Source organism: Pelophylax lessonae (assembly GCF_965119305.1).
Source record: "Pelophylax lessonae genome assembly, chromosome: 2".
Taxonomy (NCBI): domain Eukaryota; kingdom Metazoa; phylum Chordata; class Amphibia; order Anura; family Ranidae; genus Pelophylax; species Pelophylax lessonae.
Window position 1 is genome coordinate 178629903 of NC_138769.1, and position 288358 is coordinate 178918260.

A 288358-nucleotide genomic window follows, 5' to 3' on the forward strand; every position below is an offset into this window, starting at 1 on the left:
CATAGACACACTCCTAAATCTCGTGTACAGCCTTTCTATAAGAGTTGAAGCTGTTATAGCTGCAAAGGGTGGGCCAACTCAATATTGAACCCTAAGAACTAAGACTGGGATGCCATTGAAGTTCATGTGCGTGTAAAGGCAGGCATCCCAATGCTTTTGGTAATATAGTGTATATTCATGCTGCCTATTTGCCTAGTTCCCACCCATGTTTCAGAAATCTCTAAGGGTTTCTAAAAGGTGGGAGGAGCTCAGGCAAACTGAACAGCACTAGAGCATCAGGAGCAGCCCTCACTAATGAATTGCAGAATTCTAGTAGACATGCTAAGATAGATTTGCCTTTAGCACCACTGTTAGGCAGAGGATCAAACTACACTAATCTAACTATGCATCTAGCACCTATATTAGGAGACTGCTACATGTGTAAAAAGAAATGTTCTTTCTTCCTAAATTTTTGTATATATTAGCTAATTCCCCCCATTATATCCCAAAGAACACTTTTCAAGAAGTTGATTCACTTCTCTCAACATTTCTTTGGCATCCTAAAATGCCCAGACTCTCTTTGGAGACTTTACAGCTGCTGACTTCTAAAGGTGGTTGAGCGCTGCCCAATCTTCACTTTTATTCTTATGCAGTCCAGTTGGTATGTATACAGTAGTGGCTATTCTCACAGTTAAAAAATGCAGCTACCGCAGTGGAAGATTTCTCCCCATAGGAAGACACCTGACCCTGTGTCGACACGCATATGAGAGAGGCAAGGACGATGAAGGCAGTCGGGTTTATACAAGGCTTAGGAGTCTGATCATTATAACGGCTGTGTGGCTTTAGAGACCTCTGATTTTAACATTTGTTGGACACAGTTTGGTGAACTGGAAGCACCTAATATATGTGAGTACTCAATTTATAGTAAATAAAGGCAGTTTTAAAAATAGTATAAGCACTATTTGGAGCCCTTTCATTTCATGTGTCATCACATCTAACCGGTAGATCGGCATATATGTGAGCAGAGCAACTGTGAGATCTACATAGTACTAATTGAACCCAGGGTGGTTCACAGGCACATTCTGAACTAGCCTAATTGCGGGATTACATCTTATGAGGTGAGCCTTCAATCAGGAGGGGGAAGCATGAGTGAGGTGGCAGATCACTTTTTGCTGTTGGAGCACTTTTTGAAGCAACTAATTGGATTAAGGACATTGATCACGATTATATTGATAGAATCACTGCATATGGGAATTTATGAACTAAGGACTATACTATACCTATATTGCATGTTTGAAATATTTAATATAAGACACTGTACACAATATATTTAGTTTACTATTTTTGTTGTTTATGTCTACACATCAATGGGAATGAAGTGCGACACTTTTATATTTTGAATAAAAAATACTGTTGGTTTCCGTTTACTACCCAGGTATGACCGATTGGATTCACTGTTCATTTATATTGCATTGCATATTGTACATGCATATTTGCACCTTCTATGTTTTCTTTCTCCTAAGCTCACTTAGCTACCAATATATTTGTTTCAATGTGTAACTCTATAAGGCTCTTTGTCCTTACCATACATTCTGCTAGCAGTTCTGCCTGATGTGGGAGTCTCCTATGTAATATTGTACCATCTATTGTGTGCTAGTCATGAGAAGGTCATTGTTTTAAGTTTCCGTTTTCATGTAGAATGCTTACAAAGGTCTGTCTATCCTCGATCTGTATGTCAAGTCATGTTTTTGCATTTTGATGCATTCCATTAATTAAAGCATTAAAAAAAACACCACCGGTAGCTCTATGACTTTACAAACCTCCTTGTGGATTTTTAACCACTGTCTAAATTTTTTGGAGAAAGCAAATCATTTAAACTCTCCTAATCAGCCGTTATGGCTAAACCCTCATCTTCCTCATTTTCCTAATCTTGCTGATGGCCTGCAGTGGGCTAGGAGAAGCCTAAAGTACTTACAATAATTATATTGGGAGTGTTTTTAAATCTTTCTCACAATTTCAGCAAGAAATGGGAGTCCCCCCAAGGTGGCATTTTAGGTATCTTCAACTCCAACATGCGGCGCAAGCACAACTGGGACTTGATTGATGTGTGTTGTTATAATTCTAAGCTTGAACGCGCACTTCTTTCCCAAGAGCACACATGTCTTATTTCCACATACTATTTTTTGCTTATAGAGAGATCATCAGCCCAAACCTTTAAATGAAAGTCTCAATGGATGGCTGATATTCCTGATCGCTCCCCAGAAAATTGGAAGTAATTGGTTACTTCCTATTTTGGCACTGTTATTTCTGCTAGGGATAAACTCATCCAATTCAGGTACTTGCACAGAATGTATTATACCTCCAAACGCCTATTCCAAATGCATTGACAAGATATCCATACGTGCCATAAATGTGAAAAGGAACAGGGGGATTTTCTACACATGGTTTGGACCTGTAACAAAGTCAGGCCCTTTTGGTCTGACATTACTGAGTTTATTTCAACTAGATATCCCTAAGGTATGTAGTCCTAAATGGTGTCTATTGGGCATATTTGATGACATAGATTTCCCTACTAGGACTAAGTAATTCTTACGGTTACTACTATATTATGCTAAAAAATACCATAGCTTTACAATGGATACACAATGATCTACTACATATTGGTTTGTGGAAACAGCTGATTAACCAGAGCCTACCTTAATATACTTTGTAAATTAACATATGAGGCAAGGGAATGTCCAGGCAAGTTCTCTAAACTCTGGGGTCCCTGGTCCAAAAACCGGGACACTAATGACTCCCTTCTTTCTTTCATTGATGGCCCTTTACCATAATATACCCCTACATTAGGACAAAATTCTTCTGTACTCTACTCACATCTCTTTGTATTGGCAATAGTGGATTGCTACCATATTGCGCTAGACCGTCTAAAGTACTAACATCTCTGTAGATGCTACAACTATATTTGTGCTTCAGGTCAATGTCTCACTAGTACTTTTATGCTTAAGAATTTGGTGCCATGTGCACTATGAATTTTGAGTTGTTTTTGTTTTCTTTTCCTTAAGGCCCCGTTCACACTGGGGCGATCCGACTTCCCGGGGCGATCTCCGAGGTCGCGGTGCGAGCATCGCCCCGCGACCTCGGAGCGGCCAGCACGGACTTCATAACATTGAAGTCTATGAAGGTCGCTCCGGGTCGCCCCAAAGAAGCTCCGGACTCTTTTTCTAAGTCGGAGAGACTTGTGTCGCTCCTATTAGAACGGGTCCGCAGCTTCTCTATGGAAGGCGACCTACGGCGACCTGTGAGGCGACCAGGTCGCCTCACAGGTCGCCACAGTGTGAACTGGGACTCATGGTGATGTTTATATATGCATTCACTTGTATGATGTACACTATATTACCAAAAGTATTGGGACACCTGCCTTTACACGAAAGGAACTTTAATGGCATCCCAGTCTTAGTCTGAAGGGTTCATTATAAAGACATGGATGAGCAAGTTTGGGGTGGGGGAACTTGATTGGCCTGTGCAGAGTCCTGACCTCAACCCGATAGAACACCTTTAGGATAAATTAGAGTTGAGACTGCGAGTCGAACCTTCTCATCCCCATCAGTACCTGACCTCACAAATGCACTTCTGGAAGAATGGTCAAACATTCCCATAGACACACTCCTAAACCTCGTGGACAGCCTTCCCAAATGAGTTTAAGCTGTTATAGCTTCAAATGGTGGGCCAACTCAATATTTAACCCTACGGACTAAGACTGGGATGCCATTAAAGTTCATGTGCGTGTAAAGGCAGGCATCCCAGTACTTTCGGTAATATAGTGTATAGTTGATACTTTGTATCCTAATGTCTTCAGGATTTGGTGTTGGTTGATGCAGAATTGTATATCCTGTAACTTCCATATTTGGCATATACTATTGTAAATGTATGTTTCCTTATCCACGCATTATTAATAAAACAAGTTAAAAAAAAAAAAAAAGAGTGGATCCAACCTATTATGGATAGACTTGCTTTGTGCTTTCTGATATTCAAAGTTCTGGATCAGACAGATGCTAAAATATGACTGAAAGACATTGTCTGGAAAGAAAGCTATCCACAGGCCTTTGCTGGACTAGGTTGCATTAACAAATGTTCTCATAATCCAGCACTGAATCATTAGATATCCCCGGTGATGCAGCCACTGTGCAAACCCCCACCCTCCCCTTAGCGGTTTGGGCTGGAAGAGCTGCAAAAACTCATGCAGGAGGATATTATAGTACCTACTGACTGACCATGGGTTTCAAAACCTAGTCATAACTAATGAGAAATGGAGACACATTTGATGTGTTGACATTCACCAGGTAAACAAGCAATAATACTGGACTGTTACCCACTTCCTACCACAGAGGAGTTAATTTCCCAATGCCATGAGTCAAAAGTCATCACTGAACTAGACCTCCATAAAGGCTATTTACAACTTTACCACTTGCGCTGCATACCAGGAACCTTGGAGGTTTCATTAGGCATCTGGGACTTTTCTGCTTTAAATACATGCATGTTAGACTGTGCTTGACTCCGAGCTGTTTCCAAACAATAATGGCCACTGTTTTTGCAGAAATACCTTGTGTAGCAATTTAATTGGACGATACTGTTTTCCATGCACCCTCTCTAGAGGAACAAATTTAAATTATTTCACAATACAGAGACACAGCGAGAGAGAACTCTGCATCAACTTTGCTTGTGTTGATCTTTGTGTTCTGGCCTGAGTCAGAACACAATAGCTCAGTGGGGAGATCAGCGCACTAACATCAAATGTGTTAGTACGGTGATCTGTAAGTGTTTTTTCATTCAGTCCACTGGGTTGAAAGAAAAAAAACTTCCCATGTGTACCCATTATAAGTCCTGGCCTATGCTATAGAGAGGGGTAAAAAAATGTTTAAATTGAAGGTAGGGGTAAATTTTGGAATTTGGTAGGCCGTAGGTTTTTTGAAGAATCGGGAAGGTTTTAAAGGCTGTAGCAGGGATCAAGTAGCAAAGTCTAATCAACTTTGCATTTACCCAAGGCTGAAAAGCCAACAGAGATGAGTAGGCCGGGTAAAACAATGGGTTTTTGAGATAAGAGAACAGGGGTATGTGGAGCGATATAAGGTTTTTGAAAGATGTAAGCCTTACCCATAAGGTAAGTGAGTGTTGTTGTAGGATTATTAAGATGTTGTCTGTTTTTGCGTTGCAACCATAGTAGATTTGTCACAGGAAGTGGGTTGCACTTGACTGCCTCCATATGAACCCAAAGTGGAGTTTAATGTACTACATGGTACTTTGTAAATTGGGCAAAATTGGGGAGGCCCAATCCTCCTTGGGGCTTGGCGAGTTCCAGCACACAGCAAGAAATTTGAGATCTAAGAGTACCCATGGCATAACTATTTCAAGTAACGTTTAGAATCAGTCTTTAGGCACTGGCTCTGGACAACCACCCCAGCTGTGGGACATGATGCTGCAGTTAAAGGATAGGAACTGGGTTCATGCACTGACTGGCTCTGTTTACAGCACTAAACTGACTCCCAACTGTGGCTGTGCTATAGGACCAGTGCTGATGAGAGCCTGTTTCTGCTATTAGATAAGTATTTCACAACTTTAAATAAAAGACCAATGATTGGAAACCAGGGGGTTGTAAAACTGCTTAAGGTTCTTGAAAGCTTTGGTTAGCCTTTTAGTATTGCACCTTGATTGAGCTTGATTGCGTGCTTCATGTGAACAATGTTGGTTTGTTTCTTTAAATATTGAATGAATTGTTTTTACAATCCAAGTTGCTCATTGTAAGTTTCCACAGTTCAAAAGTGTTGATTTTCTCTATGCTGAACCTTTCTGTTATGTTACTACTGGGACAAAAATAGTTATTATTTTTCAAGTTCCAGTGGAATAGTTCTTTGCAACAAAGACATTTGCTTGTGTTCATTTTTTGTGAACAGATCAGCTATTACAGTTGGACCTTCTCTCCAGCAGTTTTTTTGGTCTACTTTAGAATAAAGAACTAATATTTAAGTCGCTTTCCAATAATTCTGTTTTTTTCTGTTATAGGTTCAAGTCTGTATTTATCATAAGGCCTTGTGCCAGTGGCTTGTGTAGTAAGGTCTGAGGGGGCAGCACCAAACCTACAAATGCATAATTTTTGATAACCTTTTTTTGTTTCACTCTTCTGTCCGTTACTGAACATTAATAAATACAGTACATTCAGCAAAAGTACTGTACAGGTTACAGGGTCCTTTGGATCTTGAGGTGAATAACCATCTGTTCCTTCTCTTGTTTTTCATATTAGAAGACCACTTTACAAAAAGTTACATGACATACATGGTGGATCATACATACAAGGATATTATCATTCAGGTGTGTCTAGGGAAAAAAACGTCTAAAAACAACCCTATGCAGGGCTTGTTTTCATGGCAAAAAATACCGCAGTAGGCCACTATTTCATTTTTTAGTTGAAAAAGTTTAGTCTGATCTCTTTACTATGATTTGTGTACACCTAAAGAATATAGCTTCCATGGGATATACAAATCCCCACAAAACATACAAGGTAATGATTCTAAAGGAGGCCTCTCGTTTGTCACAAATTAAGTTCTTCTCCTATGTGTATTTTTTTATTTTTTTATTTCTTTATTTTAAAGAATTTTTGTACAGACAGACATAGGAGAAACATTAGCGAGTGCATACCAAAAGATATAGCTCGCAACATAAGTCGCATCATAAGTGAACACACAAGGCACAAAGTCTCTACCATCCTGACCATACGTCACTTTTTCTTAAACAATAAAGTGACAAAACAGATACAAAGGAAAGGAAACACAAGAAGAAAAAAAAAAAAAGGAGAAAGCGGGTAGGGGTAGATAGAAATGGGCAGGGAAAAGGTAGGGTTTGGAGCCTCTACTTTTCCTCTACTAACATGGAGCCATATTCCCTAGAGCAAGTATAAAGGGACCAGTAGATCTACTTTTTGTTACATTTCTCCTCTTTACCTTGCAAGGTTGCAGTAATACTCATCATGGCGTAAATATCAGCTATTTTGGTGAGCCACAGCGAGATCATAGGGGAGGATTCCTTCCACAGGGCTGGAATACAGGCCTTTGCCTCATTTAGAAGGTGGACCAACATTGAATTTTTGTATTTACGTTTTGAGAGATCTGAGTAATGGAGAAGATATCTGGCCGGGGCAGAGCCCAATTTATAGTCAGTGAGCTGCTTGATAGTGCCTCGCACCTGGAAACAAAACCCCTCTAGTTTTCAGGAAGACCAGAAGATATGCATATGGTACCCTTGGCCTCTCCTGAACACCAACAAGTGTTCACCTCATCAAGGTAGATTTTCTTCAAGAAAGACAGGACCTTATAGCTAAGCTCTTGGTATTTACTGGTCATCGAGGAGTACTGAGCAAAATAGAGGACATGCTCCCACTGATCAGCGAAAGTGTGAGGCCCAGGTCCCTTCCCCATTTCAGGAAAAATCCAGAGACAAATCTCTCAGATGTATTTTTTTAAGTAAATCTGTAGTCCAAGGGGGTAAGGTTGCCAGAAGAACTGAGAACTTTGTTTATTGGATATATCTGAAGGCAATACCTTAATTAAAGTCTAAGTTCACTTTTCCTGATCTTGATTTAAAGGGAAGGTTTATCTTTATGTAAATTAAAACCAACCCACCCAACCGTCATTTCTTATAAACTAACCTGCGCTAATCGAATTCCCTCTATCTACCTCAACCCAACTACTTTCTTACCTCCCTATTATAGTGGGGGCCTTTTACAGTGTTTACCTTCTTTTTGCAAAAATATTCTTCAGTACAGTGACCTAAATAAGACTATATACTGTGATTAGAGATCCTCTCTATATGGCCCATTTAAGTGTAACTGTGCAGGAGCAGCCATTACCTAAGAGGATTTCTGCAGAGAGGAGGTAAGCATAGGAGAAGACTGTCATTGTGATACAAGGGTAAGCAAGCAGTTTGGGTATAGGAGGGAAGGTAGTGTATGTCATCTTAGGAATCGTGGGGAAGATTGATTAGTGTTAGTTTATATAAAGATAAACCTGTCCTTTAACCATATACTTTACATAATTCAAAATGTATAGATCAATAAAAGGCATTTATGTATATTAGGGATATAGGGTACAGTAAATACTCCCCTTGTCCTTAGTTAAATATATGATAAGGTTACCTAGTGTACTCCACCGTGCTTTAGTATAGGCATCTAAAAACAAAAGTAATCAGATTGCTAAATATAAACATGATACTCAGATATAATTGAATGAAATAGGAATATTATGTTAATGCTAATTGGAGTAAATAACAGTGATCATATTTACAGCGTATAATCTCTCAATTATTTCGACTTTCAAAATTTATTTCAAATTACCTCATTAAAATTATTTTGTCCCATTAGCCTCTTTAATATCCCAGAATAATCTTGGAAGATTGCCAATGTTTAAACAGGCCCCAAATTATCTGACCAGATTAGCACAGAAAATCTATGCTATTGACCTTTCTGTAGAGAAAATATATGTTTACGTCGCAAGAGATAGAAAGAGATTCTTACAGTTTGCCATTGCTTTAACCACATAACGACCGCTCACATTGCTGCTACTGCGGCAATGTGGCTCGTTATCGTCCAGCGACATAGACCTACGTCGCTGGACTCCTCCCCTTGTGGGCGGCGCACGCGCACTGCCGGAGGCACGCTCCCGCTGCATTCAGTCACAGCGGGAGTCGGGCCAGGGGAGGAGCGGCGGCGATCGCCGCTGCTCTTCCCCGATCGTCGGGGAATCGAGTCTGGAGATCCGCCCGCTTGTGTAAACAAAGCGGGCGGATCTCCTAAGTGACAGGCAGGGACAGATTGCAGGGTTCGGCATAGCTAAACATGCGATCTGTGCCTGTGTCACTCAGTCACCTCCCCCCACACACGTCAGTAAGCACTAGGCATACATTAACCCCTCCCTCTCCAAAAAAATTAACCCCTTCCCTGCCAGTGTCATTTTTACAGTAACAGTGCATATTTATAGCACTGATTACTGCAGTAATGTCACTGGTACCTCCAAAAGTGTCAAAAATGTCAGTCAAGGGTCCGATCTGTCCGCCGCAATGTCGCAGTCCCGCAAAAAACATTGCAGATCGCCGCCATTACTCGTTAAAAAAACACCAAAAATGACAGAAATCTTTCCCGTAGTTAGTAAACGCAATAACTTTTGCGCAAACCAATCAAAATACCACCAAAAGAAAGCTCTGTTTGTGGGAAAAAAAGGACATAAATTTTGTTTGGGTACGGTGTTGCATGACCGCGCAATTGTCAGTTAAATTCACACAGTGCCGAATCGCAAAAAGTGGCCTGGACGTAAGACAGCAAAATCCTCCGGTGGTAAAGTGGTTAATCCCTTGAGTCTTCTTGCCTTTTTCTGCCCAAATCCCCTTGAGTCCAAGAGAGTTTTTTTTTTGTTTCCATAATGTCTAAGTTCTGCACAATATGTTTTTTGTGTTACGCAGACTACCCTGGCATATTATACATATTTTTTGAGTAACAGATAGGGCTTTCATTTGGAAGCACATTTTGATATGCAAATGTTTTCCCTTGGTTTATTATTGGAAGTAAGGTACTAAAAAAAATTGGAAAAAATGCAGTTTCTTGTAATGCTTTTCAGCTTGAAATTTACCTAATTGCTACATCCTCATATTTTTATGACAACATATAATAAAGTCTGCAAATTAAAATAATATCACATTAGTGTGACTTCTATGTAATATTTAGAAATAGTAAACCTCAAAGTGAAAAGAGAAGAGAGGGTAGGGTAGTAAAATTATTATATATCCTTCTTACTGATACCACATCCTTCAATACTATTATTATTATACAGGATTTATATAGTTTAGACAGTTTACACAGCACTTTACAACATATGGGCAGACAGTACAATTACTATACAGTTTAATACAGCTTAACAAATTCCCTCCAGAAAAAAAAAAAAAAAACTATGTTAGCACTTTAGAGGTACCAAAAATACTAATAATTTTAATAATTTAAAATTATGACAATTAAAAAAAACATGTGTTGCTGAGATTACAAAAACATCCTTCTCTATATATAGATGTTATCTATCATAAACATAACTAATTCCAGTATGGTTATTATAACCAACAAGATAAAAAAGATGAGATATCCACATTCACGTTTAATGCATTACACTGGTCAATGCCTGCTTCTCCAGGAAAAACAATACATTTTCCTAATCTGTAACATAATTAGACAGGTTTTACTTCCCAATACCATTTCATAGCCACATTGGCCCCTTTTAGATGAAAAAAGTACAGCCTACCTATGAACATTTACATGTTCACTTATACAACCACCATTAAAGGAAAAACAGAAAATGCATCATCAGAAACAGGAGGATCCAGGTGTTGAGCCTTAATCCAAGAAGGGAGGAGAAACCTGGCACCAAAATGGTGACCAGGCAGACAGCTCTATTTGAAATACCTTCCCACAACAAAAAAAATAATTAAATCATATTCAATACAGTATATTAAAATACAACCCTATATATTTACACAAAGCTTTCATATATAAGAATCGCTTGCTGACCGTATAACATAGGTATATGGTGGCAAGGCGGCTTGGCTGCATCAGATCACATACTAGGAACAGGATCGGACACTTCCGGGTAGGGGGCACATGCGCGAGCCACAGGCAACCCTGTTGTGCTGTAATCAACACAGAAGATGTCGATCAGCCCATCCACTGGCCGGCACCTGGTGAGCGTCATGTACACAATGCAGAGCCCTGTTCTGTCAGCGGGGAAGTAATTGGTTTTCTTTCCCTGCAAAGCAGGCAATAAAATTGATTACTTTTACCCCTAGTAAAAGCACCTCCCTCAGTACACCAAAACACTGGCTAGGCACACTGGCTTCCCAGCCAGTGTCATTAGTACAATGATAGTGCATATTTTTAGCACGGATCACTGTATTAGTATCACTGGTTCCCAAAAAGTGTCAAAAGTGTCAGTTAGTGTCCAAATGTCCACTGCAATATTGCAGTCCCACTGTAAAATGATGATCGCCGCCATTACTAGTAAAAATAAATAAATAGAAATTCCAGTATATGTCCCATAGTTTGTGCAAACCAGTCAACATATGCCTAATGTGATTTTATTTAACCAAAAACATGAAGCAGAATACATATTTGCCTAAATTTATCAAGAAATTTGATTTTTTACATTTTTTATTGGATATGTTTTATAGCAGAAAGTAAAAAATATTTCATTTATTTTTTTCAAAATTGTCAGTCTTTTTTTGTTTATAGGGCAAAAAGTAAAAAACTCAGCGCTGTTCGAATACCACCAAAAAAAAAAAGCTCTATTTGTGGGAAAAAAGTTTTGGTACAGTGTCACATGACCGCGCAATTATCACTTAAAGTAATGTAGTGCTGTATCGAAAAAATGTGGTATCTGGTCAAGAAGGGGGGTATATCTTCAAGAGGTCAAGTCGTTAATAGCCTACTAGTTAGGGGAACCTTAGGTACTCAAAATGCAACATTTATAAGGCAAGCTAGTTAGCAAACAGGCTATGGGGCCAACATTTAATAAAACCTTCGCCAAAAACGTAGCGATAGTTGTATGCACTTCCAGGTTACATAAATATATGTTCCCTGCCATATTGGTACCATAGACCCCTCGATTTGCTAAGCAATCCTTTTTGTATACTCCCCAAGAATAAAGAAAAGCTAGCACATCATCCTCCGTTGATGGATGAAAAAAGTCATCAGAAGCCTCTGCTGCTTTCCGCCAGTATAGCACAAAAAGACTGAGAGCATGCCACCCTTATATACCCCCATCCATGACCATAATTTTCTATAATTTCAGGGTGTTTTGGCGCAAAAAATGGCACCAGTGTGATGACGTTACCGTGCACACACACGTAATGACATCATGATTAAACGGCACACTGCGTCATGACATCATGATGCCAGGCACTGCTCAGGCAACCTGGAAATATTCAGAGTTCACAATAGAGCCCTATTACTTTGGTAATGGTGTAGGTGATATCAAACACATGCTGCATGAGGTCAGATGGACATAAACACCACATGGATCCATCAGCACAACCCGAGGATGCCCCCCTGTGTACAAAGTATCAACAAAGTTACAATATATATTTATTTCCAATACATATTTAGTTCTATACAAATTTTAATTCATTGGTGAGAGTAACTATATACAGTACATATAATAATACAAGCGGAAAAAGACATTATACAGGCTGAATCTAACCCAATCTATCTAAATACATTTACATCAGAAACATATTGTAAGTGAATTCCCAAATAACCACTATTTACGAAAAAAGATTTAAAACATATGGCATCATTTAGTCCCGGTGCCACTGCTGCCCGGGGTTGATAGATCCAGCTAGTTGTCATAGAGATGCTAGAGCATAGAACTTTACCCATCTAAGGTCTTTATTGTGATGCCAGGCACTATGTCATCCTATAGGAGAGAAAATGTCACCAAATGTTATAGTAGAGACATGATCGTATATACTATATTACCAAAAGTATTGGAACACCTGCCTTTACATGCACATGAACTATAATGGCCCCTTCCTTTTCCAACATGACTGCACACTAGTGCACAAAGGTGCATAAAGACATGGATGAGTGAGTTTGGGGCGTTTTCATAAACGCTTTAACTCTTCTGGGAAGGCTGTCCACAAGGTTTAGGAGTATGTCTATGGCAATGTTTGACCATTCTTCCAGAAGCGCAATTGTGAGGTCAGGAACTGATGTTGGAGAGAAGGCCTCGCTCGCATTTTCCACTCTACTTCACCCTAAAGGTGTTCTGTCGGGTTAAGGTCAGGCCAGTCAAGTTCCTGCACCCCAAACTCGCTAATCCATGTCTTTCTGTACCTTGCTTTGTGCACTGGTCCAAAAAATTTGGTGGAGGGGGGATTATGATGTGGGGTTGTTTTTTAGGGGTTGGGCTTGACCCCTTAGTTCCAGTGAAGGGAACTCTTAAGACGTCAGCATACCAAGACATGTTGGACAATTTCATGCTCCCAAATTTGTGGGAACAGTTTGGGGATGGCCCCTTCCTTTTCCATCATGACTGCACACTAGTGCACAAAGCAAGGTCCATAAAGACATGGATGATTGAGTTTGGGGTGAAGGAACTTGACTGGCCCGCACAGTTCTGACCTCAACCCGATAGAACAGCTTTGGGATAAATTAGAGCGGAGACTGTGAGCCAGGCGTTCTTGTCCACATCAGTGCTTGACCTCACAAATGCACTCTTGGAAACATGGTCAAACTTTCCCATAGACACACTCCTAAACCTCATGGACAGCCTTCCCAGAAGATTTGAAGCTGTTATAACTGCAAAGGGTGGGCCAACTCAGTATTGAACCCCACAGACTAAAACTGAGATGCCATTAATGTTCATGTACATGTTAAAGCAGGCGTCCCAAAGCTTTTGCTAATATAGTGTATTCTCTGCCCAACCTTATGTTTCGTTTTTCCAACACATAAATTTCCACAGTTAAAAGCAAGCATATACAGTATATCATGCCCGTCGTCTGATAATTGATGTAATGTTTGGCCATATGTGTCTGTCCATTTGGTAGAATATGTTGTTTACCCTGTGAGATATACTTACAATATGTACAAGACCCACAGATAAAAGTGCCAACATTAAGACATTCCTAGAAACTGTCTATAGGAAGAATTGAACAATCCAGGACTCTTTGGTCCATAGTAATTGTAGTACAGAAGGAAGAGCTGATCCATGTTGCCATGTTGGCACTACCTGTGTGTCTTGTACATATTGTAAGTATATCTCACAGGGTAAACAACATATTCTACCAAATGGACAGACACATATGCCAAAACCCTACATCAATTGTCAGACAATGGGCATAATATACTGTGTATGCTTGCCTGTAACTGTGCATGTTTTTAGATCTAGAAATTCTTTAAGTGGTGCTGTATAAATGAACATGTTGCTGTTTATAGGTAGACTGTGCTTTTTTAATCTAAAAGGTGCCAATTTGGCTATGATTTGGTATAGTGTAGTGCAACCTGTCTACCTATGTTATAGATTAAGAAAATGTATTATCCTTCACAGGCTTTGACCTGTGAAATGCGTTGTATGGAAATGTGGGGACCTCATCTAGTTGATTATAACCATACTTGAAATAATGATAGATGACATCTATATATGGAGGATGTGATTGTAATCTCAGCAACACCTGTGATAGACATTGTTTTATTAGCTGTTTTTAATTGCTATATAAATCACCCATGTTTTTTGGTAGCTCTAAAGTCCTACCTCTAAAGTCCTAATAGTTTTTTTCTGGAGGGAATTTTATTAAGATGCATAAAGCTCAAAGTGAACTTATGTGTTTTACTTTAGGAGAGCTTTATTAGCATTTTGACACAATGTGGTGATGCAGGGGAAAACAGTTTGCGTAAATTGTTAGTGTAACATTAAGATAAGATTAAGTCTATTGACGAGGGAACAAATTAGCATGATGCTGACTTTTTCACAGGTTTGCAATTACTAAAAATTTGAATGACTTTTTGTTCACTTACGTGAGCATTTGTTGCTTGCTCAGTGAATCAAAATGTCATCCAGATTATCCCACATAATTGTTGCAACATGGGGAGTCGCACACACACATTTTTCTTTTTACAATCTTTTTTTTTCACTTGGGGTCTGCATCTGGTCAATGGAGATTTAGACCCCCCCCCCCCCCAGCTGTGCTACAGTAGCCATCAAATGATCACTATAGCAGTGATTTACTGCTGTAGGGAGAGGCTGGATAGAGCTGAAAACAGGAATGACGTTACATGTGACATCACTACACTCCCAATCTAAACACTGTAGGGAAGCATAATGTTCACATAGAAGCATTGGAAGCCCAGGAGCTAATTGTCTCAGCTCCTGGGCTTAGGGCTGACCACTGGCTACCACTGACATTTGGCGCTTTTAGTCCAAACTCACGCAGGGACCTGCAGAAGCCATTAATTACTGATTCTGTTTTAAAATGGGACTGGGTACTCAAGTGGTTAACACACACACAGGTTAAACTGGATGGATCAGTGTCTTTATTCATTACCAACTATGTAACTTAGTATTCCCTCTGGCCCCCTTAAGATGTATGTAGTGTTATACCGTACAGTAACACACGGCAGTTTTTCCTAAAGAAATAAATAAATATTCATGAGTTAAATAAGTAGTGATCCAAGCATGTGGTATTTGAGGAATGTAAAAATATATTAGCCAATTTGGAGTAGTCTCTACCTTTTTGGATCAGTTTCTTAACAGTAATGCATAGAAAATTAAAAATGTTATACTTACCTGACCGTCACCTCCCCCAAGGCGGCATTCTCAACTTGAATGCGAAGCTCCCAAGGGAGGGACCTGTATGCTGTCATGCTTATGCATCAGGAAAGGAAAAGTACCGTCAGGTGAATATAAAATTTTCAGTTTTCCTAACATAAGCATGACAGCATACACATATGGGATGTCGCACACCCAAAAAAACCCACAAGGGAGGGTATACTGGAGTATTTTATTCATTGTTAACTCCAGCCACTACAGAACGACCAAACTCTGCAGTAGTTAATGCTGCCGGATCTACTTTATAGTGAGTCAAAAATGTGCCATATGTAGACCATGTTGTGGCTCTACATATTATTTCTGGGGATACACCCTTGAAGACTGCCCAAGATGCTGCCAGGCTTCTCGTTGAGTGAGCTCTCACACTGGTTGGAGGTTCTAAATTTCTTGCCTCATAAGCCCTCTTGATGGTCTTGACCTGCCACAACGCCAGTGTTCTGGTAGGTGCTGCTAGCCCTTTTCTTGTCTCACCTGGGATGACAAACAGGTTTTCTGTTCTTCTGAAAAAGGCTGTTCTCTGTATGTATACTTCCAAGATAGACCCGACATCTAACTTGTGCGTCTGAAATTGGCGTCTTAAATTGGCGTTCTGACTGCTGGGTTGGCCAATTTACCCCTGACAAGGCCAAAAGGGCTGAGATTTGGATTCTGAGTGTGTTTGCCTGTAGGCAAATTTCAAGGTCCGTTTGAAGGAATTTTAGCACTTGTGATTCCCGTGGCACTAATGGGTCGAATCCACTGGACTCGGCGAAGGTGGCAAACTTTTCCCATATCCTTAATTAGGTACTGTTCGCCGTTGCCGCTCTTGCTTTCAGCAAGGTTTTGATACCTCAGGCCGAGCAACCTGCCTCCCCTAGCCTTTTCCTCCAAATCTTTATGCCGCAAGATGAAGCCTGGTAGGATTTGCGTGACACGACTGATTTGCTGGAGGAGATCTGGTATCCCTGGTAGTAGGATTGGGGGTTCCAACGCCAAAGTCTGTAGTAGTGGGAACCACCACCTATGGGGCCAACCGGGAATGATTGCTATCACCACCCAGGGTGTTTTTGCATTCTGTTGAGTAACCTGGGGATTATAGGTTTTGTCGGAAATATATATGCCATTTGGAGCTGAGTGCATACACTGCTTCTGCCTGTGGGAATTTCGCCCTTACTAAGAAACGTCTGCATTTCCTTTTGGTCAGGGATGCCATTAAGTTGGATTTGGATGACCCCACTGACCGCAAATACACTGGAAGACCAACTGGTTCAGTGCCCATTCGTTGTTGTCCAAGGTTTTTTGCTTAGTGCATCCGCCAAGTAATTCTGTGGAGCTGGGATGTAAGTGGCTAAAAGAATTGACACATTCTGTTGAGCCCATATCATAATGGGCGTGACCTCTGCTAGGAGTGCTTGACTCCTTGTTCCTCCTTGGTGGAGTACATAGGCGACTGCTGCCCTGTTGTCCATCTGGAGTATTACACTGGTCCCTCTGACTTGGTTTTGAAATGCTTTTACAGATTTGAAGGCTGCCTTCAGTTCTAATACATTGCAGACTTCCTTCCGTCTGCTTCTCCTCCAGCCCTGGGCTGGGTTCCCGTTGCAATGTGCTCCCCAGCTTACCACTGATGCATCCAACGTGATCACTACTGGTGTCGGTGGGGTGAGTTGGGGGCAATTTGACAAATTGGTTGGTTTCTGCCACCAATCGAAGGAACGCTTCATCGCAGGTGACAGCCTGATCCATTGACACGTGGAGCGGCTCTTTCATTGTCTCAGGAATTCCACCTGGAAGGTCCTCATCCGCCAGTGGGCCCACTTTACCGTGGGTATCATAGCCGCTAGTGATCCTAACAGCCTGAGACATTGGGAGGCTGTGAGGTATGAGAGTGTCAATATCTTTTCTAGTTGAGAGACAAGCGCTGATGCCTTCTCTGAAGGGAGTTCTACTGTGTTCCTGCAGGTATCTAGGATTGCCCCCAGAAACAGAATTCTCTGCGTAGGCACTGGTTGAATCTTTTGCCAGTTGATTATCCATCCTAGGATCAGTAGGGTTTGGACCAGAATCTCCCGATGTTCTGTTAGGATTTGCGGGTTTCAGTATTCCATTATCGTAAAACGTTTCTCTGCTATCTGCCTGGTATTTCACTGTCAAACAGCGCATCCACGACCCCAGCAGCCTGGAAGAAGGAGAGAGAAACCCATGTCACTGGAGGAGTTACTTAACTAACCCCAGAGACCAGTATCCTACCCCCAGTGCCTGGACCAGGGGGAGACTTTCCTCGTATAGGCGGTTTACACCCGAACAGAGGGAACTTAAACATAGGAGAGGCTAAACCTGTGCGGCAGGCCAGAGGAATCCGGCAAGGCGAGGGCAAAAATAAAAATCTTCTTTCCATAGTATTAACCAGTTGATCATTTGAGGAACAAAAAGAGAATGTTGCCTTGGGGGAGACGACTCATTTATACGTGTATGCCGTCATACTTGTGTCAGGAAACCTAAATATGGAAAGACACAGAATCATCGGGGCTGATTTGCCTAACGTCTAACTAAAGGCAAAACTTTTTTTTTTTAGTTTTGGATAAAGTGGAGATGGATTAGCACCCCTGTCAGTTTGTATTGCTGTCTGTGCCCAATTAGGAAGATTCACCCTCTCTATGTGTCCTATTTACTATTATCGTTGAAACTGATAGAAAATTCAAAATTTTTGATTGTCCCCAGAAAAGTAATAGAGGGGAAATCTTCCAATGGGGACACTAGTTCTGGTGACCTGGGGGGCCCCAATGGATTCTTCTGATTTGCAGGGATTTCGTCTCACTTCCAGTTTTGGCTATGGGACATAAGTGAAGGGAAATCTCCGCAGTGACAACCCTGTCTTTTATATTGGTGGAAGAAGGGTATTTATATATGTGTGTGATTTTTAAAACTATTTTCATTCAATATTTGACATTTATAAAGATATTTTGTATTTACCTAATTAACCACTTAACGTCTAGCGACGTAGACCTATGTCGGCAGACTTTGCGTGGTTGTACTGGGGTAATACCTCTAGCTAGAGGCATCTTCCCGGTACCATTTTTTAGAGCCGGCAGTCAGCTTTCCGGCGGTAATGACCGATGCGGCTCGGGAGCCACTCGATCGCTACACCCGGTGAGCGGGAGGGGACGTCCTCCCCTCCTTCCGTGACTTTGCCCGGGTCTCCCGTCCCACCGGGAGACCCAAGCACCCAGCCGGCACGTCTGCCGGCTGTATGGAGTCCCGATCAAAGCCGGAAGCGGCTTTGATCTGGTTTCCGATGACGTAACCCGGAGGCGGCGTCCATGAGGTCACGTCTGGGTTACTCTGCTGCTAAAGGCGGCAGATTCAAAAAGTGACAGTATTCAAAAATGCCGTTTGGGTATCTATTTACTCGGCGTGACATCATCTTTAACAATATACCAAAAAAATGGGCTAACTTTACTGTTTAGTTTTTTTAAAATGCAGTGAAATGTGATTTTTTTGTAATTTTTCCCAAAAAATGGCATTTGAAAGACCGCTGCGCAAATACAGCGTGACAAAAAATATTGCAATGACCGCCATTTTATTCTCCAGAGTCTTTGCTAAAAAAAATATATATATAAAGTTTGGGGGTTTAAGTAGTTTTCTAGCAAAAAATACCGATTTAAACTTGTAAACAAAAAGTGTCAAAAATAGGCTTAGTGGTAAAGTGGTTAAACTTGGTTGTTTTTGATACACCACGTGTGTCCTGTGAAAGCAGCTTCTGTTTTATTGTAATTCTAGTCACCTTTTTGCTTTTGTATGTAGCACCACCCCCGCAGGAGCTGCTGATTAGATTATTGGGTCTACGTCCTGCCTAACAACCCACAGAATTGGCTCGAACCCTCCCTAGGCACAACTGACCCAGAATAGGACTGGAATACCAAATGGCTACACAGATTGGAATATAACACTTCAATAAATAATAATGACCTGTTACCTCTCTCCAGCTGCAGTCCTTCTGGGTAATACAAGGTGACCACACACAAGCTTGCTTTTAAACAGGAAAGTTATTTACTGTGAATCAAATAAACAGTTTCGATACAGTAAAATATGACTTTGTAAAAGGATATACTAATTAATTAATCAAAGATAAGATAAATACTGTGATATCACTCCTCAAGGGCACATTAATTGTTTCAGGAAATGTCTCAGAGCCTATAGGACCGCCATCTTAATCACTATTATACTTTTGGAGATAAGGCTCAGCATTCAGTTAGACACAGTATCAGAATGTCAGACCTATCTGAGTCCGCTGTTTCTTCTCTATATCTTCGCTAGCAACGTTGGTGCACTCGCAATTTGTAATCCACATTGAGGATGGGTGATCAATAGAGAGAATGGCAGCAAACAGTTAGTAATCACCGCGGGGTGTCTGTGCAGGATTGCCGGTAAAACTTCTGTGAGAGATGTACTGGGCCACCTGGTATATTGCCTTCTACTACTCTAAGGCTAATCCTGACTAAAGTTACTTCTTTGATAGATAGAGTCAGTTTTTGGGCAGGTGCCCTCTCACCAACAGGACTGTCTCCCAGGAAGCCTCCGCTGCTGTCTCAGTCTCCGGCCTCTGTCACCAGCCGCGCTAGGTATTTGGGGTGGATGAGTCTGGTCTCTGTAGAACATCGATGGGACCTCCAGGAGGGATCCTCTACTGGAGATGAAACACTGCAACTTAGTCACTTAAGGCCCAGGAGTTTCGGCCTAGCATACAGCATCAGCCCACAGCACTGGCATCCTGCTTGTCTCACTGTGTCTTTCCCAAGAGAGTGAGCCTGGCTCCTCCCTTCCTTTATAAAGCTTCCCCCAGAAGGCTGTGCGGTGCAGCAGTGCACCCTGGTATTCTCAAAGCACTATGGGCGATGAAGACTGCTCAACTTCCTGAAAGGAAAATAACATCAAAAGACATTCCATAGCCGCTGCAATGTGTCCTTTTGGCCACTAGATGGAGCCGAGTTCCTCTCAAATGTCAAGCAGCAGTCTTTTAGAACTTGTATAATGGAAGACCCCGCTACACACTCCCCCCACTTGAGAAACTTTGGTCCCCAAAGAGGACAACAGCATGTACTCCAGTGCATATGTTGGCAGTACACAAAAAAAAACATTAACATATGCATAACAGGGAATCATCTTCCTTTTCATAAGCAGAGTTCAAACTTAACAACTGCATATTACAACACAGGTTCGACATAGGAACCTCCCACCAATTGTCAGGGGAGGGAAGGTAATTCTGTTCACAGACCCCTGACACTTGAGTGGCTTGTACAGATGTGCCTGGGGGTGAGCTAGGGTTGTCCTCCACCAAATCTGCGGTGGAAGAACTAGGCTGATCAAGAGTTCGTTTGGAAGTAAAGATAGCCTCTTCTGAGCATTCACCCAACTGGTCATAGGTCAGTCTTTTGGGCGGGTGAATGACTCTTCTTTCCCTCTGTTCTTTGGGATGCACGATCTCAGAGGTACTAGGACCAGCCACTTCTGGGGATTCTTCAATGTCCTCCTCCTCATGTTCCAACACACAGGAATCTGATGCTTCAAGAGCGGTCAGTTCTTCTTCAGAGGAAGGTGCAACCTCCTCCTCAGGATCTTCATCATCAACTACTTCTTCTGGAAGCATGTGGAAAGGTATGAATTCGGGGGCTTCCGCCCGAAGGGTTCCTCTGTCAGCCAATTCGGATGAAGACAGGGAGGCAGGTGTGGGTTCTGGTAACTGAGACGACCACATCCAGTCAGGTACCTCCTCTTCATCTTCCAGATCTTCAGATGGAGAATTTCCCTCCCTCACATCTGGGAGTGTCGACTGAGATCTGGTGACTGGTCTGGACAGGCGAGAGGTCGAAGGGGTCTCTGGCGAATCTACGACAGGAGGCATGCGAACTGCTTCAGAGAGAGGCAGTAAATGGTTCCTATGCCAAGTCTTCAATGGACCCACACTTCCTTCAGGCCGAATTTGATACACAGGGAGGTTTGGTAGTTGCTTGCAGATAACATAAGGTTGGGACTTCCAGCGGTCTGCCAACTTGTGTTTTCCCGGGACACCCAAGTTCCTCAACAATACCCTGTCCCCTGGTTGCAAGTCTTGGATCCGAACTTTTAAGTCGAAATTCCTTTTATTCCTCAGTCCACGTTGATCAGATGTGGCCTGAGCTTTATCATAGGCCGATTTCAGACTCTTCCGCAGTCGGTCCACATATCCCTTGTGCGATGCTGAAGAGGTGTGATCGGGCGAGATGCCAAAGGCCAAATCCACTGGCAATCGAGCCTCTCGTCCAAACATTAGACGATAAGGGGAATATCCAGTAGCATCACTGACAGTACTGTTGTAGGCATGCACAATGGCAGCTACATGTTTGCCCCAATGCTGTTTCTTCTCTGAGCTTAAAGTCCCCAACATGTCCAAAAGAGTCCTGTTAAATCTTTCCGGCTGGGCATCCCCTTGTGGATGGTAGGGAGTAGTTCTAGTCTTTTGGATGCCTAACAGATCTAACAGTCTCTTGATCAGTCTGCTTTCAAAGTCTCTTCCCTGATCTGAATGGAGGCGTTGTGGTAACCCATAGTGTACAAAGAACTTTTCTACAAGAACTTTGGCTACTGTAGAGGCCTTCTGATCCCTTGTTGGGAATGCTTGGGCGTATCTGGTAAAATGGTCTGTTACCACAAGGACATTCCCTTGGCCACTCAGATCAGGCTCTAGGCAAAGGAAATCAATGCACACCAGTTCCATGGGTCCCTGGCTTTGCAGATGGCCCATTGGGGCTGCTTGACGTGGCAGAGTCTTCCTTTGTATACATCGGACACAAGAATGACAGTATCCTTCAACTTCGGCCCTCATACAGGGCCAGTAGAACCTGTCTCTGACAAGCTGAAAAGTTCTTTCAGGTCCCAGATGGCCATGATTATCATGAAGAGCAGCCAGAACTCTCTCCCTGTATTTAGCTGGTAAGAACAGTTGCCACTTCTCCTCCAGATCTTCAGATGGGCCTCTTCGGTAGGCCACCCCTTCTCGGATCTGTAACCGGGTCCACTCTCTATGCAACAGACGGGCCCCCTGAGGAGAGTCGGTGAGAAGCAACTCAGGGCGCTGGATCTCCAAGGCTTCCAAAAGAAGTTTTCCCAGAGGGTCTTCCAGCTGCTCCTTCCTCAAGTCCCTTTTGGACAGCCGGGGTAAATCTTCCCCTTCAACCTGGGTCACCCTGCAATAGTATTTGGGTACCCCGACAGCCGAAACCCCAATCTCTTCGGCTCTTGATCCTCCTCTGGATCGAAGTTCAGTTCCCTGATATAGGGCACGCACCCCTTCTGGAGCCAAATGGGTCCATTCTTCATCAGGTTCGTGTGGTGCATGCAACCTTCTGGATAGGGCATCTGCATCCCTGTTCCCGATTCCTGGCCGATACTTCAGGCTGAAGTTGAAGCTAGAGAGGGCAGCCAACCATCTGTGTCCTGTTGCATCCAGCTTAGCTGTAGTCAACAGATAGGTAAGGGGATTATTATCCGTCTTGACAATGAATTCAGCTCCGTACAGGTAATCTTTCAGTTTGTCGACCACTGCCCACTTTAAGGCCAGGAATTCAAGTTTGTGGGTAGGATAATTCCTTTCAGCAGGTAGTAGACTCCTGCTCACGTAGGCTACGGGTCGCAGGTGGCCCCCATGTTCCTGGTAGAGTACCCCACCCAGCCCATCTCGGCTGGCATCGACATGTAGTTCATATGGTTTCGTGGGGTCTGCGTAGGCCAACACAGGGGCAGTGGTTAGATTCTTTTTCAACTGAATGAAAGCCCCTTCACATTCTGGGGTCCACTGATCCTGGATGGACTCCTTGGCCTTCCGGGGTCCCATGGTGGACTTCATTGGCTTGACCAGTTCAGGAACGTCATCTTCTTCGTTCTTTAGTAACTCATTGAGGGGTCGGGCAATCTTGGCGAACCCCTCTACAAACCTCCTGTAATAGGAGCAAAAACCCAGGAACGACCGAAGTTCGGTCACATTTGTAGGTCTCGGCCAGGAGGCGACAGCATCCAGCTTGTCCGGGTCGGTGGCCACCCCTTCTTCAGACACGATGTGGCCCAGGTAATGGACCGAGGACTGATAGAATTGGCACTTCTCAGGAGAAAGTTTCAGGCCTTCTTCATGTAGCCTCTTCAGGACCTTTTCCAACCTCTCCTCGTGTTCTTCCAAAGTTCTGCCAAACACGATAACATCATCCAAGTATACCAGTACCTCTATCAAATTCATATCTCCAACGGTCCTTTCCATCAGCCTTTGGAAGGTAGCAGGGGCCCCTGACAATCCCTGAGGCATGCGATTGAACTCAAAGAACCCCACAGGGGTGATGAAGGCTGTCTTCTCCCGATCTTCAGGGTGCATGGGGATCTGATAATACCCACTCTTTAAGTCCATCACACTGAACCACTTCGCCCCTGACAGGCTCTGTAGGGCGTCTTCGATTCGAGGAGTGGTATACTGGTCTGGGATGGTTCTTCTGTTCAGTGTTCGGTAGTCGATACAAAGCCTCAGAGATCCGTTTTTCTTCCGGACTACCACTATCGGAGAAGCATATGGGCTCCTGGATTCTCGAATAACCCCAGTCTTCTTGAGTTCCGCCAGCTGCTGACGTAGATCTTCTAAGTCACCTAAGGGAACTCGCCGGACTCTTTCTCGGAAAGGTTTGTCCTCACTCAGGCGGATCTTATGAGTGGCACTCCTGGCGCATCCCACGTCGAACTCAGCCCTAGAAAATATTCCTCGCCATCCAGCAAGTTGTGCCTTGGCTCTCTTCACCCATTCTGGTGGGAGGGCAGCGTTTCCAGAGCAGAGCTCTTCTATAACATCTTCACCCCTTCCCTCCTCTTTAAGATCAGATGGGACAACTGGGGTAGCCGGGTTAACTTGGCCCAACAGCACTCTGGCCGGTACCTTCACCGGTGTAGTAGAGGTGTTTCTGACACTCACTAAAACCCTTCCATGGTTTTTCTGTAACACCTTCAAAGGGATCACTTCAGGGATTACTTCTATCCCTCTCTCCTCTTCCTGTGGACCTGATTCAAAGATGATAAAAGGGCCCGGCTGTTTCCATGTGAGTTTAACGGAAGCTTTCAGACAAGCCACCTCTCCTGGCTGCAAGACCTTTTCCGTTCTGTCCAACTTCCAGAGTCTTCCAACTCCTTCTGCAGGAGTCTCTTGCTCCAATACTAATCGTTGATAGGCCTGCCGTAGCATGGGGTGAATCCTTGGCGCTGGAGCATCCTGTCCCTGGACCAGTTGTGTCAGGAGGCGCCTTACTAGGTCAGTGTTGGTCCCTACGATGAGAGAGCTTTTGTTGGCCCCTGGCGGACGAGGACAGACCACCGCTAGGGTGTCGAAGGTTTCAGCTTCACCAGCCACTGATGGGTCAAAGGTCAACTTGATTGGCAGATACCCGTCATAGGGAAAACTTTGAGTCCCGATACCCCATATCTCCAGATCTTCCAACTTCTGCAGAGGTAGATGGGTAAGGTGTTTATCATAGAAGTCTCTATACAGAAGAGTCACTTGGGCCCCAGTGTCAAGGAGGGCTCTTGTGTAAATTCCTTCTACCTGGACAGAGACTACAGGGGAAGGCCCGACCAAGTTAGTTGGGAATTCTCTTGAAGTGGCCTTGTTGTCTGATTCAGTTCTCTGCACCCAGGCTCTTTTCTTTTTTTTTCTTCTGGACTTCAGTCCCCTCTGGGCCCGGTGTGCATTGATTTTCCTTCTCTCAGTAGCCTGGAGTATAGAACTAGGGGCGTTGTACCTGGATCTGACTCCCTGACTCAGATTCCCTGAATCATTGAGTCTCTTGGATTCCCTTGAAACTGGCGGGCACCCGGTCGACTCCTTCACGGGTGCCCTCTGAAGTTTTTCCGCTGGCTTGCGAGGTTCTGAGGCGACATTTCCTGGGCTGGGACATACTCCTCTAACATGTCCTACTCCCCCACAGTTGAAACAAGTTAGCGATCTCCTAGGTCTCGGTTCCGGGTCTACTCTAAGGTTAGAAGGTTTATCCGGCTTCTCTGACACGTTCCCATCAGGTAGAGTAGATGCCTGACTAGTCAGGATGGACACCATTTCTATCAACTGGGACACCTGGGTCTTTAGGAGTTCAACTTGCGAGTCACTTTCTTTTGCACTTATCACTCTGACACGAGCAGTTGAGTCAAACTGCCGACTCTTCCTTTTGTTGTCTAACATGACCTCTTCTTCTCTGACCATTCGGATCAGGTCAGGGTATTCCAGAATGCCACCATCTTGGCGAGTTCGCAACAGTATGGCAATGGGATCTAAGGGTTGAGCCCCTCTCAGCACCTGCCGTGCACGAGTCTCATCTACCTTCCGGGGGTCTATCCCTTTCTTTATCAAGATCTGGTGGATGATCTTATCTAGGCGTCTAATAAATTCGGACAACTTCTCTTCCTCTTCTTGGTAACAGTGGTCTAACTGGTAAAGAAGTTCAGCCACGTTCTCCGTCCGACCAAATACATCTTGTAGAATGTCTAGATAATCCTGTGCAGTACAGTTCTTTTTGCTTAGCTTGAGATTACGTACGGCCTCTAGTGCAGGTCCCTTTAAACTTTCTGTGATTCTCTGTTTCTTGTGCTGTTCTGGTACCTCCCACTCTTCCAAAGCCTGAGTGGCGGTATCTAACCACTCTTCAAACCCATCTTCTGTCGAAGGCACAGGCTGTTTCCCAGAGAATGTCCTGAGCTTCCTATATTCAGTCATCAGATAGTTTGGGGAGTCCTTACTACATTTTGCTACGATTTCCCCGAGAACAGCACACAGTTCTGAGCTAAAGGTAGACAAAGGTGGTGACTCTGGACTCCCTTCTTGGACACCTTTTTCTTTGCTGGATCCCCCAGGAGTGGTGGATGAGGGACCTTCAGTAAGGACTTCTGGATGTATTAAGAAAAGTTCTGTTTGGTCAGTAGTCTTTACACTGGTTCCCTTAAAGTAATCAGGGACCCCCTTCCTCCACTCACACAATGCATACGTGTGTGGAACGGTGGTGTCTGTCTTTATGTCAGTCACCCAGAATTTCCTGTCTGTGGACAGTGCCCTTAAAACTGGGAGGAGTTTTTCCTCAGTCCAGACCTCTCCCTTGATTTCAACCACCAGGCCATTTTCCACTACGACATTCTCTTCCCTGCACCACTCGGCTGCAGCGGTAGGATCCATTTCTGCGTTGAGGGGGATTCTGTGGCTGAGAGGGTTGTGTTGCAGGACTGTAGATGATCCCGGACGAGCCCCCACGTGTAGCACCACCCCCGCAGGAGCTGCTGATTAGATTATTGGGTCTACGTCCTGCCTAACAACCCACAGAATTGGCTCGAACCCTCCCTAGGCACAACTGACCCAGAATAGGACTGGAATACCAAATGGCTACACAGATTGGAATATAACACTTCAATAAATAATAATGACCTGTTACCTCTCTCCAGCTGCAGTCCTTCTGGGTAATACAAGGTGACCACACACAAGCTTGCTTTTAAACAGGAAAGTTATTTACTGTGAATCAAATAAACAGTTTCGATACAGTAAAATATGACTTTGTAAAAGGATATACTAATTAATTAATCAAAGATAAGATAAATACTGTGATATCACTCCTCAAGGGCACATTAATTGTTTCAGGAAATGTCTCAGAGCCTATAGGACCGCCATCTTAATCACTATTATACTTTTGGAGATAAGGCTCAGCATTCAGTTAGACACAGTATCAGAATGTCAGACCTATCTGAGTCCGCTGTTTCTTCTCTATATCTTCGCTAGCAACGTTGGTGCACTCGCAATTTGTAATCCACATTGAGGATGGGTGATCAATAGAGAGAATGGCAGCAAACAGTTAGTAATCACCGCGGGGTGTCTGTGCAGGATTGCCGGTAAAACTTCTGTGAGAGATGTACTGGGCCACCTGGTATATTGCCTTCTACTACTCTAAGGCTAATCCTGACTAAAGTTACTTCTTTGATAGATAGAGTCAGTTTTTGGGCAGGTGCCCTCTCACCAACAGGACTGTCTCCCAGGAAGCCTCCGCTGCTGTCTCAGTCTCCGGCCTCTGTCACCAGCCGCGCTAGGTATTTGGGGTGGATGAGTCTGGTCTCTGTAGAACATCGATGGGACCTCCAGGAGGGATCCTCTACTGGAGATGAAACACTGCAACTTAGTCACTTAAGGCCCAGGAGTTTCGGCCTAGCATACAGCATCAGCCCACAGCACTGGCATCCTGCTTGTCTCACTGTGTCTTTCCCAAGAGAGTGAGCCTGGCTCCTCCCTTCCTTTATAAAGCTTCCCCCAGAAGGCTGTGCGGTGCAGCAGTGCACCCTGGTATTCTCAAAGCACTATGGGCGATGAAGACTGCTCAACTTCCTGAAAGGAAAATAACATCAAAAGACATTCCATAGCCGCTGCAATGTGTCCTTTTGGCCACTAGATGGAGCCGAGTTCCTCTCAAATGTCAAGCAGCAGTCTTTTAGAACTTGTATAATGGAAGACCCCGCTACATGTATTATTACATATGCTGCAGGTACCGCACTGGCATAGTGAGTTGGCATATTTCTACGGTTTAAACCATTTTTCCTCTTTATTACTACTAAAAAATGACTGAGGTTCTAATACTTCTCCCCTGTATCCATCACATCAAGTCATGAGATAAAATACCACATGGTTTTATGAGTAAAATACCTCACATTTTAATTAAATAACTCATGCTTTATTTTAGTAGCATTTTTTTTTTTGTGAATTGCAAAAAAAATATGTGAAAAATATCTATGAGTTATTTTTTCTCAGATTTTAGGAGTAAAATAACTCTTTGTGATGTGAGTGTGTGGGTCACTTATGCTCAAAACGCTACTTTAGGGATTCAAAATTGTAAAAAAAAGCTTCCTTTCTATATTTGTTTTTCTGCAATAAGGTATGCATGGTAAGAAGGGGACAAAAATATTTCCTTTGTCTGGATTCCATTGTCTGAAATAAATTAAAATGTAGCTCCTGTTTTACGTCTAATGGCATGTTCCTTTTTTTATGCTTCTTATGTGTCATTACTAGAGTTGAGCGGACACCTGGATGTCCGTGTTCGGCGGGTTCGGCCGAACTTGAAAAAAAAGTCCGGGTCCGTGTCCTGGACTTTTTCCGAACTTTACCAGGACACCGAACCCCATTGAAGTCAATGGGGACCCGAACTTTCAGGCACTAAAATGGCTCTAAAACACCAATGGAAAGGGCTAGAGTGCTGCAAATGGCAGCAAAACGTAGTTAAGAGCATGGCAAGTGCTCTGCAAACAAATGTGGATAGGGAAATTACTTAAAGCAACAAAAAAAAAAACAGAAAAATAAAACAATGTACTTAATCTGTGAAGGACGAGGCCCATATGGAGTAGGAGGGAGGTTGAGGTGGTGGTGGATGTGGCGGTGTCACAGGCGTGCACACAGGGTGTGCCGGGTGTGCCTGGGCACACCCTAATCACCTAGGGCACATTAGCATTATCGCTCTGTTTGCCAGTGAGGAGATGGGAAAGATCTCCCTCGGACCTGCTCTGCCATAAGAGAAGTGCCACACACTTCTATTTCACTTTGCCAGCAGGGAGAGTAATGTACCGGGGCCATATACATGTAGGCAAACACATGCATGTGTATTTAAACTTTGGGGTGCACACCCTAATGCAATAGGTGTAGGTGGAAGCGGCGGTGGAGGAGGACGAGGTAGCCAACACTGCTTTTTTTCAGTCATTTTAAATGAGGGTACACCCCAAAAGAGTGAGAAAGATCAAAAATAGAACAATGAATGGGTAAGGTCGGTATCCATCTCTATTCTGCACAAGGTACGGAAAAGTCCTGTGGGATCCATGCCTGGTTCATTTTAATGAACGTGAGCTTGTCCACATTGTCTCTGGACAGGCGGCTGCGCTTGTCTGTGATAACGCCCCCAGCCGTGCTAAATACACGTTCAGATAATACACTGGCTGCAGGGCACGCCAGCACCTCCATTTGTAGGCATGGCTGGGATCGCTTGTTGATTGGCTGTTGAAAGCCTGCCATTAAAAGCACGCCAATACATACAAACCCAGAAATAAAATGACCGAACACGGATTTTAAACCCGAACATACAGTAAAGTTTTTGGGTCCGTGTTCGGGTAACAAAAATCCAATTATTCGGTACGAACAGGAATAATACAGTCCTTGTTCGCTCAACACTAGTCATTACCCATTATATTTTCAGAAACAATTTGCAGCTAAAAAATCCCAAAAGGCATGCTGTTCCTGCATGTAGTTTAGGTCTTTTTTACTGCTCCAGATTGGACAACCTCTTCCATAAGTTTGAATACATCCAGTTTGATATGTTTACTGTACGTCTTGTTAGAATTAGCCCATAATAATTAAGACTCCTGATTGAGTAAGGCTTTTTCCTATACCTTGTTCACAAGGGGGGTGGGGGGGGATCCATAACCCATGTAAGGGCCATGTTTCCCCCACAGGGATGGACAGGTGTTCCCTGCATGTTTGTGCAGGAAGTCCCATTGCTGTCATGGGAAGCAGTAGCTGCATGGACACAGCCTCAGCTCAAATTGTGACATTCATGAGGGTGAATAGCCACAAATTCTCCCTGGGTGGATTCGGAACTGTGCACCTGCAGCCACACTGAGTCTGTACAGTCTCTGTGGCCCAACTGACAGCAATAGGACTGTGTGCATGGGAATGTACAAAACAACTGTGCATCCCTGTGCAGATGAACACAGCCCTCACACGAGGCACAGATTCATATGCCTCATGTGAACAATGGCTAATGATCGACCCTTAATCTGTAGCTAATTAGTAAAGCTGTGCTGTCTGCTAGAAGCTTTAAGAATGTCACTATTATTAGCTAAAGACTAGGGATGGGCTCAGACATGTTCGGATCATAGTCCCAACCCACCTGAGCAATCCCACCAGGAACCAGTTACTGCACACCACCGATCATGAGCAGCCTAGTCAGGGCGTGTTTATGTGCAGTTGCGGGCCGGGAAATGCCTCACTGCCTAGGATTGGCGGTGTGCAGTGATGGCTTCCTGGTGGGATTACTGGGATGGTTTGGGACTACGATCCGAACACGCCTGAGCCCATCCCTAAAAGAGACTATAGAGTTGATGCTGCGATGTGGATGATGTGAGAATGAGACCAAATTTCATAAATTTGAATATTTCAAGCTGAATCAGAATTTTAGTGTTATTTGACTCTGACATGTTGCATAACACAGTCCAAGCAAAACCTGGGTGATGTTCCCTCACTCTGCTGGGCACCACTGCATCTAAACTGGAAAGTTTATAAGTGGAAGAAGAAGGAAGGGCAGGATCTTTGTTGTTTTAGAGGGGGGGGGGGGGGGTTGATGTTGAAAATGGAATATTTGTATTGGAGAGGGATGATTTTTGGGGGATTTTTGCTTGGGGGGCAGAGAAGGAATTAGTAGGGAGTAACAAAAAGGGGCTGGAAGAGTTGCTTATACATTGTGATATTTTTTTTTTTTGTGTGCGTAATTACTGGAACAAAATGTGGAATAAAATTGCACTCTCATTGCAGCATATGTTGTAGAAATATTCAGAAAATTTAAAGCCAGAGGACCCTATGGCTCTTTTTTTCTTTTTACCTGGTAATCATAAGCAATTAAACACAGTGTTTGAAAATAAAAAAAAAACACTCCATGGTACGCTCTAGCAAATGGTAAAGTGTACGGAAACCCTAAAAATAAATGTAATGTATTGTCACCTATTAGTCTAGATGTGGTGCCTGTATTTGTTTTATATTTTCGGCCATTTTTCCCGTGTTTTCCCTTGGTGATTCTGCCAATACCACACTTCCTGTCCTAGGGTGACAACTCTTACTCACTGCACTGTATTTATAGAGCAGCAGAGTTGATATCCTGGACTTCTCTCCTGAACTGGACTACACCCCCCCCCCCCCCCCACACACACACACACACACCCTTCATTACATAGAGAGACAAAGCTCTGTACTTTACAAAAAAACAAGTTGAGAAGATTGTCTGATAATTAAATTCAGTCCACAGGATGTTACAAGGACACAAGCATTCTGACAGGATAAACAGCTGTTTTTCTGTGAGTTCACACATGCTGCGGACGCGGCTCACAGCAGGGGGTCTGGTGCATCCCTGTTTACCGATTAAGGTGCGAATCATGTCTGCAAATCTGCCTGAATTCCCTCCTGATTCAGAGCCAAAGGCACACAGGACCCTTTCCAAATGCGAACCGTGGCTGCCCCAAAGCTGTGTGAACTGGCTCCGGCCACACTCTCTTGTCATGCAAATTGGATGCAGGGAAACCCGCATCCAATTTGCATATGTGTGAACCCGGACTAAAAGAGAAGTATAGACTAAGCTTTTTTGGCCATACTTCTCTTGTGTGTCACAGGAGTATACTGTACTTACTTTCTCTCCTGCGACACAGAGTTGGGCTATTACATGCTCAGCTGATGACACAGAGCTGCTTCAGACTCTGGAAGGATCCCGACCATATTGTCGGTATCCACCAAGCTGTCTGATTGACAGATGGTTCCACCTCTCATCGTTTGAGTGCTAAAGCCATCTGCGTCCGCCCATCTCCAGCTTGGCACTCCAGTGAGCACTGGGGGAGCAGAAAGGAGAGCAGTGACTGACAGTCACTACTTTCTACTCCGAGCCAACTGAGAACTGAACAATCAGCGGTCATGGTTTTTTTTTTTTTTCTTTTTTACAGCCCAAACTTCTCCTTTAATTAGGAAATTACAAGATCACTTTGAAGCCTAACAAAAGAAAAACTGGTGGTGAATAGAGGGCCATGGTTATTTGAGTTTTGAGCAAGACAGCCGTTTTAAATTTATATTAACAATGTAACTGTGTTGACAATGTATTGCTCTTTATTTAGGATGTTTTCGTTGTAAGCTTGACAGTCATAGACATTCTGCTTTGCCTTTCAAATGATCCAGCTCTTCAGAATTCTTTTGTGAGTGAAATTAAATAGCCATATGTCTCATTTCATTATACAGCCGTAGTCACAGTATTCCCAATTCCAGATGCAAATTGTCCAGCATTTATCTCTAATGAAATACCCTGCGAAGGAAATTATTGAGACTTTCTGGTCCTGTAAGAGGTTATATCACTATTCTCATACTCTACTGATCCACTCCATCAGTTCTAACTTAATTCATGCAGACAAAGGACATTTAGAGAACAGTAAAGTCTACAGATTTTTTTCTGCTAGAAATGTTCTTCAGACATCAATGCAATTTGAAACCTGTGACACTGTGCTGATGTATAAAAATAGTTTCATAAAAGGATGTTCATATCACTGTAAAACAGAGCTAATTGACCTTTCTTCTGAAATGTTGCTCCACTGAACAAATTAATAATTATACTTTGCATTAGCTGATGTTTTGAGTGACATATGGAAGATTGTTTTTAATTCATTAATTTAAGGGCCATGCTGATTAAATGTTTTAATGAAGCATTGTGGGGCAGCTTTTGATCTATTTGTGGGCAATTAGGAAAAAATAGGGAACAAATCTTTTACTTCATTTTTAAGACAAAGCAAGTTAAAAAAAAAGAAAAGGTATATACCAGCAGATTTATTGGTAGAACCAAGTAAATTTGCCGGGTTGGATTCACCAGGCTTTACCATACATTTACCAACAATACTGACTATTTTTTGTGAGGCGTGTGTGCTGTCCTTGAAATTTTTCCCAGTAAAGTTAAAATTAAATTAAAACCAGAGGTAATCTTTTAGTGCAAGTGCCACTAAATACATGTACTAAAAGCGGTAGTAAACCGCCATGCTTTTTTCTTTTTTTAATCTACAAGGTAAAGTATTAATGTGCTAGTATGCACATTATGTGATACTTACCTTAACCACTTCAATACAGGGCACTTTTATTTATTTATTTCAGGTACTTATATAGGGCTGTCAATTTATGCAGCGCTTTACATATACATTGCACATTCACATCAGTCCCTGCCCTCGAGGAGCGTACAATCTAAGGTCCCTAACTCACATTCATACATACATAGTAGGGCCAATTTTTTTTTTTATACAGGATCCAATTAACCTACCAGCATGTCTTTGGAGTGTGGGAGGAAACCGGGGTACCTGGAGGAAACCCATGGAGGCACAGGGAGAACATGCAAACTCAAGGTAGTGTCGTGGTTGGGATTTGAACCAGCGACCCTCTTGCTGCTAGGTGAAAGTGCTAACCACTACACCACTGTACCGCCCAGTTGCTTCCTGCACAGACCAATTTTCAGCTTTCAGCACTCTTGCAATTTGAATGACAATTGCTCAGTCATGCTACACTGTACCCAAACAACATTATTATTATTTTTTTTTACACAAATAGAGCTTTCTTTTGGTGGTATTTGATCACCTCTGGGTTTTTATTTTTTGTGATATAAGTGAAAAAATAGCGAAAATTTTGAAAAATACAACAACTTTTTTTTAGTTTCTATTATAACATTTTTCAAAAAAGTAATCTCTCTTTATACATTTGGGCCAAAATGTATACTGCTACATATCTTTGGTAACAATAGCCCAAATTAGTGTATATTATTTAGTCTGTGTGAATGTTATAGAGTCTACAAGCTATGGTACCAATCATTGAAAATTGATCACACCCGATCTACTGTTTGAAAGTTATAGTGTCTACAAGCTATGGTACCAATCAATAAAAATTGATCACAACCAATGTACTGAGTGCCTATCCCCTTTTTTGAGGCCCTGAAATATCAGGACATTACAAAAAAAACCCCAAAATGACCCCTTTTTGGAATCTAGACAGTCCAAGGTATTTAGTAGGAGGCATGTTGAGTTTTTTGAAGTTGTAATTTTTTTTTTTTTACACAGAGTTGTCAATTTATAAGATATTTCTAACATATAGCATGTACATAGCAAAAATGACACCCAAAATACATTCTGCTACTCCTCCTGAGTATGGCGATACCACATGTGTGAGACCTTTACACAGCCTGGCCACATAAAGAGACTCAACATCCAAGTAGCACTTTCAGGCGTTCTAGGAGAATAAATTACACATATCATTTTCTGACTACCTATCACACTTTTGAAGGCCCTGGAGCACCAGAACAATGGAAACGCCCACAAATGACAAAATTTTGGAAAGGAAACACCCCAACGTACATTATATGAGGCATTATGAGTCTTTTGAACAAGCCATTTTTTTTTCTGCAAGTTTTTTGAAAATGCGGGAAAAAAATGAAAACTTATTTTTTGTACACAAAGTTGTCAATTTATAAGATATTTCTAACACATAGCATATACATAGCAAGAATGACCCCAAAATACATTATACTACTCCTCTTGAGTATGACGATACCACATGTGTAAGACTTTTACAGTCTAGCCACATAGAGGGGCCCAACATCCAAGGAGCACCATCAGGTGTTCTAGGGACATAACTTACACACATAGGTTCTTGACGACCTATCACATTGTTGATGGCCCAACAATTTTTTTTTTTTACACAGAGTTTTCAATTTATAAGATATTTCTAACACATAGCATAATACACACCAAAATACATTCTGCTGAACAAAGGGTAAACAAAAGATTACCTGTGGTTTTAGCAGAGCAGAAATCCACAGAGGAAAGCATTGGTCCAGGCAGCAGGCAGGAACATGGACAGCGACAGTGAAAGGATCATCCAGGCAGCGCAGCTAAAGCATTGGTCTTGGTAGCAGGCACGGATGTGGTCAGCAGCAGTGAAAGGATCATCCATGCAGCAGGCAGGATTACTGTCCATAGTTAGTACAGGCAGCAGGCACAGATATGGTCAGTACAGCCCAAGTATTGGTCCAGGCAACAGGCACATGTTCCATAAAAAGTCCTGGGTCAGTGCAGGCAGAGATATTGTCAGCACAGCCAAATTATTGGTCCTGGCAGCAGGCAGGACCATCAAGCTTAGGGCCCATCCAAATCACTTTGAAGCCTCTGGACTCCAGACCCTGTTCTAGGAATTACAAAACCCAGAGAAAACCAAAAACTGTTTTTCTCAACTCAGAACACTATTCTGAAGCCGCTCACATATGTGAGACCCCTGTGTTATTTTGAATCCCACTACTACAGTAGCAGGACGAAAGATCAGTCCAAGTGGCAAGCAAAAACATGATCATACCAGGCAGAGGTCAATGCAGGTAAAAAGCAGAAATCAACGGTAGACAGAGGCTTAGTCGATATACAGTCCAGGGTCAGTTCATGTGAAAGGCAGAAACGTGGCAGATAAACAATGCAGACGGCAGGCAGAGGCATAGTTGATAAACAGGCCAGGGTTGGTTCACATGGAAGGCAGTGATATGGTTGGTTGAGGCAGCAGGGTAAAAATCAGCGCAGAAATTGAAAACGGGGAAATGGCAGTCTGTTAGAAATATGGGCTAATAGTTTAGGGTAGTATGATAGCGTCTGAAGCATTCTCTGATGCATAAGCCAGGGTGGGAGGGACCTTGGGGACAATGAAATCTGATGTCTTTCCTAATACCTCTTTTGCTACACAACTGACTTTTTTTGATGTCTTCTTCCGGTTTCTGATGGTAGAATATTGTCAGGGAAATGGTGCTCATGCACTCTGCTGACACAATCGGAGTGAATGCTTTCGGGGGGGGGGGGGAAGCCTTTCTGGTAGCTCAGGGCAGTGACAGTATCTTAAAAAAAAATTGAGGAAGGTGTTTGGTTTCAGTGGATTTTTGATAGGTGACGTATGTGCTATAATTCGCCAAATGGGAAAAAATTAATTGTGACTTTTAATACCAGAAGAGGGACTTTCGTGTTGATAGATAGGGCTGCAGCATTTGGTCATTTAAATCCACCCCCCATCAACATATTGTACTTGTGGTTACTCCCAGGCTTTTGAATGGGCCCGTGTTTTCTGTGAAGTTCCACGGAGGTGTCATCGTGGATGGTGGACATGATGTACACATCTTTCCTATCCCTCCACTTCGTGGCCAACAATTCCTCATTCCTTAGGCTTGTGGATTCTCCCTTCGTAGTTTTGTGATGACTAGACGCTGTGGGAAGCCCTTCCTGTTTTTTCTTGTAGTACCACAGGCCAAAGTTTTCTTAAGGTACAGGTGGCGGAAAAGGGGCAAATTTGTATAATAATTGTCCATGTAAATGTTATACCCCTTTTGCAACAGTGGGAATGCTAGGTCTCAGACAATTTTTCCACCTATTATATATGTATGTTGGGCACTCAGGGGGCTGGAGCTGGTAGTTTCTGCCTATGTACATGAAGAAAGATGGTGTACACATATCCAGCGGTGCTTTCACAGAGCTTGTTAAGCTTCAATCCATACCTTGCCCTCTTACTGGGAATGTACTGCTTAAATCACAGCCGGCCTGTGAAATGGACCACGGATTCATCCACAGAGATGTTCTGGTCAAGGACATAAAGTTTGGGAAACCTCTCAAAAAAATAATCAATTAGGGGGCGAATTTGATATAGTTTGTCAAAGTCGGGATGATCTCGGGGAGGGCACTGTTATCGCTGAATTGCAGGAAGCGCATTATCATGTCATAGCAGGACCTGGACATGACAGCTTAAAAAAATTGGCATGGTGGATGGGGTTGGTAGAATAATAAACATGCAATTTTTTTTTTTTGTAAGCCCCATGTTGATTGTAGGGCCCAAAAACCATCTAAGCTCTTCCACTGTTTGGCATCTCGATTCGAAAGGAGGGGCATAGCATGAGTTGGGGTTGTTCTAAATGCAATGTCAGGCAAAAAGATTTGTTTGGTCCATGATGCTTTGAAGTAACTTGTCAGGGAAAAATACATTTAAAAATCAATCCAGAAAATTTTTCGGTATAGACCTGCACACCTGGCTGAGCTGTGAAAGGAGGAATTGTAGCTGACCCTTAGCTAGAAGGAAGCCACAATGGGTTTGCTAAGACATCTGGAAGATGGGTTTGGACACAAATTCTTTTGGTCTGGCATGAAATTCCAGTGCTTGTACTGAGCCTTTCCTCCTGGGATTTAGCACCGTTGGCGTTTGCCGATTGGCCATTGGGGTGTAGGATGCTGCTCGTGGCTGCCTGGTCTTCAGAGTGTCTTCTTTTAGGACAGACTGCTTCCTCCTCCTATTCGGTCTTCGATGTACTGCCTTCAAAGGGCTCGATTTCTAAACCAGATATGGAGCTGGAATTAGACAGTGAGAGCTCCCCGCTTCTCTCATCTGTCAGGCTTAGAAATTGATATGCCCCTTCTGTAGTAAAAACTTTTTTGGACATGGTGGCTGTATGATGGGTGACACTGATGGGCATTACAGGTAGTGATGAGTTCCACGACAAGTAGTGATGGGCTGCACATCAGGTACTAATGGGATGCACATCAGGTACTAATGGGATGCATGTCAAGTACTGCTGGGCTGCACGACAGGTACTCTGATGGACTGCTGACAGGTACTCGGGTCCTCTGAGCAGGGGACAGGTACTCGAGTAATCTGATGAGCTGGAGACAGGTACTCTGATGGACTGTCGACAGGTACTCAGGTTCTCTGATGAGCTATAGAAAGCTACTCTGATGGGCTGGTGACAGGTACTCAGATACTCTGATGGGCTGGTGACAGGTACTTGGGTATTCTGATGAGCTGGTGACAGGTACATAACCCCCCCCCCCCAATGCTACCTGCCATTCACACAAGGGATGTGGACTAGTATCCTCAAAGCAATGGGCAGCAAGTATGTGGCCCACTGCTGATGCCCAACCAGGGCCGGTCCTGGGCACCCCGAGATGAGGCAGAGGAGGGGCGCCAAAGCTGTCACTGCTGCCTGGCTCCTATCACAGGATCTGCACGCACAGATCCTCTCAGTCTCTGGGAGCTTCAGACAGCTGTCTGGGGGAGGAGCACTGATGTCATCCTATTCAAAAGGAGTCCAGGAGAAAGGAGATCTAGCATGCTGCTGAGATGAGGTCAGTAAACAGGGAGGATTGTGTAAAAACTGACCTTTGTGGTGCAATTTTTGTACTGGGGGGCAGACTGCTGCTCCCCAACCATGTCATGTGCAATGCAGTGCCCACCATGTGATGTACTGTGTCCACCATGGGATGTACTGTGCCCACCATGTCATATACTTTAACTGTGCCCACCATGTGATGTACTGTACCCGCCATGTGATGTACTGTGCCCACCACATCATATACTGTAACTATGCCCACCATGTGATGTACTGTGCCCACCATGTGATGCACTGTGCCCACATGTGGTGTGGTGTGCCCACTGTGTAATGTGTTGTAATGTACAGTATCCACCATGTAATGTGCTGTGCCCACCATGTAATGTGGAGTAGTGTGCCCTGCATGTAATATGCTGTGCCCACCATGTAATGTGGTGTGGTGTGCCCTCTGTGTAATGTTCTGTGTCCACCATGTAATGCGGAGCAGTATGCCCTCTGTGTAATGTGCTGTGCTCACCATGTCATCTGCTGTGCTGTACAGTGCCCATCATGTACTGCAGAGTGGTGTGCTCTATGTGTAATGTGCTGTGCCCACCATGTAATGTGGAGTGTTGGGCCCACCATGTCATGTGCTGTGCTATACAGCGCCCACCGTGTAATATTATGTGCCTACCATGTAATGTGCTGTGCAATGCCCACCATGTCATCTGCTGTGCCCACCATGTAATGTGCTGTGCCCACCATGTCATGTGCTGTGCTATGCCCACCATGTCATGTGCTGTGCCCATCATGCCATGTGCTGTGCCCACCATGTCATGTGCTGTGCTGTACAGTGCCCACCAGGCAATGTGCTGTGATCACTATGTAATGCAGAGTGCTGTGCCCACCATGTAATGTGCTTTGCCCACCATGTGAAATGCTCTACAGTGCCCACTGTGTGATGTGCTATGCCCACCATGTAATGCGGGGTGATGTGCCATCTGTGTAATGTGCTGTGCCCACCATGTAATGCGGAGTGGTGTGCCCACCATTTAATGTGCTGCGCCCACCATGTAACCAACATCTGTGACACGGTCTAGGTTGGGGACAGAAAAATAACACATGTACAGTATCTCACAAAAGTGAGTACACCCCTCACATTTTTGTAAATATTTTATTATATCGTTTCATGTGACAACACCGCTACAATGTAAAGAGTGTGCAAGCTTGTATAACAGTGTAAATTTGCTGTTCCCTCAAAATTACTCAACACACAGCCATTAATCTATAAACCGCTGGCAACAAAAGTGAGTACATTCCTAAGTGAAAATGTCCAAATTGGGCCCAGCTAGCCATTTTCCCTCTCCGATGACATGTGACTTGTTAGTGTTACAAGGTATCAGGTGTGAATGGGCAGCAGGTGTGTAAAATTTGGTGTTATCACTCTCACTCTCTCATACTGGTCACTGAAGGTTCAACATGGCACCTCATGGCAAAGAACTCTCTGAGGATCTGAAGAAAATAATTGTTGCTCTACATAAAGATGGCCTAGGCAATAAGAAGTTTGCCAAGACCCTGAAACTGAACTGCAGCACGGTGGTCAAGACCATACAGCGGTTTACAAGGACAGGTACCACTCAGAACAGGCCTCACCATGGTCGACCAAAGCAGTTGAGTGCACGTGCTCAGAGTCATATCCAGAGGTTGTCTTTGGAAAATAGACGCATGAGTGCTGCCAGCATTGCTGCAGAGGTTGAAGAGGTGGGGGGTCTGCCTGTCAGTGCTCAGACCATACGCTCATACGCTGCACACTGCATCAAATTGATCTGCATGGCTGTTGCCCCAGAAGGAAGCATCTTCTAAAGATGATGGACAAGAAAGCCCACAAACAGTTTGCTAGAAAGCCAAACAGACTAAGGACATGGATTACTGGAACCATGTCCTGTGGTCTGATGAGACCAAGATAAACTTATTTGGATCAAATGGTGTCAGGCGTGTGTGGTGGCAACCAGGTGAGGAGTACAAAGACAACTGTGTCTTGCCTACAGTCAAGCATGGTGGTGGGAGTGTCATGGTCTGGGGTTGCATGACTGCTGCAGGCACTTAGGAGCTACAGTTCATTGAGGGAACCATGAATGCCAACATGTACTGTGACATACTGAAGTAGAGCATAATCCCCTCCCTTTGGAGACTGGAATGCAGGGCAGCATTCCAACATGATAACGACCCCAAACACACCTCCAAGATGACCACTGCCTTGCTAAAGAAGCTGAGGGTAAAGGTGATGGACTGGCCAAGCGTGTCTCCAAACTTAAACCCTAATGAGCATCTGTTGGGCATCCTCAAACGGAAGGTGGAAGAACGGAGGGTCTCTAACATCCACCAGCTCCTTGATGTCCTCATGGAGGAGTGGAAGAGGACTCCAGTGGCAACTTTGAAGTTCTGGTGAACTCTATGCCCAAGAGGGTTAAGGCAGTGCTGGAAAATAATGGTGGCCACACAAAATATTGACACTGTGGGCCCAATTTGGACATTATAACTTAGGGATTTACTTATTTTTGTTTGTAAGATAGAGAGAATCAGTGTTCTAATCCTTAAAAGCGATGGACCACCCAATGATAAAAAGACTTGAATAGTTGAAGTTCAAAATATCAAAAATTATGAAAAATTAATCATGAAGTGGTGTAGTAAAATCAATATCCATAATGTGATATAAAAATATAAAATCGGTGTGGATATAAAAATGCTTATAAATCACAATGAATCTTCAACATGTGGTAAAAACACATTCAAATGATCCATCAAATAATCTCAAACAAATATGAAAATTCATAAAAAACAGTGCATAAATAAGTGAATAAAGTGATGAGTGCAGGAGTGGTGATATAATAAAAACACCAATAGCTAAAATGTGACAGTGATACAACTACTTAAAATAATTGCCGAAATCCAAAAGTAAAATGTATGGTGAAAATGATGATATAAAAATAAATAATATAAATCCAAGAAATATTCAATAAATATTATATGTGAATCAATAAAGTGCTAAAAAGTCCATAAATAGGTTGTAATGAGTGAATAAAGTGCTCAATTGTCCATTAAATAGATCAAGTGATTTAAAAAATGAAATGAAGATTCCAGTGACAGCCAGGTGCAGTGGTAGGTGAGCTAACAATCCAGCATTAAGTGTAATGGCCGCTCACCTCCATTCACACTCAAATGAGCGTTTAGGTACAATCTTTCACCTCTTGATCTTCTCCAATGGGTATGGTTCTTGTGTATATCGACAATCTCCCAATCATATGTAGTACTTCAGGATATGTATATATAGGTCTCAGCAATAATAAACTGTATGCTCCTTTCCTTATAGGGCGATATCCTCTTTTCACCACAGTATATCATTCATCCATCCATGCCTTTTTGGAAAAATGTTCAGCCTCAGTGTTTAATAGGAAAAGTTGCAGAGAATTGTATGTCTCTGAGCTGTAGGTCTCGTTCACACGTGTTAAAACATATCCAAAAAACAAACAAACAAAAAACAAAGCAAAATTTCTTCATAAATTTTGGCCAAAATGCATTCTGCTACATGTCTCTGGTAAAAAAAAAACAAACAAAAAAAACAAAAACAAACAATAAGTGTGTATTGATTGGTTTACCTGAAAGTTATTGCATCTACAAACTATGGGCTATATGGTGGAATTTTTTATTTTTTCATTTTTGTTTACTGATGGCAGTGACCAGAGACTTATAATGGGACTGCAATAGTGTGGTGGACAATCTGACACTAACTGACACCGGAGAACTGACTAACTGCCGCTGACATCACCAATGACACTAATACATTGATCAGTGCTAATACTATACACTGTTACTGTATAATGACACTGGCTGGGAAGGGGTTAACATCTAAGGCGATCAAGGGATTAAATGTGTGCCTAACAATGTGAAATGTGTGTCACGTGTGCAGCTTTTCATGCTATAACTCTTTGTTTCTTATCCCTGCTTTGCAGAGATAAGAAACAGAGAGATCATTCCCTTTGTTGATTGTCAACACAGCTGATCAGCAGGTCCCAGCCATGAATCATTGGCCAGGACTTGCTGACAAGATTCTCGCTGTGTACAATCACAGCTGTGTCCACCCAAAGTATTTGTGCTTGAAGTGGCAACCTCCATTGAACTTACAATTGTCTTTGTTAAATTTCCAGCGATAGCATTTTTTTCTTTTCAGGCTGATAGTCCTGAGATCACCCCTTTAAAAAAATGGGTTGCCCACATGCACAGAATCATTGGCTTTATCTATAATCTAAAGTCATAACTACCCCAATGAAGTGATGTTCTTTTAGATCACTAGCAAATTTTCTTTCTGTGTCAAAGCCACTCTATAGACATGATCTCCAAATAATAGAATAGAGCCAAGCAATGTTCCAAGCCTTTTTCCCAATAACCCTTGCTGATTACAAATGCCTGCAACCTATACGTCTTTGTGTTTTCCTTTTGGGTTTCTCCTGGTTTAATCCTGTCTTGATTCAACTTCTAAAGTGCAAGAGTGATGATTTTTACAAACTCACCTTTTCAAACCTTCTCCTTCACTTACGGGGCCCTTGGAAATATACATAATTATACATTAGGGTTGTCACTTCATCCCTTTAAACCAGGACACAAATATATTCAATAGTTTTTATTCAGTTTTGCATGAAAGGGGTACAGAAAGGAAGAGAGGGGGAGAGGGGTATAACAAAACAATCGTTTGAAGAGGAAGTAAACCCTCCTCTGACACTTTTACCTATAGGAAAGCCTATATTAAGGCTTACCTATAGGTACTGTAAATATCTCCTAAACATGTACCGTTTAGGAGATATTTACCTTACATGCAGCCAGTGACGTCACTGGCACATGCGCTCTGAAGGAACGGCCGCTGGTGCAGTTTCTTCAGAGCCCCGTGCCGTGACCATCGGCTCCCGCGCGCGTGTGCGGGAGTGACGTCACCGCGGCTCCGGCCAATCAGATGGCCGGATGCCGCGATCCCGGAAGATGGGTGACTGGACATGTCGCCCGTCATACAGGTGAGTGGGCGGCACGGCGGGGGCTCGTTCTTAGGTAAGTATTTTATAATGAGCTAGTATGCGATGCATACTAGCTCATTATGGGTTTCTCTTTCAGGTTGCAGCAAAAAAAAAAAAAAGTTTTGAGGGTTTACAACCTCTTTAATTTGCCACACAGGGCAACATGTGTAGGTATTGACATATAGTAACATACGATGTAACATAAGTAAGCATTGTAAATGTGACTGAATCTATAGCTGCGATCGCCAGGTTTAACAGTTTTGCATACAGTGTAGAGTAATACAGTTCAGCAGATTATAGTTTTTTGTACCAGTCAACCCAAGGTTGCCATAAGCTTTCAAATCTTGATAGTGAGTAACTTCTAAGTGCTAATGATTTTTCATAGGAGTAATGTAGTTGCACGAATGCTGTTACCTCGGAAAGGTTAGGAGCCAGCTCTTTTTTCCAGTTTCTTGTTATATTTAGTTTAGCGGCCAGTAGGATGGATGCTATAATTGGTCTTAAGGCAGTCGGATAGGTGTCTATCCCAAAATTTAGAATTGCAAGTGCTGCGTCAGGAACTATTGGTATTCCAGTTATTTGGGAAAGGAGTTTGAATATTGAATTCCAGAAGATACGGATGCTCTTACAAGACCACAGTATGTGGAGTAAGTTACCCGTTTGTCCGCAATTTCTCCAACAGAGGGAGGAGGAAGGCGTCGGATTGCCTGAGAAGTGAGCTATCCGGTGTGGAGTAAGGTACCATCTGGTGGTTATTTTTTGTGCCAATTCCCAATGGTTGACACAGTGGGAACCAGGACACAAATAAATACGCAGGTTCTGTGGCTGATTAAGGTGGCAATTAAATTCACTTGGTGCCTTATGTGCATTATATCAGCCTCAGAACCTGTGTAATTAATATGTTTCCTGGACTAAAGTGGGGTGGCAGCCATATTATACATACACTTCACGCTTAGTTAGCAGACCCTGCAAAGTGATCCTTGCCAGCTTTTTTTTTTTGCTTTCTCTGCTTCCTTTGTCTTTTCTTAATTGCCAGCACCTGCTGCCAGCTGGGTAGTCTGGTCTATTACCAGGACTGAGGTTAAAGGTACTTGGTTCAGTCAGGACTCTATAAAACTGAACCAACTGGCTGCTGAGAATCCAAAGGCAAACTTGGCTGCAGGGTCCTCCACACTAACCTGCAGCACCCAGGGTCCCAGTGAATCCAATGCCCTAGGTATTACCCTCTGCATAAATTTAAAAAGTCCTGTCAATAAGCCCCACACTTATGGTGTCCACCCCATGGAATGAGGTCTGTGTCATGGAAGCCACAAGGTCTATCACAGTGACCCCTGCCCTACAATCCCCGTGTACCCTTGACACCTCATCCTTGTGTGCAGCACCTCACAAGCCCCTCTAGGACAGTGTGAAAAGAAGAAAGAACAAAAGAAGGATGCTACTTACCTGGCTGACTAGGACTATCCATCCTAGCAGATGTCTCTTCAGAAGTCCGCCTTCATGGCTACCTCTGGCTCTGTTTTTTTTAAAAGTTATGACTAGTTGTCATTCCACATTTGGCCAGGAGCTGCAGATTTTGAGACAGGCACACCCGTCCTTGCAACCCTGGCTGTCAAAGATCTTGTACACCAACCCATCATGTCATTCCTGTCTCGTCGATTACTTAGGGGCCCAGGCCTGCACCTCTGCCCAGGATTCCTCCTAAGCCCCAACTGGCTCCCAGAGGCACTTACACATGTACCCAACACCATCCAGGCTGTATGAGCTTCTTTTGATTTCAGACTGAAGGCAGAGGGAGGACCACTGGGTGCACTGTGGAGAAGGGAAGTCCCCAGCAGAAACCGCTCCCCTGTGCCAGGCTGTTTTGCTGACCAGGAGAGGAGGAATTTTTGAGCAAATGGGTCAGATAGTTCCTTCTCCTGTAGGCACAGGCAGAGACCATGGTGTACCTAGGCCTTCAAGCATTTACAGTGACCTGTCCATGCAGAGGGGGGATCACGTTGAACCCGCCTGAAGCAAAGACAACACTTGATTCTGCAATTAGGTAATGCAACTGGCTTTAGCAGCCAGCTGAAGCTGTCCCAACTCACTCAATGCATTTTCTCTCTTTCTATGGAACAAGAAGGAAGATCTCTTTTCAAAAGCTTCTTCATTATTTATCCTTTTGGATACCTGATTATTCTTCTTACCTAGTCATATAGGCCTATTCCTATTTGGTTCTTCTATGTTTACTTCTTGATACATACCATGGTGTACTTTGGTGACCAACTTTTTTTTTTTTCAGCACCACAGACTATGGTAAATACTGTATATAAAACAGATTCTATGTTATTAGCAAACTTCTTTGTCAGCAATAATAAAATTGTGTTTATTTTCTATTTAACTGTTTTAATATACTGTAAATTTATTGTTTATGGTTCAAACCCTGATTGTTTTGCAAAGTCTGCTGCTTGTCTAAAAAATACTACCTATGCCTGTGGACATAGGAATTTTACATTATGAATATTATTACCTCATTTGTCTACATTTATATGGTAATAGCTACATTCACATGTTCTTAACTACTTCACACTGTGCTATAATTATAGCATGCCCCGAATATATTTTATATACCCTCATTAGTTATTCCACAGCTGTCTGAATTCACAAAGTCCTAGATTCTGACCTGAGCAATGTTTCACCTTTTTTTTTTAAAGGACATACCTTCTTATAGGCTGTCTTCTTCTTACATTCCTTATTAACCTCATTCCAGATGTTTATAATCACTTGATAAAAGAATGTAAATATTAATTTTGTTGCTTTTCTGTGAATTATATGCAGGATCAACATGCCTGAGGCTTTAAATAATTTTATAGTACGACAGCAGAATAGTGCTACTAACATATGGATAAAGTACATTTTGACACAGCATTAAACACATGCGTATATTTTTTAACATAAGAAGCACTGTTATGTTTAGAATTTGTTTCTGAGAATTGTCACCCTGCACACATAATTTCATCTAAGACAAAGAAAGAAAAAGTCAAAGAAAAAGTCAGAAAAATTCCCATGAAAAGGATTGACATTTAAGTAGAATTATGGTCAAATACAAAATCACATGTAATGTAGACTTGCCAAAGCAATTTTTAGCCTCTCTGTTTTTCTAAATAACCCCTGGAACATTTTAAAAACACCTATTGATCTTGCAACAGAACCATTCGACAGTGACTTTCTTTGATAACCTTGAAATCATTGAAGATTTGTCATCCTTGCTGCTGTTGTAGCTATTAAGACGTTGTCACCGTTAGTAGCCCTTATTAGTAAATAGCCATGATTAGCTATGCCAACACAACCTCATAGATTGTCAATTCATTGCCCCGTCTGTAGACTGTCAAGGGAATGATGTAGAAGCCCTGTGTAGTCCTTCCCAAACCCTCTAGCACTAACTGGGTGCATAAAAAGCTGTCTTCCCAACTGTGTTTCCCATTGAATAAGAGACAGAATATAAGGTGTGACCTTGTTTTTATCACAGCTACTTGATAATTAGCATTTATTTTTTTTCCGATGTGTACAAAGAGAGATCACACAAACAAGTGTGAATATACACTCACCAGCCACTTTATTAGGTACACCTGTATAATTGCTTGGAAACACAAATTACTAATCAGCCAATCACATGGCAGCAACTCAATGCATTTAGGCATCTAGACATGGTGAAGATGACTTGCTATATTCAAGCATCAGAATGGGGAAAAGAGGGGATTTAGGTGACTTTGAAAGTGGCTCGGTTGTTGGTGCCAGACGGGCTGGTCTGAGTATTTCAAAAGTTCCTTTTCTACTGGGATTTTCATGCACAACCATCTCTAGGGTTTATAGAGAATGATCTGAAAAAGAGAAAATATCCAGTAAGTGGCAGATACAGTGCCTTGCAAAAGTATTCGGCCCCTTTGAACTTTGCGACCTTTTGCCACATTTCAGGTTTCAAACATAAAGATATAAAACTTTAATTTTTTTGTGAAGAATCAACAACAAGTGGGACACAATCATGAAGTGGAACGAAATTTATTGGATATTTCAAACTTTTTTAACAAATAAAAAACTGAAAAATTGGGCGTGCAAAATTATTCAGCCCCCTTAAGTTAATGCTTTGTAGCGCCAACTTTTGCTGCGATTACAGCTGTAAGTCGCTTGGGGTATGTCTCTATCAGTCTTGCACATCGAGAGACTGAAATTTTTTCCCATTCCTCCTTGCAAAACAGCTCGAGCTCAGTGAGCTTGGATGGAAAGCGTTTGAACAGCAGTTTTCAGTTCTTTGCACAGATTCTCGATTGGATTCAGGTCTGGACTTTGACTTGGCCATTCTAACACCTGGATATGTTTATTTGTGAACCATTCCATTGTAGATTTTGCTTTATGTTTTGGATCATTGTCTTGTTGGAAGATAAATCTCCGTCCCAGTCTCAGGTCTTTTGCAGACTCCATCAGGTTTTCTTCCAGAATGGTCCTGTATTTGGCTCCATCCATCTTCCCATCAATTTTAACCATCTTCCCTGTCCCTGCTGAAGAAAAGCAGGCCCAAACCATGATGCTGCCACCACCATGTTTGACAGTGGGGATGGTGTGTTCAGGGTGATGAGCTGTGTTGCTTTTATGCCAAACATAATGTTTTGCATTGTTGCCAAAAGTTTGATTTTGGTTTCATCTGACCAGAGCACCTTCTTCCACATGTTTGGTGTGTCTCCCAGGTGGCTTGTGGCAAACTTTAAATGACACTTTTTATGGATATCTTTAAGAAATGGCTTTCTTCTTGCCACTCTTCCATAAATGCCAGATTTGTGCAGTATACGGCTGATTGTTGTCCTATGGACTGAGTCTCCCACCTCAGCTGTAGATCTCTGCAGTTCACCCAGAGTGATCATGGGCCTCTTGGCTGCATCTCTGATCAGTCATACTCCTTGTATGAGCTGAAAGTTTAGAGGGATGGCCAGGTCTTCGTAGATTTGCAGTGGTCTGATACTCCTTCCATTTCAATATTATCGCTTGCACAGTGCTCCTTGGGATGTTTAAAGCTTGGGAAATCTTTTTGTATCCAAATCCGGCTTTAAACTTCTCCGCAACAGTATCTCGGACCTGCCTGGTGTGTTCCTTGTTCTTCATGATGCTCTCTGTGCTTTAAACGGACCTCTGAGACTATCACAGTGCAGGTGCATTTATACGGAGACTTGATTACACACAGGTGGATTCTATTTATCATCATTAGTCATTTAGGTCAACATTGGATCATTCAGAGATCCTCACTGATCTTCACTGCACTGAAAGTAAAGGGGCTGAATAATTTTGCATGCCCAATTTTTCCGTTTTTTATTTGTTAACAAAGTTTGAAATATCCAATAAATGTCATTCCACTTCATGATTGTGTCCCACTTGTTGTTGATTCTTCACACAAAATTACAGTTTTATATCTTTATGTTTGAAGCCTGAAATGTGGCAAAAGGTCGCAAATTTCAAGGGGGCCGAATACTTTTGCAAGGCACTTTATGTGGATGAAAATGCCTTGTTGATATCAGAGGTCAGTGGAGAATGGGGTGACTGGTTTGAGATGATAGAAAGGCAACAGTAACTCAAAGATCACTGGTTACATCCAAGGTATGCAGAATACCATGTCTGAATGCACAACACACCGAACCTTGAAGAAGATGGGCTACAGCAGAAGAAGACCACACTGGGTACCACTCCTCTCAGGTAAGAACAGGAAACTAAGGCTACAATTGTCAAAAATTGGACAATAGAAGACTTGAAAAAGGTTGCCTGGTCTGATGAGCCCCAATTTCAGCTGGGACATTCATGTTAGGGCTAGAATTTGGCATAAAAAACATGAGATCATGGTTCCACCCTGCCTTATGTCAACAGTATAGGCTGGTGGTAGTGGTGTGGGGATATTTTCTTGGCACACTTTGGGCCCCTTAGTACCAATTGAGCATCCTTTAAACGCCACGGCCTACCTGAGTATTGTTGCTGACCATGTCCATCCTTTTATGACTACAGTGTACCCATCTTCCGATGGCGACTTCCAGCAGGATAATGCACCATGTCACAAAGCTCAAATCATCTCACCACTGGTTTCTTGAACATGACAATGAGTTCACTGTACTCCAATGGCCTCCACAGTCACCACATCTCAATCCAATAGAGCACCTTTGGGATGTGGTGGAACGGGAGATTCACTTTTTGGATGAGCAGCCAACAAATCTGCAGAAACTGCGTGATGCTATAATGTCAATATGGACCAAAATCTCTGAGGAATGTTTCCAATACCTTGTTGAATCTATGCCACAAAGAATTAAGGCAGTTCTAAAGGCAAAAGTGGGTCCAACCCGGTACTAGCAAGGCAATAATATCAAAAGAATATATAAAGAAACTTAGCTGCAGGTAGAATATAGATGCTCTTCCAATGTCCCCTCCCATTTTCCCATGGCTTGGCAGACGATCAGGGCAGGCACGGGCTTCTCACAGTTATGTTAGAGAACTAGTTTATTTCAGTTTTGGCTGGGGTATATATACAGGGCTAGTATGTGAGTAAATTATCAATCATAACGGTATAGTGAGTAATATCACCTTTTAAAGAAGAAAGTGGGCTCAGCCATCCTGACCAGTTAACAATGACATTCTTATATCATTAGGTCAGTTAAGGTAAAGTCATACTTACATCCTTATATGGCCCCTTTGCCAGGATTTAGAGGCATTCTTATACATTAATGAGCCACAATTAAAGGAGAAATAAATTTTCTCCATCAGACCTGAGTCCAAATCAGGTACCAACATCCCAATATATAATATACAGAATGCAAATGGAGAAACAGGACTTTGAGGGCTCCAATAGAAAAGCACAAACATGTGTAAAAACAAATGAACTTTTATTTATACAAAGAATAAAAAATGTATTAAAGACATTGGTTGAGTAAACAAAAATGTATTTATTCCTATAGGTACAATAATTAAAAAACCCAGTATTAGGATATGCATAAAAAACACAAATGCCTATACATTGCATATATACTTTGTTATATTTTCCAACACATTTCAAATACCTCTTCCTCAGGGGTAAAGCTGAAACTTCAAGATCTATTTATCAATACACAATAAGATCATAAATGCCCGGACATAATAAAGCGTAGAAGAAGCACACAGGGAACAAACACATCGCTCCACAAACGCTGAGGATACCTGGGTGTCAACCCGGTCTGCAGCCAAAATGGATAGAGACAAAAAGTGAGGATAAATAATTCAGTTAAAATTTAGAAAAATAAAAGACAATTACACACACAGTTTAAGGACAGCCAGTAAACACATTTCACACATCAGTGCTTACTATTTTAATGGAATTATTCAATAAAGTAGCTGTTTTTTATCTTCAAGTCCTGCCATCTTCACTTTTTGTTTCTATCCATCATAAAGCGTAATCATCTAAACCTGTGAACAGAAAAAAATCCTAGGACCTACAATGGGACAATGATAATGAGAGTTAAATACTTTTCAGCCATATTCAAGTTTTAATCGATCTAGAGCTTGGTTGGACTCAATTGGTACCCGATCCTGTTGGCACACGGTGATTGAAGGCACCTGCAATAACCCCATGGCAGATGACCAGCCTTATTTAGGAAAATAATAATAAATAGAAGGTAAGGAAAAAACATCTCAGAAAACAACGAAAACCATATAAATTCCAATAGTTTGTTCTAAATCCCACAATAATGGCACTACTACAGTCCGAAAGCTATAGCAAAACAAAAAAACCAGAGGCCCCTCTGTACTAAACTTCCTAAAAATGAAAAAATATGTATATGTCAATAAGTTTATCTTAATACAGCTTAGTAATGAGGAGCAGACAGTCCACTTAGATCCTGCAGGAGGAGAAAGCAGCAGTCCTCTATGCAACTCCCTTAATTAGTGAAAAAATAGCCCAGTTGCAAAAACAACTAGGCTCAAGGTGGACTTTATGGGCACAATAAGGATAGACTTCAGTATATCAAAACATTGTATAAAATTCACATTTATTGAGTTCCATTAAAAACATAATAGATAAAAAACGTAAGGAAAAAACTCCATCCGAAGAAAGGTTTACAATTAGTTCCACATTGTCAAGACATATTGAGCATAGTTGCACATGAGTCCAGATTACATATAAGACCTAGCATCAATGTAAGAGAATACGTCTGCTCAAAAGTCAACGCGTTTCGCAGAATGCTTCGTTAGGACCAATTGAAGACAAAAAGGTTCTCCTCAATATGGCGCAAAAGGGTAAATTTGGCTTTGGGCGGACACAGGGAGCAAAAAAGGCCTAAGGTTAGTAAAAGATTTTATACTGTCATAAGATAAGATGAGAATATATATATTTAGATGTAATCAAAATAACAGTGTAGTGACTCCATTGAGTCTAACACACTAAATTTGACAGCAGAAATGGTATAACTTACATAAATGAAAAATTACCTTGGATGTCACAAATAGATCATTCCAAATATGAGGCTGATACCTGAAGGGTCAGTATGTGCGGTCTGAGTTTTAATGTCTATCGGTATATTATTAGAGGTACTGTAGTAGGTTGTGAGTAGGACATCACAATAGTACATGTAGGGTGTGTCTCATGCAGGATTAATTGCCTAAGATCCTCCAATGGAGACTTTGGATGCCCCTTGACCTAACACAAGTCCAAAAAGGGCTTGAACAACAGCAACAGACAGAAGGAGAAAAAGAGGCCCTTTGCCAGACCATGTAGTTGCTCCCCGCCTGTGACGCCCAGTTATTTTGTTTACATCTAAATATATATATTCTCATCTTATCTTTTGACAGTGTAAAATCTTTTACAAACCTTTGGCCTTTTTTGCTCCCTGTGTCCGCCCAAAGCCAAAATTTCCCTTTTGCATCATAGTGAGGAGAATCTTTTTGTCTGCAATTGGTCCTGACGAAGCATTCTGCGAAATGCGTTGACTTTCGAGCAGACGTATTCTCTTACAGTGACGCTAGGTCTTATATGTAATCTGGACTCATGTGCAACTATGCTCAATATGCCTTGACAATGTGGAACTAATTGTAACCCTTTCTTAGGGTGGCGTTTTTTCCTTACATTTTTTTATCTATTATGTTTTTAATGGAACCCAATAAATGTGAATTTTATACAATTTTTTGATATTGAAGTCTATCCTTATTGTGCCTGTAAAGTTCACCTTGAGCCTAATTTTTTTTGCAACTGGGCTATTTTTTCTCTTTTGACTAGTTTCTGGATGATGGCACGCTGTTAGCTCATTTTTTTGGTTCTCCCTTAATTAGTGATCTATCTAGGGGACAAGAGGACACGCAAGGGCTATGTGTTATCTACAAGTACAAATGTGTACCTTAGGACATAGTTTACACCACATCAAAAAGAAAAAAAAAAAGAACAAATGCGTTGTGCCCCAATAGCTGTGGTACCTAATAAAGAGCCAGGGGCAACCCCCGACTCCGAGCCCTCACAGGAAACTGTTTTCCAGGACACCAGGCAGGCCTACACATCCCAGCAACCCATCGGTGACCACCTATCCACCATGGAGGCTTCCCATGCAAAATGGGGCCTCACAACCCATTCAATATCCACAGGGCGCACAGAGGGTCCAAAGCAGATCGAAACTGCATACAATACAAAAAAAACAACATAACCCTGTACATAATGAACATAAAGTAGTTAACTTTACCATAAATAAAAAAATAAAATTAACAATATATTAATAATATAAAAATAAGCATAGCCACAATGAATGCAAGTGCGGGTACATCTCTAAATCCTGCAGCAACTGTTATTCCCAGGCTGTCTGCTTTCCAAGTAGTAACTAAGCCTGACCCTGCTCAATCAGGTCCATGCATATGAATAAAAAGGTTATGGTGATGCTTTTGTTGGTTAGATTTTAGGAAAAGGCATATGTGTTTCAGTCAAAGAAGATGAACTGAAATAACTTTAGCCAGATAGCACAGTTATAATCTCCAAACCTGCATTTCCATGTAATCAATTTCAGGATGTCATCAGAAGCGTATCTGAAGCACATCTATGGTACATCTTGGATGAGTGATAGTTCCAGTTGTGTAAATTACATGTAATAAATCTGCTGTCAGCCTCTCACTGGACCAAAATGTCTGAAAACAAAAATACTGACACCCAATAAATGGCTTAGGGTTTGGTCCCTGTTAAGGTCTGATGACCACTGATGTGGAATGCTTCACCTATAGCAACTGTCATTTGAGGACTCCAGGGCTTAAAGGGTAACTCCACTTTCGCAGGGAACAAAATAGAAAATAAAGAAAAAAATAATATAACGTATACAATTGCGACACAAGTCCTATTGTAATTGAAAATGATTAAAAATGACCTTTCCTTTTTAATCTGCAGCTCTGTAATTTTGTGTAAAATGCAATGCAATATGGCTACCTGGAGATGTTCTGTACACAGAAAGTGTACAGAACACTCCCAAAAAACATAATATCCTGCTTGTGTTATTGGCTCACTGATTTTCCCAGAAGTCTGCCTAAGATGCAAGTTAGATTTCAGGCATTCCCTGCAACAAAAATGTCATTTTTGGTGAGATACTCCCAAACGAAACACGTTTAAAGGGAAGCAGGCCCAGCAGAATTCCTCATTAGAGTCCTGCAGGTGCACAGCTGATTGATAATTATGAAACCACTCCCATTAGACTCACTTTCCCACATGGAGACAGACAAATACAGGGATTTCTTCAGAATAACAAAAGGTAGGAATCTGCAACAAAGTTTGTTAAACTCCCTATAAATTACATAGATCACCCAGGGGGGAATGTTTTTTTCTCAACTAAAGTGGAGTTACGCTTTAAGGTTGTATTAAACCGAAAACCAAGAATGTAATATATTACAGCTTACCAATCATTAGATGTGGTGGCTACATCAGTTTTCTTTTCTTTGGTTTTTACCCTCAGTTTTCACCAAGTGATCTGGCCAGTAACATGCCTCCTGGATTAATTATACACAATTCTGGACAAATGAGCACACTTTTGGGATAAAGATTTTATATAATAAATAAAAGCTGGTTACTTTAAAAAGGAACTCCAGTCTGGAAAAGAAAAATTGAAAGTCAGCAGCTACAAATAATGTAGATGCTGACTTTTAAGATAAGGTTACTTACCTGTCCAGGTATCTCGCAATGTCGGCATCCTGAAGATTGACAAGTGTGATACTCCTCAATTTCTTTATTCATACCCCAATGTAGGTGGTTCAAAATATTTCCTTTTATTGTAGAATCACATTGGGTACAGTTCAGATAAGGGTATATCCATCGTTAGAGGGTACCCAAAAAGGTTCTAGAAATATTAGTACTATGTCTATATTGGTGACTTAACCAGTCTGCTATATGAAGTTCTTCCCTTCCGATATGATGGTATGGAGAAGTTTTCAAACTCACAAATTTGGGGTAGTTCTCCCTAAGGATGGACCAATGTTTTTTTCAAAATATTGCGTATTTGCATAAATGCGAATAAAATGTGTAACAAATGGTAGTTTCCTACCTATATCCCTTCTATTCTTTTTATCCATTGTATCGTTACTCACTTTTCAGATTACCTGTCTAGGAAAACCCCTTCCTACCAACTTGTCTTCCCTTTTATCTAACCGTCTTTCTCTCTGATATGGTTCACTAACAATCTTTTAACCCGAGTAAATTGACTCTTATGGATAGATTTGAATACCCAGGGAGTATGGAAACTCTTGTGATATAATCATTAATTACTATCGGTTGGTTTTACATAAAGATCGCTCTATATTCAGTCCTCAATAATTCGCAAACATGTGTCTAAAAACTGCCTTTTTTTAGAACTATAATTGATTTTAAACACTAAGCCAGGCACCAAATAGTTAAGATATGTATGAAATAATAAAAGGGTATCAATGTCGCCAACCAATATCACAAACACGTCATCAATGAAGCAAAACCAGCACTTGCAATTATCCCTTAAAGAGAACATTGTCATAAATAAAATAATTTTCTATCATGTTCATAATATGTGTTTGCATATGGTGGGGCGACACTGGAACCCAAAGACGCTCCTCTGAGCTGTCTATAATGAGTTTCCTTATACAAAAAAAAAAAAAAAATCCTCCAACATAAACTTCAAAATGCTCAACAAAGGCTTATATTGAAAGAGTTAAATGCCTAATTAGTTCCCTGAATAAGAAGACTATATAATGAAGTTTGATATTGTGAATCATTTGTATGCATTCCAATCTGAAGAAGGGCATGAACAAATTTAGCCCAAAATCGTTGTTATGGAACCTTTTTATTTTTGTATATTTGTATATATTACTTCTTTTTGTTTTTTGTTTTTTTTTAATTTGAGTGCAGTAATCCTGGACTTTTTTCTTATATGTGGCCAGTAGTAAAGCCTGATTGCATGCACCTGCAAGCTTAACTGAGAGCCGTTCACCTCACCTGTACACTGTTATATACCTTTTGTGAACGTGCACCAGTATTACTTTAAATGCTCAGAACGATGGCTGCAAGCGGTTCCTTCTCCTTTACAGGTGAAGATACTTCCCGAATCTATATTGGGACTGTGGGATCGAGAGATTCGTCATTGCAGCTCTCACGTAAGCTGGAAAAATTGCTCCAGAGAACCATTACTACAGAAGTGCATGAAGTTACACTGGCATATTTTAAATTTATACCAAGAGGCTTACGAGTGAGGCTGATCTGTACTTTATTTGCCCAGGATGGATTTTAAAACCAAGTTTGCACAAATCATCAACAAGTGTTCACTTGATATTATGACACTGACTGTTCAGATTATACAACAGGAATGGGTCTCCCTGGCTAAACAAAAAGCAGATGTAGAGACACAGTTGGATAATCTTATGGGTCAGGAAGAGCCTACAAAACCTGAAGAAAACCTACACAGACAAGTTGATTACATTTAGAAAAGATGCTGAAACCCGCAAAAGGAACAAATTGGAATGAGATCAGGATGACTATGCCCACAACAGAGTTTACAACTGGTCGGAGACAAATTATCAACAGTTCAGATCTCACAAGCAGGGATATTGGTATAGATTGTATCATACCTCTTCATCATCTGTGGCATCTACTGGCTCATTGAATATTGTGACCGATCCAACTTTTTTAGAGGCTGCCTCCCAGAACCCCCTGGGGTAACTGGCCCAAGAAATCAAGGACAATGAGGAGTGACGACTAGAAGGATGAGACAGAGGAGACCGTAATGGAAAATGTGGTACATAATATTTCTTCTGTTGAACTGTCAGAGACTGAATTACACGTACTTAATAAGGGATTAGGTTTTTGCCCAAAAGAATGTGTTAACTAATTCATTTTAAAACAGGACCTGTATAGATTCTATAGACAAATTTATTTAAAAGCTTTTTTTTCTGCACGACCATTTGTGTATGGCTCTAATATGCTACCATTATCTATAAGAAATCTAAATTTGCGTAACAAAAGTCAAATAACCATTCCAAATTCTTCACCTGCGGTAAAACTGTACATAAAAAAGGTTGATCAGGATATCAAGCTAATTTTAGAAGATTGTAGATTAATAGATTATACACCTAACAATTTGAATTGTGATGAAGTTGCAGCACTTGCCTCTTTGTCAGTTAGGCAGGATATTATTATGAAGCCTGCCGACAAAGAAGGCTCCTTTGTAGTGATGGACACAGTAAAATATGATAGGGAAATTATGCGACAGTTATCTGATAATAGCAATGCACGCTTGGAGTTTAATCCAGTAATTTGCATACAAAAAAGAATAACGGATCTTTTGAAATGTACAACAACTTAAGGATAAGGCTACAAAGTTTGTAGTCAACGCTACAATTACCCAAAATACCAAAAACTGTATACCTATTGAGGTAGTGTCTCTCTTGCCCATATACGCCAAACGAAAATACCTTACCTTCTCAAAGAAAAGAGGAGGAAAACGGATGGCCAAATGAGTGATACAAAATGGTGTGCTGGGGTAATTAACCACTTAAGCCCCAGAAGATTTTACCCCCTTCCTGACCAGGGCCTATTTTGCGATTCGGCACTGCGTGACTTTAACGGACTATTGCGAGGTCGTGCGACGCTGTACCTAAACGAATTTGACGTCCTTTTTTTCCCACAAACTGAGCTTTCTTTTGGTAGTATTTGATCACCTGTGCGATTTTTTGATCATGCGCTATAAACAAAAAAAGAGCGTAAATTTTGCAAAAATAACAATATTTTTCACATTTTTTATATGAAACTCCCCAAAAAATAAATTTAAAAATCAAAATATTTTAACATTTTAAGCCAATTTGTTTTATGCTACCTATTTTTGGTAAAAAAAAATCACGAAAAGCGTATTTTTATTGGTTTGCCCAAAAGTTATTGCGTTTACTAACTAAGGGAAAGATTTTTGTCATTTTTGTTGTTTTTTTTTTTTTAACGCGCCGATCTGGGCTTTTAAATGGCGGTGATCTGGGATTTGTTTTGCGGGACTGCGACATTGCGGTGGACAGATCGGACCCTTGACTGACATTTTTGACACTTTTGGGGTTACCAGTTACATTACTGCAGTAATCAGTGCTATACATATGCACTGTTACTGTAAAAATGACACTGGCAGTGAAAGAGTTAACTTTATTGGAGAGGGAGGGGTTAAGTGTGTCCCTAGGGGTGTGTTTCTAACTGTGATTGGCTGTGGCCACTAGTGTAAGAACAGAGATCAACGGTCCTACATAGTAGAACCGTGTGATCTCCATTCTTACACAGGGAAGAATGACAGGCGGCTTTGTTTACATTAGCCGCCTGTCTTTCTTCCGGTGTAACGGACGATCGCGAGTGATCAATTGTAGTTATGAAAAAATGCCTTTTTTAACACGTTTTCGAATTAGTGAGGACCGAATACAGAGCGATCTTTATGTAAAACCAACCGATCATAATCAATTATATTATCACAAGAGTCTCCATCCCTGGGATATTCAAATCTATCTCAAAGAGTCAATTTCCTCTGGTTAAAATGATTTTTAGTGATTCAACTCAGAGAGAAAGATGGTTAAATGAAATAGAAGACAAGTTGGTAGAAAGGGGTTATCCCAAACAGGCAATCAAAAAAGTGATAAACGATACAATGGATAAGAAAAGAAGGGATATACGCTGAACTAATTTATAAACACAACACTTTTATTTTTGCCCCCATTTTTCATGAGCTGAACTCAAAGATCCAAGACTTTTTCTGTGTACACAAAAGGCCTATTTCTCTCAAATATTATTCAAAAATCTGGCTAAATCTGTGTTAGTGAGCACTTCTCCTTTTTTCGAGATAATCCATCTACCTCACAGGTGTGGCATATCAAGATGCTGATTAGACAGCATGATTATTGCACAGGTGTGCCTTAGGCTGGCCACAATAAAGGCCACTCTAAAATTTGCAGTTTTACTGTATTGAGAGGGGGGGGGGTCCAGGGGGATCCCAGAACTAGTCAGTATCTGGTATGACCCTGTCAGGGTTACCTGATCCGAGGCCGAAGTGCTGAGAGGGCTCCCCTTGCGGCTCAGTGCGGCGCACCCCTGGAGATGGTACAGAGGGTGTGGCGCCCCAAGTGGCACGGGTTACCAGCTGCAGGCAGGTAGGTAGAATCAGGAGCAATCTGAGAGCGAACTGGAACAGGCTGGAATCACAGCAGAGTATGTCTTTCAAGGGCTCTGAAGCAGCCGGGCTACCTTGTGCCGAGGAATAGTCTCTAGTAGCGGGGACAGGTACTGGCCGTGGTCTGGGACTGGAGCAGGCAGCGGGAACCGTGGTACAAGCCGAGGTCATGCACAGGAGACAACCAGAATATTCGAGGTCTTGAAGCAAGCCGGGGTCATACACGGTAGGTAACGGAAGCAGGGTCAGTGGGAGAAGCCAAGGGTCAAACCAGGAGCAGGAGATCAAACGGAATCAGGAACAAGCCGAAGTCACAACAGGAAATCCAAACAGGAAACAGGAAGCACAGAACACAGGAAGCTGAGAGATAATCCAGCAATGAGTCTGATCCTATGGCATCCTTTTATAGGCCATTTCCCTGACAGGCCAGCAGAGGGCTATATCAGTTGAGTCAGGAATGTCCATTGCTATTACTGGCAATGTTGCCAGTTCTCCTACGGCCATTTTCCTGACAGACCCCCAAATTGCCTCACAGTGCAACACATCTCCTTGGCATAGAGTCGATCAGGTTGTTGATTGTGGCCTGTGGAATGTTGGTCCACTCCTCTTCAATGGCTGTCCGAAGTTGCTGGATATTGGCAGGACCTGGAACCATCTGTCATATACGCAGATCCAGAGCATTCCAAACATGCTCAGTGGGTGACATGTCCGGTGAGTATGCTGCCCATGCAAGAACTGGGATGTTTTCAGCTTCCAGGAATTGTGTACAGATCCTTGCAACATGGGGCCGTGCATTATCATGCTGCAACATTAGGTGATGGTCGTGGATGAATGGCACTGGGATTCATCCATGAAGAGAACACCTCTTCAAAGTGCCAGACACCATTGAATGTGAGCATTTGCCCACTCAAGTCGGTTACGACGACAAACTGAAGTCAGGTCAAGACCCCAATGAGGACAACGAGCATGCAGTTGAGCTTCCCTGAGATGGTTTCTGACAGTTTGTGCAGAAAGTCTTTGGTTATGCAAACTGATTGTTGCAGCAGCTGTCTAGGTGGCTGGTCTCAGACAATCTTGAAGGTGAAGATGCTGGATGTGGAGGTCCTGGGCTAGTGTGGTTACACGTGGTCTGCGGTTGTGAGGCCGGTTGGATGTACTTCCAAAATCTCTGAAACTCCTTTGGAGATGGCTTATGGTAGAGAAATGAGCATTCAATTCATGGGCAACAGCTTTGGTGGACATTCCTGCAGTCAGCATGCCAATTGCATGCTCCCTCAAAACTTTCGACATCTGTGGCATTGAGCTGTATTATAAAACTGCACATTTTAGAGTGGCCTTTTCCTGTGGCCTGCCTAAGGCACACCTATGCGATAATCATGCTGTCTAATCAGCATCTTGTTATGCCACACCTGTGAGGTGGATGAATTATCTCGGCAAAGGAGAAGTACTCACTAACACACATTTAGACAGATTTCTGAACAATATTTGAGAGAAATAGGCCTTTTGTGTACATAGAAAAAGTCTTAGATCTTTGAGTTCAGCTCATTAAAAATTGGGGCAAAAACAAAAGTGTTGCGTTTATAATTTTGTTCAAAGTATGTACACAAAAGGCCTATTTCTCTCAAATACTGTTCACAAATCTGTCTAAATCTGTGTTAGTGAGCACTTCTCTTTTTCCGAGATAATCTAGCAAATTTACACTAACTACTAAGCTGTATACTAACTACATTGTAGCAAAGTGTAATTTCTTCAGTGTTGCCACATAAAAATATATAATAAAATATTTACAAAAACGTGAGGGGTGTACTCACTTTTGTGAGATACTGTATGTATGTACAGTATATGTGTATATATACAGTATCTCACACAAGTGAGTACACCCCTCACATTTTTGTAAATATTTTATTATATCTTTTAATGTGACAACACTGAAGAAATAACACTTTACTACAATGTAAAGTAGTGAGTGTACAGCTTGTATAACAGTGTAAATTTGCTGCCCCCTCAAAATAACTCAAGACACAGCCATTAATGTCTAAACCGCTGGCAACAAAAGTGAGTATACCCCTCACTTTTGAGGGACTCAAATTGGGCCCAATTAGCCATTTTCCCTCCCCGGTGTCATGTGATTCATTAGTGTTACAAGGTCTCAGGTGTGAACAGGGAGCAGGGTGTGTTAAATGTGGTGTTATCGCTCTCACTCTCTCATACTGGTCACTGGAAGTCCAACATGGCACCTTATGGCAAAGAACTCTCTGTGGATCTGAAAAAAGAATTGTTTCTCTACATAATGATGGCCTAGGCTATAAAATGATTGCCAAGGCCCTGAAACTAAGCTGCAGTATGGTGGCCAAGAACATACAGCGGTTTAACAGATCAGGTTCCCCTCAGAACAGGCCTCGCCATGGTCGACCAAAGAAGTTGAGTGCATGTACTCAGCGTCATATCCAGAGGTTGTCTTTGGGAAAAAGACATATCAGTGCTGCCAGCATTGCTGCAGACGTTAAGGGGGTGGGGGGTCAGCCTGTCAGTGCTCAGACCATGCGCTGCACACTGCATCAAATTAGTCTGCAAGGCTGTCATCCCAGAAGGAAGCCTCTTTTAAAGACGATGCACAAGAAAGCCCGCAAACAGTTTGCTGAAGATAAACAGACTAACGACATGGATTATTGGGACCATGCCCTATGGTCTGAAGAGTCCAAGATAAACGTATTTGGTTCAGATGGTGTCAAGCATGTGTGGCTGCAACTAGGTGAGGAGTACAAAGACAAGTGTGTGTTGCCTGCAATCAAGCATGGTGGTGGGAGTGTCACGGTCTGGGGCTGCATGAGTGCTGCCAGCACTGGGGAGCTACAGTTCATTGAGGGAACCATGAATGCCAACATGTCCTGTGACATACTGAAGCAGAGCATGATCCCCTCTCTTCGGAGACTGGGCCACAGGACAGTATTCCAACATGATAACTACCCCAAACACACCTCCAAGATGACCACTGCCTTGCTAAAGAAGCTGAGGGAAGAAGCTGAAGGTGATGGACTGGCCAAGCATGTCTCCAGACCTAAACCCTATTGAGCATCTGTGGGGCATCCTCAAATGGAGGGGCGCAAGGTCTCTAACATTCACCAGTTTTGTGATGTCATCAAGGAGTGGAAAAGGACTTCAGTGACAACCTGTGAAGCTCTGGTGAACACCATGCCCAAGAGGGTTAAGGCAGTGCTGGAAAATAATGGTGGCCACACAAAATATTGACACTGTGGGCCCAATTTTGACATTTTTCTTAGGGGTGTACTCACTTTTGTTGCCAGCAATTTAGACATTAATGGCTGTGTGTTGAGTTATTTTGAGGGGACAGCAGATTTACACTGTTATAGAAGCTGTACACTTACTACTTTACATTGTTGCAAAATGTAATTTCTTTAGTGTTGTCACATGAAAAGATCTAATAAAATATTTACAAAAATGTGAGGGGTGTACTCACTTTTGTGAGATTATATATACATATATATATATATATATACATAGCTTTCTTGTATTGTTAAGACAGCAAGTGTAACGTGTTTAACAGTACCTTAAAATAAACATATGCTAAGAGAAACACAGAGGCTGCCAATCGTTATCTTAAAAAAATTCTAATTTATTCACAACAGTCATGCAGTTAGTGAATTCAGAGGAAAGTCAGGTCTTCATCTACACACCAGGGCAGCGATTCATCAGGTATTAAAGCATTTGAATCAGCATACCAGAGACAAGATTCAGCAGTGAGTGGCAGCCCACATGTTTCTTTATCCTTGTGCTTTAACCGAGCAAGGGTCAGGACTTATTCATTTTGGTGTGTTGAGAAAAAAATATTATGCATTCCCAAAAGTAGCCACCAGGCGGCCATCATCCTTACACCTGCAGCATTTACATCCTGTCATCATCAAATGATTCTAATGTTTCTTCATGCAGATTAATCTAGGAAATCATATGTGCTCATTTTCTCCATTCAGAAGACACTTGCACATAATGCAACACTGATCTTGCCATTTCAATCAATGCCACATTTTGAGTTAATGTCTTTCAAAGATACACAAGGAAGAACTTTCATTTCCTGTAGTAATTAGCATAGTTTTCCAACAGGCTGGAGCTCGGTAGGGGGCTTCATGGCTTTCACAAATACTGCAACTATTTCATAATATGTGACTGTGTTGCAATATGAATTCCAATAAATCATTTTAATTTATGTTGTTGATAAAGCAATAGGTTTAAAATGATTACTGTAACCAAAAGCAACATAGATACAACAAAGATAGTACATATATACTGAAACATTTTTTTTAGAGTCAGGAACAGTATACATTTCAATAAAAAGAAATGTTACATTTTTATGGCTGTAGATGTGTGATAACATGGGGGAGACACATTATTGTTGTATTGCACTGTAACACTGTATTGTACTTGTTAATATTATTGTGTTGTACTGTTGTATTGCAGAGACCTAGAGCTGAGCATTCTGGGATTAGCCCAATTTTGCCAATGTTTACAGAATCCACTGCCAAATAGGAACTATCCAGATAATAAACAACTCATAATTATTACATAATGATTGAACCAAAACTTTGCTTCAGTTTGTCCCAAGATCAAATTATTCTCCCATTGGGTTCTCATCTTGCCTCTTGCAAAGAATGGACAAGGTGAAACCAAGCTGTTAATCACAGCCCACACATCAAAGACTCCTTTTCCCTTCATGTGACAATCATGTGTCACTGCTCTAGGCAAGTACAGAGGCCAGGAGGGAGTGGTTAGAAACAGACAGTGGCGAGGGGGAGTGGTTAGAAATAGACAGAGGCCAGGGGGAGTTGTTAGAAATAGACTGAGGCCAGGAGGAGTGTCTAGAAATAGACGGAGGCCAAGGGGAGTGGTTAAAAATAGACGGAGGCCAGGGGCAATGGTTAGAAATATACGGAGGCCAGGGGGAGTGGTTAGAAATAGACAGAGGCCAGGGGGAGTGGTTATTAATAGATGGAGGCCAGGGGAGTGGTTAGAAATAGACTGAGGCCAGGGGAGTGGTTCGAAATAGATGGAAGCAAAGGGGAGTGGTTAAAAATAGACAGAGGCCAGGGGGAGTGGTTAGAAATAGACTGAGACCAGGAGGAGTGGTTAGAAATAGACTGAGGCCAGGAGAGTGGTTAGAAATGGACAGAGGCCAGGGGGAGTGTTTAGAAATAGACTGAGGCCAGGGGGAGTGGTTAGAAATAGATGGAGGCCAGGAGGAGTAGTTAGACATAGACAGAGGCAAGGGGAAGTGGTTAGAAATAGACTGAGGCCAGGGGGAGTGGTTAGAAATAGACTGAGGCCAGAGGGAGTGGTTAGAAATAGACTGAGGGCAGGGGACGTGGTTAGAAATAGATGGAGGCCAGGGGGAGTGGTTAGAAATAGACTGAGGCCAGGGGAGTGGTTAGAAATAGATAGAGGTCAGGGGTAGTGGTTAGAAATAGACTAAGGCCAGGGGAGTGGTTCGAAATAGATGGAGGCAAAGGGGAGTGGTTAAAAATAGACGGAGGCCAGGGGGAGTGGTTAGAAATAGACTGAGACCAGGAGGAGTGGTTAGAAATAGACTGAGGCCAGGAGAGTGGTTAGAAATGGACAGAGGCCAGGGGGAGTGTTTAGAAATAGACTGAGGCCAGGGGGAGTGGTTAGAAATAGATTGAGACCAGGAGGAGTGGTTAGAAATAGACTGAGGCCAGGAGAGTGGTTAGAAATGGACAGAGGCAAGGGGGAGTGTTTAGAAATAGACTAAGGCCAGGGGGAGTGGTTAGAAATAGATGGAGGCCAGGAGGAGTAGTTAGACATAGACAGAGGCAAGGAGGAGTGGTTAGAAATAGACTGAGGCCAGGGGGAGTGGTTAGAAATAGACTGAGGCCAGAGGGAGTGGTTAGAAATAGACTGAGGGCAGGGGACTTGGTTAGAAATAGATGGAGGCCAGGGGGAGTGGTTAGAAATAGACTGAGGCCAGGGGTAGTGGTTAGAAATAGATAGAGGTCAGGGGTAGTGGTTAGAAATAGACTGAGGCCAGGGGTAGTGGTTAGAAATAGACTGAGGCCAGGGGGAGTGGTTAGAAATAGACGGAGGCCAGGGGGAGTGGTTATAAATAGACTGAGGCCAGGGGAAGTGGTTAGAAATAGACTGAGGCCAGGGGGAGTAGTTAGAAATAGACAGAGGCCAGGGGTAGTGATTAGAAATAGACAGAGGCCAGGGGTAGTGATTAGAAATAGACAGAGGCCAGGGGTAGTGGTTAGAAATAGACAGAGGCCAGGGGTAGTGGTTAGAAATAGACTGAGGCCAAGGGTAGTGGTTAGAAATAGACTGAGGCCAGGGGGAGTTGTTAGAAATAGACTGAGGCCAGGGGTAGTGGTTAGACATAGACAGAGGCTAGGGGTAGTGGTTAGAAATAGACTGAGGCCAGGGGGAGTGGTTAGAAATAGACTGAGGCCAGGGGGAGTTGTTAGAAATAGACAGAGGCCAGGGGTAGTGGTTAGAAATAGACTGAGGCCAGGGGTAGTGGTTAGAAATAGACTGAGGCCAGGGGGAGTTGTTAGAAATAGATTGAGGCCAGGGGTAGTGGTTAGACATAGACAGAGGCTAGGGGTAGTGGTTAGAAATAGACTGAGGCCAGGGGTAGTGATTAGAAATAGACTGAGGCCAGGGGTAGTGGTTAGAAATAGACTGAGGCCAGGGGTAGTGGTTAGAAATAGACTGAGGCCAGGGGGAGTGGTTAGAAATAGACTGAGGCCAGGGGTAGTGGTTAGACATAGACAGAGGCTAGGGGTAGTGGTTAGAAATAGACTGAGGCCAGGGGGAGTGCTTAGAAATAGACTGAGGCCAGGGGTAGTGGTTAGACATAGACAGAGGCCAGGGGGAGTGGATAGCAGTTGACTTTTGACAAAAAGTCAAAATTTGCATGGCATCTTTTTGCGCTTTTCCACTGCATGGAACCAAGCGGTTCAGCTCGCTTTTGTGCTTTTCCACTGCGTGGTACCACATGGTACAGTGTTGGAAAGGTTCGGTACAGTACGGCGGCGCTTTTCCACTACATGGAACCGAACGGTACGGCTCGCTTAAACAGTCCCACCTCAGTTGTGGTTCCAAGAGGGCCGTACCGGTACCATATCCCACAATCCTTTGCATGCAGCCTTGACTGTTTGTCACTATTAGCCACTGATTGGTCAGAGAATCATTGTTATCCCACCCACTTTACTTTAGTGGAAAACCAAACCGTACCGAACCGTTCCAACACCGTACCATGCGGTACCATGCAGTGGAAAACCAAACAGAGCCAAGCAGGGCCGAGTGGAGCCGAGCCGGTACTTGCAGTGGAAAAGTGCCATTTGTCTGCTTTGGGGAAAGAAGGTATGTCTATCAAATATGGAGACAATCCATAAATAAAAATGGGGATTTGGTCCCACCATATGGCCATATCGTGCACACACCTGTACTCTATCAGTGTCCACTATCAAGTGGATATAGGAGGAGTCCCTTGTAGTGCATTAGCACATCTCTCCCAGCAAGGAGTGTTGTCTCCAAGGGTTAGAGAGGCTGGATTCACCCCTTTTTTATGGATAGTGTAGGACCCACTGACAATGGGGTAGTTTGACGTAGTGGTTGGCTTGAGCACGATATGGCCATATGGTGAGACCAAATCCCCATTTTTATTTATGGATTGTCTCCATATTTGATAGTCATTTCTTTTGCATGTGTGCGCTATTCTTTTTTAATATACATGTCGCTTGGTTCATAGCGGCACCGGCTTTAGATATACATGTTCAGGGTTTGCTCCCCCAATTTTTTGCTTGTTTATTATGTATTCGGTCTGACCAGACTTCCGGGTTGAGCACCCCACCCCCCACACACACCTGTACTCTATCAGTGTCCACTATCAAGTAGATATAGAAGGAGTCCCTTGTAGTGCATTAGCACATCTCTCCCAGCAAGGAGTGTTGTCTCCAAGGGTTAGAGAGGCTGGATTCACCCCTTTTTTATGGATAGTGTAGGACCCACTGACAATGGGGTACTTTGACGTAGTGGTGGGCTTGAGCACGATATGGCCATATGGTGGGACCAAATCCCCATTTTTATTTATGGATTGTCTCCATATTTGATAGTCATTTCTTTTGCATGTGTGTGCTATTCTTTTTTAATATACATGTCGCTTGGTTCATAGCTGCACCGGCTTTAGATATACATGTTCAGGGTTTGCTCCCCCAATTTTTTGCTTGTTTATAAAGAAGGTATGTGCTTGAATGAGCTGATGGAGCAGATTATGAAGGTACTACTAGGTTAAAGGGGAACTTCAGGTTCCCACCCAATTCCTAGTTCAGCTACTTACCTATCTAGTGAATCCATCAGTGACCTTCCTGCGATCTGCAGTTCCGGTGCTGCAGCCTGTGCCTCATGGGGCCATGTTTCCCTCTGATGTCATCCAGTACCCAGCTGACTCTTCCTTGTTCAGGCATCCAGCCTCATATGACTAGGACCATGCCAACCCACAGGCCGCAATGAGTCTCTGCTTATACATATCCCAAAAAGCAGGCACATGCCTATCTTGCTGAGACAAAAAGGGCAGCACAGCACAGGGCTACATAAGCAAAATGTAAAGCAAAACAAAAAAAAAACTATTTAAAATTGTGTAGAATGGGAAAGGGGATGCAAAATCTCTTTTTGGGACTGAAGATCAACTTAAAAATGCTTACAGAAAGAAAGAATAATTTTAAAAACCACCAGTCAGATTTAGGCTTACTGTAAGCAGAAATCTGGGTAGTCAGTTTTTATTGTTTTTATTATCACTATGAAGACTTACTTATGAAAGATTATTATTTGCTTTGCCCTATCTGATGCAGACATACTGCAGCTCTTCTTAGGGGGCCAGAGATCACATTTTCCTATGCCGATAAAAGAATTCATATGAGATTACCTTGCATGGAATTATCTTGAACATTTTGCAAAATTGTAGTATAATGTCAGGGGTATAAAGTATAAAATCAATGTTTTATATTAAACAGGTAAATCTAATGATGAGCTGAAACTTGAAGCGTTTGTTACCCCAACACTTCCTATTCCTGATATGTGCCTGCTGTACCATGTGCTTGTAGTTTACAGTTTTTTTTGTATTGTATTTTTTTTGTATTGCTTTCTTTATGTGAAATCCCTGGTGTTCCTGCCAGTCCCTCTGCTTTCTGATTAAAAATTGACCACACTAAGCAGGAGAGCACATCGTGGTCCGTTCTCTATCTATACTGGGAACTCAGCCTGCTCTCCTCCAATGATAAGACTTGTCCTGACATGCACCCCCTGCACAGCCATTCACTGGGAAGCTCAGTGTGCTGCTGCTTCTCCTCCCTCAAGCTCTTATGCAGCTGAGAATAGTGGGAATGTGATCACTTAGAAAATGGAAAAAAAGGTATTTATAAAGTTTTTTTTATATCTTTACACAAATGGTATGCCCTATAATGCTATTTTAAACTGAATGGGTTGTTTTACAAGGTGATTGTTTACAATCACGGGACAGCTCTGACATGAGTAAGTAAAGCCTATTTCTCTACCAAGATGGCATAGTGCAGGACAAGGCATTGTCATTCAGTAATAAGGAAAATGTTATTTGCAGGGAACCATCTTTTTCTGATCTGATTTGGTAACTTCCACAGTTCAGGTCTTCTTGAGCCCATTTGCACCTAAGGGTAAAACAAATCTTAATACCTAAGCCCAATTTTGCAACTTTGACACGTGTTAATAAAACCGTACATATCATCACAACTACTTTGTGCATCCAGGTGGATACCTTGTTTTTTTCTGGACAAATTGGGCTTTCATTTGGTGGTAAATGGTAATGGATCACTCCTTATTATTATTTTTTTTTTAATTTAACTGTATATTTCTTACCACTACCATAACTTATCACCAAAGAGCAACCCAAAATAAACTCTCCTGACGATCGTAGCAATACATAGTGTCATATTTAGTCAGGTTGGAAAAAGATACAAGTCCATCTGGCTCAACCAAAAAAAAAAAACAAAAAACAGTAAAGAAAACCCAACCATACAATCCCATATACACTATCCTATACCCGCAGTTGATCCAGAGGAAGGCGAAAAACCCCAGGAAAGCATCATCCAATTTGCTACAGCACAGGGCAAAAATTCCTTCCTTATCCCCCGAGAGGCAATCGGATATTCCCTGGATCAACTTTATCTATAAATATTAGTACCTATTTATATTAAGTACACATAGGAAAGAATCCAGGCTTTTTTTTAACCACTTCAGCTCCGGAAGGTTTGACCCCCTTAACCACTTGCCGACCGCAGCACGACTATTTACGTCGGCGGCCAGCCCCTCACAGGCAAAGCGTCGTAGTACTACGTCGCTAGCCTGTAAGGGTTTTGGGAACGAGTGCGCGCCGCCGGAGGCGTGCTCCCACTCCCACGCGGTCACAGACCCCCCCGCACGTGTGCCCGGCGGACCCGATGTCCGCCGGGCACTCGCGATCTTCCGTTACACCGGAAGAAAGGCAGGTGGCTAATGTAAACAAAGCCGCCTGTCATTCTTCCCTGTGTAAGAATGGTGATCAAACGGTTCTACTATGTAGGACCGTTGATCACTGTTATTACACATGTAGCCACAGTCAATCACAGTTAGAAACATGCCCCTAGGGACACACTTAACCCCTCCCTCTCCAATAAAGTTAACCCCTTCACTGCCAGTGTCATTTTTACAGTAACAGTGCATATGTATAGCACTGATTACTGTAGCAATGTCACTGGTAACCCCAAAAGTGTCAAAAAAGTCAGTCAAGGGTCCGATCTGTCCGCCGCAATGTCGCAGTCCCGCAAAAAAAAAATCGCAGATCGCCACCATTACGCGTTAAAAAAAAAACAACAAAAATGACAAAAATGTGCCTAATACTCAAAAGACTCTATAGAAAGTGCCTAGGTGCCCTTTTTAAATGTGCAAACGTGCTTAAAGGTGCAGAAAATATATACAGGAATTTACAAATCATATACAAAATACATGAAATTGTGCAATACAAAATATCAAATTGGTTCTGGCGAGTGGCTATTACTTACCAAGGTGGTGGAGCACGGAGCACATATTTATGAGCACCTTATTGTTCGGAGCACTTATCACCTTTGGAAATACTGAGATGAAATTTCTCTTTTTATCATAAGAGACAAATGAACTGTTCACTGCATTGTGAAGATTTTGAAACACAATATTTGAATACTATATCACACCACTTTTATTCATTAGATTTTATGTATTTCACAGTTTCATGTATTTTGTATATGTTTTATACATTCCTATATATATTTTCTGCTCCTTTAAGCACATTTGCACTTTTAAAAAGGGCACTTAGGTACTTTCTATAGAGTCTTTTGATTATTAGGGAAAATTCAAAAATATACACAAGTGGTAGTAGCGCCTCATCCAAACCAACATTTTTTACTTTTTGCTATAAAACATTCCCAAAAAAATTTTTAAAAATCTATTTTTTTTTATCAGTTTAAGCCAATTAGTATTCTGCTACATATTTTTGGTAAAAAAAATCCCAAAAAGCGTATGTTAACCAATTGCCGACTGCCTAACGACGATTTACGTCGGCAGTCAGCCCCTCACAGGCAAAGCGACGTAGGTCTACGTCGCTAGCCTGTGAGGCTCTGGGGAGCGGGCGCGCGCCGCTGGAGCTCGCTCCCGCGCGCTCACGGACCCCCCCGCGCGTGTGCCCGGCGGACCCGATGTCTGCCGGGCACTCACGATCGTCCGTTAGAGCGGGAGAAAGGCAGGCGGCTAATGTAAACACAGCCGCCTGTCATTCTCCCCTGTGTAAGAATGAAGATCACACGGTTCTACTATGTAGGACCGTTGATCTCTGTTCTTACACTAGTAGCCACATCCAATCACAGTAAGAATCACGCCCCTAGGGACACACTTAACCCCTCCCTCTCAAACAAAGTTAACTCTTTCCCTGCCAGTGTCATTTTTACAGTAACAGTGCATATGTATAGCACTGATTACTGTAGTAATGTCACTGGTAACCCCAAAAGTGTCAAAAATGTGAGTCAAGGGTCCAATCTGTCCGCCGCAATGTCGCAGTCCCGCAAAAAAAATTGCAGATCGCCACAATTACTCGTTAAAAAAAAAGAACAAAAATGACAAAAACCTTTCCCTTAGTTAGTAAACGCAATAACTTTTGCGCAAACCAATCAAAATACGCTTTTTGTGATTTTTTTTACCAAATATAGGTAGCATAAAACAAATTGCGCAATTGTCCGTTAAAGTCGCGCAGTGCTGAATCTCAAAATAGGCCCTGGTCAGGAAGGGGGTAAAATCTTCCGGGGCTTAAGTGGTTAATTAGTTTGCACAAAAGTTATAGCGTTTACAAACTCTGGGAAAGATTTTTGGACTTTTTATTTATTTATTTATTAGTAATGGCGATTTTTAGCGGGACTGCGACATTGCGGCGGACAAATCTGACACTAAGTGGCACTTTTTGGGGACCAGTGACACCAATACAGTGATCAGTGCTAAATGATATGCACTGTTACAGTATAAATGACACTGGCAGGGAAGGGGTTAATACTGGATTTGATCAAGGGGTTAAGTGTGAGCCTAATTGTGCTTACTAACTGTGGGGGGGAAGGCTCTATGAAAGGCACACAGAGATCAGTGTTTCAGCTTATCTGAGACACACAATCTCACTGTGCCTGTCTGACAGGAGAGCCGCCTGCTTTGTTTACATAGGCAGGTGGCTCTACTGTCAGTTTCCCTGAAGATCGCAGGAGCCCAGCAGCAATCGAGTTGGCTCCTCCCGCATTCTGGCGCCCAAATAAATGTATTCTTCATCTCTTCTACCTCTAGTGATCCAACAAAATCATACGTCATGTGATCGTGATGATATGCGTTGGTTTGAGCCGGATGACTGATACCCAAAACCAGAAGTGATGCGGGAGACGGGGCCCCGCTGTTTCTTTTATGCCATTTATGCCTTATTTAATGTAAGTGCATTTGATTTTAAATAAAATTGATTGTAAAAAGCTTGCTGCAATATGGGGGTACCTTGTGCTTTATAAGTCCACTGTAGGAAGGAATTACGATCTCTTAAAGGGCCACACACCTATTTAAACTGGATGTTGTGTTTAATATCTAAAGTAGGGATTAGAGGATAAAATTTAAGTTGTGTACATATTCAAGCATGATTTCCAACAAGCCCAGAGTGGGAAAGCTGTTATTTGACCTGTCATTGTGAAGGTTCACTACAAAAGGTAAGCACATAGGTGAATAGAGGTGGAATTCACAGCGTATATGCTTTCTTTAGATCACTAGAGGTGGAAGATATAAAGAATAAATTTATTTGGACACTGAGGACTTTTATTTATATTTCATATGTTTGATGATTATTTTAGTAGTATTGGATCATATATATATATATATATATATATACTGTGTGTGTGTGTGTGTGTGTGTCTACGGTATCTCACAAAAATGAGTACACCCCTCACATTTTTGTAAATATTTTATTCTACCTTTTCATGTGAAAACACTGAAGAAATGACACTTTGTACACTCACTACTTTACATTGTAGCAGCTTGTATAACAGTGTAAATTTGCTGTCCCCTCAAAATAACTCAACCCACAGCCATTAATGTCTAAACCGCTAGCAACAAAAGTGACTACACCCCTAAGTGAAAATGTCCAAATTAGGCCATAATAGCCATTTTCCCTCCCTGGTATCATGTGATTCGCTAGTGTTACAAAGTCTCAGGTATGAATACGGAGCAGATGTGTTAAATTTGGTGTTATCGCTCTCACTCTCTCATACTGGTCACTGGAAGTTCAACATGGCCCCTAATGGCAAAAAAACTCTCTGAGGATCTGAAAAAACTAATTGTTGCTCTACATATAGATGGCCTAGGCAATAAGAAGATTGCCAAGAACCTTAAACTGAGCTGCAGCACGGTGGCAAAGACCATACAGCGGTTTAACAGGACAGGTTCCACTCAGAACAGGGGTCACACACAGGCCTGCACACTGCATCAAATTGGTCTGCATGGCTGTCGTCTCAGAAGGAAGCCTCTTCTAAAGATGATGCACAAGAAAGCCTGCAAACAGTTTGCTGAAGACAAGCAGACTAAGGACATGGATTACTGGAACTATGTCCTGTGGTCTGATGAGACCAAGATAAACTTATTTGGTTTAGATGGTGTCAAGTGTGTGTGGCGGCATCCGGGTGAGGAGTACAAAGACAAGTGTGTCTTGCCTACAGTCAAACATGTGGTGGGAGTGTTATGGTCTGGGGCTGCATGAGTACTGCCGACACTGGTGAGCTACAGTTCATTGAGGGAACCATGAATGCCAACATGTACTGTGACATACTGAAGCAGAGCATGATCCTCTCCCTTTGGAGACTGGACCGCAGGGCAGTATTCCAACATGATAAGGACCTCAAACACACCTCCAAGATGACCACTGCCTTGCTAAAGAAGCTGAGTGTAAAGGTAAGGTAAAGGTAAGGGACTAGTCAAGCATGTCTCCATACCTAAACCCTATTAAGCATCTGTGTGGCATCCTCAACTGGAAGGTGGAGGAACGCAAGGTCTCTAACATCCACCAGCTTTGTGATGTCGTCATGGAGGAATGGAAGAGGACTCCAGTGGCAACCTGTGAAGCTCTAGTGAACTCCATGCCAAAGAGGGGTAAGGCGGTGCTGGAAAATAATCGTGGCCACACAAAATATTGACACTTTGGGCCCAATCTGGACATTTTAATGTAGGGGTGTACTAACTTTTGTTGCCAGCGGTTTAGACATTAACGACTGTGTGTTTAGTTATTTTGAGGGGACAGCAAATGTACACTGTTATGCAAGTTGTACACTAACTACCTTACATTGTTGCAAAGTGCCATTTCTTCAGTGTTGTCACATGAGAAGATTTAATAAAAAAATTACAAAAATGTGTGTGTGTGTGTGTGTGTGTGTGTGTACTCACTTTTGTGAGACACTGTGTGTGTGTGTGTGTGTATATATATATATATATATATATATACACAGGTCTGCTCATAAGTTTACATACCCTGGCCGAATTTATGATTTCTTGACCATTTTTCAGAGAATATGAATGATAACACAAAAACTTTTCTTTCACTCATAGTTAGTGTTTGATTAGAGTTTGAACACTGCTGAATTCGTTTCTGCTGGAATTTGCAAGTTTTTATTTAATAATTTTTTATTGTTCGCAACAAAACATAAAGGGTGGTGTGGGATTGACACAATACACATTTATTTGTCCCTAAAAAAAGTGATGCAAATGTGACCATGTTAGCATTCTCACTAGCAGACAATTCAACCACCCCTCTATAGGAGTTTAATGTTCGTTTACTATTGGATCTTAATGTATCACCCAGTGGCCATCTTCATCCAATAGGTGTAAATCCAGCCTTAGACCATGGTCACCAGAAGAATTGTCCCAATTAAAATATTTCCTAGTTCAGATGACAACTCAAAGTGTTGGATTTTCTGGCTCTTTCAGTGCTGGTGACCGTGGTAATTAGGACAAGTAGAGTGAATGAACCTAGTGACAGCACAGACAGCAATATAAAACCTCATGGAGGTTCAAACTCTTCTATCCATCTGAAACAAAACAAAAATTTGACTTTTTAAATTTCCTTTACCCTATCAGTCTATGATTAATTTTTAATATTTTAATCCTAAATATGCAATCACTCACACACCTGTGAGATTTCCGATGGCAACTAGGGTACCGAAGCATCAAGAAAGATAAACAAATTAGTCCTTTAGTCATTTGACAAACTCTTTCTAAATAAATCATCTCTGTTGTAGTAAATAATACAATTTCATGCTAACCCTTTGATTGCGGCACACAAATCGCATGCTGTGAGAATTACTTCCAAAGTAACTTTCAAACTTTTAAACACAGCACTGCTCTCATAAATTATATGTAATGACTGGAGACAAATTAAACTTCATTATTCAAATTACTGAAATGGAGAGCACTAATGATACTGATACATCTTGGAAGAATGATGTCTTAGTCATATTTAAGCTATGCTATATTGATGTACTGTATCTGCAATCTAATTATGTTCTGAATATATTGTACGTTAAATGACAGTACTTATTTATGGACATCTGGACCTGATGTGAAAATACAAATTTTCGAAGTTTACTTTGTTCTTAACGAAAATCACGTATGTTGAAGTTTTATAAAGCCAATTAACATAATTTAGGAAGTGCATAGTGAAAGGAATACTAATTACAAGCACAAAAAGTGTACAGGCAAATTAGTAGTACAGCATTCCAAGACATGTGCAATGTACTTACAAGTATGCATTTATCATTTCCCCAAGGAGTTAGATATGCTAATGACTTTCTACTAGAAAATCCAAAGAAATTATCATGTAAACATAAACTTTTGTAAAACATAATTTACATTTCCTTTACTACTTTCTACTTCAGCAAGTTTGAAATGCTGTTTAGAGCAAAATATGAAAAAAAAACAACTACTCCAAATAAATTATTTCAGAAAACAAGGAATGCAAATAGTACTTATCTCAGAAGCATCTATGGATGCGGGGGGGGGGGGGGGGAGGGGGGTGGATGTTTCCAACTTTTCCTATTTTCATTTTTGTTCACCTAATGACTAATACTACACTAATATGAAGATGGTACTTATATTTATACTTCAGGAGTGTCCATAGACAGTTCACTCTCATGGTTTACAATAAGTGCCTCAATAAAGTAGGAGGTACATTTTAAGATTTGACTAAGCGGGCCTCTAATAGGCAAATTAGCTGATCTTTAAAACCAGACATTCATAATTATTATCTTTATGCACACACCCTTTTTTGATGTATATCGAAAGCCATCTTTGTTTTTTGTTATTTTTTTTGGGGGGGGGGGGGTAAAGAGGGTGAAGTTAGACAATTTATCATGATTTTTTTTTTTACTCTGGAACCATTGTTTTTAGGACAGAGTGGGGACACCTGTTCCTATAACCTGTCTAAGAAGATATTTCCCTTACTTTGGAGAGATTTCCCTACACTTCCTGAGCTGTCTCTGGTATAGGGAATGAAGGGAAATCTTCCCAATGGGACAAAGACAGCCAAAGGTAAAACATTTGGACATAGCTTCTACACTTTTCTCAATATACTAGAAAATTGTCTTTAAATATTTAGATATACCCTAACTTAATTAGGTGTCATTAGGGGCTATACTTTGAATGTAAGGGTGGATTTAAAACAATCTTCCTGATTTTAAAAAGTCTGGCACTCTTTGTTTTTTTTTTTTTTTTGGTGCCCCATTGTCGATAGTAAAATGCAAAGCATTGTCAAATCATTGGTTTAGAGAGATTTAGAGAATATTTTCAATTTCTTTTTTTCAAATCAAAAATAATTAAAGTGTATTTAAACCCTCACATATACCCAGTGAAGTGAACAGCCTAAGATGATACATAGAGATGAAACAAATCTCCCTACGCAAGTTTTACATGCATACCTTCTGTCTTTATATATTCTTTAGAAAGTGCACATTGTGTTAGAGATTTTCTCTTCCTGTTTAGCACTAGAGTGGATTCTTGGCATACAGCCAAGACAGCTGATTGGAGTAAAGGTACACACCCCCTTTCACATAGGCAGAGACTTGAAGAGCAGTGCTGTGACAAGACAAGCTCTCTGCTAATCTATTTATAGCAACCTCCTGGCCTGAACTGGCCATGGGCAAATCGGGCAGCATGTCCTTTAGGGGCCATGGCAGCTGGGCTGCTCCTTGAGCCCGCGCCACTCACTCGGCCTCTCCGCTGGCTGCCAATTCAGTTTGCCCGTTGAGCCGGGGGATGGAAACTACAGGTCAGATGACCTGTGACCATGAAGAGGCAGGGGATCTCAAGGAGACGACAGGTAGGATATTAGGACTGGCTGCATATACAGTAGAAAAATCAATCCTATTCTCCTGCAGCCCCTGAAAGCCTTCTTTTTCTCTCCATCCTAAAGGCATTCAGAGGCTGCAGGAAAAAAATTGAGAGATTGATTCTTCTACTGTATATGGAGATGGTCCTCCTTTCCATCTACTGCCCCCCCATGCTCTCCAATCCCCCAGTGCACTCCCCCCCCACTATGCTCTCAAGCCCCCCTTGTGCTCTCATGCTCCCCTCCACTGCTCTCCAGCCCCCAACTGCTCTCCAGCCCTCCAGTGCTCTCCAGCCCTCCCAGTTCTCTCCCCCATGCTCTCAGGCCCCCCCAGTGCTCTCCAGCCTACAGTGCTCCCCCTGTGCTCTCAGGCTCCCCCCAGTGCTCTCTCCCCCCAACCACTGTGCTCTCAGGCTCCCCCCTATTTCTCTCTGGTCCCCAACTGCTCTCCAGCCCTCCAGTGATCTCCAGCCCTCCCATGCTCTTAGGCCCCCCCTGTGCTGTTAGGTCCCCCTGTGCTCTCCACCCCTCCTGTGCTCTTTGCCCCCCAATGTTCACTGCCCCCCTCAGTGCTCTCTGCCCCCTCAGGGCTCTTCAGCCCCCCCAGTGCTCTCTGACCCCCCATTGTTCTCCAGCCCCCCGGTGCTCCCCCTGTACTCTCAGGCCCCCCTTGTGCTCTCAGGCTCCCCCTACTGTTCTCTGGCCCCCAACTGCTCTCCAGCCCCCCAGTGCTCTACAGCCCCCCCAGAGCTCTCCAGCCCACAATTCTCTCCCCCTGTGCTCTCAGGCTACCCCCAGTGCTCCCTGCCCCCCCCACTGTGTTCTCAGCCCCCATTCTCTCAGGCTCCCCCCACTGCTTTCTGGCCCCCAACTGCTCTCCAGTCCTCCAGTGCTCTCTGGTCCCCCCGTGCCCTTAGGCCTGCTGTGCTCTCTGCCACCCCCCAGTACTCTCTCTCACCCCCCCCCCCAGTGCTCTTCAGCCCCCCTGTGCTATCTGCCCTGTGCTTTCCTGGCCCCTCTTATGCTTTCTGCCCCCCTGTGCTCTCAGCCCCCCAGTGCTCTCCAGCCCCCATGCTCTCTGGCCCCCTAGTGCTCTAAGCCCACCCTGTGCTCTTTGGCCCCCCCATGTTCTCTGCTCCCCTTGTGCTCTCTGCCCCCAAGTGCTCTCCAGGCCCCTCTGTGCTCCCCGCCCCCCCAGTGCTCTCCATCCGACCCCCCCTAGTGCTCGCCAGCTCCGCCTGTGCTCTCTGTCCCCCCTGCACTCTCTTCCCTGCATGCTGGCCCCCTTATGCTTTCCGCCCAACCCTTGTGCACTCCACCCCCCAGTTCTCTCCACCCTTCTAGTGCTCTCCGTCACCTGTCCTCTTGAGCCCCCCCCCCCCACTCCCCCCCTATGCTCTTCGTGCCTCTCGGTAAATACGTCATAGGCTGCTCAGTCCAAGTTTTTTTGCATTTTTGTTATATGTTGCACTGATTATTTATATTTATTATGGGAAAAATTCACATGCAGCTGATACTTTGATATCTGTTATACATCCACGTGGGCATATTGCACTATGATATACTGTATGTTTACTGGGATCAATTTATATATGTTAATAGGATTAGTAGGACACATTTAAGTGGATATATTGCACTGAGATTAGGATTGATTGTAAAAAGCACATTTTTTTATTAGCAGCAGTGCATAGTCAAATCATTAAGTGCAATAGCGTTAACTAATCACAACTGTAATCACACAGCAATATTGTATTATGCAGTATAACCAAGGACATAAAATATTAAATCCAACAATAACCAACATATTACAGACACCAACAACCAGAATAACATACTCAATGCTGAATTTACATACATGCTGTAGTATAAACAATACCATATTATAACCATTTTTTAAATGCAGAACTGGTGTACCTAACATATTTGTCACCGGAGGGATTTATTTTTACACCCCTTCCTCTATATATCAAAATTATTTTCAGTAAGATTCATGAAATTAAATCAATAGTAATAATGGCCATAAAAGAAATGGAGATAGCGACAATTATTTTGTCTGAACAGTGTATATATAACTATGCCATTAAAAAAAAATTAAACATTGATTAGGCATGCACATAATACAAAACATGGCTGGATGTTTTGATAGTGACAGGTCTGTAGATGAATAAATTATGGTAATATGGTCCTCTAAACAACAGTGACTTGAAAATACATATGCAATAATAAAATAATCAATAACTGCTAATGTAATTTTTGCCAAAAAAGGGGCAACCATCGTAATGCATTGGCAATTAATGGTCAATTATTAAACTATACTGTACATGCAGAAAATAGCTGAGACAATATATGACAACTTCCAAGAATCAGTTCAGCCGTCCTGTGCAAAAATCTAACTCTTCCTTCTTGCAGAACACTCACTAGACCTCAGAGGCAGAGCAATGCCTGGCAAAGAAGGGGAAGTTCTCCCAGGCTTCCCCGTGGCTGTGTGATGAAGCTAGGAGAGATTCCCTCAGCTCTTTGCTATTCTGCATCTGGGGTCTGACAGCCACATACTCTATGTGGGTGATCCTACAGAACTGTGAGCTACCCAATCTGTGGTACTACAGAGATGCCCACATAAGGGTAGTATGCATCTACAGGGTGACAGAATCCCCTTACATGGCAAAGGTTATGCAACCTGTGTGTCACTGAATGAACATGTTGCTTTTTGTTGTCAGATGACATATTACTGTATGTTAGATATTGGCACCAGACAATACAACATAGGGGTTGATTTACTAAAGACAAATAGACGGTGCCCACTACGAGTGCAGTTGCTCCAGAACTTAGTACATAAGGGAGATATCTGCTGACTTCCATCATTCAATCATGTTCCTATACTGTAATCATATTACTGCATTATGTACAGCAGCTACACTTAATGATTTTAAAATATGTCAGCAATGATTCCATGCGCAATTACCAATATTTTTTTTAGCCTGGATCCCAAAGCCAGTTGTTAGAGACTTCACCCTGTATTATATAGCCATTTCTAAATAGTGTTAACAAAGTGATCATATGACTTGTAAATGTGTGAATGGTTATATTACTAATACATAGATGAGAATAATTTAAAAATATTTATATAATTTAAATATATTTAATAATATTTAGCTAGCTTTTGCACTTTCTTGTATCAAACAATGAGAGAAAATATATACTTTAACTGTTATTTAGGGTCATAAACTTACAAGCATTTATTTCAATACTCATTTGTTTTAAATAGACAACCTTAGAGCACGTTATATGTTCCTATAAAAAGTCTATACATCTTTACAGAGGAAGTGTCAAGATGCCTCTGTCATATCTGTTGTGGGAATTTTGTAATTGGATGTCAAAAATAATACAGCACATACTCGGTTGTTGACTATAATGCTACCCCCCGGAGTTCCCTTTCACAGCTTGGGCAAAAGGATCACATATCACTTTCAACCATTATCTGTGACATTTATGACAAACGAAAAGGTTACACTGATAGATTATTTCTGCACAGGATTATCTAAAGGCATCAAAGCTATTTACTTGACTATCAGACTGAGCAATGGTACTTTTTCTTCCACTGTAAAAAGCATTTTCACGTAAATAGATATGCTGAAGTTATGTGTATTTGCAGAAGAATAAAATAAGGTTTAAATTGGATTGCCAATTGTAGTTTAACTGGTCGCAAACTTCATAAGTTCAAAAAAAAGGTAAAGAAAACCAGAATCAAAGAGTATATATAAAGTCACATAGGATAGTAAGAAGACAAGCTTAAGCAGGCCATAGACTATTCAAACCATGTATGGGCAGGCTGATAATTCAAACAGCCTGTTGGATTATCCATGCAAACATTTCAATTACAGTGTGTTCTCCGGGCCAGGGCGGTTCCCCTGCCCTGCTGCTGGGAGAACACAATGGCTCCATAGGTTGAATGGACCCAAGTTGATCTTTCAATCAAATATGGTACAACCAGCCTGTCAGATTTTACATACAATTATTGCTAGAGGCTTTTATAGCCAAAAGCAATAATCACTGTGTTTTCCCAGCAGGGACAACTTCCCCTGTCCCCCCGCTAGGAGAACACAATGGCTCCTGCAGGAGTGATTCCTCCATCAACACTGAATGTGTTGATGGGGGAATCAAGCCAATTTATTTCCTGCAACCCCTGGCTGCAAGAAGAAAATTGCTCCATCAATGACTGGTTTTAGTACTAAAAATAAACCTTAACAATATGTTTCTGCATAGATGGTTCAAATCGGCATGAAAACTTTCTGTATATTGCATTATTCAGTCGTAGGGTTTCCAAGCTATACAGAAGGCAATGTGCCTGTGTCTTTTTAAGAGTGATGGTGGCACTGGCGCTGTTTCAGGCAGTGTTGCCAACCTACCAGATTTAAATTTACTGACACGACACCCAAATTTTCTGGCACAGCCAATTTTTTTGCTGGCATTTCCAAAAGTTACAAAATTACAGTTTTAAGTTAAAATTTCAGTATTTAAGCAGTATCTAAGTACAATATGTAATTAGCAATGCAATTTAATGTAGATATTAGGGTAAAAACATTTCTTATGTTTTGTGACATAGTAAGGGCGGGTTATTATAACCTATTCGATTTTGTCACCTGGGCCCCCAGAAAGAGAGAGGCCACTTTATTCCCACAGAAAGACCCAAGAGAGCCCCCCAGCCAGTCTGCAGTGCCCAGAAAACAGACTGCTTCCCCTACCCCCCTTTCTTGGCTCAGGAAGGGCATGATATGGGACCTGGGGTCCCCTGGGCATAGTATGAAATTTACTGCTTGCCTGGACGTTGAACCCCTCAGCGTCAGTGACAGTCTCCACTCCAGGCAGGCCCCAAAACCTCCCCAACCCAGCTCAGGGACAGACAGGAGGGCAAGAAGTTAGAAAGGGCAGGCAGGCCAGGTAGACACATGAAATTGACTCTAACACTGACATGTGCAGCAGCACAGATGATGATGACACCCGAGTTTGGCTCACTGTGACCTCACCAGACTAACATGAGTGATAAACACATCCCCTCCTCCAGTGACACTGTGACAGTCTCTCTCCTCCAGATGGATGGCACAGAGTGGAGCAATTTGGAGTATACAGTATAGCATACAGCACAGTTATAGTATGGAGCTTTAAAGTATATAATGTCAGAATGTTTATACTGCTCTGAATATAACAGTGTCTATTTATGTCAATAAGCAAAGATCTGTGCGGAAGGAGAATCTCAACTTATTTCCACAAATCAATATGTAGCTAATTCTTTTTATTGATTAATTTATTTTTAAAAGCATATACCAATCTTAGTGAAAACAGTCTACAGTATGGAATATATAAAATATTTATTCACGAGACATGTAATCACGATAAATGATCAAACTTGAGATGACACAAAAAATAACTTTACAAAAATACAAACTTCAAACAATAAATGCAATGTGATCGGTAGCTCAATAATGAAAGTAAAAATAAAGCAAGATTACGTTTTCTCCAGTTATAGTATAAACCATAAATGAATTTTCTATATAATCAGACCACAATTGTCTGCACAATGTACAGCCTGATAGTCACTCCACTGCAGATGAAGTGAGAATAGGCTATGCAAAACGTGAGACTAATACGCCAATATGCTCTAAATCTGATATTAATAAAAATGTTATAAAAACAAAAATCAGCTTTTTAGAGAAAAATCTACATATGGTTTATATGGCTGGAATTGTACTCCCGTTACCCTTTAGCATGAAATGTAAAACATTCAAGGAAGTACATAAACAATATTGAATACTAATCAAATAATTAGCAAGGCATATTTACCATATTTAAAATGGCTGCTAGCTTAAAATGGTCGTTACCTGAGTCCTTAAGATGGCTGCCTTTCCAAGATGGCGGTCAATTAGGGAGGAGTTTCGTTTGGCGTCCCTCAAAGTTTCAGATACATGATGGAGCAAAATGGAATCTGTATAGATGAGTCTATGCATAGCTGTAGTAGCGTGTGTATTGTATGTGTGATGTATGTTGGGCAAATGTCATGTGTCATGTGTCCCTCTCTCATCTGGGATTGCCTTTTTATATGGTATAGAACAAAGGACTATTAAAATTACCATAAGTTAAACCCAGAAGGAGTGACATTATCCCCATTGGTTGGGATAACTTATCCATTAACTGGTGATGTCATTGGGTGACACCTCTTGGTCAACCAGTATATGGATATTAAAACTAAATGATGATATCTCCATATTTAAGAGTATCATAAAACAACATAATAATTTATCCATACTCTCATCTATTACATGTCCATTTAATATCCACCAGGTATCTGAATAAAGATTAAATCTGGCAACATCATTTTAATATTTAATATATCTTATTTAATATATATATATCTATATATATTGGAAATTACTTTTTAACCTAAGACTTCAATTAGTAGTAGTCAGTCACCAGAGATGGCAGTACTGTGTTGCTCTTAGGTTCAGTATGACAACATTATTTACCTACAAATAAACTTTGAACCTTATATTGACAAAGAGCTTACCATCTCAGACTTCCTAGAGCCTGGCAACGTTAAACAAAATTTTATGATGCTTTCTATAACTTACAATTTACAAATGTTTACTGAAGCCTCTCTTGACATACAGAGATGAGTCATCAATATCATTTATCAAGAATGAAACAATTATAATATATAACGGTTTTCTACATATCAATGTATGTTAGTTATATATATATTTCATTGTTAATATTCTGTTACATATAAGATTATACGTATCTGTAAATCTTATTTTTAAATGGATCTAAACACAGAAAATACTGACTCAGGTTTATGATTACCACACAGATAAAATTACCTTTGTATAGCATCTTAGACTTTATCTAAAGACAATCAACAGGCTATTTATTTATTACCGTAGGTCAACACAGCATGTCTGGGGTAAACCTGTTGAATAGGCATTTTTTTGTTAAAGGATATTTAACCTTTCAGTAACCTAACAAAAATGGATGTCATTGCTTCATATTTCTATATAAAACAAAATATAACATTTCATTTCTTTTTTTAAATGTAACCTCCCCAAATAAGCCTGACAATAAGGTAAAGCTCAGTGTAAAAGGGTAGTGGTTAGCATTAAAAGATGTACAGCACAATGAAGAGTATATAATGCACAATATACAGAATGGAGCAGTGTGAAGTGAAAAATATCCAGCTATGTATACTGAGTGGAGTGGCTGTGCATTATAAAATATACAGCACTGTAAACTGTGGTGGTATTTTGTATAAAAAGTACAGTATGAAGTAGTGGTGTGGCATATCGAATGTGTATTGTATAATTATAGTAATGGTGTAAAAAACAGACCATACAGCATAATCTGCAGAGTGGAACCACCCTGAGTATTAAGTAAAAAAGGTCTGGTGCGCTAATTAGTGAATTTGTGTAAACAGTTAATTGTGATAAAAACCACACATAAATATCATACAGAAATATTCATAATGTCTGAATCAAAACTATACATCGTAGTGATACATACAGTATAATGATGTGAAAGTGGTACAAATTCCCAAAATTTGGGAGTGAAGCAATGTTCCAAAAAGTTCAACTCAAAGTCCAACAGTGCTGGATGTGATAAACGTGAAAAACGATAAATGAACTGGTGCTGGAAAAAATAAAGAGTGATCCAATGTGGGATGTGACAGTTTCCCACCACCTCACAGGTTTGCTTCTTACCAGCAAATGCAGTATAAAGGGCATATGAAAAGGCAGAAACCAATTAAGGGAGAACCTCTTGTGACGGAGCAAATAGGAGTGATCAATTCCCACACCTTTAGGCAAATGGGTCCTCTTACCAGATACAAAATATATTAGGCTTCAAGGTATGCTCCTTCCCTCTCTCCTGACACCTTTTGAATGGATAGGATAGAGTTCTCCTGGCTCACACACTCGATTCGACATCCGGGTATTTTACATATATGAAGCAAGAACAGAGGGAGGCCGATAGTGCATTATCCCCAAGATTTTATTAAAAATAAGGTAGAGCACTTACAATTAGGAAGACACAATCTGCCTGGTTGTAGATACTGTGATCCGCGGTTGCCTGCAGTGCAAGCCGCGGCGATGTGAGTGACAGCGCGGCTCCTCCTTGCTCTGACGCGTCATCATTATATGTATCATTATGATGTATATTTTTTATTCAGACATCATGAATATTTCTGTATGATATTTATGTGTGGTTTTCATCACAATTAACTGTTTACACAAGTTCACTAAGTAGCGCACCAGACTTTTTTTACTTATTTGCATTTAGAACTATTGTATCTTTGGTTGCAGCTCAAAATTGTTTGCCACTTTAAAGCATCTGTTTGTCTTAAATGTATCATGAATTGTGGTTATTGCAAAAATTGCAGGCGTTCTGTATCTATATTGATTTTAGATAACCACATGTAAATTGTACTTTCATGTCTATTTGCCTCACCGTGTCTTTTAATGTGCAGACTGTTTAATTTTTTTCATATCATTCCATAAAATCTTTCTTTTTCACACAGGTATTATTTGTCAGTTGAGCCTGTGTCTGGGAGCGGGGCACCTGTGGGCGTGAGCCATTGGGCAGTTTTTTGTTTTCCCGTATGGGTTGCGAAGACTATTTTGTGGAATACCTTGACGCCGCCCTATCGGAGGCGTGGCAGAAGTGGTCGGGCCATGTATTGGCTCAGGCTTTCCACCAGTGTAATAATATTCCTCTCTCCTGTGTCGCCCTCTGCCCATTGCCGGGGGAGTGCTGTAGTTTTGGCGCACCTCGTTGGGGGGCAGGTGACGTATCAGGAAGGCGCATTGTGGGTCAAGCCGGGATGCTGCATTGGTTGCCCGGCAGCGCCGCAACTGCTTCCGGTCCTGACGTCAGCATCCTGCCTGTATGTTTCTACGTCGGCAGGATGGATGGGGGTATTTAGGGGAGCCTATACACAGGTAGGTTTGGATGCTGCAAACATGCTTGGACTTTGCATTCCAGTTTAAAAGGTAGATATACCACACTTCCCACTGATTTACTTGAATGGAAGCCTTATTTTGGGTTTCAAAGTTTGTGGTTTGTTCGAATTTGAAACTATCTGCCTATCTTTTTCAGGTCATACTCCTCATAACCTTTTTACCATCATGAGGCCCCCAATGTCATATTGAGGGTGATCATTTGCATTTTTAAGGATATAATTATGTGCCGTTTGTTTATGTATCTGCAATGGATTTCTGTCCACTGTTTCTCTATGTATAATGTCCAAAACTTATAGCATCTATAGGAAGTGTAAGACAAATTTTAAATAGTTTTTGACAGTATACTTATTGAAGGGTAGACCCCATCTAATCATTTAAAACATTAATGTGACCCTATTGTTAAACAGGTATCACCTGCTAATTTAGCTCTGCCAATCCCCCTCTGCGGGAGACCTTATGCGGCAAGGCTTGCGCGCCTGACACATGCTCCTGATTCCCAGTCATAGGCTCACACAGCTTTGATCTACAGGCTCTGGTGCCATACCTCAGGTATGGACAGTACATTATATCTGCACCTTGTTTAGACACAGGACAATTCTGTAACAAATGTATATCTAAATCTTGTTTTGTACATATTGATATAAACTATATATATATAATATACTGTATTGACTTTGTTTGTTTACTAGTTATATCGATATTTGCGCTGTCTCTGAAGAAGCCTCTTTTGACTAAACCGGTCAGCACATAAGCACAGACACACAGACAGACATAAGCACAGACAGGAATTGTATATGTGCAATATTAGTGTCAAATGTAAATTGATGTTTTTTAATCTTTGTCTTTTTAATAAATAAATTGGTATTTTAATATCAGTCTAAATCATTGATATGGATAAGAATTTATTTTTCTAAGCACCTTAAAAAGTCCCAGATTCCTACTATACTTCTACTACTCTACAATTTATAGTAGAGAATATATCACTACTTTTAGTGTGGCATTCATTAGGGTTATGGGACAATATTTCCAAGAACAAATCTCCACAACATGGGTCACCTGCCAATTATGTACATCACAGGCGCTAATACCTCCAGAAAAGCACTGAGTCACTGACTGACTGACACAGTCTTTCTTGGCCACCCAGGCTTATCTTGCTGAGCTCCCAAGTCCCGACTATCATCTGGTCCGGTTCCTTCCACACACATGAGGCCACACTCCGCTTGGCTCCTGAGTCCTGTGTTTTTTTAATGGTTAGCTGGTGGTGCTGGTGGGAAATGCACCATGATGATAAGATCACGCTCTGTCAGGCACCTGCCTCTACTCCGACAGACCCACCAGCACCTAACACACAGGCACTTGGATGGTCTTAGACTCTCTTGGCTGGCTCCAGAACTGTGCATGCCGAGCTGAGCTGTCACAGCCATTTTTTATTGCCACGTTTTTCCTGTTACAGGCATTTACAGGGCAGGAAAAATAGTTTGTGTTTTTTACTGGCTGCCCATAAAAAAACACGGGCAGTTGGCAACACTGGTTGCAGGTTATGACAAGATTTCTGATCTCACCCCAGGTAAATTACATTCTTTATTTTATTCAGTATCTCGTTTATGCTTTGGGGTTGTCTCCTACCAGCCACATTCCTCCATTTGTTTTGGAAATGTGACAATATTGTCCTAGTTTGGAAGAAATTAATGACTTTTGCATCCTCCATAACTGGTAATTACTCCTATTCAATGCTTTTATTTTCCCCTATCTTAGAGTTTCCCACCTTACAGATGAGACTACTTCACACTATTTATGTCTTTATACAATGGTTTTTCACTGGGAAAACCTCCTTAGTTCCGTTCTCACAGGTTAAATTGCGAGTGGAATCTATCTGTAGAGTAGAAAAGATATTTCATACTTCATACCATACTCTGCCTTTTTATGATAAAAAGTGGAACCCATGGTTTGATAGCTTTAATATATTTGATTGATCAATCCTAGTATTTAACACAAATTATGGTTTAGATCACTGTCTGATGTTATCTTTCTTCTGGTTTCACTTGGAGAATTTATGTATTATCATTAGCCCCACTAAAAGATTGTCTTTACCATTTCCTATTTTTGTTATTACATTCATTTGTATTCCTTGTTTTCATAATCATGTTATTTTCCGAGCTACTGTGCGTCTTACATAAATGCTGTCTATATTTGATACAATATGCAAAAAAGTCAAACAGCGCCAAACAAATCTAAAATAAACACTATAGCAGCTATACACTCAGGGTCAACATATCAAATCCCAAACATAGTACATGTGACGGTACTAACCGTCACTATGAGTGAAAGACGGATAAGTAATGGTTTGGATTGCTTCAATATTTGTCAGCAAAATCTTCATATAGAAATATGAAGATTTAATACCACCTTACACAGTGTATTCCATGCTTGGCTGTGGGAGAAACACAAAGACTGTAATTCGCAGACTTCCCTATCGTTTGTGTATTGGGAGGGAGTGTGTATTGTGTTAAAGTTTACCTGTCTGTTCCATTGTTAAATGTTAATGACCTCACATTGTTCTATCCAGATGGCTAGATAATTAGTTTAGTTCCTGTATACACTTTCATCTGCATATGCTACTGTAATCAGCCAGAGGGGAGGGATTGTGTACACTGTATGGGAGTGTAAAACCCTGTTCCTATTGGATTGTGAGTGTCACATCCAGTCTTCAACAAGGTCCACCTGGGCGGTAACCTTGTGGGTGAAAACTGTATATAAGTCTGTTTCTTGTTCAATAAAGTTGTTCAAGAGTTACTTCTCCCTCAATCTAGTCCTGTCTCTTATTGGGGGAATATGCTACAAAGGATTGATATGGTCTTCCATACTCCCTTGGATAATCACTAAGCTCTAGTAAGAGCTTGTGTAAGAGCTTGTTCCTGCTGCCCTCTCTGGGGAAAGAGAGGTTCGCCCACGGTAACCTGGAGCCTTGTCATAGATCCAGGGTGGGTAGGAGACAGTGAGACCCTAACCAAGCTGCAGCGGTTTGTGGGATCTGAAGGGGTTACGGTGTCTGGTGGAGTGCTTGGAGCCCTCAGGAAGCACTAGGAGCATCCGTCAACGGAGGTGCCCGGTTAGGGTGCTGGTTGATCCGTTACAGTACATAATAAAAAAAGTGCAGCGTAAAGGACAAACAATAAAAGAATAAATATAAAAACAAAGTATAGTGCAAGGAAGACACACAACAGTCCCAATAGGTGACAAATGGTGTCACTTGGATAAACAGCTTTTTCAGTGACGAAGTCCCACCCATGGGATGTAATGCGTGCGGAGGATGGGGAGGAGCTACATGGCGGCACCAGCAGTCATCCAAGTGTGATCTGTGTATACACGCGATTCATTGTTATTGTTTAAGCTGTGGATACTAAGCACTGGTTTACAGTGCCAGTTTTGTAAGTGTGATTCTTTATCATATTAAAGGAGAATTATTTTAGCAGAGAGCACTATGGATATGTTTTTTATTTTTTTTTAAATACATTGTATTGAAAATTTTCACAATACAGAGTAAGAATAAACCATGGCTTCCAAATGGCATAATGAAGCATGAAATGAGCGGAAAACATATAATCAAAAGGCAAACAATAGTGTAGCTTGACATTAGCATAAACAACGTCTGAGGGAGGGGGGTGACAGAGGAAAGAAAGAGAAAGAGGGGAGGGGGGGAATATTCTTCTCGACTTAATGTAACTATACCTGGGCAGGAGGATGAAAGGGAGGTAGGGCCCTTGAAGAAACAGAGGGTAGAGGTGTATCAGACCTCTGAAGCTGGGATAGATATCCAGTGTGGTAGACCGGGCGATCATGCAGAACCAATTGGTAGATTCAATTTCAGTAGAAGTGGTTTGTACATGGCCGAAATGGTATTCATTCCTACAGCAAGAAAGGTATCCAGTCCAGATGGAGTAAACCTCTTTAAGTTATCTCTGCAGGATTCCCGAATGAAATGCACACATTGTCCGTAGCTGACAAAGTGAGACGGTGGCAAAGAATAGGTGTTGGCAACAGACGAGAAGGTCATGGGGGGGGGCGGATCCAAGTTGCATAGGTCAGCAAATTTCGTAAGGCTGCGTTGCGACCATGTATTGAAGTGGCCTGAGTCTAGGCCCGGTTGAAAACTAGGGTTGCCCTATATAGGGAGATGACAAGAGATGGACGTAGGAAGATGTAACAGTTTTCTGATTTCCCTCCAGGCAATAGCTGTGTCCCGAAGCAGGATATTGTGCTGCAATGCCAGTGGCATAGATTTCCAGTGGTTGTGAAGCAGTGCCGGTAGCGAGTAAGGGGATACCATGGAGGCTTCCAATGGGAACGAGGAGTAGCGTTGGGATTGGGAGATCCAGTCAATACAGATACGCAACAGGCAGGTTAGATTGTACAATCTTATGTTCGGGAGACTTATGCCCCCCACTTTTTATTTTTTATATGCTACTCACTGAGGAATCTGGGATTGATACGTATTGAGAGACAATTAGGTCCCTTCTTGCTAGTTTTCCTGTATACCCCAGATCCTGGTGGATGTGTGTAAGAGACACCTATATCGCCATATTGGTTATTCCAGGGGGGGGGGGTGGAAGTGTATTTGACCTGCCTGTTAATTCAGGGGTCTGCCAATGAGGTGAGCGGCTTGTGAAATTAGTGGTGGAGGATTTTGGCACTGTGACACCGACAAGCTGTTTATCCAACTGACACCATTCATCACCTATTGGGACTTTTGTGTGTCTTCCTTGCACTATTCTTTGTTTTTATATTTATTATTTTATATTTGATACAAGATGTTTTGCTTTTGTGCCACATTTTGTTATCCTTAATAAAAATATTTGTAAATAAAAAAAAAAAAAAAGATTTCTGGTGCCGATGATCCTGAGCTGATCTGATGGTCCAACTGATATTGTTATTTTGTATATTCTGTAGAGGGATTTAAGTGGGTTAAATCTCTCATTTGTAATTGTGTGTAGGTGTGGGATGATGTAAACTCTTTTTGTTCATTAGCATACATTGTTATACTTTTAATTGCACAGTGCTCCTTTAATTTGTTTACTGAGTATTTCATTGGTAGGCTCTGTGTTAAACTCAATAAATGTTGCACAGGTCTGCATTTGGGGGCCTTTTGGTTGTTCAACAAGATACTATTGCTGTGAAGTGCTCCATTTGGCAGGCAAGTTAGAATTTTTTTTATATTTTAGTGAGTCAAAAGCCCTATTTTATGAGTAGAATACAAGCTACTATTCTCCCTTGAAAATTAGGATCAGCGTAGGTTGATTGGTAAAGGTAATTGTTTAGGGAATCTTCATGGTTACAGAAAACTGTAGCCAGTGAGACAACAGAAGCTTAGCTCAAATGTATGACTAAGGAAGCTAAAGTACAATAATAATTGTCTTAAAATCCAACTCCAATTTATTTTTTTTAATTGCTTATTTCTACACTTCTGTTAAGATAAAAAAGTGGTACAACATTACTCAATCCACATGTCAGTGCCGTTCTCTGTAGTAATGAGGATCACCAACTTCTGGAAAAAGAAGTAGAAGCTAGAAGAAGGCTAAAATTCTTTTGGATTTTAAGTGGAGTTCCAGCCTCAAAACGAAAAATTGACATCCGCTTGCTCTAAGTAACCTAAAAAAGAACTGAATAATCACAATTTTTTTTTTTTACTTACCTTGTTTTTGAAGAAAATGTACTTACCTTCCTTCCACTTCCTCCCTCTGCGCCCGCAGCCAGCACCGTCTTTTCCTGCTTCCATTGACTCCTGGGAGCTGAACGTCATCGCTTGCACCGGCCATGCTCGTCACTTCCAATGCAGGCACGTCATTCCCTGCTAAACAGCTTCTGGGCATGCCCAGAAGCTGTGCAGGGATAACGCGCCTGCACCTGAAGTGACGAGCAGGGCCTGTGCAGGGCATTCTTGGACTCCGACGTCACCGAAGAGGACACCGAAGAGGACGCTATGGCTTCAGCTGCCCACATCTGAGATGGCAGCACTGGACAAGAAATTTTCAAGGTAAGTATTTCTTCTAAAAGGTAAGTGAACCCGGGGACAGTTCAGAGGCTTACATTGCTGAAATGCACCAGCCCTGACTATCCCGGGGGTATTTTTATCGGGAAAAAAAATGTTGAGGCCGGAACTCCGCTTTAAGGAATGTTTAGTGTATAGAAGCAGGGAGTGCTTGCTTGGTAACATGAAATATTCAGATTTTGTAGTGTTTGTTTAATATGATTCTTAGAGAATTTTCTAAACTGTTATATGTATAATTCCAGCAACAAGATGTAACTAACTACAGGTGCATCTCAAAAACTTAGAATATCATTAAAAAAGTAACTTATTTCAGTAATTCAATTCATAAAGTGAAACTCATATTTTATATACAGGAATAGAATATATCCAGAGGTAAAGTTCATCTGCACCACATCCCTATGAAAAATGAAAACAAGAAAGGTGCTCCCAAAAGGTAGCTGGGATTTTTAAGGTGCCAATAATTAACTTCAAAAAAATTATTTCATAAAATTATCAATTTTAATTACAATTCATTAAAATACATAGAAAAAACATTAAAAGACAAACATTGTTTAAAAAAACAGTTATTCAAACTTTGTAGTCTGGAGACTAATTGATATAGTCCAAAATTCACGATAGTTCAGGGGTGATAATCCCAACATGTTTCACTAATATATTTAGCTTCTTCAGGGGATACCATAATATCACACCTGTATCAAGTAAATACATGAACAACAATATAATATTAAGAATCAGAAAAAATCATGTTTGTAAATGCATATGAACAACAACTTGACTGACCATGTTACAAATATACATGTACATAAATAACTTACGGTAATTTAAAAGTACAAACTTTTTAATATGTACATGGTAGTTGGAGATGATACAGGGTCTCTTACCACTATATATCGGAACAGTCATCCAAATTTCCACTACCCATAAGGAAAAATAAATGATTAAGAAACCTTTCAGATTGGTTAAAGTTAGATGCCTTCTACACAGAGTAATATATTTCAAGCATTTTCTTTTCTTTTAATATCACCATAGATTTGCAAATGTATCTGACTATTGGCTGTAGTTAAAAGACCTCTCAGAATGTATTGCATTGTAAATATACATGTTGGATTTTGGGGCATATACAGTATCTCACAAAAGTGAGTACACCCCTTACATTTTTGTAAATATTTTATTATATCTTTTCATGTGACAACATAATAATTCTCCCTGAAACTTGTGGCAAAATATAAAATATTCCATGGACTCACCATGCCTCTCAGCAAATAGCTTGGAGTGTCTACTTTGCAAAATGGGGTCATTTGTGTGTGTGTGTGTGTGTGTGGGGGGGGGGGGGGTTGTGAAATTTTGAAATTTCAGGGCCTCCGAAGCTGTGACAGGTAGTGAGGAAGTAAAATAAGCAATTTACACCATTAGAAAACCTGAAGGTGGTGATTGGTTTTCGGGGTCCTGTACACAGCTAGGCTCCCAAAAAGTCTCACACATGTGATATCCCTGTACTCAGGAGAAGCAGCAGAATGTATTTTGGGGTGTCATTTCACATATACCCATGGCATGCGTGAGCAATATATCATTTAGTGACAACTTTGTGTAAAAAAAACAAAAAACAAAAAACAAATTGTCATTTTCCTGAAACTTGTGGCAAAATATAAAATACTCCATGGACTCAATATGCCTCTCAGCAAATAGCTTTGAGTGTCTACTTTCCAAAAAGGGGTAATTTGGGGGGTGTGTGAACTGTCCTGGCATTTTATGCTCAATCTTAGCCACACATCACCCACTCTTCTAACCACTTGAAGACCAAGCCTTTTCTATGACCTTTTTGTTTACATTATTATTATTATTATTTCAGGTACTTATATAGTGCTGTCAATTTATGCTGCGCTTTTACATATACATTGTACATTCACATCAGTCAATATTATTTTTTTTACTAGAAAAGTACTTTGAACCCCCAAACATTATATATTTTTTTAAAGCAGAGGCCCTGCAGAACAAAATGGGGGATGTTGCAATTTGTTTTGTCACACGGTATTTGCGCACAGATTTTCCAAACACTTTTTTTTAATTTAATGCACAAATACACTAATACACTATATAATTCCTAATTGTTTGGTAAAATGTAAAAGATTATCTTATGCCAAATACATGGATACTAAAAATAACATGCTTTAAAATTGCACACGCCCGTGCAGCGGCAAAAAAATATGTACATTTTAAAAGCCTTTAAAAGTCTTTACGGGTTACCACTTTGGATTTACAGAGTTCTACTGCAAGAATTACTGCCCTTGACCTGGCGTTCACGGTGATACCTCACATGCATGCTGCAATTGCTGTTTACATATGACACTAGACCGACGCTTGCGTGCACCTTTGTACGCAAGCATAGGGGGCCAGGGGTGCTTGAATTTGTTTTTATTATTATTTATTTTGCTTTTTTATGTTATTTTGACACCTTCCCTTTCATTTTTTTTTTTAAATAATTTTTATTGTTATCAATACAAATATCCCCTATGATAGCAATCTGTAGTGACAGGTACTCTTTTTTTAAAAAAATTGGGGTCTTTTAGACTCTTATATCTTATATCTCTCCTATGACCTTAAATCATCTGACCACACCAAGATTGATGTTATAAGATGCTTTCCCAATTTCCCAATGGCGCTGTTTATTTCTGGCGAAACAGAAGTCATGAAATGCTCCTAGCTTCCGGTATCTTAGGCCATAGAGATGATTGGAGCCATTCTCATCTACAATCAGCTCTATGGTTAGATAATTGAACCACCAGCTGCACTCTCTGGTTACCCGGTGGGACAGGAGAGCCAGAGAAAAAACGTGGAAGGAGGTGGAAGGGGGGAGGGTCCCATCCCACTGCTTGTAAAAGCAGTCTAGCAGCCAATTATCCACTAGGATTGCTTTTACATGTAAGCTGACCGCTGGTTGTAAAAAACAATACCAAGATGATGCCTAAATCTGCAGGCATCATCCTGGTATAACCACTCAAAGTCCAGCAATGTACCAGTACATTGCTTGTCCTTGTTTGGCATATATTGTAGGTTTTTTTTTTTCATGCAGTCTAGTCTGTGGGCCGAAAAAAGGGAACCTAACAGATTCCTTCATCCACATCGATCAATGTGGATGAAGAAATCTCTGCCAGAAAATGTGTAGTATACCCATCATTAGCCACCCAAAACATCCAACCCACTTTTCTAATGATGGGTATACATGACAAACGCCATGTATATCTATTTTTTTTTTAACTGGGGTGGTGAAATCACCTCCTACAGCGCTGCCATCATAGATTTCCATATATGCTGAGCGCAAACGCTGTTTGTGTCAGAATATATATATATATATATATATATATATATATAAATCAGTGTGGCAGCTGATGGGTGTACCTGCAAGGCAAACTGGTTAACAATTGAATAGAAATAAAACATTGGTACCTGAAAAGTAAAAAAAGGGTTACCAATGAAAAACAGTAACAAAGTACAGTAAAAGTAGAAAGAGTAGAAGTAGAAGAGCAGAGTAAGAGCAGAAAAATAACCAAAACAACTATTTTTGGCTTTTTTAACCTTATGTTTTTTTGTAATTTTATTTGTAACTTTTATTGTAATTTTTTTTGTTACTTTTTTTTACACTTTTTTTTTCTTCAACTGTAACATTCCAGCTTAGGGTCTCTCAAAATGACGGTAGCCATGGAACATCTTTCGAGACCCTGTGTAAGTGTGCCCTAGACTGTGCCGTGCTGTACCCTATGCTAATACTCCACTAGTGTGTGGTAGCATTCAAAACATTCCCCGATGCAGAGACCAGGTTGGTAAGGACAGGTGGGACAACAATAATGGGTGTAACGCCTACATCCATGCTTACTACAGACACAACATCTTTTTTGGGGTCGTCTTTGGGTAGGGGTACTCGGGATGGCATACAGAAAATGCCTCTCATGAAGCTGGCTCACTGCATCTGGTAGGGGAAGTTGGGCTGGAGCACCTCCTGGATACAGGTAGGCACTGATGGTCTCAACCTGGAATTGTAGGAAGGATCCAGTTCATCCTGATGCTTTGTATAGCACAAAAGCGTTCAGCAAAGCCAATTGGAATAAATAAACAGACACTTTTTTGTACCTGCATCTGGCTTTATGGGCAACTAAGTACAGCGACAAAAGCTGGTTGTTGAGGTCGACCCCTCCCATATTAAGGTTGTAGTCATGGAAATAGAGGGGCTTCTCCAAAACACCAGTTGCCGTATGAATTTGGACCGTCGTGCCTGCGTGAATGGAGGACAGAACGAAAACATTCCGTGTATCCCTCCACTTCACTGCAAGCAATTTGTCAGTTTTCAAGCAGGCTCTCTCCCCCCAACTAAGACGGGAATCTACAAGCCATTGGGGGAAGCTCCGGCGATTAGGTCGCACGGTGCCACATGCGCCAATTTGAAATTGAAGAAGATGACTAAAAAGTGGCATGCTTGAATAAAAATTGTCCATGTACAAATGGTACACCTTTCCGAATAAGAGTGTAAGAGTGACACCAAGTCCCACACAATCTTGCCGCTGCTCCCTATGTAGTCTGGGAAGTTGGGGGGCTCCACAGTGCTATCTTTACCCTTGTAAACGCGAAAACTAACTGTATAGCCCAGGAGTTCCCAAACTGTGGGTCGGGACACACTGGTGGGTCGCGAGCTGCGTTTGAGTGGGTCGCAATGAGTTAGAAATCACTGAGAGCGGGCCCGCTTAAATAATGCTGTGTGAGCCCGCACAAATTACAGAGAGCCAAAGCAGTCAATTTGTGATGGATTCAGGACCCCGCCCATGCAGTTTACGGAGGCTGGTCTGCATTTCCCGCAAGGAGGATACTTGCATCAGTGAGTACGTATGTGGGCTGTTATGTAGGATATGTTCATAGGGTGCAGAGCCAGCTCCTCGATCCTACTGGCGGCAGCAGTGGTGGCTAGACTGGCGGTGGGATTCTCTCAGCTATAGTGGGCAGAAACGGCAGCCTTGGTGTCATAGGAGGACTAGGTGGCCCGGCGGTGTCAGGAGTTCATGGCAGCTTCTGTGACCCCGGTAGAGAATATGAAAGGGAAGAGCCAGGACACCAAGACCAGCATAGAGCTCCTCATCATGGAGACTGGGAGAGGTGTGCTGGGACCTGGAGAGGGCAAACAGGAGCTTCACCTTCACTGTGGACCACTGGGAGAGAAAGGAGCCTGAGTGCCATGTAGCCTTATATTTATTTAAATATTAATTAAGTGTATTCAATAATCAATTAAAAAGTAGTAAATTTATATTTTTAATTTAACATCCCCCTCCCTTTTAAAGTATGCATTATTATTATTATTATTTGCATTTACATAGCGCCAACAAATTCTGTAGCGCTTTACAATATTCAATTACAAGCAAGTGGGTCCCGAAAAGCTGTATTCAGAACTGGGTCTCGGCCCAAAAAAGTTTGGGAAGCCCTGGTATAGCCTGTGGCCCTGTCACACAGCTTATACAGCTTGACCCCATATCTGGCACTCTTGCTGGGGAGAAACTGCTTGAAAGCAAGGCGGCCAGTAAACTTAATCAGGGACTCATCAACGCAGACAACTTGTTGGGGGGGATAAACAAGGCTGCAAACCGCTGATTGAATTGGTTTACGAGGGACCGAATTTTGTGGAGCTGGTCATATCCAGGGTCTTCCCGAGGACGACAGAGTTCATTGTCACTGAAGTGCAGTAACCGCAGAATTTGCTTGGCCATGGCAGCAGAGAACACGCGCATATGGAGGACTGGGTGAGTGAACCAAAATGACCTCAGTTCACTCCTTTAATTCATGCCCATGTTGAGGGAAAGGCCCAGAGAAGTTTTAAACTCGGAAACCGTTATAGGTTTCCGGCCAAATTCTCTGGCAAGGGATGAATTTGGATGTGTGGCAATGAATTGACCAGCATATAAATTGCTTTGGTTCACAATAGATCTGTAAATATCTTCCGTGAAAAACAGTTCGTAAAAGTAAAGGGAATTAAAATTGTCTGTTTGCACCTGAATTCCAGGTTGGGCAGTAAATGGGGGAAGTACGGGCGCTGTAGAATCCGGGGGCTGCCAATTAGGATGTGCCCATCAGGGAGGACACTATGGGCTCTACGGGCCTGTGTTCGAATTCTCGGTGGCTGCGGGCCACTACGTGTGCTAGCCACCGCACCAGCTTCAACTGCACTTATGGGACTGGCCACGTCACCAAGTGTTACTGCAGTGCTGGTATGTCTAGGACCAGGGTGTACTAGGCCGCTGGTGCTTGCCAGTTTACCAGAAGTTTGAGCGACACTAGTACTGACACTCTGCTACATACGAGCACCCTGCGATCTCTGCCCCTCAGCAACTCCAGAATGGGGTTGGGTATGCCTGTCATCTGAGCTATATGTCAGGGAGCCACTGCTCTCTACAGGTTCATATACTGACCCTGATTCTGCTAGTGAGGCTTCCCCATCGCTCTCATCTGACATGGTCAGTATCCTGTAGACCTCTTCACTAGTGTACCTCCGTTTGGACATTTAAGCCACTAAATTTATAGGTACCTAGTGTGACTTACAGGTAAAAAAGCACCTGGTTGTCGAGGACTATTTGAAATGCTACAAAAAAAACCTGCTAGTGCTAGAAGAGATCAGGCCTGACTCTGCTAACGCTGTGGTTTTGTGTGATGTGTTTTTGGAAGTGACAGTAATCTATTGATTACTGCGCTTGCCTGGGTGGGGTAGGGTGGGCTGGGCAGAGGGGCTAAACACAGGTGCTGGCAGGTGCCGTGGCCAATCCTGCTAACGCTGCATTTTGGAAACCCTAAACCATTGGGGACACTAGTATAGTTCAGATCAAAAATATTGATCCGTTCAGATACTATACTAGTAATGGAGGTGTTTGGTGTGTGTATGTGTGTGTTACTGGTAATCAAAGGGTTAAATTATCTTTCTAAATATGCGGAGGGGATCTGCCAAGATTCTGAAAATGAACTGCAGCATGGTGGCCAAGACTCTACATAAAGATGGCCTAGGCTTTAAGAAGATTGCCAAGACTCTGAAACTGAACTGCAGCATGGTGGCCAAGACTATACAGCAGTTTAACAGGACAGGTTCCACTCAGAACAGGCCTCGCCATGGTCAACCAAAGAAGTTGAGTGCACGTGCTCAGCGTCATATCCAGAGGTTGTCTTTGGGAAATAGACACATGAGTGCTACCAGCATTGCTGCAGAGGTTGAAGGGGTTGGAGGGTCAGCCTGTCAGTGCTAAGACCATACGCCACACACTGCATCAAATTGGTCTGCATGGCTGTTGTCCCAGAAGGAAGCCTCTTCTAAAGATGATGCACAAGAAAGCCTGCAAACAGTTTGCTGAAGACAAGCAGACTAACGACATGGATTACTGGATTAATGTCCTTAGATCTGATTAGACCAAGATAAACGTATTCGATTCAGATGGTGTCAATCGTGTGTGGCAGCAACCAGGTGAGGAGTACAAAGACAAGTGTGTCTTGCTTACAGTCAAGCATGGTGGTGGGAGTGTCATGGTCTGGGGCTACATCAGTGCTGCCACCACTGGGGAGCTACAGTTCATTGGGGGAATCATGAATGCCAACATGTACTGTGACATACTAAAGCAGAGCATGATCCCCTCCATTTGAAGACTCACAGGGCAGAATTCCAGCATGATAATGACCCCAAACACACCTCCAAGACGACCACTGCCTTGCTAAAGAAGCTGAGGGTAAAGGTGATGGACTGGCCAAGCATGTCTCCAGACCTAAACCCTATTGAGCATCTGTGGGGCATCCTCAAATAGAAGATGGAGGAGCGCAAGATCTCTAACATCCACCGGCTCGGGGATGTCGTCATGGAGGAGTGGAAGAAGACTCCAGGGGCAACCTGTGAAGCTCTGGTGAACTCCATGCCCATGAGCGTTAAGGCAGTGCTGGAAAATAATGGTGGCCGCACAAAATATTGACACTTTGGGCTCAATTTGGACATTTCCAATTAGGGGTGTACTCACTTTTGTTGCCAGCGGTTTAGAATTTAATGGCTGAGTGTTGAGTTATTTTGAGGGGACAGCAAATTTACACTGTTATACAAGCTGTACACTCACTACTTTAGATTGTAGAAAAGTGTAATTTCTTCAGTGTTGTCACATGAGAAGATATAATAAAATATTTACAAAAATGTGAGGGGTGCACTCACTTTTGTGAGATACTGTATATGGGGGAAAGGGGTAGATAAGGGGGTCCATATTCCCCCCAGTGCATCCACATCAGATCATGTTTACTTTGCTGTCACAAAGGAAGTTGTGGCAAAAGAGTTGAGAATCTCTAACTGTTCTTTGCAGGACAGGGGACAGCAGCATGTGCACTAGTAAAAAAAAAGCCTGCGAGTGCGCACCACATATAGTAAAATAACAGGTCTGGCTGCTGGAAGGAAGGAGACATCTGGTCGAGATAGGGGGACAGGAGCTGCAGAGATAAGCTGCCAGTAAAGAGTGAGCTTTGGATGGGGTGGGGGGTCACAGAAATGAGCTGTAAAAAGAAAGAAATACAGTGGCTGTGAGTGCAGAGGTGAGCTGGAGTGGGGGTGCTGAGCTATGGCCAGGGGTGTAAAGGTGAGCTGTAGCTGTGGGTGTAGAGGTGAATTGTGGACAGGGGAGTGCAGAAGAAAGCTGTGGATGAAAGTGAGAGGTGGACATGGGGTGCAGATGTGGCTGTGGATGGAGGTGCAAAGATTAGCTGTGGATGCATGGTGCAGCCTTATGCTGTAGACATTGGTTGATTTTTTTTTTTTCTACAAATAATTATGTCATGGTTTATATTTGTCGCATTGCTCTTGCTTGTTGCACAGTAATTCAAGTGGTTGTAAGTCTAAGACCTGAAATCTGAACAAAGCACATACTTCTATACTGGGTACTTGTCTCTCTCCAAAGCTCTGAGTGTGATTTCTCTCTGCTGCCTCATTCCTCTGTCATTTCAAGAGAAAAATGGAGTTGGGGAGAAGAACTCCAGCACGTAGCCTGTGATTGAGAGCCGCATCTGTGACTGTTCTCTGTGTAGTGTTCCTTCCTTCCAGTCAAACTCAGAGTTCTTCTCCCTTAGCTGTTCACTGTGTGAGTTCAAATCCACATTCCCTGCTTTGTGTGCTGAGAGATGCTGACAGATTCTGTGTAAATTCTTAGATTATCTCTGTTGTAAAAGGCTGTGCAGGACAGATTGCTGCAGATAAACATGTACAGCCTATGTAGGAGGCTTTGTTCCATCTCTGTATATCACCTATAAAACTACACGCTAGGGGGAGAACCCCTTGGAGAATCAAGGATGGAGAAGGATCTCGGATTCCCTGTTGATAAGATTGAGCAAAAGCATGCGATGCCAAGCCAAAGCAAGCAAGGTCAGCAAATTATAATCATGTATGAAAAATAGGATTTACTCAAGAGATTAATCTATAATCTATAATTCTCCCACTTTACAAAACTCTGGTCCGGCCACATCTTCAATATAATGTCCAGTTCTTGTCACCAGTCCTCAGGAAGGATGTGTTGAAATTGAAGAGAGTCCAGAGAATGACAACAAACCTAATAAGGGGACCAGTGGACCTCAGTTATGAGAAAAGACTACACACATTAACCACTTCTGCACCGGAAGGTTTTACCTCCTTAACCACTTTACCACCGGAGGATTTTGCTGTCTTACGTCTGGGCCACTTTTTGCGATTCGGCACTGTGTGACTTTAACTGACAATTGCGCAGTCATGCAACGCCATACTTAAACGAAATTTACCTCCTTTTTTTCCCACAAATAGAGCTTTTGGTGGTATTTGATCACCTGTGCGATTTTTACTTTTTGTGCTATAAACAAAAAAAGAGCGACAATTTTGAAAAAATAACAATATTTTTCATATTTTTTTATATGAAATTCCCCCCCCCCCCCCCAAAAATGTAAAAATCTAAATTTTTTATCATTTTAGGCCAATTTGTTTTCTGCTACATATTTTTGGTAAAAGAAATCGCAATAAGCGTATTTTGATTGGTTTGCGCAAAAGTTATTGCGTTTACTAACTAAGGGAAAAATTTCTGTCGTTTTTGGTGTTTTTTTTTAATTAGTAATGTCGGCGATCTGCGATTTTTTTGCGGGACTGCGACATTGCGGCGGACAGATCGGACCCTTGACTGGCATTTTTGACACTTTTGGGGGTACCAGTGACATTACTACAGTAATCAGTGCTGTAAATATGCACTGTTACTGTAAAAATGACACTGGCAGGGAAGGGGTTAATTTTATTGGAGAGGGAGGGGTTAATGTACGCCTGGTGCTTACTGACATGTGTGGGGGGAGGTGACTGAGTGACACAGGGACAGATCGCAGGTTCAGCTATGCTGAACCCTGCAATCTGACCCTGCCTGTCACTTAGGAGATCTGCCCGCTTTGTTTACACAAGCGGTGCCGATCTCCACACTCGATTCCCCGACGATCGGGGAAGAGCGGCGGTGATCACCGCCGCTCCTCCCCTGGCCCGACTCCCGCTGTGACTGAATACAGCAGGAGCGAGCCTCCAGCGGCGCGCGCGCGCCGCAGAGAGAGGGGAAGGTCTGGCGACGTAGGTCTACGTCGCCAGACGATAACGAACCACTTTGTCGCAGTAGAGCTCTAGTGAGCAGTTAGCAGCGGTAAAGTGATTAATGATCAGGCCACTTTTTGCGATACGGCACTGCGTTATTTTAACTGACAATTACGAGGTCATGCGATGCTGGACCCAAAAAAAAAACCTGCTGTCCTTTTTTCCCTCACAAATAGAGCTTTCTTATGGTGGTATTTGATCACCGTTATAAACAAAAAAAGTGTGACAATTCTGAAAAAACACAATATTTTTTACTTTCTGCTATAAAACGTTCTCAATAAAAAAAAAATTAAAAATCACGTTTTTTCATTATTTTAGGCCAATATGTATTGTGCTACATATTTTTGGTAAAAAAAATCCCAATAAGTGTATATTGATTGGTTTGCACAAAAGCTATCGCCTCTACAAACTAGGGGAAAGATTAAAGTCATTTTTATTTATTTATCAATTTTTTTACTTGTAATGGCAGCAATCAGTGATTTTTAGCGGGACTGCGACATTGTGGCGGACAGATCGGACCCCTAACTGACATTTTTGACACTTCTGGGGGGACCAGTTACATTACTACAGTAATCAGTGCTAAAAATATGCATTGTTACTGTACTAATGACACTGGCAGGGAAGGGGTTAACACCAGGTGCTATCAAAGGGTTAAATGTGTCCCTAGGGGGTTCTTTCTATCTATATGGGGGATGGACTTGCTGAATGAACACAGAGACCATCCCTGGGTTAATTACTGACAGAACAGCGATCTGCCGTGTTTACAGCGGCAGACCACCGTTCTGTCTTCACGGGGAGTGATCATGGGTGCCCAATGGACATAGCAGCCGCCAGACACGCTGATTGGCTCCCCCTGTAGCCAATCAGCGCGTACACGAGCCACCACTAGAGTGGTCCAGCGAAACGTCGTACAGTTCTGTCTTTTCGCGGGACAGAGCCGACCTGCCGCAGTAATTGTACTGCTGTCAGTTGACAACTTATTCTCCCTGGAGAGGAGACAAATAAAAGGAGATATGTTTGTTATATATAAATACCTAAGTGGTGATTCTAGAATAGGAAGAAAACTGTTCAGGCTCAGGTCACTCAAAAAGATAAGTGGTCACTCAATGAAGTTGGACGAGATGCAGTTGATCCTTGACTGCGGAGCGGTGTAGCTATTGTTCTGGGATGCCGTCATATGATGGCGCACCAGAACAGCCTCTCTGCCTCGGCTGTGATCGTGACCGCACTGTGTCCTAGACCCTGATCTCCGTAAAGAGTCAATGACATGACTCTTTACCCATGTGATCGGCTGTGTCCAATCACAGCCGGTCACATGTAAACGAGGAAGTGCCGTTATTCGGCTCTCCTCGCCTCACACTGTCAGTGTGTGAGGCGAGGAGAGCCAATCAGCGGCTCCTCCTCATAGGGGAGACAAGAAAAAGTAATCAGGGCTCTGAGTATCAGTGCCCTGATTACACAAAATGTAAATAAACTGCCAATTACTGCCAACTATCAGTGCCCACAGTGCCCGCCATCAGTACCCACAATCAGTGCCCATAGTGCTGCCAGTCAGTACCCATCAGTGCCTGCTCATCTAGGCACTGATGGGCACTGACTGCCAGCACTATGGGCACTGATTGTGGGCACGGATGGTGCTGCACATCAGTGTCCATCAGTGCCACCCATCAGTGACCATCAGTGCCACCCGTCAGTGTCCATCAGTGCCGCCTGTCAGTGCCCATCAGTACCGCCCACCAGTGTTGCCTCTCAGCACCCATCAGTGCCACCTCTTAGTGCCCATCAGTGCCGCCTATCAGTGCTCATCAGTGTCGCCTATCAGTGCCACCTATCAGTGCCCATCAGTGCAGCATATTAGTACCTCCTTATCAGGGCCACCTCATCAGTGCCCATAAGTGCCACCTCATCAGTGCCCATCAGTGCAGCCTATTATTGCCCATCAGTGCCACCTTATCAGCGCACATCAGTGAAGGAGAAAAATTATTTATTTTCAAAATTTACTGCCTTTTCTCTTTTTTTTTGTAAGAAATAAAAAACCCAGGGGTGATTAAATACCACCAAAAGAAAGCTCTATTTCTGTGAAAAAAATGATAAAAATTTTGGGTACAGTGTAGGATGACCGCGCAATTGTCATTCAAAGTGTGACAGCGCTGAAAGCTGAAAATTGGCCTGGGCAGGAAGGGGGTGAAAGTGCACTGTAGGCAAGTGGTTAAATGATAAACATGTGTAACTCCCTTCCACAATCGGTGGTGACAGCAGGAAATGTTAACAATAAAAAAAAACACTTATATAGTCATCTTAGCATAACCAATATACAGATATATGGGAAGTGTTAGAGACATAAATGCATACACACAACCACACAGGTTGAACTGGATGGACTGATCTATTTTTTCAACCTTACCAACTATGCAACCTGAGGTTAGTCACTTTACTGGGTATATGTAAGGGTTTTCAACCACTTTAAAGCATAATTTGTGGGTACAAAGACTGTGGCATATGTTACCATGTACGCAGTGAGTAAGTTTGAAGCCTTCGTCAATATTAGCGCAATTGTGCCACATCCACAATAAGCTGTGGTATGCTGTGCATGCTGTCTGATTCTTCCCCTCTGGGTGTCCCAAGTCTTTCACAGTCCTAGCAAATAACTATAGCAGAATCTGAGAAAGCTGACCTCCTTTCCCTGGAAAAAGTATCTATATCCCTGGTTGGGTGGGAGGTGTATGAGTCAAGGGTTTGATCACTCATTTGCAGACAGTCAAGATCTTTTGGTTTATAGCCAGCTGTGCTATTGAGGCAGCACGTAGGAGCCCCTAGAGTAGGTGACCCTCCAGCAATTATGCTCCTTGTCAACTGCTTGCCATGCCTATGGATAAACCCAGTCCTGTCCTTTCTTTCTGCAAAAACCCATCAACCAAATGCTGACTTGCTGAGAGCTTATAGTCTTATTTAACTGAAAAAGGTGCTTATATTTGAATAATATATCTCCTTTATTAAAGATGCTTCAGAAATAAATTCAATTTTTAAAAATTCCAATATCTTATAAAAAAAAAGATATATCTAAATTTCAGTATTTTTACTTATATCTGAATAACACAGAACCCACTAATACAATCCGGAAGCTACAGAGAACATCAAGATGGATGAGTGGGCAGAAAAGGTTTAATTAGATGTTAAATTATGTTAAGTAAAGGCTTAATAGCACAGTCAGTGATTAAAAATAGCTGTGAAGGGATAGATCTTCTAAAAAGCATTATAGCTTAGACTGTTTTTTACATTTCTCATTCTGTAGGCGGATAGGGAGAAAAATAACTGAAATATTTTGTTTATTTTTTTTTTCAAACAATTTAGATAATTTTTATAATCATATGCATTAAGCACTAAGCATTGCATGGATCATACAAGATGTTATGAATTTGGATAGGATGTCTAAATTGAACTTTACATCCTTAAGCCATGGAGCAGAATGCTAGCAACTACTATGACTCAGTAAAGACTATCACACACATCAATCTCATTCAAGAAATGTCTATCAGTCCAATTCCAACCAGTCCACTGGCTCTCTCTGGTCTAAAATGACTTCCCCTTTCTCCAGCAAGTTGATATGCACAGAGGTCTTCTACAAGGGACATTTGGAAAAATAGCAATTTATTTTCTTTATAGTCAGAGCAAAGTTATAAGTTCAAAAGAAACATGGTAATGCTTTTTATACCACAATGGCTCTTTATCAAATCTGGAGCTAACCCTCTCAGTACATATTGATTATATATAATTTTATAGTACTGACAATTTATGCAGCAATTCATATTTATTTTAGTCCCTGCCTTCAAGAAGCTTACAATCAAAAGTCTCTATCTTACTGGGTCCTTTTTGGATGGAGATAATTAACCTACCACCAAGAAGAAACCCACACAAGCACAGGGGAAACATGCAAACTCCATGCAGAAAGTGTCCTCATAGGAATTGAAATCAGGGTCTTCAGCGCTGCAAGGCAGAAGTGCTAACCACTAAGCTACTGTGCTTAAATTGGCCAGGGATCGATACCAGGAAGCCACTGGGCTGAAAATGTCAGGATGTGCTGGAGAGAAGGTGTGTATAGTTCTGCTTTAAAGTGATTGTAATTTCTTTTTTAAATAACAAACATGTTACACTTACCTCCTCTATGCAGTTGGTTTCACACAGGGCAGCCAAGCAATACTACATTTATTCCCCTGCTACTGTGAACACAATGTAACTTAAATAAACCAGCTATCTGTTATGTGTTACATACAATAATTGTGCACACTTTTGGGCAAAAAATTATATCAAGCAAAATATGTATATGAAGGTGTCCATAATTGGCTTCAAAAAGGACAAAGAAACAAAACATTCAAAACCATTCAAAGAAAAACAATGCAAAAAAAAAAATTCCAAAAGTTTTTCACAGATAAAAATCTTCTAAGTAAACCAATAAAGTCCAATCCACCGTGTCTTATGAAAAACTGTAAAATCTTCTCAACTCTCCAAACAAAGTGTCCACCATGTGTGTTTTTAAGGGGACACTCACCAAATCTTTGTGACAATATAGACCTAAACAGCCTTATGACTTATGCCCATGTTGGCATGGATGCTGCCCCGAGTGTATACTCCTGCTTCGCATCCTGTATAAAATCATAAATCTCCAAAAGGCAATGATGGGTGCAGTGGCAAATATATTTTATGATCCCCAGCAGATTCAGGCTAAATGAGCTGGTGCCGGTCTGGGCTTAATATAATGTAAATGCATTAGACTGGCTGTATTTTATTTGTTAATTTGAATAAATGTGCTACACTGGTATGGTGTGGACATTCTTTGTAGGAGCTGTCAGGGTTTTTTTCTGCTGGCAAATCGCTCCCAAAATTGTAAACAAAAAAGTTTTTTTTTTTGCTCCTAAACGCTGCAATTTAAAAATAAAAGCCTACAGTCTACAATAGTGTGCATGGACACATAGGATAACACTATTTGCTTCTAGAGGCAGAAAGAAAAGTGCTCAAAAGCTGCTGCTAGTAGCATTTTTTTTTAACCACTTAAGCCCCGGAAGATTTTACCCCCATTCCGACCAGGGGGTATTTTGCGATTCGGCACTGCGTGACTTTAACGGACAATTGCGCGGTCGTGCGACGCTGTACCTAAACGAATTTGGCGTCCTTTTTTTCCCACAAACAGAGCTTTCTTTTGGTGGTATTTGATCACCTGTGCGATTTTTTGATCACGCGCTATAAACAAAAAAAGAGCGTCAATTTTGCAAAAATAGCAATATTTTTCACATTTGTTTATATGAAATTCCCCCCCAAAAAAATGTAAAAATCAAAATTTTTTAACATTTTCGGCCAATTTGTTTTATGCTACCTATGTTTGGTAAAAAAAAATCACAAAAAGCGTATTTTGATTGGTTTGCGCAAAAGTTATCGCGTTTACTAACAAAGGGAAAGATTTTTGTCATTTTTGTTGTTTTTTTTTTAACGCGTAATGGCGGCGATCTGCGATTTTTTTTTGCGGTACTGCGACATTGCGGCGGACAGATCGGACCCTTGACTGACATTTTTGACACTTTTGGTGTTACCAGTGACATTTCTACAGTAATCAGTGCTATATATATGCACTGTTACTGTAAAAATACACTGGTAGTGAAGGGGTTAACTTTATTTGGGAGGGAGGGGCTGTGTGTGTCCCTAGGGGCGTGCTTTCTACTGTGATTGGCTGTGGCTTGAGCTGTAAGGACACTGATCAAGGGATCTACATAGTAGATCCATGTGATCAGTGTCTTTGCAGCGAGGAGAATGACAGGCAGCTTGTTTACACAAGCTGCCTGACATTCTCCCTCTCCCCTGCCGATCGCCGAGTGGCCGGCGGACATCGGGTCCGCTGGTCACACGCGCGGGGGGGTCCGTGACCACGCGGGAGCGCGCCTCCGGGGGCGCGCGCTCGCTCCCTAGACCCTCACAAGCAAGCAACGTAGCCCTACGTTAGTTTGCCTGTGAGGGGCTGACCGCCGACGTAGATAGTCGTGCGGCGGTCGGCAAGTGGTTAAGCTAGTGTGCATGTAACCTGAATATGGGTGACTTTTTCTCTGGAGCAGAATAACACAAAGAACTGTGAAAGCTTACAAACATATACGTATACAAAAATCTAAAAGTAAGACGTCTCATATGAGTCTTCAATGTCCTTAAACAGTCCTTGAAGGCACAGAGTCATTTCTTCAAGGGTGGGAAAGCTAGGAAGGTCCCTTATAGGTGGAAGCAGCAGAGTTTCTCTAGTTGGTTGAAGGATCTTCTTGACAAAGTTAGGTAATTCTTCTCCCAATTTGTGAAACAAAAGAATTTGCTGTCAATAGTCATTTATGATGATGATTTTTTCATGTAGACTTAATAAATCACAAGAAGACTTGAGCTGGTATCTTTTCTGATTTCTGGTAACTTGGGTTTTGGGAGATGAAAGGGATGTATTAAATTATCTTCACAATAATTTTACAAATGTGCACACTGTATTAACTTTCTTACTGGACCAAGAATCGCCAATAATTTCTAGATTGTAAGCTCTAATGAGCAGGGCCCTCTAATCCCTCTTGTTTTGAATTGTATTGTAACTGTATTGTCTTCCCTCATTTTGTAAAGTGCTGCGCAAACTGTTGGCGCTATATAAATCCTGTATAATAATATTAATAATACTACTAATAATAATAATGACCCATTTTAAGTCGGTTTATTGGGCATAAAGACCAATTTGGGGGATTGCTTAAGGTGAAACATTATTCACATGTTTGGCTTTTCGGGGGATGCAGAGAGAAAACATTTACAGTATTTTTTAGAGCTCTGGCTAAAAAGCTGTTTTTCACACTTAATTTTCACACTTAATCACCACATTATGTGCATATTAAATTCCAATGAGAGCCCCTCCCCATGAAGCTCCTCTGAGACTCCTGATAGCTCACATATTACACTTTAAAGATAAAGAGAATATTCTCAAATTAGTGAGATCTCTTAAGGAACTTCAGTATTAAAAAGAACAATATTACAATGTATTCTGACTTTTCAGGGCAACACAGAATCCAGAAAGGATAGTGAGATATAGCCCATACCACTGGGGACATTCTTTAGGATCTCTCCAATTTTATAATAAAATGGACCAGCCTCATTTCACATTCTCTTACTTTTACCTATTAGTGAGAAAATGTATGGAGCCATTGGATCTTTCTCCTCACCGTGGTAGGGGGACTTATCAGGTACCCCATAAAGTGTATGTATCTCCAATAGACAACAATATAAATGTGTTGATGATACCTTAACATGAAAAAATAAAACCACAATGCAAAAATGTATAAACTGTGCTTAGAAAAATGCTTAGTGTCCATATACAGTAATGTGCATAAAATAAAATCCTGTGCTTCAAATCCAGTCTGTAATTGTTCAGTGTTTCTTCTTCCATAAACAAACACATCCAATTCAACACAAATTTATGCACACACCGAACTCACCAGATTAAAATGACCAGTTTTTAACATTATCATTCAAATAGCACAACATTACCCACCAAAAATAGTTAAAAATATACTATAATGCAATAGTAATATTAATCAAAATTGGAATTTTCTCCCAATTCATCTGGTTTGTAGGAACAAAGCTAGACCAATATTCCATTGGGCCCCCTTCTGTTGTCAGCTCGAATCCAGTGAAACTATATTTTTTTCAATTATGTTTCCATTTATATCCAGTACTAAATATATGATGATAAAATAAGGACACAAACCCCAGACCACTAGGTCTAATGGATAAATACAAAACAATTCCTCTATTTGACCTATCCCTTCTAAGCCTGAAGCTAACAACCTGTATATTTACAATTGGAAAGGATATAGCTGTATTTTACTCATGTTGTGGAGGGCGGGGGGGGGGGGGGTACTTCCAGTACTGATCCCTAAGCCAAACAGGATCCATTTGATTGTGAGTCATATCTTCCCTGTTCTGCCTACCTAATCTAAGCACTGCAAGTGTGATCTCTATAACTGACCTGTGTCAGTTGGCCTGTGGTCTTAATATAATTAGCAGATAATGACTCAATCCAAACGACATCTTGCAGATCGTAGAACGCTTTAATCAAAAACTTGTTCAGATCTGCAAAAATGAGCATCAGATGGTCAAAAATCATAGTGTGTCTAGCTCCAAAAGAATACAGTACATGTGATAAATGGAGGCTAAAGCATGAAGAAGAAGGGTGGGACAAACTATACAGAGCATCTCCTAGCTACAAAGGGAGAAAGGGACAAAACTATTTAAAGGCAAACAAACAATAGTGCATGTGTAACAATGTGTGATAATCCAATTTCACTAATAAACATGGTTACTAGTGCTAGCACTGTGATTCTATGCTGTTATTAGCTTGTTAGTGGGATCAGACCAAAACGGCTTTATGCCGGGTAGATGTACATAAATTAACATTAGGAGGCTGTTTACTAATTTACAGGCCCAACACAATAATCCCTGTTCTAAAGTGGTGATGTCCCTGGACATGATTTATCTTTGCCACATGGTTGATATATTCAGCTTTGGGCCCAGATTTACAGTATATCATGTGTTAAACTGCTGCCAAAGGGCTGTTGATAGGGGAAAAGGAAGAAAGCATATCTTTACATGCTGACAATAAGTTATTATGCTTAAAAAATATTTTCAGGAATTCAATCAAATCTTTTCAATAATTAAGTTATGGAGTTTGGAGATCATTCAAACTTCATAATCAATTTAAGTAAGTTTCCAATTTTCCCTATTAATGAAAGTTGCCACAGCCCATCCTAAATGGTTGTTTATTAAATTTAGATATCGTTAAACTTTCTTTGCTGTTAACTGAAGGTAGTGTGTGCAAACCCCAGTCTTTAGAACAGAGATACAATTTATAGAGTTTCAGTAATAAGTGGTTAAGTTTTCTCTTCTTGTAGTTGGAGAGCTAGAAATGCTTAAAGTGTTTTTAAAATATTGTTTGTTTTTAAATAACAATAGTTTTGCACAGAGCAGCCCCAATCCTCCTCTTCTTGGGTCCCCTGCCGAAGCTCTGGGCCTCTTCCCCCTGCTGACTGCTCCCAAAGCAAGCCGTTTGCCATGGGAGCACTTGTGTTTGCTTGCTCCCCAGGCCCTCTCTCTGTCTCCATAAGACACAGAGAGCTTGGATCAGCCCCACCCCCACTCCCTCCTCAATGGCTGTGAGAGCAGTGGAAGCCAATGGCTCCTGCATCTCAGCCAATGAGGAGGGAGGGACCCAGGAGACTGCTGCCCTCATGCACATTGCTGGATAGAGATATGAGGTAGGTAAGTATTGGGGGGGGGGGTTTTAGGGGATATTTTTTGTTTTTATGCAATGTTCTTAATAAAATCACAGAAATCGCAGAAAGCAAACTTTAATCTCCTTCTTGAACCTTAAAGTTGACCACTTCTCCTGTATGGCAGCTTTGAAACAGTTGGATTTGCACTGCAAGCAGTGTCTAGACAGCTGATGTCTGCTAAGTAAAGATCTGCCTTAGCAAGTTGGTGTTCCAGCAAAATATGACTTAGTTCCTGAATTTTACTATTATCCTTACCACATATCATAGGAAACTCTTGGAACCATTTGAACAGAGAATCTTCTAAATCCAGGAAGTAACAGAGAAGTATGGGAATCCGTTTTTTTTTTTTAAATATATGGTCCGATGCTGCATCTGTGCCGGTTGCTCTAACACTGAGAACTGTGTGATCTAACACTGCCCATTGTTAATTTCTCACAGCTTCCTGAGCAGAGAGGGGGGTAGAGGAGGGAGGGGGGTTGTTGTTGGGGGTGGAGAGTTGGGAGAGGGGCTGTTGTTGGGGGTGGGAGGGGGGGTTGTTGTTGAGGGTGGAGTGGTGGAAGGAGGGTTAATGTTGGGGATGGAGAGGCGGAAGGGGGGTTGTTGTTAGGTGTGGAGAGGTGGGAGAGGGGTTGTTGTTGGGGGTGGAGAGGCGGGGGAGGACTTGTTGTTGGAAAGGGAGAGGCAGGAGGGGAGCTGTTGAGGGTGGAGAGATTGGAAGGAGGTTGTTGTTGGGGTGGAGAGGCAGGAGAGGGGTTGTTTTGGGGTGGAGAGGAGGGAGAGGGGTTGTCGTTGGGCATGGAGAGGTGCGAGGGGAGTTGTATTGGGGAGTGGAGATGTGGAAGGGGGGTTGTTGTTGGGGGTGAAGAGATTAGAGGGGGGTTGTTGTTGGGGGTTGTTTTTGATGGGGGGAAAGGCAGAAGGGGGGTTGTTGTTGGGGGTGGAGAGGTGACAGGGAGAGGGGGTGTAGCGGTTGTGTAAACAGTGGAGTTGATCAAGACTCAATAAAGGGGTTTATGGGAAGCAGTGAGGTGTCAGTACTGAGTGGGGGAGGGGGCGCACGCTGCAATTACACTTATTTACTGTATTTGGGGCTTAATCTGATTTGCTGCACTGGTGGTCAGTCAATCCTGGTCGCCAGGAGACTTCACAAGTACCACTCTTACTCCATATTGTGCCATGAAGCAATGGCTGGGGAAAGGGGGGAGGGATTTTTGGGGTTTGGGTACTCCATAGCTGTCAATCACTACCCTGCATTACAACACCCAGTATCCTCACCCTCTCCCCTCCAAGAAGTTCTGAAGCAACTAAGCCTCCTTGGGAAAGTTATAAGAGTTGGTGGAAGGGGGAGTCTTACTCAGGGCAGAACACGTTATCTCCGAGGGAGACACACTGCTCACTCTGCAGAACAAAGTCTCCCCGCAGCCGCCCCGCAGCCGCCCCGCAGCCGCCCCGCAGAGGATGGAGGAGAGGGGAGGGGGTGGAATGCAGCAGGTTGCTGGGACAGAGACTCGGTCCACTCAGACTGAGCTAAGGTGAAGAGGTGGGGCCAGTAGAGGAGACACTGTGGAGACATGACTTAACCCATGCCTGGCTGGACACATAGTTACCAGGAGGAAATAACAAATCCACTTGACTTATCAGCGCGGGCTCAAGGGGCAGTTACTTTGGGCCCCACAACAATAAATGGGCCCTGGGCAGCTGCCCCTTTTGCCACGTGTTAAAGATGGCCTTGTCTATAGCTTCTGGACTGTCATAACTCTGATAATCCAAAATGGTGTGGAGAACTGCAGCATGGTTGTTGACATGATCTTAGCCTCTCAACATGTTCTGAGGATTGGGTGCCTAACCACTGGAATTCTTTACCAGAAGGAACATCCCCTGCCACTAAAGGGGACCTAAAAGGTAGACTTCCACCCTAGGGGAACATTCCACCCTAGTAATGTTGTTGTTGGGAGGTAGATCACTAATCTGAAAAGGTGGTGGTTTGGCTTGATTGGTGAAAGTTGAACTGGTAGCCTCTTGCTCTGTAGTCTGCAAATTACAGTAGATGGTCTAGTATGGCACAAAAGTTCAGGTTGATGGGTAACAAGAACAGCAAGTTTGTCACATGCATGATGAGTAACAGTGATTTCAAGAGGTTGGTGCTATGCTATATGTTAGTGCCTTCAGGAGCATCAGTTATTTGAAAAACAAACAATTTCACTACACCAAATAGCACACTGGAACATCAATGTGCTGCAGGAAATTCACTAGGATAGACACAAGTAAATGCACTGCAGCTGCAGGTTGAAAGTAATCTGTATACACTATATGCATCTAAAACAACTGATATTCCCAGTACAACATACACATACTATATATTGCACATACCGTAAGTGAAAGGGTTAAGTTCATCCACAGGCAGGTTATTATGAGCCAAAGGAATTCCAGTGGACTGGCAGAGAAAGAGTTAAGTTTTAGGTTTTGTCCTTAAGTCTGATAGAGCACAGCTTAGTAGTATGAAAACAGAATAGGAACGAATACAATTCATTCATATATAAATAACTATGCAGCAGAAGGTAAATTCTGATTGAATGGCAGTGGAAGAGTTAAACTTAGCCCATAGCTAAATTGGTAGGTTGGATTTACTACTCCATGTCAGAATTTTGGTAGGGTGAGAAATTCAGGAGATGTGGCAGGTTCTATCCAGAAGCTGACCAGTGCTTGTGTTAAATCCTGGTGGCACCCTTGTAGTAGACGTGGCCCGGCAGTTTTGTGTCAGCAGGATCGGCATGTGTAGAATTAATAGAGCCTAGAGTGAGCAGTCAGAGGGCGGGATTGCATCACTGGTTGCTATAACAGCACATTTTTGGAGTTATGTCTCCTTTTTCAAGTCAGTGACTTGACAAAAGTCATGTAAGTAATGACGTTTAGGCCTACATTTAGCTAAAATTAAAAAAATAAAAATCAGCACAAGGGACATAACTCCATTGGAGTGGGGGTTAATACAACTAAAGGACTGTCAGGAGCTCTTATAAAGAGCCTATGCAGTTTTATTTGCTTTTTTTTTTCCAGTATCTTAATTGACAATAAAAAATATATTTATATGTAAACATTATTTTAAGGATATTAATATTTTATTAAGGAAATTATTTATTGCACGGGTCTACTGAATACTGTACATGTTGGCTTTTCTTAATAAATTAACAAATTCAGATTATGGTTTTAAGCTTTTATGTAAATGTAATATACTTGCTTGTAGGAAGTTCAAAGGTTAATTCACTGTCAGCTCTAATAAGGGAAAGACAGCATACACTACATGTGTTTGTGCCTTCATTTAGAGTGAGTCATTAAAGGTGCAACTTCATTCCTGCAATCATTTATTTCCATTAATTACCTATCAAACATGTGTTTATTTAATTATAGAAAAGTTAAATGATTATCAATTAGCTAGACTGACAGACGCTGTAATATGTAGAGGCTCAAAGGAGAAAAATAGCTGTGCTTTATGAAAGCTTACATGTAATTTAAACATACTCAGTTAATTGAAAACATAATCAATAATAGTAACCCCAAATCCAAAAAAGTTAGTATGCTGTGTAAAATCTACATAAAAACAGAATGCATTGATTTGCAAATTTCATTAACCTCATATTTTCACAAACCGAAATTTAAAAAAAAAAAAAAAATCAAATGTTCAAACTGAGAAAATAAAACATTTTAGGGAAAAAAAAGGTAATTTTAAAACTGATGGCAGCAACATATCTCAAAAAAGTTTGGACAGGGCAACAAAAAGCTGATAAAGTAAGTAGTATTAACAAGGAAGAGCTAGGACAACATTTTACAACAAATTAGGTTAACTGACAGCAGGTCAGTGACATGATTGGGTATAAAAAGAGGGGTCAGAGTGTCTCAGAAGTAAAGATGGGCAGAGGTTCACCAATCTGTGAAAAGCTGTGTCTAAAATTTGAAATTAATTTTCCCTAATGTAAAATTGCAAAGACTTTAAATACTCAGTATAATCATCTACAGTACATAATATCATAAAAATATTCTGTACACAAGTGACTAGGGTAAAATGCAGCATTGGATGGCTTTGTTCTTCGGGCCCTCAGACAGCACTGCATTAAAAAAGGTAGGATTCTGTGATAGAGGTCACTGCATGGGCTCAGGAATACTTCCAAAAATCACTGTCTGTGAACATGGTTACATGGTACTTTTCCAAGGCACTGTATACCCAGGTATATGTGCACAAATCCACCGGGCCTTTTGCTGGGCCCTTTGCTGATAATACCCATTTTTACATTGCATATGTGACTATAATTAATCTTTTCTTATATAGTATATAGCTTGTATTATTTCCATATTGGAAAACATCTATATACGTATGGTTAACATTATATGCTGGTTGCAGTTGTTCCTCTTCTCCCAATTACTGCTTAAATTCCCTAGAAGGGAATTCCCTCTGCTCACACAGGACCTATCCTGAGTGAAAGAACTGCCAATTTTAGTATCCAACCCACTTTTCTGGTTCTCTTATTTACCTACAGGTTTAGTACATTATCCTCTTGGGGGAGGTTGTGATGGTACTAACCATCACTATGAGTGAAAGACAGATAATTAATGGTTTGGATTGATTCAAGTGGGACAGTAATATCTGTCAACCATATCTTCATATAGAAATATGAAGATTTAATACCACCTTACACAGTGTATTCCATGTGCTTGTCTGTGAGACTTCCCTATTGTTTATGTATTGGGAGGGAATGTGGATTGTGCCGGTCTCATTGTTAAATGTTAATGACCTGTTTTGTCTGCCTTAAGATACACTTATTATGGGATGTATATGTGTATGTGGATTGGCTGGTAAGGGGGAGGGGGTATTGTACCACAGTGTATATCTTTGTGTACACTGTATGGGAATGTAAAACTCTGTTTTCATTGGATTGTGAATGTCAAGGCCTGTTTTCAACAAGGTCCACCGGGGCGGTAACCTTGTGGGGGAAAACCGTATAAAAGTCTGTTTCTTGTTTAATAAAGTTGAGTTATACTTCACCCTCAATCTAGAGTCCTGTCTCTCATTGGAGGAATGTGCTACAAGGGATTGCTATGTCCTTCATACTACCTTGGACAATCACGAAACTCTTGTAAGAGCTTGTGTAAGAGCTTGTTCTTGTTCCTGCTACACTCTCTGGGGAAAGAGAGGTTCACCCACGGGAACCTGGAGCCTTGTCATAGGTCCAGGGCTGGTAGGAGATGGCGAGACCCTAACCGAGCTTCGGCGGCTCGTGGGGTCTGAAGTGGTTACGGTGTCTGGTGGAGTGCTTGGAGCCCTCGGGAAGCACTAGGAGCATCTGTTACAGAGGTAATTTCTCACACCCAAAAGTGAGCTTCACATGTAAATATAATATAACCTCCTATCTATTTAGTAATGCTAGCAGCATAAGGAATACAAATAGTTTATGTTGATTGTGAGTGTTTAGTTCCGCTTTAAAGCTGAACTCAAGGCAAACAGCAAAATTGACATTTAAAATACAAATGTGTGAATTCCCATACCCACCAATGCATTTGTAGTTCTGTTTAGCTAGTCTTTTAATACAGGCATCCCTTCAATACAGCATAGATGGGTTGATCATCTCAATTTTCTGTGTTGCAATCAAGTAATAAAGCTTGGGCACTAACTTGCTCAAGACATTTTATAAGAATATTAAGGTGATATTCACTATACTGTTCTATTCACTCCTGCACTTTTCCCTGCTGTAAGCATATTAATATTTGGAACTGAAGCCGCATTGCATCATACTGCTGTCTATCCTTCTCCCAGCCCAAAAACTATTGTAGTGGAATACAGAAGCCTAATACATTATCAACACAGATTGCAATATTTATATAAGCATTGCGTAAAGTACATCCACCTGCTTGGATTTTAGTTTACATTTGAAAAGTATCTAAAGTAATTTTTTTTTTTCATAGAGTGGTGAGGAGTTGAAAAACTCTGTTGGGTTTTTCTGGCTGTGTCTTTCCATTTGTCCTGGATACCATTCTTGGGTTTGAAAGTGATGAAAAATGCAACATTTTGAGTTGAAACCAGATTAAGAAAACAGGGTAGATCTTCCAGTGGGGACACCTGCCTGTATGGTAAAACTTTGTCAGCAGGGGAGAAAACGAGGGTAAATCACTCCAGTGGAGCCTTAGATAGCAGTAAAAACATTTTCCAAACTGGATAAACACTTGAATCCATTCCAATTCAATAAGGAAAACTTTTAGGCCTTCGATAAACCTTCATTTTGTGAGTTTTACGTGATTAAGCCACTTATGATTATGGGGAAATCTTACCTGAAGGAAAGCAAAGATTTAATCACAATTTTCACTGTATGTTCGGGATACAGTCCGTTGTTTTGGCACGGTTTTAATGGTGCTGTTTCAACAGCTGCAGGGCAGCCAATCAACAAGCGTTTAACTAGTGTGCCCTTAGAAGCGATCACAGCCATGCCTACTAATGGCATGGCTGTGATTGGTCAGTGCAGCATGTGACCCAGCCTCTATATAAGCTGGAGTCACATAGCGCCACATGTCACTCTACTCTAACTACTGTAGGGAATGGTTCCTGATGCTGCTGAGGGAGAGATAGGAGATTATTGTAGGGGCAGGCTGGAGATTGCTTTCAGGGAAAGAATAGGAAGAATCTTCTTCAATCAGACAGCGATCTACATCAATTTTATTGTGTGGGGGTGCAGTGCACGATCTTTTTGCCCTGACCTGAGCCCAGTCAGGAGGAGGGAAAAAAAAACTTTTATCAGTCTGTTAGGTGTGCGGCGTGCAGCGGCCATGTAATGCAAGCTCAGTGCATATGTGTCTGCTTAATCTGGTTTAAAAAAAAAAATGTTTTTTCCTTAATATTTTACTGTGACTTACAGCGTTTAGACACTGCTGTTCTTATCTACTATTCAACAAGCACCAATTTAAGGGGACAATTATTTTTCAGTTTTTCTTTTTCCAAATTCTTTATTTATATAAGTCATACAAAAGATCAAAACAAGTATCAAACAAAAGAATAATACTACAGGATACAATAAACGGTATCGGTAAACAGCAATCCCAGAAAGTGCATGACTATTTTTCAGTTTTTCATTCATACTTTACTGTGACACTGTCATACAGCGTTTAGACACTGCTGTTCTAATCTGCTATTCAAAAAGCTCCAAGTTAAGGGGACAATTATTTTTCAGTTTTTCATTCATACTTTACTGTGACACTGTCATACAGCGTTTATACACTGCTGTTCTAATCTGCTATTCAAAAAGCACCAAGTTAAGGGGACAATTATTTTTCAGTTTTTCATTCATACTTTACTGTGACATTGTCATACAGCGTTTAGACACTGCTGTTCTAATCTGCTTTTCAAAAAGCACCAAGTTAAGAGGACAATTATTTTTCAGTTTTTCATTCATACTTTACTGTGACACTTACATACAGCTTTCAACACTGCTGTTTTAATCTGCTCTCCAAAAATCACCGATTAAAGGGAAAAGTAAAAAAAATTCATTCATACGTTACTGTGAGATACACCCGTTGGATACTGTTGTTCTATTCTGCTTTTCAATAAAAACCCATTTAGGGGAAAAAAAATCAAATTGAAGCCTAGTCTACATATGTTACTTGTGAGATAAACCCATTGGATACTGTTGTTGTATTCCGCTTTTCAATAAAAACCCATTTAAGGGAAAAAAATTAAATTGCAGCCTAGTCTGCATATGTTACTGTGAGATACACTCATTGGATACTGTTGTTGTATTCCGCTTTTCAATAAAAACCCATTTAGGGAAAAAAAAAAATTGCAGCCTAGTCTGCATATGTTACTGTGAGATACACCCATTGGATACTGTTGTTGTATTCCGCTTTTCAATAAAAACCCATTTAGGGGAAAAAAATTAAATTGCGGCCTAGTCTGCATATGTTACTGTGAGATACACCCGTTGGATACTGTTGTTCTATTTCGCTATTCAATAAACACCCATTTAGGGGAAAAAAAATTAAATTGAAGCCTAGTCTGCATATGTTACTTGTGAGATAAACCCATTGGATACTGTTGTTGTATTCCGCTTTTCAATAAAAACCCATTTAAGGGAAAAAAATTAAATTGCAGCCTAGTCTGCATATGTTACTGTGAGATACACTCATTGGATACTGTTGTTGTATTCCGCTTTTCAATAAAAACCCATTTAGGGAAAAAAAAAATTGCAGCCTAGTCTGCATATGTTACTGTGAGATACACCCATTGGATACTGTTTTTGTATTCCGCTTTTCAATAAAAACCCATTTAGGGGAAAAAAATTAAATTGCGGCCTAGTCTGCATATGTTACTGTGAGATACACCCGTTGGATACTGTTGTTCTATTTCGCTATTCAATAAACACCCATTTAGGGGAAGATCCTAAATTAGAAAAATATGAGGAGAAGGTCAAATAAGGGATGTGGCCTGGGTCGTGGTGTTGCTGGTGGTGCTCCTGTTGCAAGGAGACGATGTGGTCGATCTGTGCCAGCTACACGCACAAGTAAAACACCTTCCTCAGGTGTGAGTAGGCGACAGAACCTGCAGAAGTATTTTGGCAGGGCCTAATGTGCCTCTACAAATGTTGAGGCCAGAACAAGTACAGGCGATAGTAGATTGGGTTGCTGACAGAACCCCCAGTTCCTTCACATTGTCTCCCACCTAGTCTACTACTGAAAGGTCAGAGTTGGCACCTGCAGCCGATGTCCATCAATCTTTCACCTCACCCCCTTGCAAATCAGTCAAGCAGTCTGAGCCCCAAGTCATGCAGCAGTCTCTTCTTCTTTTTGATGACTCTGTTAGCATGGTTTCCCAGGGCCATCCACTTAGCCCTGCCCCAGAAGTGGAAGAGATTGAGTGCACCGATGCCCAACCACTTATGTTTCAAGATGAGTACATGGGAGGACCATCGCATCACGTCTCGGATGATGACGAAACACAGGTGCCAACTGCTGTGGAATTCCGAATTGTGGAGACCGACAAGGAGGGCAGGGGTGAAGACTGGGTGGAAGATGATGTGGAGGGCAACGAGGTCCTCGACCCCACATGGTATGAACGTCATGCAGGTGACCTGAGTAGTTTGGAGGAAGAGGCGGTGGTCGCACAGAGCCACCAGCACAGCAGAAGAGGGAGCAGGGTGTAAAAGCGGAGCGGCCGTGCCCTAGACACTACGCCTGCTACTGCCCAACGCAGCAAGGGACCGAGCACACCAAAGCCAGCTCTAAGGAGTGCCATAGCATGGCAGTTCTTCAGACAATGTGCTGATGACAGGACATGAGTGGTTTGCACGCTGTGCAATCAGAGCCTGAAGTGAGGCATAAACCTTCTCAACCTGAACACAACCTGCATGACCAGGCATCTAAGTGCAAAGCACGAGCTGCAGTGGAGTAGACACCTCAAAAACCAAGAAATGTCTCTGGCTCCTCCTGCTTCCTCTTCTGCTGCTGCAGTCTCGGCCTCTTCATCCACCTCTGTAGTGACAGTGGCACCTGCCACCCCGCAAACAGAGGATCTGCCAGCAACACCACCACCTGGGTCACCAACAAACATCTCCACAATGTCCCGTGGAAGCGTTCAGCTTTCTATCTCCCAAACACTGGAGTGGTACCCCCCTACCCACCCGCAACCCCTGGCTGGTGGTGTGGGATAACGGGCGAAATCTCATAGCAGCTCTGGGCCTAGCCAGTTTGACACACATCCCTTCCCTGGCACATGTGCTGAATTTGGTGGTGCAGAGGTTCCTTAGAAATTACCCCGATATGTCAGAGCTGCTGCAGAAAGTGCGGGCCGTCTGTGTGCACTTTCGGCGTTCTCACCCTGCTGCTGCTCGCCTGTCAGCGCTGCAGCGTAACTTCGGCCTTCCCGCTTACTGCCTCATATGTGACGTGCCCACAAGGTGGAACTCCACCTTGCACATGCTGGCCAAACTGTGTGAGCAGCAGCAGGCCATAGTGGAGTTTCAGCTGCAGCATGCACCCGTGAGTCACTCTGCTGAACAGCACCACTTCACCACCAATAACTGGGCCTCCATGCGAGACCTGTGTGCCTTGTTGCGCTGTTTTGAGTACTCCACCAACATGGCCGGTCTCAGCTTAACTATCCCACATCTATGCCTCATTGAAAAAACGCTTCGGGCGATGATGGAAGAGGATGTGGCACAGGAGGAGGAGGAGGAAGAGGTATAATTTCCAATGCTTTCAGGGCAGTCATTCACAAGTGGCTCCGAGGGTGGGTTCCTGCACCCACAAACGCCAGATACACAATTGTCCAGCAGGGGCACAGTTCTGGAGGATGAGGAGGATGAGGAGATGGAGGAGGAGATGGAACCATGTTCACAGCAGGGTGGCACCCAGGCCAGCTCATTGCCATCACTTGTGCGTGGCTGGGGGGATAAAGAGGAAACAGACGATACACCTCCCACAGAGGACAGCTTTTCGTTGCCTCTGGGCAGCCTGGCACACATGAGCGATTACATGCTGCAGTGTCTCCACAATGACCGCCGAGTTTCCCACATTGTAACTTGTGCTGATTACTGGGTGGCCACGCTGCTGGATCCCCGTTACAAGGACAATGTACCATCCTTAATTCCCTCACTGGAGCGTGATCAGAAGATGCGCGAGTACAAGCGCACGCTGGTAGAAGCGCTGCTGGTGGCATTCCCACCTGACAGCGGGGGCACAGTGGAAGCACAAGGCTAAGGCAGAGGAGGAGGAAGAGGTCGCCAACGCAGCCAGGGCACCGCCAGCACCTCAGAAGGCATGGTCAAAATGTGGAAAAGCTTTGTTAGCACGCCACACCAAGCAGCAGCACCACCAGCTGATATGGAACGTCATGTAGTATGTGTGCACACACCTAGACGTTCTGAATGATGGGTCTGCCCCCTTCAACTTCTGGGTCTCCAAATTGGGCACATGGCCTGAGCTTGCCCTTTACACCTTGGAGGTGCTGGCCTGCCCTGCAGCCAGTGTATTATCTGAACGTGTATTTAGCACGGCAGGGGGCGTTATCACAGACAAGCGCAGACGCCTGTCCAGAGCCAATGTGGACAAGCTCACGTTCATTAAAATGAACCAGGCATGGATCCCACAGGACTTGTCTGTACCTTGTGCAGAATAGACATGTATACCGGCCTTACAAAGCCATTGTTGTATTTTTGATCTTTCTCACTCTTTTGGGGTGTACCCTAATTTAAAAAGAAATGTAAAATTAAAAACAAAAACCAGTGTTGGCTACCTCGTCCTCCTCCACCGCCGCTTCCACCTACACCGCCACATCCACCGCCACCTCAACCTCCTACTCCATATGGGCCTCGTCCTCCTAGATCAAGATGATTTGTTTTATTTTTATGTTTTTTATGTTATTTTAAGTTATTTCCCTATCCATATTTGTTTGCAGAGCACTTGCCATGCTCTTAAGAAGATTTTGCTGCCATTTGCAGCCCTCTAGCCCTTTCCATGTTTTTTAGAGCCATTTTAGTGCTCCAAAGTTCGGGTCACCATTGACATCAATGGGGTTCGGGATCAGGGTTAAGTGCGGGTCACGAGCCCAGACTTTTTTTTCAAGTTCAACCGAACCCGCCAAACCTGGACATCCAGGTGTTCTCTCAACTCTAATCACAACGTAAAGAAAATCACATGTAGTAAGAACTCTATTCTAGCCACTAAAGATATTAACTTATTATACACCAGCATGAAAATGGTTGTAAAGGCTCAAGGTTTTTTTACCCTCATGCATTCTATGCCCCATCTTGATCCAGCAATGTGCACGAGAGCCTCAGCTCTTCATGGACTCTCCCTCCCCATTGGCTGGGAATGCTGGGGGAGCCATTGGCTCTCAATCACAGCCAGTGAGTCAATGAGGAAAGAGAGGGGGGGGGGGCTTCTGTGTGTCAATGGGCACACAGAGACACAGCTGGGAAACAAGCCTGCTTGGGTGCCCCATTGCAAGATGCTTGCTCTGGGGGGACTCTGCGGGAGGGAGGGGCCAAGGGCACTAACGAAGGACCCAAGAAGAGGAGGATCAGTGCTGCTCTATGCAAAACAATTGCACAGAGCAGGTAAGTATGGCATGTTTTTTTTTTTTTTAAAGAAAGCCTTTAATAACACTTTAAACAGAAGGATGGCCTTGAGGCTGTAAAATTGGTAGAAAGGAAAGCAAGCGCTCTGGGGTAGCTCTGCAGGGGGGTCTGATATGATCAATATCAATATATGATCAAACAATAGGATAATGGAATAAATACTGAATACAAAATACAAAGGTGGAGTATAAGTAACATTCATATACATGAGAAACTGTAAGAGGTATTCAAGTCCATGGTAATAAATATAAGTCCCAAAAAGGAGACAGTGTGCTAGAAGGGCTGATGTCTAGGATTGCAGTAAGGGCTAGCTCAGAGACAGAGAAGTCAGTTCTGTGGGAGAGAGCAGATAAAAGGACACACGGAGCGCCTCTAAGTGCAGTATTAGTTTATTAAAGAAAAACACACAATATAAGCAACTCACATAGAGTAGAAAATCACAGGCTTAGGATCACTCCGGTGGTCCGCGGGAATAGGCTGTAGGGTCCAGTGTCCAGAGAAGAAGGGATGGTAGCGGCCGAAGAGATGTAGCCGGGAGACGGGAAGGCCGGCTCGGCGTCTTCCGGGTTTGGCTAATGTCCGGAAACCAAGCTGGAACCAGCATACGCCGTGTGATGTCACCGGAGCTGGGAGATGACACAACGCGTTTCAGAGCATGCGCCAAGCTCACAACGGGCATGCACGCTCTTTTTTCAAGTGTAGATCCTACACTTGGATGGTGATTATAAAGAGCAGGCAGGTATTTTGGTCAATAGATTTGTGGATAAGGGTTATAGTAGTAAAAGTGAGAAAGATGAATAGAGATGGGATGTCATATACATAGAAGAAAAGGAAGATGGAGAATGAAGGAATAGTCATAAAAATGAATTGTAATTGGCAATATAGAGAAATAGAAAGGAGCATTAAATAAACCTGGCACACACTTAGAAGTGATAAAAAGTTGGCAGCGATTTTACCCCCCCAAAAAAAACTTTTTATTTACAGACATGCATCGGGTCTGAGGACCAAACTGGTAAACCAGAAGAACATTATATATGCGCATGTCACAATCCTCATGTTATGCGCATATATAATGTACTCCTGATGAGTGCATATATGGTGGTGGGGATATAACACCAGGTGATCTTCACGTGGTGGATTTTCAAAATTCCTTACAGAATTTGTATTTCACTATTTAAATTTGATGAACACAGATGGGTGGTGAATAGGTGGCCCACTTTTTCACATATTGGACTTTTTGGATTTTTAGAGGATTATTTTTGATCACAATTTTATGTTTTATATGTTAATGTTTTATATATTAGTTTTGCATAATACTCTCTCTAGATCACTTTTGGGAGGTACTCATTACGGTTTAGCTCTGCACTCTGTTAGCACTAGAAGAAAGTAGAGACTTCTTTTTTGTCACACGTCTTTATTGTCACAACTTTCTGAACTTTATCATAGCACAGTACCTATATTAATTTTTAAAGGAGTTTATTTGTTTCCACATTATTTTATTTGATCCATTGTATTTTTAATTTTGAGAGACTTTATGATATAATTGTATATGTCTATTTTTGGTATGCTGGCAAGGTATATGAACACGCCACAATACATATATATTGGTTTCATAATCTATATAATAAAGGTGTAGATTTCAATGATTAGATGATAAGGCACTACCTGGCAACCTGAAGATCAATAAACTGGTACATAAAGTGTCCATCTACCTATTTTAATTGGTTCTGTACAATTCATATATAAGTACGCACAGGGCTGTCTTACCGAATGGGCACGCTGGGCAGTTGCCCGGGGGTCCCACCTGCCCAGGGGGCCCTACCTGCCCAGTGATCCAGCCCCAGCCAAACATTTGTCCCCACTCCCGTGTGCATCCTGCCCCCGAACTTAGCAGGTGGTAAGTGCATGTCGGCCCTGCGCTGCTGTCAGGCCACTTGGGCCATGGAGGGGGAGCCCACAACTGCAGGACAGTCGAATCTGACTGCCGCCCGTGTGTGTGTTCACCGGACCCAGCCGCCGAACTTGGAAGCTGTCATTAGTCTGGCACTGCTGTACAAATAAATATCGCCTTATCGATCATTTGCATTTTTATTCTCGTGGGTGATTGTGTAGGCAGTGCACTGCATTGCCCGGGGGCCTTAAATGCTCTTAAGATGACACTGAGTACGCAGGAAGGCCTGGCTCCTTCCTAAAATACCAAAAGAAAGAAAGGGTAACAACTGAAAGATTTCAATTTGATGCAATCAGTAAGCTGTATGAGAGACACTGCTCTGATCTTCTTTTTTCTACTCAAACAGACTAAAGACCCCTCAAAAATGGTGTGAATGCACCAATGATGGGATAAAGCATGATATATGTTACTATTGTCCCCACTGTCCCTCAAAACCTGGCCTCTGCATAAAGTACTGCTTCTGGTGCTACCATACCTCACTACAATAACAGGAAAGGTATTGTGAAGTTATTTCTAATGTGCCTAGCTAACTGCCATTTGCCTGTATTTGATCTCTTATGTACTGACACTTTTTCTATTTTCTTAACCAGTTTTCTGCCTTGACCAACCCTTCCTGCCGCCTGAATTGATCCTGGCCTATTTCTAGACCATGTTTATGCCTGCACCTGATTGATCTTTTGGCTGCTAATGATCTTGTCTCTACTTGCCACCTGAAATTACCCCGGTCTCTTTATTGACCATGTTTCTGCCTGCCACTCATACTGATCCATCTGCACATTCCACTGCAAAACAATAGTCCCAAGCATCCTCTGAAGACAACTGCACCCCTGGAAGCACAGGTACTTTTGTTCATCCTTTTTCAGCATCCTGTACTTCCTGGACAGTGAACATAGTTTTGTGTATAATTCCTGTGGGCAGCCACATAACAGTGGGCTAGTCCTTCTTGGCTTAGAGGAAGGGAGACTGCTATAGACAAAGCTACACTAAATTATAATCTTTGACTACTGGTTGATTTTTGTGATAGAATGTCAGATATATAGTCAGTCCAAACACTGAAAATGTCTGACACTTGAGGTAACCCCATAACCATGGGTTAGGGGTAGATAAATGTTTTAAATACTACTCTCTATTGCAGATAGCCTCCTTAGCATGTCTCCATGCCATATAAGACAGCCTAGAATCAGTCCATAAAACAATGGGGATGTGTAAAAAGTAGTGCCTGTGCTTCACAAGCCAAAACCACCAGAAATACAACCCAACTAAAATGCCCAATGCTGGGAGTTGCCTTTAAAATAAGAAACCTAAAACGAGTAAGAAAGAGCAAGGGCAGGTGCCAAAAACAGAAGAAAGAAATAAGAAAAGAAAGAGGAGATTGTATGTCACCAATGGAGGCAAAAAACACTATAAAAGCGTGAGAACATCCAACTCCTAGTTAAGACCTCCCAAGGAAAGGGTATTTAACTTTAAAATCCAGAAGGTTTCTCTGCATCTCTCCCTCAAACACTTACAGAAAGTGAAAGGTTCAGAAGATCGTGTTCCAGAAAAGCCTTCTGAATTTTTAAGGTAGTACTCTTTCTCTGGGAGGTCTCAATGGGGAGTTGGATGTTCTTGCCATTTTATGGTGTTTTTTACCTCCTTTGGTGACATACAGTCCCCTATTTCTGTTCTTTTTCCTTTCTTTTGTTTTCGACACCTGCCCTTGGTCGTCCTTACTCTTTTTAGCTTTTTTTGAAGATAACTCCAAGCATATTAGTTGGGTCATTTCAACTTGTGGATGGAGCCCATGCATTGACTGTGTATTATCATCTGCTGTAAACTTTGAGTACTTAAAGCTAATTTGGGGAGTGTTAAAAAATAATATGTAAATATTTGAATGTCCATAGCCTGGCCACTGGTTCACATTTAATGTTATTATTATATAAATTTTATATAACTCCAAGAAGGTATGCAGCACTTTACAGATATAATGATTTAGATATAACGATCTTTAGAAAATCTTCATGTAATGGGAACAGAACACAAATTAATAAATGGGAAACTAAAAATATTACTATACATTATTTATATAATATAACAGGAGGCATTTGGTGAGCTGTTTTTTCAAGATTTAGTGATAAAATATGTTAAAAATAAAAAAGGAATATGTTGAACAAAAAATGAATATAATTAATCTTTTTTTAGAGAATTACAAATGTGTAATCAAAGCGTCAGCACTTGAAAAAGGTCAATGTACACCTAGATTTCTGTGTTAATTATCTTATGTATTTTCCTTTTAATTATAAACATTTTTATTTGACTATATGCTGTAATTAATAATCCACAAGAGTGCAAGCAATTGTAATTAAATAAACAAATAGGTATGATTGTAGAACCTAACTAATCATCATTTTTTTTCAGCAGAAACAGCTGCCACTTGGAAAATAGCAAATTTCCTTCCAATGTGTCTGATCATTAACTTTTTATGTTGTAAACAAATTGCCTTGTGGTACAGTTTTCACAAGAAAGAAACTGTGCTAATATTTAACCATTTTATTGCCATTAGTTTGTGTCATGGTTTCATGCTGGGTGGGCAGAACATTTTTACATTTCTTATTAAACTGGTTTTAGCTACATTGAACTTTTTATATTTGTCAAGTGTGATAATGAGCTTTTGCAGATCTCTGACTCGGGGTTTCCTAGGCGTGTCTAAGCCCAAGCCTGCTTCTTCACCAGGGCCTCTGACTGTTAAGATAGACCTGCAGCAAGCTGGAACCAGATTGTGGCCCCCAAGTATGCCCAGTTGAGGATGCAGAGACCACTATCATGTGCAGAGTACCGATGGCAGGAGATAGAAGGAAATCCAGGAAACAAACCGAGGTCCGGGTGGGCAGCAGGCAAGCACACAGGGTAGACAAAGCTGGAGGTCGGTACACGGGAAGCCAGATATATAATACACATAATAGTAAGGAAACAGGAGAACTTTAAATTTCAATATAAAAATATACCCCCTGTAAGAAGTCACCAATTCAGAAAGTCTTGATCAAAGTATACTCTCTCATGCTAAAGTATTGTAGAAGATCTGACGTAGGAGCGAGAAAGGTTCTTTTTCAATCCTAGCCAAAAGAGGGCCCAAGATATATACAAATATAAATACATATATACTGTATATACTGTATATATATATATATATATATATATACACACACAGTATATATATATATATATATATATATATATATATATATATATATATATATATATACAGTATATATATATATATATATATATATATATATATATATATATATATATGTATACACTGCTCAAAAAAAGTAAAGGAACACTTCGGAAACACATCAGATCTCAATGGGGAAAAATATCAAGCTGGATATCTATTCTGCCATGGACTGGCTTATGTGTTAAGAAAGAAAGGATGCCCCATCGTTAGATGGAAATTAAAATTATCAACCTACAGAGGGCTGAATTCAAACACACCCCAAAAATCAAAGTGAAAAAATTATGCAATAGGCTAGTCATTTTGCTAAAAGTTTATTGCATCATCAACTCAAAATGATATTCAGTAGGTTGTATGGTCCCCACATGCTTGTATGCATGCCTGACAACGTCAGGGCTTGCTCCTAATGAGACGACAGATGTGTCCTGGGGTATTTCCTCCTAGATCTGGACCAGGGCAACACAGAGCTCCTGAACAGACGGAAACGTAATGTCCCACAGGTGTTCTATTGGATTTAGGTCAGGTGAGCATGGGGGCCATTCAATCATATCGATTCCTTCATCCTCCAGGAACTGGCTGCATACTCTCACCACATGAGACCGGGCATTGTCATGCACCAGGAAGAACCCAGGACCCACTGCACCAGTGTAGGGTCTGACAATGGGTCCAAGAATTTCATCCCAATACCTACTGGCTGTCAGGGTGCCATTGTCTAGCCTGTAGAGGCCTGTGCGTACCTTCATGGATATTCCTCCCCAGACCATCACTGACCCACCACCAAACCGGTCATGCCGAACGATTTTACAGGCAGCATAACGTTCTCCACGGATTCTCCAGACCCTTTTACATCTGTCACATGTGCTTAGGGTGAACATGCTCTCAACTGTGAGAAGCACAGGGTGCCAGTGGTGGACTTGCCAATTCTGGTGTTTAATGGCAAATTCCAATTGAGATCCACAGTGCCGGGCAGCGAGCACAGGGCCCACTAGATGACATCAGGCCTACAGGCCACCCTCATGAAGTCTGTTTCTGATTATTTGGTCAGAGACATTCACACCCATGGCCTGCTGGAGGTCATTTTGTAGGGCTCTTGCAGTGCTCATCCTTTTCCTCCATGCTCAAAGTAACATATACCAGTCCTGCTAATGGGTTAAGAATCTTCTACGGCCCCATCAAGCTTATCTAGAGAAACTGCCTGTCTCCTGGAATCTCCTCCATGCTCTTGAGACTGTGCTGGGAGACACAGCAAACCTTCTGGCAATGGCATGCAAGGAGCACTGGAAGGGCAAACGCATGTCAAAAAAGCCAAGGAATTTCCAGTCACAACCTACCAACCAGCCTGCGACTAACCAAATTAACCTGTCTAACAGTATGTGTTTAAAACAGGGGGTTAGTTGCCCACATTTGAAAACACATGCGTAAGCTGAAGGCCCCGGCAAGGTACCCTAATATCTGCAATCCCTAACTCTACCTTTAAAGAGTCTTCACAGTGGGAGCACATGTATTCTGATGGATAGATGGAGGACAGGTGACTGGAGGGAGCCCACCCCTCCTTAAAGGCGCAGGAATGCACTGAACACCCAGCACTTTGCACAATGGCAGCCGCTGTGTCCACCTTGACACAGTGGATAACAAATCATTGTACTGGGCTGGCACCATGTGATTGCTGTCACCAATCGCAGTGATCATAGGACAGTTGTAGACAATGAATGGCTTCCATACATAGCCATTCATTGTGTACTATGTACTATTGTGTTGATCTCTGTGATTGGTCACAGTGATCACATGGTACAGACAGGGCCAATCACAGTGCATCTGTACACTGTGATAGCTGTGGCCAATCACAGCTTTACAATAGTAAATAATAAATGAATGGATGCTGATCAAAAAAATGATTTCTTATAACCGTGATCATTATTGTTAAAAGCAAACATAGTGTGTAAAAAAAATCCTGATCACCTCTGCAGAGCAGTACAGTGTCATTATGGTAACACTGTGCTGCTCTGTTCACAGTATGTAAAATAAAATTGAAAAAAAAAATGGAAAAATAAGGAAATCATTTTTTTTCACATACTGTCACCAGTCAGTGTCCCTGATGCTGTATTTATCTGGTGACAGCGTGTAAAAAAATTGTGAAAAAAGCAAATTTGATGTAGTTTCTTCATTTTCCAAAAAGTTGTGATAAAAAAATTACAACTTCAAAAAACTCACCATGCCTCCTACATAGTTACATAGTTACATAGTTAGTGAGGTTGAAAAAAGACATCAGTCCATCCAGTTCAACCTATGATGTGTGTGTGTTTGCTGTTAACCGTACATTGTATACCCCTGTATGTTGCGGTCTTTAAGGTGCCCATCTAATAGTTTTCTGAAACTATCGATGCTCCCTGCTGATACTGCTGTTTGCGGAAGAGAATTCCACATCCTTACTGCTCTGACAGTGAAGAACCCCTTACGTATTTTAAGGTTAAACCACCTTTTCTCTAGTTTTAGTGAGTGGCCACGTGTCTTATTGTATTCCCTTTCTCTGAATAGTTTGTTCCTTATGCTAGGGTCGCCAGGACAGTGTTTGTACATTGATATCATATCCCCCCTCAATCGTCTCTTCTCCAGAGAGAATAAGTTCAGTGCTTGTAATCTTTCCTCATAGCTGATGTCCTCCATTCCCCTGATTATTTTTGTTGCCCTTCTCTGGACTCTCTCCAGTTCCAGCACATCCTTCCTGAGGACCGGTGCCCAGAACTGGACAGCATACTCCAGATGTGGCCGGACCAGAGTCTTGTAGAGCGGGAGAATAATCTCTTTATTTCTGGAGTGAATCCCCTTTTTTATACATGCCAGTATTCTGTTGGCTTTGCTTGCAGTGGCTTGGCATTGCATGCCACTGCCAAGCCTGTTGTCTACCAGTACCCCCAGGTCCTTTTCCATCCTAGACTCACCCAGAGGTCCCCCCCCCCCCCCAGTGAGTAGCTTACTTTCTGGTTTCTGGCACCCAAGTGCATTACTTTACATTTTTCAACATTAAACCTCATCTGCCATGTAGTTGCCCACCCCATTATTTTGTTCAGGTCTGCTTGTAAGGTTTCCACATCCTGTATAGAAGATATTGGCATGCTTAGTTTAGTATCATCCGCAAATACTGAGATTGTACTAGATATCCCCTCCTCTAGATCATTTATGAATAAATTAAACAGGATTGGCCCCAGGACAGAATCCTGGGGGACCCCACTTTTCACACCTGCCCAATCTGAGTACTCCCCATTAATCACAACCCTTTGCACTCTCCCCTGGAGCCAGTTCTCTATCCAGGTATTCACCTTATGGTCCATACCTACCTTCCTTAGTTTGAACAGTAAGCATTTACTCAGTGCACTTCTTGCGCCATGTATGCGTTCCTTGATGAACCAATCGAGGACGAATACTGCTGTGCAAGATGTGAGCGACTTGTTGCTCTGGAGGCCCACATCGTGGATCTAGAGAACACAGTGGTAAGACTGCGTGGCATCTACAACCTGGAAAGGAGCTTGGACATTACCCATCAGGCGCTGGCAGGGGCCAGCATAGAGGAGGGAGGAATAGAGGAGACGCAAGCAGCAGAGGTACGCAGCTGGGTGACTGTTAGGAATGTTAGGGGGAGGAGTGTCAGGGAGGCCAGTCCTGAGTTGGTACACCCTAACATGTTTGCCGAGTTGCAGGTTGAGGGGGATATCAACTCAGGGGTGGCAGTGCTGGAGCATGCGCCCTCCCCCAGCTGCCAGGGGAGGGACGGCTCCAGGTAGAAGGGGGGCCGTAACTCAGGAAAGGTTAGAAAGGTTGTGGTAATTGGGGACTCAATTATCAAGAGGACAGAGAGGGCAATCTGTAAAAAAGTTCTCGTGAACCGAACAGTTTGTTGTTTACCGGGTGCCCGAGTTCGGCACATCGCAGATCTGGCAGACAGATTGTTGTGTGGGGCTGGGTATGACCCAGCGGTCATGGTGCATGTGGGCACTAATGACAAAGTTAAAGGTAGGTGGAGGATCCTTAAGAACGATTTCAGGGACTTAGGTAATAGATTGAGGAAAAGGACCTCCAAGGTGGTTTTCTCTGAAATACTGCCTGTACCTCGAGCCACACAGGAGAGGCAGACAGAGATTAGGGAACTTAACAAGTGGCTGAGGAATTGGTGTAGGAAGGAGGGGTTTGGGTTCCTGGAGAACTGGGCTGACTTCTCAGTCGGCTACCGGCTCTTTAGTAAGGATGGGCTGCACCTCAATGGGGACGGTACAGCTCTTTTGGGGAGAAAGATGGCCACCAAGTTGGAGGGGCTTTTAAACTAGGAGACGGGGGGGAGGGCTCAGAAGTAGAATCAGTCAGGTGGGAGCAGAGGACTGAAGGCAGTTGTAGGGTCAGCAGCGACAGTAGGTCGACAACATCAATTGGCGGGTCTGTGCGCGAAAACCGCAGACCAAACAGAAATAAACATAACCGCCAATCACGTTTAACTTCCGTAAAACTAAGAGGGGTATATGCTAATGCCAGGAGCCTAGCTAATAAGATGGATGAGTTGGAAATGTTAGTACATGAGGAGGACATAGACTTTGTGGGAATAACAGAAACTTGGTTCGACCCCTCACATGACTGGCTGGCCAATATCCAAGGGTATTCGGTGTACCGGAAGGACAGGGTAGGAAAAAGAGGGGGAGGGGTATGTCTCTATGTCAAGAACAATATAAAGGTGCTAGAAAGGAGTGACATTACGGATGGGATGAGCATGGATTTAGAATCTGTGTGGGTTGAACTCGATAGGGAAGAAGATAAGGGAAAAGTAGTTGTGGGGGTTTGCTATAGGCCACCTAACCAAGGGGAGGAGGTAGAGCTGGAATTTTTAGCACTAATGGGTAAAGTGGCAAAACTGGGATCAGTCATCATATTGGGGGACTTCAATTATCCCGATATTGACTGGGAGGAGGGGACTGCACACTCACAGAAGGCCCGTCTATTCACGGAAACCTTACTGGATAATTTCATGTCATAGTTGGTGGATTCCCCTACTAGAGAAAATGCAATCCTGGATCTATTGATCACTAATGACCCAGACATAATCTCGGAGGTAGGAGTCCAGGACAACCTGGGCTCTAGCGATCACAGGATGATCACATTTAGTATAAATAACAATATAAAAAGGCAAGTGGGGAACATAAGAACCCTAAACTTCAGACGGGCAAACTTTCCAAAATTGTACTCATTGATGGAAAGGGTAAACTGGGACCAAACCCTGGGATCCCTGACCACAGAGGAAAAATGGGAATGCTTTAGGAACATATTAAGCAAAGGCATCTTGCAGTGCATTCCTATGGGAAATACATTTAGAAGAGACAAAGCCAAACCGGGCTGGCTAAACCGTAGCGTTAAAAAACTTATTAGGGGAAAAAAATTGGCCTTCAAGAAATATAAATCAGAGGGCACAGTATCGGCCTTCCAGCAATACAAGGAGGCAAATAAGAAAAGTAAACAAGAAATCAAGATGGCTAAAATCAACTTTGAGAGACAAATAGCGGAGGATAGTAAAAAAAACCCAAAGAAATTCTTTAAATATATCAACAGCAAAAAAACTAGGGCAGAGCATATTGCACACATAATTAACGATGATGGGAGGATGGTTACAGAGGACACTGAAAAAGCAACCGTGCTGAATGCTTTTTTCTCGTCAGTCTTTATGCAGGAAAAGGAGGGGTACACTGACCATGACTGTATGGTTAGTAGTAATACACAGGACTTGCCACTATGGCTAACAGAGGGTGAAATCAGGGAAAGGCTGGATAAACTGAACACAAACAAATCACCAGGCCCGGATGGCGTACATCCGAGAGTGCTCAAGGAACTCAGTAAGGTTATATCTAGACCACTGTTCCTGATCTTTGCTGACAGTATTAGGACAGGAGATGTACCAGGGGATTGGAGGAAGGCTAACGTGATTCTGATATTAAAAAAGGGCCAGAGGCATATCCCGGGAAATTATAGGCCTGTCAGCTTGACATCAATAATATGTAAACTTTTGGAGGGGATGATAAGGGACTATATCGTAGAATATGCTAAAGACAACAACATCATCAGTAGTAACCAGCACGGGTTTACAAATGGGCGTTCTTGTCAAACCAATCTCTTAGCATTCTACGAGGAGGTAAGCTGTGAGCTAGATAGGGGCAGACCAGTGGATGTGGTGTACTTGGATTTCGCTAAGGCGTTTGATACAGTTCCCCACAAGCACTTAATTTATAAAATAAGGTCTGCAGGTATCGACAGCAGGGTTTGCTCTTGGATAAGAACTGTGAAAGAGTCACACCACACAAAAACAAAAGTTTTAGATTTTAGAAAAACAGACTTTTCAAAAATGAAATTAGTCATAAATGAGTCCTTATCAGACTGGAACGGATTACATGGAGTCCAGGAGAAATGGGACTACTTAAAAGGTGCATTATTGAAGGCAACAGAAAATTGCATTAGACTTGTCAGTAAAAGCAAAAAAGGAAGAGACCACTGTGGTACTCAGCAGAAGTGGCCCAAATCATTAAAAATAAAAAGCTAGCATTTTGTAATTATAAAAAAACCCAGAGCAATGAAGATAAGGAAATCTACAAGATTAGGCAGAAAGAGGCCAAGCAAGTTATAAGAACTTCTAAAGCGCAGGCAGAAGAAAAACTAGCTCAGTCTATGAAAAAGGGGGATAAGACATTCTTCAGATATATAAATGAAAAAAGGAAATTAAAACAAGGAATAACTAAATTAAAAACAAAGGACGGAAGGTATGTAGAAGAGAATAAAGGGCTAGCCGACTGCCTTAATGAATACTTCTGTTCAGTTTTTACAGAAGAAAAAGAAGGAGAAAGACCTCCACTTGAAAGGATGACTAATGAATCGTTTGATGCATGTGTCTTTACAGAGGAAGACGTTCTAAGATTGCTGTCTAAAATGAAGACAAATAAGTCACAGGGTTTTGATGAGATACACCCAAGATTATTAAAAGAGCTTAGTGGTGAGCTGGCAAAACCATTAACAGATCTATTTAACCAATCATTAGTAACAGGAGTCGTCCCGGAAGATTGGAAATTGGCAAATGTCGTGCCCATTCACAAGAAAGGTAGTAGGGAGGAATGGAGCAACTATAGACCAGTGAGTCTGACATCAATAGTAGGCAAATTAATGGAAACCCTATTAAAGGATAGGATTGTGGAACATCTTAAATCCCATGGATTGCAAGATGAAAAACAACATGGGTTTACTTCAGGGAGATCATGTCAAACAAATCTTATAGATTTTTTGACTGGGTGACTAAAATTATAGACGGTGGAGGTGCAGTAGACATTGCATATCTAGATTTTAGTAAGGCTTTTGACACTGTCCCACATAGAAGACTTATCAATAAACTGCAGTCATTGAGCATGGACTCCCATATTGTTGAGTGGATTAGGCAGTGGCTGAGTGACAGACAACAGAGGGTTGTAGTCAATGGAGAACATTCAGAACAAGGTCATGTTACCAGTGGGGTACCTCAGGGATCTGTACTGGGACCAATTTTGTTTAATATCTTCATAAGTGATATTGCAAAAGGCCTCGATGGTAAGGTTTGTCTTTTTGCTGATGACACAAAGATATGTAACAGAGTTGATGTTCCTGGAGGGAAACGCCAAATGGAAAAGGATTTAGGAAAACTAGAAGAATGGTCAGAACTCTGGCAACTGAAATTTAATGTGGATAAGTGCAAGATAATGCACCTGGGGCGTAAAAACCCAAGGGCAGAATATAGAATATTTGACACAGTCCTGACCTCAGTATCTGAGGAAAGGGATTTAGGAGTAATTATTTCAGAAGACTTAAAGGTGGGAAGACAATGTAATAGAGCAGCACGAAATGCCAGCAGAATGCTTGGATGTATAGGGAGAGGTATAAGCAGTAGAAAGAGAGAAGTGCTTATGCCGCTATACAGAACACTGGTGAGACCTCACTTGGAGTATTGTGCGCAGTACTGGAGGCCATATCTCCAGAAGGATATAGATACTCTAGAGAGAGTTCAGAGAAGAGATACTAAACTAGTACATGGATTGCAGGAAAAAACTTACCAGGAAAGGTTAAAGGACCTTAACATGTATAGCTTGGAAGAAAGAAGAGACAGAGGGGATATGATAGAAACTTTTAAATACATAAAGGGAATCAACTTGGTAAAGGAGGAGAGCATATTTAAAAGAAGAGAAACTACCACAAGAGGACACAGTTTTAAATTAGAGGGGCAAAGGTTTAAAAGTAATATGAGGAAGTATTACTTTACTGAGAGAGTAGTGGATGCATGGAATAACCTTCCTGCAGAAGTGGTAGCTGCAAATACAGTGAAGGAGTTTAAGCATGCATGGGATAGGCATAAGGCTATCCTTCATATAAGATAGGGCCAGGGACTATTCATAGGATTCAGATATATTGGGCAGACTAGATGGGCCAAATGGTTCTTATCTGCCGACACATTCTATGTTTCTATGATACGGAACTGGCTAAAAGGCCGTGTCCAAAGGGTGGTAATAAACAGCACATACTCAGACTGGTCTGAGGTAGTAAGCGGGGTCCCCCAGGGCTCAGTCCTGGGACCAACCTTGTTCAATTTATTCATAAACAGCATTGAGGACAGGATCAGTAGTTCGTTATCAGTTTTTGCAGATGACACAAAATTGGCCAGGGCAATAACTGCACAGCATGAAGCAGATATCCTACAGAATGACCTGGACAAAATTACGGAGTGGGCAACGACATGGCAAATGAGGTTTAACGTGGAGAAGTGTAAGGTTTTGCACTTGGGGACTAAAAACATAAAAACACAATACACGTTAGGAGGGGAACCCTTGGGGGAATCAAAAATGGAGAAAGATCTGGGAGTCTTGGTTGATGATAGATTAGGCAACAGCATGCAATGTCAAGCGGCAGCTTCCAAAGCCAACAGAATATTAGCATGCATAAAGAAAGGGATATATTCCAGAGATAAAACTATAATCCTTCCACTTTATAAAACTCTGGTCCGACCGCATCTGGAGTATTCTGTCCAGTTCTGGTCGCCAGTCCTCAGGAGGGATGTGTTGGAGCTGGAGAAAGTCCAGAGAAGGGCAACTGAACTGATTAGGGGGTTGGAGGACCTTAACTATGAAGAGCGGCTGCAATCGCTCGATTTATTTTCCCTGGAGAAGAGACGTCTGAGAGGGGACATGATAGCAATTTATAAATATCTTAATGGGGATCTCAGCTTAGAAAAAAAGCTGTTCATTCGAAGGAATTGCATGAGGACTCGAGGACATACAATGCGATTAGAGGAGAAGCGTTTTAACCTCAGGCAACGAGGAGGGTTCTTTACTGTTAGGGCTACAAGATTGTGGAATTGTCTACCACAAGAGGTGGTTTCTGCGGGTAGTATGGTGACTTTCAAAAGACTCTTAGACTTACATCTCAAGGATCAGGAGATTAAGGGCTATGTTAGATGATTACAGTCACACACACCTACACAGGTTGAACTGGATGGACTATTGTCTTTATTCAACCTCACCTACTATTTAACTATGTATTTGTGGGGAACGGTGTCAAAGGCCTTTGCAAAGTCCAGATACACCACATCCACAGGCTTACCTTTATCTAGGTGGCAGCTCACTTCATCATAGAAGGTTAATAGATTGGTTTGGCAAGAACGATTTTTCATGAATCCATGCTGATTACTACTAATAATACCATTTTCATTACTACTACTTGTATGTGGTCCCTTAACATCCCCTCCAAAATCTTGCAGACTACTGATGTTAGGCTGACCGGCCTATAGTTACCCTGGATATATCTCTGCCCTAAATACCTTTGACTGTCTACTTTCCAAAAAGAGGTAAAGAAGTATTTGCACTGTCCTGGCATTTTCAAGCCTCAAGAAATGATATAGGTCATCAGTATATTAGAATTGATTGATTTTCAAATATATAGTATCTCACAAAAGTGAGTACACCCCTCACATTTTTGTGAATATTTTATTATATCTTTTCATGTGACAACACTGAAGCAATGGGATATGTACTTTTTGAAATATTTGAAAAATTTTATTTAAAAAAAAAACATTTTTTATTTGGAGATAATGTAAAGCCTGTGTATATCAGATGACCTACACAGGACACTTCGGTGGTGCCACTTCACAGGTGCCTCTCTCCTTATCATGAAGGAAATTATGGAGCACACAGCAGGCCAGGACAACTTTGATCAAATTTTCCACATCCAACTGCATGCAGGACAGGAGTATATGCCACTTTTCAGTAGAGACACCAAATGTGCACTCCACGACCTGTTGGGCACAGCTCAGATGATGATTAAGGATCTTCTTTTTGTATCTCAATCCATACCCGCTATATGGATGCTTTAGATGCTATGCTAGTTTGAAAGCCTCATCTGCCACAGTGACTAGCGGAAGGCTCAGCTCTACTGTGTATAGGAGAGGCCTTCTTGAGGCCTTCTGGAGGACACTCCCATAGGGAAGTAATGGTGCAAGAATGCAAAAGATTTTCCAGTTAAAAGAAACCTGGACTAAGAAATATGATCATAAAAACTACCATTAAAAAAAAATATATATACATAGCAAATATTTAAAAAACATTTAAAAAATAACATATTTTATTCACACATACATGCCACAAGGAGACCTTCCTTAGGTAAAACACTATTTCTCGCCTGGGTGTCCTAGTGAGGAAGATGGCATTGCAGCCTCTCCAGGAACTCATCAAAGGTGCCCAAAGACATTGTAGTGAAAATGTGGAATTTTCTGCATAATTTTGCTGCTTTGTAAACATGTTGACAAAGTATCCCAAGGTTAACTGTTGAGATATCAAGGGATGTCCAGTACCGATGGTTGAAAGTTCTTTTCTCTTCCTCAACAGTAGATAAAGAAGCAGAATTGCTTCATCAATTTTGTTCAGGATCCATGAACATAGCCATGAAACACAGATAGCTAGCTCTGTAACAATCTCTGCTTTCCCTATCTCTCTACACTCTAAAATTGCATCCATACTGTAAATGTAATCTTTTTACAATGGGGGCATTTGGGAGTTAAAAATTAGCAGAGGGGAGTGTTTTGTTAAAAAAAAAACACTTGTAAACAATAACGTGACTAAATGTGTATGCAAAATTTACCTAAAAGACTGTTTTTTTTGCCCCGTTTTCTGCCAAGACTTTGGGCATATAGTGGTTGTAAACCTGAAAATTCAAAATTCAAATAACCAGCCTACCTCACACAGCACGGCAGCAGAAGCCATCTGCCCCCAGTCTGGTCAGGAAAGGAGCAGACGATCATTGGAGCCGTCATCAGGACAAGACCTGCTGTGTGTAGATACAGTACATGGCAGTCTCAGCCTGGACCCCCACCAGGCCACTCCCCCAACGTATATCATTCTGCGCATGGGAGCTTGCGCATGAGGATGACACGCATTGGGGGTGTGACCTGGCAGGGGTCCAGGCTGAGACTGTCACTTGTCTACACACAGCAGGTCTTGTTCTGATGTGCGGCTCCTGCTATCTTCTGCTCTTATCTAGTATTGTGTGGAGCATAGGCAGGCTCCTTACCAGCCAGCACTCATAGCAGCAGGCACAGGACTACACTTCCTAGCAGCTTGAGCGGCTCCCATACATACCATGGGTTTGCAGGAAAGGAACAGCCAGACATCCACAATCCTCTCCGCTTACCTAGAGTAAAAAACCCAACACACACAAAAAAAAACATTTGTGATGCCCCACCTTTTCTCCTGTGACTGACAGACTAATTAGGAGACTTATGCATGAGGGAAGGGGTTATATGTCCTGCAGCTATCCACACAGATCACTCCCAAAAGGATCTCCCCAGTAACTCCTGAGGACGTCAGACATAGAACTGACGAAACGGTGTTGGATGGTGTTTGAGATACGTAATTTCCAGTCAGCTGGAACGCAGATGGAGCGCAAACCTGCAATTCCTATACAATACATGCTGATCCTTGTCTTCTTTGATGTAAGTGCAATACAACCTTCTTTTTTAAATAAATGATTTGATATACTGCACCATGAGAGTGTTTCTCTCCCTCTGTATATGGCAACACTGGAGCTTTGAATACGCTATTTATATACAGTACATATTAAATGGATGACAGCAGCGGTTGAAATTATTCCTGTGACCTCATGTATCACATCTTGAATTTTCCCATATGCAAATTTGACTCCCTGTAATAGGGGTCAATTAAGTCTGGTGAGTGTATAGTGCATCTGCATGCTGGTGGAGAAGAACCTTTCCTATACTCACTTAGGACACTATTCACGTGTGGGATTATATATGGACTTCACAAATTTTATGTATTTTTTATAATTTAAATGAAGATGTATTTTTTATTTGTCTATTCACTATTGTTTATTCACTCTGGTCATATGTATTTTATGATGTGAGAGCGTGGTTTCTTTGTTTCTTTTCACAAAAGGAGCTCCAGCCTGAGTAGACTGATGCAGAATTTCATAGGCAGAAGGGAGCTATTGCAAGCAACTGTCATGAATCAGTACAAAGCAGGACACCGCCAACCCTTATCTGTGTTTATCTCTTCTAACGGAGGAGGAGGGGGAAGACCTGCTTTCACTGTCATCATTATCAACAGAGCAAAACAACCCCCAATAGCTGGGTAACTAGTGAGCACTACTTGAAAGTAGGACACTACAGTAAAAGTGCCCAACCATTGAGGGGTTAATTGTGAACCTCCTGCTTGACTTTCTCCCTGGCCCCTGTGGGGTTAAACCTTTGTGAGGCTTTGTTGATAATGATAGCAGGGAAAGCATGTCTGCCCCCTCCTCCATGATCTCCCTCCTGCCTATGAAAGTCTGCACCCCCTGTGCCTCAAATGTTGCCCATTGTTTATGGGGGTTACTAATCTCAATTTTCAGTTCGGCATTCAAGCCGCACTAGTGTGATTGCCAGGGGAAGGGGGAGTGTACAGACGGTAAGAAAGTCCTGTGATGTCAGGATTCCGCCTCCTCAGCTTTGGGCCCATAGACACGGCCATGGACTGGAGTTTTTCAGAGGGCTAGGCACAGGGATAAGAAAATGCAGGTACATCTAATGTGCTTTTGTTTTTGTAAAGAAAAGGCTAACACATGGTGTATGTCTTTTGTAATTGTTGAACATGAAGTTTACAACTACTTTAAGGGGCTGTTACAGGCTCTCATCAAGAGAGTTTGACTGTGACCACCCTTTCCATTCAGCTGCTCTATTCATAGAAGCTGTATTACAGCTTCTATGAATGAAGCACGATCTATGAATGGGAGGAGTAGACCTTTCAATCATTCACCTGTCCTCCATTCATAGATTGTGTTCATTCCCAGATGTTGTAGTACAGCTTCTATGAATCTAGCAGCTGGGTGGAAGGGAAAGGCATAGTTGAGCTCCCCTAATGAGAGCCTGTGACAGGCCCTTAATTTTATTACCCCACTGCACCAGAAGATTATGGTGGCAGGAGTGTGGGGCGGCCATGGATGGAGGAAGATTTTTAACTAAAAGGTGAGGTATCATATTGACTGTAAGTTACATACCCTGTGCTGACTTTTTTTTTTTGACCGCACTTAGGCTTTAAAGTGATTGGAAATGATCACCCTGTAAAACAACCCATTCGGTTTAAAATAGAAATGCAAGGCAAAACATTTTTGTATAGTTGAAATACATTATAAATACATTTTTTTTACAAGTGATCACATTCCCTCTGTTCTCAGCTGCATAAGAGCTGGGAGGGAAGAGAAGCAGCTGTACACCAAGCTTCCCTGAGAATAAGTGTGCAGTGGGGGGTGTCAGGACAAGTCTGATCATTGGAGGAGAGTACACTGAGTTCCCAGGATAGCTAGAGAACTGACTACGGTGTGTTCTCCTGCCTAGTGCAGTCATTTTTTCATAGGAAAGCAGAGGGACTGGAAGAAATACGATTTGATTTCACATAAAGGAAGCATACAAAGAGAACAGGATACTTTCTCATACAAGTACATGGTACAGCAGGCACTTATCAGGAATATAAGGTTTTGGGGTAACAAACATTTTAATTCAACCTTAATGACTTGCATAAATAATCTGTGTCAGTGATTTAGAAAGTATTTAAAACCCAACTCTAAGACAACCATTTTTATTATCTTGCTTTGTGGGTGGCACCTTGAATTTGCAGTTTTTTCTGCTCTTTCCTCATTGTTATCAATCTATTTCAGCATGACTATCTTCATCCAGCCTGCCCCGCTTTAGTTAGGCTGCAATCAAGGATGGAACTACAGCAAGCAATAACATAAATAAATAGGAGCTTTTATTCTGCAAGGGTGCTGCGGATCAGAATGAGACCAAGTGGTATATGCACCTGGTCTCCTGGAGGATTGAATACATTTTTTTTTAATTTATTCAAAACTTCATTAATTACCTAATTAATAACGAATTAGTCCTCAGCCCCATGTTTCAAGTTATGACTTGAAGTTTACACACGGTTTCCTCTCTTTGGTCTTTAACAGACTGAGGAGAGAAAAAATAATGTAAATATGTACAGCTGGTGGGGTGGCATTAAGTGAATCTTTTGCTTTGGACTTCATGGACAAATCACAAGTTCACTTTAGGAAAAAAAAAAAAATAAGAAACAACTCACAAGCATTGTGACTTTTGAAAACAGGTACAGAAGTGAGTTGGAAGTTATAGCCTCATTCCTTGATGTGCTCCAGAAATCCTTTCGCACAGAATTTCTAAAAGGTCTACATAAGCCCACCACTCTGGTCGCTTGACCAAAACTGATATTTTAGTTTGACTTCCTGACACTCCTGAATGGGTGTTGTTTAGATCATGGAACAGTAATTAAGAATTCATGTGTATTTTAGACATCCAAAGGATTTTTTGACTAATAAATCACTTCTTAAGCCTAGTACACGCCGCTATATTTTTTTTTCAGTTCAACCCAGAGGGCTGAAAAAAAAAAAAAACCTGACAGCTCAGGTCAGAGCCCCTGTACCAACCTTCTGATGTTAGTACAGCAATCTCCCCTGCTGTCCTATTGTGTTCTGACAGGGGGATGGACCCAATGCCAGAACACTCCGGCCATCGGTCTCAGCCATTGACTGAGAGCACTGATCAGAAGTTGGTTGGCAGACCTTCTTCAGTCATGCCCCTTCGGCAAAATACAGCAGAAAGGCTGGTTTTTGTCAGTACACATTAGCCGAATGTCGGCGCATTTCTATTGAACCCGGCCGATGCCGCCCTACATTCGGCCTCTGTGTACAGGACTTTAATAACCAGAAATCAGCTCAGTTCTTATACAGTTCTCGCCAGTTTTTGGACAATACGTTACTCACATTTTACACAATAGTTTACTAATTATTTCTGTTCTGTTCCATTTTTCTTTTTTTTAGTTATAATTTTCTGTCAAATATAATATAAATAAATATAGTAAATAAATAATATTATATATACATATAATAAATATAATAAATAAATAATATTTTATATATATATATATATATATATATATATATATATATATATATATATACACACGACATACTGTATATATAAATAATAGATAAATATAAATAATGTTGTCACTTTAATGATAGAAGCCACAATTATTTTATTATATATGTGTAGTAATAAACTAATACTAAATATTGGGTGCATAATACAGTAAATACAAAGATTTAACTATAACGTAAGTAAAAAAAACAGTCTTGGACAAGCAGTACTTTTTTTTTTTTTTAAATAAAAAACTGCCCTAACAAGAATGCAGCAGGGTGAAAAGATCACAGGCACTTTACACACATTTTGCTAATTACTGCAAGTATTTAAAGTTGTAATTAGCTTATTATGCTGCAGAGAACCTAACATGGCATGTCTTTTAAAAGAATTTCTCTCCAGATCATTAGTGGGAAAGCTAACAACATCTGCTTCAAATAAAATCAACCAATTAGCACCGGCAACTTCATATAGTTTGCAATCAGAGAATTATATTGTGCCAAGTGCTAATTTGAATGTGAACACTATCTTCTTTTCACATCCCACGCTTATCTGCCAGTACAGCTGGTATTTAATACGACCAACTTCAGTACAGCCTCCAAAAACTTATGTTAATTTGAAATAACCTCTGTAATCAGAAGTGTACAATACAGGCTGGGTTGTTCTTGTCTTAATTAAAAGTGGCCTTGTTATCCCTTTTTTTATGGAAAGCTCCATTATCCCACCATTTAGTGTAAAATACAGTAAATATTCACACTGCAAGAAAAATAAAACACACAGTCCTGAGTTGATGGAGTCAGTCTAATGTTTATTAATAACAGCAATACTGTCTGTAGACATTACATAACAACAATGCTTTATGTGACTCGAATCGCTGAGTTGATCAAGGTGGGTCTGCTAAGATGAAAAGGGATCACAAGCTTGAAGCATGGAAACATATTTGTATGTTATGTTGGAGAGGGTGATGTAAATGATCTTGACATTGCTTGAATGTCAGTAGAGTTATGTTTGCAACAACATAACTCAGAAAAGGATATCTGTGCTCTGCACTCAGGAAGTTAGTGATTTAAATAAATCATTAGTGTGTAACCTTTTGCATTTACATTAGAAAGTTATTTTTTAATATACTATGTTAAGGACAAAGAAAAAATATAAAAAAAAAAAAATAGGCAAGTGAATATGAAATACTGCATATGATACGTTCATATCTATTTTTTCAGCCAGTAGGTCTTCTTTTCACATGTTTACTAGGCTAATCTTAAATGCTTTCCTAAATAAAAAAAAAAAAAAAAGTTTATGGAGCTCAATTGCTCAAGCTCAAGTTATGCATAACAAATAACAATGAGAAGGCATTCATTCCATCTCTGTTCATCTAGTATTCATACTCTGTACAGCTCTGAGAGAGAAAGTCTGAATAAAATATCTACTGCTCTGCACTCTGCTTAGAGTGTACAGCACTTCCCAGGGCTTTTTTTCTCCCAGAATAGGTGCAGGAACTCCCTCCTTCTGGGTCACCCCTTGTCTCCGCCCCCTACCCACCTCTGAGCACCGTTCCTTGGTTCCTCCTCTAACCCACCTCCCAATACCGCCCCTTTTAGAGAATACGGAGCCAAGTATAATTTTGTGGTGCTAAGTAACTTGTATGGCATTTAATAATAATAATAAGAAGAAAAGCAGTAAAATATATTGCCCCGCCCATCCAGCAACAATAGACCCCACCCCACCAACCCAGCAACAAAAGATCCCCACCAACAAAAGACCACTCGCAACAAAATACCCCAAGCAACAATAGATGCTCACCAAAAAATTTCTCCCTCCGCGATCAACAATAGATCCCCACCAACAAAAGACCACTCTCAACAAAATACCCCAACAACAAAAGATCCCCATCAACAAAATACCCCCCAGCAACAATAGATCCCCACCAACAAAAGACCACTTGCAACAAAATACTCCCCAGCAACAATAGATCCACACCAACAAAAGACCACTCGTAACAAATTACCCCCAGCAACAACAGATCCCCACCAAAAACATACCCCCCAGCTACAATAGATCCCCACCAACAAAAGACTACTCTCAACAAAATACCCCCCAGAAACAATAGACACCCCCCCCACCAAAATCAGATTCCTCGCAAACAAAAAACAACCAAGCAACAATAGATCCACCACATTAAACATATACCCTAGAGTATTTGTCCACCAGAAACAACAGATCTCCCAGCAACCAGCAACAATATAACCCTCTCTACAGCAGGGGTGGGGAACCTGCCGCCCACACAATCGTTGCGTCCCCCTGTCCCCCCCCGTGCCGTTGAGCCTGTGTAGCTGTCAGAAGGAGCCGATGGCTCCGTCCTGACAGTGTGTGTCACAGAAAAGCTTCAAAAAGGGTGGACCCGGGGCGCAGAGCAATGCGCCCTAGGTTCACCCATTTGTGTGACAATAATGAATGAGAATTCGCTATTGTCACATGGATCCTCCTCCTGATTGGCCGAAAGGCGATCTCATGCCATTGGTCGAGGAGGAGGCGGGAGGATTCGAGAAGAAGCTGCCGCTGCAGGTAAGTGCACTGGCTTTCTGCATTAAAAGGGGGCACGCTGAGGTCAGTCTGCATAAAAAGGGGGCACGCTGTGGTCAGTCTGCATTAAAAGGGGGCACGCTGTGGTCAGTCTGCATTGAAAGGGGGCACACTGTGGTCACTCTGCATTGAAAGGGGGCACGCGTTGGTCAGTCTGCATTGAAAAGGGTCACGCTGTGGTCAGTCTGCATTGAAAAGGGGCATGCAGTGGTCACTCTGCATTGAAAGGGGGCATGCTGTGGTCAGTCTGCATTGAAAGGGGGCAGGCAGTGGTCAGTCTGCATTGAAAGGGGACATGCTGTGGTCTTTCTGCATTGAAAGGGGGCATGCTGTGGTCTCTCTGCATTGAAAGGAGGCACGATGTGGTCTCTGTGCATTGAAATGGGGCACGCTGTGGTCTCTCTGCATTGAAAGGGGGCACGCTGTGGTCAGTCTGCATTGAATGGGGGCACACTGTGGTCAGTCTGCATTGAAAGGGGGCATGCTGTGGTCAGTCTGCATTGAAAGGGGGCAAGCAGTGGTCAGTGTGCATTGAAAGAGGGCATGCAGTGGTCAGTCTGCATTGAAAGGGGGCATGCTGTGGACAGTCTGCATTGAAAGGGTGCACGCTGTGGTCAGTCTGCATTGATAGGGGGCACGCTGTGGTCAGTCTGCATTGAAAGGGTGCACGCTGTAGTCAGTCTGCATTGAAAGGGGGCACGCTGTGGTCTCTCTGCATTGAAAGGGGGCACGCTGTGGTCAGTCTGCATTGAATGGGGGCACGCTGTGGTCAGTCTGCATTGAAAGGGGGCATGTTGTGGTCAGGATGCATTGAAAGGGGGCCCGCTGTGGTCAGTCAGCCTTGAAAAAGGGCACGCTGTGGTAAGTCTGCATTGAAATGGGGCATGCAGTGGTCAGTCTGCATTGAAAGGGGGCACGCTGGTCACTCTGCATTGAAGGGGGCACACTATACCTTGATTACTGAAGGCCCCTTTCACACTTTTGTGATCTCAAAGTCACGCAATTTTTTACAGTGTTTTTTGCCGCAAAACAATGCCTATTTCATTCATGCATACATTTTGTACGGCCCCCGAATGATGTTGCAAAAATCCAAATGGCCCTTGGCTGAAAAAAGGTTCCCCACCCCTGCTCTACAGTATATCCTGCAGAAATAAGCCTGGTCTTCAAGTGGTTAATATGTGTGACAAGCTTTACACATTCACTGAGTAAATAGAAAAAAAAAACACTTTGTGTGAAGAATTTATAATGTGGGGAACACAAATAAAGTGTATTTGTAATACAGTATGTAAATTCAATAACTTTAATCTCATATAAGTTTTAACAAGGTCAAAGGTCATATCATTTTAAATGTTTTGTTGCTTTTATTAAATAATGCCAGGCATTTCTGCCATGAAGGTCCTTTTTATACGCTTACTGCTATAGAGTAACAATGTTCTATTCCTGACTCTTAGGCCCCTTTCACACATAAGAGTCCGTCGGTTAGTTTATCTCAGTGGGGGATCAATCCGCCGATCCCCCACTGAGCAGGCGGATGGCTGTTCTCTATGGGGGAATCGGATGAGAACGGACTGTCTGTCCGGTCTCATCCGATCCCATTCGATCGCATCCGCTGGACGGATGGAAAATAGGGTTTCCATCCGTCCAGATTTGACGGACAGGATCAGATCAGATGTCAGCAGACATGTCTCCGCTGACATCCGATGCCCTATAGAGATGCATGGGGCATCCGTTCAAATCCGCCAAAAAAACGGACAGGCGGATTTGAACGGTACGCCTGTGCGAAAGGGGCCTTAGACCGGACATACACAGTTCAAATGGGCAGGCTGAATGTACCAAGTTGATCAATCGATCAACATGGGTACAACTAGCCTGCCGGAGTCTCTTGTGATTATTGCTAGTGGCTGCTATAGGTGCTAGCGATAATCACTGTCTTCTCCTGGCAGGGACAGCTTCCCCTACCCGCCCTCACCTTCCCACCAGGAGAAGACAATTGCTGATTTCCCTGTCAGCACTGTCTGTATTGATGAGGGGAATTGTGTACATTTCTTTCCTGTAACCCGTGGTTGCAGGAAAGAAATTTGCATCTTACATGCCGGCCTTGGTTTCCTGTGTTGCCCCCATACAATATGAGTCACCAATGGAGGCTACAGATGACCCTGTAAACATAAATTGTGCAGGTATGGTTCACTCTTGTCACCATTACCAAAACTGCCCTGAGAAATGTCATGCATCTATTATTGAAGTGCATGCATGTGGTCAGTAATTGCCTGCAAGAGATCAAAAACACTGATGTGTAACAAAGGATCAAAAAAGATAAAAACTATTTTTTCTTTTTGTTCAATCTGATTTTATCGATTTTAATGCATAGGGTAAAACACAAAACAAAGGGAAAATAACAGAAAGAAATATCTACATTTTAGTACATATAAGAGAAGGGAAAAAGGCAAGGGAATGAGCATGGTATTGTTTAATCGATCACTATTTGTTTACTGTTGTAGCACCCTCCTAGGTAGGTGCTAGAGAGAGAGTATAGTTTTTGAATCCTGTCTGCTTACCAGAGAGATTGCAGGTAAATCTATATTGTTCTCTGCCTACCAGAGAGCAGGATCTGCTAGTGAGGTTTGCTTAACTAAAGTTTAACCCTTTCCATACATGTGGCAGTATGGTTTAAGCAGTGTGACTGCTTCCACAAGCAACCTGGTGAGGCCAAGTGAGAGTTGTCTTTATCCAATGTACATAGTTCCAGTTGGAGTATCCCACTATTCCCTTCTCCCGTCCAAGTTCCACAATAAATACTAAAAACCAACACCCCTGGACTGTTTGCTGAGCAATGAGGCATTGGGAGTAAGGATGAATGTGGGAACTATACCCTAAGTGACTGTTTGCTGGAAATCAGAGAAGGCCCAACAAGTCATCATACAGCAAGCCCTACGGGGACAGTGCTACACTGTATATCACTATGTAAGTAGGTTACAAGGTTCTGTTGAGTGTAACACGAGTAATAATATAAGTGGTATAAGTCTCTTTCAAAGCAACTGAGTCTGGTTATAAGGGCATGGGTAAAGATTTCAGAGGTGTGGCTATATTTCAATATAGTGCAGTGTATGGTAATGAGGAATTCTGTGGAGACAAAAACACTTAAGACTGTTCAGCATTTCTTAGGCTGACCATAGATGGAGCAATTTTCTTTCTTGCAAACACAGGTGCAGGAAAGAAAATTGATTGGTTCTCCCATCAGCACTGTAAATGTTTATAGGGTAATCCCTCCTGTGGAGTCATTGTGTGTCAGGGAAGCCATCCCCACCAGGAAAACACAGTGATTATTGCTAGTGGATGTAACAGCCACTAGCAATAATGGCATGTAAAATACGATAGGCGTTAAACTTGGGTACATTCAGCCTGCCCATAAATGGTTTGAATCTGCTGAACCACACAAGATTCAAAGCCATCTCGGTTGGCTTTAGACCTGCTCACGACACTTTTGTGACAAAACGTTTAGGTTTGCTGTGTGAAACACATAACAAACATATAGTGTGGTTTTATTAAATTTGACGGAGTGGAAAAATGCTGGGAAATGGGAGAGAATGGCCCAACAATACCTTCCTGTGTGTCATCTGGTTCTGGAACTTGAAAGTCTCTTGAGAGTCCTTAAACATCCAAATGAAGGAGGTTTAAATAAAGGTTTTTTTTATTGTCTTCTTGGGCTAGAAGAAGTTCCATTCTGATAATGTGCTCTAGTTTAGTGACCCACTCCACAAGGGTGGATGCATGTAGGGAGTGCCAGTGGCATGGGTGTCACAGTTCTAACTGCAATGAGAAAGTGTCAGAGAACTCATTTCTTGACATCTTTGGGAGCATGGAAAGCATTGTTATTTGAGGGGTGTTAAGAACAGTAGTTTCAGTGGTTTTGGCATATATCAAGACTCAAGAGTAGAGTTGAGCGGACACCTGGATGTCCATGTTCGGCGGGTTCGGCCGAACTTGAAAAAAAAGTCCGGGTCCGTGTCCCGGACTTTTTCCGAACTTTACCCGGACACCGAACCCCATTGAAGTCAATGGGGACCTGCACTTTCAGGCACTAAAATGGCTCTAAAACACCAATGGAAAGGGCTAGAGTGCTGCAAATGGCAGCAAAACGTAGTTAAGAGCATGGCAAGTGCTCTGCAAACAAATGTGGATAGGGAAATAACTTAAAAAACAACAAAAAAAAACAGAAAAATAAAACAATGTTCTTCCTCTGTGAAGGACGAGGCCCATATGGAGTAGGAGGGAGGTTGAGGTGGGGTGGATGTGGAGGTGTCATAGGCGTGCGCACAGGGTGTGCTGGGTGTGCCTGGGTACACCCTAATCACCTAGGGCACATTAGCATTATCGCTCTGTTTGCCAGTGAGGAGATGGGAAAGATCTCCCTCGGACCTGCTCTGCCATAAGAGAAGTGCCACACACTTCTATTTCACTTTTCCAGCAGGGAGAGTAATGTACCAGAGCCATATACATGTAGGCAAACACATGCATGTGTATTTAAACTTTGGGGTGCACACCCTAATGCAATAGGCTGCGCACACCTATTGGCGGTGTAGGTGGAAGCGGCGGTGGAGGAGGACGAGGTAGCCAACACTGCTTTTTTCAGTCATTTTAAATGAGGGTACACCCCAAAAGAGTGAGAAAGAGCAAAAATAGAACAATGGCTGGGTAAGGTCGGTATCCATCTCTATTCTGCACAAGGTACGGAAAAGTCCTGTGGCATCCATGCCTGGTTCATTTTAATGAACGTGAGCTTGTCCACATTGTCTCTGGACAGGCGGCTGCACTTGTCTGTGATAACGCCCCCAGCCGTGCTAAATACACGTTCAGATAATACACTGGCTGCAGGGCACGCCAGCACCTCCAAGGCGTAAAGGACAAGCTCAGGCCATGTGCCCAATTTGGAGACCCAGAAGTTGAAGGGGGCAGACCCGTCATTCACTACATGTAGGCGTGTGCACACATACTGCTCCACCATGTTGGTGAAATGCTGCCTCCTGCTAAGACGTTCCATATGAGCTGCTGGTGCTGCTGTTTGTTGTGGCGTGCTGACAAAGCTTTTCCACATTTCGGCCATGCTAACCCTGCCTTCTGAGGTGCTGGCGGTGCCCTGGTTGCATTGGCGACATCTTCCTCCTCCTCCTCTGCCTTGGCCTCGTGCTTCCACTGTGGCCCACTGTCAGGTGGGAATGCCAGCAGCATCGCGTCTACCAGCGTGCGCTTGTACTCGCGCATCTTGCGATCGCGCTCCAGTGAGTGAATTAAGGACGGTACGTTGTCCTTGTAACAGGGATCCAGCAGCGTGGCCACCCAGTAATCAGTACAAGTTAGAATGTGGGATGTAATCGCTCATGTGTGCCAGGCTGCCCAGAGGCAACGAAAGGAGGCATAGAAGTGGGATAGTTAAGCTGACAACGGCGTCATCGGCACTGGCCATGTTGGTGGAGTACTCAAAACAGCGCAACAATGCACACAGGTCTCGCATGGAGGCCCAGTTATTGGTGGTGAAGTGGTGCTGTTCCGCAGAGCGACTCACGCCTGCGTGCTGCAGCTGAAACTCCACTATGGCCTGCTGCTGCTCGCACAGTCTTTCCAGCATGTGCAAGGTGGAGTTCCACCTTGTGGGCACGTCACATATGAGGCGATGAGCGGGAAGGCCGAAGTTACGCTGCAGCGCTGACAGGCGAGCAGCAGCAGGGTGAGAACGCCGAAAGTGCGCACAGACGGCCCGCACGTTCTGCAACAGCTCTGACATATCGTGGTAATTTTTAAGGAACCTCTGCACCACCAAATTCAGCACATGCGCCAGGCAAGGGATGTGCGTCAAACCGGCTAGGCCCAGAGCTGCTATGAGATTTCGCCCGTTATCGCACACCACTAGGCCGGGCTTGAGGCTCGCTGGCAGCAACCACTCATTTGTCTGCTGTTCCATGTTCCTCCACAACTCCTGCGCTGTGTGTGGTTTTTCCCCCAAACAGGCAAGTTTTAAAACTGCCTGCTGTCGTTTACCCCTGGCTGTGCTGAAGTTGGTGGTGAAGGTGTTACGCTGACCGGATGAGGAGGCGGTAGAGGATGAGGAAGCGGAGTAGGAGGAGTTAGGAACAGGAGGCAAACTGAAGCGCCCTGCAATCCTCGGTGGTGGAAGGACGTGCGCCAAATTGCTATCCGCCTCAGGCCCATCCACCACTGCATTTACCCAGTGTGCCGTTAGGGAGATATAACGCCCCTGACCGTGCTTACTGGTCCACGTATCAGTAGTTAGGTGGACCTTGGCACAGATGGCATTGCGAAATGCACACCTGATTTTTTCCCCCACTTGGTTGTGCAGGGAATGGATGGCTTGCCTGGAAAAGTAGTGGCTGCTGGGCACGAAGTACTGTGGGACAGCCACCGACATAAGGCTTTTAAAACTGTGCGTCTCCACCAGACGGAATGACAGCATTTCAAAGGCCAAGAATTTTGAAATGCTGGCATTCAGGGCCAGGGATCACGGGTGGGTAGGGGGGTACTTCCTCTTCCTCTCAAGTGTTTGGGAGATGGAAAGCTGAACGCTTCCACGGGACATTGTGGAGATGGTTGGTGACCCAGGTGGTGGTGTTGCTGACAGATCGTCTGTTTGCGGGGTGGCAGGTGCCGGTATCACTACAGAGGTGGATGGAGAGGCCGAGACTGCAGCAGAAGAGGAAGCAGGAGGAGCCAGAGACCTTTCTTGGTTTTGAAGGTGTCTACTCCACTGCAGCTCGTGCTTTGCACTTAGATGCCTGATCATGCAGGTTGTGCTCAGGTTGAGAAGGTTTATGCCTCGCTTCAGGCTCTGATTGCACAGGGTGCCAACCACTCGTGTCCTGTCATCAGCACATTTTCTGAAGAACTTCCACGCTAGAGAACTCCTTTGAGCTGGCTTTGGTGTGCTCGTTCCCTTGCTGCGTTGGGCAGTAGCAGGCATAGTGTCTAGGGCACGGCCGCTCCTCTTCTGCACCCTTCTCCCTCTTCTGCTGTGCTGGTGGCTCTGTGCGACCACCGCCTCTTCCTCCAAACTACTCAGGTCACCTGCATGACCTTCATTCCATGTGGGGTCGAGGACCTCATCGTCCTCCACATCATCTTCCACCCAGTCTTCACCCCTGCCCTCCTTGTCGGTCTCCACAATTCTGAGTGCCGCAGCAGTTGGCACCTGCGTTTCGTCATCATCGGAGACGTGCTGCGATGGTCCTTCCATGTACTCATCTTGAGAAATAAGTGGTTGGGCATCGCTGCACTCAATCTCTTCCACTTCTGGGGCAGGGCTAGGTGGATGGCCCTGGGAAACCCTGCTGACAGAGTCATCAAAAAGAAAAAGAGACTGCTGCATGACTTAGGGCTCAGACTGCTTGCCTGATTTGCAAGGGGGTGAGGTGAAAGACGGTTGGACATTGGCTGCAGGTGCCAACTCTGACCTTTCTGCAGTAGACTGGGTGGGAGACAATGTGAAGGAACTGGAGGCACTGTCAGCAACCCAATCTACTATTGCCTGTACTTCTTCTGGCCTCATCACTTCTAGAGGCGCATGATGCCCTACCAAATACTGCTGCAGGTTCTGTCGCCTACTCACACTTGAGGAAGGTGTTTCACTTGTGCGTGTAGCTGGCACAGATTGACCACGTCCTCTCCTTGCAACAGGAGCTCTACCAGCAGCACCACGACCCAGGCCACGGCCCCTATTTGACGGTCTCCTCATATTTCTGTAATTTATGATCTTGCCCTAGAAAGGTGTTTATTGAGTAGCGGAACAAAACAACAACAGTATCGCAAGGGTGTATCTCACAGTCAAATATGCAAACTATGCCGCAATTTAATTTTTTTACCCCAAAAGGGTGTATATTGAATAGCGGAATAGAAAAAAGGATAAAAAACGGTGTATCTCATACGTACAAACACAGACTAGGCCCCGATTACAATTTTTTGTACCCTAAAGGGAGGATGAGGAAGAGGAGTAGGAGGAGTTCAGAACAGGAGGCAAACTGAAGCGCCCTGCAATCCTTGGCGGTGGAAGGAGATGCGCCAAACAAATTTAGAAGGTGTATCTCACACGTACAGATACAGACTATGTCGTAATTTAATTTTTAACGCTCCAAAAGTTTACACCATTTTATAAAATTTTTCCTATTCCGCTATTCAATATACACGACGTGTGAGATACGTACACCTTTTGATATCATATTTTCTATTCCGCTATTCAATCTACACCCTTGGGGTAAAAACAATTAAATTGCGGCATAAATTGAGATGCGCGCCAAAAATTGGAAAGGTGTATCTCACACGTACCGATACAGACTATCCCGCAATTTAATTGTTTTTACCCCAAAGGTGTAGATTGAATAGCGGAATAGAAAATACGATATCAAAAGGTGTATGTATCTCACACGTACAGAACCAGACTAGGCCCCAATTACTATTTTTTGTACCCCCAAAGGCAGGATGAGAAATAGGAGGAGTTCAGAACAGGCAGGAGGCACACTGAAGCACCCTGCAATCCTCGGCGGTATGAGATGCGCCCCAAAAATTGGAAAGGTGTATCTCACACTTACCGATACAGACTATCCCGCAATTTAATTGTTTTTACCCCAAAGGTGTAGATTGAATAGCGGAATAGAAAATATGATATCAAAAGGTGTATGTATCTCACACGTACAGAACCAGACTAGGCCCCAATTACTATTTTTTGTACCCCCAAAGGCAGGATGAGGAGTAGGAGGAGTTCGGAACAGGCAGGAGGCACACTGAAGCACCCTGCAATCCTCGGCGGTATGAGATGCACCCCAAAAATTGGAAAGGTGTATCTCACACGTACCGATACAGACTATCCCGCAATTTAATTGTTTTTACCCCAAAGGTGTAGATTGAATAGCGGAATAGAAAATATGATATCAAAAGGTGTATGTATCTCACACGTACAGAACCAGACTAGGCCCCGATTACTATTTTTTTGTACCTCCAAAGGCAGGATGAGGAGTAGGAGGCGTTCAGAACAGGCAGGACGCACACTGAAGCACCCTGCAATCCTCGGCGGTATGAGATGCGCCCCAAAAATTGGAAAGGTGTATCTCACAAGTACCGACACAGACTATCCCGCAAATTAATTGTTTTTACCCCAAGGGTGTAGATTGAATAGCGGAATAGAAAATATGATATCAAAAGGTGTATGTATCTCACACATACAGACCCAGACTAGGCCCCGATTACTATTTTTTGTACCCCCAAAGGCAGGATGAGGAGTAGGAGGAGTTTGGAACAGGCAGGAGGCACACTGAAGCACCCTGCAATCCTCGGCGGTATGAGATGCGCCCCAAAAATTGGAAAGGTGTATCTCACACGTACCGATACAGACTATCCCGCAATTTAATTGCTTTTACCCCAAAGGTGTAGATTGAATAGCGGAATAGAAAATATGATATCAAAAGGTGTATGTATCTCACACGTACAGAACCAGACTAGGCCCCGATTACTATTTTTTGTACCCCCAAAGGCATAATGAGGAGTAGGAGGAGTTCGGAACAGGCAGGAGGCACACTGAAGCACCCTGCAATCCTCGGCGGTATGAGATGCGCGCCAAAAATTGGAAAGGTGTATCTCACACGTAACGATACAGACTATCCCGCAATTTAATTGTTTTTACCCCAAAGGTGTAGATTGAATAGCGGAATAGAAAATACGATATCAAAAGGTGTATGTATCTCACACGTACAGAACCAGACTAGGCCCCAATTACTATTTTTTGTACCCCCAAAGGCAGGATGAGGAGTAGGAGGAGTTCGGAACAGGCAGGAGGCACACTGAAGCACCCTGCAATCCTCGGCGGTATGAGATGCGCCCCAAAAATTGGAAAGGTGTATCTCACACGTACCGATACAGACTATCCCGCAATTTAATTGTTTTTACCTCAAAGGTGTAGATGGAATAGCGAAATAGAAAATATGATATCAAAAGGTGTATGTATCTCACACGTACAGAACCAGACTAGGCCCCAATTACTATTTTTTGTACACCCAAAGGCAGGATGAGGAGTAGGAGGAGTTCGGAACAGGCAGGAGGCACACTGAAGCACCCTGCAATCCTCGGCGGTATGAGATGCACCCCAAAAATTGGAAAGGTGTATCTCACACGTACCGATACAGACTATCCCGCAATTTAATTGTTTTTACCCCAAAGGTGTAGATTGAATAGCGGAATAGAAAATATGATATCAAAAGGTGTATGTATCTCACACGTACAGAACCAGACTAGGCCCCGATTACTATTTTTTTGTACCCCCAAAGGCAGGATGAGGAGTAGGAGACGTTCAGAACAGGCAGGAGGCACACTGAAGCACCCTGCAATCCTCGGCGGTATGAGATGCACCCAAAAATTGGAAAGGTGTATCTCACAAGTACCGATACAGACTATCCCGCAATTTAATTGTTTTTACCCCAAGGGTGTAGATTGAATAGCGGAATAGAAAATATGATATCAAAAGGTGTATGTATCTCACACATACAGACCCAGACTAGGCCCCGATTACTATTTTTTTGTACCCCCAAAGGCAGGATGATGAGTAGGAGGCGTTCAGAACAGGCAGGAGGCACACTGAAGCACCCTGCAATCCTCGGCGGTATGAGATGCGCCCCAAAAATTGGAAAGGTGTATCTCACACGTACCGATACAGACTATCCCGCAATTTAATTGCTTTTACCCCAAAGGTGTAGATTGAATAGCGGAATAGAAAATATGATATCAAAAGGTGTATGTATCTCACACGTACAGAACCAGACTAGGCCCCGATTACTATTTTTTGTACCCCCAAAGGCAGGATGAGGAGTAGGAGGAGTTCGGAACAGGCAGGAGGCACACTGAAGCACCCTGCAATCCTCAGCGGTATGAGATGCGCCCCGAAAATTGGAAAGGTGTATCTCACACGTACCAATACAGGCTATCCCGCAATTTAATTGTTTTTACCCCAAGGGTGTAGATTGAATAGCGGAATAGAAAATATGATATAAAATTGGTGATTTTTCAATAGCACATGTGAACACAGCAGTGTCTTATATCAGTCAGCTCTGCTGCAGGCTATGAAGGGGAAAAAAAAGAAAATTCCCCTTTTAAGTTTGTAATTTTTAAATAGATTAGTACAGACTATGCCACAATTTAATTTTTTTAACCCAAAAGGGTGTATATTGAATAGTGGAATAGAAAAAAGTGTATAAATTTTAAAATCACTCAATAATAGCACATGTGAACACAGCAGTGTATTATCACAGTCAGCAGCGCTGAAGGAAAAACGCTGCACACAACTGACTGATAAAAAATATTTTTTTCTCCCTCCTCCTCAGCGGGCAAAAAGATTGTGTTCACACCACCCCACACACAGCAAAATCAATGTAGAACACTGACTATTCTCCAGCCTCGCCCTAAAATGATCGATAAGATCGGTCACTGCCGGCACTGCAAACCCCCCACACAGCAAAATCAATGTAGAACACTGACCCTGCCTATCTCCAGCCTCGCCCTAAAATGATCGATAAGATCGGTCACTGCCGCCACTGCAAACCCCACACACAGCAAAATCGATGTAGAACTCTGACCCTGCCTATGTCCAGCCTCGCCCTAAAATGCCCTAACAACTCGCCCTGCCTGCAGCACTCCGACCTGTCCCTGAATTCTTTTCGGACACAATATAATTTTTGACTGTCTGTCCCTAATCAGCAGCCAGCACGTATGATGTGAGCTCTGTCCCTGTACTACAGCAGAATGACGCAGCGGCGCTCGGTCTCGAACTTATAAAGACTTGGTCACATGCTTCAGATGGCCAATCACAGCTACTAATACATTTGTAGGCATGGCTGGGATGGCTTAAGGCACACCAGTTAAGCGCTTGTTGATTGGCTGTTGAAAGCCCGCCATTAAAAGCGCGCCATTACATACAAACCCAGAAATAAAATGACCGAACACGGATTTTAAACCCGAACATACAGTAAAGTTTTCGGGTCCGTGTTCGGGTAACAAAAATCCAATTATTCGGTACGAACACGAATAATACAGTCCGTGTTCGCTCAACACTACTCAAGAGGATTGATTCACACACTTTTTGTGGGGTAAGTCATCCATTTGCCAGATGTGAGAACTCTTAAAACTGTTTGTGTTTTTTAACTGTTCTATCACTATTCATGTTGGTAATAATTGTTTTTACCTATTTCCAGAATATCTCTGAGTCTCTTAAGAAGAAGAACAACTGTGAAATGTGTTGAACTGCAACACTCTCAGTATACTATATGATCTCTACATAAGATGGCATTGCCATATAAAGGAAAGGAGTGAAACTTGGGAGAATTGGTACACAGAGTCCTGATGTATTATGATTAGGGTTGAGCGAACCCGGACTGTATTGTTCGGGATCGTGCCGGACTTTTGGGTATTCGGGACACGGACCCAAACATTTCACTGTATGTTCGGGTACTGTCTGTTGTTCGGTAATGTTATTTGATGTTTTGGCGCGGTTTTAATGGCGCGGTTTCAACAGGTGCAAGGCAGCCAATCAGCAAGGGTTTAACTAGTGTGCCCTTAGAAGCCATCACAGCCATGCCTACTAATGGCATGGCTGTGATTGGCCAGTGCAGCATGTGACCCAGAGTCTATATAAGCTGGAGTCACATAGCGCCGTGCGTCACTCTGCTCAAACTACACAAGGGAGAGGTTCCTGATGCTGCTGAGGGAGAGATAGGGAGATTATTGTAGGGCCAGGCTGGAGATTGCTTTGAGGGAAAGCATTGGAAGAATCTTCTGTAATCAGACAGCGATCTACATTGATTTGATTGTGTGGGGCAGCAGTGCATGATCTTCTAGCCCGGAGGGAGAGATAGGAGATTATTGTAGGGGCAGGCTGGAGATTGCTTTGAGGGAAAGAATAGGAAGAATCTTCTTTAATCAGGCAGTGATCTACATTGATTGTATTGTGTGGGGGTGCAGTGCATGATCTTTATGCCCTGACATGAGCCCAGTGAGGAGGAGAAATAAAAAACGTTTATCAGTCTGTTAGGTGGGCGGTGGGCGGTGTGCGGTGCTGCACATTTAATGGAAGCTAAGTGCATATGTGTCTGCTTAATCTGCATTTAAAAAAGAAAAAAACTTTTTTCTATCATATTTTACTTTGACATACATTGTTTAGACAAACACTGCTTTTCTAACCTGCTCTTCAAAAAGCACCAATATAAGGGGAAAATAATTATTTTTCAGTATTTAGGGAAAAAAATAATTTTTCAGTTTTTCATTCAAATGGGATTTTTTTTATTCAATAGTGGAATAGAACAACAGTATCCAACCTGTTAGGCGTGCGGTGTGTAACGGCCATTTCATGCAAGCTGAGTGCTTATGTGTTTGCCTAATCTGCATTTAAAAAAGAAAAAAACTTTTTTCCTTCATATTTTACTTTGACATACATTGTTTAGACAGACACTGCTTTTCTAACTTGCTGTTCAAAAAGCACCAATGTAAGGGGAAAATAATTATTTTTCAGTATTTAGGGAAAAAAATATATTTTTCGGTTTTTCATTCAAATGGGTTTTTTTTATTCAATAGTGGAATAGAACAACAACAGTATCCAACCTGTTAGGCTGCGGTGTGTAGCCGCCATTTCATGCAAGCTGAGTGCATATGTGTCTGCCTAATCTGCATTTAAAAAAGAAAAAAACTTTTTCCTTCATATTTTACTTTGACATACATTGTTTAAACAGACACTGCTTTTCTAACCTGCTCTTCAAAAAGCACCAATGTAAGAGGAAAATAATTATTTTTCAGAATTTAGGGAAGAAAAAATATTTTTCAGTTTTTCATTCAAATGGGTTTTTTTTATTCAATAGTGGAATAGAACAACAACAGTATCCAACCTGTAAGGAGTGCGGTGTGTAACGGCCATTTCATGCAAGCTGAGTGCATATGTGTCTGCTTAATCTGCATTTAAAAAAGAAAAAAACTTTTTTCCTTCATATTTTACTGTGACTTACAGCGTTTAGACACTGCATTTCAAATCTGCTATTCAACAAACACCAATTAAGAGGACACTTATTTTTCAGATTTTCATTCATACGTTACAGTGCGATACTCCCATTGCATACTGTTGTTGTATTCCGCTTTGCAATAAAAACCCATTCAGGGGAAAAAAAATAAATTTCAGCCTAGTCTGCATATGGTACAGTGAGATACACCGATTGTATACTGTTGTATTCCACTTTGCAATAAAAACCCATTTAGGGGAAAAAAAAGTTAATTGCGGCCTAGTCTGCATATGGTACAGTGAGATACACCCATTGCATACTGTTGTATTCCGCTTTGCAATAAAAACCCATTTAGGGGATAAAAAGTTAATTGCGGCCTAGTCTGCATATGTTACAGTGAGATACACCCATTGCATACTGTTGTGTTCCGCTTTGCAATAAAAACCCATTTAGGGGGAAAAAAAGTTAATTGCGGCATAGTCTGCATATGGTACAGTGAGATACACCCATTGCATACTGTTGTATTCCGCTTTGCAATAAAAACCCATTTAGGGAAAAAATATTAAATTGCGGCCTAGTCTGTATCTGTACGTGTGAGATACACCCGTTGCATACTGTTGTTCTTTTCCGCTATTCAATAAAAACCCATTTAGGGAAAAAATATTAAATTGCAGCCTAGTCTGTATCTGTACGTGTGAGATACACCCGTTGTATACTGTTGTTCTATTCCGCTATTCAATAAACACCCATTTAGGGAAAAAATATTAAATTGCGGCCTAGTCTGTATCTGTACGTGTGAGATACACCCTTTTAGATACTGTTGTTCTATTCTGCTATTCAATAAACACCCATGTAGGGGAAAGAAAGATAATAAATTGTGGCTTAGTCTGTATCTGTATGTGTGAGATACACCCTTTGTATACTGTTGTTCTATTCCGCTATTCAATAAACACCCATATAGGGAAAAAATATTAAATTGCGGCCTAGTCTGCATATGTTACTGTGAGATACACCCTTTGGATACCGTTGTTCTATTCTGCTAATCAATAAACACCCATTTAGGGGACAGAAAGGTATTAAATTGTGGCTTAGTTTGTATCTGTACGTGTGAGATACACCCTTTGGATACTGTTGTTCTATTCTGCTATTCAATAAACACCCATTTAGGGGACAGAAAGATATTAAATTGCGGCTTAGTCTGTATCTGTACGTGTGAGATACACCCTTTGGATACTGTTGTTCTATTCTGCTATTCAATAAACACCCATTTAGGTAACAGAAAGATATTAAATTGCAGCTTAGTCTGTATCTGTACGTGTGAGATATACCCTTTGGATACTGTTGTTCTATTCTGATATTCAATAAACACCCATTTAGGAGAAAATTAATAATTTTGCAGCGTTTGTTGATTATGTTATGATGAGATACACCCTTTAAATTTGTTTGGCATATCTCCTTCCACCACCGAGGATTGCAGGGCGCTTCAGTTTGCCTCCTGTTGCTAACTCCTCCTTCTCCGCTTCCTCATCCTCTACCGCCTCCGCATCCGGAGCAGTCATCATTTCCAAGGCTTTCAGTGCAGTCATTCACAAGTGGCTCAGAAGGTGGGTTCCTGCACCCACAAATGCCAGGTACACAATTATCCAGCAAGGGCACAGTTCTGGAGGATGTCGAGGTGGAAGATGAGGAGGAGGAGGAGATGGAGGAGGAGGAACCATGTTCACATCAGGGTGGCACACAGATAACTGATAAGAACAGATACTACACTTGATCTTAGCCAAAAGGTCGAGAAGTAATGCTGGTGGCATTCCCACCTGACAGCGGGGGCACCGTGGAAGCACAAGCCGAAAGCAGAGGAGGAGGTCGCCAACGCAGCCAGGGCACCGCCAGCACCTCATAAGGCAGGGTTAGCATGTATGAAATGTGGAAAAGCTTTGTCGGCACGCCACAACAACCAGGACCACCAGCTGTTTTTTTTTTTATTTAAGCCCGTGGTGTGTGAACACATTTAGACTATCACCCGGTGGGTGCATAAAAAAGTGCACACCAAAAAAGTGAAACACAAAAAGTGCACAGGGTGTACACATGGTCCTTGACCCTGATCCCCCGGAGGCGCAAGGCTCCTGACAGGGACTGGGGTACTTACACTGGCTAACCTGGCCGAAACCAGGCAGCCCCGTTGTTTAGGAGGTCTGCTGAAACAGACCACCCCAAGTACTAGGTGGGGCTCTTCCGAAAAGAGAACCCATGAGAGAGGGCGAACCAAGCCAGAAGGCCATATCCACCCCCTCCCAAGACTTTCAGGGACAGGCCAAGGACCTACACCCTACTAATCACGCTGTGCAAAATAAAATGTACCGCCACAATAAAAAACACAAAACGTGAGACACACAACACATAAACGTGGGGAAAGGGATAGTGGAGAAGTGCAAGGTTAGTGCCACGTTGCGATACTATGGCAGGCCAGGAGAAAAAAATTCCTCTGGTCCTGACTCCTGACCAAAAGGCCCGGCCCTAGAGGCAGGTGTGAAAAACGTGTGTAGGAAGTGCAGTGTCCTTGGTGCCATACTCATAGTGTTGCCATCCACCGTGAATTATGGCACCCTTGGATTGCCACTCCAGGGGCACATACACCACAGGCTTTTCTGAATCCCAGTCCCTGGCAAGACCAGTGCAGCCCCGTCCCTACCAGAAGGCCTAAGAACTTAGACAGCTTTTGGAGAGCCCATCCCACAACCAGGGACACATAACTTTTTTAAGGCCAGACTCAACCCAGAAGGGGGAAAAAAGCCCCCCCACCGCCATCACCATTCCTTACCATATACCATATACAGTTCCTTACGTACTATACACGTACTGAATGACGGGTCTGCCCCCTTCAACTTCTGGGTCTCCAAATTGGGCACATGGCCTGAGCTTGCCCTTTACGCCTTGGAAGTGCTGGCCTGCCCTGCAGCCAGTGTATTACCTGAATGTGTATTTAGCAAGGCTGGGGGCGTTATCACAGACAAGCGCAGCCGCCTGTCCATAGCCAATGTGGACAAGCTCACGTTCATTAAAATGAACCAGGCATGGATGCCACAGGACTTGTCCGTACCTTGTGCAGAATAGACATGTATAATGGTTTTACCCAGCCGTTGTTGTATTTTTGATCTTTCTCACTCTTTTGGGGTGTACCCTAATTTAAAAAGAAATAAAATGAAAAACAAAAACCAGTGTTGGCTACCTCGTCCTCCTCCACCCCCGCTTCCACCTACACCGCCACATCCACCGCCACCTCAACCTCCTACTCCATATGGGCCTCGTCCTCCTCCTACATCATTCAAGATTATTCTTTTTTATTTTTCTGTTTTTTATGTTATTTTAAGTTATTTCCCTATCCACATTTGTTTGCAGAGCACTTGTCATGCTCTTAATAAGATTTTGCTGCCATTTGCAGCCCTCTAGCCCTTTCGATTTTTGTTTTAGATCCATTTTAGTGCTCAAAAGTTCGGGTCTCCATTGACTTCAATGGGGTTCGGGATCGGGGTAAAGCTCGGGTTAAGTCCGGGTCACGAATCCGGACATTTTTTTCAAGTTCAGCCGGACCCGCCAACCCCGGACATCCAGGTGTTCGCTCAACTATAATTATGATGTACAACATGTAACATTAATGGGTATTTTTAAGCGTGTTTTTCAACAGATGATTACCAATTGTGTACTAAACAATAAAAAGGATGGGTAAAGTTTTCTATTTTTAAATTAAAGTTATGTTATTGTTGAGGATATGTATGGTAAAAGTCCCAATATGTCATTTTTTATTGCTTGTTATTTTTTATGGGATGTGGTGCTAGTTGACATTCTTTAGTTCATCTTCAAGGGTCTTATACATTTTTGTATGGGAAAACAGGATCTCCAATACTGGCCAGGGAGGGATACATTTGGTGCAGTGTGCTAGGGCATCTATACCAGTGGCTGAGCATCTTAAAGATCTTTTACCAATCTATAGTCAAAGGGAGATGCATAGCTCTGTTGACAGATGTTTCATGTATTTGCAAAGAGAGGAGTGAATGTGTAATAGTGATATAGTGTAAATTGAATGACATGTGTTGAAGGTGAGTCTTGGAGAAGAAGGTTTTCAAAGGGGTCAACTTAGATGACAGATTGTTTTGGTGAAGTAGTTAACATACCAGCAGAAAAAGAAAAAAATAATATAGCTTATACAATTGCGACACAAGTCATATAGTAATTGAATGTTATTCAAAATTACCTTTCCTTTTCAATCTGCAGCCGCTGTAATTTTCTGAAAATGCAATGCGATATGGCTACCTGGAGGTATTCTGTACACAGAATGAGTACGGACCACACCCCAGAAACATAATTGCCTGCTTGCGTAATTGGCATTGGGTATTTTCCCAGAAGTCTGCACTTAGATGCAAGTCAGATTTCAGGCATCCCCTAGAACAAAAATATGATTTTTTTGGTGAGATACTCTCAAAAGAAACACATCGAAAGGGATACAGGCCCAGCAGCTTTCCTCATTAGTGTCCTCTGGGTGCACAGATGATTGATAATTATGAAACCACTCCCATTAAACCCTTCTCCTTAGTCTCATAGACACAGAGAAACACACAAGGATTTATTCAGAAAAACAAAAGGCAGGAATCTGCAACAAAGTTTGTTGAAATCCTTGCAATGTACGTACATAGATAACCCAGAGGGGAATGTTTTTTTTTTTAACAAAAGTTGAATTATGCCTTAAGTGTGGGAAACAGATAAACTAATTTTGCAGTTTTAAAAAAAAAATAAAAGTTACAGATATAAACCTGGGTAGAAGTGGGATGAAGAATTCTCACAAGGTATTTGCTGCATGTATTGCTATATTTGTACAATCTTGTGGTAATGCTTTCCCAATAGTTTCTGTGCACTTGGTTATAAAGATGGAGGAGGTGAGATCTAATATAACAAATTGTGGTAAGGGTATTGAGTAGCCACCATTATTTAAATCACTTCTGAGTTGTCTGTGTTCTTTGTTTTTAGACTCTGGATTTAATGTTACACTGATAATAACCCATAGTTTGTGTTCCAGTGGGTGGTGGGAGTCAAAAAGCAGATACTGCTCTGTGTGGCGAGTTTCCTGTAGAGCTAACAGCACAAAAAGAGCAATTTTGTATTCTATGCCTTAAGTTTGATAGTGGCCACTCTCCCTGATGACGTCCGTTGTGATGAAACACGTGGCGAAGAGCCAACGTAGGTGAAGTGAACACGCAGGCTGGGACCCAGAAATGGGCTGTAGTGCAGCATGAGGAAGGGTTAGGATGTTTATACTGAGATGCACATTACAATATGCTGGTTTTTCTTCATTATTCTGTGAGTATTTTTAACCCATTTATATAAATTGGTATACATACTTACTATTCCATGAGAGTTTTTTTCTACTCATTTATGCAAGTGGACACATTTTTTGAGTTTTATGCATATGGAAGGTTCCTTGGAAAGTCCATGGTGTCCCAGCATTGATCACACTAAAAGCATGTTTATGAACTTTTTAGTTGTGTCTTGAAATGCACATATTATTGATTGTTCTTTAAGCGCTGCACATATTTATTAGATGTATCATACACATACCAAAACGGATGACTCAGTATTATTCCTCAGACAGAGTTCAGAGCTCTCTTCTGCTCCTCTGCATGTTAGCTGCAATAATGGATACTGAGGATCCAATGGCAAAGTGAAATGTGTGTACGTAGAAGTTATCCTTGCACTTGAAATAGGCGATGTTGAAGTAAAGGACCGGCAAGAAATATATTTTGTCTGTCCTTAGTTCTGTTCACTGTCAAGAGTCTTATCTCATTTCAGAATTTTTCCTACAGTCTCAATAGCCCCTGAAATTTGTATATAAAAAATAAAAGGGAGTGAGACTGTAGGGAATTTTCTGAAGTGAGATAAGACCCTTGACAGTTGAACAAAACTCAGGTGAGATGAAGTTTGTTCATTGAGTTGGCTATAAGAAAAAAAAATAGAATCTTGGAGGTTTTTGACCTAGGCAGAAGAACTTGACAGGGGTTCCCTTTATTCCTGCTTCTTTTTGCTTTGGCCAGGGGCTCAAACATGCCTGCCCTCTATTTTTAACAACTGTCGCATTTTGAATGACAATTGTGCGGTCATAGAACACTGTACCCATATGAAACTTTTATTTCCCCCCCCCCCCACAAATAGAGCTTTCTATTTGATCACCACTGGGTTTTTTATTTTTTGCTAAACAAAAAGTTTGAAAAAAATACCTTTTTCTTTCTGTTTTAAAACTGTTCGAATTTTGTAAATAAGTAAGTTTCCTCTTTAACTGATGGGCACTGATGAGGCTGCACTGACGGGCACTGATGAGACAGCACTGATATGCACTGACAGGCATCACTGATGGGCATCTCTAACAGGCACTGATTGGCATCCCTGGTGGGCACTGATTAAAATCCCTGGTGGGCACTTGTGGGTATCCTTGATGTGTCTGCACTGATAATAGATCCGATGGTTATCAGCGCAGACCCCCCCCTGTCAGGAGCGCGGATGATCAGCTTTCCTCTACCCGCACTTTGTCAGCACAAATAGAGGAAAAGCAGATAAACAGCACTTCATGGTTATGATGTGACCAGCTGTGATTGGGCACAGCTGCTCACATGGTAAAAAGCCTACATCATAGGCTCTTTACCGAGATCAGGGATGAGCTTTGAGTTTGAGTCGAACGTAAGTTCGACTCGAACATTGCCTGTTCGCTTGTTTGTCGAACGAATGGGCTTCTTCCTGGGATTCTGATTCCAATAAATCACCTGCTGGCCAGGTAATTTAAACCCACAAGCATCTCAATTGCAAGCCTGGTATTCTACCACCTACGCCACCGTCAAGCCTGCTTAGGCTAAACACACTCTCCCTAACTTCTATCTCATCCACTGTGCGTAGGGTGAGAGAGAAGTTAGTTAGTGTGTCCAGCCTAAGCCTGCTTGATGGTGGTGTAGGTGGTAGAATACCAGGCTTGCAATTGCAAGCTTGTGGGTTCCAACCCCTTGGTCAGCGGGTGATTTATAAGTGGAATTCTATAGTTAATAATACACTACTGGCAGAGAGAGAGATTTTTGATTTTTACAGTTTGTTGAGATCAGATAGTGCAGTGTATACCACAAAGTTATATATATATATATATATATATATATATACAGTTTCTCACAAAAGTGAGTACACCCCTCAATTTTTTGTAAATATTTTTTATATCTTTTCATGTGACAACACTAATGAAATGACACTTTGCTACAATGTAAAGTAGTGAGTGTACAGCTTATATAACAGTGTAAATTTCCTGTCCCCTCAAAATAACTCAACACACAGCCATTAATGTCTGAACTGCTGGCAACAAAAGTGAGTACACCCCTAAGTAAAAATCTCCAAATTGGGCCCAAAGTTTTAATATTTTGTGTGACCACCATTATTTTCCAACACTGCCTTAACCCTCTTTAGCATGGAGTTCACCAGAGCTTCACAGGTTGCCTCTGGAGTTCTCTTCCACTCCTCCATGACGACATCATGGAGCTGGTGGATGTTGCTTAATAAGGTTTTGGTCTGGAGACATGCTTGGCCAGTCCATCAGCTTTACCCTCATCTTCTTTAGCAAGGCAGTGGTCATCTTGGAGATGTGTTTGGGGCTGTTATGTTGGAATACTGCACTGTGACCCAGTTTCCAAAGGGAGGGGATCATGCTCTCTCACAGTACATGTTGGCATTTATGGTTCCCTCAACGAACTGTAGCTCCCTAGTGCCAGCAGCACTCATGCAGCCGCAGACTATGACACTCCCACCACCATGCTTGACTGTAGGAAAGACACACTTTTTATTCCTCACCTGGTTGCTGCCACACATGCTTGACACCATCTGAACCAAATAAGTTTATCTTGGTTTCATCAGACCACAGGACATGATTCCAGTAATCCATGTCCTTAGTCTGCTAGTCTTCAGCAAACTATTTGCGGGCTTTCTTGTGCATCATCTTTAGAATAGGCTTCCTTTGGGGGTGACAGCCATGCAGACCAATTTGATGCAGTGTGCAGCGTATGGTCTGAGCACTGACAGGCTGACCCCCCAACCCCCTGGCAGCACTTATATGTCTATTTCCCAAAGACAACCTCTGGATATGACGCTGAGAACATGCACTCAACTTCTTTAGTAGACCATGGCAAGGTCTGTTCTGATTGGAACTTGTCCTGTTAAACCGCTGTATGGTCTTGGCCACCGTGCTGTAGCTCAGTTTCAGTGTCTTGGCAATCTTCTTATAACCTAGGCCATCTTTAGGTAGTGCAAGAATACTTTTTTTCAGATCCTCAGAGAGTTCTTTGCCATGAGGTGCCATGCTGAACTTCCAGTGACCAGTATGAGAGAGTGAGAGAAATAACACCAAATTTAACACACCTGCTCCCCATTCACACTTTGTAAAACTAACAAGTCACATGACACCGTGGAGGTAAAATGGCTGATTGGGCCCAATTTGGGCATTTTCACTTAGGGGTGTACTCACTTTTGTTGCCAGCAGTTTAGACATAAATGGCTGTGTGTTTTGATAACACAAAAGCCGGTGGTAATTTGAGGGGACAGCAAATTTACACTGTTAAACAAACTGTACACTCACTACTTTACATTTTAGCAAAGTGTCATTTCTTCAGTGCTGTCACATTAAAAGATTAAATAAAATATTTACAAAAAATGTGAGGGGTGTACTCACTTTTGTGAGATAATGTACATATATATATAGGCACTTCAGTTTATATCAGTTTATGTCAGTATTGCTGGAAAAAAGTGGCGTGGGGTTCCCGGCACCAAAACAAAAAAATGGCGTGGGTTTCCCCCTAAAATCCATACCAGACCCTTATCCGAGCACATAGCCTGGCTGGCCATGAAGGGGGTGGGGACGAGCGAGCGCCCCCCTCCTGAATAATAGCAGGCCATATGCCCTCAACATGGGATGGTGGGTGCTTTGGGGCAGGGGGGCTCTGCTCCCCCACCCCAAAGCACCTTGCCCCCATGCTGATGGGAACAGGGTTCTCTTCCTGACAACCCTGGGCTGTGGTTGTGGGGGTCTGCAAGGGGGGAGGGCTTATCAGAATCTTCTTGAAGCCCCCTTTAACAAGATCCCGGTCTCCCCTATGTGAATGGATATCGGGTACATCGTACCCCTACTCATTCACAAAAAAGTGTACAAAAAAATAAAGACAAAAGCCAGTTTTGGACAAGTCCTTTATTAAAAAATAAAAAGATAGTGTCCTCAGATGATCAGTCGCCCCGCCTGTCCGCCCGAAAAATAGAAAAAAAAAAAAGAAGCTTCTGCTTCTTCGGACGCTTCCCGCGCTACGAGCTGTTTTGAGTTTGACAGCTCTTTTATAGGGATCTGACTTCAAGAGCGCCCCACAATGCTCAGGTGCAGTGAATAAATTACATGACGTCAGTAATTTATTTGACGTGAAGAGGGAGACCTCTCATACAGCCCTAGGTCATGGACCACTGATGTTGCGAGAGTGGCCGCGAAAGTGCAGTGGGGTAAGAGTGCCTGTAAGATCTTTCATTGTTCGCAGAGGTGTGTGGCAGAGTTGGGCAGAGTTGGGCTGGATAGCTGAAGCAGTGGATGGCAGCAGGAACATCAGACCCCAGGCTGGGTAAGCAGCAGCTGGTAGCAGATGCAGTAAGACTGGCAGCACACAGCAGATAGAGGACCAGCGTAACCAGTCACAATGCAGAGCAGGACAGATTGATAACTGGATGCAGGGTCAGGCAAGACAGGTTTGCAATGGACGATCAAGTATAAGCATTAATTGGCAACAGGATATCAGGCTGGGTCAAACACAGGAATCAAAAACAGGAACACAGGTAAAGCTGCAGATCAGACAGCAATTGACTAGTGCAGCTACTGTGCTACTGTGCTAGCACAAGTGTTAATAGCAATCACACGCTTGCATGTACATAGGCATCCACATCTGCGTGCGCATATTAATGCGCATGTGCATATTCATGCGCCTGTGCCCAGCAGGACGTGCACCTGCAGCGCCATGTCTGCGCATGTGCATTTGCCTTTTTCCCGGAGCTTCGGTTGTGCTATAGCCAGCACGTCCTTGACATAGTTGTTATGGAAGAGTCATTTTTTTTCAGGAGCATTCAGTTAACAGTACTATATATTGGTTCTCTTTGAGGAAGCGTCAAGGTGAGCTTCAAGAGCAAGATTGAAATCGCCACATAGCAAGATTGTGCTCTCTGAAAATTTATAGAAGAGTTGAGAATATTCTTTGGCCATAGTTGCCTGATGTTGGTTTGGCATGTAGAGGTTAGAAATAGTGAAGATTTTGTTCAATGGAGTAAATTTAAGGCAGCTATACCCCTCTGTTTTTTGCTCCAAAAGATGAATGGGAAGATGTTTATGAATGGCTATAAACACTGCTTTGGCTGTTTATCTTGGGGTTGTACTGTGATACTATCCAATATAGTATCTGTTATAGTGAGTGGGTGTGTGCCCAGTACGAAAGTGAGTCTCATGGAATCACTTGGACTTTTGTTTATGGTATACAGAATTTGGGCCCTCTTGAACAGTTTGTTGAGGCCCAAGTTCCAAGGGGATTTTTTTTTGGGTAGCTATGGTTAAGAAAGGAAGTGGGGGATGCCAGAGGGTAGGGGTGGGCTAAGGCAGGAAGGATTGGAGGAAGAAAAAAAAGAGAGGTTTTGTGTGAGAGAAAAGAAAAAGAAGAGGGTGAAAGAAAGGTTAGTGGGGTAAGTAGGTGGGGGGTGAGGGGATAGTAGAGTAGGTGAAGTTTGGGGAGAGGAGGTAAGGAGTCAAGATGGAATTGGTGGGGTTGGAGAGATAATACTCTTTGAGACAGATTCTATTCTGGCTCAAAGTAGTATCTTTTAGTACATTTATAGATGCCTGATGGATGCATAGATAAATAAACGAGTTTGGAGTGGAAGAATTTGACTGGCCTGCACAGAGCCCTGACCTCAACCCGATAGAACACCTTTGGGATAAATTTGAGTGGAGACTGCAACCCATGCCTTCTCGTCCAACATCAGTGCCTGACCTCACAAATGCGCTTCTGGAAGAATGGTCAAACATTCCCTTAGACACACTCCTAATCCTTGTGGACAGCCTTACCACAAGAGTTGAAGATGTTATAGCTGCAAAGGGTGGGCCAACTCAATATTGAACCCTACAGACTATGACTGGGATGCCATTAAAGTTCATGTGCATGTAAAGGCAGGTGTTCCAATACTTTTGTACATATAGTTACATATAGTATATATATATATATATATATATATATATATATATATATATATATATATATATATATATATACTGTATATATATATATATATAACATTTACAATGGCAATTCTTTATAGCGTGCAACACTTTAGTAAACTAAATGTCATTCCGTTAGTGGTTACTAGTGATCGACCGATATCGTTTTTTTTAATGCCGATACCGATATTTTGGTCATCGGATATCGGTATCGGCCAATATTGCCCAATATTTTCGGATATGTAAAAAAATATATATTTTTTTTTACAAAGGTACTCCTTGTAGAGGGAGCTGGGGGTCTAAAAGACCCCAAACCCCTCCTTGGCACTGAAAAGCATTCAAAACACCAAGTTTGGCATGGATAAATAATTGTCGGCCATGAAAGGCCCCAAAAATTAGGCATTGAATGGACATAAAATGCCTTTTAAGCAGCTGTATAGACCAAAGACAAGGACCATGAATTGTTATGGGTGGATGGCGGTCTGGCGGATATTTGTGGCCTGTCATGAGGAATTTTAATCAAACATGGTATACTGGTCACATGTGTTGAATTCCTCTGAGATCCATGCCTCATTCATTTTTATAAATGTTAGGTAGTCAACACTGTCATGAGCTAGGCGAGTGTGCTTACCGGTCATGATCCCCCCTGCTGCGTTGAATGTCCTTTTGAACAGGACACTGGACGGGGGGGCAAGCCAACAAATTTATTGCAAATTGTGCAAGCTCTGGCCAGAGGTCAAGCCTGCCCACCCAGTAGTCCAGGGGTTCATCACTCCTCAGAGCGTCCACATTGGCCGTTAACCCGATGTAGTCGGACACCTGGCGGTCTAGGCGTGGATGGGTTGGTTGAAAGAATGATCTCATATCAGAAGTGACTAACACATCTTCAAAACGCCCTCTTCTTGCAGGCGCTGTTGGATTGGTACCCGCAACTGTTTCTCTGTGAGTGGAAATTCCTCTGCCAGTGCACGCAAAAGCAGAATGCAGCATTTCTCCAAGCAAGGCCTGGAAGTGCTGCATTCTGACCGCCCTCTGTGATGGTGGTAACATTTCCTCTATTTTTGTTAGTACGGGGGGTCTAAGTACATTGCCACCCAGTACTGGTCCTTGCCCTTTATACTTTTTATAAGGGGGTCCCCCTTAAAACACTGGAGCATGAAGACCATCATTTGCACTAAACTGGAAGCAGTGTAGTGGCCTGGCTCCTGCTCATCATCCAGGATAATGTCGTCCACTTTCTCCTTCCCCCATCCACGGACAACACCAGGGATCCCAGAAAGGTTTAAAGCATGCTCTTCTTGATCCTCCTCATCCGCCCCGGCACCATCCTCCTCTTACTCCTCTTCAGACTCCTGTTGTTGACTTGCCTCAGATGGAGTAGCACCCCCTGGGAATTCATCCAATATTGCGACTTCCTCATCTTCCTGCTCCTGCCCCTCGACGGCTTCATCAATGACACAACGCAATGCACGCTCCAGAAAGAAGGCGTAAGGTACGATGTCACTGATGGCGCCCTGGTGATCTCATAAAATGGCCGCAGATGTCTGCATGCATCGCGCATGAGCAGCCACTGGCGCTGTGAAAAAACCCAAGCTCCCCAGAACCTGTCCTGCCGCAGAGTTCGTTCAGGTAGTCGTTAACTGCACATTTCTGCTGGAGCAGCCTATCAAGCATATACAAGGTTGAGTTCCATCGTGTCGGGCAGTCAAATATAAGACGCCTGATGGGCAGGTTGTGTCGCCGCTGAATGTCAGCAAGGCGAGCCATGACTGTATAAGATCTTCTGAAATGGCCCGAGATTTTCCTGGCCTGCCGCAAGATGTCCTGGACCCCAGGGTATTTGGCAACGAATTGCTGCATGACCAAGTTCAGGATGCGTGCCATGCACGGCGTGTGTGTAATTTTGCCCTGTTTTAGCGCGCTCAGCAGATTGGTAACGTTGTCAGCCATTGATCTGCCTGTGAACGCAAAGCTGAAAGGAGTGCCGGACCAGTGTGGCTCTTGGCTTCCAGGCACAACAGACGCAGCACAGCATGGCAACGTCTAACCTGGCATGTGGAATAGGTTCTGGGGATCTTGGGCAGTGCAGCGGAAGAGACGGTAGCAGCGGAAAAGGAGGAGTCAGCCGAGGAGGAGAGGGAGGATGGAGTAGGAGGAAAAGAAGAGGCAGGCCTGCATGCAATCCGTGGTGGTAAAACCAAATCTACACGGGTGCCAAGGTTACATGCTTGACAGCCATTAGAAGGTTCACCCAGTGGGCAGTAAAAGTTATTTACCTTCCCTGCCCGTGTTTGCTTGACCACGTGTCTGTGGTCAGATGTATCTTGGCACCGACACTGTGTGCCAGAGCAGTGTTTCTCAACTTTGGTCCTCAGGGCACACTAACAGGCCAGATTTTAAGTATTATCTTGGGGAGATGCAGACTAGAATACAGCAATCACTGAGCAGCAAATTATATCACCTGTGATGTATTTCAGATTTCTTGCAAACCTGGCCTGTTAGTGTGCCCTGGGGACCGGAGTTGAGAAACACTGTGCCAGAGATATATTCACTTGGCGGTAACATGGCCATATAGCTCTGGAATGCCCTTCTGCGAGAAATATTTCCTTCCGGGGACCTTCTATTGTGGTGTTCCAATGGCCACAAATTTCCAAAAGGCCTCCGAATCCACCAGTTGATATGGCAGTAGTTGGCGGGCTATCAGTTCGACAAGCCAGCAGTTAACCATTGGGCAAGAGGGTTATCCAGCATCATCATTTTTTTACGATCCAACATTTGGGCCACGGAAGCCTGCCTTTTTCCAGAACAACGTGTGGATGGCATGATGGAAGGTGGAGTGGAGGACAATTGTAAGGAGAGAGGAGAAGGAGAAGGAGAAGAGGCTGGGCGGTGAGAGCCTGGAGTGTGGCTTTGTGGGTTCTGACGCCGTTGCTCCCACTGGGCTCGGTGATGGGAGTCCAGGTGCCTTCTTAAGGCGGTCGTCCCTAGGTGAGTGTTGTGCTTACTGCGACTTATGCGTTGACTGCAAAGGCTGCAGATGGCAACACTATTGTCAGCAGCGGACACATTAAGAAAATCCCACACTGCGAAGCCATGTGCGTCCTGGGAGCGCCAGATGTGACTGTACATGGTTGATGGCTCGCTCCTGATATATTAGCAGTCTGCTACTTTGTCCCTTCTGTGCAATGTAAGTTCCGCCTGCTTCTCCTCCCTATCTGCTGGTCCATCTCTCCTTCTGAACTCCCCTTCTCTTCCTCTCTTGTGGGCGTCCACGTGACGTCCATAGACACGTCATCATCAACGTCACCTTCCCCACCACTAACATTCAAGATCTCAGAGTAGGCAGCAACAGCGGGGACCAACCTCCTTTGTCTGATCTGGGTACTGTCGTCAGACTGCTGGGTGGCAGCTGTTGCTACCTCCTCTTCCTGATCCAATGCCAGGAATGGCTGCGCATCGCAAATGTCTTGTGATGGATCGGAAAATAATTCCAGTGACTCAAGCGGAGGGTATATGGTGGTGGTGGTGTTGGTGGTGGTGTCTTTGGGGGTGCACACAGCAGAGAGCGAAGAGGGTGCAGATAGAGAGGATGAGGAGGGGGCAGAAGAGGTAGGCTGAGTGAGCCACTCAACCAGGTCTGCTGCGTCCTTTGATGTAATTGAACGCACCTTCTGAAACTTCACATTTTGGCTCTGGCCTACTGCTCCTGCCCTACTCCTACCACCCCTGCGTAAGGGCCTGCCTCTTCCTCTGCCTGTCATTTTTTAAATTACCCTGTGACAAAAGTCTCTAGAGAAGTGCAGTATATGTGCAAGAAGGTATATAACACCCCGCTTCAATCTGTGGTTTTTGGGGGCCACTGGTTTATCACAGCAGTTATACAAAAAATTGGCCAGTAAGTTTGGCACTGTGTGTAGCAGAGTTAACGCAGCAAAAGAGGCAATATTTTTGCAGGACACACATACACTTATAAAAGTATACTGTTAGATAACACCCCGCTTCAATTTGTGGTATTGGGGGGCCACTGTTCTATCACACCAGTTATACAAAAAATTGGCCAGTAAGTTTGGCACTGTGTGTAGCAGAGTTAATGCAGCATAAGAGGCAACATTTTTGCAGTACCCAAATACACTGTTATAAAAGTGTATTGTTAGATAACACCTCACTTCAATCTGTCGTTTAGGGGGGGCACTGGTCTATCACACCAGTTGTAATACTTTTTTAAAAGTGCTTTTGTCACTCTTTGTAATTGTAGTATTGCTGCAGAAACGCTCACCACACCAGTCACAATGCTGCAGAGTGCACAATAACAATCCACTATAATATGCTTTCTATATTAGAAAGTATATTATAAGTGTATTACACCCCTATATAGTGCACACCAAAGAATGGTACACCTATACCAAATAAAAATGACTTTTGTGGACCTGTAACAGAGCGATCTGTGTCACTGACAATCTGTCCCTTCTCCCCACAGCAAACCTCTCCTTACATTGACAAAAGAGACAATATAGATAGTACACCTATACCAAATACCAGTCCTTAAAAGGACTTTTGTGGACCTATAACAGAGCGATCTGTGTCACTGACAATCTGTCCCTGCTGCAAACAGCAAACCTCTCCCTACACTGACAAAAAGCAGAATGTAAAATGGCCGCCAGCTCAGGTCTATTTATAAGGTAGGGGGTATGTCCATGTGTTGAAATGTCTCAATTGGCTGTCGTGTTCCACCTGATAGATGTGTCATGGGTCAAAGTTCTCCCCAATGTAAACTAATATGGCCGCCGCAAACAACGCCATATTTTCGCAAGATCGGCGAACTGCGAACGAGCAAAGCTCACCGCGAACCGACCGCTGGGCGAACGGCAAGGCCATCTCTACCTGTAAAGACAAAGGCATAATGAGCTAGTATGCATCGCATACTAGCTCATTATGGAGTACTTACCTAAAAATGAAGCCCCCGCAGTGCTTCTGCGGGAGCCGCCGATCACAGCACTGGGCTCTGAAGGAACGGCACGGGTGGCCGTTCCTTTAGAGCGCATGTGCTGATGACATCATCGGCTGCATGCACTGTAAATATCTCCTAAACGGTGCATGTTTAGGATATATTTATAGCACCTATAGGTAAATGTCAACAAAGTAGGGTTTACAACCACTTTAAAGGCGTTTTATATATTGAATATGGATGTTATGTTGGAAATTAAATAAAGATTAAAATATTAAAAAAAAATTAAGTTTTCAAGCTTTTCAAAACAATTCAAAGAATTATTAAATATTAAGTTATTCAATTAATTTCTTTGCAATTGTAAGACAAATGACAGTTCAAAGAATTAGTGTATTATTTACAAATACAATATAATTTAACTAGAGATTTAAACAAATGATTCAATAGTTATATGTAGTACGTACACTGTACAGAGATTCCTATTACAGGATATTTTACTAATTCGGCTGCCAGAAATAAAAGCATGGCATCTGACACCTTTGCTATTTTAACCTGAACCGCTTAATACCAATTTGCATACATACACTTCATTATGCAGGTTTTGCCAATAAAACTCAATTCAGTTTGATGTTTTTTTTTTTTTCTCTTTCGAATTTCAAATGTAAAAATGCTTGCTAAGCTAACAATTTATGCAAGTATTGGTATGCTAGCTGGAAAAAAAGAAACACATTAAACTAGTGCCTGTAAAAACTGCTCTTTATTTACTAATATAAATTAGTATATTGACATTAAGAGGGTTTATTTTCCTATTTGTTATTTTAAGATAATTATATTTTAATAAACGCGTTCATGTGTGATATGACTTTGTCTAACTCAATCTCTCAGGGTCACATTACTGCTGTGGCATTTTAGTTAAGGCTGTGTTCAAATAGCCCTAAGTAATACATTTTTATGTGCATAAATCAATTCTGCTAATTAAATGCGTGCCTATTAAATATAATTACTTTCGGTAAAATTGTGCAATTTCATTACAAAGCAAGTTCAAAAACAAGCTCATATAAAGGTCTTTTGAAATAAAACTACGAACGCAATTCACATGAAAGAAGACTAATGCGATGACATCTACTGTGCATTGACTGGAATTGCCAACATGGGTAATTTAAAGTCAACGTAATGAATTTATGGCATTTAGAAGACAGATTTTAGTCATGTTAATCAGCTGTTATTTTCTTTCAAGTGTTTTAATGTTACAAGTTCCATGTTAGTGCAGAGCCCCTGCTGCTGGGTACCAGTGTTTGAAGGGCACCTGTTTTATCACTTCGCTCCACCATACTTTCATTATTATATGGTTTGTATTTGAACAAAGATCTCACATATTCTACTCTTCAGTGCCCTTTGTGCCAACAATTCTATGATTTTTTTCAAAGATAAACTTGCAAATTAGTGTGCCTCAGAAGCTTGCCAGTTTGCTGTTTACCTCTTTATTAGTCATCTTTTACTTGAATATGTTGCCATTTTGGCCTTTTATCTGTCATAACACATAAAACAGGGGCTTTAGAGCTTCGAAAGATTGAATATTTAAATATTTCAGATAGCCAGTAAAAAGTATTACTTAGTCAACACTTTTGTCTTTCTTTACCTGTTCAGTACTTTACTGTACCAATGTTTTTATAAGGAATTAGAAGCATGGAGCGGAATAATAGTATACTACGGTCATGACCATGTCATAATGCGTAGGGCAGAGCGGATGTAGATGGGGACTGGAAGCGACTTGTAAGGAAGTTCACATTGGCATTCTGTCATGTTTTAATGTGATTTTAAAAGTGTCTTGTTTTTAAGTGCATTTCTTATTTAATAAATTCACCCTTTACTTTAATTACTGCACTATGTTTTCTTGTAACTGCAGCAAGGCAATGGGCATCACGAATATGTATGAGATTTTAAGGAACCTCTCCCTTTACTACCTGGAGCCATTATTTTTCTCACCAAGGGGGAACCCTGGTGGTCAGGAGGCCTAGAGGTGTCTGATCTAAGAAGTTGAAATATCTTTGGTTATGTATACACATGCGATTTACTGTCGCTCAGAAGGTGAGAGTTCTGTGAGCAAGGAGGTGACATGGATTGTACATATAGGTGCACAAGTTTAGAAGTTACGCACGGTGTGGGGATTTATCAACACTGAAGTCTTTGATTTCAACAAAATTGAGAGTTTAAAGAGAGCCTGTTTATTTCCACAATATATTATGTTTTTTAAGTGTATGAAATATGGTTATGATGTTATGTTTATGGACATGTATGCATTTGTTCATTATAAATAATTTGGGAGCATGGATTTATTGACATACCACTCAATCAGCAGTGCAACACATTTTTTATATTTTTAAGTTGGTGTGGTAACACAATAGTGTTAGTGGCAGCTGGAGCTCACAAATGTGTATAATTTACATTTTTATATCATTTTTATTGTTTTCCCATTGTTATGTATTCACCAAATTCACTGGTAGTGCAGGAGTTACCGTTTTATTATTTTGAGTATAACAATATGGTTGTGCTCTAATTCCACAGCTGTATGTAATGGTGCCAAATAGACATCAAATGTACATCACAAACATAGAAGATGTATACTCAAGCACAGTTTAGGGTCTGGAACAAGACACTCCAGTTAGAGTAAGTGTAACTAGCAGCCCCCCTTCCACCAAGGCAAGCAGACCTATTAGCACTAGGTTGCCAGCAGGACCTAATTCACCAAACTACAGTATATACTCTGACTGTTGAATTTCACTTGCAGACCCAAGCTAGAAGAGAGAAAGTGTTCTATACATTGATGGGAGAGACAAGATGGAAGCCTTGTTAACCACTTGCCTACTGTGCACTTTCACCCCCTTCCTGCCTAGGCCAATCGTTCAGCACCATCTTTCAGCACTATCACACTTTCAATGACAATTGCGTAGTCATGCAATGCTGTACCCAAATACATTTTTATATTTTTTTTCACACAAATAAAGCTTTCTTTTGGTGGTATTTATTAATGCTGTTTTTTTTATTTTTTACTAAAAAAAAGGAAAAAAAATTGAAAAAAAGTTTTTCTTAGTTTCTGTCAGTACATTTTGTAAATAAGTAATTTTTCTCCTTCACTGATGTGCGTTGATGAGGCAGCACTGATGGGCAATAATAGGCTGCACTGATGGGCAGTGATGAGGTGGTACTTATGGGCACTGATGAGGCGGCACTGAAGGGAACTGATTAGGTGGCACTGATGAGGTGACATTGAAGGGCACTGATTAGGTGGCACTGATGAGGAGGCACTGATGAGCACTGATAGGCGGCACTGATGGGCACTAATAGGGAGCACTGGTGGACACTGATAGATGGCACTGATGGGCACTGATAGGTGGCACTGATGGGCACTGATATGCAACAATGATGGGCACTGATGGTCACTGGTGGAAGGCACTGATGAGCAGCACTGATGGGCAGCACAATTGAGTAGACATTGATGGGCACTGCCTGGATTCACTATTGGGCACTGATTGGGGTCACTAATGGGCACTGATTGGGGTCACTGATTGGGGTCACTGATGGACATTGATTGTTGTCTTTGATGTGCACTGATTGGTGTCACTTATGGGCACTGCTTGAGCTTTACTGTAATCAGGCACTGACCTTTGAGGAGGAGCCGCTGATTGGCTCTCCTCCCCACACACTCTGACAGTGTGAGGCAAGGAGAGCTGATAAACGGCACTTCCGCACTCACATGTGACCTGCTGTGATTGGACACAACTGATCACATGGGTAAAAAGAGCCGCGTCATTGGCTCTTTACCACGATCGGTGTCGCCCCATGTCCTAGGAACATGGTGCGGCCACAATCGGCGTGCTGTGCACAAGAGCGGCCGTACTGGGGCATCGTCATATAACATCGTCTCAGAACAAAAGCCGCACCTCTCCACCACCAGTTGACGGTGGGCGGACGGGAAGTGGTTAAAAAAGACAGGACTGGTGGCTAACAGCGGGTACAATCTGTTTATGTAGCAAAGGTTAAGGCAGGCAATGGACAGTAGAGGTATGAGTTAAATGTAGAAAAGGCCAGGGCAGGCAGCAGACAGTGGAAGTATCTATTAAATGTAGCAAAGGTTAGCAACAGGTATGAGCCAAACTGTTGGTTTGAGCACAATTCCCCGACCTTAAAAGAAGTTTGGATTCCAAACTCAACCCTTTTCAATCAATGGGAGCTGAGTCTGTCAAATTAAAAATGCCAATTTCTGAGCTAATAGGCAACAGCGTATAAAAAAAAAATACCACGGGAGGCAAGCACTGCCCTAGGGAACATGTACAGTAGCAATGCAAAAAATATTTCTTTTATTAAGTCCATTCACCCAGGAGCAGTGATTTTTTTTAACCACTTCAGCCCCAGAAGGTTTTACCCCCTTAATGACCAGACCCTTTTTTGCGATTCGGCACTGTGTTACCTTAATGGACTATTGCGCGGTTTTGTGATGCTGTACCCAAATAAAATTGATGTCCTTTTTTTCCTACAAAAAGAGCTTTCTTTGGGTGGTATTTGATCACCAGTGCGATTTTTATTTTTTGCTCTATAAATAAAAAAAAGCGACAATTCTGAAAAAAAAAAACTATATTTTTCACATTCTGCTATATAACATTCCCAAACAAAAAAAAGTAAAAATCTAATTTTATTCATTTTTTTTTAGGCCAATTTGTGTTCTGCTACATATTTTTGGTAAAGAAAATCCCAATAAGAGTATTTTGATTGGTTTGCCCAAAAGTTATCACATCTACAAACTAGGGAAAATATTTTTATTTTATTTATTTTTTTTTTACTAGTAATGGTGGCGAACAGCGATTTTTAGCGGGACTTCGACATTGCAGCGGACAGATCGGACCCCTAAGTGGCATTTTTGGGGGACCAGTGACATTACTACAGTAATCAGTGCTAAAAAAACTGTTACTGTAATAATGACACTGGCAGGGAAGATCAAAGGGTTAAGTGTATGCCTAGGGGGTGTTTTCTAACTTTGAAGGGGATGGGCTTGTGGAATCAACACAGAGACCTGTGGTCCTAAATAGCAGGATCACAGGTGCTCTGTGCTGATTTCTGAGAGAACAACGGTCTGCTGTGTTTACAACAGTAGACCATCGTTCTCACTCCACGGGGAGTGATCGCGAGTCCCCGGTGGCAATCGCGGCCCCGTGAGTCAGCTTCTCCACTTGCTAATGGGAGCGGTATGGTGGTTCGCACAGCCTAGCCAGCCTGCCGTAGTATATCTGCGGCCGGCGGTCGGCAAGTAGTTAAATGCTTAAAGTGAAACAATAAATAACATGCCAGAGGGGTTCCCTAATCTTGTGAAGGGGAACATTTACAAAGGAAAAAAAAGTGTTAAAAAATGCCGGTAAATTACATTTCATTTTTATCTAGAAAAAAAAAAAAACAGCACACAGGAGCCTCCAAGTGTCTGCTATGTATTTTGGGGGACCTTTGGAGGGCTCTACGTGCTGTATAAACAAAAATAAAAAGCTCCCCTTCACAAAATATATACCAGACCCTTTGAAGTTGATTTACTAATACTAGAGAGTGCAAAACCTGGGGCAGCTGTGTATGGTAGCCAATCAGCTTCTAACTTCAGCTTGTTCAAACTCGCTTTGGACCTGGAAACTGATTGGTTTCTGTGCAGAGCTGCATCAAATTTTGCACTCTCCAGTTTAGGTAAATAAACCAATTTGAGTCTGGTATATATTGTAGGGGAAACTCAATGCAAAACAAAAAAAAATGTGCTGTCCCCCTAAAAATCTATACTAGACCTTTAATGTACACAAGCAAGGAAAAGGGAAAAGGGGAATGGGGTGTTTAGCCCCCTTCCTAAATCATACAAGAACAAATGCCCTCAACATCATGTTCCCATGTTGATGAGGACAAGGGCCTCTTCCTCCCAAACTTGGTTGTTAGTTGTTGGGGTCTGTGGGTAGGGGGATTTATGAAATCTGGAAGCCCCCTTAAGAAATAAGGGTGTCCCCAAATACCACCCCCCCCCTACCCATTTAGAAAAAAAAAAAAGAGTTTCACCTAGAAATAAAGACACCCAATCGTTGCCCGCCGCCATCTGACTCCCCGGAAAAAAACAAATCAGCATTTATGACTGATCCTGATGATACCCATACCTGCTATTAGCTATGTAAGGGAAGGGGTGGGGATAGCAGTGAAACCATTGCCCGAATATAGTCCAGTAACATTTAGGCAATGATGTAATCCCACAGATCCCTGAACATTTGCCTATGTGGCTGGGGATTCCCGGCTATGTAAGTGAATAGGTTATATTAGGATATGGTGGGTGTAAGCATTCACTGGTTCCTTAGCAACCATTGACAGTCAGAAGCTGTCTCGTTTGTACACGCCAAACACCCCAAATGTTCAGCATTTGGACAAACGTTCAAACAGCCAGTGTTCAGATCGAACAGTGAGTTCAGAATCATCACTAGTCTACCACTAGAAAATACTATCACAAGCACAGAAGCACAGTTTGTTGATGTTTAAATAAGATGCTTCCTTTACCAAGGACCAATCCAGGACCTGGAGGACATGTTGTCAGATTTGTTGCCCTACTGCTGACAAGGAAGACTGGTACAAGGTGGCAGAGAGTATGTGCTGGGAGAAGCTGAAGAAACTACCTAAAAGCCCAAAATCGTGGGGACATGTAGCCAGACTTACCCCACAGCTGACAAGGATGACAGGAGGAGCTGGAAGGCTGCCTAACACACAGATAATATGTTAGTATGGCCATCAGGACAGCAAATATAAGCTCCAGTCCCATAATATAATCATTTTAGCTTAGAACTGATCAAAGAAGGCTCTATGAGTACAGCAGCCATACTATTACATTTACACGGTTAATTTGTCACAACTCTTAGGAATTTAAATAAGAGAGCAAAGAGAAGGGTGCCTCAGTTTATTGAAGCTTAGCCTTCTTTTTCACAAAAAATATAAATTAATTATAACACTGTGCTAATCTACTTTCAGCTGAAAAATACATGTAGCACTGCCCCCTAGAGGACTGCTGAGTATTACACTTTCTGGATTCCCCTGGGTTACCCTTATGCCTCGTACACACGTGCAGATCGTCGGCCGAACGATCGCCGTCTTTTGTCCCCGGGCTGTCGTGTCTGTTGAAAAGTGCAAAAGACTGCACAAGAATTTTGTCCGCCGACTACAGCCGACTGCAGAAGTGATGTCATGTAGTGATGTCGCGAACATAAAATTCGCCGTTCGCGAACGGCGAACGCGAACATCGGCGAATGTTCGCAAACCGGCGAACATTGCGAACCGCCATAGACTTTAATAGGCAGGCGAATTTTAAAACCCACAGGGACTCTTTCTGGCCACAATAGTAATGGAAAAGTTGTTTCAAGGGGACAAACACCTGGACTGTGGCATGCCGGAGGGGGATCCATGGCAAAACTCCCATGGAAAATTACGTAGTTGACGCAGAGTCGGGTTTTATTCCATAAAGGGCATAAATCACCTAACATTCCTAAATTGTTTGGAATAACGTGCTTTAAAACATCCAGTGTGTGTATACGATCAGGAATGATGTTGTATCGATCAGGTAGTGTAAGGGTTACGCCCGCTTCACAGTGACAGACCAAACTCCCCGTTTAACGCACCGCAAACAACCGCAAACAGACCAGAACCGACCAAAATGGGACAGGAACTGGGCTTTAAGGTTTAGGGTTAGGTTTAGTGTTAGGGGCTAGGGTTAGGGTTACGGTGAGATACTTAGGGTTAGAGTTAGTAACCCTACCCCTACGCCTCTAACCCTAACCGTCTAACCCTAAGCACTAAAAATAACCCTAACCCTAGCCCTAACCCTAAAAAAATAAATTAAAAAAAAAAAATAAAAATTTCTTTGGATTTAGCGTCTGGGGGGGGGGGGGGGTCTAAAAAGTGTACCTGTGAAGTTTCAGCTCTGTAGCATGTCCGGAACCAGAAAAAATTACGAATTAGGGTTAGGGCTAGGGTTAGGGTTAGGGCTAGGGCTAGGGTTAGGGCTAGGGTTAGGTTTAGGTTTAGGGTTAGGGTTATTTTTATGGCTAGGCTTAGAGGGTTAGGGTTAAGGTTAGAGGGTTAGGGTTATGGTTAGAGGGTTAGGGTTAGGTTTAGTGTTAGGGGCTAGGGTTACGGTGAGATACTTAGGGTTAGAGTTAGTAGCCCTACCCCTACCCCTCTAACTCTAACCCTCTAACCCTAAGCACTAAAAATAACCCTAACCTTAGCCCTGACCCTAACCCTAGCCCTAACCCTAATTCTATTTTTTTTTCTGGTTCTGGACATGCTACAGAGCTGAAACTTCACAGGTACACTTTTTAGACCCCCCAGACAATAAATCCAAAGAATTTTTTTTTTTTAAGTTTTTTTTTTTTTTTTTTTTTTCAATAATTGGCTCTCTATCAAAAATGACAATTTTTAAGAACTTTTTTGTGATTTAGTGTCTAGGGGGTCTAAAAAGTGTACCTGTGAAGTTTCAGCTCTGTAGCATGTCCAGAATCAGAAAAAAAGATCATTTTTCAGTAGAGCAGGGATGGTGGGAACCCCTTTTACACCTATATGATCTTTTTATTCTGGTTCTGGACATGCTACAGAGCTGAAATTTCACAGGTATGCTTTTTTAGACCCCCCCAGACACTAATCCAAAAAAAGTCATGCCTGCCACCGTATATATCAGTGGTGGGTGGGCAGTGGCACTGCAGTGGGCACAGTACACTCTGTGGACCTGACAGTCACTGGCAGCCCAGGCAACTGCAATAATAAAAAATATTTTTTTTTTTCAATTTGCAACAAGATGCTGTGCCACCGTATATATATCAGTGGTGGGCAGTGCACTGCAGTGGGTACAGTACACTCTGTGGACCTGACACAGCACTCACTGCAATTATGACAGAGGAAAAGAAAAAATATTTTTTAAAATGCAAGGTACTGTGCCTGTGCCACCCGAAATGAGTGTGGTGTGCACACAGTACAGTCTGTGGTGGGTCTGTGGGCCTCTCACACACAGCGGGCAGGTAACTGCAGTGCACAATAGATATATATATATATATATATATATATATATATATATATATATATATATATATATAATAAATTCTCAAATACCAGCCCTCAAAAGGGATTTTGGGGACAATAGATATATATATATATCACAGAACAAAAAAAATTACACAAATACCAGCCCTGAAAAGGACTTTTGGGGACAATATATATATATATATATATATATATATATATATATATATATATATATATCACAGAACAAAAAAAATTACACAAATACCAGCCCTCAAAAGGGCTTTTTGGGGACAATAGATATATATATATATCCAAAAAAAACCTCAAATACCAGCCCTAGGAAGGGCTTTTTGGGGTGCTGTCCTTACAGCAGGAGTGTACCAAGAACACTGGCTAACAAGACCGGGAACACTGACTAACTGTCCCTAGCTATAACAGCAGCAGCAGCAGCACTTTCCCTGCTCTCAGTAACACAGAAATGATCTAAGATGGATGCTGCCCTTGCTTATTTATAGGAGGTGGGAGGGTGTGGGAGGGAGGTATGCTGATTGGCCTGGAATGTGTCTGCTGACTGTGAGATTCAGGGTCAAAGTTTGCCTCAATGATGATGTATAGGAGGCGGACCGAACATTGCATATGTTTGCCCGCAGCGGCGAACGCGAACATGCGAAGTTCGCCGGGAACTGTTCGCCGGCGAACAGTTCGGGACATCTCTAATGTCATGTGATGGTTAACTTTCCCTGTGTTTTTTCTTTTCTGAGCATGCCCAGTCTTGCAAATCTGCTGTCTGTCGGCCGAATTCTGTATTGACTGGCGAACAATCGGCCGCTCTGGTGTCGGCATACAAAAATTTTAATGCTTGCACAACAGATTCTTTTCGGCCGAAAGTGCGCTGTCGGCTGTCGGAAGCATCATACTAACAGGCCGAAAATCGGCCGAACATTTTCGGCCGACAATCTGCACGTGTGTACGGGGCATTAGCAACTGATAGCAGACAAATAGCATTGACAGTCCTTGGCTCAGTCAATAATCAATCCAGTAGGGTGTTGGTTTTTGTGTTTTTATTTGGAACTGGGATAGGAGAAGGGATGAGTGGGATACTCCAACTATGAACTATGCAGAATCTTGAGGGCAATTATATGTAGTGTGCAGCAAGAGGCCGCTGCTTCAACTTGCCACTGAAGTGAAGATAGATAATATGTTCCTGTTTGAATTACTCTTCAGGGTTCTAACTTGGCACCCTCGTTCTCACTTGCTGAGTGCACTGACACCTGTCCACTGACTCTCCAATGGAGTGGTCCCCTTCCTGGGCAGGCCCCCGGCAAGCTTCCTGGTACTCACAGACACTGTTTTTCCCAAGGTTGCTCTGCCTCAAACTCCACTAGTCAGCATACACTGGACCTCCTGGCTCAGCTCCACACTCCTAGCTCACAAAGCCCACCGCCTGTGTGACCACCATCCACTGCAGCAGAAGGAGAGACAAATGTCACCCTCCTTCTGGGACCTGGCTTCCCGCCCTAAGACACCCTGTCACATGTGCCCTTGGCTTTTATAACGTATTCCAGGATGCACCACTGTTTGTGCCAACCCACTGGGATAGTTACAAACGCCTGTGTGTCACTGGCTGGGTTTCCCCCACTGTCCAAAATGCTCCCATATTGGATACAGTGGGGACACTCCCTCAGGCCAGATGAATCACACATGGACACATGCAACAGGCCTAACTAACAATCAGGCTCCCCTGATGAGCAGATGGAAACACTAGGCTTCACTTACCTAGCACCTACCTAGGAGGATACTACATACATGTACCAAAAGTCCTAGCTCAGATGTACAGGTTACAATAGTTTAGGAACATCTGAAAGAACTTTCTAGTCTAACTGCAGCGTTATTAAAAGTATTGGTTTTTGCATGTTGCGGTGGTGCTGGAGCTAAATTGTCCCACATGGAACTGTGTGTTCAGGAGAACTACTGGGGTGCCATAAAGTCTATTGTTTTATTATTTGTTTATTAGGTTTTTAATACAATTGATGGGTGCATTTTGCAGATGGAGGTGGATTATTGTACTATAACACTCATATAAAGATAAAAGTACATAAGCAGAGATTACCTTCAATAAAAAAACATATGCAAAAATTACCAAAAGATTCAGAGATGTAGGCAGATAAAGTTAAATTTAAATCTCAAATTTTCTTATAGAAGTCTAGTTCTGTCCACCCACTCCTACCTCCCAATTCAATATTGGTAATTTATTCTGATAGAAAATGTCACTGATTCATTAGGTAGGGTGGAGGTGGAGGGGAAACTTAACTTGAAAAGAAATTTCAGGATGTGCATATCATTTTAGTAACTTGAGTCTCTGGAGCTACTGATCATTTTTGATATGATGTTTTCACTGAATGGTCCCTCTGCTTGTTTAAAAATCCAGCATACTCTCAATTTGAATGAGTCAGGTTTGTGACAGGCTTTCTTCACATCCATAAATATCAAGGTAGTCAGGGGTATCAATCAAATGCAAATCAAAACAAAATTGTAAGGTCTTTACCGCAGCCCATAAGATCTGAAAAAGATCTAAATGTTATTGAGAAATGATGTAACACGACTAAAAAATTAAAACATGTAATATCCCTAATATATAGAATGTTGACAGAAGGGATAGGGTTGGAAAGACCTCCATTCATGATAAAATGGGAAAAGGAGATAGGGTCACAACTGTCAAATCAGTAGATTGATGTTATATTGAGGGCCGCACACTGCGCTGCGATCAATGTGGGCACCATTGAATTAAATTACAAGTGTTTATTAAGATGGTATATAACACCTCAAGTAATACATAAATATCAATCAGAAAAATCAGATCAACGTTGGAGAGGATGTGGGGGACTTGGGACGATGTTTTATATATGGTGGAATTGTCCCAAGATCAAGGATTACTGGACAATGGTCCGGCAAATCATTGCTGAGGTTAGGTTACTGAGATACCTATTTCCGATGATCCTTGGGTGTGTACATTTCATAATACTAAACCGTCACTTAAGCAGTATAACACTACATTGGTTCCCCCATATTGTTAAACGCCACAAAAGGAGCAATCCCTAAAAAATGGCAGGAAGTAGAGAGCCCAACTTTAAAAGAATGGTGCAGTAGAAATAACCACATATATAATATGGAATATATTGGTAGTCGACAGGAGGATTATTTAACATGTCGGATAAAAAAAAAAATGGAAAAAGTGGGAAGAGTTTAAAAAATCTAGTATATACAAGGAAAGTAATATTCCAGATTCATTGAAGATATATAATAGTGAGGAAACGAGGAAATTATAGGAAGAGACATCAAATTAAATAAGGAACTATAAAGCAGCAGTAGGTGGGTAGGGGTTGGGAAGGAGGTCGGAGGGGAGGGAGGGTGGAGGGAGTAGTTGTCTTTTTTTTTTCACTGCTTTATGATTTTATCTGTCTATTGTACATTGGAAAATTAATAACATTTAAATATAAAAAAAAAAAAATCAGATGCAAATCAGACTCAGTGTGTCCCTAGGTAAAAATTTCAACTTGCACTAAGTGAATTTTTTTTCTTCCTCTGTGCTATATTGTTTTGAGAAGCAAAACATATTTCCATTTACATAATATATATAAATATATATATATATATATATATATATATATATATATATATATATATTTATATATATATATATATATTTTTTTTAGCAGAGACCCCAAAGAATAAAATGGCAATCATTTCAACATTTTATGTCACACTATATTCGCGCAGCGTTCTTTTAAACACATAGGTTTTGAAAAAAATACACTTTAATGAATTAAAAAAAAAATACAACAGTTACCCCAATCTTTTTGTATAATGTGAAAAATGACGTTATGTCAAGTAAAAAGATACTTAACATTTCAGCACGCTCGTGAAATGGCGATAAACTAAGGTTCTTAAAAATCTCCATAGGCAACGCTTACATTTTTTTTACAGCTTACCTATTTAGAGTTACAGAGGAAGTCTAAAGCTAGAAATATTGCTCTCACTCTAACGATCACGGCAATACCTCACATGTGTGGTTTGAACACTGTTTACATATGCGGGCACAAATTACATATGCTTTCGCTTCTGCTCATGAGCACGAGGGATTGGGGCGCTTTAATTTTTTTATTTACTATTTTTTTTTTACTTTTATTTTTTACACTGTCCCTTTATTTTTTATTTTTTAGATCACTTTTAATCCTATTACAAGGAATGTAAACATACGGATGGCAGGACCATTTTATTGAGAGATCTGTAGTCAAAAAGATCCCAGATCTCTCATTTACCTTTAAAAGCAAAAAGGTCATAGAGCTGCGTGGGGGTCATCTTGGCCTTGCTCGACTTCCTGCTTAACCATCGGTCACATCGAATTACTTTTTACATCTGAAAACGACCAGGAAGCAGTGGAAGGGGGGGGGGGGCACCTCTCCGGGCCACCTCTAAAAGTGATCCCACTGGAAATGCGCCCACGGGATCACTTTTATCAGACGCTGAACCGCCCACAATATAAAATGATACTGGGGTTATGGCAGCTAGCTGTTGCCATAACACTGGTATTTAACGAAAAACAGAACAAATCACCCGTGGCAAGAACCACCTCTATAAGTGAATTATTTGTGATAATACAATATTATTGGAAATAATAACAGAAATCAGAAATTAAATATATAGTGAGCAGCTGCTAGGCCCCCTCCTGCTATGGAAATTACCTGGATGTAAAAAAAGGGGGGAGAGGTTGCAAACACCTTCCCCGCAGGTCTGCCCTTGCTGAAATTAAACAATATATAAACCTAATAGACTCCTAAAACCAAAAATTGTGGTAAAATGTGTACTATTAACCAGTGGATGGTGAAAAAATTATATATACCATAGTTGTGCCCCCAATACATAAAAGGGGTACACAATAATGAAATGATAGATTTGTAGATGTGTGTACTAAATTGCTTAGTACAAACTAAATGATATGTGCATGTGCTCTAAAAATTGATTTTAAATAATTATTTATATATAATTAATTAAATATAATTTTGTGTCTTTGGCTATTTAAAATCCTTTTTTAGAGCACATGCACGTATCATTTAGTTTGTACTAAACAATTTAGTACACCCATCTACAAATGTGACAGTGACGTAATACAAGAGTAATGAGAGTATATGCTTCATTTTACCTCCGAGTGAGAGAAAATCTGTGGAAACGAATCCGAGATGGGGAGGACTTCTGATGGACCATGCTGAAAAGACCGCTTTGATGTTCCAATAGTCTGAGTTTTAAACTCAGTAGCTTCTACCCGAGGTCAAACTTTTAGCATACTTCTGAGGGGATATCTGGCCTCTTCACCGGCTCTTCCTAAAATCCAGACCTGGTCTGTAAAAAAAGTGTGACCCTCGCACGCTCTGAACATTGTCCTCTAGACTGTGTCGTCTTCTGGCCTAGCAGGCGCCGGTCTTGAGGCATGACCGAACTTGCCAACTGCAGCCTGGGTTACGGTGCTGACCAGCTTGCCAAAAATATGAAGCTCCCTCAAGGGGATCTTACACTAGGCTTGTTAGAGGCTGGATCAGCAAACCCAGGCCCCAGCCATAGCACTCACTTTGCCGTAACCCGACAGAAGCAAAACCCATGCCACTATGTGGATGATGTCAATTGGAGCCTCACCATTGAAACCGACACCAGCTCTGACTCCTGAACTACCGAGTTTCTGAAAGCACTCTTGAATACTGTGTCTGCATTCTCCTTCCGTGTTTCCATCACTTTACACATGGCCACCAGAGCCAACTTTCAGGCCATTCAGTGCATCTTCCAAGCCTCGACAACTAGAGAGGCATCCTTTAGTTGCTTCACATCCTTATCTCTAAATGGATAGAGCTTGGCCATCTTGCTCAGAAGGGAGGTATATCTCGCAACCTTGCTCCACTCATCCAAAATGATGTCCCTTATTTCCATTAGGAATGGGAAATTAGAGGTGCTTAAAGAACTTCCTCTTACTTTGCAGGAGGGAGACTCTACAGGTTCTTACTCATGTAAAATGTAAATGCCCCCTTCATTGTCTTGAACAAGGGTTTCACAAAGGCAAAGGGACTCCTCTCATTCTGCCTCACTATCTGAGGTCTTCATAGATGGATGGCTTGGTTAGGACAGTTCCAGTTCTTCCTGACCATCCCTAGTGGGAGAACACACGCCGCAACGGTTCTTGGACTTTGCGTGTGGTTTGTACCCCACTCTTTAAGGGTTTTCTGAGCTACACGCCTCACCAGAGATTCCATTTGCTGGAAATCACCATCCCCTTTTCCAACCGCCTGGGCTTAGTATGGCTCACACAGAGACTTGCCCTCTGGGACCTAAGTCCCGCATCCCCAGCAGGTTCCTTCCTTGGAGCTGCTGACATGGCAGTTGATGTGGTGCCTAAAGGAAGATTCTGAAGGCTGGACCTTGACAGTGACCACTGATGACTAAATCTGTAAGAAGAATGTAGGGACCTAATGAGTTCTTTATCATCTTGTGCCGTGTATTGTCAATCTGACCTACATGGACTTAAAAACCTAAAAAGGAAACTAAATAGGGGAGAAAGGAAATGATTAAAAACTCAAAAGGAATGCACAGGCAAGCTTGGAAAGGAAAGGATTAAACACCCCGAAAATGTCTTCCTATGGCTGGAAGACACTAGAGCCAGGGAAGAAAAATAGAAAAACACACACAACTGCTGTCATGGAATATGCAAAATAAAAGTATACATCAATGCACATGGCATCTCCCACGACCATGCCTGGATCAAGAAGATGCTGCTGCATGGGCCCAGGGTGTTTATGGCCACCTGCTAATAGCAAGGCTTTTAGGCCGTACTGCCAATTTGCCTGCCAATGGCTAACTTTAAGCTCTTCATGGCACCACATCTATTGCCATTCTCCACCCTGCTAATAACTGGCAATTGCTGGAGACACCACATGGCACCGAATCTTTCGCCCTACTTCACCCCGCTAATAGCTGGAGACTCCACGTGACACCAAATCCATTGCCCTTCTCCGCCCTGCTAATAGCTGGGGACTGCTGGAGACTCCACACGTCTTCCGGGGCACAGCTTGACGAACAACCAGGCCTCGATCGTGGACACTTCATCCAAGGTAAGACTTCAACCATTCTGGTTCTTAGGGGGAGGACAAAAAAGAAACGTGGCCTCTGGCTCAGAGCAAAGATTTATGGGAGTCGGGTCCTATAGGGGAGGAGTGGAGGCGGGGTTTACCCATACGTATGCTGCTATAGATTCTGTCAGGAAATCATGTTTATGGTGATATAAACAGATACAAAAAAAGGTGAAAAGAGTATTTTATGAAAAAAGGGAAAATGATTCCGATACACAGGGAGCTACCAAACTAAATGTCTTTGAGTTAGGTTTTTGGATGTGCTTTACATTTCTTCAATACTATTTTTCCCAATTACACTTCTTTTGGTTATGTGCTATACCTGTTTAAACCAACACTTCTTATAAAGTTTATAAGAAAAAAAAAATAAAATATATATATATATATATATGATATGATTATGCCAAAATGTAACTTTGAAAGTAGGAGTAGAAGAAGAGGAGGAGAGAGTCGAAAGGAGGCAGGGACAGAGTTCTACCCCCCCCCCCCTCCGGTTCCTCCTTCCTGTCAATGCAGTGCTCCTATATCAAGCTGACAGCTTGTTAATACAGGAACACTGGGAGATCAGGACAGTACAGGGATCGTTTACCCACCCGCTACCTGCATCTTTCTTCTGTCATCTTATACCCACCAGTGACCTCTTCCTCACTCTAGCAGCAGAAACTGCGAGTAGGGGTGGGTAAGCAAACCCAGCAAAGTCCCAATCTGTCAGTGTAGCTGTGTTAACAAGCCGGTAGCACTATTCCCTGGGGATCAAAAGTATAAATGGCTTTGAAAACCTTCGGACCTCTTGTTAATGTATGAATAGGTTTGAAGGTAAACAAAGCCATTCAAATTAATATAGAAAGCTGAAGTGAGGACAGTGGTGACTGACCATTGTATGCTTTTCAAAGATCAGAACTATGAATGGATTTGCTTACAAACACAAATCCACTCATAAATGTAAAAAAACTAACAAATAAAGGAATTCTATAAACATAGGCATAAAATAACTATGACCTTTAGGGTACATTCACAATAGGGACTGCATTAGGATGCAGCGGCCTATGTGTAGTGGAATGACAGCAGTGCCAATATGCCAATTGTGGCACATCACAGTGTTCACTTTTAAAAAAAAAAAAAAACTTTACTGAAATGTTACACAGGGACATTTCATTAAAGAGGAGCTCCAGTCTCTTAAGTGAAAATCAATAGTCAGCAGCTACAAAAACTGTAGCTGCTGTCTTTTAATAAACAGCCACTCACCTGTCCCAGGATCCAGCGGTGTGCTTACCCGAGCCATTTTTTCCCTGTGTCCTATCTCACCAGTGCTGGCATTTTTATTATGGGCACCCGACTGTAATAGCTTGTGGCTTCAAAGCTGGGTGACAAGTGTGCATGCGCGAGTGACGCTGCATGCGGTAAATGGGACCTGTCATGTGTCCCAGAAGACTTTGGGAGGGAGGGGGAAATGAGAACATCTGCTTCCGATCAACTTGGCGGTCAGATCGGAAGTGGGAGCGGTCTTGAATACACACGCTGCGTGCTGAGCTCCCTCCCCAACACAAATTTATCTCATGGGTCAGCTACTTCCTGGAGTGCAGCAGCCAGTGAGCACCTAGCTATACCTAATAAGGTGGGACTTCCTACTCACTATACACCTTACCTAGTCAAGGCCAGGAACTGGTGATTGAGTCACTTGCACATAGAGTTCCAGATTGATCCATTACTGCATGCAGGCCTGCAACATATGGACCTGTGGAGATAACTTTGACCATTGCAAATTTACATGAGATAAATTCCCTTGATTAGGTGTGTGAATATGAATGGAGGCATGACTGGAGCAGCTGCCAGGTCATTGATGACAACGTTGTCATTTTAACTTTTTGAAATTGTGAAGGTATTTATATATTTTTGAATTTGGATTGATCAATAAACCTGTGAAAGTTCTAATACCTGTTGATGCCTTTGTAGTCTAGAGGCTCATGAGAAATCACCCATAGGCGACAGTAAAAATGGTTGTGTAGGGGTGTTCTATTTCTATTTTTATTGCCACCTCTAATTCACCTACAACGTAGGCAACTCTGCGGTGGCATTTTTTATTCTTGTTTATTTGTATACCCACCTCAACAAGGTTGAGGGTCATCTGAAGAACTCAATACAGTTGATGATTCTATGCTGCATAATCAAAGAGTTAGGTGTCCATTTATGAACCGTTATGAGCTGGGATCCTGATGATCGCAGCTCATCTCAGATCATTAGCGGTTTATGAAAACTAGATAATTAGCGGAAAACATGCACACAGAGAATCTGTCATTGACAGAAACAGAAATGGCCAGTTTATGAAGGTGCGATCTCGACATCTCACTGGCAATCTCTGTCAGAATTATTCGTACCAGATTCTACAGCCCAAAGGTGGAGAATCAGGGAGAGAAGAGAGAATCCCTGGAGAATCAAGGAGGAAGGAGGAAGATTATTGACTTACTTTTTACTCAAACAGACCCCCTCAAGGCATTAAAAAAAGCCCTTTTTTTTATTCCTTCGCCGATACGTCACTTCCGGTTTGGTTTTCCTACGCGTTACGCTGCGTAACCAACCAGCTTCTTCCAGGGATCCCTGGAAGAAGCTGCGTGACGTATCGGCGAAGGAATGTTTGTTTTGCTCTGAACAAGACGGAATGTAATGTGAGTGTTACTCTTATCTATATAATAAAATATACGGAACGTACTTCACTATGTTTGCCCCGATTTCATTTTTTTTTGGAGATACAAAAGGACCGCATATATCCCCTGGAGTATAGAGGTTTATATAAGGGAGAAAAAACCGAGGAGTCATAACGGTACCTATATGCCAATAAGGAGGAAGGAGGAGCACATTGAGGCATACAACTTAAGGGCTTTTTTAAAGAGCATTGAGGTGAGCGCTTAGGACACCTAGTGGGCACCGCACAAAAGAGCACCTGCATGTCAAATTTGGACAAGAAGATTTGGTTGATCACTACATATTTATATATTTATTTAAAGGACACTTCAGCACTTTATTTTTGAAACCACCTAATTAAGAGCACATAATTTATTTTAAAGGATCACGGACTTAATAATTTATATACTATCTTTGTCACTTTATATTGTATTTATATTGTGGATTTAAGTAAGATGAATTTTAATAATTCATTTTTTTACCACCTATTTATTAATTGAAGGATTTATATTAGATTGTATTTACTTTGTATATTGAGATACACATATTGTGAATATTATATTGAAAAGCACTAAGGCACTTTTTCACATATTTATATGATTTAATTTATGTTACATTAAGCACTTTAAAGCGCTGTACTCCCCCCAACTAGATAATGTACAGTGTGTGTGTGTGTGTGTGTGTGTGTGTGCGTGTATATGTATATATATATATATATATATATATATATATATATGAAGAATTTAAGTTTGTGTGAGTATATGAGGAGAGAGGTCTCCTGTAAGAATGCCCGTGTACTCAGCAGTAAATGGACACCTCTGTGTTTCACTGATTTTCTGGAACTGTAATCTTGCAATGTCTCATGAGATTACAGAACCAGGAGGCGGTCTCCACAGTTCCGAGGGTTTGTAGATCGCTTCACTCCTCAAAAGGACGATCTACCCCACTTCATAAACAGGCACTCAGAGGAGAGCGATCTCCTCTGAGAATGCCGGAGAACTCAACAGCGGTTATTTTCTGCTGCTTTATAAACAGACACCTAAAAGCACACAGAGAAAACAACAAAATAATTAATTCCTTATAAGTATACATTTTTCACACTATAACATTAAAACTTCAAAACAATCTAATCTCAGCTTATTACCTTATCATTTTCTGCAGATTTGGTGCTCTCTTTATAAGTGCATAGCAGCCACCTATGCAGGAATTTGTCAGATAATTACAAAAATAGAAAAGACACAAAAATCCCCTTAGTGTTAAAATTGTATCCTAAATGATGCAATTAATGTATATTATTCAGTATATCAAGAATCACTGACTTACCACTAAAGAAAGACATTTCTTCATCAAAAAAGGGGAGATAGACTCCCTATGGTGCAGGTTGGGGGAGAGCTGTCTTCCATTATAATCTTCACCAGTTGAGTCACATTCAGCAGCATGTGACATCACTTTGGTGCAATCTTGGACCCCATACATGTACACTAAAGCTAGGTCTAATAAAACTCTGACCACACCTGCTGGAAAAATAGCCCAAGGCTGCAACCACTAATCCAAATCCTGAATAATGCAACCATTAATTCAATTCCCAATGTCTATAGTGAGTACACAGTGGACCTCCTCTTTCTAGGGGACAGTGTGCATTGCATTCATTGCAAACATTATGGTAACTCCAATGATACTAGAGGAATGGGTAAAAACCTGAATGTGGATAAAGAATATGAATCTTTATGAAGGACAATGTGAGGGAAAAGTTGTAAATTAGTCTTTATGAGCCATTTAAATGTGTTTACACTAGTGGCTTTAATGATAGACTAGGTTAATTTGACTCATGGTTGGGTAGCTTTGAATGAAAGATCCATTATTAATAGTCATAAGGTCACCAAGTTTAAAATTAAGAACACTGAAATAATGCAATCTGCTAGGTTAGCAAGGAGATACTGTATAATATGGTGTAAATTGGGCAAAGAGAAAAGAATTGTTATTGCTCATATTCAGAATAAAATATGAAATCATGAAGAAAGAAAGAGCAGTATTGAGTCACCTGCTGTGGAAATTCTAAAGCTGATTGCAACTGAATGGCTCATTATAAACAAGGACATTGTAAGTAACATTAAAGGAGTACATATCCTTTACAGGAGAATTTCCATTAAATTACTTTTATTGAAGCAAAGCTATTTGATAGATTTTGAGTATGAGTTTATAAAATATATAATCACTGGGCCAATTTCAAAGAGATAGGATTAATGTATTCATGTTGTAAAAGTTCTTTAACTACTCATTTTGCATCAACTCTGGTTCTACTAATACTTAAGATGTTGTACAGTCAGTGACCTAATCGCCAATCAATCTCTCAGCTGGTGGGAATCAGGTACAGCAGCTCTCAAGAGGGTTTGCAGGAAATTTCAAATTTAATCATGCAACATATAAATTAACATTATTCTATGATTATTCTCAAACTTATCACTTTGTGGCCTTGGAACTTTTGTAATAATTTTAAACTCTTAAAGAAAATATAAGAGAAAGTACAAGTTTAACTACTAGTGCAAGTATTGTATATTATCACAGTACAGTGCATTAATGCCTTTGTTCTCAAGACCATTGACTGGTTGCTGTTTATGACACTGTCTTTTAAAGTGCATATATTTGTCTGATTACAGATAATTATTTAGGAAGCTCTAACAAAGATCAGAAAATGGATAAACATTTTAAGTTTAAGGGTTAGTGAGAACAAGTAAGCTACAAAAGTATACGTTTAAAAGCAGGGGTGTAGATAAGGCACCCCCAGAACATCTATCAACATCACAGCGGCAAGGCTAGTTTAGGCTTGCCACTGCTGATAGGCAAGATGGCCCCGCGGACAGGCAGTACATGAAGGATGCTACCCTCCTCCTTTATAACAGGATCCTTCCATATTATAACACACATGCGCCTGGCCTGCCCATATAGTAAACAAACCAGCTGGGACTTGGGAGATTCTGGGTGTTTTCAGGATAGAGAGACTTTTGAGGGAGATACCCACTGGTTGGGAAGGCACCAGTAGACGTTGCCACTCACTGCCTACTTATCCAATGGTTACAGAAAGTGAGATGTGCAAATCTTCATCCCACAGGCTTCCTGTCTTAGTGCCGTGCGGCATAAAGCAGCTCTTATGCAGGTAGAAAACTGCATTTAAGTTGCTGAACTGTACCCCAATTGAAATGAAATGGAGCTGCTGGAAGTGCCTGTGCTAAGATAGCCTGTGCCCCCCAATTTAATAACACTCAGTGTAATGTCACCCCTATTCCTGTCCTTTTAACATGGTGACAGCAACCTGATACCTGTGTAGCATAGTTGTCCGCCTACTGGCACCATAATAAAAAGACAGGAATATGGGTGGCAATAAACTGTGTTATTGGGCTTGACAGCTGCACTCCTGTAGCCACCTTTATTTTACAAAAATTCCTAAGCATTCACACTGTAAATTGCCTATGAATTGCACAGGAATTCTCACTGCATTCCTCACACAGCATTTTGAATGGGCTCAAATTGCATTGCATCGTACCAAAGTACTGTATGCGCTTTTTTTGGAAATACACTGCAACTGGATAACGTAATCCGTTTGTACCATGCAATCTAGTGCAGGCAAATGCACTGCATTGGCGACCTGCGTTTGGGGTGTTGTTAAAGTGGTTTTAAAGAATGAAGGTTTTTTTTTTACCTTTTTAAAAAACTTTCAGTATGCAGCTCCCCCCTCAGCCCCCCTAATACTTACCTAAGCCCAATCTCGATCCAGCAACGTGCATGAGAGCCGAAGCTGTCCCAGGTCCCTCCCTCCTGATTGGCTGATAGGCTGAGATGCAGCAGCAGGAGCCATTGGCTCCCACTGCTGTCAATCCCAGCCAGTGAGACAAGAGTGGAGGATGGGGTTGAACCACCATGATCTCTGTGTCTTATGGACACATAAAGCCGGCTCAGGAGCGAGCATGCACGAGTGCCCCCATAGCAATCAGCTTGCTATGGGAGCACTTCCCAAAGGGGAAAGGGTCTAGAGCCCTGAGGAGGGACCTCAAAAGAGGAGAATTGGGGCTTTACAATTACACAGAGCAGGTAAGTATAACATCAATGATATTTTTATTTTATTATATACCTTTACAATCACTTTAACATTGCACTGACACCTGCTGCAGATCACAAGGGCAGTGGGTTATGACCACTGCGTAGGAAATGCACACAGATCAAGGGTTTTGAGCTCCACATTCAAGTGTGAACTGGGGCTAAAAAAAACAGCAATCATAGTGAAAGTAGGGGGAAAAACTGTTGATGTGTTTCACACTGAACCAGTGCTTAACAATGGGCTATGGATGGGTTATGAGTAAACACTCATTCAATATGAAACACTGCTTTTTTCATTGTGATTGATGTGTGCCTGAGCAAGCAAACGCTGAATGTGAGTGGCAGATGTCAATGGCAGACAACATCACAATCTTCACCTCAGCCAATCAGAGGAAGCTCTGTATTCACTGATAAAATACAAGGCTTCCTGTGAATGGTTCGGCAGTGCTCAACCAAACTCAATTTTGTTCCAGTAATAGAACATTCCGGCTTCCAGAACATAGTGCTGTATATTGTACTGTACGCTGCTGATGCTACATACAGTTTTTATAGCACTGATAGTGAGTGCATCTATTAGTAAAGGAAATAGTTTGTTTGGACCAGCTTGACCCAAATTAACTATTTAAAGTCACTTTAAACATGGAGTTAGGCTTTAACCCCTCCATTGTGCCCGGATTGCATCTATCTGATTAAAGAGGTTTTAAAGATAATGCACTATTAGCCTTTCCATTCATTTGCATGAGAATCCTGGAAAGTCCTGTTTTACACTTGGGATGTCTAGATTCATGGATCTGTTGAAGGTGATTTCATTATCTGCCGGGGCTCAGTCAATCCCAGAGTATAGGTAAATACAATCACTTTAATTACTTGCTTCTGGTAAGCAGCCAGCCATTTGTTTGATCATTGTGGGGTTGCATGCAGCACTTGATATTGCAAGTTGTGCTTATTCACTCTTCACTCAAGAAACACCAGCTGGACTACACTTTGATTATAATTTTTGAACATTATTTTGCTTATTAATTTGTTTTTACGTAATTTGTGCACAATTTCCATGTATGGCACTAACGGTGGTGGTTTATGCACTTTTGTAGCATATGTTTTATCTTGTGCTATGGACACATTTTTTACATAATTTCTTTACCAATTTCAATGATTTTCATTGTCATAATTTATTATGTTTTTTGATTTACATTTCATTTGAGCTCACTAGTCTATTTCCACGTACTTATTCTTTCTCCTATTGTTCAGGGACTTCTAGGTGCTGCCTACCTGTTGTTGGACTAGCGCATCCTTTTTTCACCATTTATTATCAAGTTAAGAAACCTTTTGGAGTTTGTCATTTACAGGATAGGCATATATATATATATATACACACACACACTATATTACCAAAAGTATTGGGATGCCTGCCTTTACACGCACATTACCTTTAATGGCAATCCAGTCTTAGTCCATAGAGTTCAATATTCAATAGATTACTTTTAATAATTTTTTATTGAGTTTTACAATGTTAACAGAGAATAACAAAAAATACAAAGCACGGTAATAATTTCCAGTATTACTAAAGTCTTAACAACATACAGCATGGTGTAGTAACCAAGGTTAATAGTTATGAACATTCATAGCCTTACATGCCTTCTTGGTAAGCAAAGGTAAAAGTCAGAACATTGTGTATCACCCGCTGACACCCCATTTGGGAACATACTGTGTCTTAGGGTTAAGACAACTACCATACCCATAAGTCCAATTAGACCATACGTGTATAGCAAACCATAGAGAACTAAGAAGAAAGAGAGAAGAGTTATGTTGTACCAGTTATTCTTATGTTGTACCAATATTCGTTTTCCAGAATTTCCATGATCTGGTGAAGTCCTTGCATTTTAGGGTATTTATTGCCAAGAGGCGTTCATAAGAATAATTGAGGTCTACTAACCTAATCACGTCAGAGATATTAGGAGTTAGATTTGATTTCCAATTTCTTAGTACCATGGTACGGGCTGCAAGTAGAATGTCTGTGACCACCAAGTGGAATTTGTGTGGAAAAGATTGTATCCCTATATTGAGCAGGGCTAAAGCTTGGTTGGGACTTTTGAGAATCCCTGTGCACTTGGCGATTAGTTGGAAGGTTTGCTTCCAAAAGCTGGTAAGGTTTGGGCAGGTCCACAAAATGTGTGGGATAGTGCCCGTTTGACCCCATCCTCACCAGCATAAGGGGTAGGGGAGAATCCGACAATCAGAATGTGGCCAACACCATGGACATATATGTCCAATGCACCCTGTCAAAGGCCTTCTCCGCGTCTAGGGAAAGCAGCAGAGAAGGCGTCCGACTGACCTGTGCGCAAAGTACAATGTTCTATATTTGCCTAGTTGCATCTGAGGTCTGTCTTCCTGCAACAAATCAGGGAAGGTAAGACAAGCATCGGACGTTTAGCTAACAGCTTAGCATAAATCTTAACATCTGTGTTTAGTAACGATATCGGGTGGAAGTTGGCTGGAGTGGTGGGATCTTTCCCTGGCTTAGTGTCAGGGATACCACATGCAGGCATCCAGCAAGGGTGATCAGATCAGTTGGCTGCACCAAGGAATCAGGACCCAGATGGATAAAGGTGTAAATAGGTTTATTAAGCAAAATGACACACTCCAATACCAACACCAGTGACCATAAACAAGTAAACAAAATATAAATGATAACAGTACAAAACCCCAATAGAACCTAACAAACTATATACAAAGGGATGGAGCAAACAATAGCAGGACAGGACAGGGACAGGAGACAAGGAAAGCAGGGAGCCAGGTACAGGAAGCAGGATGCAGGGAACAGGACTCAGGATCAGAATACAGGTTTCAGGATACAGGTTTCAGGATCAGGCTCAGACAGGGACACGGCTAGCAGAGAAAATACTGAAGCACTGAGCCTCAGTGAAGGGCGGGCTTATATTCCCTCAGCAGTCCTCAGGTGCAGCTTAATTAAAAGAACAGTCCAGCTGCTGGGAGACACCCGCTGGTGGGCCCTGGAACTGCGCCCCTCAGTTCCAGGAACAACAGTGCCACCAGCAGGTGACCCACGTAATGACACTGATCCTGACAGTTCCCCCCCTTTAAGGAGCCGCCTCCGGACGCTCCATTGTGCTTCTACCCCGAAAGTCCAAAAAGGTCTCCCTTCCATGTCTGTGGGTCTTCTAGCACTCTCTAGGCCAAAGTCCTTTAACTTGCTGGAAGGCGTGCCACCAGAGTCCAGCAATTGATCATGCGCCCCACCACCAGGGTCTGGAAGCCGTCTAGGCACCCCACAGGTCAAGTTCCTGAAGAGGCGTAACATTAGGGATACACCTGCCCTCATTGCAACACATGTCCCAACACTGGGACTGAAGGCAAGCTGGACATCAAGCAGGGGAGCGCCAGCGGCATGCAGGATATCCGGCAGTGGCACACGAGGCTGGGCAACAGACAGTGGCACATCAAACAGGGCGGCAGACCGTGGCTCAGCAGGCACTGGATCAGCAAACACTGGGTCAGCAGGCACCGGAACAGCAAGCACTGGGTCAGCGGGCACTGGAACAGCAAGCACTGGGTCAGCAGGCACAGGATCAGCAGGCACGGTAGTGGTCACTGGAACAGCGGGCATGGGATCAGCTGGCACCGGATCAGCGGGCTGAGTAAGAGACACCGGTTCAGCAGGCACCGGAACAGCAGGCACTGGGTCAGCGGGCACTGGAACAGCAAGCACTGGGTCAGCAGACTGGGTAGTGGTCACCAGAACAGCGGGCACGGGATCAGCTGGCACTGGATCAGCGGGCTGAGTAAGAGACACCGGATCTGCGGGCACCAGAACAGCGGGCACTGGATCAGCAGGCTCAGAAGAAGGCACCGGATCAGCGGGCACTGGACCAGCAGGCTCAGTAGGAGGCACCAGATCAGCAGGCACTGGAACAGCAGGCATCAGAACAGCAGGCACTGGATCAGCAGGCTCAGTAGGAGGCACCGGATCAGTGGGCACTGTAACAGCAGGCACTGGATCAGCAGGCTCAGTAGCAGGCACTGGGTCAGCGGGCACTGGAACAGCAAGCACTGGGTCAGCAGACTGGGTAGTGGTCACCAGAACAGCGGGCACGGGATCAGCTGGCACTGGATCAGCGGGCTGAGTAAGAGACACCGGATCTGCAGGCACCAGAACAGCAGGCACTGGATCAGCAGGCTCAGTAGGAGGCACCGGATCAGTGGGCACTGGACCAGCGGGCTCAGTAGGAGGCACCAGATCAGCGGGCACTGGAACAGCAGGCATCAGAACAGCAGGCACTGGATCAGCAGGCTCAGTAGGAGGCACCGGATCAGCAGGCACTGTAACAGCAGGCACTGGATCAGCAGGCTCAGTAGGAGGCACCGGATCAGTGGGCACTGGATCAGCGGGCACTGGAACAACAGGCATCAGAACAGCGGGCACTGGATCAGCAGGCTCAGTAGAAGGCACCGAATCAGTGGGCACTGGATCAGCAGGCTCAGTAGGAGGCACTGGATCAGCGGACACCGGAACAGCAGGCACTGGATTAGTGGGCTCAGTAGGAGGCACCAGATCAGCGGGCACTGGAACAGCAGGCATCAGAACAGTGGGCACTGGATCAGCAGGCTCAGTAGGAGGCACCGGATCAGTGGGCACTGGATCAGCGGGCACTGTAACAGCGGGCACTGGATCAACAGGCTCAGTAGAAGGCACCGGATCAGTGGGCACTGGATCAGCAGGCTAAGTAGGAGGCACTGGATCAGCGGACACCGGAACAGCAGGCACTGGATTAGCGGGCTCAGTAGGAGGCACCAGATCAGTGGGCACTGGAACAGCAGGCATCAGAACAGTGGGCACTGGATCAGCAGGCTCAGTAGGAGGCACCTGATCAGTGGGCACTGGAACAACAGGCATCAGAACAACGGGCACTGGATCAGCAGGCTCAGTAGAAGGCACCGGATCAGTGGGCACTGGATCAGCAGGCACTGGAACAACAGGCATCAGAACAGCGAGCACTGGATCAGCAGGCTCAGTAGGAGGCACCGGATCAGTGGGCACTGGATCAGCAGGCTCAGTAGGAGGCACCAGCTCAGGGGGTACTGGATCAGCAGGCTCCGTAGGAGGCACCAGATCAGTGGGCACTGGAACAGCGGGCATCAGAACAGCGGGCATCAGAACAGCGGGCACTGGGACAGCAGGCTGAGAAACAGGCACCGGATCAGCAGGCTGGGTAACAGGTATAATTTTATGTTTTGGGAAAAATCTCCTTTTCTTTTTAGGTTTGGATACAGGAATCTTGCTAGTGGTTGCAGGGCTATGAATAGATTGTGAAGTAGATGGAAACGAAATGGCAGTATTGGGAGATGGTGGAAAAGGAGAGACAGTTACAGAGGAGAATTTCTGAGAGGTTGCTAGGGGTAACAGAGTAGTAGAGGAAGTTTTCACAGGGTTAAATGCAGGAAAAGTGCAACTCGTTAAGCCAGGATATGAACAAGCAGTGGAAAGCAAACCATACCTAACTGCAGCTGTGGTTGCTACGGGTAACGGAGAGGAGAAACTTTGAGAAAACTGGTGTCCAGAGGCAGAAGTGGATTGGTGTGAGTTAGCTGATGCTAAATTGGAAAGATCTGACCAGGTTTGCAGTAAGGCCTGAACAAAACTCAATTTACAACCCCCTTGTCTGATTAGAGAATATACAGCATTCATGCAATCCAACAGGGCCTCTGGAGAATACACTGAATAATGTTCAATAAAATAGGGTTTATCATCTTCCAAGAGCCACACAAGAAATACCACCTGAGAGACACTAAAAGGAGGAGAATAATCATCACCACCCTTAGGGGTATTAGATAAAGCCAACTCTGCACAGAGCTGAATAAGTGGCTGAATCTCTTTGAACAAAACTCTGCCTTGGTCAACAAACGAGTGGGCCAGACGGATGCATTCCAACAACTGCTCGCTAGTGTAAGTTTTCAAAATTTGGCGACAATATTCCCTGTCTTCTGTTACAAGCAAAGAAAAATAAAAGACCTCCTCTGACTGCATCTTGCAACAACCAGAAAATTCCTAATTCCCAGGTGCAACCGATCTGATCGTTAGTGGCTTCAGTATTCTGTCAGGGATACCACATGCAGGCATCCAGCAAGGGTGATCAGATCAGTTGGCTGCACCAAGGAATCAGGACCCAGATGGATAAAGGTGTAAATAAGTTTATTAAGCAAAATGACACACTCCAATACCAACACCAGTGACCATAAACAAGTAAACAAAATATAAATAATAACAGTACAAAACCCCAATAGAACCTAACAAACTATATACAAAGGGATGGAGCAAACAATAGCAGGACAGGACAGGGACAGGAGACAAGGAAAGCAGGGAGCCAGGTACAGGAAGCAGGATGCAGGGAACAGGACTCAGGATTAGAATACAGGTTTCAGGATACAGGATACAGGTTTCAGGATCAGGCTCAGACAGGGACACGGCTAGCAGAGAAAATACTGAAGCACTGAGCCTCAGTGAAGGGTGGGCTTATATTCCCTCAGCAGTCCTCAGGTGCAGCTTAATTAAAAGAACAGTCCAGCTGCTGGGAGACACCCGCTGGTGGGCCCTGGAACTGCGCCCCTCAGTTCCAGGAACAACAGTGCCACCAGCAGGTGACCCACGTAATGACACTGATCCTGACACTTAGGCAATGTCACAACTTGCACCTTCAGCATCTCAGAGGGAAAGGAGGATAAATGAATCGCTGAAAAGTTGTCTCTTAGGTAAGGGGACAAAATTTGGCTAAAGAGCTTGTAGTATTCATTAGGTAGACCATCTGGGTCAGGGGCTTTACCATTGGGTAGAGATTTAATAATTGCCGCAACTTCTGTCTTGGTTATTGGGGCGTTGAGTTGTTGGAGGTCTTTCTCCAAAATCTGAGGGAGATTTAATTTAACTAGGAACCGTTGGATGTCAGAAGTAGTGGGTTGTAGAGTATTAGAGTCCTCTTTTAGGTTATATAGCCTGGTGTAATAGTTTGCAAATTCATCCGAAATGTCTTGGTGGTTCGTGATTTTACGTCGGAGTGTCGGTTGAATTCGATGTGAGATGCGGAATCTGGTCTGTGCAGCTTTTAGCTTATTTGGTAGGAATTTCCCTGCTTTGTTTGCATTAGCATATGAGATAAGTTTAAGGTGTCTAAGGTGTCTATCGTATTGTTGGGTAATGTGGGAGCGTAGTGTTTCTTGTAATTTAGTCAATGATGTGGAAGTGCCTTGTGATGGGGATCATTTATTGCGGACTACTAGTTCATGGATTTCATCCAACGGTTTTGTAAGTGTGGCATTATATTGTTTTTTAGCCCTCGAGCTTTGTTGTATACAAATACCCCTTATAAAGGCTTTGTGTGCCTCCCACAAAATAATAGGATCTGAGACAGAGTTTGCATTGTTGGGGAAAAACTCCCTGAGATGCTGAAGAATAACTGTGGAGGATTCCTCCTCCTGTAAGATTTTGACGTTACATCGCCATATCCAAGACCTATGATTAGGTTCCCCCTCCTCCACCGAGACCAGCACGGCCGCATGATCTGACCATGTTATGTCCAAGATGGACGAGGAGGAAATCCTTTGGAGAAGCCACTTATCTGCCACAAACATGTCTATAAGAGTACGTACGATGACTGGAGGAAAAGAATGTGTAGTCTCTCTCATTGGCATGCTGACACCTACAGACATCGTACACCCCCTCTCTGTGAAATAGATCTCTCAACAAGGGAGAACCCTTCTTGGATGAGGTGCTAGAGTCCAGGGTTGGGTCCATTGTCATATTGAAGTCACCGAAAAGCAGTAGTTGTCCATATCTACAGTATATGCGGCAATGTGCTTGAACACCTTCTTTAGGAACCTAAGTTGGTGTGAGTTTGGGGGATAGACGTTGACCAGGGTATATGGCTTGGAGTTTAAGTCACCTGTCACAATGATAAATCTACCATTTGGATCAATATGAGATTGTTTAAGGTGGAAGGATATCAATTTGTTGATGGCTAATAGTACCCCTCTTTTTTTCTCCGAGGCGCTAGCCATGAACATATGTGGGTAGTCTTTATCTGAACACTGTGATGAGGCTGTATCTTTGAAATTAGTCTCTTGTATACCAATGACGTCTGCTTTAGTTTTTTTGCCTCTCTCCAAAGGGAAACCGTTTGGCTGGATGGTTGAGGCCCTTAACATTAAAGGAAAGGAATTTGAGGGTCAAAAGTGTGTATGAGTGCTCAATGGAGGTGTTTACATACCCTTCAGACAGGACATTCTATAGTAATGCTGATCGGTACATCTGGAAGGTTCTCTTTGCATCTTTGCATTGGTTGGAGTGAAGATGGAAGAAAGGACTGCATAACTGGTAGGACTTGCTAGAAGAAAGGTTACAAAAAAGGATAAGGAAAAAAAACATTGGAATATATTAAAAAGATATCCCTCGCAGAGAGATAGGGAGCAAAAATCTGCTGCTGTGACCATGGGGGGGGGGGTCCTAGGGAACAAACAGATGTTCCCCCCTCCTGGGTATTCTGGTGTAAATTGTTTAGATTTGATTAGGAGTCATTCACTGGTTTCCTCTTGTTGGATTTTTTGTGAGAGACCACTTTCCATTCAGTGGGTACGTTTTCAGGGTGATGGTGGGGGATAGCTGTGGGGGATGGATCAGGAAGGATTCCCCATAGCTGAAGTGCATGGAGGCCCTCCTCCAGGGTTGATATTTTTACCATTGTTCTATTGTGGGTGATGGAAAGAGTGACTGGGTACCTCCATTTATGGAGAATCTTATGATTGCGCAGCACTTTAGTTATGGTGGCCAGATTTCTGTGTCTACGTAATGTATGTTGCGATAAGCCTGGTAGTAGTTAGATCCCCAAAACCTGCTCTGGAAGGTTCAGTGTTTGACGAAATGCAGAAAGGATCATCTCCTTTGCCTGAAAGAAGTGTACCCTGAAGAGCACATCACGTGGTACAATATCTGGTAAAAATGGCGGTTTCGGCAGTCTATGAATCCTGTTAATAGCCAGGTCAATGCTTGTTAGAGAGGGTTTCAGAGAATAAAAAGAATTCTTGGGCCAATTGTCGCAGCTGTGAGTCATGGACAGTCTCCAGAACACCTCTGAGTTTAATATTGTTCCGTCTGGACCTATCCTCCAGGTCAGCTACCTTATCTCTGAGCCATGCAATTTCTTCAGAATGAGTGATATGGGCATCAACCATATTGTTATATGAAGAGGCATATTCACCCATAGATGTTTCCATCTTGTCCACTTTTTATCCCAGGTCCTGCAGTTCCCCTTTAAATTTCTGGAAAGTACGTTACCATGTCTGTGTGTAACGAGGACCGTAATGAAAGGAGCATTTGCTTAACGACAGTGTCCGATACTGGTTGACCCTGGGTGGGAAATGATGAAATGGGGTCAGCTTGTGGATGGGAAGCCCCATCCACAAGGGAGGGGTTGCAATGTGCCCACCTCCATATTGGACTCTGGGGAGATTCCCAGCGCGGCTTTGATTTTACTGGGCTGTGGGTGGTAGGTGTGGATGGAGAGGAGGAACCTCCGCTGCTCTGGGGTCTAGGGGGGCTGATGTTATGCCCAGATGGTGAGTTGGGACCCTCTAGGCACTGAGAACGTGGCTCTCGGCTGCCGCCATCTAGTTGGAGCTCGCGGCCTACCTTATCAAAGAAGCTGGTAAGTTTGCAGAGTTGCGGCGGAGTCTTTCGGTGGCGCGGCATTCCCCAGGGCATCTTCTTTCTGGTGATGTGATCATCTGCGTTAGAGGGACGAGGATGACTCAGATGCAGGCGGATCACCCCGGCAAACGAGCAGAGCTTCAGGCTAGTGCGGCCATCTCGGAGCTCGCTCGCCACCCCCTCCCCCCCAATATTCAATATATTATATATATTGAGTTGACCCACCCTTTTCAGCTAAAACAGCTTCAAATCTTCTGCGATGGCTGTTCACAAGGTTTAGGAGTGTGTCTATGTAAATGTTTGCCCATTCTTCCAGAAGCGCATGTGTGAAGTCAGAAACTGATGTTTACAGTCTGCGCTCAAATTCATCCCAAAGGTGTACTATCGGATTGAGGTCTGGACTCTGTGCATGCCAGTCACGTTCCTTCACCCCAAACTCGCTCATCCATTTCTTTATGGACCTTACTTTGTGCACTGGTCCAAATCATTTGGTGAAGAAGGGATTATGGTGTGGGGTTGTTTTACAGGGGTTGGGCTTGGCCCCTTAGTTGCAGCGAAGGGAACTCTTAACGTGTCAGCATTCCAAAACATGTTGGACAATTTCATGCTCCCAACTTTGTGGGAACAGTTTGGAGATGGCCCCTTCCTGTTCCAACATGACTGCGCACCAGTGCACAAATCAAGGTCAATAAAAACATGGATGAGCGAGTTTGGGGTAGAGGAACTTGATTGGCCTGCACAGAGTCCTGACCTCAACCTGATAAAACACCTTTAGAATGAACTAGAGTGAAGACTGCGAGCCAGGCCTCCTCCACATCAGTGCCTGATCTCACAAATGCGCTTCTAGAAGAATGAATGGTCAAAGATTCCCATAGACACACTCCTAAACCTTGTTGATAGTCCTCCCAGAAGAGTTGAAGCTTTTATAGTTGCAAAGGGTGGCCAACTCAATATTAAACCTTAGAGACTAAGACTGGGATGTCATTAAAGTTCATGATCGTGTAAAGGCAGACGTCACAATATTTTTGGTAATATTGTGTATATACACTGGCTAAAAAAAAAGTTGCCACCTGGAATTAACGAAGCAACTAAACTAACCATGCGGTAACTATGCTATTGGATAGTTACTGCATGTGCCCAAAGAATGAGGTCAGATGACTACCTGAATATACTAAATGACCAGGTTATTCCATCAATGGATTTTTTCTTCCCTGATGGCACGGGCATATTCCAAGATGACAATGCCGGGATTCATCGGACTCAAATTGTGAAAGAGTGGTTCAGGGAGCATGAGACATAATTTTCAAACATGGATTGGCCAGAGTCCAGAACTTAACCCCATTGAGAATCTTTGGGATGTGCTGAACAAGGCTTTGCACAGTGGTCCGACTCTTCCATCATCAATACAAGATCTTGGTGAAAAATGAATGCAACACTGGACGAAAATAAATCTTGTGACTGCAGAAGCTTATAGAAAAATTGCCACAGTGAATGTGTTCCATAATCGAAGCCAGCGAAATATTACTGTGTGACCTTTTTTTTTTGTGGTGACTTTTTTTTGGGCCAGGCAGTGTATTTTAGACTTCTATAATTGGCCAAACCAATACAAACTTGCCAAGATTCCTCTCCTTATGTTTTCAATCCTTATGCTTCCCTTTCCTTCAAAAGTATTAAAGAGACCTGGTTAAAGCGGAGTTCCGGGCACAAAAACGATATTTTTTTTTTGTGCCCGTCCGCTAGTTCAGCCTAACCTGAAAAGGAATTGGATAGTTAGATTTTTTTTTTTAAAAATTCACCTTGTAATTGACGATTGTAAATACTCACCTCAGGGTACTTCCTCCCTCAGCGCCGCGGCTCCGCTGTCACTTCCTGCGCTGCGATGATTCCTGGGAGCTAAATGTCATCGCTCCCAGGAATCAATGCGACGGCACCGGCCCCGCTCGTCACTTCCGGGCGACGCCGCACCGGAAGTGACGAGAGGGGCCAGGGCGCGCTCTGGGAGAAGAAGACGCAGAAGAGGACCGCGCCGGCTTCAGCTGCCCACAAGAGAGATGGAAACGCTGTGGAAGAAATTTTATAAGTAAGTATTTCTTCTAAAAGGTAAGTGCGAACCGGGACAGATCAGAGGCTAGCCATTGTGGAATGTGCTAGCCCTGACTGTCCCGGGGGTATGTTCATTAAAAAATGACATCTGTGCCCGGAACTCCGCTTTAAGACCATTTTTCATTGCTAGCTACATTTATTATGTTTTATTATAATCTACCATTATACAGTATAGCTATCACTACATGATATATGTTGTAGATTTTCATAATGAAAAAATAAACAACAGTTAAAAACACATTTTAAAAATCTTTTAACCATTTCTGGACCGGAAATTTTCCCCCTTAATGGCCATATTTTGTGATTCGGCACTGCGTTACTTTAACAGACAATTGCACGGTCGTGTGACGCTGTACCCCAATAAAATTGATGTCCTTTTTTTCCCCATAAATAGAGCTTTCTTTTGGTGATATTTGATTACCTCTGCAAATTTTTATTTTTTGCGCTATAAACAAAGAAATAGTGACAATTCTGAAAAAAAAACATGATTTTTCACTTTCTGCTATATAACATTTCCAAAAAAATAAATAAAATAAAAATCAACATTTTTTAACATTGTAGGCCAATTTGTTTTCTGCTACATATTTTTGGTAAAAAAAATTAGCAATAAGCGTATTTTGATTGGTTTGCGCAAAAGTTATCGCGTCTACTAACTACGGGAAAGATTTATGTAATTTTTATTGTTTTTTACTAGTAATGGCGGCAATCTGCAAATTTTTGGCAGGACTATGACATTGCGGCGGACAGATCGGACCCCTAACTGACATTTTTGACACTTTTGGGGGGACCAGTGACATTACTACAGTAATCAGTGCTTAAAATATGCACTGTTACTGTAATAATACTGAAATTACTTTGAATACTGTAATAATGACACTGGCAGGGAAGGGTTTAACACTGTGGGTGATCAAGGGGTTAAATGTGTACCTAGGGGCGTGTTTCTAACTGTATGGGGGTTGGGCTTGTGAAATGATCACAGAGACCTGTGTTCCTATATAGAAGGATCACAGGCGCTCTGTGATCATTTCAGAGAGAAGAACAGTCAGCTGTGCCTACAACAGCTGCCCATCCTTCTCTCTCAGCGGGGAATGATCGCGGGTGTCAGGCGGCAATCGGAGCCACCTGCCCCGGTGTCCCCGCTGCCAAGTGCGGGCAGTGCGCACTCGCCCCCTAGCTGCAGGCGCGCGACCGACGTAGACCTACATCATTTTGTGCAGGAGGGCCGCCCTGCCGCAGTAAATCGACGGTAGGCGGTCTGGAAGTGGTTAAAAAATATAGATGTAGCACCCTCCTAGGTAGGTGCTAGAAAAAGTATATGTGTGGCCCTGTCTGCTTATCAGGGGGGCCTGATTAGTTAGTTAGGCTGTTATGTGTTTCCAGGTGTAGTCTGTTGAGTCTGGGGAGTATCCCCACTGTATCCAATGAAGGCTTTTTTTGGACAGTGGAGGAAACATGGCCAATAGCGCACCAGGGTTTATAGCTGTCAGAATGGGCGGAGTTCACCGCAATGCACCCTGGGATTGGGTTTAAACCTGGCGGAAACATTTGACAGAGGGTGTTTGGCGGGAAGCAGAGTCCCAGGGGGAGGCTGACGGCTGTCTCTCCTCCTGTCAGAGCGAGCAAAGGTGTCCTAAGAGAAGGCGCCACTCAAGAAGTTCAAAGGGATCCAGGAGCCAGCTAACCGGTAGTTGTGGCATAGAAAGAGGGTGCCAAGTGTTAAGCCCTGAAGGTAAGGGAGTGAAAGGGGGCATCAGTGTGGGCTCTAAAGTGTTCAGCAGTGCAGCAAAAGTGTACAAGTAGATACCTCAGGAAGGAGTACCTAAGGCAGCTAAGAGATGATTTCTTTAGTTGAAGCTCAGTTACAAGAATAGCTCAGCGTAACCGGCATCCGGCCATCGTTAACCAGCGTCTAGTCAGCATTGGCGGGCATTCAGCCAGCGTCAAGCCAGCGTCAAACAGTACTTCTTAAGTGTCTCCACCAAATTGTGCATAGTTGAGTTAAAGGAGTATCCCACTCATCCCTTCTCCCATCCAAGTTCCTAAATAAATCAAAAACCCAAAGATACTTGACTGGTCATTGTCTCAGTGCTCACAATTGTAGAAACATGCTTAAGTGTGCTGTTGTTGTTAGCGGTAAACCAGGGGGACCCATATCCAGCAAAATGGCTGGGAATTGTGCTACATAAAATTTAACATTTAAATCTTTAAACATACTAACAAGGACTGAAAAAGCCATTGCTTTATACAAGACAATAGGGGCAATTCAATGGGCAATTTGCAACACATTTCTGGCAGCACGGATGTAGTTTGAAGGCTTGAGCCAAATTCATAAAATCTTTTTATTACATTTTTTATTTAATTTAACTTAATTTATGAAAATTGAATTGCTAGTACCAATGCAATCAACGACAAGTAGTTCTTATTTAGGATATTTTTACTCTCTGTTGCTATTCTTGAGACAAAGTCATAAAGAAACATCGCTAAATGGGTAATAAGGCAGGTGGAGGTAAAAAAGACCTCTTACATGTTGGAGCAAATTGTGTTGCACAAGTAGGTTTGTATTGCATCTTTGGTACGATTCTGTGCCAAAATTCTACTAAGGTAAGGGAGTCATATACAATTTATTGACAGGTAAATGAATCTGTCACAAATTGTGCCATTTGTACCACTACTGAGAAGCAGATTTCCTATGAGTATCTACTAAACTCTATGAAATTTGCCGAATATGTTTGAAATTCTAAAATATTCAAATGTTTGAAGAATCTATTGGTACGTTTAACACATCTTTGTGACTGATAAGAGGCAAATCTATGCTGCTTAAGGGAATTATTAAGTGGGCTTACCTGTGCTCTTCAGTTAGCTAATACAATATTTTTTGAGGAGAATGGAATACACAGGTGCATAACAAAGAAAGTAAAAATAACACAGTACTCCTTCATTTACTAGCTTTCTGATTGAATAAAAATTCTACTCTACAAAACTACACTACAATACATTTTTAAATCAGGCTTCATTGAAGTTTTCACAGAGCTGCTATTGTAAGTTTTTACATCACGGTTTACTTTTTCAGCCTCAAATGTAACAAGAAGTGGTTCCATATTCCACAAAATATGTGGTTGATTTACTAAAGACAGTTTGACTGTTTGCAATTTTTGCAAGGGAATTATCCCCAGACCTTAGTGAATGAGTTGAAGCTCTGTTGACATCCATCATCCAATCACGTGCAAGCATAAATGCATTTTTTTTTCTTTGCTTGCATGTGATTGGGTATTCTTGCAAAGTGAAATGTTGCCACATTCATAAAGCTTGTGGAAAAATTCCCTTGCAAAGTGGAACTTCCTTTGTAAATATTGAGAAGAAACTATAACTCCCAAGTCAAACTTAAAAGAGAAGTATGGGTTTCAGTTTTTTTTTGTCGATTTATACTTAGGTGGATGCAGCATTGGTCTGAGTCTGGATAAATGGTGGGGGAGGTAAATGGCGCTATCAATAGGTGTCCAATATAGTAGAGGGGAAGGGCCCAATAGGTATAGTGTCCCTGTGAATAAATGGATAGATTACCTATTGGGCCCTTCCCCTCTACTATATTGGACACCTATTGATAGCGCCATTTACCTCCCCGACAATTTATCCATTTTTACTATATCCTTTTGGGATTTTAGTTAGGAGGCAGGCAGCTGTCTTATCCTTTATTTGTTTATTTCGGGTCTACATCCTAGCGCGGAACTTTTTCTATCTAATTAGTCTGATTCTGCATCTGTCCTCCAGCACCTCTACACTGAGAACCGAGTGATCGAACACTGCTGATCGCTCGGCTCGTATAGCTCCGTGAGCAGAAAGCTGCTGACTGTTAGTCACAGCTCTCTCTTCTGCCCCCTCCTCGCTCACTGAAGCGCTGGGCTGTGTAGGGGGTGGAAGGTTGCTAAGAGGCTGAGCCGGGTGTCAGTCCAGGGATCTGTGGAAAGCAAAGAGGGGGAGGAGCCACTAAGTATAGTATTAAAGGATAATCATTTAATGCACAAGATTAAATAGATTTGCAAGAGGTAGAGGAAATTCATGCCCGTCATAATACTGTGTAGTTCCAATGGTTATGGCCGTCCTGCAGACTCCACACACTGTCCAAATTACAAAGGAAGAGAGCCAGATGGAATGGCTGGTTGTTAGTGTCGAGAAAGCACCATGCTAACAAGCATGGAATGCGGAAGCGGAAATTACGTCACCGGTGCAGGGCGGAAGTCTGGACCAAGAGCTATCACACAAAGAGGCTACGTGCTCGGAGCTCACAGCTCCTTCTACTGGCCTCTAAAAATTGCAGGGATCTGGCGGATCCTAACTCTGTGGTCATGTTGATGCAGAGCCTGAACCGACTTCTGTGACATCAGCAGAGAGCTGACTTCAGCCCGCTCCCTGCTGAAAACAGGTCACAGGAGTGCAAAACTAATTGCACTCCTGTGATTCATAGAAGTAAAGCCAAACGAGCTTTGGCTGAACTTCTCCTTTAAAAAGAAGCATTAACCCTAGCAGGGTTGGATTAAAAGAAATTCTAATTATTAGGGATCATGAAGGGAGCTGTCCATCAGCTCAGGCACCTCAGCAAGAAGAGGTACTGCTTCACAGGTCATGGGTTCAGAGCCAGATCCTGTCAACACCTTAGTGGAAATCCAAAGAAGGGATGGTCCAGTTTAAAAACCAGATTGCATACACAACTACAATCAATTCATGGAAGGTGTAGATTAAAACGACCAAATGATGCAGCTCTACTTAGCTACTGAAGGATCCTTTCACTGGTAAAAAAAAGTGTCTATATATCTCTTTTTCAATTACACGTCAATTTCAATTTCCAATTCCAGTTTTCCAATTTTCAATTTCATTACATGTCACATGTTGCAAATTGTTTTTCTTTTTCTTTAAAAGTGCTTTACAAAGTGTTTGGCTCCACACAAGTTTGAAAGTTTCATGTTCTATTCTAAAATAACAATTTACACTTGTTCCAGCCTGCTTTTTGGTGCATAAACGTGTTTAAAAAAAAACGAAATAGTTTTTAATGCACACAATTTAACTCACTGGCAGTTGGATTTTTTCAATAAAATTGCCTAGTAGACACAAATAATTTTTTCAACATCACACAACTTTGAAAGCTTCACATTAAATAATTTGTTCAGTGTAAAATATGAACTGTCACTTGTCATAAGCTGCATTTTAGTGTTTCAGAATTGTTCTAAACAGCTAAATAATTTTCTGACTTCACACAAATTTGAAAGCTTCATTTTAAAATGTGTTAAAAGTTATCCATTGTAAAATATGATTCAACACTTGTTGCAAGCTGAACTTATATGTAATATATTTGTAGCACCCTACAGGTAGGTGCTAGGGAAATGTATAGTGGGCCTTGTCTGCCTAAAAGCAGGGCTGTGATTTATTTAGTTAGGGTGTCAGGGCTTCCAGATGTGCCTGCTGAGGGGAGAAGTATCCCCACTGGCTCCTGTGAGAGGCTTCTCATAGGGCAGTGTGGGAAGCCCAATCAGGGGACACATCCAAGCTTGTAACTACCCCAGAAGGCAGATTATGCTGCAAAGGATTCTGGGAGTAGATATAAGTTTGGGGGAAGTTCGTGACAGGATGTCTTTGGCGGAAGCAGAGTCCCAGGAGGGAGAGTATGGCTGTCTCTCCTCCTGTCTGAGGAAGTGGATGTCTTGGGGTGTTGCCTGAGAATCTAGAGCACTGAGCTGAGGGGATCCAGTGTGCCGAGAGCCAGCGGAGAGCGAGAGGGGTCCAGTCCCAGGAAAGCCTACACAGGTTGTGAGTACTGCGGATTGCCCCTGGGGGTCTGCCTGAGTCAGAGGGGACCACTCCAGAAAAGGTTCTGGAATCCAGTGCCAGCTAGCTGAAAGGGGGGTACCTAGGTTGAGGACCCTGAAGGTACAGAGGGGGGTACATAGTCAGTGAACCCCGAAGAATTCAAGGTTAAAGGGGGCATCTGCAGTTGGGCCCTGAATTGTACAGAGTGTGTCAGTAGACATTTGCAGCTTTACAGAACCCTTCAATGTACTACCTCAAGCCAGTGCAAGGCAGGAGGGGAGTATTCAGTGACTTTGCAGTACAGCAGTGTCAGTAATGCTACAATTTACATTCTTGGGTCTTCTGGACTTATTGTCGAGGATCCAGCACTTCTATCAAGCTACAGTGTGTTCTCAGTGTTAGTGAGCGTTGGCTGGCATCAGCTGGCATCAAGGATATTTTTCAAGGATTAAGTCCAAAGTGTAATTAGTTAAGCCTAAAGGAGTATCCCACTCATTCCCTTCTCCCATCTGCCTTTTCTACAATAAAAACTGCAAAACCAAGATGCCGGAGTCGTCCATGTCTCAGTTCTCACACCCAGGGTCGCAGCTCACATGGGCTGGAGAGGTAACCGGTAACAATGGCAGACCCACATCAGGCCACAGGCCTGGAAAACCTGCTACATATTATAATTTTCTCACTCCACACAAAGTTGAAAGTTTTATTTTACAGGGCCTCATTGTGTTGGCGTTTCAAAAAATTTGCTGATTTTTTTGGAACCACAGAAATTTGAATTCAGCCCCCTTCACACGGGCGTCATCTGTTCAGGCACTTTTTTTCAAAGAAAAAACAGATTCACATTACGTTAGTTTACATCAGTTTGCACATCCATCTTTGGTACAGTTTAGTTTACATAAGTTTGCACTTCAATTTAGTTGAGTTCAATTTACATCAGTTTATATGAGTTTAGTTAACATCAGTCTACATCTGTTTTTGCATCTGATGTTTCTTAGTTGTTGCAGTGACCAATCAGAAGAGACAAAATTATAAACAAAAATTGTTTCTTGCCTAAAAATGCACATAAAAAAATCAGACATAAACGGATGGCATCCGTTTACGCCTGTTCCGCTCTGTTTTAATGGATCTGGACAGAGCCTTTTCCATTTAAAAAAGAATAAGCATGGATGTAAATGGATGGTCATCTGTTCACATCTGTTGATCCACAGGAATTTACTGCTGTCCATTTTTCATCCATCAACAGATGGAGGAAAAACAGATACATGAACCACCCATGTGTAAGGGGCCTAAGACAACTTCAGTGAAACTGACTGTGCTAATCAAGATATTTTTTCTTTTGTTGCAAACCAATTTTTATATTTTTTCTGCTTCTTAAGTGTTGCACAATAGGGAGGATTGAATCTTCCAGGGTTTGATTCACAGAAGGTTTGAAATTTGGCTGACTTAGCGGTGAATTACATTAAAATCTATTGGGATAAATCCTGTTAGTAAATGGGCTAATAGGCCTTGCCTAGCAGTCTGTGCTCTAATTCATCCCAAAGGTGTTCTATGGGGTTGAGGTCAGGACTCTGTGCAGGCCAGTCAACTTTCTCCACCCCAAACTTGCTCATCAATGTCTTTATGGACCTTGATTTGTGCACTGGTGAGCAGTCATGTAGGAACAGGAAAGGGCCATCCCCAAACTGTTACCACAAAGTTGGGAGCATGAAAATGTCCAAAATTTCTTGGTATGCTGCCACCTTAAGAGTTCCCTTCACTGGAACTAAGGGGCCAAGCCCAACCCCTGAAAAAGATCCCCTGCATCATAATACCTCCTCCACCAAATGATTTGGACCAGTGCACAAAGCAAGGTCCATAAAGACATGGATGAGCGAGTTTGGGATGGAGAAACTTGACTGGCTTGCACAGAGTCCTGACCTTATTCCAATAGAACACCTTTGGGATGAATTAGAGCGCAGACTGCGAGCAAGGCTCTCTAACATCAGTGCCTGACCTCACAATTGCGCTTCTAGAAGAATGGTCAAACATTCCCATAGACACACTCCTAAACCTTGTGGACAGCCTTTCCAATAGAGTTGAAGCTGTTTTAGCTGCAAAGAGTGAGCCAAATAATTATTGAACCCTACGGACTAAGACTGGGATGCCATTTAAGTTTATGTGCGTGTAAAGGCAGGTGTCCCAATACTTTTCTAACATAGTGTATTTGGCTGTGGAATTCACTTCTTTTCTGTAAAATTATCTTGACTTACAGCAATATAAAATCCTTAATATAATTAATTTCAGTTATAAAAAGGCTGTAAGTACTCATTGAACTTAGTCACCTTTAACTGGAAATGTTCTCTAATGTTGAAGACCTTACAAAAACGTCTTTAACATTATAAAACAAGTGCTGTTAAATGTGACTAACTACTCTTAGCTAGTACAGGCAGGTATTTTACCAGGGGCGTAACTACAGGGGTTGCAGGGGTTGCAATTGCTACCGGGCCCCATGCTCCAGGGGGCCCAGTAGCAAACCAGTGGGTGAACTTCCAGGATCTCAAAGATCACACTTGCGACCGGGCCCTGGCATTGCACCACTGTGGGGGGGCCCCAAGATTGCAGGAAGGGGGCCCACTGCAGAACTTGTGAAAGGATCCTGCTGCCGGACCATAATAAAAGGCCATGCAATGAGAGTAAAAAGCCCCAGGATTAGTGGGAAGAGCCCCGGGCTTGAAGGGAAGGGCCCCAGCCAGGGGTCCGGGGGGGCCCTTCATGGTTTCTTGCATCGGGGCCCTGAAGGTTCTAGTTACGCCTCTGTATTTTACCACATGATATATCAAACTCTGTGCTCCCAAATCTGTGTAACAGCTGCCAGCAGCTCCGAGGAGTCAGTTCTGTGCTCAGCTGTCTGTCCACACATTCCACAGCCAACAATTGGCCGGACAAGACCAACAAAAGGGGACGCCGCAACCAGGAGGTACTTTTGGTCCTGGAAGGATTTCCATCATCAGATCGGCCAGGATGTCTAAAGTTTAGTGATCCTTTGAATCACCCACTGCACTGTCTGGCCATTGTGGAAACAGTGGTCCAAAGTTTTTGGTAAGAGTCAGTGTGTGGTGAGGGTGGAGGATTGGGCTCACCATTGCATGCTTCTAACACCTGGGTGGAGAATCCCTTTCATTATTGGACTGTGTTTTTTCCATGCTGAATTAAAGACTATTTATGGGGTAGTAGACAGGATTTCTTAGATAACTAAATAGCTTAAACTAAAATAAATAAATGACACCACACTATTTTAAGGTTGGAAATTAAAGAAGCCGCGGCCGTTTGTTATTTATTTATTAACCAATAACTTTAAACATTAATACAAAACATTAGAACAACCTGGTCACCAGGACCCAGGTTGCAATAAACAAATTAACACTTCAAAATAATTATCCAACCAAACTTAAAACATTCAATCACAAGAATAATAAATGGCCCTCTTTGTAGCATGCAAAGGTGACCCTAAAATAATAAACTGACCGCGACAAATAAGGGAGGGGGGGGGAAACCGCTCAGCTGAGGCGATCTGAAATCCAGTCAGTGAGAGACCCCTTAAATGAGGCTGAAGAAGGGCTCTGGACCAATCCTGGTTGAGGTAAATTAGGCGGGAAAAGTGGGATGGAGCAGGTAAGATCCTTAATCTACCTGGATACTGGGGTAGCTAGTAACAGGGAACAGTAGCCAATCACCTCATGGATGAGATAACAGGCCTAAATTTCCCTAGTAACATCTATGGTCCTTATAATAACTGTGCTATGCTAACTGTACCTGTCACTACCCCATAAATAAAAGGGGTTAATTAACCCCTTTTGTTTCTATTTTATTTTAACAGCACTGCTTGCATGTTTAACAGCACTGCTTGCATGTTTTTCATTTTACTACATGATTTAAGTGACTGCAAATAAAACAGCAGTGCAAAATTAGCCAGCAGCAGGGTAAATTTAACAATGTCTCCTCCCCCCTACTGCTACCTATCCTGCCTAAACTCTGTAAAAAAAATGTGCATATTTACCTATTTTTAGTTTTCTCATGTGATCCCCTGTGTCAGTGAGCAGCTGCTGCAGGGGAGAGGAGGGATTCCTTGACAACAGCTGGGAATTCGGGGAACTATGACCTCACTCATAGGTTTCCATGTTCCAGCCATTGTTGGTGCTCCCTTATCTCCTGAAGATGACACTCACTAAAAAGAGTTAAATATACATATCTTTTTTTTACACAGGTTAGGCAGGATAGGTAGCAGGAGATGGAGGGAACATTTTTAACCACTTTACCACCGGAGGATTTTGCTGTCTTACGTCTGGGCCACTTTTTGCGATTCGGCACTGTGTGACTTTAACTGACAATTGCGCGGTCATGCAACGCCGTACCCAAATGAAATTTACGTCCTTTTTTTTCCACAAACAGAGCTTTCTTTTGGTGGTATTTGATCACCTGTGCGATTTTTAGTTTTTGTGCTATAAACAAAAAAAGAGCGACAATTTCGAAAAAATAACAATATTTTTCACATTTTTTTTATATGAAATTCCCCCCCAAAAAAAGTAAAAATCTAAATTTTTTATCATTTTAGGTCAATTTGTTTTCTTCTACATATTTTTGGTAAAAAAAATCGCAATAAGCGTATTTTGATTGGTTTGCGCAAAAGTTATTGCATTTACTAACTAAGGGAAAGATTTCTGTTGTTTTTGGTGTTTTTTTTTTTTAACGAGTAATGGCGGCGATCTGCGATTTTTTTTGCGGGACTGCGACATTGTGGCGGACAGATCGGACCCTTGACTGACATTTTTGACACTTTTGGGGTTACCAGTGACATTACTACAGTAATCAGTGCTATAAATATGCACTGTTACTGTAAAAATGACACTGGCAGGGAAGGGGTTAATTTTATTGGAGAGGGAGGGGTTAATGTATGCCTGGTGCTTACTGATGTGTGTGGGGGGAGGTGACTGAGGGACACAGGGACAGATCACAGGTTCAGCATGTTATCCCTGATTAATGCTGTCCTACTGCTAACCAATTTTGCTTTTTTTCCCTGCAGTTTCTTTATTATTGTAGTAAAACCCCAGCTTGTACTTTTTGTTTTTAGTTAATTTGGGCCTAGCCTTGCTCGCTAAAAATTTACTTTTTCCTGTTCAGTTTTCCACTGCTGTATCATCTAAGGTCTCTAATTTATGTAATAAAACACATGCCTGTACTCTTTATCCCTATTACATTTTAGCTTATTATTGTTGGTTCGATCTATTCTGCTGCTTCCTAATTTTAGGCTGCTATTTCCTCTGCAGTATCCTAATTCTTGTGCTCCTTGTCTATGCGAAAGTAGAATTCCTTCCTAACACTAACTATGCTTAACCACTCTACCGCTGCTCACTAGAGCTCTACTGGAGCAAAGTGGTTCGTTATCGTCTGGCGACGTAGACCTACGTCGCCAGACACTCCCCCTTCTCGGTGGCCCGCACGCGCCGCCGGAGGGTCGCTCCCACCGTTTCAGTCACAGCGGGAGTCGGGCCAGGGGAGGAGCGGCGTTGATAACCTGCCGCTCTTCCCCGATTGTCGGGGAATCGAGTCTGGCTCGATATAAGAGGAGCCTAGTGGGCTGAGAGAAGAACTTTCCAACCTCTCTAAGGTAGGCGGTGTTCCACGGGCCCTCCCAATGTCTGCACCCACCCAGTACCCCAAACAAATTGTCGGGAAAACAGTGTTACTCACCCAGCCAACCTCTGCCTCTCTCGCAGAACATACCCGCTGCTGGGGATAAGTGTGGACTGGCCCTTCTCCTGGGAGTCCTTTCAGCCACTGGAGAGAAGACAGGGTGGTGGGGCTCACTTCGTCAGGCTGTTGGGGATCTGGGCTGACTGTCCAGCATCCCTGGGGTGTACAAATGAAGACTGTAGTTTTTGCAGATGCTTGGCAGAGGTTGGTAGCACTCTGCCCTGTTGCCACCTCTTCTGCTGGGTTGGGATTGGTGAATACTACCCCCAGAACCTGGTTGGGGGTCTGCTGTAGAGAGGAGGGATCGCTTACCTCCTCCTCCTGGTATTCCTGCGGGGCAGGTTGGGGATCTGGACCGGCCATCCAGCATCCCTGTAAGTTTTGGTGCTGAGACCGCGGTCCCATCTGTACCACTGGGGTCAGGGCTGTTGTCTCCCTGTGGTTGGGGAGAAGGATTAGTTGTCTCCTCTCCCTGGAAGGTACACTGCTTCTTGGAAGGAAGGACGACACCTTCGGCTCCCTGTAACTCCTGCTGTAGCTGGGGACCTGGGCTGGCTGCCCAGCCTCCCTGTATGGCCGGTAGAGAGACCTCGGTCCCATCTCCACCTGCCATCGGTGGGTCTTCACAGTACCCCCAGTCTGTACTGTCTCTCCAACTGAAGGGTTGTGGGTCTGGATCTGCCACCCAGGACACTGCTTGCAGGGTAGATTGGGGTGGAACGGAGCAGAGCAGGCGTTGGTAGTCCTGCTCCAGTTCCCACTCCATTGTGACCAGATGAATCAGGTCTGACCCCAGGTCATTCGCTTTGGGGAGACCCAGTAGGGCTTCCCTGGTGTCCTGGATTTCCCAGCGCCGAAACTCTGCTGGACATCCAAAGTCCCTCTCCTCAAAGGCCTCCCACAGCAAGCCCGGGCCACTATAGTCCTCACCTTCCGGCATATTGTAATCAGCCATCCAGTGCCGGGTGGCTTACCACTTTAGTGCCCGGTAAGCCTTCCAAATCAGGTTCCAAAGCTCCATCACCCACTCATCCAGGGGTTGTTCTCCTAGGAAAGGTAACCGCAGGGCAACTTATACCTGGAACCGCTGTTCTTAGCTGGGAAGGTTCTCTCTCCGCCTCCACTGCACATCCTCTAAGGCCTCATACCACATTTCCTTTTGAGTGGCATCTCTCCAGTCCAGTATGGCTTCCTCTGATACAGGCCCATACTGTTGGACCAAGTGTTGCTGCAACCTCCAGAGAAACTCCTCCTCATGGGGATGCTGCACGGGTGTTATCTCGCTCCATAACGTTACTGGTGTCTCCAAGCTGCTTCTCCTCACACTAGGACGCCATCCCACCGCTTGCCACCAATGTAACAGAACAGGACACCCCTGACCGGGTACCTCCGTTGACAGATGCTCCTAGTGCTTCCCAAAGAGCTCCAAGCACTCCACCAGACACCGTAACCACTTCAGACCCCACGAACCGCCGCAGCTTGGTTAGGGTCTCACAATCTCCTACCCACCCTGGACCTACGACAAGGCTCCAGGTTCCTGTGGGTGAACCTCTCTTTCCCCAGAGAGTGCAGCAGAACAAGCTCTTAAACAAGCTCTTACAAGAGCTTAGTGATTCTCTAAGGGAGTATGGAAGAACATAGCAATCCCTTGCAGCAGATTCCCCAATAAGAGACAGCACTCTAGATTGAGGGTGAACTAACTGTAGAACAACTTTATTGAACAGACTTATATACAGATTTCACCCACAAGGTTACCACCGAGGTGGACCTTGTTGAAAACTGGAGGTAACAGTCACCATCCAATAGGAACAGAGCTTTACACTCTCATACAGTGTACACAAAAATATACAATGTGGGACAATTCCCCCTCCCCCTTAGCATCCAATCCACATACCTATATATATCCCATAATACGTTTCTCTTAAGGCAGACAGACAGAACAATGGGAGGTCATTAACACTTAACAATGCGAAAGGGAAATCCACATTCCCTCCCAATACACAACAAAAGGAAAACCTGTCTGACCTTGAAAGATATGTAATATACACAGCATTTAGGAAGAACAGATTTCATGGCAAATGGGAATAAATCTTCTTATTCCTATATGGAGATATTGCTGGCAAATATGACCGTCCCATCTGAAGCAATTTAAACCATTAATTATCTGTTTTTACTCATTATGACGGTTAGTACCGTCACATCTCCCTCCTGGGACTCTGCTTCCCGCCAAAGACGCTGTGTCATTCATTCCCTCAGAACTTATACCCACTCCCAGAATCTGCCTTCTGGGGTAGATACAGGCCCGAGTGTGTCTCTAAATGGGTTTCCTCCACTGCCCAATGGGAACCGTCTTGAGCCAGTGGGGAGACTCCCCTCTCAGCAGACACACCTGGGAGACATGACAACCAGCTGAAATCATGGCCCTGCTGTTAGGCAGCCAAGGCCCGCTATAATTTTACCTAGCACCTACCTGTAGGGTGCTACACAAGTTATTTTGTTTAGTTAAATTCTGATGAGTCATTCAATTCATATTCGGGATTCCTAATCGGAATTCATATTCGGAATTCGTTTTATGTCTTTTTTGAATTTCCTTTGAATTTGCCATTTTTTTCGATTTGAAACGTTTGAATCAATAAATTTTGAATCAGTTAAATCGAAAATTTTAATTTGGCAAAGTGAACAAACAAAGAAAAATCTTTATTAACCACTTAAGGACCGCCCGCCCCAGTTATACTGTGGCAGGCAGCCCCTCCTGCGCGAACTGACACAGGTATATGTCAGTCACACGCCCGCAGCTAGAGGGCGAGCGCGTGTCCCCACTCAGCAGTGGGGACTCCGATACACGGGGCAGGTGACTCTGATTTCCGCCTGACACCCAGGATCGTTCCCCGCTGAGAGAGAAGAACGGTAAGCTGTTGTAAACACAGCTGACCGTTCTTCTCTCTGGAATGATCACAGAGTTCCTGTGATCCTTCTATTTAGGATCACAGATATCTGCGATCATTTCACAAGCCTCGCCCCCACACAGTTAGAATCACTCACCTTGGCTCACATTTAACCCCTTGATCACCCACAGTATTAACCCCTTCCCTGCCAGTGTAATTATTACAGTAACCGTGCATATTTTTAGCACTGATTACTGTAGTAATGTCACTAGTCCCCCCAAAAGTATCAAAAATGTCAGTTAAGGGTCCAATCTATCCGCCGCAGTGTCGCAGTCCCGCTAAAAATTGCAAATCGCCGCTATTACTGGTAAAAAAAAAACAAAAAAATTACATAAATCTTTCCTGTAGTTAGTAGACGCGATAACTTTTGCACAAACCAATCAAAATACGCTTATTGCAATTTTTTTTAACAAAAATATGTAGCAGAAAACAAATTGGCCTAAAATGTTAAAAAATGTTGATTTTAAACATTTTTTTTTTTTGGGAATGTTATATAGCAGAAAGTAAAAAATATTGTTCTTTTTCAGAATGGTCGCTCTTTTTTTGTTTATAGCACAAAAAAATAAAATCGCACAGGTGATCAAATACCACCAAAAGAAAGCTCTATGTGTAGGAAAAAAAGGACATCAATTTTATTTGGGTACAGCATCGCACGACTGTGCAATTGTCTGTTAAAGTAAAGCAGTGCTGAATCACAAAAAATGGCCTGGTCATTAAGGGGGCAAATCGTTCCAGTCCAGAAGGGGTTAAATGATTACAATGACTCTTTAAATTATCTTTGGCTTAACAAAAACAGCATTATTTCCACATGGTACTCTAGTAACACACACAGTCTTTGATTTCACAAATATGTTTACAGTTCGAATTGAAATGGAATTCAATGGAAAATTTCAGACAAATTTCGGAAATTCAGACAAATTTCGGAAATTCAGACAAATTTCGGAAATTCAGACAAATTTCGGAAATTCAGACAAATTTCGTTTCATTATTCAGAGTATTGGGTATACTTTGTTTATACTATAGTTTGGATATTCGCACATATCCAAATCTCCAAAAAACAAACACATTTTCAGAATGTTTATTCAGAACGAAAAGAACTGCACATGTCTACTTCACATACAGTAGCTTGCAGCAGCTTTTGTCATGCTGACATCTCATGTCAGATCAAGGTCTCTATTTGATACCCTTTGCATTGTTGTCTTTCCTCCTTTGTTTGCTATATTAAAAAAATTAAAAAGTATAAAGTCAGCACAAAACAAGAAGGGCAGCAGCTACCACAAAAAGATCAATACACCAAACTTTAAAAAAAAAAAAAAAAAAAAGTAAAGGAAAAGCAGTGCAGCGCTTTGAATCAGCTGAAAAAGGAAAAAAATGTCCCTTTAAATAACATGAAACAACAAACAGAAACTATGCAGTTCAGTTCAGTTCAGTAAAAGTAAAAACAATGCAGAGCTCAAAAACTGAGCTAAATATAAACCAACCAAATAAGAAAGTGTAGCAATAACACATTTACCTTTAAATACCAAATATGCAGTTCAATTCATCAGTATATCATTTAATTGTATCATATGTAAAAGAAATAAAGGTGATAAATTGAAGTAAAAGTAAAAACACTACAGCACTTAAAACCAGAGTAAGTGTGAATCACCTGAAAAATAAAAAAGTGTAGCAATGACAAATATCCCTTTAAATAACAATAAAAACAACAAATAACAACTATACAGTTCAATTCAGTGAAACTAAAAACAATGCAGTGCCTAAACACCAAGCATATAGCATATAAAATTGCGACTTAACCACTTAAGCCCCGGAAGATTTTACCCCCATTCCGATCAGGGGGTATTTTATGACTCGGCACTGCGTGACTTTAACTGACAATTGTGAGGTCATGCAATGTGGTACCCAAACGAAATTTACGTCCTTTTTTTCCCACAAACAGAGCTTTCTTTTGGTGGTATTTGATCACCTCTGCGCTTTTTATTTTTTGCGATATTAATAAAAAAAGAGCGAAAATTTTGCAAAAAAATGACATTTTCAACTTTGTCTTTTAAAAAATATCCAATATACTCAATTTATGTATTTTTTTTTGGCCAAAATATATTTAGCTACATGTCTTTGACAAAAAAAATTCAATGAGCGTATTTTTATTGGTTTGCGCAAAAGTTATAGCGTCTACAAACTATGGTGTAAATACAGAAATTTACGCAGCTTTAATTTTTGACTGCCTATCTCATTTCATGAAGTGCTAAAATGGCAGGGCAGTACAAAACCCCCCCAAACTACCACTTTTTGGAAAGTAGACATCCTAAGGAATGTTCTGAGAGGCATGTTGAGCTCATTGAATATTTCATTTTTTTGTCACAGGTGTTTGAAAAATGACTAAAAATTTTTTTTTTTTTTTTTTACACAAAGTTGTCATTGAAATGATATATTGCTCACACATGCCATGGGTATATGTGTAATTACACCCCAAAATATATTCTGCTGCTTCTCCTGAGTACAGGGATACCACATATGTGGGACTTTTTGGGAGCCTAGCTGTGTACGGGACCACAAAAACAAATCCCCACCATCAGAATTTCAAAGGGCGTACATTTTTCATTGCATTTTCTCACTACCTCTAACGGTTTAGGAGGCCCTGAAATGTCAAGATACCACAAAACCCCCCCAAATGACCCCATTTTGGAAAGTAGACACCCCAAGCTGTTTGCTAAGAGGCATAGTGAGTCCATGGAATATTTTATATTTTACCACAAGTTTTGGGAATATTACTATTTTTTTTTTTTATTTTTTTTTTTTACACAACGTTGTCACTAAAAGATAAAATTCTCACACATGACATGGGTATATGTGGAATTACACCCCAAAATACATTCTGCCACTTCTCCTGAGTATGGGGATGCCCCATGTGTGAGACTTTTTGGGAGCCTAGCTGTGTACAGGACCGCGAAAACCAATCAACACTCCCAGGTTTTCTAATGGCGTAAATTGTGCATGTCACCTCTGCACTACCTGTCACAGTTTCGGAGGCCCTAAAATTCCAAGATAGCACAAACCCCCCCCAAATGACCCCATTTTGGAAAGTAGACACCCCAAGCTATTTGCTGAGAGGCATGGTGAGTCCATGGAATATTTTATATTTTGCCACAAGTTCCGGGAAATATATATATATATATATATTTTTTTTTTTTTTCACAAAGTTGTCAGTAAATGAAATATTGCTCACACATGCCATGGGTATATGTGAAATGACACCCCAAAATACATTCTGCTGCTTCTCCTAAATACAGGGATACCCCATGTGTGAGACTTTTTTGCAGTCTAGCCGAGTACAGGTCCCGAAAACCAGTCCCCACTTTCAGGCTTTCCAAGGGCGTAAATTGTTGATTTCACTCCTGACTACCTATCACAGTTTCGGAGGCCCTAAAATTCCAAGATAGCACAAAACCCCCCCAAATGACCCCATTTTGGAAAGTAGACACCCCAAGCTATTTGCTGAGAGGCATGGTGAGTCCATGGAATATTTTATATTTTGCCACAAGTTCCGGGAAATATATATATATATATATATATTTTTTTTTTTTTACACAAAGTTGTCAGTAAATGATATATTGCTCACACATGCCATGGGTATATGTGAACTGACACCCCAAAATACATTCTGCTGCTTCTCCTGAGTATAGGGATACCCCATGTGTGAGACTTTTTTGCAGTCTAGCCGAGTACAGGACCCCGAAAACCAATCATCGCCTTCAGGCTTTCCAAGGGCGTAAATTGTTGATTTCACTCCTGACTACCTATCACAGTTTTGGAGGCCATGAAATGCCAAGACAGCACAACCCCCCCCCCCCCCAAATGACCCCTTTTCGGAAAGTAGACACCCTGAGCTATTTGCAGAGAGGCATGTTGAGTGTTTTGCAGATCTCACTTTTTGTCACAAAGTTTTGGAAATTGAAAAAAGAGGAAAAAAAATGCATTTTCCTGTTTTTTCTTCATTTTCCAAAAAAAATTAGAGCTGCAAAATACTCACCATGCCTCTCAGCAAATAGATTGGAGTGTCTACTTTGCAAAATGGGGTCATTTGGGGGGGGGGGGGGGTTTGTGCAATCTTGGCTTTTTATGGACTTCAAAATTGTGATAGGTAGTAAGGAGTGAGATCAACAATTTACGCCCTTAGAAAGCCTAAAGGTGCGCATTGGTTTTCCGGGTCCTGTACGCGGCTAGACTGGCAAAATGTCTCACACATGGGGTATCATTGTACTCAGGAGAAGCAGCAGAATGTATTTTGGGGTGTCATTTCACATATACCCATGGCCTGTGTGAGCAATATATCATTTACTGACAACTTTGTGTAAAAAAATAAAAAAAAATAAAAAAAAATTTTCCTCGAAACTTGTGGCAAAATATAAACTATTCCATGGACTCACCATACTTCTCAGCCAGTAGCTTGGAGTGTCTACTTTGCAAAATGGGGTCATTTGGGGGGGTTTTGTGCCATCTTGAAATTTCAGGGCCTCTGAAACTGTGACAGGTAGTCAGGGGTAAAATCAGCAATTTACGCCATTAGAAAACCTGAAGATGTGGATTGGTTTTCGGGGGCGCGTACACAGCTAGGCTCCCAAAAAGTCTCACACATGTGGTATCCCTGTACTCAGGAGAAGCAAAAGAATGTATTTTGGGGTGTCATTTCACATATTCCCATGGCATGCATGAGCAATATATCATTTAGTGACAACTTTCTGTAAAAAAACAACAAAAAAAAAAATAAATAATAATTTTACCGAAACTTGTGGCAAAATATAAAATACTCCATGGACTCACCATGCCTCTCAGAAAAAGCTTTGGGTGTCTACTTTTCAAAAAGGGGTCATTAGGGGGGTGTTTGAACAGTTCCGGCATTTTATACTCAATCTTATCCACACATCACCCACTCTTCTAACCACTTGAAAACCAAGCCTTTTCTGTGCCTTTTTGTTTACATGAAAAAATATTTTTTTTTTACTAGAAAATTACTTTGAACCCCCAAACATTATATATTTTTTTAAAGCAGAGGCCCTATAGAATAAAATGGTGGATGTTGCAAATTTTTTTGTCACACGGTATTTGCGCACAGATTTTCCAAACGCAATTTTTGCGAAAAAAATACATTTTTTTTAATTTATTGCACAAATACACTATATAATTCCAATTTTTTTGGTAAAATTTAAAAGATGATCTTATGCCGAGTTCATAGACACCTAACATGACATGCTTTAAAAATTGCGCATGCCTGCGCAGCGACAAAAACGTATGTACATTTTTGAAAACCTTTAAAAGTCTCTACAGGTTACCACTTTAGACTTACAGAGGAGGTCTACTGCAAGAATTACTGCACTCGATCTGGCGATCGCGGCGATACCTCACATGCATGCTGCAATTGTGGTTTACATATGACACTAGACCACCGCTTGCGTGCGCCATTGCGCGCAAGCACCGGGGGTAAGGGGGGGGGCTCAATTTTTTTTTTTCTTTTTTCTTTTGCTTTTTTATGTTATTTTGACACCTTTCCTTTAATTTTTTTTTTTTAAATCATTTTTATTGTTATCATAGTGAATTTAAATATCCCCTATGATAGCAATCTGTGGTGACAGGTACTCTTTTTTAAAAAAATTGGGGTCTTTTAGACTCTAGATCTCTCCTCTGACCTTAACGCATCTGACCACACCAAAATTGGTGTGATAAAATACTTTCCCAATTTCCCAATGGCCCTGTTTATTTCTGGCGAAACAGAAGTCATAAAATGCTCGTAGCCTCCGGCATCTTAGGCCATAGAGATGATTGGAGCCATTCTCATCTCCAATTAGCTCTATGGTTAGATAATTGAACCACCGGCTGCACTCTTGGGTTAACCGGTGGGACAGGAGAGCCAGAGAAAAACCATGGAAGGCTTCGGAAGGCGGCGGTGGGGGGGGGGGTGAGGCCCCTCCCACTGCATGTAAAAGCAGTCTAGCGGCCAATTACCTGCTAGAATTGCTTTTACATGTAAGCCGACCGCTGGCTGTAAAAAACGATACCAAGATGATGCCTAAATCTGCAGGCATCATCCTGGTATAACCACTCAAAGTCCAGCAACGTACCAGTACATTGCTGGTCCTTGTTTGGCATATAGGTTTTTTTTTTTTTCATGCAGCCTGTGGGCTGAACGGAAAAAAAGAGAACCTATCAGAAATCAGCACAGGAATAATGCGTAGTATTACTCATCATTAACCGCCCAAACAACCACCCACTGAATTTAATGATGGGTATACACAACACTATCCACATATACCAAAATAGGATTTTAACTGCAGTGCTGAAATCAGAAAATCACCACAGCTGCTATCAGCAAAGGTATCCATATATGCTGAGCGCAAACGCTGTTTGTGTCAGAATATATAAAATCAATTCGTGGTAGCCGACGAGGGACCTGCAAGAGAAACAGGTCACAAAAGAATGAAAAAACAAACAAAGGACATTGAAAAAAAGTATAGTAGGAAGGAGTAGAAGGACATATAAAATGACTGACAACAACAGTTTTTGGATCTTCATCATTAACCGCCCAAACAACCACCCACTGAATTTAATGATGGGTATACACGGCGCTATCCACGTATACCAAAATAGGATTTTAACTGCAGTGCTGAAATCAGAAAATCACCACAGCTGCTATCAGCAAAGGTATCCATATATGCTGAGCGCAAACGCTGTTTGTGTCAGAATATATAAAATCAATGCGTGGTAGCCGACGAGGGACCTGCAAGAGAAACAGGTCACAAAAGAATGAAAAAACAAACAAAGGACATTGAAAAAAAGTATAGTAGGAAGGAGTAGAAGGACATATAAAATGACTGACAACAACAGTTTTTGGATCTTCATCATTAACCGCCCAAACAACCACCCACTGAATTTAATGATGGGTATACACGGCGCTATCCACGTATACCAAAATAGGATTTTAACTGCAGTGCTGAAATCAGAAAATCACCACAGCTGCTATCAGCAAAGGTATCCATATATGCTGAGCGCAAACACTGTTTGTGTCAGAATATATAAAATCAATGCGTGGTAGCCGACAAGTACCTGCAAGAGAAACAGGTCACAAAAGAATGAAAAAACAAACAAAGGACATTGAAAAAAGTACAGTAGGAAGGAGTAGAAGGACATATAAAATTACTGACACCACAACAGTTTTTGGATCCTTTTATTTTTCTTTCTAACTGTTCGTTTACTTCTTGATTTGGGAGGGACTGCGATCATCTGCGATCTTCTCTTCCAGCTTGGGTCTCTCAAAATGTCGATGGACATCCAACATCCTTCGAGACCCTGTGTTTATGTGCCCTACACTGTGTCGTGCTGTACCCTACGCTAATAATCCACTAGTGTATGGTAGCGCTCGAAACATTCCCCGATGCAGAGACCAGGTTGGTCAGGACATTTGGGACAATAATAACGGGTGTCACGCCTAAATCCGCGCTTGCTACAGACACGACATCTTCTTTGGGGCCATCTTTGGGTAGGGGTACTCGGGAGGACATGTGAAAAATGCCTCTCATGCAGCCGGCTCACTGCATCTGGAAGGGGAAGTTGGGCAGGCATGCCTCCTGGGTACAGGTAGGCAAGGATGATCTCTTCCTGGAATTCCCGGAAAGATCCAGTTCGTCCTGACGCCCTGTATAGGACAAAGGCGTTCAGCATAGCCAATTGGTATAGGTAAACAGACACTTTTTTGTACCAGCGTCTGGCTTTACGGGCAACTAAATACGGCGCCAAAAGCTGGTTGTTAAGGTCCACCCCTCCCATGTTAAGGTTATATTCGTGGACACAGAGGGGTTTCTCCATAACGCCAGTTGCCGTAGGAATTTGGATCGTCGTGTCTGGGTGAAGGGAGGACAGAACATAAACATCCCGTGTATCCTTCCACTTCACCGCAAGTAATTTGTCCGTTTTCAAGCAGGCTCTCGCCCCCCGACTAAGACGGGAATCTACAAGCCGTTGGGGGAAGCCCCGGCGATTAGGTCGCACGGTGCCACATGCGCCAATTTGTAAATCGAGAAGGTGACTAAATAGTGGCACGCTTGTATAAAAGTTGTCCACGTACAAATGGTACCCCTTTCCGGATAAGGGTGACACCAAGTCCCAAACGATCTTACCGCTGCTCCCTATGTAGTCTGGGCAGTTGGGGGGCTACACACAGCTATCTTTTCCCTCATAGACCCGGAAACTAACTGTATAGCCTGTGGCCCTGTCACACAATTTATACAGTTTGACCCCGTACTTGGCACGCTTGCTGGGGAGGTACTGTTTCATAGCAAGGCGGCCAGTAAATTTAATCAGGGACTCGTCAACGCAGACAACTTGTTCGGGGGTAAACAAGGCTGCAAACCGCTGATTGAAGTGGTCTATGAGGGGCCGAATTTTGTGGAGCCGATCGTATGCAGGGTCTCCCCGAGGACGACAGAGTTCATTGTCGCTGAAATGCATAAATCGCAGAATTTGCTCGTATCTCGTCCTGGACATAGAGGCAGAGTACATGCGCATATGGTGAACTGGGCTAGTGGACCAATATAGCCGCAATTCACTCTGTTTAGTTATGCCCATGTGGAGGGAAAGGCCCAGAAAGATCTTAAATTCGGAAACCGTTATAGGTTTCCAGCCGAATTGTCTGGCAAGGTGTGAATTTGGGTTGGCGGCGATGAACTGTTGTGCATATAAATTTGATTGATCCACAATAGATCTGTAAAGATCTTCCGTGAAGAACAGCTCAAAAAAGTTCAGGGGCGTAAAACCAGCTGTCTCCACGTGGATTCCAGGTTGGGCGGTGAATGGGGGAAGTACTGGCGCTGTAGTATCAGTGGGTTGCCAATTAGGAAATGCCAGCGCATCAGGGAGGGCACTATGGGCTCTACGGGCCTGTCTTCGAATACGCGGTGGCTGCGGGCCACTACTTGTGCTAGCCACCGCACCAGCTTCAACTGCACTTAGGGGACTCGCCACGTCACCAGGTCTTACTGCAGTGCTGGTTGTACTAGGTCCAGGTTGTACTAGGCCGCTGGCGCTTGCCAGGTCGCCAGAAGGATGAGCGGCACTAGTACCCACACTCTGCTCCATACGAGCACCCTGCGATTCCTGCATCACAACAACTTCAGAATGGGGTCGGGTACGCCTGGGTCTAACAGGGACCCATCTGTCGTCGGAGCTATCTGTCAGGGAGCCGCTGCCGTCATCAGGTTCATATACTGACACTAATTCGGTCATTGTAGCTTCCCCTTCGCTATCAGATGACTCGGTCAGCATAAAACTGATAAGCTCTTCATCCCTGTACGAACGTTTGGTCATTTTGGTAACTAAATTTACTCGTACAGTGATGCGACTCACAGGTAATAAAAGCACCTGGTTGTCGAAGATTATTTCAAGCGCTACAAAAAAAAACTGCTAATGCTAGCAGGGATCAGGCCTGACTCTGCTAACACAGCGGTTTTGTGTCTTGTGTTTTTTTGCAAGTGACAGTAATCTATTGATTACTACACTTGCCTGGGTGAAAGGGTTAAACGCAGGTGCTGGCCGGAATCAGTACTGATCGTGCAAACACCGCGTTTTGGGAACCCTAAACTATGGGGGCCCTAGTATAGTTCTGATCAGATCAGATATTGATCTGTTCAAACACTATACTAGAAATGGAAGTGTAGGTGCGTGCGTGCGTGCGTGTGTGGCAATCAACGGGTTACTTCTAAACTATGCGCTGGGGATCTGGGGGGGGGCGGCGGGGACCCTAAACCTCCTTTGGGAAAGAAACTAGCTAGCTAGCGCAACCTCAAGTCACAATGACACCAATACAAAATACAGTAAAAACAGTATATTATGTGTGTATTAGTGCTAATGTGACAGAGGGTGTAGGGGTTAACGGGATGTGATCAGGGGGGGATCAGGGGTTTAAATCTTTATTGGAAGGGACTGGCGGGTATCCTAAGGATAAAAGGAACGGTGGCAAGCGCTAAACCTGGTCACAAGTCACACTTATACGGGTATATAGAAAATGCTATATACTGTATACAGTGTGCGTTGTGGCAGGGGGTGTAGGGGTGATCAGGAGGGGATCAGGGGATTAAATCTTTATTGGGTGGGTGGCGGGGACCCTAAACCTCCTTGGGACACAAACTTAGTCGTCTGCGCTAATTCTGATCACAATGACACTAATACAAAAATACAAAAACACAGTATATTACGTTTGTATTAGTGCTGATGTGACAGAGGGTGTAGGGGTTAACTAGCGGTGATCAGGGGGGGATCAGGTGGAATCAGGGGCTTAAATCTTTATTGGGGGGGGTGGCGGGTAATTCAAGTGGAAAAAGGGGGGTCGCAAGCGCTAGACCTGACCACAAATCACACTTATACGGGTATAAAACAAAATGCTATATACTGTATACGGTGTGTGTTATGGCAGGGGGTGTAGGGGTGATCAGGGGGGGGGTCAGGGGCTTAAATCTTTATTGGGCGGGTGGCGGGGACCCTAAACCTTCTTGGGACAGAAACTTAGTCGCCTGCGCTAATTCTGATCACAATGACACTAATACAAAAATACAATAACACCGTATATTGCGTTTGTATTAGTGCTGATGTGACAGAGGGTGTAGGGGTTAACGGCGGTGATCAGGGGGGGGGTCAGGGGAGATCAGTGGGTTAAATCTTTATTAGGGGGGGTGGGGGGTAATTTGAGTGGAAAAGGGGGGGTCGCAAGTGCTACACCTGTTCACAAATCACACTTATACAGGTATATAGGTATATGCTATATGCTGTATATAGTGTGTGTTGTGTCAGGTGCTGTAGGGGTTAATTGGGGGGGGCGATCGGGGGTGAAATGTGCCTATCTAACTGTGTGTGGGTGTGCTTGGTGCAGTACTCACAGTAAGATGTGCTCTCCTCTCACGCTGGATCCAAAAAGACCGTTGTGGGGGGAGGGCACATCTCCTCTAAGCCTGTGTTTACATTTCACAGGCTTAGAGGATGATCTGATTGGGCAGGACCGATCAACAGGTCCAGACCAAAAATGATTGGCCTGCACCTGATGACTGATCGGTTCTGAACCCAATCGAGTCATCATCGGCGGTGGGGACGCGCGGGAGCGCGCACAGGGCCGGCAAATTGTGCTGACGTAGGCCTAAGTCAGTTTGCCTGGCCGGGGCTGAGTGCCGACGTAGATCGTCGTGCGCCGGTCGTAAAGTGGTTAAGTCATATTGTAATCAGGGCTGCTGATAAGGCAGTACAGCCAACCCCTCCTGTACCTGGAGAGATGGCTGTACTGCCTTATTGCTGACACTTGTTAATTTTGTGGATCCCTCTGCAGCACTGCTGGCTTCTACTCTTCTTTCTCCCTCTGGCTGGGGTGCAGGGGGTTCTGCACCCCCTTCCACCGGTTGTCAAGCCCCCCTGTGTGCCCCCACCCCCGTAGCACTGATGGCTTTCCTTTCCTACTGGCAGCTGCTGCAGGCACACGGGGGGGGGGGCAGTTTTGGGATGGATAGCAGAGAAGGATCTGGCAAATATGTCACATTTACTGGCCCCTTCTTTCCTGAATGCAATCTGTACCAATCGTGTCCATTCATCAGTGAAGCATAGTAAACTGTGTTCATCCATAACTGAGTTTACTATGCTTCAGTTTGTAAATGAGCAGGGAGCCTCGGAGCACTCACCATTCATTCACTATCCAGTGCAGCTGAGGCTGCAGAGAAAGGGACTGATGAATCTATGTTCTCAGTTCCTTTCAATGTGAGACATCAGGGGTCTGTTTAGATCCCTTATATTTTACCAAAGGCAAAACGGCAGGAAAAAAAATATAAAACCAAAATAAAGCATTGGATCACTCTTCAGAGAGCATTTGATGGGCGGGGAGGGGGGAGCTTGCAGAGTAGTGCTATTAAATTGAATAGGTCTTGTTCAATGGGAATATAACTTCTGCCAGGCCTGCCAGCGGTTTTAGCATCACAGCAGTGGCATTGTAGCAAAAATATGGTATAATATATTTGGAATGGGAAAAGAAGCCTTCCTTGGTGAGGGACCCAAGAAGTGGAGGATTGGGGCTGCTATGTGCAAAACCACTGCACAAGAATCAAGAGTTAATCAAGAATTAATTACATCCAATCAATCAATCAAGAATAAAGAATAATTACATCCTATGCCCTTAGGCAGGGCTGCTGATAGGGCAGTACAGCCAGCCCTCCTGTCCCGGGCCCAAGCTCTGTCACTTCAGAAGAGGGGCCCGGGCACCTGCAGAGCAGGAGAGCCAGCTGTACTGCCTTGTGACACCTGTGGATCCACTAACAACGCTGCCAGCTTTCTTCCTCCAGCAGCTCGGCAGGGGTAATGGTTCTACATACTGGCAAAGTGTCTCGATTGGAAGCAGAAAGGGACAACTGCAGAGTCCCTCTGTCTGTTTCTCTGCTGGGTCCTGAAACTCCCCTCCGTCTCCTCCTGGCCAGTAGTCGGCAGTGTTACCTCCAGTCAGTGTGATGAATGAGCAGGAAACTTGCTCCCCCTCCCTCCAGATCATACTCTCACTGCTCTGTTTTCACTTTGACCTCCAGGGTTTGGATGCATCAATGCTTTTGCTGAAGGGGGTGTAGGGGGGTTCCTGCTGGAGTGAAGGGACAGAAACTTTAGGATTTTGGAGAGGGGTAAATATGGAACCAGCCTAGAACTGCATGTGCTGGAGCTAAGAGCCAGTGGACACAGCTGACAGACATCTCTGCTCTGCCCTCTCTCTATATACCACCTTCACGTAGCAGGAAACATCAAGTGTGAATGCGGCCTAATGCCTAGTAAGTACTGCTAGTTTTTTGTTTTGTTCGTTCAACCCCGCCGGCTGAACAAAAAAAACCTGACACCTCAGGTCAGAACCGCTGTACTAACGACCCAATGTTAGTACAGCAATCTCCCCTGCTGTTCAATTGTGTTCTGACAAGGGACCCCCCCCCCCACCAAAACACACTGGTTAGAGCTCTCGGGCCATTGCCTGAGAGCACTGATTAGGAGATAGTCGGCAGACCTTTTTTGGTCATGCCCCTTTGACATAAGCCGGCTGTCATATTGTCAGACAAGACTGTATACATGCCATGGCTGCAATGCTTTAATTCATAACTGTGGCTTCAGAGTTTGTCTGACTGGGGGAAGACAGAGATCCCTGTTCCTGTTTAGCAGGAACACAAGATCTCTATCTTCTCCCCTGAGAGAATGGCGATCTGCTTTGTTTACATAGGCAGACCACTGTTCTGCCGCTCTCTGGAAAGATTGGTGGGTCCAGGTGGACATCGTGGACCCTCTGATTGGCTCCCACTGTGTCCAATCACAGTGGGAGTGGGTCGCCTGCGGCACGCGTCTCAGGCCGGGAAGAAGATGCGACGTACAAGTATGTCGGTTCACGCAGCCGGGCCGCCCTGCAACAGTAAATGTGCGGTGGACAATCCAGAAGCGATCCAGAAGCGGTTAATATCACTTTAAGAGACACACTCCCTAGAGGAGGAAGGATCTTGTGATATAGTGATATATGGGAAGATTCTAATTATGGCATCAACTGTAAGTTGTTGATTTATATGGTGTTCTTTTCTACCCCTTCCCTTTTTTTTTGGTCTTTGCTTTATGTGTGCCTTTTCTGCTTTTAGACTCCTATCTGTGTTTCTCCTGAATCGAACTACTGATTTTGCGAAACGTGTTGAGATCAACACAACACAGATTGACAATTAGAGAGTATCAGAATGTCAGAAATAGTTGAAGTTATATTTTGTATGTACAAATATTCTATTTTTCATTGATAAATATCATTAAGAATCCTAAGATTTTCTCATGCTCTATTTTTATATGTATTTTTTCATGTAATAAAATGTACAGTATCTCACAAAAGTAAGTACACCCCTCACATTTTTGTAAATATTTTATTATATCTTTTCATGTGACAACACTGAAGAAATGACGCTTTGCTACAATGAAGAGTAGTGAGTGTACAGCGTGTATAACAGTGTCAATTTGCTGTCCCCTCAAAATAACTCAACACACAGCCAATAATGTCTAAACCGCTGGCAACAAAAGCGAGTTCACCCCTAAGTGAAAATGTCCAAATTTGTCCCAATTAGCCGTTTTCCCTCCCCGTTGTCATGTGACTCGCTTGTGTTACAAGGTCTCAGGTGGAATGGGAAGCAGGTGTGTTAAATTTGGTGTTATCGCTCTCACTCTCTCATACTGGTCACTGGAAGTTCAACATGGCACCTCATGGCAAAGAACACTCTGAGGATCTAAAAAAGAATTGTTGCTCTACATAAAGATGGTCTAGGCTATAAGAAGATTGCCAGGACCCTGGAACTGAGCTGCAGCATGATGGCCAAGACCATTCAGCAGTTTAACACGACAGGTTCCACTCAGAAAAGGCCTCATCATGCTCGACCAAAGAAGTTGAATGCATGTGCTCAGTGTCATATCCAGAGGTTGTCTTTAGGAAACAGACTTATGAGTGCTGCCAGCATTGCTGTAGAGGTTGAAGGGGTGAAGCCTGTCAGTGCTCAGACCATATGCCACACACTGCATCAAATTGGTCTGCATGGCTATCGTCCCAGAAGGAAGCCTCTTTTAAAGATGATGCACAAGAAAGCCCGCAAACAGTTTGCTGAAGACAAGCAGACTAAGGAGGACATGGATATCTGGAACCATGTCCTGTGGTCTGATGAGACCAAGATAAACTTATTTGGTTCAGATGGTGTCAAGCATGTGTGGCGGCAACCAGGTGAAGACTACCAAGACAAGTGTGTCTTGCCTACAGTCAAGCATAGTGGTGGGAGTGTCATGGTCTGGGGCTGCATGAGTGCTGCCGTCACTAGGGAGCTACAGTTCATTGAGGGAACCATGAATGCCATCATTTACTGTGACATACTGAAGCAGAGCATGATCCCCTCCCTTCAGAGACTGGGCCGCAGGGCAGTATTCCAGCATAATAATGACCCCAAACACACCTCCAAGACGACCAATGCTTTGCTAAAGAAGCTGAGGGTAAAGGTGATGGACTGGCATGTCTCCACACCTAAACCCTATTGAGCATCTGAGGGGCATCCTCAAACGGAAGGTGGAGGAGCGAAAGGTCTCTAACATCCACCAGCTCCGTGATGTCCTCATGGAGGAGTGGAAGAGGACTCCAGTGGCAACCTGTGAAGCTCTGGTGAACTCCATGCCCAAGAGGGTTAAGGCAGTGCTGGAAAATAATGATGGCCACACAAAATATTGACACTTTGGGCCCAATCTGGACATATTTCACTTAGGGGTGTACTCACTTTTGTTGCCAGCGGTTTAGACATTAATGGCTGTGTGTTGAGTTATTTTGAGGGGACAGCAAATTTACACTGTTATACAAGCTGTACACTTGTACATTTTTACAAAAAAATATTTAAATGCTGTCATTCCCTTGTCATATGGCAGAACCTATTAACCAGTTCTGGACCGGAAGGATTTGCCCCTTAATGACCAGGCCATTTTTTGGGATTCGGCACTGCGTTATTTTAACAGACAATTGCACGGTCGTGCGACACTGTACTTAAACAAAATTGATGTCCTTTTCCACATTCTGCCATATAACATTCCCAAAAAAAAAAAAATGTAAAAATCTAAATTTTTACACAATATACACAAAGCAATATTTTTCACACTCTGCTATATATTATTACCCCCCCCCCCCAAAAAAAAAATAAAAAATTGTCATCTTTTTGCTACATATTTTTGGTAAACAAAAAAAATCGCAATAAGCGAATTTTTATTGGTCTGCACAAAAGTTATTGCGTCTACAATCTAGGGGAAAGATGTATGTCATTTTTATTTATTCATTTATTTATACTAGTAATGGCAGCGATCTGGGATTTTTATCAGGACTGCGACATTGCGTCACACAGATCAGACCTAACTGACATTTTTGACACTTTTGGGGGGACCAGTGACATTACTACAGTAATCAGTGCTAAAAATATGCACTGTTACTGTAGTAGTGACACTGTCAGGGAAGGGGTTAAATTAGGGGCGATCAAAGGGTTAAGTGTGAGCCTAGGGGAGTTTTTTCTAACTGTATTGGGGATGGGCTTGTGAAATGATCACAGAGACCTGCGATTCTATATAGAAGGATCACAGGTGCTCTGTGATAATTTCAGAGAGAAGAACCGTCAGCTGTGTTTACAACACCTGACTGTCCTTCTCTCTCAGCATTGAGTGATCGCGGTTGCTCGGTCCCGTGGATCGGCATTGCTGCTGCCTAGTCCCCAGCACCACACACGTGACCAATGTAGGGTCTACATCATTTCGCACAACCGAGCCAGCCTGCCGCTGTAAAATGGCGGCGGGCGTCGAGCAAGTGGTTAAAATGGGTTTACTGAGACTTTAAAGCTTTACGTATGATATTTTTTACATAATTATATTGGTCCAGAAATCTCTGGTCGAACAAAATACCATGAATCACTAATCACTGACAAGTAGTTGTTTAAAGCCTGTCTTATTCAGAAAAAAAAACAAACTGAAACTGCTATAATGTTTTAAAGATGAATCTAAATATAAAGAAATGAGACTTGTGTAGTGTACATGTTCCATTTTTTCTTTTGTATTTTTATGTTCAATGAGCTTTGATGTTTATCTAAAATGGTCTTCAGTTTACTGGTGAGAGCTATTGAGGAGATGCACTCAGTCACATAATGTGAATGTGCTTAAGCTATGTTTAAGCTGGTAAGCCACCCTCTGTTAAGCACATTACAGTCATGACCAACAATCCCTCTTTTCCCTCATGCATAATGCTCACAGCCTATACATTTCAAAGTAAATGTTTGGTAGTATTCTGCATTTACACTACAAGACTACAATATTTTAACCACTTCAGCCCCGAAAGGTTTTACCTCCTTAATGACCGGGTCATTATTTGCGATACGGCACTGCGTTGCTTTAACTGACAATTGCAACGCTGTACCCAAATAAAATTTATTTATTTTTTCCCCACAAATAGAGCTTTCTTTTGGTGGCATTTGATCACCTCCGTGGTTTTTATTTTTTGTGCTAAGCTATAAGCAAAAAAATTTGCGACAATTTAAAAAAAAAATATATATATTTTTTACTTTCTGCTAAAAAACACATCCAATAAAAATGTAAAAAAAATCTAATTTCTTCATCAATTTAGGCCAATTTGAATTCTGCTATATATTTTTGTTAAATAAAATCCCAAAAAGCGTATATTGATTGGTTTGCGCAAAGGTTATAGCGTCTACAAACTATGGTATAGATTTTTTCTACTAATTTACATTAAAACTAACACTATATAAGTGTAATAGAACCCACGGGAATATGGTGCAGGACTACCAGAAAATGGTGCCTGCTAATAATGTCTATAAATGGCTGGCAATCCAAGGTAATATAGCACAGATTAACACAAAGCAATTCTATGGGGAATACAAGAAAATGGCACCTGATAATAGTATATATAGGCATGAGTAGGGATGAGCTTTGAGTTTGAGTCAAACTTATTCTACCATCTATGCCACCATTAAGCCTGCTTAAGCTGAACGCACTCTCCATAACTTTTATCTCATCAACTGTGTGTAGGGTGAGATAGGAGTTAGTTAGTTAGTTAGTTCGGCAGGGAAAGTGTGTTCAACCTAAGTGTGCTTGACGGTGGTGTAGCTGGTAGAACACTACCCTTGCTAATTGTGGGGTTGTGGGTTTAAATCCCTTGGTCAGTGGGTGATTTTTAAGGGGAATTCTATAGTTAATAAATACATTGCTGGCAGGGAGAGAGATTTTTGCTTTTTACAGTTTGTTGAGATCAGATAGTGCAGTGTATACCAAAAAGTTATAAATATATAAACTTCCACAAGGTTTAGGAGTGTGTTTATGGGAATGTTTAACTATTCTTCCAGAAGCGCATTTGTGAGGTCAGGCAAAGATGTGTACGAGAAGGCCTTGCTCGCAGTCTGCGCTCTAATTCATCCCAAAGCTGTTCTATCAGTTTGAGGTCAGGACTCTGTGCAGACCAGTCACGTTTCTCCACCCTAAATTCACACATCCATGTCTTTATGGACCTTGCTTTACGCACTGGTGCTCACGGAGGTAGGAACATGTTGAGACAGCCTTCCCAGAAGAGTTGAAGATGTTATAGCTGCAAAGGGTGGGCCAAATCAATATTGAACCTTACAGACTAAGACTGGGATGCCATTAAAGTTCTTGTGCATTTAAAGGCAGGAGCCCCAATACTCTTGGTAATATAGTGTGTGTGTATATATATATATATATATATATATATATATATACGGTGCCTTGCGAAAGTATTCGGCCCCCTTGAACTTTGCGACCTTTTGCCACATTTCAGGCTTCAAACATAAAGATATAAAACTGTAATTTTTTGTGAAGAATCAACAACAAGTGGGACCCAATCATGAGGTGGAACAAAATTTATTGGATATTTCAAACTTTGATAACAAATAAAAAACTGAGAAATTGGGCGTGCAAAATTATTCAGCCCCTTTACTTTCAGTGCAGCAAACTCTCTCCAGAAGTTCAGTGAGGATCTCTGATTGATCCAATGTTGACCTAAATGACTAATGATGATAAATAGAATCCACCTGTGTGTAATCAAGTCTCCGTATAAATGCACCTGCACTGTGATAGTCTCAGAGGTCTGTTTAAAGCGCAGAGAGCATCATGAAGAACAAGGAACACACCAGGCAGATACGGTTGTGGAGAAGTTTAAATCCGGATTTGGATACAAAAAGATTTCCCAAGCTTTAAACATCTCAAGGAGCACTGTGCAAGCGATAATATTGAAATGGAAGGAGTATCAGACCACTGCAAATCTACGAAGACCTGGCCGTCCCTCTAAACTTTCAGCTCATACAAGGAGAAGACTGATCAGAGATGCAGCCAAGAGGCCCATGATCACTCTGGATGAATTGCAGAGATCTACAGCTGAGGTGGGAGACTCTGTCCATAGGACAACAAACAGTCGTAAACTGCACAAATCTGGCCTTTATGGAAGAGTGGCAAGAAGAAAGTCATTTCTTAAAGATATCCATAAAAAGTGTCATTTAAAGTTTGCCACAAGCCACCTGGGAGACACACCAAACACGTGGAAGAAGGTGCTCTGGTCAGATGAAACCAAAATTGAACTTTTTGGCAACAATGCAAAATGTTATGTTTGGCGTAAAAGCAACACAGCTCATCACCCTGAACAAACCATCCCCACTGTCAAACATGGTGGTGGCAGCATCATTGTTTGGGCCTGATTTTCTTCAGCAGGGACAGGGAAGATGGTTAAAATTGATGGGCAGATGGATGGAGCCAAATACAGGACCATTCTGGAAGAAAACCTGATGGAGTCTGGAAAAGACCTGAGACTGGGACGGAGATTTGTCTTCCAACAAGACAATGATCCAAAACATAAAGCAAAATCTACAATGGAATGGTTCACAAATAAACATATGCATGTGTTAGAATGGCCAAGTCAAAGTCCAGACCTGAATCCGATCGAGAATCTGTGGAAAGAACGGAAAACTGCTGTTCACAAGCGCTCTCCATCCAACCTCACTGAGCTTGAGCTGTTTTGCAAGGAGAAATGGGCAAAAATTTCAGTCTCTCGATGTGCAAAACTGATAGAGACATACCCCAAGCGACTTACAGCTGTAATCGCAGCAAAAAGTGGCGCTACAAAGTATTAACTTAAGGGGGCTGAATAGTTTTGCACGCCCAATTTTTCAGTTTTTTATTTGTTAAAAAAGTTTGAAATATCCAATAAATTCCGTTCCACTTCATGATTGTGTCCCACTTGTTGATGATTCTTCACAAAAAAATTTCAGTTTTATATCTTTATATTTGAAGCCAGAAATGTGGCAAAAGGTCGCAAAGTTCAAGGGGGCCGAATGCTTTCGCAAGGCACTGTATATATACTGTATATATGTTTAAAGACTGATGACGGAAGCATTTTTTGTCCTATTGTTATTATCTCAAATGCACAGTGCCAGATAGCTAGGTCTGTGGTACTGTATGTATGTATTTAGTCACCTTCCAGTATATTGGTAAGTAAACCTTTTTATTGCAATAGAGTTTATATGCAGTTCCTGTTATTTTGGTAAACCCTGTCTCTTATGGCTGGGGATTCTATAGCTAGTTTTAGCTTAGGGCTTAATAACCATTATAAGATGGAGCCAGTTTAGACATTCGATGGCCATTTCTGGTAGCTAAAGGTCTTATTGCATGTCAGATTAGAAACTACTAGGGAGGGACTAAAGCACAGCCGGAATAGGCTGACTCTGCGATCCAGTGCCGTGCCAAAGTTTTTGTGTGTGAGATGCTGCATTCCAGGCTGGTTGGACAAGAGTCAGAGAATCTCCTCATCCCTGCTGCCTGCTGATCTTGTCTTTAAGACTTCAACACAAAGGCAGACGCCACACCTTCAGGGGCCCCTACAACTAGACTTTGCTGCAGCCTTCATCTGGAGGTACCTCTGTTAATATATATACTGTATGTATATATATATATATATATATATATATATATATATATATATATTCCCCCCCCCCAAGATAAAGTCGGGTGACACATAGCAAAAATAGACAGCGGGCAACTCAAAACATCCACATGCGCAAATCTTAATTGGCTACAGGCTGAATACAGCCTAAAGCGATTGTAAAGTCTCCTTTTTTTTTAATAACAAACATGTTATACTTACCTCCTCTATGCAGTGGTTTTGCACAGAGCTGCCCGGATCCTCCTCTTTTTGGGTCTCTCGTTCCTGCTCCTGGCCCCTCCTATCGGGTGCCCCCACAGCAAGCGGTTTGCTATGGGGGCACCCGAGCTGAGAGCAGCTCTGTGTGTCCATTCAGACATGGCTTTTCAGTTCAGCCCCACCCCCTCTCTCTCCTGATTGGCTCACTGACTTTGATTGACAGCTGCAGGAGCCAATGGCACTGTGGCTGTATCTCAGTCAATCAGGAGGGAGAGTCCCAGCATGGCTGAGGGACTCGTGGACATTGCTGGACAGAGAGGGGGCACAGGTAGGTGCTGGGGGGGGGGAGGCTGCTACACACAGAAGGCTTTTTATCCTAATGCATAGAATTCATTAAGATGAAAAAAACATTCTGACTTGACGATTTCTTTAGGCATTTTAGGCCACAGCCTTAGTCAGCTCTGACTAAGGCTGTGGGCTGAAACGGGTAAGCTTATTTATCTCGTATTCCCCTTGTATTCAAGTTGGCGGCTGTCTTTTTCTGCTGGTGATTCAGCTTGTGCGCTGAGACCTCCCTTTGAAATCTGTATAAGCATTGCTCCTTTGCTGCACCACTTAAGAATCCCAAACCTAAGGAAAAAGTTGCCAATTAATACCCTCCTCAACCTGACTTAAATTTACGCAAGCTGGTTTTACCCCCAGTTTCCATAGCAATGTAGTGTCAAAACGGGAATGAGCCTCTCCTAAAGTAAAACGCATACATTCACTTTACCACTCTGCAACTAATATGGACATGCAACAACCTCCGCTCACTATGAACAGCTTTGAAAGTTTATTTTGCAGGCGAGAGTTAAAAAGTGAAGCAGAAACGAAAAATGAAAAAGAGTAGCATGGATGTAGAGATCCTGACAAGTCAAATGGTAAAGTGGTTGTAAACCTTTGTTTTTTGAAAAAATTAAAATAACAACCATGTCTATACTTACCTGCAATGCTTTTGCACAGAGCAACCCTGATCCTTTTCTTTTGGGGTCCCGGTCGGCGCTTCAGGCAGGTGCCCCCATCGAAAGCAGCTTGACTGTTGAGATGAAATTCTTAAGGTCAAAGTCAGCATTTTTCTTCCTCCAAACACAGTGAGTGCTCCTCCTCAGGAAGTCACATGTACAGTCATGCCAACGAACATCTGAATGATTCAACGAAGGATTGGGAGAAAGTTCTGTGGTCAGATGAGACCAAAATTGAGCTCTTTGGCATTAATTCAAGAAGAGGAAGAAAAATTCTGACTTTAACCCTAAGAACACCATCCCTACAGTCAAGCATGGAGGTGGTTGACTGTATTTCTCTGCTAAAGGTACAGGTCAACGTTGCAGCATTGAGGGGCCAATGAATGGGGCCATGTATTGTAAAATATTGGATGAAAACCTCTTCCCTCAGCCAGAACATTGAACATGGGTAGTGGATGGGTCTTCCAGCTTGACAATGACCCAAAACATACTGCCAAGGCAACAAAGGAGAGGCTCAAGAAGAAGCATATTAAGGTAAATGAGTGGCCTAGTAAGTCTCCAGACTTCATGGCAACTGGAATTTTGAGCTCCCTCCATAAGTTTTGAATAGGATTAAGCTATTAAAAATTTATGGAGGGAGTTGCCACGAGACAGCCAAGAAAGCTTAAGGATTTAGAGAAGATCTGTAAAACAGAGTGGACAAAAATCCCTCCTGACATTTGTGCAATTCTGGTCACCAACTACAAGAAATGTCTGACCTTTGTGCTTGCCAACAAGTGTTTCTCCACCAAGTACTAAGTCATGTTTTTCTAGGTGATCAAATACTTATTTTACTCACTGAACTGCAACTTACATTGCTCAAAAAAATTAAAGAAACAGTTTTTAATCAGAGTTGTTCAGTTAAGTAGTAGAGGGGGTTGCTAATCAGTTTAAGCTGCTTTGATGTTAATGAAATTAACAAGTACACTAAATGGGCAACTATGAGATGACCTCCAAAACAGGAATGTTGGTACAGGTGGAAGCCAATTAAATTTTTTTTTTCCCTACTCATCTTTTCTGACTGTTTTTTTTACTAATTTTGCATTTGGCTAGGGTCAGTGTCACTACTGGTAGCATGAGGCGATACCTGACCCTATAGAGGTTGAACAGGCAGTCCAACTCCTCCAGGATGGCACATCAATATGTGCCATTGCCAGAAGGTTTTCTGTGTCTCCCAGCACAGTCCCAAGAGCATAGAGGAGATTCCAGGAGACAGGAAGTAACTCTAGGATATCTGGACAGGGCTGAAGAAGGTCCTTAACCCCATTAGCAGGACTGATCTGCTCCTTTGTGCAAGGAGGAACAGGATGAGCACTGCCAGAGCCCTACAAAATGACCTCTAGCAGGCCAATTGGGTGAATGTCTCTGACCAAACAATCAGAAACAGACTTTATTAAGGTGGCCTGAGGGCCTGACGTCCTCTGTTGGGCCCTGTGCTCACTGCCCAGCACCGTGGTTCTCGATTGCAATTTGCCATTGAACACCAGAATTGGCTGGTCTGCTAATGGCACTCTGTGCTTTTCACAGATGAGAGCAGGTTCACATGTGCCAGAGGTGTAAGGGTATGGAGAAGCCGTAGAGAACATCATGCTGCCTGTAACATCATTCAGCATGACCGGTTTGGTGGTGAGTCAGTGATGGTCTGGGGAGGCATATCCATGGAGGGACGCACAGACCTCTACAGGCTAGACAATGGCACCCTAATTGCGATTAGGCATCAAGATGAAATCCTTGGACCCATTGTCAGACCCTACACTGGTGCAGTGGGTCCTGGGCTCCTACTGATGCAGCCAATTCCTGGAGGATAAAGGAATTGATACCATTGATTGGCCTGACTTAAATCCAATAGAACACCTCTGGGACATTATGTTTCTGTCCAATTCGATGCAGCCAGTTTGCACCTCAGTCTGTTTAGGAGCTCAGTAATCCCCTGGTCCAGATCTGGGAGGAAATACCCCAAGACACCATCCATCATCCCATTAGGAGTACCATTTTGAGTTGCTGCAATGAGTTGCTGAATTTTCATCAAAAATGAAAGCCTGCTTCATAATTTTTTCGCTTTCATTTTTGGGGTGTCTTTGAATTCAGCCCTCTGTAGGTTATTAATTTTCATTTCCATCAAAAGATGTGGCATCCCTTCATTCCTAACACATTATGCAGTCTCCAAAGTGTTTTCAAAGTGTTCCTTCAATTTTGAGCAGTGTAATTTATATTTGTATTTATAAAAGTAGAATTTTGGTTGATATTATGTCTCTATCATTTAAAATACACCTAGGATAAAACTATCAGACCCTTCATTTCTTTGTAAGTGGGCAAACTTACAAAATCTGCAGGGGATCAAATAATTATTTTCCCCACTGTATTTAACCTCTTGGCAGCAGGCCTTTGGTGCTGAGCAGTCACATATTTGCATGCAATAGCGCTGATATAGCGCCCTGTGTGCTCCTGCCACAGTTACTGGTGGCTAACAGAAAGCTCCTATTCGCTGCTTGTGATCGGGAGCTTTCTGACCATGACAGCCAATCATGGTGGTCACTTGACAATAAGTCCGCCTGGCCTCCCAGCATTCTAAACCCCTTAAAGGGCCGTCAGGAGCCCACTCTAAGGGGTTAAAGAATCCTAACATAAGTTTGAAAGCACTTAATATTTTCATGTAACCATTAGTAAAACGTATAATGATTGCTTTTCTTTTTCATCACCCTTGTTATGTTTATTTTATAAATGTTTTTCAAAATAAAATCAGTCTACTACTATGGTCTCAGAATTTCACTACAAAAGATACAGAAAGGGCACAGACATGGCTGCATTTATGAGCCTTCTGAAGTGCACCGATGAAAATACATATGAGAATACAAAGCACAGCATACAACAGCATCGATTGTTTTTTTTTTTTTTTTTTGAACCAAACAAAGAACCACCTTCTTTTAGGTGACAAAATCAGAACTATCAGAAATGTAAGTACAGCACTTATCACCATTTAAAGCACACACATCTACCAGAGCAGCAAATAACTTTCTGCTGTTCTGTTTTGCAGAGATAACCTATGATTCTGTGCAAGCTCTAAAGAGATTTTTGCAAGTGCATTAGAGGTTACATTCATTACTTGATCCATTAAGAAAGAGCAAAGAGTAAAGTTTTCATTATGTAACCCCCTCCTTTCCTGCTTTGTCTTACTCGCACTGCTAGAACAACATATTCCTAAGTGCAAAAAAAACCCCTGGGGCTGGATCAGTGACTGATTGGTGTGAAGAGGCAGGACAATTCATAAAGCTAAACTTGAAAGTACATGAACTCTATAATATATAACATAGGTTTCCCCTTTAGGGAAATATGAAAGGACTATAGTCAGTCAGTAGTGTTAGCTGAGCAGTTCGGGCCGAGCATAGGTTCGGCCCGAACGTTGCCTGTTCGTGTGTTCAGCGAACACGCAAATTTGCGAGGTGCTCGAGGGGATGTTTACCCGCCAAGCGCCCCACAATGCACTGCGTGCTGCACAGTGCATTATAAGAAGCAATGCACCTGACCGCTGCTCCGGTGCAAGGCTTTGCCAAATCAGGACCCAGAGCACTGTCAGAGCACTGATTGGACAAAGTCATGATGACTTTGCCCAATTATGGTTCAACGCTCATAGTTCCAATCCACACTATAAAAGGTTCCTTCTCACAGGAACTTTTTGCAGTGTATTGTTGGAGTTGAGATAGAGCAGGGCTCAGTTAGCTACTAGCTAGAGTGTCAAGTGTAGAGTGTCAGTGTAGTGGGAGTATAGTGTGACTATAGTGTAGTGTGAATGTAGTGTGAGTACAGCTATCAAGCCTCTGATGCCGATGTTACTGAAAAAATTTGTTGGGGATCTGGACTCTCTGCAAGACTGTCTAGGCTGCCTAACTTTGTGGTTGTTGATTTTATCTTGAAGTCATTTTTTGGTATAGTTTTTTTGGACACAATTAACACCCAAGGCCTGATTTTTCTGCACCTGTTTAACCCCAATTTTTTTGCACCTGTTACTTGCGAAAGAGACACTAGACTTTATCTAAATAAAAACATTAATATTGACCTGATTGTAGTATAATTTGGCTTCTTCACATAAGGCTTGCTCCCTGTGGTGCAAGACTCTGTTATTTGAATCCATTGTCTGCCAAAGAGAACCCAGAATTTATTCAAAAAATCTCTAATCTTGTTCCGAGTGCACTAAATTGTGGCCTCATCATACAGACTGGTTCTACAAGCTGTTTACAAAATAAAGAAAGCTTGCAGGGAAAATCAATTTAAATTGCATTTATTCTTCTTTATAAATGTCAGTTTTGCTGCAGCAGGTTCTATACACGACACAGATGTGCCACTTTACAAGCAGACTAATGGCACTTTTCCACTGCAAGTACCGGCTAGTACCGGCTCGGCTCTACTCGGCCCTGCTTGGCCCGGTTTCCTTTTCCACTGCTGGTACCGCATGGTATAGTGTCGGAACGGTTCGGTACGGTACGGTATAGGTTTGCTTTTCCACTAAAGTAGTACTTAAGTTAAGTGGGTGGGATAACAACGGGGTGGGTGGGATTCTCTGACCAATCAGTGGCTAGTAGTGACTGCATGCAAAGGATTGTGGGATATGGTACCAGTTTGGTACCTGTTGGAACCACAATCGAGTAGGTACTGTTTTTTCAGAGCCGTACCGTACCGTTCGGTTCCATGCAGTGGAAAAGCAAACCTATACCGTACCGTACCGAACCGTTCCGACCCTATACCATGCGGTACCAGCAGTGAAAAAGCACAAAAGCGTGCCGAACCGTTACGGTTCCATGCAGTGGAAAAGTGCCATTGGGGGACCCCCAGGCACTATTATTAACCACTTGCCTGGCAAAGTGGCTCGTTATCGTCCAGCGACGTAGACCTACGTCGCTGGACAACGCCCCATCTCGGCGGCGTGCGAGTTGGGCCAGGGGAGGAGAGGCAGTGATCAACGCCGCTCTTCCCCGATCGTCGGGTATCGAGTGAGGAAATCCGCCCACTTGTGTAAACAAAGTGGGCGGATCTCCTATGTCACAGACAGGGACAGATTACAGGATTCAGCGTAGCTGAACCTGCGATCTGTGTCTGTGTCACACAATCCCCTCCCCCCACACACGTCAGCAAGCATGAGTTATACATTTAACCCCTTGATCACCAATAAAGTTAACCCCTTCCCTGCCAGTGTCATTATTACAGTAACAGTGCATATTTATAGCACTGATTACTGTAGTAATGTTACTGGTACCCCCAAAAGTGTCAAAAATGTCAGTTAGGGGTCCGATCTGTCTGCTGCAATGTCGCAGTCCCGCAAAGAAAATCGCAGATCGCCGCCATTACTAGTAAAAAAAAATAAACAATAAAAATAACAAATCTTTCCCGTAGTTATTAACTTTTGCGATAACTTTTGCGAAAACCAATAAAAATACGCTAATTATGATTTTTTTTACCAAAAATATGTAGCAGAAAACAAATTGGCCTAAAATGTTAAAAAATTTTGATTTTTTAATTTTTTTTGGGAATGTTATATATCAGAATGAAAAAAATATTGTTTTTTTTGTTTTCAAAATTATCGCTCTTTTTTTCCAAAATTTAAAATCACACAGGTGATCAAATACCACCAAAAGAAAGCTCTATTTGTGGGGAAAAAAGACCATAAATTTAATTTGGGTACAGTGTTGCATGACCGCGCAATTGTCCGTTGAAATAACACAGTGCTGAATGGCAAAATATAGCCTGGTCAGGAATGGGGTAAAATCTTCCGGTCTTAAAGCGGTTAAAAATACGCTCATTGAGGATTTTTTTGTCAAAGACATGTAGCTAAATACATTTTGGCCTAAATATATGACAAAAATTGAATATATTGGATATTTTTTAACTGTCAAAGTAGAAAATGTCAATTTTTTTTTGCAAAATGTTCGCTCTTTTTTTATTAATATCGCAAAAAATGAAAAGCGCAGAGGTGATCAAATACCACCAAAAGGAAGCTCTGTTTGTGGAAGAAAAAGGACGTAAATTTTGTTTGGGTACAGGGTTGCATGACCGCGCAATTGTCAGTGCCAAGTTGAAAAAAGTGGCCTGGATGTAAAGCAGGAAAATAATCCGGTGGTAAAGTGGTTAAAGGAATTTTTCATTTTAAACTTTAAGCATCAATAAAATCACTGCTTCTTTAAAACAAATATTTTAAAAACATTGTTTTTGCATTGATACATGTCCCCCAGGGCAGTACCGATGCCCCCCACAACCTTTTTATGGCCAAAAACTTTCATATAAGCTTTCAAAATGGGGACTTTCGATTTTTCAAATTTGGGTCCTATAGACTTTAATAGGAGTTGCAGTTTGGGTTCAAAATTTTTCCATGTTAGGAAGTTCTGGTGCAAACAAGGGTTGTTTGGCCTATCACTATCAGTCAGTACCACACATGTATTCTTCTAACAGGTGCATCAATTAATGAACCTTCAGTACATCTTAAAATTCTTGAACATATTCCAATGGTAAAATCAGCAAGGTATAGAGAATGAGACATTTCTGTGCAATTTAAAGGAACTCTTATCCAGGAAAGCCCCAAAGAACCAGTAAATGGCACATGGCTTCACACCCAACAGTCATACAGAGCGTACATCTCTTTCAGTGGCATGATCAAATTAGTAAATTAGTAAAGTAAAACTGATGTCCATTAGAAGGTTCACTTGAGACAGAAATACAAGTGGCCAGCTGGACTAACCACTTCAGCCCTGGAAGGTTTTACCCCCTTAATGACCAGGCCATTTTTTGTGATACGGCACTGCTTTGCATTAATTGACAATTGCGCGGTTGTGCAACGCTGTAGCCAAATAAACTTGATTTAATTTTTTCCCACAAATAGAGCTTTCTTTTGGTGGTGTTTGATCACCTCTGCAGTTTTTATTTTTGCGCTATAAACAAAAAAATAACTACAATTTTTAAAAAAAAAATATATATTTTTTACTTTCTGCTATCAAACATAAAATTTTTTTAAAAATCAATTTTTTTCATCAATTTAGGCCAATATGTATTCTGCTACATATTTTTGGTAAAATAAATCCTAATAAGTGTATATTGATTGGTTTTCCCAAAAGTTATCCAAACTATGGGATAGATTTCTGGACTTTTTATTTTTTTAAATTGTTTTTACTAGTAATGGCAGCAATCAGCGATTTTTAGTGGGACTGCGACATTGCGGCGGATCAATATGGCACTAAGTGACACTTTTTGGGGACCAGTGATGCCAATACAGTGATAAGTGCTAAAAAAAAAAATTCACTGTTACCGTATAAATGACACTGGCAGGGAAGGGGTTAACACCAGGGGTGATCAATGGGTTAAGTATGCTCCTAGAGAGTGCTTTCTAACTGTAGGGGAAGTGAATGAACTAGAGGAAAAGAGAGATATGTGTTTCAGCTCAGCTGAAACACAAGATCTCTCTCTTCCACTGTCACCTTGTTTTCATAGGCAGACCGCCCCTCTGTCAATCCGCTGAACGATCGGCGGGCCCCAACAGCCGTTGTGGCTGCCGGACCCACTGACTGGCTCCCGCTGTGCACGTGCCCCCGACATCTCCTGCATAAAATCATGTACATGAACGTGATTTTGTGCAGCTGGGCTGCCCTGCCCCAGTATATATGCGGCAGGCGGTCCAGAAGTAGTTCAAGGGTAACTCCACTTTCGTGGAGAACAAAATAGCAAATGAGGAAAAAGTAATATAGCATATACAATTGCGACACAAGTCATATTGTAATTGAATGTTATTAAAATGACCTTTCATTTTCAATCTGAAGCCCTCTGTAATTTTCTGAAAATGCAATGCAAAATGGCTACCTGGAGTTGTTCTGTACACAGAATGTGTACTGACCACACCCCAGAAACATAATTTCCTGCTTGTGTGATTGGCTCACCAATTTCCCCAGAAGTCTGCCTAAGATGCAAGTCAGATTTCAGGTATCCCCTGCAACAAAAATGTCATTTTTGTTAAGATACTCCCAATACGAACACGGGGCACAGAGGAACAAACAGTGATTTCTTCAGAATATCAAAAGGCAGTTATCTGCAGCAAATGTTGTTATAATTCTTGCAATGTGCAAAGATCACTCAGAGGGAAATATTTTTTCCTCAACAAAAGTGTAATTACACTTTGTGCAACACTGTTACAAGGCAGCTAATGAACAGCAGCAAACAAAAAACAACTTCCTGTTGGAAGGCTCAATCCAGTTTAAGGACTGTATGCAGGTTTCTTGTGGATCAGTGACAACTCCTTGATAGGTAAGCTAGTTGCAGAAATCACTTGGAGCGCTGCTGTTACAGAAGCGAGTTATGGCAATGGGGGGCATAGATCTAAGTGGGCTCACCATTAAGCTTCACTAATATAGCTGTAACTGTCCGCTTATCACTTTAAATCTTTGTTCAGCACTTACTGCTAGGTGGAACCTTTCTGCCTTCTTTTTGGTTCCCTGAGGAATGTTTAATCAGCAGAACCACTAGACCACTCCTCCTACTCCCTCTGAGGTAAAAGTTTTCTATGACTCAGATTTTATATACAGAGCAGGAAGATGACTGCTGAGAGAATTCCTAAGGCTTAAAAGTTTTAGCACCCCTTGGCAAGCGGAGCGAGGTATACAGTAAAAGTGCATATATATATATATATATATATAGAAGTATATATGTTGTTAAACATAAATTGTGTCCATGCTGTTAGTTTAAACATGCTATAGATAATCCAAAGCATCCTGCATATTGGCCATGTTTTCTTAGATGTTTTAATGTCATTTAGATATGTGTGCAGACAACTGTAATCCACCTTGTAACTTCACATTTGTAATTTAACCTTGTAACCCCCTTTTTGGTGATCACTGTAAACAAATGCATTGTATGTCATTTACAGTTTGCTATGGTGTTTATGGTGTTCATGGTGTTAAAGAGAATAACGTTCAACCCTCCTGCACACCTTTGATGCATAAGAATAAAAGTACTGCACCTGTCAAAAGCTCTCCTCTTGTTATTCACTCGATGCCAAAGGGGCCGCTACAGTGAAAACTCGACGCTGAAGTAACAACTCGTCACTGCCAGTGAAAACTCGACGCTGAAGTAACAACTCGTCACTGCCAGTGAAAACTCGTCGCTGCGGTGGAGACTCGACATTGCATCTCTGCCATCACCGGCTGCGTCGCAGTCTTCATCAAACTGTGAGTAAAAGCTTCCCAGCGCCTCGCAGGACACGTGCGGACGCCATCTTGGCAACAGAGACTTGGCTGAAAAGTAAACGTGTCACGTGGACTTTTAAATATAGCGGGCTCTTTATATGTGGTCTGGAAGCCACCCTTAATTAGTATGCGAGCCAAATAGTTAATATTTTGCTAAACCAGTGATTAAGTTATTATAATCGTGTTTAGAGGCCTAGTGTCAGATTTAAAGCAACGCTATCTTCCAAGTTCCTAATCCACTAAACTGCAGCTAGTTACGTAAAGGGTTAAATTGTCTGGTTAGAAAGTATCAGCAGTATATTTGTTTAAAACATTTTGTTGTATTGTATGCATTGTTTGCTAATCCTTAGTTACAAGTGTAAATGCCTGTTTTCTGTCATAGGCCTTAGTAGCAAGTTTGAGCCAACACTCATTCAAGTTAGGTTTCAGGCACACACACACTTGAAAGGCAAAAGCACACTAGAACAAAATGTTGTCACCTGCTGAAGAAACAGAAAAACCCACAGAGTCACAACAGGTGTGGTCCAGCTCCAGACAGCGAAGCCTAACAGAAAAAGGCCAAGAAATGCAAGAAACAGTTAAGAAAAATGAAAAGGCATTCAACAAGGTGTACAACTCTTGGAAGGAGCTAGCAAAAGAATTTAGTACAAAGTTAAAGAATGTCTGCTCAACTGAAGACCTTAATACAAGATTGAAAGAGATTAAAGCCAAAGAAGCGTTAGTACACCAACAGTATGAGTCCATGTGCCGAAATAATTCAACTATCCCGTACGTTGTTAAGAGAATGGATGCATGCACCGCATTAACGGCTGAAATCTGCAACCTCATCAGCAAGCGGCTAGAGAATGTAGATGAAATCTTTAACGATCAACTTGAGAAGGAAAGGGTGAGCATGGTGCTTCATAAAGAAGAGCATGAGTCAGTCTTTGGAAACTCAGAAACAGAAACTGTCCTCTCAGAGTCATTACCAGACTCCAACGCAAGCTCCAGAGCCACTTCCAGATCTAGCAAATGCGCAGACGCAGAAGCAGACCTTGCAGCCAAGATAGAACAGGCAAAGGCGATGCAACAGATGCGCGAGGAGCAAGCTAAGCTGAACAAACTGGAGGCAGAAATTAAACTGAAGTTGGATGAGGAAAAGACAAGACTACAACAGCTACAAGCAGAAAATGAAGTCAAGGTAGCTGCAGCAAGAGTGAAAGCCTACCACGCCTTTGATAGTCTTAAAATGTATGAACAGGAGACAGACCACAAGGTGAAATATCTCTGCAAAAATAATAAACTTCAAACCTCTTTGAATCCAAAAGCTGTGCCATTTCAACCTTCAAATTCATCACTTGAGGTGTCAAGACCTCAAGAAGAAGTTAGTCTAACCCCAGGACTAGCAAGTTTGCTCATCTCCAACCGCCTCCCTTTACCTGAACCAACTGTATTTACAGGTGATCCTTTGAAGTTCATAGATTGGAAGATATCCTTTATGGCGCTGATTGATCAGAAACCACTCCCTGTGTGCGAAAAAATGCTGTACTTGAAGAGGTATCTCGGTGGTGAAGCTCATAAGGCAGTGGAAGGTTTCTTCTATCGGAATTCAGAAGACGCTTATCTAGGTGCTTGGGGAATCCTACAGGACAGGTATGGAGGTCCATTCATAGTGCAAAGAGCTTTAAGAGAAAGGTTGGCTAAATGGCCAAAGATATCAGCAAACGACCCTGTAGCATTACGAGAGTTTGCAGATTTCCTTCAAGGTTGTGTGGAGGCCATTCCTCATGTTAAAGGCCTAGCTATTCTAAATGATTGTGAAGAAAACCACAAGCTTCTCAAGAAACTGCCTGAATGGATCGTGCGCAGATGGAGTCGCATCGTTGTGGACGAGCTTGACAAGTCTCAAGAATATCCAACCTTTGCTCGCTTCACAGAGTTCCTGCAAAGGGAAGCCAAGATTGCATGCAACCCCATTGCCTCTCCCTTCCTCCTCAGTACCAAGACTACAGATGAGAGAATTCCCAAGAGAGCCAAAGCGCTCAACACAAGCACTCAAATGAAGCCCTCCACCTCCAACGTTCCAGAGATCTCAGCTTCAAGACCAAAACCACCTTGCCTAGTCTTCAAAGATGAAACACACGGTGTCGCTAAATGTCCGACTTTTGCAGCAAAGACCATTGATGAAAAGAAGGCCTTCATTCATGAAAACTACCTCTGCTTTGGTTGCTTAAGAAAGGGCCACACTACAAAAAACTGCAAAGGAAGACACACGTGTAGTATATGCAGTCAACGTCATCCAACCTGTTTGCACATACAGAGAAACACTGAGCCTGTCAAAACATCAAACGATGATCCAGTAGGCATGGGAAATAAGGTAAATGACAACGTTCCCAAAGTTATGTCCCATACTTTGACAAGACATACTTCTGCCACATCCTGCATTTTTCCAGTTCTGTTGTCAGCTGCAGCAGAGCCTCAGAGGGAAATCCTCACTTATGCTTTACTTGACACGCAGAGTGATTCAACCTTTATTCTGGCAGACCTGGTATCGAAGTTAAGTGTGAGCACCAAGCCGTTACAGCTAAAGCTCAGCACAATGACAGCTGTTGACACAGTTATATCAAGCCAAATTGCTCATGTTCTGCAAGTGCGTGGCTTCAACTCTGAAGCTCAAGTCCAACTCCCTCAAGCCTATACTAGAGATTTCATTCCAGTAGATATGTCTCACATCTCCACTAAGGAGACTGCACTCCAGTGGTCACACCTCAAACACTTGGCAAACAAGTTACAGCCACTTCAAGACTGCGAAGTAGGACTGCTGATCGGTTATGACTGCCCATCAGCACTGGCTCCCTTGGAGGTTGTTATTGGCTCCGAAAATGAACCCTTCGCTCAAAAAACTATGCTTGGCTGGAGCATTATAGGATCAGCAAATCCACATCTTGATAGACAGGGTAGCCAGAGCTTTGTACACTGAGTCGCAGTAAAAGAAATGCCAATGCCCCCAGTCACTGATGTGTTAAAGGCTTTAGAAATTGACTTCATTGAAAGAAATTATGACGATAAGTACGTGTCTCAAGATGACGTTCGCTTTGTGCAGTTTCTCTCGGAAACTATAATGAAAAGGAAAGATGGACACTACGAGATGCCATTACCCTTCAAAGACAACAGTCAACTGGCACTACCAAACAATAAGAGGCTGGCCATTATTCAACTTCATCATCTAAAGAAAAGATTAAAGGCAAATAAACAGTATCATGAACACTACACTGCATTCATGGAAGAAACAATCAGAAAAGGTGATGCAGAACCAGCCCCTTCATTATCAGAGGAAGAGACAGTGTGGTACATCCCACATCACGGGGTTTATCACCCCAAGAAGCCAGACAAGTTAAGAGTTTTCTTTGATTGTTCAGCAAAGTTCAAAGGCATCTCCCTAAACGATACCTTGCTGACAGGTCCTGACCTAATAAATTCTCTAGTGGGAGTCCTCTGTTGCTTCAGGAAGAAAGCAGTTGCTGTGATATGCGACATTGAAAAGATGTTCCATCAGTTCTACGTCCCCCCAGAGATGCGCAATTACTTAAGGTTCCTTTGGTGGGAGAACGGTCAGTTGGAAACAGAACCGAAACAATACAGAATGGCAGTTCACCTTTTCAGTGCCAGTTCCTCTCCAGGATGTGCCAACAAGTCAGAATGTCCCTCAGCATCAGCCTTCATCGAGAAGAACTTTTATGTCGACGACGGCCTAACCAGCTTTCCAACAGTCAGTGAAGCTTTGAATCTAATCCTCGAAGCGCAAGAATTATGTAAAAATGCTGGCCTACGACTGAATAAGTTCAACTCTAATAAAAGGGACGTCCTGTCCTGTATAGCTCCATCAGAAAGAGCAACAACTAGTGTACCTGTCAAACTTAACCCAGACTCAACAACAGAAGGACAAGTACTTGGCATTTAGTGGTCAATTGAAAACGACACCTTCAGTTTCAGTTTTGACATAAAGGATCAACCCTCAACTCGTCGTGGTATCCTGTCAGTTGTAGCCTCTCTTTATGATCCTCTAGGCTTCATAGCCCCCTTCATACTAAGTGGCAAGTGCATTCTTCAAGAGCTTTGCCGCTGGGGCATCAGTTGGGATGAAGCACTTCCTGAGAGCTTATGTCCACGGTGGGAGGCCTGGAAGAGTAGTCTGCAAGCTTTAAAGGAAATCAAGATACCCAGATGTTACCATCCCCCACACTTCGGTAACAGAGTGAAAGTGGAACTACACCACTTTTCCGATGCCAGCAACATAGGATATGGTGCCTGTTCGTACCTTAGGTACAAGAATGACAGAGATCAAGTCAATTGCAGCTTCGTAATGGCTAAAGCAAGAGTCGCGCCAACGAAGATTGTGAGCATCCCAAGGCTTGAACTCTCAGCAGCAGTCACCACAGCAAGGTTGAGTGTCATGTTGAAGGCACTAGAGACTTTCCTAGCTGATAAACATTGTGAGTTTATCTTCAATGCTCCTTCCACAAGTCATGCAGGTGGAGTCTGGGAACGTCAAATTAGAACCATTCGTAATGTGCTAAATGCTACAACAGTCCAATGTTCAAGTAGACTAGACGATGCTTCTCTCAGAACACTATTTTATGAACCTCAAAGTAAATGACATTGTCATAGTCAAAGAAGATATGTCTCCCAGATGCCAGTGGCAACTAGGACGTGTAATTGAAACTACAATAGAAAAGGATGGTCTAGTTCGTCGAGTCAAGGTGTTAGTAGGTGACAGAAGATTGCAAGATAAGAAGGACTATGTATCAAAACCTTCAATTATTGAACGTCCTATTCAAAAGCTAGTAGTCCTCATAGAAAGCAAATAAGTTCAGTTTTAGTGATACACTAGCACACCACCACACAAGACAGTAGCCAGTTACAGAGGTACCTATAAGCTAAATTGTGTATGATGTACCATTTTTTATAGCGGCCATGGTTATGTTCTGTAAATGATGTATGACTCTTTAAGTTATATTCATCAATACATAATTTGGTGGGAGTGTAACTGTCCGCTTATCACTTTAAATCTTTGTTCAGCACTTACTGCTAGGTGGAACCTTTCTGCCTTCCTTTTGGTTCCCTGAGGAATGTTTAATCAGCAGAACCACTAGACCACTCCTCCTACTCCCTCTGAGGTAAAAGTTTTCTATGACTCAGATTTTATATACAGAGCAGGAAGATGACTGCTGAGAGATTTCCTAAGGCTTAAAAGTTTTAGCACCCTTTGGCAAGCGGAGCGAGGTATACAGTAAAAGTGCATATAGATATATATATATATATATATATATATATATATATAGAAGTATATATGTTGTTAAACATAAATTGTGTCCATGCTGTTAGTTTAAACATGCTATAGATAATCCAAAGCATCCTGCATGTTGGCCATGTTTCCTTAGATGTTTTAATGTTATTTAGATATGTGTGCAGACAACTGTAATCCACCTTCAGAGATGTATAGTAACGAAGTAGAACTACTTAAGTACTGTACTTAAGTACCGAAATGCGGTATCTGTACTTTCCTAGAGTAGAATTTTTTTCTCCTACTTCTACTTTTACTTCACTACATTTTTTCGATGATTTCGATACTTCTACTCAAGTATTTTTTTTTTTGTGCTGCTTAGTTACTCGTTACTTTTAAAAAAATTACCACTGCCAGAACAGTAGATGGCAGGTTTCATGAAGTTCAAAAAAATGTGTATAATGTCATTTGTAAATCAGCGCATACGAAAATAAAGGCTGTGTATAATAAAAGCTGCTATACCAAATCTTTCCAATAAAAAGAAAATATGAAACAAACAAATAAATGGTGCTACAGCGCTTAAAGTGCATCAAGAAACTACTGACAAACACAGGTTAATCATTTGAATAAATCATTTGAAATAATAAAAAACAATATGATGTTCAAACTTTTGACTTCTTTCTTTAATAACTACATAACACAGTACTTGTACTTCTACTTTCAGTACTTGAGTAGAATTTTTTTTTCAAAACTACTGGTACTTTTTACTTTTAGTACTTAAGTAGCAAATTTTTTGAAAAAAACTACTTGCAATACTTAAGTAAAAAAAATGTTGAATACTTTAGTACTTCTACTTAAGTAACTTTTTCTGCGAGCACTTCCACTTCTACTCAAGTCACTTTTTGATCGAGCACTTGTACTTATACTCAAGTAGAAATTTCGAGTACTTTATACAAGTCTGTCCACCTTGTAACTTCACATTTGTAATTTAACCTTGTAACCCCCTTTTTGGTGATCACTGTAAACAAATGTAATGTATGTGGTTTACAGTTTTCACTGTGCTATGGTGTTTATGGTGTTCATGGTGTTAAAGAGAATAATGTTCAACCCTCCTGCACACTTTTGATGCATAAGAATAAAAGTACTGCACCCGTCAGAAGCTCTCCTCTTGTTATTCACTCAATGCCAAAGGGGCCGCTACAATAGCAGTTGACAGAACTTGGAAAGGCCCATACAAGCAAGGAGAGAGATAAAGGCCTGTGAGAAATAGACATACTTCCAGGCTCTGAGGGTGCATACTCCTCATTTTTCCAGGATCTTTATCCAACTGCTGAGGCAGATGACTGAAGACCCTTAAGATTTTCGATGGAGTATATCAGCGAATTTCAAAACAGTATCCAACAAACGTCAAAGGAGAGGGAGTAGCTGAGATATAGACCAAAAGAGTTGAGCGCCAATAGGGTGTTCAATTTCTTGCTTTAGAGAGAAAAGATGGTAAAGGATTATAGATGTGCACTGCAGATCTTAAGCCTGTATGGACAGCCTGTATGAGCAACTGATTGTGCATATGGTATTTCTAAATTATAAATGCATGTCTTGATTCATAGAATTAGGAGACAAAACTTTAACCGTTTAGTACCACAGCTGTTAAGTGTTTATAAACAGATCACAATTTCTTAGGGATTCAACAGACATATTGAATCTAGAATGAAATAAATAGTGTCCACTTCTTTCAAATTTAAAAGAACATTTTGAAAATTTGCAACACATCTTTTAAGCCTCTTTTGGATAGACCACATTTTCTTAGGGAGAAAGAAAACACATGTAGTATCAATGTATTTTTGTGTTAAACTGAAAATAAAAAACATGATACAATTTGTACCACACCTTTTGAAACCTTTATTGGATATGCACAAGTACTAAAGAAGAGAGCAAGCACCTTGTATCTGGAAGTTAAAAAAAACGAGCGTCTAGTTTTGGGGACTGAAGATGGGAAGAACTTAGAGATTTGTACCCCAGATATTAAACCTCTATGGGTCGGCTAAAATTTCTGAGCAATTAGGAATGCATATTGCATCTGTAATGAAAAAAGTAGGTTCACTTTTGTACAATTGAAAGCATAAACCTTGAACAGATATGCACCACATTTTTCAAGCCTTCTTAGGGATATGCCACAATTTCGGAGGGAGAGTGAGCAGAAGCAAAAATTGGCTTAATGTTTTCCAGAGTAAATAAAGAAAAAGTTGACAGATCTTCTGCTAAGCTTGTAATTCTTTTCAAGCAGGCCACCTATTTTTGAGGGATAGAGCAAGTCGATTGTAGCTAGACATAAGCAATTATACCAAGAACAAGTAAATTATATCTTTAATAAAAAAGGTTTATTTCTTTCCAGACTGAACAGAAAGCCACTATAATAAATTGCAGCACATCTTGTATCCCATTTTGGACAGTCTGATAGTATTGAGGTAGAGCGCAAGCAGATTGCATCCTGAAAAAATAAAGTATACTAATTTATTTGAAATATATAACAGAAAAATGTCAGTGATTTTTAAATGTTAATTGTCTTCACACAGAGCATACTCATAAATATATAAAGGCAGAGGAGATATCCATAGTGAATAAATAGTTGAGGTTGTAAACTCGCAATTGTTTTTTTTTTTTTCACCCTGCAAGAGAAAGACATAATGAGCTAGTATGCATCGCATACTAGCTCATTATGCAATACTTACCTTAGAACGAGCCCCCGCCGTGCCGCTCACTCACCTCTATGGACATGTCGCCCGTCTTCCGAGATCGCGGCATCCGGCCATCTGATTGGCCGGAGCCGCGGTAATGTCACTCCCGCGCACGCGCGCGAGAGCCGACAGTCACGGCACGGGACTCTGAAAGAAACGGCATGAGCGGCCGTTTCTTCAGAGCGCATGCGCCAGTGACGTCACTGGCTGCATGTAAGGTAAATATCTCCTAAACGGTACATGTTTAGGAGATATTTACAGTACCTATAGGTAAGCCTTATCATAGGCTTACCTATAGGTACAAGTTGTAGAGGAGGGTTTACTTCCTCTTTAAGTTAAGTAAAGTCAGCTGTTCCGAATCTCTGCGAGTGAACTTCAAGCCGCACGTCTCTAGCTCCTCCTACGCGTTGTGTCACAGACACTTTACTTCCTCAGGAAGATTTTTATTTAATAAATCTTAACTTTTTATTCACTATGGATACCTCCTCTGCCTTTATATATTTATGAGTACACTCTGAGTAAAGACAATTACCATCCAACTATTATCATCTATTTGTCAAGGCCCTATATGATATGCTTCAGGTGAGCGCACATTGTAGCCATTACCACTAGTGAAAGATCTTTGTAATTTGCTGGACTTTTTATGAAATTTTTTATTGTGACAATATTGGGCTATTATTTTTTCTTTTTTGGTTATTATGGATATGAAACTTTTCTACCAACATCGAATTAAGATTGTTGTTCTATCATATTAAGTACTGTATACAGAGCTCAGGTGAGCTAAGTAGTGGAAGATTTGGGATTTTATTAAAGGAAGATTCTTATTATGTCATATATATATATATTTTTGATGAACAAACTTTTACTGTATAACAGTTATGAACTGACTTTTATTCACTGTATTGGTATTCATTTATTTTTGATCACATTGTAATTTTCATCTTTTATCATTTTTTATATTTATTATTTATTCACCATATTTGTTATATATCTTATACATCACATTTAGTTCTAAATAGCGCTCTACTTCTTGATTTTATATTTTTCATTATAGGCTCATGAGTACTTGAATTAGTGGGAGCTGCAATTCACCTTGAGTATTGTGTGGTTCACCGTATCAGTGCACCTTTTTCACTTTGCATTACAGTTTCAGTTAGTATGACTCTTATGGAAATGATAACAATCTGTTAAAAAAAACAACCAAAGAACTACACTCTAGACCTCTTAGTACCACTCTTATATGGGAAAGGGATGACTCCAGATGGTATGCTGCAAAACCCACTTGAAGTAGTGGGCACAAAAAAGAAAACATACTAGACTGACAGCGCTCATGACCTATATGTAGCACCCTACAGGTAGGTGCTAGATAAATGCATAGTGGGTCTTGTATGCCTAACAGCAGATCTATGATTTCTTTTTGGTAGGGTGTCATGGCTTCCAGGTGTGTCTGCTGAGGGGGGAGTCTCCCCCCTGGCTCTGTGAGAGGCTTCTCATAGGGTAGTGGAGGAAACCCAATCAGGGACACATTCAGGCTTGTAACTACCCCAGAAGGCAGATTCTGCCTCAAAGGATTCTGGGAGTGGGTATAAGTTTAAGGGAGGTGCGTCACTCAGCGTCTTTGGAGGGAAGCAGAGTCCCAGGAGGTAGAGGACGGCTGTTTCTCCTCCTGTCAGAGGAAGCGGATGTCTCGGGGGCTGCCTGAGAATCCAGAGAGTGCTGAGTTGAGCTGAGTGTGCCGAGAACCAGCAGAGAGCGAGAGGGGTCCAGTCCCAGGAAAGCCCACACAGGTCGTGAGTACTGAGTACTGAGGATTGCCCCTGGGGGTCTGCCTAGCGTCAGTGGGGACCACTCCGGAGAAGGTTGGAAGTGTGAAAGGGGGCGCCTGCAGTTTGGGCCCTGAAGAGTTAGTGCACAGTGTGAGTACATCAGTTGAGAGTTGCAGCCATACAGGAATCCACAACAAGCTACCTCAAGCCAGTGCAAGGCTGGAGGTAGTAGTCAGTGACTTTGCAGTGCAAGCAGTGTCAGACGTTCAATGTTCTACAGTCCTGGATCTTCTGGACTTAAAGTCGGGGTTCCAGCACCAGTTTCAGAGCTTCAGTGTGTTTAAAGCGTCAGTGAGCGCTGGCTAGTGTCGGCTGGCATCACGGCAGTGCTAACAGGCAATTTTCTAGAAAAAGTCCCAAAGTTGTACCTAGTTGTGCCTAAGGAGTATCCCACTCATTTCCTTCTCCCACCCCCTAAAATACAATAAAACAACCAAACAAAGATCCCGGAGTTGTTGATGTCTCAGTTCTCACACCCAGGGTCGCAGCTCACATGGGCTGGAGAGGTAACCGGTAACAATGGCAGACCCACATCAGGCTCAATGCCTGGTAAACCTGCTACATATATGTAGCAGTATATAAAAAAGTTCCATGAACAGTGAATAGCAAGATGCCACTGAGGGTTATCTGTTACTATTATTTCATTAATTTTAAGACTGTCATGACTTTTATGCTCATGTTTATGAAGCTGAATAAATGATTTAATACCACCCACTGTGGCATCTTGCTATTCACTCTCCCTGGAACTGTTATATATACAGCTACAAATATTGGTCCTGAGCGCTGTCAATCTGGTGTATTTGCTAAGATTCTGTTAAGCAAATCTGTACATTATTTCTTAAAAAAAATACAGTTTAATTTTTTTTAAATAGGACTACTCACTGTCTACAAGATTGCCTACCATTAAACTGGATCAGATTCTTTTTAGTTAATCTATGTGACTTTCATATAGTGTCTTTCTATAAAATACATTTTTTCTAGTGCCATTATAAAAACGCTGTACACAACTGAAGTATAGATTTTTTTATGCTGATTACCCTGTTGCTGCAAAACCTTTCTAGATGTCTGTTTGTCATTCTACAGAAGGGAGGTACTTAAATTGTGGCATTAATAATCACAGCATCCACTGAATTGCAGGCTAAATATGGAGCATAGCAGATTTTAATACGTTTGCTCATCTCTAGTTGCAATCCATAAATGCCTTAATGCGGCCTTTTTTTATAATCTTTTCTTGCCAAATTCTGAAGACATAATGCTGTGACCATAGATATCCAGGTATTTATTTCTATTATCTCAGATTTTTTTCAGAGTTAAATGACAGATTGTCTTTCAATGTACCTTTTAATGTAGTAGATACTTTTTGGGGAGCACTGATAGGAAATAGGATTTTTCACCTGGTAGCCTAAGAAACACGTGTTCCTAAAGAGTTTGCTTTTTACATGAACATATTTGTGGTATATATCATTTTTATGGCATATATATTTTTTATAAGAGTCAACATAAGATAAGCAGCCAATGTCCATGACTACCTTTAGGCCCGGTTCATGGCGATGCGATTTGTCATGCGATTTGACAGATCAGTCGCACCCTATTTATGGCTCTGGATCTGTTCAAATCGGTGCGACTCCAACTTGCACCAACTTTGAAATGGTCTTGCACTATTTTTTCTGATTTCATGTGTGGCTTGCATTGACATTTATGCATGAAGTTGCACAGATGTCGTCAAGCTGCACATGAAATCACACTGATTTGTCGGCTTTGAAATCGCGCTGAAGTAGCTTGATTTCAAAGCTGTATTCAGTGTGAACTGGGGCTAAGTTGGATAAAAAGTGTGCCCAAATACCACTGAGGCTAGCTAAACTTGAAGGTTTCTCTAGTATTCTGTTGAAAGAATGTAAGAACTCTCACAATGTTGTAAAGAAGAATTATTTTTCTTGTTAGATTTCTCATCTAACTTCTTGTGATATCGGTGGTAAATGAATTTATTTCTTATATCAGCATCAACATGATAAGTGAAAGCAACCAAAAATTACAATTTAACCTTTTAACTGTAACAGAGTATTCACTATCACTACAGATCAGTTATTTTCTGTCAAGGTCATACACACCAATTTGCAATCCAGGGATCCACTGAAATAAACAAGTCATCTCATTAGTGGTGGAGAAGATGTAATAGAGATGTTCTGTGTGAACTACAATTAGCTTGTCATCATTAAAATAAATGGTGCAATTTCTGTGCATGCTCTTGTTTACGTACATTAGGAAGCATTCAAGTCATTATTCCGAAAAATCCTTAAACACTTGTATTTTCTCTGTCATAGACTTTGTTCACAGGAAATCTGCTTCATGAGTAATTATTAGGGGGAGCCATTTAATTTCATGGTAAAAACAATACCATATAAATAACAGTCAATTTGTTCCAATTCTTTCTGTTTGGAAATGTTTAGTTAGGCGTGAAGCGCAAGAAACTAGTTTGACAGGGCAGCACATTTTCGAAATCTGTTAAAAATTAGGATGCAGTTTTCTGATTGAGATACAATTGCATGTTTTTATATTATCTAAATTGCTAGGTTAATTTGCATGCTGCATGAATTTCTGTTACAAGCAAACCGTTAGTTTGATTCAATCAGTGCAATGAAATAATTTAGCCAAAAATAAAATGACATACTAAAATCATTAACAGGGGCCATCCATTTACTAATCACCTTGAGATTAAAATAAAATATAATGGAAGCATTTTTTTTTTTAAGTGTCAAGCAATGTTAGCTGAACAAATGCTAATTTAGTTTAGGGATAATGTGCACTAAATAAAAAAAGACATATAAAGAAATGCTAAAATATTTGTGTGATCAATCATCATGCAATTAATTACAGATACCTTTTCAGTTGTTAATGTAGATATTTATTTGAATTATTGAAAACCTTTATTTTGTTATCTGTTATTTTATCTCATGAGCCATTTGTTATGGTCACCATAAAAGGCTCATAGTCCTGCTTTCTTCAATAGATACCACTCACATGTATCACAAACTTGAAGATAGCACTTTTAATTAGTGATAATCCATGCAACATTGTTTGCAAATAAAATGTTACAGTCAAACAATGAAATAACATAAACTTAATCATGCTGATATGTGTGGGAATTGAAAAGTCCATATTTTAATGTAAAGAACAGCACATAATAAATGGTAATGAAATACTTAATGTGTTATGTTCTTGTGAGTTAAAGGATATCTAAACCAAAGGACAAAAATGTGATTTGGTACAACTTACTAGTCCCTAGATATAGTGGCTGGCTGCATTAATGTTCCTTTTTTCAGAGCTAAGTACATTTTCTGCATGCACAAAAAATCCTTGTTGATCCTGCTAGAATTCTGTGTCCTTGTAACTTCCTGTGCACTGACTTAAAAATTTCAAATAATGTAATCTGAACTATTAAACAAAGCTACCCTCCATGCATTGCATTTTTCTAGCCCAAACAAACCAATTCCAAAATGAGAAAATTCTGGCATCTTCTCACTCGCATGTTAAAATCTGCATTTTCTGCTATAAATATACTTAGGACCCCAAACATTATATATTTTTGAAAGCAGAGACCCTAGAAAAAAAAAGTTGGTTGTTCCAAGTTTTTATGTTGCATGATAGTTGCACAGCCATTTTTAAAGGGAAAACTTTCAGGAAAAAATACACTTTAATGAATTTTAGTGCACAAAAACACAATATAATACCCAATTTTCTAGTTACATATAAAAGCTGAGTAAATAGATCACTCACATTTTAAGATTTTACAGCCTTTACAGGTTACCAGGTTAAAGTTAAACAGGAGGTATGGTGCTAAAATGATTGCCCTCTTTTTCTGATGTTCACAGACCTCACATGTGTGGTGCAATCACTGTTTAGATATGCGTGCAGGACCTATGGATGGGCCACTATTTTTAAAATGTTATTATTATTTATTTATTTTACACTCTTGTCTTTCTTTTTTAAAATCAACTTTAAAGAGGTTGTAAACTTGTTTAAAAATTTTTTTTTTTTTTTTACAACCTGCAAGAGAAAGACATAATGAGCTAGTATGCATCGCATACTAGCTCATTATGAAATACTTACCTTAGAACGAGCCCCCGCCGTGCCGCTCTCTTACCTGTATGACGGGCGACATGACATGTCGCTCGTCTTCCGGGATCGCGGCATCCGGTCATCTGATTGGCCGGAGCCGCGGTGACGTCACTCCCGCGCACGCGCGCGGGAGCCGACGGTCACGGCACAGGGCTCTGAAGGAACGGCACGATCGGCCGTTCCTTCAGAGCGCATGCGCCAGTGACGTCACTGGCTGCATTAAAGGTAAATATCTCCTAAACGGTACATGTTTAGGAGATATTTACAGTACCTATAGGTAAGCCTTATCATAGGCTTACCTATAGGTACAACTTCCTGAGGAGGGTTTACTTCCTCTTTAACATTATCACAAGGAATGAACAATATCCCTTGTAATAGCATGGGCAGTGACAGGTACTCTTTACTGAAAAAGCTGGTGTTTATTACACCCCAGATCTCTCCTCTGCTCTAAAAAGCAGATAGGGATGCACCTCCCTCTCCTTTATGTTCTCCAGAAATGGCAACAGTCCCAGGATCTCCGATTGCACCAATGAGCCCGGGAGCAGTGGCAGGCAGCAGCAGGCAGGCCTTCTGTGGCCAGTAGAAGTGATTAAGTGGCCGAGGAGATCACTTCTACATTAAAGCCTATCACCGGCTGAAATGTTTTGTACTAGGATCATAGCTGCACGAGTGCATTCTATATGTGAGAAGTGGTTTAGGGAGCAGCCCAGGGTGACAATTCTGCTCCTTCATAGATACAGTAAAGTGAGTAAGGGTTTTCACCCTATGACAAGAAGTGTGCTACTGGCAGAGTCACTAGTGTGAAAATAAAGACCAAAAAAAAGATACAAATGATGTCAGCCTAGGATGAATCAGAACTTATTATAGCATTTCTTGAATGAACTAAAGATATTACAAAGGCAAGTGTGTGTGCATTCAACACAAAACGTATTTTTATATGCTTTTACACTATGGAGTTTTCTCTTTACCTATAGAATGGCCTGCGTTGAACTCATGTATAGAAAGAGGTGTAACTTATGTTTGATGGAATGAGAAGAGTCTGCAAACTGTCCAAAGGGTGAATTTGCTATATCAAAAAGTGCTGTATGACCTCCTATTTATATAGTAGCGGGGCCCATCTCACAAGGTGAGAGTACATCTGTTGTGGCACAGGGGTGGTGTTCAACAAACATACAATGATTATAGAAGGCACGTGGATAACTCTTAAAGTCACAGTGTTTTCATCTTCTATATATAAAAACATTTTGGACATTTTTTTGCGTTGAAGGACTGTTTTTAGATGAAAGAGACAACAATAGATCCTCTTCAAAATCATTCTACAGGCGATAACAATTATGTTGGATGATCTGGATGACATTTGCATTCACTGCACCAGCATCAAATGTTCAAGGTTATAAATGCAATGTCATTAGAATTTTAGCAGTTGAAAACCTGGGAAAAACTTGCAGTCATGCGCATTTGTGCCCTCGTCAAACCAACCTAATTGTATCTTGTTACGCTAACAAATTACATGAATTGTTGCATGGATCAGTGTGGCTTTAAAAGGGGAATGACATTCTTCTAAAGTAGTGCTGTGTTGGAAAAGATTACAGGAAATATTTTTATTTTTTTTTTATTGTCCCCCCCCCCTCCAAAAAAAAACAAGCATATAAAATATACTGTATGTATCCACAATGCTTGCAAATTAAAGTCCCATCTGTCCCAAAAAAAACAATGTATAACCTGTTACGGTACAGCACAGAACCTAAGAGATGAGAAATGAAGACATCACTGAACAAAATGATTTAGAACTCCAGGTATTTTAGGGATAAAAAGGCCTGGGGACTCAAGTGGTTAATGTTCTACAGCTCCCAAATGATATGTTCCTAAACTGACATTGAACTGTGATGCATTCAATGTCTTTTTCAGTTTTTTTTTTGTTTTATTTAGACAATGCTTTTTGAACAAAGAACAGATGAATTTGATCAGGGATGAAAAGCATTCAACACTCCAGCTGTCTTGAAACAATAGTTCCTCTAATGCTCCTCAGCCTACTTACTTAGTCATCATCAACGTGATTAATTTTTGCCAGTCCATACAATACATGGACATGCAGAAATCTTCACAAATTTTGAGCAATTGACAATGCTGAAATAATTAAATATCTCCCCAAAATCTACTTTTAAAAAGGATATGGTCACATTTAAAGGGTAAGTATTATAGCCTTCTTAGTTAAAAATGACTTGTTCTCTTCCTGCACATATTTTGTGTGAATCCTTGCATACTAGAGTCACATGCCACAGACCTGCATAGAAGTGTTCAGTCAAATAAAAAAGATGCAATTTACTGATTTTCCTGATAGAATCAAGATTGGACTGGTGAATAACCTATTATTATTATTATTTTGATCCATAAATTGTATGAGTCTAAACAGATTTCATAAGTCTGTATTACCATATCTAGGAAGATCAAATATTTGTGATCTGCTGATTTACCCTAACCACTTCAATACAGGGCACTTTCTTCCCCTTTTGCAAAAAGTGGTCACCTCCTCCACCTATAACTGGTCTTAGTGGTAAGGAGCACTGGAAGGGTGGACGTAGATCAAAAAAACGAAGAGATTTCCAGTCACAACTTACCAACCAGCCAGCAACCAACCAAATTGACCTATCTAACAGTATGCGTTAAAAACAGGGGTTTGGGGTTTGATTGCACACATTTTCAAATACATGCGTAAGCTGCAGGCCCCGACAAGGCACCCTGTGATCTGCAGTCCCTAATTCTACAATTTAAAGAGTCTCTACAATGAGAGCACATGCATTTAATGGGATAGATGGAGAACAGGTGACTAGAGGGAGCCCACCCCTCCTTAAAGGCACAGGGTCACACTGAGCACCCAGCACATCGCACAATGGCGGCAAAGGTGTCAGTGCGTTGCCTGGCTCAATATGGATATAAATAATGCAAAAAGTGGTCAACGCCTCCACCTATAACTGGTCTTAGTGGTAAGGAGCACTGGAAGGGCGGACGCAGATCAAAAAAAAACGAAGAGATTTCCAGTCACAACTTACCAACCAGCCAGCGACCAACCGAATTGACCTGTCTAACAGTATGCGTTAAAAACAGGGATTTGGTTGCACACATTTGCAAATACATGCATAAGCTGCAGGCCCCGACAAGGCACCCTGTGATCTGCAGTCCCTAACTCTACAATTTAAAGAGTCTCTACAATGAGAACACATGCATTTAATGGGATAGATGGAGGACAGGTGACTAGAGGGAGCCCACCCCTCCTTAAAGGCACAGGGTCACCCTGAACACCCAGCACATCGCAAAATGGCAGCAAAGGTGTCAGTGCGTTGCCTGGCTCAATATGGATATAAATAATGCAAAAAGTGGTCAACGCCTCCACCTATAACTGGTCTTAGTGGTAAGGAGCACTGAAAGGGTGGACGCAGATAAAAAAAAACAAAGAGATTTCCAGTCACAACTTACCAACTAGCCAGAGACCAACCGAATTGACCTATCTAACAGTATGCGTTAAAAACAGGGGTTTTGGGTTTGGTTGCACACATTGTCAAATACATGCGTAAGCTCCAGGCCCCGACAAGGCACCCTGTTCCTAACTCTACAATTTAAAGAGTCTCTACAATGAGAGCACATGCATTTAATGGGATCTGGATCATGCATTTAAAGCTCTGGTGTTTATGTGGAGTATTTGCTTGTTATGATCATCTTTTTTTGTCCTGTTTTTTGTTTGCAGCACAACACTGAATTTTTTTAACAAAAGTAAGTGCAAGAACAGTGTGTACCAGTGCTGTATTTTGTCCTAGGCCAACAAGGCCCAGGCCTAGGGCGGCACTTTGCAGGGTAGCAGCAAAAAATCCACCCCCCCTCCACCTGCGACTCTATTGGCCACTGATTGCTAGAGCCACCTCTCTCACCCCCTTCTCTCTCACCCCCCTCTCTCTCACTCACCCCCTCTCTCTTTCTCTATCTCTCTCCCCCTCTCTCTCTCTCTCACCCCTCCTCTCTCTCTTCCTCTCTCTCACCTCCCTCTCTCACCCCCCTCTCTTTCTCTATCATCCCCCTCTCTCTCTTTCATCCCCCCTCTCATTACCTCTCTTTCTCTCATCCCCCCTCTTTCTCGCTCTCCCTCTCATCCCTCTTCTCTCTCATCCCCCTCTCTCATCCCCCCTCTCTCTCATCCCCCCTCTCTCTATCTCCTCCCTGCTCTCTCCCCTCTCTCTCTCATCCCCGCCCCCCCTCTCTCTCTCTAATCCCCCCTCTATCTCTCTCACCCCCCCTCTCTCTCTTTGATCCCCCTCTCTCTCTTATTCCCCCTCTCTCTCTCATCCCCCCTCTCTCTCTCTCTCACCACCCCTCTCTTTCACCCCCCTCTCTCTCTCTCCCTCCCTCCCTCACCCACCCCCTCTCTCTCTCTCCCTCACCCACCCCCCTCTCTCTCTCTCCCTCCCTCACCCACCCCCCTTTCTCACTCCCTCACCTACCCCCTTTCTTTCTACCACCCCCTCTCACCCCCCCCCTCGTGAGATCTCAGGGGTTCATGCTGGGACTTGTAGTCCTTCAATTTTGGAGGGAGTCAAATCCGTTAAAAAAGGAGTGGGGCAAATTTACATGGGGGGTGCCCAATTTTAGTGGTGCCTAGGGCAGCACAAAACCCAAATACACCACTGGTGTTTACCTAAAATATCTCACACCACTCACTATCCCCATTAAATAATAGCCCATACACAAGCTAGGCCTATTAACCCACAATAAAACTAAAATTGGCTGTTGGCCAATTTTACACTGCTGTATTCTTTTCACTATCTTAATTGTAGTAAACCACCTGCCTGTACTCTTTTTCTCTAGTACACTTTCCAATTTTCCCTCATCAAAAATTTCTTTTTGCTGGCCAATTTTACACTGCTGTATCATCTGCAGTCTTACTATTACTGTAATCTTAATGAGAACATGATAGAAATTGACCAGTGGTGAGAAAGTTTTGCATCAGCAAGAATAAGCCAGAGCATACCCAGCTGCTGCTCCTCTGTGTATATCTGATACACCCAAAGCCATACTAAAGTGTATATAGTGGTGCAGCACTATAATCAATTAAGAATAAAAAATATATAATATTTAAGTGCTGTATAATCATGATCATAAGTACATAAAAATAAGGTTAATGGGGGTGCTTTCCATAGCCACCTCTTCACTTCTTTCCATTCACATTGCTCCGGTGGTAAGCCTCTTCCGTCATTGACACCCACAGGCAACCCATAGGCAAAATATGCCAGCAAAAGAACACCTCATCATGAAAAAAAATGGGCCCTTTAAGGCCATTGGGAGGAAGAGACGTATGACTGTGCTCCGGTCCACCAATGCCATAGAGTTTAGAGGGGGCCAGCTTGCCCTCACCTTGACTTCCTGCTTAGAATGGGAGAGGACGGAATCATTTTCCCCACTACCAATGGCTCCGGTAAGCGGTGGAAAACGACCAGAAAGCGGCGGGGGGGGGGGGGGGGGGTTGTGGATGTATCTCTCCCACCGCCCATAAAAGTGATCCCGACCAAGTGGGTTTTGTACCATCTAGACAGGCTAAGGACAACACGAGATGCACTATCGACCTCATAAATCTCCTAAATACATTTCCCCATTCAGCCCTTATATGGAGCTTAGATGCACAAAAAGCTTTTGACAGGTTGAGTTGGCGCTACGTGTTTACTACCCTGTCTCGATATGGCTTTCAAGGATCCTTTCTTAAAGCATTGAAAGCTTTATACTCGCATACCACAGCCAAAGTTCACATATCTTTTTTCCTGTCTTCTCTGTTCCCTAGGACCAATGGCACCAGAGAGGGTTGTCCTTTATCTACCCTGCTTGTTATCCTTTTTCTGTATCCCCTGCTTTTTATCCTTTATCTTGAACCCCGACATCCTGTTAACATTAACTAATCCTCTCTTGTCCCTGCCCTCACTACACAATTTATTAACTTCTTCTGGGCTATATCTGGTTATAAAGTTAACACTACCAAAATGGCAGCCCTGCCACTCCATTTACCCTCTAACCTTCTTGCTCAACTCCAGCAAATATAACCATACCAATCTCTCTATTATCTAGGTATTCATTTGACCCCTTCCTATTCCACTTTGTATTCAGTTAATTATCCCCCATTGTTCCAGGATATATCTTCTCCACCAATGGACCACTTACCCTATTTCCCTTCTTGGTAGAGTACACATCCTAAAAATGTCAGTGCTACTTAGGATACTCCGTTTTTTTATGCCTTACCTAATATCTTATTTAATCCGGTATTAGAGGACAGGCTTTCTTTTGGTTGCATGCTATTACGGATGCAGGCTTCCCTTTTTCAACTCTGTAACCTTGTACACCCCGTAACTTGTAGGTTGAAAGTTTTGATGATGTGCGGAAAAAATTTCATATCCCAAAAAATATGTTTTTTTTCTATTTGCAAGTTAAACACTTTTTTCTATTCTATGTCTGCATCCCTCACTCTGAATAAACCTACTAAATTTGGGTATTTGTGTGCACAAGGTCCTTATTAATTGCATCTAGTGTCCTCTATTTACCGTATTCTTCACGAACCAACTCCTCTCACAGGGGATACCTACCCCCATATGTGTAAATAGGCACTTTTTTTCTCCAGTGATTATTCCTCCTTAACTTTGGGAAAATATTTGGACTTCTGCCTTTAAGTCTTCTAAATGTGTGGTGCAGAAAGAGACCACTATAAAAATATTGACGTTCTGGTACAGGACTCCAGAGTTCGTGCATCACCAAAATCCCTCCCTTTCATCACTGTGTTGGCGCTATGGTCTTGAAGTGGGTTCACACTTTCAGATATTTTGGCACTGTTCCTGAATATGGCCTTTTTGGACTGATGTGATTTGCTACTTCAAAAGGTGTTAGGGTTATTTCTCCTGCTGGATCCTGTCCATTATTTACTGGGTCTTCCCTTCTCCAATGTTGCATAACCCGTTAAACAAGTGATTTCTTATATCCTCCTGGCTGCTAAGAGAGCCATCCTATTATGTTAGCTGTCAACTTATCCAGCATCTCAGCTTCAATTCTTAAAACTTATAGCTGAAATCCAGGGTATGGAATACTTGACTGTCACTGTTAATGATGCTGTTTCGCAATTTTAAAAATGTTAATAATTCTGTAACCAATCTGAATATGATGATCCCTTACTTTTACTTATGTCACATTTAACCATCTTATACACAACAGAGAATCCCCACGCTAAAATGACAAAGAAATAAAGTCCCATAAATATTACAGTCCATAAAGAAGTTATATACTCCAATCATGAAACACCTTGATTGTGAATACTGTATAAAAAGGTGAAACAGCCAGGTGCGCCTCCATCATATAATATGAGATGGCTGCTTACCAGAGGAAATGGACTCTAAATTAGAAGAGTTGTGAGTGCAGTATGATAGAATATTCTTAAGACAGGAGTCCTTAACTCTCTTTCCTTTGCAGCAAAATGGGAGACCTCTATGGCTTTTCTTTAGTGTCAAATGGGAACACTCACATAGTGAATAACCAATGGTTCATCGGCAAATCATGCATGTAAGATTAATAAAAAAAACTCCCATAGTGTGAAACCGTATAAAATGTATTAAAGATAAAAGATACAAACTACTTACGCAGAGGCAGTTAAAAATGAGCATATATGTGTAGCAGGTTTTCCAGACATTGAGCCTGATGTGGGTCTGCCATTGTTACCGGTTACCTCTCCAGCCCATGTGAGCTGCGGCCCTGGGTGTGAGAACTAAGACATTGACAACTCCGGCATCTTTGTTTTGTGTTTTTATTGTATTTAAAGGGATGGGAGAAGGGAATGAGTGGGATACTCCTTTAGGCTCAACTAAGTACAACTTTATCAAGAAAAATGTCTGTTAACGCTGCCTTGACGCCAGCCGAAGCTAGCCAACGCTCACTGACGCTTAGAACACAATGTAAATTGAAAGAAGTGCTGAATCCTCGACTTTAAGTCCAGGAGACTCAGGACTGTGAAGTATTGAACTACTGACACTGCTGCACTGCAAAGTCACTTACTACTCCCTCCAGCCTTGCACTGGCTTGAGGTAGCTTGTGGTGAATTCCTGTATGATTGCAACTCTCAACTGGTACTCTGTACAAATCAGGGCCCAAACTGCAGGTGCCCCGTTTACACTTTTAGCTCTTTAGGGTCCACTGACTATGTACCCCCTCTGTCACTTCAGGACCCTCAACCAGGGCACCCCTTTACAGCTAGCTGACACTGGATCCCAGAACCTCTTCCGGAGTGGTCTCCTCTAACTCTTCAGGCAGAACCCCAGGGGCAATCCTCAGTACTCACGACCTGTGTAGGCTTTCCTGGGACTGGACCCCTCTCGCTCTCCGCTGGTTCTCGGCACACCGGATCCCCTCAGCTCAACTCAGCACTCTCTGGATTCTCAGACGACACCTCAAGATATCCGCTTCCTCAGACAGGAGAAGAGACAGCCGTTCTCTCCCTCCTGGGACTCTGCTCTCGCCATAGACACCCAGTCACGCACTTCCCACAAACTTATACCGACTCCCAGAATCCCTTGCGGCATAATGTGCCTTCTGGGGTAGTTACAAGCCTGAATGTGTCCCCTGATTGGGTTTCCTCTACTCCCCTCTCAGCAGGCCCATCTGGAAGTCATGACATCCTGGCAAAAAGAAATCATGGCCCTGCTGTTAGGCAGACAAAGCCCACTATACATTTGCCTAGGGTACTACATATGCGTATATCCGTCCCGGGATTAAAGTCGACAGCCTCATGGGTTCAGCAGGCGTGGTAACATCACAAGCATGGACTCCACAGGGGGATCTTTTATCTTTAATACATTTTATACGGTTTTACACTATGGGAGTTTCTTTGATTCTTCTTACATGCATGATTTGCCAGTGAACCATTGATTCCCTATGTGAGTCCCATTGGACACCAAAGAAAAGCCACAGAGGTCTCCCATTTCGCTGAAAAGGAAAGAGGGTTGATGACTTCTGTCTTAAGGATATTTTATCATACTGCACTCACAACTCTTATATTGTAGAGTCCATTTCCTCTGGTAAGCGGCCATCTCATATTGTATATGGAGGCGCACCTGAGTGTTTCACCTTTTTATAAGATATTCACTATCAAGGTGTTTCATGATTGGACTATATCACTTCCTTATGGACTGTAATATTTAATATAATATTTCTTTGTCATTTTAGCATGGCAATTCTCTGTTTTGTATATGCTGTTTACAATCTTATCTGTTTTGTATTTGCCAGCGGCTTTTTAATTTGGGTTTATCTGTGCAAAAGCTTTGAAATTTTACTTCAGATTAAGGGTCCATTCACACTAGCGCGACTTGTCAGGCGACTTGGTCCCCACTGCAGTGCACTGCCCACCACTGATATATATACGGTGGCACAGCATCTTGTTGCAAATTGAAAAAAAAAATATATTTTTTATTATTGCAGTTGCCTGGGCTGCCAGTGACTGTCAGGTCCACAGAGTGTACTGTGCCCACTGTAGTGCCACTGCGTGCCCACCCACCACTGATATATATACGGTGGCACAGCAGCTTGCAAAGTAAAAATATATATATTTTTTTATAATTGCAGTTGCCTGGGTGCCAGTGACTGTCAGGTCCGCAGAGTGTACTGTGCCCACTGCAGTGCCACTGCCCACCCACCACTGATATATACGGTGGCAGGCATGACTTTTTTTGGATTAGTGTCTGGGGGGGTCTAAAAAGCGTACCTGTCAAGTTTCAGCTCTGTAGCATGTCCAGAACCAGAAAAAAAAGATCATATAGGTGTAAAAGGGGTTCCCACCATCCCTGCTCTACAGAAAAATGATCTTTTTTTTTCTTGTTCTGGACATGCTACAGAGCTGAAACTTCACAGGTACACATTTTAGACCCCCTAGACACTAAATCACACAAAAAAGTTCTTAAAAATTGTCATTTTTGATAGAGAGCCAATTATTGGAAAAAATAAAAAAAAAAAAACTTAAACTTAAAAAAAAAATTCTTTGTATTTATTGTCTGGGGGATCTAAAAAGCGTACCTGTGAAGTTTCAGCTCTGTAGCATGTCCAGAACCAGAAAAAAAGATCATATAGGTGTAAAAGGGGTTCCCACCATCCCTGCTCTACTGAAAAAATATCTTTTTTTCTGGTTCTGGACATGCTACAGAGCTGAAACTTCACAGGTACACTTTTTAGACCCCCTAGACACTAAATCACACAAAAAAGTTCTTAAAAATTGTCATTTTTGATAGAGAGCCAATTATTGGAAAAATTAAAAAAAAAAAAAAACTTAAAAAAAAAAAATGTCTTTGTATTTATTGTCTGGGGGGTCTAAAAAGCGTACCTGTGAAGTTTCAGCTCTGTAGCATGTCCAGAACCAGAAAAAAAGATCATATAGGTGTAAAAGGGGTTCCCACCATCCCTGCTCTACTGAAAAATTATCTTTTTTTCTGGTTCTGGACATGCTACAGAGCTGAAACTTCACAGGTACACTTTTTAGACCCCCTAGACACTAAATCACACAAAAAAAGTTCTTAAAAATTGTCATTTTTGATAGAGAGACAATTATTGGAAAAATTAAAAAAATTTTGTCTGGGGGGTCTAAAAAGTGTACCTGTGAAGTTTCAGCTCTGTAGCATGTCCAGAACCAGAAAAAAAATAGAATAAGGGTTAGGGCTAGGGTTAGGGTTAGGGTTAGGGTTAGGGTTAGGGCTAGGGTTAGGGTCAGGGCTAAGGTTAGGGTTATTTTTAGTGCTTAGGGTTAGAGGGTTAGAGGGGTAGGGGTAGGGCTACTAACTCTAACCCTAAGTATCTCACCGTAACCCTAACCCTAGCCCCTAACACTAAACCTTACCCTAACCCTCTAACCATAACCCTAACCCTCTAACCTTAACCCTAACCCTCTAAGCCTAGCCATAAAAATAACCCTAACCCTAACCCTAACCCTAGCCCTAACCCTAGCCCTAACCCTAACCCTAGCCCTAAGCCTAACCCTAGCCCTAACCCTAATTCGTAATTTTTTTCTGGTTCCGGACATGCTACAGAGCTGAAACTTCACAGGTACACTTTTTAGACCCCCCAGATGCTAAATCCAAAGAAATTTTTTATTTTTATTTTTTTTAATTTTTCCAATAATTGGCTCTCTATCAAAAAATTAAAATTTTTAAGAACTTTTTTTGTGTGATTCAGTGTCTGGGGGTCTAAAAAGTGTACCTGTGAAGTTTCAGCTCTGTAGCATGTCCAGAACCAGAAAAAAAATTAGAATTAGGGTTAGGGCTAGGGTTAGGGTTAGGGCTAGGGTTAGGGTTATTTTTAGTGCTTAGGGTTAGACGGTTAGGGTTAGAGGCATAGGGGTAGGTTTACTGACTCTAACCCTAAGTATCTCACCGTAACCCTAACCCTAGTCCCTAACACTAAACCTAACCCTAACCCTTAAAGCCCAGTTCCTGTAACATTTTGGTCGGTTCTGGTCTGTTTGCGGTTGTTTGCGGTGCGTTAAACGGGGAGTTTGGTCTGTCACTGTGAAGCGGGCGTAACCCTTACACTACCTGATCGATACAACATCATACCTGATCGTATATACACACTGGATGTTTTAAAGCACGTTATTCCAAACAATTTAGGAATTTTAGGTGATTTATGCCCTTTATGGAATAAAACCCGACTCTGCGTCAACTACGTAATTTTCCATGAGAGTTTTGCCATGGATCCCCCTCCGGCATGCCACAGTCCAGGTGTTTGTCCCCTTGAAACAACTTTTCCATTACTATTGTGGCCAGAAAGAGTCCCTGTGGGTTTTAAAATTCGCCTGCCTATTAAAGTCTATGGCGGTTCGCAACGTTCGCCGGTTCGCGAACATTCGCCGATGTTCGCGTTCGCCGTTCGCGAACGGCGAATTTTATGTTCGCGACATCACTAATATCTACTAGTTGTTTGTTCTTTGGTTTTTGTCATCATACCTAGATCATATATCTTTGTAACACCTACAGAGATTTTACTCTTCTTTTGTGTTTCTGACATGATCACGACTGTTCCTCATATTGTTTGCTCTTGTGTATTGTCAATTTTATCTTTATTAAAGCTTAATAAATACAATTGTTATTAAAAAACACACACACCCTTCAGCTTCCTTATTGTGGAAACTGGAATATAAACTGTACTCTACCAATATTCCACACAGGTCACCTTGCCCCTCATGACTAGGGCATTTTTTGCTATACGGCAGTGCGTTACTTTAACCTGACAATTGCACAAGCTTGCAAAGCTGTACAAAAACAAAATTTATGTTATATTTTTTCCCACAGATAGAGCTTTCTTTTGGTGGTGTTTGATTTATCTTATGCACTATAAATGAAAAAAAAAAAACAACATTTTAAAATAAAAATATTTTTTACTTTCTGTTATAAAACATCCAATGAAAAAAAAGAAAAAAAATCTAATTTCTTTACAAATTTAGGGCAAAATCCCAATAAGCATACATTTGATTGGTTTGGGTAAAAGTTAGAGCATCTACAAACTATGATATATATATATATATATATATATATATATATATACTGGAACTTGTATTCATTTCTGGCGGACAATCTGACACTAACTGTCACTTTTGACACTATGTGGAAACCAGTGACACTAATACAGTGATCAGTGCTATAAATATGCACTGTCACTGTGCTAATGACCCTGGCTGGGAAGGGGTAAAACTTCTGGGGCAATCAAAGGGTTAAATGTGTGGCTAACCAGTGTCTATGTGTGTACTGGGAACTGCTTTCACTAAAGGATGTGCTAGTTTTTATCCCCAGCACATCTCTGCTGACAGGACAGAGATTTGTCTTGTTTACACAGACAGAGCTCTGTCCTGTCTACCCCCTCGCCGATCAGTGGGTGCCAGCATTCATCCATTGGCCGGTCCGCACTGTAGCAGTAAAACCAGTGGATGGTCAGCAAGTGCTCACTCACCAGAAGTACTAGTGACCTCTTATGTCTAGTTATTACTTTATTTGAGTGCACCCAGCTGCTATGGAGGTTTTTCTTTCGTTAATTCAAGCCATTTTAGTCATTTCTACTGATAAACAAGGCTATATTACACTATTGGGATTCTCTCTTCTCCATTTATGAGTACCAAGCCACAAGATACATGAGGTGTGACATCCTCGCTCTTACTATATACAGCCCAATAGACTCACATGCAATATTGCTAAGGGGTCCACATATTTTGGTAAGTGCAAGCACAAGCACAGTTCACAAGCACAGTTCACTGCATGAGTTTGAAGATGTGAGGCACTTCAGCACTTTATCTGGACCAACATTGGAACTTTTTCCTTGGACATTCACTGAGCAATCATTTGTTTTCAAATGTCCCCGGTCACATTTGTTTTTTTTTAGTTTATTTGCACTGTTTTGCACTGTGATTTATAATGGAGTTTGCATCATTTTTTGAACAGCAGCAATGGTAATTTGGTTTTAGGATTTAATTTAATGCAGGTTTTTTGAGTCTAGTTAGTACACAGTTTTACCTCCAAGATTATGTTAATTTAAATGCTGTGGTTTTGGTACAGTTCAAATATAACACTATGTGGCATGTAATAAGCCATTATTATTTCACATTTTTAGCATTTTTTTATTGTATATTACCTGATTTATTAAATATGTATTAAAAGCTATAGGCAATGGTTAGCTTTTGGTCATTAAACATCTTGGGTTACAGCTTTTTTTATGAATTTTCCTGATGCATGTGCTTGAAATAACAGGGAATGATTTATTATACAACTGTGAATGTTTAGTAAAGGTCACATCCATTGCATTATAAATGTTATATAGGTTTGTCCCCTAAGTATAACTAAACCTGGGAACAATAATTTAATATATTACAGTTTACCAGTCATAGATGTAGTGGCTTCATTAGTTTACATTTTATGGGTTATAAACATTTTCAGCAAGTACATAATATACCTGCTTATCTTTCCAGAAATGTAGTGGCTTTGTCATTTACTGTGATCCTAAAAGAAAGCAGAAGAAATGTTACCTTTATTGTTTAAACTTCTAATCCCATAACCTCCTCCCTTTAATGTAATGGAGATGGACATGGACAGTGTTACCAAAAATCTATGAGAGTTCATTTATCTCAGACAATATTTGGGTTAAAAATGAGAGTTCTATGACTGTGAATGAAAACTTTAACACAACAATTATTTATTTGTATCTAGGTTGAAAAGCCTACTTAATTTACAACAATCCAACTATTGTACATACTACAAAATGTAAAAGATTCCTAGTTAAACTCAACAAATACAATGCATAGAGTATAGACTCATATACACACACTATGACCGACACAAATAAAATATACAATGTAAACCCTTAATCCATAATTACCTCTAGTGATGGCTCTCGCTCTCCCATGCCAAACAGGATGTCGCTCTATCTCATCTTTCCTCATATAGACCCATCTCCCATAGCCTTGTATAGGGCAATTCTCATTGGTTCATCTATCTTGCTCTGTTCCTTCCTGTGGGCGTATCTCCTCCCAGATTGGACCATTTCCCCCTCCCATAGTTACGCCTCTTTCTAACCACTTCTTTTCTGTTGGGGGGGGGGGGGAATTCACTCCTACCTGTGGTGCCCTGGCTCCAGAAAGTCTAGCTTCCAAAGATGTAATCACAGGATGATACTATCCGTAGTTGTTTATATGTAAACAGCAGTTGCCCCCTGGTAGTTCAGGCCTGCATTTTAAATGGACTGGTTAAACAGGTTCCTATAACTGACTGCCAACTGGAAGTCACACAACTTCATATAAGTGACAATCATCTCTCAACTAAATGTAACATCAAACTCAATATCTCATACATGTATATATATATTTACATTAATATATTTACAATCTCTAATGGGAATTTATACATAACTCCTCCTCATCATCACAACACGGTAAGGGAAATTACCCCTAAACTCCATATGGCAACAGACAGACAGGTTTATAATCCAACCTAAGTGGAAACCACGCTGTCCTCATAGATACAGTAGAAAAGTTAAATTGTAAATTGTAATATATATATCATTTTTGTTTCAAGGTTTAGATATACTGTAAGTGTAAACTGATTTGCTAATGTATGATCATTTCAAAGAGCCAAAATTGCACCCTTTAATGTCCCATAAGTCAACCAATAATCTACAGCATTTTTTTTCTTTTATATTACAGACTAGAGTTTTGTGCAGTCATGTCTTGTACTATTTTTATTCTATTACTCAAATGACTTTAGTGGAATTTGATCCTAGAAATGTTGGAACATTTAGAATGTACAGGATGAAAGTCACGTAGAATAACATAGAATAATATTAATAATTTGCTTTCATGCCATTTGCATTACCATGGAAAGGAAGCTAAAAATATATAGTAAAGCAACTGAAAAATAGCTGTGGCATTTCATGTAATGCAAATAATTGTATTAATTTCCACAATTTCATGCATACAAAGGCAAGTGATAAGGTCCCGATAGGGTACCAAAGTGCCCTTCAATTCTCGGTATAAGTATATCTGAAATCATATTATAAGTCTTTACAAATTAGCCATCTCATATTTTGTCAACTGAGCCTCTAGTAGATTTAGTCCCTTAGTATGGGCTTAGTCTAATTGCTAAGTTATATAAGGATATAGGAGAGGCAATGTAAAGAAATAATGGTCTCTCTGTATATTATATGACTTCATATCAAAATTATTATAGAGCTCTGCAGACTCCCAATAAAGCCTTAAAGCAACCATGTCACTAAAATATTATTTGAACAGAAAGAGCTCCCCTACAAAGAAGAGTCCATATTTACCTCTCCTGTCAGCCACACCACCAATTTGTATTATATTGCATAGATACATCTGTTTAAATGATCTTCAAATCTGACACATTGGGGAGTGTCAGATTTCTGGTCCTCCTAGTTACCTCCCATATGTCATTACAGGAAACATTGTAAATAAATTTCAGAGCCAAAAATAGAATCAATACATAATCAAATAAATCCATCAGTGCGGACAATAAATTCAAGATGAGAAATTCTTCAGGGCTGACATTTATTTCTTCAACTTGTAAGAGTTTACATTCCATACTTTAGTAATACTACTGGTCAAATAAAGTTATACTGTATATGCTGCACTATGAGAACTGAGAGCCTCCTCCCTGTTTCCTCTATGTGTTTTATGATCAAGCTATCCATGAGGAGCGGGATCTGAATTGGAAGGCTGGGTTAAGCAGCAAAGAAGTGCTGGATTTCTGATATAGAGGTATTGAAGGGCTGAGAGGATCCATTCATACTAGGATCAGTCACACGCATGCGATCAGCCTCTTTATATGTGGGTGTGGGTCTGGTAAACATATTATATAAAAGATCAAGTGTGACTAGCAGTATGGTGTGTGTAAATGTTATCTACAGGTGTAAGCTGCCACTAACCTACCCTTGGGAATCCAAGGCTACAGAAATGATAGAAGAGAAA